At 40.1% G+C, this 279,387-nt stretch overlaps 1 protein-coding gene and 1 pseudogene across 1 annotated transcript; one reads left to right on the top strand and one right to left on the bottom strand.

The window, feature by feature from the left end:
- Positions 1 to 43,122: 43,122 nt before the first annotated feature.
- On the bottom strand, positions 43,123 to 190,698 carry IL1RAP (interleukin 1 receptor accessory protein). Its single transcript, XM_075556212.1, has 11 exons — positions 190,526 to 190,698; positions 143,091 to 143,155; positions 96,948 to 97,233; positions 91,405 to 91,591; positions 71,902 to 72,067; positions 68,720 to 68,791; positions 64,384 to 64,510; positions 60,882 to 61,030; positions 50,397 to 50,546; positions 49,046 to 49,189; positions 43,123 to 46,253 (listed from the first exon to the last, which is right to left on the bottom strand). Exons 2-11 carry the CDS (start codon positions 143,152 to 143,154, stop codon positions 45,886 to 45,888), a joined length of 1,713 nt encoding a protein of 570 aa, XP_075412327.1. The 5' UTR covers position 143,155; positions 190,526 to 190,698; the 3' UTR covers positions 43,123 to 45,885.
- Positions 190,699 to 258,187: 67,489 nt separating this feature from the next.
- Positions 258,188 to 259,074, top strand: LOC142454256 (UDP-N-acetylglucosamine--dolichyl-phosphate N-acetylglucosaminephosphotransferase pseudogene; annotated as a pseudogene).
- The last annotated feature ends 20,313 nt before the right edge of the window (positions 259,075 to 279,387 follow it).

Genomic DNA, 279,387 nt, shown 5'->3' with positions numbered 1-279,387 from the left:
GCTAGCAACTTTAAATTGCTATTATAAACATGCCCTGGCATTTAAAGGAGTATACAATCATATAAACAAAAACAAAAGAAATCTTAGTAGAAAGGTAAGCAATTTTTACATAAACTGAATGAGAATTCTAGCGTTAATAGTTTGCCGTCTTGTAAGTGAAAAATGTGCTACATGGACTTAGCAAATGTGAAGTTCTAGCATAATATGCAAGCAAACATGACGATATGATGATAGATCAATTAAAAATACCAAATCTAATGCAGAGCAAATAGCAATAGAGAAATGCGGTAGGACCATAAGAAAATGCCAAAGACATATAGCATATGTGCAAGTAGAGTCTCAGCAAAAGATAAGAGACTAAGAATGGCTTCTCCTCAAATTTGCTGAGAAATAAAATTTACAGATTCAATACAAAAAGAGCAACTTAACAAAAGTAAGACAACAAAGCTTAATCATGATAGACACAAGAAGTATACATAGGTGTATCAAAGTCAAACTACTGCACCCCAAAGAGAATAACTTGAAATGAGACAGAAAAATGTGGGAAATCTCTGGAAGTAGACATTAAATTGAGAACAACAATACAAATATAACATACCTTTTATCATAAATATCAAATATCAGAGTGTGATCTGATTGTCACTTAATAAATCTATTAACCTAAAATCCTAGATAGAGCAAAATATATGTTTCAAACATGAGTAAGAATGTTTTTTTAGATAAACAAAAATTTGAGAGAATTCTCATCCAGGTACTGCTTTACCTTGATACTCTGACATTACCTCGGGCATGTTTAATTCAGGGGAGCAGAGGGGAGTGCTATGTTGACTGTAGGGCTTCTCTCTCTTCAATCTACTATAGTTCATATATGCTGGCAGCTGAAGAGAATCAACAACAATTGGGAATTTGCATTGAAAGCAAAATCAATGAATAACAATTATCCTTGCAAGTATTAATCACAAGAAAACGGAACAACAAGTATAATAAGGGGCCCAGGGTGTATGTGTTGGGGTGTATGTGTTGGGGTGTATGTGTTGGGGTAGGGGTAATGCAATGGTGGTGGCGGAGGAAAACGGAGACAATTTCCAAGGAGACCATGTAGAGAAATAATGTTTAGAAGCTGATTGTGGTAGCAACTGTACAATTCTACTTGATGTGTTGAAATACTGAATGATATGATATATGGATTAAATCCTAACTAATAATAATAATAAACTGGAATACATGTTAAAAGCAGTCAAAATCAATTCAAAGAGAAGAAATAGCTTCAAAGAGAGAAAGGAAAGTTTCATGAACACAAAATTAAGCATATCAAGGAGACTTAAAAATCCTGAATGGCTAAGCTACTAATAATAGACTTTCAAAATGTATGATGAAAAAACTGACATAAATAAAGAGAGAAATAGACTAATCTACAATCCTTGTGGGTAATTTTAACAACTCCCTCTCAACAAACAATGGAAAACATAGAAAAAAAATCAGAATATAGAAGTTCTAAAAAACATTGAACCAACATTGTCTACACTGACTCAATTGACATTCATAGATGAACCTAAAAATAATTTTCAAATGCATCCTCAGAATCAACATGACCTGTGTGTTGGGCTAAAAATTAATATTTAATATATTATTTTTAATTGAGATTTTTGGGGGTTTGTTCTTTGAGTATAAGTATTAGAAAGCAATATCAAGTTATTTGTAAAGTTCTCAAATATTGGAAAATTTGATAACTCACTTCTGAATTACCGATAATTAAAGTAATATGGCACATGGGAAATTAAAAATAACTTGAGTTCAATGATAATAGAAGTGCACTATTATTTGTGAGGTGTTAACTTCAGCAAAGGGTAATACAAATTACAATAAAAAGGAAGTTGGCAAAAAAATGATGGAGGCAGTGAAAGATACTGGAGTGGAGTGTAAGTTAAAGGCAATAGAGGTAAATACTCTTATATATACAATCTTACAATAGCAGTGATATATCAATAACACATGGATAAGCAAACTGAACAGGCTTAAGAAGAATCATAAAATTATACACATAATGTATATATTGATTTGACAGGGAATATGTGCATTTATTTTCACTGAAAATATATTAATGAATGTGGTAGAACCCATAAAAGGAAAATTTGTGAAAACATCTTTAACAAAAAACATTAAGGGAATGACTTGCTGGGTTTAAGGCCGCAGCACTTACGTATCATAGTATCAGAGGACACCTAGGTCAAATGATATAACATAGTTTGCAAAGACAGTATTCTACATTCTACTTGGATGAGTAGCAACTGGGTCTTATAAGACCTTTAAAAAATTCCAGTTTAACTGGCATATGTTATTATTTCAATCATATTTTAAAAGTTGTGCAATCATCAGCACAGTTAATTTTAGAATATTTTATTCTTTCTTTTTTTAATAATCATTTTATTGGGGGCTCGTACAACTCATCACAATCCATAAATCCATCCATTGTATGTCAAGGACATGTGTACATTTGTTGCCCTCATCATTCTCAAAACATTTGCTTTCTACTTGAGCCCTTGGTATAAGCTCCTCATTTTACCCCCTTTTCCCTGCTCCCCTCTCCCTCATGTACCCTTGATAATCTATAAATTATTATTTTGTCATATCTTACACCGTCCAATGTCTCCCTCACTCATTGTTATTAGCTCCCCCATTTCCCTCCAATCTCCCCTGCAGACTGTTAAGAGACTCTTAGTCCAGCTACTGTCTTTATACTGGGTTTCATATAAGGAGAACATTCCACACAAAAATACCAGTAACAGTGACAAAACAAAACAAAAATCCTCAATTAATGAGAAAGCAAAAGGTTAAAACCAAAGTAAATTTAATATTGGTTAAAAGAGTGAACAATGTTATCCATGATTATGTGTTAAATTTTGATCTACCTGCATCTGCAATAATCCACTTTCTAATGAACTATGTGTGACAACAAGGCTATTCACATCCTTGGTCTATGATTAGAATGGATCCACAGAAATCTTAATCCACATGGGAATCCTGGAAAAAAGATGTTGGGCTTTCACTGTATCCAGAGCCATCTGCAAACCAAATACTCAGAATTTAAGCTCTAATACCATCCCTGCCTCTGGCCTTAGCTTTTATTATTTATAATCCTTGAATCACACAGGCTCATGTATTGCCTCCATGTGAGCTTAGCTGAAACCTCACTAAAATTGTTAACTTGTATGGGTAAAAGCTTAAGTGAGTAGATATAGTTACATGAACGATGGTAGTGGGGATAAGGCAAAACTTTCAATAACACTCATTCACAGAGGTGGAATCTTGCCTGTAAGACAAATACATGTCAATAAAAAAGCAAAGAGAGCATGAAATAGTAAATGCATGGCTATCCCAGGCAACCATTCTTTAGACGCCTCAAAGTAAGAAATCCAACCATAGTCCAGTGACCACCAATTCCATTTGGAGTAATCATCTGCTTATTCTCATCCTATGGCAATCCATCCTTAAATTCAAGTGGTTATTTAAGTTTCTTAAATCTGCTACAGGTGAGTTTAAGTTAAATTAATTTTTTATTAAATACTTTTTATGGTGTTCTTACATCTCTTATCACAATCCATACATTCATCCAGTGTGTCAAACACATTTGCACATGTGCTGCCATCATCATTTTCAAAGCATTCTCTTCACATCTGAGTCCCTGATAACAGCTCTCCATTTCTTATCCCTCCCTCCCCACCTGCTCTCCCTCACAAACCCTTGATAAGTTATAGATTATTATTTTCATATCTTACATCATCTTCCATCCCACCCTCCCCTAATCCTCTGCATATCTCTACTCTAATTGTGGATTCCCTGTGTTGAAGGCTCTTATCTGTAGCAGTGTGGATGTTCTGGTCTAATTTGATTTGTAAAATGGAATTGAGGTCATGATAGAGGGGGGAAGGAAGCACCAAAAAACTGGAGGAAAGTTGTGTGTCTCATTGGTGCTATACTGCACCCTGACTGACTCATCTCTTCCCTGTGACCCCTCTGTGAGGAGATGTCCAATTGTCTACAGATGGGCACTGGCTCTCCACTCCATTGTGCACCTCCCCCCGCATTCACCTTGGGTATGATTTTGTTCTGGGTCTTAAGATGCCTGGTACCTGATCCCACCGACACTTCATAATCACACAGCCTGGTGTGTTTCTTCCATGTGGGCTTTGTTGCTTCTCAGCTAGATGGCTGCTTGCTTATCTTCAATCCTTTAAGACCACAGATGCTATGCTATATCATTCGATAGCTGGGTACCATCAGCTTTCTTCACCACATTTGCTTGTGCACACATTTGTCTTCAGCAATTGTGTCGGTTAGGTGAGCATCGCAGAATGCCGAATTGTTAGAACAAAGTGTTCTTGTGTGGAGGAAGTACTTGAGCCAAGGCCTAATGTCCATCTGCAAACTTAATTCTTAACATAGATATGAGTACATAGTTCTAGTCCCCTCATATTACACACACACACACACATATGTATATGTCTGTATTTGGACCTCTATAAATATCCTTTATCTCCTGGTTCTTTTTTTTTTAAACATTTTATTAGGAGCTCATACAGCTCTTATCACAATCCATACATACATCAATTGTATAAAACACATCTGTACATTCTTTGCCCTCATCATTTTCAAAGCATTTGCTCTCTACTTAAGCCCTTTGCATCAAGTCCTCTTCTTTCCCCCTCCCTCCCTGCTCCCACCTCTCTCATGAGCCCTTGATAATTTATAAATTATTATTTGTCATATCTTGCCCTTTTCGACATCTCCCTTCAGCCCCTTTTCTGTTGTCCATCCCCCAGAGAGGAAGTCACATGTAGATCCTTGTAATCGGTTCCCTCTTTCCAACCCACTCACCCTGTATCCTCCCAGTATCTCCCCTCACACCCCTGGATCTGAAGGTATCATCCGCCCTGGAATCCCTGTGCCTCCAGCTCCTATCTGCACCAGTGTACATCCTCTGCTCTATCCAGACTTGCAAGGCAGAATTCGGATCATGGTAGTTGTGGGGGGGAGGTGGGCGGGGGTGAGGAGGAAGCCTTTAGGAACTGGAGGAAAGCTGTATTCTTCATTGGTGCTACATCGCACACTGACTGAGTCATCTCCTCCCCTAGAACCCTCTGTGAGGGGATCTCCAGTGGTCAACAAATGGGCTTTGGGTCTCCACTCTGCACTGCCTGCTTCATTCACTATGTTAAGATTTTTTTTTCTTTCTGATGATGCCTTATACCTGATCCCTTCAATACCTCGTGATCACAAAAGCTGGTTGGCCACTTTTTCACCTTCAAGCCTTTAAGACCCCAGATGCTATATCTTTAGATAGCTGGGCACCATCAGCTTTCTTCACTACATTTGCTTATGCACCTGTTTGTCCTCTGTGATCGTGTCATGGATGTGTACACCCAATGATATGATTTTTGTTCTTTGATGCCTGATAACTGATCCCTTCAGTAGCACGTGATCACACAGGTTGGTGTGTTCTTCCACATGGGCTTTGTTGCTTCTGAGGTATATGACCGCTTGTTTATCTTCAAGCATTTAAGACCCCAGATGCTATCTATTTTGATAGCTGGGTACCATCAGCTTTCTTCCCCACATTTGCTTGTTCACCCGCTTTATCTTCAGCAGTTATGTTGGAAGGGTGAGCATCATAGAATGACAATTTAATAGAAGGAAGTATTCATGCATTGAGGGAGTGCTTTAGTAGAGACCCAAGGTCCTTCTGTCACCTTAATACTATACCTATAAATATAGGCACATAGATCTATTTCCCCATACTCATATATATATATTTGCATATGTACATGTCTTTGTCTAGACCTCTATAAATGCCCTTTGCCTCCTAGCTCTTTCCTCCTGTCCCACTATCATGCTCCATCTCAACCTGGGTTACAGCTATACCTCTTCGTTTCCTTACCCTTGATCATTCCCTACCAGATCTGCCACTCCCACCTCACCACCAATTTGAATTCCTTGTTGTTCTCTTGTCCCTGGGTTTGTTAACACCACTTCCTTACCCCCCACCTCCCCCTATCCCATGCCTCCTGGTTCTTTCCTCTATTTCCTTTTACTTTCCTCTTGCCCCACCATCATATTTAGCATTCATTTAGTTTTAGTAATTTCTTGCTGCTACATTGCCATTGTTCAACCCCACTAAGTATCCTATGCTTTTCTCTTCATTGATTTTAGTTCACTTGTTGTTCCCTTGTCCCCGAGTTGTTCCTCACACCCCTTCCTTTCTCCCACCTTTCCTTCTCCCATACCCCCCTGGAACCATTGGTACCATTCTTTTCATCTCCGAATTACTTACCCCCCCTCTTTTATCTAGATAGACATGCAGATACATTAATAAGCACAAAAACCCAGAAAAGCCAAATAAAACAACAAAGGAAGTCAAGACCAACAAAAAATAACAACAGCAAAAAGAAAGTCACTGACAAACATGGAAAGACCTATGAATAGTTCAAGGTCTGTTTGTTGGTCTTTAGGAGTGTTTTCCAGTTTATTTAGTGAATTTTCAAAATGGAAGCCTATGAAGGATGTTGTGCTTCTCAAAAGGGAGTCTGAAGGTCAAGTTTCCTGTAGCACACAGCCTGGGTTACCAATGGCTGGAGAGAAACTAGGTCAAAAGCACCCAATTAGAAATACTACTCTCTCCTTTGGTGTATACAAGGGGGAACCCCACAAAATTGGAATTACACTGGAGAGAGTAGAGATTTTGTAGTACACTCTTTTCCCATTAGAGGAGCATCAAGCAACTCACTCTGCGTTAGGGCACACAGTGGCATCTCCTGGGAAGGCTCTCTTTGGTCACAGTGGCTTTTTTTGTAAAAGCAGTTTCTCTGCAACCTCACTTTTTGTGATAGCTGACACAAGAGAATAGTCTGCAGCTGTGAAACTTTCTTACCTGCTGAGGAAAAATGCCACAGAAATGGTTGTGATATTGAACAAAGCCTATAAGAACAGCACTATGGAAAAAAACTCAAGTGTATGAGCAGTTTTCTCATTTCAAAACAACGTGAAATATCAACTGATGACAAACCTCATTCTAAACATCCATCAACTTCCCAAATATGAAAATGTCAACTAATTTGGAGTTCATTACACCCAGTTAGACTATTAATCAAGCTTTCTATTTAGAGGTTCTGAAAAGATTGAGCAACAGTATGTGACAAAAAAGCCCTGATTTATGGCAGACAGGGAATCGTTTTGCTACCACAACAATACACCTGCTTATGCAGCCAACTCAGTATGCCTTTTTTGGGGCAAATAACAGCATGCCTCTCTTGCCCCATGTCCCTTACTCATCTGACCTCACTCCATGTGACTTCTTTTAGTGTCCACGAATGCACAGAGACATGAAAGGACAGCGGTTTGATCATGTAGAAGAGGTGAAGGAAAAAATGAGGGATATGCTGTCAGCCATCCAAATGGATGAGTTTTAAATATGTTTCCAAGAAGAGAATCACAAATGCAATCGCACCCTTGTAGAAGTGTTGATTTGGGGTGGCCACAGAACAATATCTGGTCAGAAATGATTGGTCTACCTCTCCCCACATAGAAAATGATCCCAGCTGAGGTGGTGTCTCCCTATTGATGTGGTTTTTAAGGTGCACAAATAAGGAGACGGTGTATGGCTTGTGAATAGAGGAGGCACACTACCTTGCTGCTTGGGAGACCAGGTGAGATTACATGACCTGAGAGCAGAAGCCTGCCTTTGTCTTGGTGTTTATCCTTAACTTCACTCAGCATAATGGTTTCCAGGTCCACCACATCATCAGGCATTTCATGGATTTGTCATTGTTTTTTAGGGATGCATGGTATTCCATTGTGCTTATGTAACACTTTCTTTATCCATCCTGTGGGGAACATGGGCTGTTCCCAGCTTCTTGCTATTGTGCACTGCGCTGCAATGGAAATATACCCAGAAGAGGTATTGCTGGGTCATATGGTATTACTATTCCCAATTTTTTAAGGTGGTGCCATATTGCTTTCTATAATGGTTGCACATGTGTAAAAGGCCATCAGCAGTCTTTAAGAATTCCTATTGCTCCACACCCTCTCTGGTATTTGTGTGCTCTTTCTCATTTCTTTTTTTAAAAACCAGACTGTCACTGTAGGAGTACGGTAACATATGTTTGTTGATTTGAATTGCATCTCCCAAATGGCTAATGATTATGATTTTTTTTCTCAGCCAATTGACTCTCATTTTACTTTATTGATGAAATATTTTGCTGTGAATAAGTGTTTTATTTTCAGTAGACCCCAGTCATTTAATTTATCTTCTCTTACTTCCTTTATTATATACGATAGTGTGTGCACCATGCAACAGGACCGTTAAACTTGTCCCATTTTTCTCGTTGATGATGCTTATAGTTCTGGGATTTACATTTAAGTCCTTAATTTATCTTGAGTTTGTTTCTGTGCATGGGGTGATGTATGAGACCTGTTTTATTCTTTTGTAGATGGAGATCCAATTTTACCAGCATAATTTGTTGAAGAGGCTGTCCTTTCCCATTTAAGGCTTTTTTAACATTGTAAAAAATCAGTTGCCTAGAGGTGAATGCATTTATTTCTGTTTCATTGGTTTATACATCTCTCATTGTACCAGAAATAAACTGTTTTGACTATGGTGCCGTTCTGAAAGGTTTTAATGTTAGTTGGTGTCAGTGTGAGATCAATTTGGTTCTTATTTTGTTCTTATTTTTAAAAGTTCTTTTTCATATCTTAGGGCTCTTGCCACTCCATATGAAGTTAGTAATTCATTTTAATTTTCTAAAGGATGAAATTGAGATTTGGATTGGAATTGCATTACATTTATAAATTATTTCAGATAGCTTTGATAGTTCCCCAATAAGTCTCCCTATTCAGGAACATAATATATTTTTCCATATTGTAGGTGCTTTTTTTGTTTTACTTTGGTTAGGTCCTTTATTTCATTGGTTGGGTTTATTCCTAAGCATTTCATCTTTTGTGTAGCTCTTTTAAATGATATAATGTCCTTGATGTCTTTCTAGAAGATCTCTTCATTGTTATCTCCCTTAGTGCCATTGAGTCAATTCCCACTGAGAGTAACCCTGTAAGATAGGCTAGAACTGTCCTGTGGTTTTCTGAGGCTGTAATTCTTTAAGGGAGTAGAAAGCATCATCTTTTTCCTGCTTCATGGGTATACAGGAGTCTAATTGATTTCATTTATTAATCATATCCTGCTACTTTACCACATCCGTCAATTGTTTACAACGATCATTTTGTGGAGTCCGTGTGCTTTTCTACATATAAAATCTTATTATCTGAAAATACCGAGAGTTCAATTGCTTCTTTGCCTATTTGTATTACCTTGATTTCTTTGTGTTGTCTAATAATTTTAAGACTTCCAGCAAGAATAAATGAATTGGAATACACACAAACAATATTTGTCTTTATATTCATGTTTGTTCTATTGTTGCTCTCCAATTTTGTGACATTGTGGTCTCAGAAAATGGATTATAGGAACTCAATATTTTTGAATTTATTAAGGCCCACTTTGTGGCCTAAAAAGTGATCTATTCTATAGTATGTATAGGGGGCTCTGGAGAAGAATGTATAATGTCTTGTGCTTGGTGGAGTGTTATGTATATTTCTGAGAGCTGTTCAATTGCGTTGTTTAGCTGTTTGGGTTCTTTAGTTTCTTGTTAATTTGTCTTTCCTTGAGTGTGTTGTAATGAAGTCTATTATTATTGTCAAGGTGTCTATTTCTCTCTATTACTGTGTTAGATTTGATTGATATATTTCAAGGCTCTTTCATTGGAGGCATATATATGGTTATTATGATTATATGTTCTTGGTCTATTATTCCTTAAATCATGATGTTGTGTCTATTCTTGTCTCTCACTATGTTATTTGCTTTGAAATCTATTTTATGAGAGATTAATATTTCCACTCTGGCTTTTCATGGTTTCCATTGAGTTGGTAGACTTTTCTCCGTTCTTTTTTTAAGACTATTTTTATCTTTGTTCTAATTCAGTCAACTACTCTCTGTCTACTAATTGGTACATTTAATCCATTAATATTCACTGTCATTATTTTTATAATTGGGATTATTTTGTTGTTTTGCTGTCTTTGTGCTTGGTTCCTTCTCCTTTATTTCTTGTGGTTTTGTTGGTGTATTTGTCTCTACTCTCTTTCTGTGTTATTTTGAGTACTGATTTTATTATATTGGTTTCTGGGAGGCATTATCCTATATGCGTCGCTCAAGTTTATCTGCTGTTTTAGTTGACTCTCTGACAATAAAGATCTTGTTAATATTTTTGGAATGGTGTTCTTCTTTTATCAACTCATTTAATTTTTCTTTCTCTGCAAATACTTTTATCTCTCCCTTATATCTGGGTTTGATTTTGCTGGATATTAAAATTCTTGGTTGACAGTCTCCACCCCGGCCCCCACCCCAGGATTTTATATATGGTACTCCATTGTCTGCTTTCCTGCATGATTTCTGATGAGAAATCCAAAAGTATCCTTATTTGTTTTCCTTTGCAGATGACTGTTGTTTCCGCAATATTGTGGTGCAGCTATTAGTGATTTTCGGGCTATGGGGTGTGTTGACTCTGTTGAGTTGTGGGAGGAATTTATCACAAGAACTACAGCATACATTGGGGGAATAGAAAGTAAAAATGACAGGTTATCAAGTGGAGAGAATGGGGCTAAGTAGAGAAAGAATAAAATAAAAGTAATAATAGTAATAATAAGTGTCCATTTATATCGGCCAAAAATTTGTTAATATAATGGGAAACATATTTTAAGATAGGTAATAAGTTTTAATAAATGTGGAGGAAATAAATTTCAGTAGAAAAAGAGATAGAGGGTAGGAACCAAAGTGGGTGAGACAGGAGAAAAGTGTAAGTCTAGCATCAAACCAAAGGAAGAGGGTTTGAATATCCATGTATTTAAAGAAGTTTTAGAATTTAAAAAGAAAAGATAAAAAGAAATTTAAAATAGAGGGAAGAAAAATAGAAAAGGAGAAAATAAAAGAATAAAGAAAAACACAGGAGAAAAGGGTGTATGCAGAAAATAGCAGCTGGGGAGAAAAAGGCAAAGATGTCCCTTGGGTATTTATAGGGAATACTGTGGCAGAATGAATGTGAGTATATTTAGTCCCTCGGGGGAATGAGAAAAATATCAGGCTTTAAAAAAAAACAACCCAAGAAACAAACAAATTGTGCTTGTGGCTGTGGTAGTTAATCTGGTGTCAATTTGGGACTTGAGAGGATTAAAAGTGAAGGGGTGGAGTCTAGTCAGTCAATTGGATAATATCCAATGAGGCCTCTGTGTGAGCATGCTCTTTCCCTGAGAATTCTGGGAACTCCTGCTTTTCTGCCTTGGAGGTGGGAGACCTTTGTCTCTCTCTGCTCACTCCATGAGACATGCTCTACTGACAAGACATATGGGACTATGCTGATAGACTCCATACCCTGGGAACTGGAGGAGCCACATGGAGACCCCTACCATTGCCAATGGATCCATAAGACTTTGCATCCACTGGCCTGTGATTTTCCTGCATTTGGCATCATTGCGTGTGTTTTGTGAGTCTGAAGAGGACTTTATAGATTGGTATGGGACATATGGGTTAATATCAGACTTATGGACTTAACCTGGACTGACCTGGGATGCTTTCTCAATATTTGACTGCTCTTGTATATAAAGCTCTTTCTTATACATATATGTATGTCTATGAATTTTTTCTCTAGTCTACCCGGACTACACAGTGGCTTAATTGCATTTGTCTGGATAGTACTCATATCCATAGGAGTTGGGACCACCTGAAATATGGAAGTGAGGGTCAAAAAGGAAAAGAAAGTACACTAAAACACAAATACAAAAGTAAAAAAGTAAAAAAATTGAAACCACTGTTTGGGTAGAGAGTCTTGATCCCTTTGTAGGTTTGGTATGTGCAGAGGGGAGGGTGATGTGTGTGGAAGCTGGAGTGCTGGGGAAGGAGGAAATAAGAAACAAAATTTAAATGGAGAAAGGCATCCTTGAGTGTTATTTCTGTATTAAACTGCCAACTCAGTCTGCTGTCAGGGCCCCCAGAGATCTATGAGGGAAAACATTCAGCTGGATTAGATGAAATATGGGCAGGGAAGGATCAGCTTATGCAGGAAAGGTGGTGTACACAGAAGTGACTTGAGTTACTGGCCAATGGTGAAAGGCAGTCAGTAAAACTCAGTAGACCCTGCTGATGTCCAACTTTAAGAATTTTTTGTGCACTTAGCTTTTTAGTTATATTTCTAGCTTCCAAGGTATTTAGCTCTTCCGTTCTGCTTGGCCATTCTGATCATTGTTGAGGAAATCTTCCAGTACTTGTAGCCTAGTGTTCACGTCTCTCTGGGCAATAGGTCTTATAAATTCCTGAGCAGTCATCTAAGGTACAAATATTGGCCTCTTTTTCCATTAGAAATAAAACTGATGAAAAAAATTAGAAACAACACATCTCATGATTTCTAGCTACCACTACCAACTGCTAAGAAAAGAATCATATTAGAATGGTCTAGATAGAGTGGCAGAAGAATGTGGAACAAAAACTAAAATTTATAAACGATCAGGCTTTTGGTCAGATAGAGACTGATGTAACCTCCAAGACAACGGCCCTTATTAACCCTTCATGTTTGGAAATTATCTCAGCCTTGGCGCTCAACTTTTACTCAAAAAGTTATCAGGCATCAAAGAACAAAAAATCGTATCATTGTGTGCTCACCTCCCTGATATGATCGCTGAAGGCAAATGGGTGCATAAGCAAATGTGGCGAAGAAAGCTGATGGTGCCCTGCTATCAAAAGATACAGCTTCTGGGGTCTTAAAGGCTTGAAGGTAAAGAAGTGACCATCTAGCTCAGAAGCAACAAAGCTCACATGGAAGAAGCACACCAGCATGTGTGACGACGAGGTGTCAGGTATCAGGCATCATCAGAACAAAAAATCATATCATTTTGAATAAGTGGGGGAGTGCAGAGTGGAGACCCAAAGCCCCTTTTTAGGCCTCTGGAAATCCCATTATGGAAGGGTCTTGGGGAGGAGACAGCCAGTCAGGGTGTGAAGTAGCAATGATGAAACATACAACTTTCCTCTAGGTCCTAAATGCTTCCTGCCCCCGCCCCTCCGCCCACTATCAGGATCCCAATTCTACCTTACAAATATGACTAGGCCAGAGGATGTACACTGGTACAGATAGGAACTGGAAACACAGGGAATCTAGGGCAGATGATCCCTTCAGGACCATTGGTGTGAGTGGTGATACCGGGAGGGTGGAGAGAGGGTGGGTTGGAAAGGGGGAACTGATTACAAGGATTTACATATAACCTCCTCCCTGGGGACAGACAACAGAAAAGTGGGTGAAGGGATACATCGGACAGTGCAAGACATGACAAAATAATAATTTATAAATTATCAAGGGTGAATGAAGGAGGGGGGAGTGGGGAGGGAAGCGAAAATGAGGAGCTATTGCCAGGGGCTAAGGTGGATAGCAAATGTTTTGAGAATGATGAGGGCAATGAATATCCAAATGTGCTTTACACAATTGATGTATATATGGATTATGATAAGAGTTGTATGAGCCCTAATAAAATGACTAAAAAAAGAACAATACCACTAAGGAGATATTTACACCTTAAACTAATCAATTATTTGAGATTAAATGGATAGAACTTAACAGAGGACAAATTTCAGAAGGGTTGGGAAAGCAAAAGGAATTAAAAATATGAAACATGAGGGGGGAGCGGGGAGGGAGGGGGAGCAGGGAGGGAGAGGGGTGGGAATGAGGAGCTAATACCAACTGGTCAAGTAGAAAGCAAATGTTTTGAGAATGATGATGACAACAAATGTAAAAATGTGTTTGACATAATGGATTGTATTGTCTCACGGTTCTGGATGCTAGTGGTTCCAAGCAGGACATGACCTCTGGGAGAAGATTCTGTGTTGTTGGTAGCTGAGATGCTCCTTGGCATTCCATGCATTGCCTGGCTTTTATTTCCTGTGTGTGTCTGTGTACATTGATATTTTTATAACTCTGAAAAGACTAGGCTTAGCATCTACTCTATTGTAGTATGACCTCATTAACAGAACAAGGAAAAAAATATAAATATATCATTACATATCATTACAAACAATCACATTCACCGTACAGATGACAGGACTTCACACAGGAGCATAATTCCATCCATAACATTATTCAACAGTGGTCCCAGTCATTACACTGAGGCAAGATTGAAAATGAAGGAGTAAAACAGATTCTCTTCACAGATAACAGGTTTTCTATTTTTAAAAATGCTAAGGCATTTCGAATGCAACTACTGAAGTGGAAATTAATTTAACAAGGTTATTAATATAAGAACAATGTGCCATAATCATTTATATTCCTAAATAGTAAATCAATTCTACTTCAATCCATGAAAGCTCTATGGGTGTCAAAATAGAACTATGCTTTATAGGACTTTCAATCGCTGATTATTTTAGAAACAGTGTGCCAGGTCTTTCTTGTGAGGTACCTCTGGGTGAATCACATCTTCCAACTTCTCAGGCAGCACCCCAGTACATTTACCATTTTTACTACTCAACGACTCCTTTTCATTAACAGTCATAAGCAACTGAGAAATAAAATCTACAAAGATTTCTATCAGTAGTTTTAAATCATATAAATACATCAGAATAAATTAAGCATAAAATATGCCAGAATAAACTGAAGTTCTTAAAAGCCTCAATAAAAGGAAACAGACAGCATAACCATGGATTGGAAGACAATATCTTAAGCTGTGATCCTCTTCAAATTAGTTTATAGATTCAATGCCGTGTCAATTATGATAGCAATGAGCTCTTTTACAGATATGGATACATGATTCTAAAAGACATATGAGATGGAAATGACTTAAACTTCTTAGATATCTATGAAAAAAGAAACAAACTAATAAAATTAGGGAACTTTTATACCCTGAAATCAAGATTTACTATAAATTACAGTACTTAAGTCTCCATTGGCTAAAAGATAGATAAATAGATCAGAGGAGCAGCACAGTAAGCACTGTAACAGATCCATATTTATACAGTCAATTGATTTTCAGTTCAGTCACCAAAACAATTCTATGGAGAAAGTAATTTCTTTACAACAAAGCGTGCTGGAACAACCAGATACCCAGAGGGGCTCAAATAACCCTCAATCTCTGCCTAGAGATTGAATCATACACAAGCAGTGCGTTTAACAGTTAGCAACATCTAAGTCCAAAAGCAAACTAAAATGTCATCCTTTTTTTTAATTCAGGAGTGTTTCTGACTTCAATAACACATATTTTTTTATTTCAGGGCACACAGCCTGTTCACTAATAATAATCCCTTGATAAATAATATGTTTGTTCATCAGAGCCAGAACACACGACTATCCCAGAGCATCAGCACACAAAAAGTAGATAGTAAGCAATTGAGAGAAATCAGTGTTGGATCTAAATAGCAGTTTCATGATGAAAAACCAATGTTTATTCATTTTTTCCCAAGGACTCACCCTCTGAGGCTCCGCTTGGCTGACAGCCCTGGATCCGACTCATTGCATCTCTGGAAGCAGATTTGCTGTGAGAGCAATCCCTACTTTGGGTACAGCAGGCCTCTCTGCACTTGGCACTGGAGTCCCTTGAGTCCAGGGCAGGCCGGTCCCACTTGACTCTTGCTCTCCTGATGGCCTCTTGTTCTCACCCTGATTTCTGCTTGCTTGGAGCCTGCTATCAATCTCCATTGCTCCCGAATGTAACAGTTCTCAGCCTCCTTGTCTCACATCATGCTAGCACCACTTCTCTATTAGAAGGCTCTGGTTTTTGACTTTCTTCAGTTTCTTAAGACTCTGCTTTCTCACTTAGCCCAAGGGTTCTGCTGTTGTCACCCTCCACAAGGAAAACACCGGTGTGCCTCCACCTTCCCAGGCTTTGATCGACCTCACCTCACCGCAGGCATCCTGAGGATTAATTGGCATCTGGCCTCAGGTGATTCCTCTTGGTTGGCCTTAAGTGTGATACTATTCTCAGAACTAAGATCAAACACCTCAAGGTAGTTGATTGTGCCAACCTGGCCGATAAACACATGTGGGGTTAATTGAAGGGCAGAGGGATAAATGGCTCAGTGAGCCTCACCTTTCTAATTCTCAGATCTCTTGCCTGTGATGGTCGGACCAGAGTGCAGCTGCCTCAGCAGTTCCCTGCTTTAGCTTGCAAGGCTCACTTCCTGCAAGACACCCTCAAGGAGAAGCCACATGGACCTACCTCGATGCAGCCCTGGGTTCTGGAGCACCTGTGTGGAGACCCCTGCCAGCACTGAGATGCTTACACATTGACTGACTCAGCTTTCCTCCTGCAGTCGGCATCATTACATCTGTTTTGTGAGATGGAGGAGGGCTTTGTGGATTGGTGTTGGACATATGGATAAATGGGTTAATGTTGAACTAGTGGACTTGGGCAGCACTGGGTTGGGATGTTTCCTTGATGCACAATTACCCTTTATAAAAAACTCTCTCTTACACATGAGTTTCTGTGGATTTGTTTCTCTAAAGTACCCAGATTAACACACACCCAAATCTTCTACTGCAAAATGATTCCATAACCTTTCAACGTGTGTCCAAAATACAGTGAGAAATATTACAACTCAATAATAAAAAATAAAAATACAATGGGAAAAGGGATGGAAAATACTTTAATATATGTATGAAAAAGATTAATACATGTATACAATCATTTTTAGTATCATTAATTATTAAGGAATCATAAATTAAACCATAATCCCATAACACAACCTATATACTTGAACAAATAAAATTTTGGTGCTTGACAATACTAAATGTTGGCAAAAGAGTGAAGTTATAAGAACTCTTACACAATACCTATGGTAGTGTAAACTACCACTGTGGGAAAAGTGTACACAGTTTCTTATAGTATCAAAATAGACCTATCATATGAATCTGACAACTGGTTAAAAAAAATCTCACTGCCATTGAGTCAAGGCTGCCTCCCAGTGGTCCCCACTGTGGGACTGTGAGACTGTAACTGCTTATGAGAATAGAAAGTTCAATCTTTCTTCCAGGAGTGGCTGGTGGTTTCAAACTGCTGACCATTCAAAATGCAACCCAATGGGTAACCAGTACACCACCAGGACTCGTAGCATATAACAAAGCAATTATAGCCTTAGAGTATTATTTACCTTAAAAACAAAGATTGGAAACAACTAAGAAATTAATAAAGACTACAATTATTTTTAAATATTATGATATATTATGATAATATATTTCTAATCAACATTTTAAGAGGGAGTATACTGTCACAGAATATGAATAAATTTCATGGATATTTTGCTGAGTGAAAGAAGCCAAATATCAAGAAGAATAAACTATGTGTTTCCATTCATATAAAGTTTTAGGAAAGGCAAAACTGGTCTATTTTTTTAAAACAAAAATGAATGTATCACAGTTTTTTTTTCCATTTGCTATTGAAAGATATCTTGGTGCTCCTGACTGGGGGAAGTTATGGATAAATCTGAAATATACATTTATGTGCAGGTTTTATGTAGACATTGCTTTTTAATTCATCTTGCACAACTGATTCATAAAATAAGCGACTGTTTAGCTTTGTAAGAAAATATGGCTGTACCATTTCGCATTTCGACCAACACAGGTGGCTCCTTGTCAGAACTTGATGCCATGTTTTGGCCTATAGCCACTTTAATAGCCATGTAGGGTATCTCTTTTGTTCTACTTTGAAATTCTCTCAGATTCCTGCTGACATAGTTGGTTACACGTTGGTCTCCTAATCTCCTAAGCGATTCAAGCTCACCAGTTTCTCTCTCGGGTGAACGATGAAGCTTTCTGCTCTGGTAAAGGTCTACAGCCACAGAAACCCAGTGGGTGGCTCTATTCCATCTTGTATCTTAGCTGTGAGTTGAGATTGACTCAATGGCAGTGAGATTGAAATCTAAAGAAATAAAAAAGTGACTCTATATCACTGATGACAACAATAATGATATTTGATGAAGATCAACGATTGCAGTTTTCAGCGTGAATTAAATCTCAATGTAAGGAAGAACAGAATCTCGCCACTTGGCTGATAGATAATATCATGATGAAGAGAGAAAAGTTTGAAGTTGTCAAGGATTTTGACTTGCTTGGATTTACAAGCAATGCTTAAGAGTTCAAATGACATGTTGCATTAGATAAATTTGCTGCTCAAGACCTCTCTAACGTATTAAAAATCAAGTATGTTACTTTGAGGAAAAAGGTGCACCCAGATCAAGGCATGGCACTTTCAATTGCCTCAGATGAATGTAAAAGTTGGACATTGAATAAGGAATCCCAAAAAAGAAACGATGCATTTCAATTGTGGTGCTGGAGAAGAATATTGAAAGTACCATAAACTGCTTCAAGGACAAATCACTCTGTTGTGGAAGAAGTATGGCCAGAATGTTTCTTAGAAGCAAGGAGAGTGAGACTTTGTCTGACATAGTTAGGACATTTTGTTAGGAGAGATGGACATCATACTTGGGAAAGTGTATGGCAGAGAAAAGAGGAAGGCCTTCAACAAGATAGATCGACACTGTGACTGCAACACTGGGCTCAGGCAGAGGGACAATTGTGAGGATGGCACAGGTCTCACTGTTTCATTCTGTTGAGTACATGGCTGCTCTGGGTCAGAACCGACTCAATGACCCCTAAAAAATCATTGATAATATTTATAGATCTATTTCTAGTAAGTTACATAATTTTAAAATCTTGCTTCAGATATTTGCCTCACTGAAGTCTGATGCATTTTGTAGGTTCCATTTTTATATTATTATTTATAGGAAGAATTCTTTCAAATACTGCAGGTATTGTAGATTTGGATTCCACACAAATAAATGCCCCCCTAATCTTTTATTGGTATCATTGTTCATATCTGTAACATGAGGTGTCTTTGGCCAGTGGACAGGGATTTCAGAAATGTTAGAAGTCTACACATGAAATCCTCCTTAGCTTTTCAGTAGAATTCCATCTACAGTACTCACTGACACAGGACATTACAAGTTAGGCTACTAACAACCATAAGGTCAGCATTTTGAACCCACCAGCCTATCTTGTGGAAAGAAACACAGGCCTGTCTGCTCCCATATCCAGCCTCAGAAGCTCACAGGTGCAATTCTCCTCCGTCTACTAAGCTCACTATGAGGTGAAATGAACTCGATGGCAGTGAATCTGAATGACCTATGGGAAAAATCTATTCATGTCACTGACAAGAACAGAGATTATGTATGAGCATTAGGGTTTGAGATTAAAGTGCCACCTGTAAAAATTGTCTCAAGCCCTAATAAAGAGCCATGTCTCCCAGAGACCACATGGTTTCAACTCTTGCATATTGCTATGGATTTGGGATTGCTTTTCACTTGTAACATTCAGATGTTCCTTTTCTTGTATATAGGCTTTCTATTTTTGTGTGTTAGAATTGGGCTAGTGACTCTGGAAGGTCAGTGGTTCAAACCCACCAGCTGAGACTTGGGAGAAATATGAAGCTGTCTGCTCCTATAAAGATTTGCACTTCAGAAAACCTGAGTAAGTTTTCTATGCGTTAGAATCAACTCAGTAGCAGTGGATTTGGTTTGGGGTTTGGATTCGCTTTTTCAAAATTATGATTATGGGGACAGTGTAAGATGTGTCAAAATAATAATTTACAAAAAATAAAATAAAATTATGATTGTTATTAAAATGACCACTGGTCATCTAGCCCAGAAGTGTGGCTTGAAGAGTTCCTTAGTCTGACTCTTCTTGGATTTCATATATTTCCCCCCCCCTCTTGTTGTTTTATTCTCTCTGTTTTCCTAGCTACACTTTAGACCATGAGTGTGTGATTGACCAGTCTAATAGCCTTTGTCCCTGTGAATAGATATGTCACTCTTGGCCCAGGACAGGATAATGAATTCTATCAAAGAATAGCTACTTCCCCAAGGCTGACTCTCTGGGTAGGAGAGAACTAGATACCTTGAAGGAAGGCTGGACATGGCAGGCAGTCCTAATAACATGCTTCTGTAATATCATCTTCCTGGAGTCCTAGCCAAGTAAAATTGTTGGATATAATTTCATCAGTTTGAAACAATTTAGCAGCTCTCTGGAAGAAAGACGGCTCCTAAAAGGCAGCTATGGTAAAAGTAGCTCCTACGCTCTCCGGCAGGTCTCCTCTGTCACATGAGTCAAAATTCAACTCAGAGGCACCAAACCACACAGCCCAGCAATAAGAATATAAGGCTCAAGCTTATGAAATGAGCACAAATTGCCTATCACTTAAGAAAGGTGGAACATACAATAAATTGTTTTGCAAAATTAGTAAAGGTGGGAGCCTATCCATGCATGAATCACTTTTGCACTGCTATAAATTTAGCCACTCATTTGATTTGCTATTATTTCTTTAAAAAATCATTTTATTGGGGGCTCATACAGCCCTTATCACAATCCATATATTTGTATATATTTCTTCTTTTTCCCTCAGTACCCTCAAATGTAAAATAGTGAGAACAAAATCACATAGATACTATGTGGAAATGTGCCGAATTTGAAATTTTAATATGCTATCAAAGCAATTTATTGTTAATTCTATTGCTACAATGTAACAGTACTATAAAATATAAAAAGCTACATTTTAATTCACAAGATCATTTATGTGGTCTCATTATAGTCTGTGATATGAAATGGCAAAGTAATAAAACATTAATCTGCCAACCATTCATGATTGTATTTCATTACTACAATACATCAATAGTGCCAAAAATATAAACAACCATTTTAAAATTATATTGATTTGAAGTGTTATGAGGCAATCTGATTTGTGTGTGTGTGTAAAACACAGAGTTTGGACTGAGATTTATCTGGTTCCTAAGTCCTAGTTTTGCCACTTGCTAGCTTTTTGTTTTTGAGCACGTCAATCTAAACTCTGATGTTCTCATCTGTGAAATGCTTGTCATTATTCCTCAAATGATTCAATGATATGAATGGAGGTAGTTAGATTAATGATTCTTTTTCTAACTCTCTTTTTATTACAAGTCCTAGGCTCAATCCCAGAAAAAAAATCCTTTACAAAAAACTTCAAGGCCAAAGAGATGCAAAAAAACGTAAAGGTGAAAATAATATTCTACTCTTTTAATGGCAAATGCTGTCCATAAACATAACTATTTATAAAGTACACAGCTGTGGCCTTCCCATACAGTTTGATCGATGTAAGTCATCAGAAATGTGCTTCTAGCTAACAGTCGCTGTCTGTGGTTAATTGAACTTGATAGCCAATCACCACGGCTTGCTGCATGAAATTAATGTAATCCCGTGAGCAGGTTTGCATACAGACAGCTAATCTAAGAATTGCTAAATGAAGGTGTGCACAATAAAACAATGTGGCGTGTTATTATACTTTAGCCATGCTGCTTACTATCATCCTGCTCTGCTCCAGAAGAAAAGGTCATGCTAGCTTTCGTTCTCCTTTCTGAATTCTTCAAAACACAATGATTCACAAAATTAATTAACAGGATATGTAGTCATGATGCTTTTTAAAATTAAAAGGAAATATGCAGTGTTTCTGGAGAAGTTCTCTCTGTGCCTTTTGTGTGTCACCTACACTGAGTTGTTGCTGAATTAATGCTATGTGGTTAATTAATTGATTTATAGTTCTGAACACAATCTTGAAGTTATAAAGTACTTTGAAAGTTATTTCCAATGATAAGAGATTTGATAAAGGGTAATAGGAAACAGATTGATTTTTTTTTAACACTCTTGGTTTCTTCCAAGGGCAGGTTTTGTCTACAGATTATGTGACTTGTGTTGAATATAGACACTGTCATAATTGAATGAATCTCTTTAATTGAAGACTTTGGGTGGCTTTAAATATGAAAAAGAATTTCTTCTTAATTATCTTTAGCTAATTATTTCTGCACTAATGTCTTCTCTGCAGTTATTCATCACACAGGAAGCATAAATAGGGAGTTAGAACTAAGAACAGTCCTGGACAAGCTCTTCCCTCCCCACACCCTTAGAGGCTTATTGTGCCTACGGACTAAATAATGCTCAAGAACTTGAGCTTTGATGACTGAATACCAACCTCCTAACTCTCTATTATATAGAATGCATGCACTTGTTAAGATTCTATAAAATATGTATAATTAATAGAAGACAGCCACTCGAAGTGTCTTCATGAAACGTAAGAAATTTATTAGTCCATATGAAGGACAAGTCCAGGAGTAGTAACTCCTTTAGACATCGCTAGTTCCTTCATGCCCCAAATTAAAGCCACCAAACCCCATTATGACTTACTCTATTCAGACACATAGTGACTTTCTACAAAGTTTCCAAGATTTCAACTTTTTACAGGAGTAGACACTTCATCAATCTCCCTTGGAGTAGCTGGTGGGTTTGAACCACCAACCTTGTTGTTAGCAGTCCCACATTTAACCCAGGGGGCCACTGAGGAGAGTTCCTTAATTAATTACTCTTGTCAGATTCAGTCTCTCTTCATCTTTTGGCTTTTCTTTCTCCCACGGATGGTGAAGGAAAGTTCTTAGCAGTTTTTATTCTCGTAATAACCCCAAAAAGGATAACTTTCTTTCTAAAATGTTTAACTACCATTATCTGTCAGTTTGGCATATGGTGGTGGCTTGTGTATTGTTGTGACTCTGGAAGCTATGTCATTGATATTTCAAATGCCAGCTGAGACACCCAAATCAAATCAGTTTCAACAGAGCTTCCAGACTAAGAACAGAAACCCATTATTACCCTCTGCTGATTTCAGAGGAATTAGCCACAGAAAACCTAACAGACTGTATCAATATGTTGTAAGATACTTCAAACCTGATCAAAAGAAGCAGAATATTGTGAGAGATGGTGCTAGAATATGCATCCCACAGGTTGGAAGGCATTCAATTACACGACAGAGGAAGAGCTAGCGTCTTCAGGTAGAGCCCATCCTACTGACTGAGATGGAGTAAAGTTTACAGGGACCTTCATCCACTGATGGGGTATGGCTCACAGTGAACAGAAACAGCTGTCCATATTACCAGTAATAGGAATGAATTAAGTATGAATCTAGAATAATTGGAAATTCTAAAAATGAAATGGAACACAAAGAGATTGATGTTCTAAAATTGAGTGGATTTTGACCATTTTGAATAATAAAATTATGTGGTTTACTTTGCCCAGAATGACAGATTCAAGAGGTATGGCATTACATTTATTGTCAAAAATGAGATTTCAAGATTAATCTTGAAGCACAGTGTTGTGTGATATAGTATAATAGCTATCCCCATACAAGGAACTCCAGGTGGTACTGTAATTCTATTTTACGCACAAACCACTAAAGTTAGCGATGCATAAATTGAATAATTTACCAACATCTTCTGTCAGAAACTGATGACACATGCAATAAAGATGTATTAGTAATTCTCGGAATGCAAACGTTGGAAGCAAAGAGGAAGGAACAGTAGTGATATGACCTTGGAGAGAGCAACAAAGCAGAGCATCCTATTATGGAGTTTTGCAAGACCAATGACTTCATCATCATAGATAGCACTATCAACAACACAAATGGTGACTATACACCTGTAAATTCCATAGAAGAAATGTACAGAAATCATATTGACTACATCTGTGGGAAGAGACAATGGAGAAGATCAATATCAGCAGCTAAAACCAGGATGGGAAGACTGTGGAACAGATCATCAATTTATCATACATATAAAAGTTCAGAACAAAGTTGAAAGAATATAAAAACAAAGTCATGATAGCCAAAATGCAAACTCGAGTATCGACCACTTGAATTTTGAGAACATCTCAGGAACAAATTTGACACGCTGAACATTAATTACAGAAGACCTAATGAGCTGTGGAATTACATCAAAAATGATCATAAGTAAAGAAAGCCAAAAGTCAATAAAAAGACAATAAACAAAAGATCAAAGTCAATATTGTAAGGGACTTCTACACTTGCTTTTAATCATAAAAGGCAAATGGAAGAAATGATGAAGTAAAAGGGTGGAACAAAACAATATTCAAATAGAAGCTTGAGGAGTAAAAGTAAAAGAAAAAAAATAAAGCATTACATTATAATGAAATGTATAAAGACGGACAGTTAAGAAAGGAAAGAAGGAAGAAGGTACTCAGCACACGTTAAACAAAAAGAGCTACGGAGAACAGTCAAGCCTCGAGTTGCAATATTGAAAGATTTGATGGGCAAAATATTGAGTGATGCAGGAATTATCGCAAGAAGAAGAAACTATACACAAAGTGACTGTACCAAAAATCTAGTCGACATTTCAACCAAGTCAAGATGTAGCATATGAACAAACATTGGTGCTGAAAGAAAAAGTCCAAGCTGTAATGAAAGCATCGCTTAAAAACAAGCCTCAGAGATTCATGGTGTACCAATCGAAATGTTTCAACAAATTAATAAAGGTCTAGAAACAGTCATGGAGCTCTGTGAGGAAATTTAGAAGACAGTCACCTGGCCAACTGGCTGGATGTGATCTATATTTGTACCCAATCCAAGGAAACATGATGAATAGAATGCTCAAGTCATAGAAAATTTTTATTAATATCACATGCCAGTAAAATTTTGCCGAAGATCATCCAACAATGGTTGCAGCAGTCCATTAACAGGGTGAGGCCAGAGAGTAAGCCAGAGCCAGAAGAGGTAATGGATCAAGGGATATTATTGTTGATATCAGGTGGATCTTGACTAAAAGTAGAGCATACCCGAAAGACTTTCAGTTGTGTTTCATTTACTATGCAAAGGTATTTGTATGTGTCAATCATAAAACAAAAACAACTAGGGGTATCCTTGCAAAGAATGCAAATTCCAAAACATTTTTCATACTCATGCAGAGCATGTACATACGATCAAGAGATAGTTGTGTAGGTAGACCAATACTGCATGGTTTAAATCAGGAAATATGGACTGCTATCATGTATATGCAATCTGTATGCTCAGCAAATAATCAGAAAACCTGAATTATATGAAGAATCCAGCATCAGAACTGGAAAAAAGTCTAATTGATAGCCTGCAATAAGCAGATGACAGTCACAACCTTGTTGAAAGTGAGGACATAAATCACTTGCTGATGAAGATCAAGGATTATAGCCTTCTATACATATTTCCAGTACATGTGAAGCAAATTCAAATCCTCACAACTAGACGAATGGGTAACATCACGATAAATGGAGAAAAGATTCAAATTGTCAAGAAAGATCCATCTTGTTTGAATCCACAATCGGTGTTCATAGAAGCAATGGTCAAGAGATCAAAGGATACGTTGCATTGGGTAAATCTTCTGCACAAGATCCTATAAAGAATGATATCATTGATACAAGGGGATGGAAACTAGGTAGACAAACCTATCTACCTATATCTGTCTAGTTTTTAATAATACTTTTATTGGGGGCTCTAACATCTTTTATCACAATCCATACATTCCTCCAATGTGTCAAACACATTTGCACATATGCCGCCATCATCATTTTCAAAGCATTCTCTTCCCACCCGAGCCCCTCATATCAGCTCCCCATTTCTTCTCCCTCCCTCACAAACCCTTGATAAGTTATATTATTTTTTCCATATTTTACATCATTGTCAGTTGCCCCTCACCCACTTTTCTATTATTTGTCCCCCTGGGAGGGGGTTCTAGTTTGATCATTGTGATAAGCCCCCTTTCTCCCCCATCCTCCCCTAATCCTCCTGGTATCTCCACTCTCCTTGTTGGCCCTGAGGGGTTTATCTGTCCTGGATTCCCTTTGTCACAGGCTTTCATCTGTAGCAGTGTGCATGCTCTGCTCTAATCCGATTTGTAAGGTAGAATTGAGTTCATGATAGTGGGGGGAAGGAAGCACCAAAGAACTAGAGGAAAATTGAATGTTTCATTGGTGCTATACTGTAGTCTGACTAGCTCATCTCTTCCCTGTGACCCCCCTGTGAGGGGATGTCCAATTGTCTACAGATGGGCATTAGGTCTCTATTCTATGTCCCCACCCACCCCCCATTCACCTTGAGTATGGTTTATTCTGGGTCTAAATCCCTGATACCTGATCCCATTGACATCAGACTTGCCCTGTGCAATATCATGTTTGATTTCCTGGGATTTTTTTTGTTTTGTGTTGAAGTATAATCCATAATTAAAACTGTGGTCTTTCATCTTCATCAAAGACCCCTAAATAAAAATATGTACATTATGCAGGGTGTTTGAAAGAATTGATCTCTTAATTATGAATTGACCCTGAATCAACAAGTACTTTATTTAATTTTCCTAAATATTATTTGGATTTTGAAACAATACACTGGCTTGACTTCTTTCTGTCTGAATTCATTAGGCAGAGACATTAAATGGCGCAATGTCAGTAGAAGGTGTTTATCACAGCTTCATTTCCTGTCAGTTTGAGACTATGTAATAGGGAGCACACAAACAGAACATCTGTTGAGACTGTGAGGCTGATTCTTAGTATCAGGTATTTGTTGCTGAGATAATGAAGCAGGGATGGGAGTCTTTAATGTGAGCGCAGGAGGCAATCAGGACAGCCATGGAGTAGATGGGGCTCTCTCACTTCCTACTTACACATGGATCATCTGTCTCTAAGTAATATCAAGGGCCAAATTTTGTGATGTTAGATTGTGGTGTTGAGAACCACAGAATTAAAATATTATATAGCAATAAGCAAAATCCTGAAATAATTGTGCATTGGATAAAACATAATATCCGTGATGGAGGGGAGAAGGGAAAAAGGTAGAGGCAATACTGTATGACTTCATCCTCAAAAGAAATGATTATCCTAATAAATTTACTTGAAGAAACATTAAAGGAAAAATGATGTTCAAAGTACAATACAAATGCTTAAATGTATCCGTTCAATAAAGAGAACATCCATGTGAACGTGGAGGGTTTCAAACAGATGCATGGTGATCTATAATTTTCTCTCAAAAGTGTTATGAATAATACAAGTATGCAAGAAAGAAGATCCATGTCTTTCTGGTGAGAGACTGGAGCCTAAGGAAACATTCTTTTCAGCCCTGTTTTCCCGTCCTTTCTTCTAGTTAACAGAGAGGCAAGAATGATTTAGAAACCAGAGATGAAGGAGGTGGTGGGTACTGGTTAGCTACACACACACCCTGCCCCCCAAAACAATCCGAATCCTGAACATTGAAATAGAACTTTTACTGAGACCTCGCCTCTAGAATTATTGGAAGTGATTAGTTCCAATTCAGGCACAAGAAGGAGAAGAATGGCAGCCAGTGCCTCTGTGGGATTTCGGTCTTGGGCCTGCAGTAAAATGCTTGTACAATTATAATCAAATCATTTCTTCTTTCTGGATCTTAGGCTTCTGACTTCCCAAAATGGATAGGCTTATATTAAACATATTTTAAAGGCCAATTCTATTTTTCTCTGATTTATTAAACAAAACTTAAATTGTCCAACATATTTATATGTGGAAGACTAAAAAGCTAGAAGACTGCTTAAAGACTACTTCTTAAAGCAATCATAAAAAAAATACTTCTACCTACTTAGATCTAGTTCCTTTAACATGCTTTCTCACCTGGATACCTAAACAACTAACGTCTGTTGTCTTCCCATGTCTGTTCTCTGCCAATGTACTGGGCAATAGATCTGAAAAGAGACATTCGGTTTATAAGGAATCTATTTCCTGAATTTATATCTTGCACCTAAAAACGCAAGCAACATTCACTGTATGATATATGTTCATATGACTCATGGTGCCACTAAAGAAATAGATGAAACCCAACTTTGAAATTGTGTAATTTAGCAACCACAATTGGTCAGGAGTTAAGAGATCTGAGTTCTAGGCTAAATGATAGTTTCTTTGGTGTGGGCTCTTGACGGGCTAATAACTATAGTGCAAGGATAATCATGTGCCTTTCACCTCTAATATGAATATATCCAAACCGGGATAAGACAGCTTTCATTTGATTTGTGACATCACTGTAGCTCATTACTTCACCAGGAAGGGTGAAAGTTACAAAGATGGAGAATCAATCACTTGGCAACTTTATATCCACAAATTATTTGATACGCTTCTCTTTGGGAGATGGAACTGAGTTCGCCTACTATTGAATTAGGAGCCCTGACAGCCCAGTCACTGGGCTCTAGTGGGTTATGCCTTGGGCTGCTCACCACAAACAGTGGTTACTCAGCTGCTCTGCAGGAGAAAGACGAGGCTGTCCGCTCCCGTAAAGGTTTACCACCTTGGAAACTCAGCGGGTTGAATCTCTCCTTCAGGGTCCCTGTGACTTGAAATCAACCTAATGGCAGTGAGATAGAGTTTAAAATATATAGAAACTAAAAACTTGAGAGCAAAATTTCTTTCTTTCTTTTTTTTTTTGAAAGCAAGAGTTTCTTATTGAAAGTCATACAGTTAGAACTGGTACTTCCATCCAGGTTATTTAACTCAGTTAAAATTTCCAACTTTTATGTCTTAAATATTGACCCATACCCCACATTCTAGCCTTTTAGCTTGATAATTGGAATACTCCTGTTTAAAATTCCCGACGGTTGTAAATGAGTATTATTTCACTGCTTTCCATGTGGAAGGTTTTCTTAGAAATATATCATTGTCTTTGCCTATGGTCTACAGCATACCTTAAACCCTTCGCTCTGCCTTAGAGGACTGAGGAGATTACTTCATTTCACTCCCTGCCATCGAGTTGATTCTGACAAACAAAGGTCAGAGCAGAATTACCCCTGTGGGTTTCTGCGACTGTAGAGCCTCACCAAAGCAGAGAGCATCATCTTTATCACCTGGAGCAGTGGGTGAGTTTGAAATAGAGACCTTGAGGTTAGCAATGCATATCTCACTATTATACCAGGTCGCCTTGGTTGATTTTATAGAATGTAATATATACCAGTCCTCTATCCCTCCTTGAATCACTAATTTAATAACTATATTTATTGTATGTATAATTTATTTTACTTTAATTTTCTCATATTCAGTCTCATTTCAAACAATGTGTTAAAGATACGGCTCTCTACATACCAGCACTTGTTAATTATTTTCAAGTTTTGCTCTTTAAGAAATAATATTGTTGAGAAAATTAGGATTTGTTTTTATCTTTTCAATGTAAATTTATAACAAATCATCACAAACTTTTCAATGAAATATTTTCAAATATTTCACAGGTATTTAAGATTTTTATCTTTTTCAAGAACTTGAATATAAATCATTTGGGGAGATTTAGTAGTTTGTGGTGGTACTCAAGTATGTGCAATTTTTTAAAAGGTGATATTGGATTCTGATTAAAAGCACTTGCCCAAAGTATTTTAAAATATAGTACCGATTACATTGGTTTTAAGCATTCAACATAGTTTTTGACAACCACAAGGCAATTATAAAATACAATTTACACTTTTGTTTAGTAAATAAAAATGAGTATGTATTTGCTTTATATAATTATATTTTTTGGTTTGTTCCACAGTAGAAAAATAATGTATTCAGTACCAGTCATTCTATGTAAAATAGAGATACTTTCAGATTTATCTTTAGAGTTTATCTGGATTTTAAAATTTTCTTTGCATGAACCCATTTCAGATTATTATTATTTAATATTTTGAAATGTTTTGAACTGCCCAAAGGAAACACATTATGGATTATTATCCAAAGAAATTTGTTTACATGAGTAATCTCCTAATTCCACTGGGAAATAAAACATGTTATTTGTTAACATAATTTATTAGCATGTATTCATTTGATATAGTTCCGTACTCTGTAAGCGCTTATCTTCACTAACACACCAGAAAGCTTTTCCTGTTTGCTTTCTTTCTCTTGATCAAATGATACTGCACAACATCGGAAAGGTTACATACAAAGCAATTCTTTCATGCAAACAAAGAATCAACACCAGAAAGAGAACAGAATGTGTGAATGTCACAAGACTTCAGAATCCCCAGGCTAACACGTGTCTCTTCTTTATCTGAGTTTCAGCAGCTCAGCTCCAATTCCCTATTTAGTTGTTCAGATGAATGGATCGAGAACGCTTTCTAATGACCATGTTTCATGCTCTGCTGTGTTCTAAATGTCTCCAATTCATCCGAGGCTCCCTGGATATTAAAAAATTAAATGGCTCATTGGCAGATAGTTTTAGCATCAGATTTTTTAGAAAACTGACTGAAAGCATATCATGGAAATTAACCAAATACAACAACTTTCATTTTTTTAGGAATGCTTCTTTTAAACAAAGAGCTCATTGTCACAATGTATCCCTTCAACAACCTTTCTCTGGGAATATTATAAAAATAGTATGCGGTAGCATTTGACTTCCTCATCTAACCTCAACAGTGGGAGGAATTTTCTTAAGAAGCAGAAGTCAGACATATCTCCTTTCACGTAACTTTTTTTTATCATCCCTCCCTCAGATCTGTCTACCCCTCCACTGCATTTATTAATGTGCTGCAATGGCTACACAGAACTCACAGCCCATAGTTAGAATTACGAGGTTTATTAGGGAGGCAACAAACTACAATTCAGGAACAGCCATGACTCAAGACACAGTTCTTTGTTCAGGACAGTTTATCAGCCATATCCCAAACTAGACCTCTCCCTGATTCCAGCTCTTGACCTTCAACCACACAGTCCCTTGGTCTATTGGATCCTTGGGACTCCTGGCATGGCCGAACTCTTACCATGCTTGAACAAATGTTAAAACAAAACCTATTTAACTCAACCAATAGTGTCCTGAGGCACCCGGCTCTTTGGTCTGAGGTTGCTCAGCCTTCTGCTCACAGGGTTTCCCAAGCCTAGCTCTGCTAAAAGTTCCCAGAGGCACCATACTCGTGAGAAAGATGCTTAGCCAACTCTCTCCATGAGTTGGGACATGAACTGTAACCCCCTAGCTCAATGAGCTGGGAAGTTTACTTCACTCGCTCAATGCTGTTCTCCCATCCCGATGCCACTGCTTCTCTGAGACAACTTCTCGTGATTTTTGTCATCTCCAGTGTTACAGCTCTTTTGATCAGAATCCTGTGTCACCATTCTATACTCTTTCTCTGTCTCCTGGGTCTGTCTGGATTCTATCCCATTTCTTTGTTTCCTTAGTCTCGGAAGTTCTCAGCACAGAGACCTCAAGTCAAAAAGAATCACTCTACTGCAGTGTCTTCTTCTTGTTGCTATACACCTACACACATGTATTCACTGCACACTTCTGAGAAGGCTCATTTTAAGCCTAGGAAGATGGTAAAACTGACAAATCACCTCCTTAGAGTTCCATTCACCTTATTTGTATGCTCTCCCCACAAGGGTGCTAGACAATTTAGTTACATTATTAGCAAGATATACAATCCTTTGGGTGGAAACCAATGATCTCATTTTCATTGTCCCTCTCAGTCATTTGGTGAGTGTTAAGCTCACAGTGAGAAGGGCCACATAAAGGCAATTCATTTCCCTGTAGATATAGATGGAGAAAGTCACTCTCCTATACACCGATGTTATTTTTCACTGATTTTTCTCATAGCCACTTGGCTTCATAACTTTGCAAGCTGAGGTGGGGTAGCAGCAATGAATTCTTTCCAGTTCTTAATTATGAAATTGTGTGATACAGCTTAATATACAGGCCCCCTGACTCTTCAGGATATCTCAATAAGTAATTATTAAGCAAACACAATGCTTTAAATTCACAAGGTTCATTTAATTTTTGCTTTCTAAGAACAAAGAATGTCTGCTTTTCCCAGACTTCTCTATAAGTAGATAGCACGCAAGTACCACATTCTGACCACGTCATTGTAAGTGACAGTGATAAAGTGTCATATTTAGACAGAAGTATAAAATAGGAGGGGATCTGACATTTCATGTCACGTGGATAAAAGAAAGTTAACCTCCTTGCAGGCCTTGTAGTATAAACTTTAAAAATGAAGTCTTTATATGATGCAATGGAAATTTTGTGATTATTTGAAGATAGAAGAAATTGACAGTGTCACTCTATTAAAAAGAATTGGATAATTTAAGAACTTTTCATCAGATAGTGAATAATTGAGGACTGATGGAATTAGGGGGAAAGGTGTGAGCTACGTGTGTTAAAAAAGAGACTTTAGAATGGATACAATAGCAAGTGAGATGCTTCAGCAAGCATACATATCCTTTCACGACCATACTTATTCAGCCTATATTTTAAGCGATAATATGACAAGATGGATTATATAAAGAAGTACACAGCATCAGCATCAGAGGAAGAATCATTAAGAATATGCTGATGAAATCACTTTGCTTGTTGAAAGTAAAAAGGATTTGCAGCACTTACTAATGAAAATCAAACACTACAACCATTTGTGTAGATTATACCTTAACATAAAGAAAACATTAATTCACACAACTGAACCATCATGATAATGCAGAAAAGATTATATTTGTCAAGGATTCCATTGTTCTTGTGTTAAGAATCAATGCTCATGCAGGCAGCAGTCAGGAAAAAGTATTAGACTAGGCAAATCTGGTGTACAAGATACATTTAAAACGTTAAAGAGTAAGATGCCACTTTTAAGGACTAAGGTTTGTCTGGCCCAAGACATGATATTTTCAATAATCTCATATGAATGAGAAAAATGGACAATAAATAAGAAATATTGAATCATTTGTACCTTTGAATTATGGTCTTGGTGAAGAATATTGAGTATCTCCTGAATTTCCAGGAGAATGACGGACCTGGAAGAAGTACAGCCAGATACTATTTCTAAGCAAGGACAGCACTGCTTGGTTTCATATATTTTGTCCATGCTTTAAGGAAGGACAGCTTCCTGGGGAATTATATCATGTTTGCTGAAGCAGAGGGTCAACAATGAAGAGGAAGAACATCAATAATGGGGATTGCATAGTGCATGCATTCGTGGGTTTAAACTTGGCATCCACTATGAGAATAGTGAAGTACCTGCTAAATTTTCTTTTCTATTGTCTTTAATTGTGTGCTTGTATTGAGGCAGTTCTGAGGGCTGAACATGACCTAGATTTTTACCTATTGTCTACAGACACCTTGTTGAAAGTAAGGCTTGTTGACCTCTCTGACAGGAGACAATCAGAACCTACGACAGCAAATTAGGAGTTCAGGAGGGAAAACCATTGATGGTTTGTGAGTATCGAAATTACCTGGAAAGCTTAGTCAAAATGCAGGTATGTCTTATCCTAAAAAAATAAAACAAACACGCAAATAAAACAAAAAATAGATATTGCGCTCAAGTCCAACTTGTATTAAGTGTTTAGGACAAGCTGCTGCGAGTGTAATTTCTACGGGCGCAGACTGCCACTCTCCTGTGCTTGACACGTTCAGAGGGCTTACCTTGAGGTGGCAGCAGCAGGGGTTCTGCTCAGAGAGACAGCTAGTTTATCTGCACTTGAGTCAGGACATAACATCAAGGAATGTGCTTTGAGAAGACTTAGTCCTGACTTAGTCCAGACTTAACAGACGGTAGTCTCTTACAAACTGAAACTCTACATGGCAACTATGAGACACAATCCGATAGGTTAATTTTCTAAAGGTACCCCGTGGAATACCTCAGCTGAATTACAAGGACACCACTTTAAAAGGCAGCATCCTGGACAATGTCTTAATTCTAACAAAATCCATCCCTGCTGGAGGGTCTATCCTGGGATCTACATTTTAATCTTTTTCCCAGACAAGCACTGGGCTTCTACCTGAAAAGATGGACAGTTTGAAACCACCAGCTGCTCAAAACAAAATTTGGCAAGATTGATAGTTTTGGAAACACTATGTGACAATTCTCCTCGAGTTGCTATGATTTTTGAATCAACTTGATGGCAAATTTTAACTTTGGCTTAGCCATAAGAATTTATTGTCCTTCTGTGCAACTATTATAATGCGTTCAATTTATTATTCATGCATTCTTCTGAACAGGAATATTAATTTTACCATTTACTGCTAATCCTCAAACTGGAAGTGAATTCATCTTTTTTTTCTTGAATTAATTATTTTAGTGCCATTTTGAGTATAATAAAATGTGAATGTAAGATAGCTATGTACCATAGATATTGACATATTTAATTTTTATTTCAAGATAAATAGCAAATATACCTTAATTTTCCATTGGGGAGACAAATTAAATATTATAGCATGCTAGTACAATCTAGAAGACACAAAATAATTTTCCTTTAATACTTAAAAATGATGTAATATTTAAAATTAAATTATATAAAATCATAATATAGCAAGGCCAGATGGCACATCACATGCTTAATAAAACATTTTATTAGGCTTAAGTTAACCATTTACTTTATTTGAAACTATTATGGGTTAGATTAAAATTCCATAGAAGTGGTATTGTAATAGAAACACTGCCACTTGAATCTTACTGTCTAGTATTGGCACAGGATCAAGTGTCAGAGATTGGCCTAAAGTCTCCACCCAATTGCTAATTATTTGAGTGTCATTAAGAAAGTCACGTAACCTGGACAATATCTTCCTGTACTGAACTGCTTTTTTATTTTTATGGGAGTTTTGAAAAAGTGATTTATATGCAATTAATTTATAAGCCATATATAATTATGGAAATGTAAGTCTCTACCACATGATGATTTCACTATGGTTATAAAATTGAGCAACTCTTATTAAACACTTAAAAGTCTCAGATATTGTATGTTCCATGCATCATATCACTTAATACCTAATAATATTATTATTATTTCTTCACAGCTACCAGGAGGTGGGGCTTAAAGAGACCATGGAGAAGGAAACACTAAGAGGAAAAGTCAGGAGTCCTGGTGATGGAGGGATAGCAAATTGGCATTTGAAATTTATCAGCCAATCTATGAGGGTAAGATGAGATTGCATCTCTCAAGAGGGAACAGTTTGACCTTGTGCTAAAAGATCAATATTCATTAGACTCCATTCGAGGACAATGGATTTGGATTTTTTTCTCTAGCTTAAAGAAAGAAGCATGACGTATATTCATCTCTGTTTGACTTAACATCCATGTTCCTAAGTAGATCCTTTCCTTGGGCAGTGATTTCCGTGTAGCAACCCACAAGACTCTCATCTCAATTAGGGATACACATGGCCCATAAAGACATTTTTGTCCTTATTATCATTTGCCTCATTGAATGCATAGAGTTAGAGAAGACATCCAACTGTAATATGTTGGGTCAAGGAATAACAGTAATCTCTGAGCTATTTCTCTAGAGTAAAATTATGACCCATTATCTTTTTGATCCCTATATAGCTAATGATGAAACCTATGACTTTATATTTCTTACACTGTACTTACATCATCAATAGAAATTGATACTTAACATAATTGAGCTTCTGAGAGCCCCCAAATTATCTACTTCTTCACAATAAGGACTCGAGTTTCTATGTGTCTGCCATTAGCGGTTTCATTTATTTTTCTTCACTAAGAAAGAAAACCATCAATTACAGAGTAATTTCTCAGTTTTCCAAACATGTCATGGCTTGAAGCATTGTCATAATCATGAATAAGACTGCCTTCTCAGGGGTTGGATCCATTTGCACTGCTCACTCTCAACAGATTTGAGAAAGAACAAACAAACTTCTATCTCCCAAGTCAACACCCTTGGACATACATCAAAGATGGCTTCATTTATTCAGGAAGGAATCCAATCTAGAACAAGTTCTTTGCTCTGTGGTGGGTATTATTCTGCTTGGGTCCTTCAGGACAGGTAGGATTGTCTCACTCTCTCATTACAACTTTTATGGTGAGTCATATTTACTCAATTGTACTGTTGCTAGCTGTCATCAAGTTGCACCAACTCCTGGTAGGTAACATTGCATGTAATAGAAGGAAACACAAGCAGCCGGGTTCTGTGACATGGTCCTGATTGTTAGTGTGCCTGAGTACATTGCTGTGGTTACTGCGCAAAGCGATCTCCTGGAGGGTTTCCCTTGTTTGCACTGTCATTGGCTTTCTTCCCGACGATGCCATAGCCGGCGTAAGTGAGTTGAAGTCTTGTCATCCTCAGGTTTAAGGGGTATTCCATTTGTGCATTCACTTACCTTGGAGAGCCCCATTTCCACGATCTTCTCTCCAAGAATAGGAGTGGAATAAAACTTCTAACTGCTTTCTCCATCCAGCACTTACTAAGACTGGGCGAATGGGACAGCGAACCACAGCTTATTAGCCACCAGAACCAATGCATTAAAGGATAACCTCTCGCATTTTTGGCATTCTATGGCGTCCACCAGAATCAGCAAACTGTGTGTTTCTAATATTCCTGGAGAATAGTAGAATATTCCTGAAGTTAATTCATAGAGGAGATGTAAAGGACATGATTTTTCTAGGTTCTCTTTTTCTGATGGAGGGTTAGGTATAATTAGCCCTATTCTGAGGTTCTAGCTATCTCCATCTTAGTGAGGGACAACTCCCAATTATGGCTTTTAGGTCCAGCCATGTTTTCTAGTCCTAGATTGTCAGCGATATTAGAAGCCTCTTATAGTTATGCTCTTCTGGGAATCCTATGGTACAGAATTTGTAAACTGCTATCCCTTAGGGTGGATATGGCTCAGAAAAGTGTTCTACTTATCTCTTTTAAAAATATGTTCAAACCTTCCAATGATGGAAAGTGTTCGCAAAAAAGTGAATTGTTTGACTCCTGAAATACTGAGCAATCTCACAACACAGGACCTAAATTTCCAGGTAACAATCAACTAGAACTAAGTCACCCCATTTTCAAGAAAGATGAAAATATGTACTAGTCAATTAATCCTAAACTCAATGATCTCATTATCTCTTTGACTGTGAAATCAAATGCCATGCGCCTTTTATGCTTGTGTTTCAACATTTTGCGATAGAGAAATATCTTTCTGTACATATGTCCCAATAGACGAATTACTCACCTGAGAACATGGGCATTATGTTTATATTTGCCCTCCTTTCTTTGTTTCCTTATCTTCTGATCCTTGTAGTTATTTCAATTCATGCCCTTTCTCAAATGCTTAAATGGAAAGATGGGTTTTAGACGCCAAACTCTACTCTAAATCCCTCACAATATCAAATTTCAACTATCACTCCTACAAGTATATTGATGACTTTGTGTTTACTTCCATTTAATTTTCAATACTTTCTTAATTTTTTGACCAAGCCCTAGACTTATCCTAATACAGCTTAGAAAGAGGTCCGTCCCTCCATGTTCCAGGTACCTAAGTCAAATGAGGATTTCCTAAAATAGAAATTTTGTTAGATATGAATTCAAAAGTCATTAAAGTGGGGAGAGCAGGAGTTAAAATGTGTTAGTACAAGAGAAATGACACAAAAATATAGCTTTATTGATGCTAACAACTGTAGGCAGTTTAGAGAACCATGGTGTGTGTACACTGAGGAGGAGAACACCATATATTCCGTCAATGGAATGCTTGGCTCATTGAGAAGAAAATGTGCAGCAGGTTTTCTGTTGAGTTTAGACCTATAGCCTGTACTAGAACCAGCTGCTTTTTCTGTGACTTTGACCTTGGGATAAGTACACCTGAATGATTCATACTATGAGGTTGACCAACAGGTTCAAAGGATACACATTTAAATTGTTTTCTTTGTTTTAAACAATTAGGCAGAGAAGAGGATAACATTGTGGGCATCTTTCACATACTGACCTTCGAGGGCCAAAGAAGAGTGTGCTCTCCTGAGGCCTTTAGAGGCAAGCATGCTGCATTCAGATCCTTCGGGTCTTTTTTCTCCTAGAAATAAATAGTTTTTAAAAATCAATAATGAGGACACAATCTGAGAGTCCATTAGATGATAAAAATGTCAGTTATTCCCACAGGCTCACGATACAAAGAGGGTTGGTTGAGATAGCAGCCACCACCCACCACACAGTAGTTAGAGGATATAAAAGTCATTGTTATTAGAAAAATCCGTGAAATGGTGCAGAGCAAGGGCTGAGATCTGGGGAGCAGGGGGTTCCAGTCTGGAGCCATTTCGTATCCATTGAGTTTGTGAGTCTTGGGGCACAGGCTTACAGAGGTGTGTCTCCCATTGGGGCTGGGTATGAATCTCGGCCCGGCTCTTGCTCCTAAGGTGACTCTCCCCTTCACAGTAGGTGACACAGCAACGACAGGCAGCAGAAGGCTTCCCTCTGTGCTTTGATATCACGCCTGGAGATGGAGAGGGCCCTTCAGCCCTCGCTGAACTGTGCAGTCCTGGAGGCGCTTTCAAATGACTTTTCCTCTTTTGAACGTGGTCCAGACTTGTGTCTGACTGGGAAGAGCAGCTCTCGTTCCAGCCAGAGCTGGCACTCAGACTTCTCAAGGGAAGAGCCAGCCTCAAGGCCTTCCAGAATTTGGAGCCAGAATGTTTGGACTTCTCTCCCTTCCAGCTCACAAAAGACACAGACTCCTTCAGCTGCAGGATGCCTGGGTGTGGATGCTCAAGGGGACGGTACTCAACTACAATGAGCTTGGTGGCAATGGAGTTTTGACACATGACCCCCAATTTAAACTCCAGCATGCTGATGCTTTTTTCTGTCACATAGTCTGGACTCAGCACCACAATCATCCTCCGGCTTCTCTGAATGAAGTCAAAAACCGCTTCCACCGTGTCTACAGCAAAATGAAAAAAATATGATAATGGCTATTGAAAAGTTACATAAATCCCAATTCATTATTGTCCTTACATCAAAGGAGAGGTCATAAACAAGCACCTTAACATATAGATTTTTAGGGTCATAAAGACTCTGATACATAAATAAGTTACTCTGAGAAGGAACCCCAGCTGTACCGTACTTACCAAAGGTTGTGAACCACCTGCTACTTTTGAGGATGGGCATCAACTGCTTGCAGAGCAGCTCATTTCAGGGCTATTTGTAAATGACTTCTTACATTAGAAGTTTTCTTTCCTTCCACTTTAATCTAGTAATCTTACTTCTGACACCTTCAATCATTCAAGTATTTGACAACATTTATGTATTGTGACTGCTCTGTATTTTCTTTTCATCTCTATACATCACTTAACATTTTAATGTTTTTCTCCTTACCGCATGGCTTCATATCTCTTTGTACACTTGTTCTCTCCTGAACGATCTTGAATTTCTATGTGTATGGACTGAAATACATTCTGATCTGGATCTGATCTGATCAGAGAAGAGTAACAAGAGCAATGGGGACATTTTCAGTGGCCAGTGTTGAGTTGCTGAGTCAGCGGTTCTATCTTACCAGTCTCTCTGTAGAAAAAAGTTGCTGCAGTCTGCTCCTATAAAGACTTGCAGCCTTGGAAACCCATTTCTATAGAGTGCAATCTAGCTATTGGATCGCTATAGTCGGAATTGACTCGAGATCAACAGCTTTGGTCTTTTGCATGATGCTTATGGGTTCCCTGAGCAGTGTACATGATTAAGGTATTTGCTGATAACTTAAAGGTTGTAGGTTCCATTCCACCCAGAGGTACCTTAGAAGAAAGGTCTGATAATTTTCTGAAACACCAGCCACGGAAATTCCTATTAGGCACTTACTCTTAAACATGTGGACTCACCATGGCTTGTTGGAAATTAAAAAAAAATTCATATTATTCTATCTCTTCTTACTTAAATTTTTAAAAATGTTTTTGTTTGTGTGTGTGTGTATAAAGTGGTTTAAAAATTTAATGAGAGGGGCATGATGACAATGTGTAAGAATCTATCAATTCGTTAAGGTCTCTGGCCAACTGTGCATTACTAATCGTGACTGAGTTGGGTTTGGACAGATCCCAATGGAAAGTCCGTTAAATAGAAGTAGTGAATACCTCACTTTGAGATCTGTTAGCACTGAATGCAGACAGTGTGATTTCCTGAAGAAAAGGAACTCCTAATGTATAAATCAGCCACTGACGATTTTGAAACAAGAACTGGAGTCAATCCATAAGGTTGAATGCTAATGTATTTGGGGCCAGAGGCAAAATTGACAGAGGGACTTTTCAGTCTTCTAGACAAGCTGAAAGTTTGCGTATATTTGATAATGAACTTGACTGGGAATGAAGAAACTGCTTCGTACCAAAATAATTCTTTTTAATTTGTGAACTTGACATAAATTTGGAGAGAACCCAGAAGACACATGGAATCAAATTTTAAGCACACTAGGCTGGTTTTTACAAGAGTTTCAAGTATTACCAATAGTTTAAATTTCAATTTTAGAAACAGAAATCTAAATGTGCACTTAGTTTGTGTGTGTGTGTGTGTTTTACTTAGAAAAAATTACTTAAAGAGAATGTAGGTGTGTGCCAATGGGGATACCACTGTTGATAATAGTATTGTCATGGATCTAAAAGTTTGTGACTTTTTTTTTAAGCCAGTACTCCACCCTTTAAGTTGTGTATTTACATTGGAAAGAGAGATGTGCTTCTCAGGTATGTAGAGCTCACTAATGGCCCTTACTCGGTACTTCAAAGGAGGCTGATTCTTTGTCATATTATTTTAATACCTTCTTTTTCCATCGATAAATCTTCATATTTGAAGATGGCAGTTACTGCTTCTTTTAAAAAAGAATTATTTGGAAATAGAACCATAAATTCGATGGTTTATTCTGGTAGGACTGAAAAATGAGGTGAAGCTCTTTGCATAGCATTTTGGTTCTGAAGTTATGTTTTCTGGTATTAAATTTGATAGTACATATACTCCTTATTTTAGAAGTGATCATCTCCCTCAGTTAATCATGAGGATAAACAAGGAATGCTTTTGTTGTTGTTGTTAGCTAGGTGGCTGGTAGGTGAAAAATCAGTATACCTGTCTTCCCTAGATGTGTAGCAAAAGCTAAAAAGGGAGGGGGCACCTAATTTAGAATCAGACAAGAATTAAAATCTTGGCTTCCCATTTAACTCTGAGTTCATTTGAGTATTATTAGCCTAATGTTTCCATCTTTACTTATGTGAAGCACAGGGGCTCCTTGGTAGATTTGTTTCCTTCATTATCAGAGAACTACGCTCACTTTTTTGCCAATCTACATCACACAGAGTCCCACCCACTTGTCCATGGATGTTTCCAGGGTGCGATAATGCTGAGAAAACTTCAGTGTAGTTTCCCGATTAAAACAGACTATCAAGAGGGGCTTAGTACACTATTTCCAGAAATTGGCCACTGAAAAACCGATGGAGCACAATGGTTTAATCCGCCGCTGATACCGGTGATGGGGCAGGACTGAACAGCATTTTGTTCTGTTTCGGGTGGTGCCACGGTGAGTCAGGGCTGACTCAATGGTAGTTCGCACAAACAATAAAATGCACATAGGGGGAGTAAGCGTGTTGGGCTGTTAAAAAAATAAAGATGCTTATATGGAAATGCAGGCAGAGCGGCACAGTGGTTATGTATTTGGGCTGCCAACCACAACGCCAGCAGTTTGAAACTACCAGTCACTTTATATGAAAAAGCAGAGGTTTTCTAAGTCTGTAGGATTACCACCTCAGAAACCCATGGGGTCAGTTCTACCCCATCCTATGGCATCGCTGTGAGTTGGAATCTACACAATGGCAGTGAGTTTTCTTGTTTTTAATATGTAAATGTATGCACTTGCAATTTGCTATCGATGTTAAAGTTTGGCAGTTTGAACCAACCCAGAGACGACATGAAAGGGCGGCCTGAAGAACTCTCCTTCCTTAACGATCACAGCAAAGAAACTCCTACGGAATCACTCTACTCTGCAACACATTGGCTTGCCATGAAATGGGGGTAGACTTCACAGAAACAATGGCAATAGCATATTGAACTATAAATAACTAGCTTTCATTAAATTAATACAATTTAATGTCTAATGGACACAAGATTAAAATAATATAAAGTCTAATGTTTATGGGCTCTGGCTCAATTCTTCATATTAACTTTAGATTATGCACAAGATATATTAAAAATCAGATTTTTTTTTTAGATCTATACAGCTTAAAATAATTTTGGGTAAAAAAATACTGAAACACTTCATCTCCTAGTCCCTTGTTAAGTTACCTTACATCCATCAGGTTGAAAAGTGAAGTCAGTTATTGAATGTGTCTCTCAGACCATATTTCAAATTTACCTCAGTATTGAAGATCTAGTGATATCAAGAAATGAATGACGAAAGACTCCTGGGAGATTTAAGAAGACCTGGGATAGTTTGGTAGATGGTTTATAGTGCGATTTTCAAACTTCTAAAAGTATGTTTTAGTTCAGTTAAATTGAGTTGAAGTCAATTTCAGACCGATCACCACTTATCCAAAGCAAAATGCACACATATAAAAACTCAATATAAATGTGTCAGATCTCTGCTTGTATAGGTCTATTAATGGGAAACCTCGTATCTCTTATTACTTAATTTCACCATTGTTCAACTGTGTATGTTTTTTCCTAGTTGATTATTATCTGTTTCTTTTTATCTTTCATCTATTGATCCTATAAGTATAAATTTTGTGACTTATTCGTAAGAGGAAAACTCTTCATTAGACAAATGTTTACTATGCTATTTTAGAGGACATTATAGGGACTCAATAAGTACTCTTGCAGTAAATAAACAAATAGGGATTTTTAAAAGCAAGATGATCTCCGTGTCATCATGATTTAATATATTATTAACTCAAAAGAAATGTTGGTGTGAAGTCTGAGATCTAATGTAATTGTTATCTAAAAGATCATTAACTGAAAGTAAGCATTAATTCCTTGATGCTATCATAAAGCATCACTGCCTTGCATTAAAACCTATAAAAGGTAAATGATATTCATAAGTTGGTCAAATAGAGCAGAAAGGAATAGACTTTTATCACAGTTTAAAACTATTTTCTTTCTCTTTTGACTTTATATAAATATATAAAATGACGACAGCCTTCACACACACACACACACACACACACACACACACACACACACACACACACATAGTCTATATGTATTAGTTTGATCCTTTCACTTGCTTTTGATCACATATGAGGGGCCGTTAAAAAGTTTGTGGAAAAATTCTATGATATTTCAATTCTATTTTCTAAAATTCTTTGAAGCCCCTCCATAAAAGGAAAATGTGTTGAGATCAATAAGGTCCTAGTTTTTCTGAGATGAATCTCAGAAAGAGAAACTTAACTAATGTGGTTTATCAATTTTATTATTTTAAAAGCTCTCAGTGATTTTTGTAGCCGCTCTTCTTATGACTATAGATGATAGGAAAGACATAAAACACATGCACAAAATAAAATTCACAGCTGAAAATAAATGGTTTATTTAAAAAATAAGTAAATTTACAAATAAAATGAAATATGGAATATACAAAAGTACATGAATAAAATAAAAAAGATATCTTAAAATATGAAAACAAAATGACATTTTACAAGTGGAGTGATACGTTTGCTTTCCAATACAACGAGAACCCTACAAAATCATGTGTGTTGTAATACAGAGGTAAATTAAATAAACTTTATATGAATGCATATTAGACGTACTATATCTCTCTCGTTGCTCTTTGTTAACTTGGGTGCCGAACAACTTTTGATTATATGTGTGAAAGATTTTTTTTATAACAGTGGATACAGGATTTCTCCTCATTCATTTAATTACCGGTATGTTTCCTTCTCCTCTCAAAGTATTCTTGTACTAGGCATCTTCTGGGATATAAAACAAACCCAAACTCCTGAAACTAATGTTCTCAGGTTAAGTTGTATCACTTAGAATTGAGAGACGCTTTACATTTTGTCCTTTGGAAAAGTCCAGTACTAAAGGTAGCTATATAAACAGGAAAAAATAAATATATATCAAGGAGTTTCTAGGGTCACCCAACAACATTTTGAAAATATGGGATCAAAAAATGCCGAAACGCTGGCCAAGTAAAGCCTCTTGGAGTTGAGAGTGCTTAGAGCATCTACATGGATTGGCATGCGGTTTACCTGGAGACTGCTCTCTGGCTTGTGAAGGAGCAGTAAACAGGGAGTAATGGTGACTTGTAATAACAAAAAGCTGTCTCCAGATTAAAACAATCAAACCTGAAAGTGACACCATATCTTAGTTTTTTTAGTCAGATTCAATGTAAAATAATCAATAACTCCTACATAGAGAAATAATTTACTCTGGGTGTACTTCAGTGCTAAGGAAGGACGTATCGATGTGGGAAAAGTTTCCGAATCACTTAACAGCATTCATACTATTAGGATATGGGCCTCCGTAAATCATAAACCATACCTGGGCCCATGTGTAGGTGTTTTATTCTCCTTTCTTCTATTACTCACCAGACCAAACGGAGATTTACATCTCCAGCTCTTGAGCACTAAGATTGGCACAAGCTACATTGTACGCCTGTCTTCTGCGACCATAGTAAGTGATTAGTTAATGCCAATGACTCTGTGTGTAACGGATGCCATGACACTCCTTCTAACTGAAGCAGGAGGCCAGCACTAAAGACTACCACCACTCTGTGAGCTGAGAATTCACAAAAAATATTAGTGTACAGAAAATACTGTGGCAAAAGCATTATAGTAGAAGCATCATTAAAACTCGACAAGCATCCCAGTGGATTATGGCATCATGCCATGAACCATTTAAAGTTCCATGCATGTATATGACAGGGTGGCAAAAAATTTGTGGAAAAATTCCATTATCTTTTAATTCCATTTTTCCACAAACTTCTTGAAGTCTCTCTCTCTCTTTCTCTGTATCTATCTATCTATATGCAAGCACATATACACACAATCACATGTAATATATATACACACATACACAGACAGACAAATATACATACTTCAGGGAATATGCAGATATATATATATATATCTACGCGTAATATAGATATTCACCACTCGGTAAACTCTGGACTTTGCTTCTGCTGTTTTTAGTCTTTTGGACTGTTTAAAACAAACAAATGTTCTTTGACAGTGAAATGATTTGGAGTGAATTTATTAACTGTACCAGTGGAAAAATATAGTGAATATTGAGTCCCAATAATACCAGCAGAATCATATTGCTAAAAAGGCCTTTCAATTCAAGCAACCGGGCTAAATCCCCACGTTTTACAAAGTAAGGACAAAAATAAATGAGGCAAAATAACGTTCCTAGCATTGAACATTAGCTAGGCTGGGAGGAAAAGACAAACTGCCATGTGCCTGGTCTGACAGATTCCTCACAAGCCGGAAAATACTCTGAAAGCATCTTGCAGCTATCTTACCCTCTACTAGCTCCATTAGAAGACGTTTCCTTTCCGACAGAAGCAAGTCATCGTGAATTATAAAAGGTACAAGAGGTAGGGAGATGGCAATGATAAATATGGTCTCAACTCCACATGATCATTGTACAGAAAAAATAAAATTTATGATTAAAAAAATGACATTAATTAAGTGCCTGAAACATAGGGAAGGTTGGTATAGTACAAAAAATGTAGGTAAGCCTTTGAATATCAATGTCAAGGAGCATTTTCAGATAGTATGCTGTTGTAGCATCCTCAGTGGGTACCAGTCTGGCTGTCGTAGCACACTAACTACAGCAGAATGAACAAAATATCCCATTATCTGGAACTAAATAAATCTAGACCCTGATGATATTTTTTAATGGATGCCTAAAAAGAAAAGAAAAACTACACTTGGAAATTCATAATGACCCTGCTCACAGGTGATTTATTTTTAAGGGTCATGAAATCTACTGGAAAAGTCTGCCCCATAATGTTAAGATGAAATTGAAGGGACAGAGACACATGGGAAAAGGGACGAAGGAGTCAAAAGAATAGATTCACATCAGCAAAGTCCTTGCCTGAAAAGAACATAGTGACATTACACACTAGCGATAAGACAACTCTACAATTTCGTGATGCCGGAGGAAGCAGACCAGCCAATTATGTGGTCACCCTGAATTCATCCCCATAGGGAACCTTGGACAGACCATTTTGCTGCCAAGAAACCGTAAACCTGTATGAAAAGAAAGGGGAATGCTTTCTTCCTGGAGTAGTCTTGGCTCCCTCTACCCATTTTTATTGTCGATCTCATACGTTTTTTAAGGATGAATAGGAGAGGCCTTGCTCATCACTCCTAGACCACCTGTGACTTCTCTTCACTGGCATGGCCACCTGCAGTTGCTTCCAGAACCTGCCCCGAGGATACTTGGATTTCTCCCCTTTCCATTTAATGACCGTGAGCACCGTCTTAGCTCTCTTCAGCTCCTTCACCTTCATCTCCTTCACGGCTTTGTACTGCACTAAAATGACGTTGATGCTGCCCTGAGAGGCCATGTTCTCTAGGCCAGCCTTGAGCTCCAGCAGGGCTTGGGTTCCCTGGAGCACGTAGCTGGGGCTTAGGACAACCAGCAGTCGTCTGCTTTTCTTAATGAAGCTCAAGGTCTCATCCGTGACAACTGGGAAAGAAAACACCATGGGGGTTAGTGCTGGTCAAGAAACCCGCAGAAGCACAGGGCGTAAGGAGAAAGAGGAAGTACCTAAGAGTAACAGGATAGGAAATGAAACTTTTTACTGACAATATTGAACAGCTTTGAACAATTTAACCCTTAAACCCAACCGCCACTCTGTTCATTAAATGCCACACTCCTCAGGGAGAATGGAAATTTCACACACACACACACACACACACACACACACACACACACACACACACACATACCAATCCAAAATGGATTCCAGAGAGGCCTGGAGCCCCAAAATGGTGCATTTCTGTGATGCACATCTTTAAAATCCTAGAGACTAGGAAGAGAGGAATTATGCGGAAATCAGTATCTTCCAATAGTGTGGGCTCTGGTGTTCCAAACAAATAAGCTTCAGCGCCCTTTCTCCCAATGGTGTCATTGTACCAACTTTCTCTTCAATGATATCCAGGTACTAACTGATCAGTATCACTGGATAGTCAAAACAGATATACATCGTAGAATTAAAATATTATTTTTTGATCATTCCAAACAAGATTTTGAACCTTGATTTTTTTTGATGGTCCTTCCCATTATCTGAAAACTGATATTGAGTCTTTGGAAAAGCAACTTATATAAGAATCTAGTCCATTGAATAGCATTTTGACTGTAAACATATTTTCAGCTCAGCTTCTTATTCTGCTCTCCTTGTTGTTGTCTAAATGAGTCCCTGAATCCTCTCCTTAAACTCCTATTACTACTAGAGAGCCATGTGCGTCACTAGCTGCTTGCCGATGTGCTTGCTTTCATTAACAGGCAAATGTTTTTCTTCTTGGGTCAAAAAGAAGAAGATGGAATGAGAAAAAGCAGGAAAGAAAATGGAAATGTGATGGAATTTTATTCTACTGTCAAGGGCTCTGAATATTTCCTGTCACCAAATTCTTGGGACTAATCTATCTCCTGGATTAAACTTTTTCCTGGAGTTCACATAGGAGCAAACATCAGGGAATGTCCTTGTACTGTGGAAATCTATCTCAGGGCTCAAGAAACTTCCCTCAGCAGTTATTCTGCTCCTTAATTTCTTTACTGAGACAAAGGCAGTGGGGGAAAACCTTGCAATTAAAATCTAGCAGGTAAAGTCAGGAAGAGAAGCCAGGGATTTGTCATTGTTCAGGCAGCACTGCTGGAGGTTGACCTTGGGTAAGCAAAGGAAGAGACCCAGAGACAAAGAGGGTTATGTCAGACAGGCAAGGAGAAGGAAAAATGATGCAAAAGCCAGCCATCAGAAGCAAGTTGCAAGAATAATGCTGTAGAACTTGAATTCATCAAAGAACTATCAATCCCTACTGGAGAGGCTTACACTGTTACCAACTTTTGCACACTGTAGATCAATGCTGTGTAACAGCTCTGTGAATGTATGTATTAATAACTGGTTTGAGAGAATTAAGTCTTAAAGTGGGTGGTATTTTTCCTTTGTGTAACTAATCCATCATTTCCTCGTAAAGTGATACTGAAAGATAAAGGCATCAGAGAACACAGGCTTGATGGGCAGTAGATGACTGGAAAGAGAGAAGACTTGATCCTTTTAATTAAATCTGAGAATAGAAATTTTAATCTATTGAAATTATGGTGCCCTGGTGGCCAGGTCAGGTAAGCATTGAACTGCTAACCACAAAGTCATTGGTTCAAACCCACCAGCCATTCTGTAGGAGAGAGATGAAACAAACTGCTCCCCAAAAGATGTATAGCCTTCATGACCCTGTGGCCACCATGAATTGTGGTCCACGGCAATGATCATATACTATACATACATGTTAGTAAGCATGATTTCAGATGAAGAAAATTCATTTACCACCAGATCCGAGAGATTATCTGCATTTTAAAAGTGTTTACTAAAATAGATTCAAATGGACCATTATTTTATACATTACTGGTAGATCTGAAAATGAGACATTAAATTTTTTTTAATTCAGAAACTCCTTTTTCTTCGCTATTTTAAAAGGTTTTAGTACGTATTTCCAATATCTAAACAGAGAAAGAAAGAAATGAATGCAACTAAAAGGGAAATTCGGTAGCATTAATTTGTTAGAAAATAAGGGGAACAAAATAAAATGAGAGAATGCCAAAGGCAAAAATTCTCATTATTATTGATGAGTACTTGGTAAGAATGTTTTGTTGTAACAAGGTCAAATTTTATAATGATGAATATTATTAATGCCCACCATGGAACCTGGGAAAAATTCAACAAAAAGCAGTGCAGATTATCTGAAAGCTTCAAGGAAGATTTAAATGTGTGCCATTTAGTGAAATAGTAATCCACTGTGAAGGAGCCCTGGTAGCCCAAGTGGTTAGAATCTGGACTGCTAGCCAAAAGCCCAGTGGTTCAAACCCACCAACCACATCATGAAAGAAAAGATGTGGCAGTCTGCTTCCTTTAAGATGCATAGCCTCGTAAACCCTATGGGATTCTATTATGTCCTCTAAGGATTCTAAGAGTTAGAAGCAACTTGATATCGATGAGTTTGAGAATCTTCTACCATCCACTCTTTTCTTACATCAATTCTTAAAACTTATAAAGGAAAATACTTTCATGCTAAACTGAGCTAGTGTAATCCACCTATTGTAAAGTAGTTTAACCATAAGAGCCAGTTCTATTGCATAAAAGAATGGGATTCTTAAGTGCTCAGAGGTGCCAGTGTAGAGCTGAGTCACGATTCATACATGACCCAAAGCCCATGAAACTTTCACTTTTCAGGATGGCAAGGCTTGCATTGGTCTAAAACACCTACTTCCCCCAGGAAGACTGTCTCTGTCGAAAATGCACAGCTTGTATCCAAACTCATTCTCCAAAACGCCACGGAGAGTCAGCAGTACGAATTCTTCTTCTTCAGTATTCCTGGCATACGATACGTAAATATCATACTCCTTCCCATCTAGCAAAAGAACAAGAGAAGTTACATTGTTTTTTGAAATCAAACTTTGTGTAATCGACTTAACAAATAGGAATGAGCTGACTGATTCAGGACTGATTTCTGCGCTTGACCGTTCTTCAGGTAACGTGGCTATTTTAATTTCGCCTCCCGTGTCTTCAACTTTCATTTCACTGAGTTCAATTTCCAGAGGAGAGAGAGTAAAGTTTGGCTCATTCAAATGTAAGTTTAATGTCATCACGTCACAAATAAGGTGGTAATTGTTTTTTGGTGGAAATGAGTATCATTCAAAACATTTTTGAAGTATAACTCACCTATATATTATAATTATAAACTGAGTGAACATTTTGGAAAATAAATTATTTATGCCTAAAAGAGGCACAATTAAAATACACTTCCATTCACTAACTTGATCATTCCTTTAGTTGCCGAATTTTAAAATTCCCTCTCATTAACAACTCCAAAACCTGTGGTTTTTCCAAAAACCTACTGAATTAGAATTTAAATGAGATGGACCTAAGAATACCTATTTTCAAATGTCACATTCTTATTACCAGGCAAATTTGCACATAGCAACGCTTTGTAAACTTTTAATGTGTGCATGAAATCCCTTGGGAATACTGTTGGAATGTAGATTCCCCATGAGGAATCAGGACAGAGAATTTCCTTCTAATTAGCTCCCATGTGATACTAATATTGCTGGTTCATGGATTACCTTTTGAATGCTAAGAATCTGGATCTTCACTGTTCAATAGAACAGACACATTGGTTGATTAAGCCCCTTGCTATGTGGGTTGCTCAAATTGGGATATGAGGTCAATACAAATTGCATAAAGAATTTTAGTACCCACAAATCCCCCTGATATAGCTCATTTCCCTTTCGGTGCTAATCATCTTGAGAAATAGGTTCTCAAAGTCAATATACTATGTTAAATAAGACATGATTTTATACTTCCATTAATCTGCAGGTTTTAACTTTTCCACATAGCTGAGAAAGTATTTTAAATTGTGTACGACTTGCATTATATTTTTTACCTGGGCATAATTTGTTAAGTGCTGACATAGACTAGATCACATGTTGAGCCAGCCACGCAGTACGCCTAATACACATTGCAAAGGTCCCCAAAAATAATCGTAAAAGATAGTCCGATAGAAACATGCCTTCGAAGATAACAGTAAACCAAGTCTCCATCAAATGTCCATTACTCACCTAAAATGGTTTCATCTGTTCCAAAATGAGCTCTGTAAAACAGGACCATCTCCAGCCAGTAAACGTGGTAAACAACAATGAGAATCACGACCAGCAGGACGGTCACTCCAAACCCACAGGCCAGTTCCACTGTGTACCTGGGAGGCACCACTGGAAGACAGCAAGGAACAGAGCTGATTTCTATTTGGCGACCAGGGAAAACCAACATCCTGTATCTACTTGGATAAGTCAAGCATTGGATTTTTATGTGTAAACGAGCAGAGATGAAATGATACGGCATCAGCACATTGGTTACTTTTTTAATTACTAAAATGGGTCTTATTTTTCATGAAGAAATCTGGCATATGACTTTTTGACTATTAGGTAAGTGTGAATAGCCTTTGATGAAGAACAATTTAAACAGAATCTTAGCAATTAGAAAAAGGACATCGGATTCAAGACAAAATTTACCCTGTTTCTCCCAAAGTAAGATGTCACCCCAAAATAAGATCTACTTACAGTTTTGCCTTTGCTGAAATATAAGGCATCCCCCGAAAATAAGACCTACCCGAAAATAAGCCCCCTCCCCAGTTATTTTAACTCTGGACTCGGGACCATAGCAGCAGGCGCCGCAGCGCAGCTCACTGTTGGCTGCAGTACAGCCGGGGCAGACACAAAGTGCAAGGTCTCTTAATAGAACAATAAATAATAAATGAGTACTGTATTTTACTTCATGGAAAAATAACACATCCCCTGAAAACAACACCTAGCGCATCTTTGGAAGCAAAAAATAATATAAGACACTGTCTTATTTTCAGGGAAACAGGGTAGTAACTAAATCTCCTAAACACCATTTTGAAAAGCGTCCTCCAGCGCTTGGTGGTCTTTTGTGAGAATCATCACTACTATTGGGAGTAGGTCAGGGAAACGGCAGAATTTCAATTTTCAAAACAGATGAATTGGGCACCAATCTTAATGAGTTTCTATTCATCTTAGCTTTATTTTCTAGTCTAGTTCCACATGGAAGGCGTTAAATCCCTTTCCTGTAATATTTAGCAATAGACCTCAAAGTCTTTTGGCTAAGCACAAACAAGGGCATTCACTAATGTGGAGGATGAGTAACTCTGACTTCCCTCTCGCAACACTATCCTAGGATCCACATTCCAAAGACTAACTTTAATATTTGGGGTGTGACAGATTTCTACCTTACCTCAATCCTTTTCATGTTATAAAAACCTTCATTCTCTTTTACATGATAAAAATTAGAGTGAGTTGATTTCTAATTACCAAAGGACTAAATAGTAATGTATTGTTCCTATACTTATTAATTGTTATTACTAATTAATAATTGTGTTGCAAACAAACCACCAAATCATTTTCCTGGTTTCATTTCCTTTTTCTCTTGGAAAAAAAACCACCCGAAAGAGCTGGCTTCGTTCCTTTGCTCACGTTGCCACTTGGGGCAGAAGAGCTCTTTCCTTCCCTTTGGAGAAGCTAGTTTTCAAGGGTCAACCCAACTACCTCGCAATAAAAAAAATCATCATTTATCTTACGTTGACCTGGAATAAAAATCCTTGATTATAAACTCATGGGTAGCTCCACTCCTACCCTTGCCCACTCTCCCACTATGGCATTTCTATTATATTGCCGTTGACCGAGAAGTCAGATTCTCCAATCACCAAAGTGCGAGTCTATACTGACAGTCTTCGTCCTTGTTCACAGGGAACTCCCTCGTGCATCCTTGGACATGGGCAATATCTGGTGGACGTAACAACAACGTCCTGTGGCTATTTAGGTGGCTTGTGATAATGACACATTATAGTATGCGTGAGAAACACACTATTTACTGGATGGGAAGGAGGGGCACTTCATTTATTTGCTGACTTGATCACTTCTTACAGAACATCTGATATGGAAGATTTGTGGAGGATTAAGGACAAAACAGAAAGCGTACCTGGGCTCCTGAGGTTAACACTCTATTTCAAATAAGTAGATAAGTGAGTAGACAAAATTCCGTATATACTCATGTATTCAGCTTATACACGGGTCAGTGATACCCCAGCGAGGTGTAACATCTCACTGCTCCCCGCCCCTGCCCCCAGGTAATTGGATGAGTGCCTGTTATCTCCTGGGTGATTGCCTTTTCTCCTCTGCTCATTCAAAGTCCCGCCCACACTGCCAGGGCTTTGAATGTTTGTTTACTCACATCGGGTCAAGCCTGACTAACAAAAGGAGGAAATCTCATGATGCCTACATAGAGTTAATATCAAAGTGGGTTCCAGATGCCTGGGAAGACATTCCTGAAGACATGGTGCGACGTGCCTTCCAGAAATGCATTATTAGTAATGCTACAGATGGCAGTGAAGACTGCGCTTTGTATGAAAATGACAGCAGCGATGGTGATGACATCTCAGTGAGGACAGCGTCTATGATGACCTCACACCAGCTGAAGCTCTGCATTGGGATATAGATGATGATGAGGAATCCAGTTTAGAAGGATGTTAACTCTTTACAATTTAGCCTGGTTGCTGATTTAGCTCAGGGAATAGTACTCTTCAGGTATCATTGTTGATACCTTATTGTTTTTGTTGAACCTATTTTCCACTTACTGTGCTGGTTTACTAATGTTAAATGACTTGTCCTTTATTTATGTTTTTTTATTTAAAATAGATATTTAAATACATTACCCCACTGATGTCTCCATTTTTAATAATTTTATTTTCATTTGTTTTGATTATTAAAACTCACCAATAGCTTCTGCATGTTCCACCCTAGGCTTATATGTGAGTTAATCAGTTTTTCTAGTTTCCCAGGTAATAATTAGGTACCTTGGCTTCTACTCGGCTCAGCTTATATTCGAGTATATACGGTAAGTCAGATACTTTTACATAGTGATCAGTGCTGTTAAAAGAATGTAGCACAAAAGAGGAGACCAGGGGCAGGAAGATACATTAGGTAGGGTTGGGTGGCCACATTTCTTTGCGTACTTGGCGACTTATAGGCGTTAAATTTGTGATGAGACAGGAATGAAATAATTTTATCTAAAACTGGGTCTATTACTGAAATCTGACTACAAATTCCAGGGATTTTTAAAACAACACTACCATAACGTTCAATTAGTGATCACAGGTGGTCAAGTACATTTCAATTCACAGTGCCCCACTCAGAGAGAGAGAAAAAAATGTCTTTTAAAAGCAATATTCCTTCTAATGGGAAATAGATATGCACTCTGGAGCTAAGCCTAAAGTTAGAATTGAAAGGCAACCAGTCCAGTTTTAAGTTTATTATCCTAAAATCAGTTTATGAACCCTACTACAGGGGTAACCAAGGTTCAGCAATGCAGAATTATTATTCGGTACTTGGTACTTTGTCCATAAAAAAAGACCGAAGCTAAGGCAGTGCCATTGTTGAGAATTGATTAACATCACGTTGGGTATCTGGCATGAAAATCACTGTGTCCTTGGTATTTCTGAGCACGTTGTGTTAACAGTACACTTGGGTGATTCTCACGGTCATGTTCATTGTTTGCTCAGTTTTTTTGGTCCCCTCTGTGTGCACATTTTGTATCAGGAAAAGAAAAAAAATCACTATCAGTGGCTGAACTTCCCTGAAATGGATTTTTCTAATGATGATAGAGAGATATTTTTCTTCCTAACATCTTATTACCTTTCGGCTAAGAGTTAATAAAGCGAATTTGCTTCCCATTGAACAATTTATACACATTTTGTTTGCAAGACATCAGTTGCAATCCCTCAATATGACAGCCCCTTCCCATGCCCCCCCTATATTCTGCATTGCTACCAGTCTTCCCTTTCAGCCCCTTGCAATTTCTGAATTGTTTGAACCAAATGCTGTCGTTTTGGGCTTGGTGGTCTATTTTCCTGAGGGGCACATTCTTCACATGTATACAAGTATAGTTTACTTTCTGGATCTGTTAATTGTTTGGTTGAAAAGTGAGTCCCAGGGGAGGTCAAATTCTAGTTTTGAAGAACGTTTAAGGGCGGTAGTCTTGTATGTTCCACCTGTCTCTACCAGACAAGTAATTGACTTTATTATGATTTTGCATCGTGCTCTACATTTTTCTCTCACTCTTTTGAGAACCTCGTATTGTGACCCTGCTCAGTGTGATTGATAGAGCTAGCCAGGGATCAACTAATTCTTTTGGCCTCAGACCAGTGGATCGTGGTTTTCATGATCATGGTTTGGATTAATTGTTACCCTGAGTTTTTAATTTTCTTCACTCTTCGTTCCAGAAAGAGGGAGACCAATAGTTGCAGTTTAGATGGCTGTTGCAAGATTTTGAGTTGCTATTCAGCAAAGTAAGCTGTAGAATGCTGTCTCTGTACATTATGTTATACCCGTTAACTTACATCCCACAAAATTAAGATCCCAAAGCTGCCTAGTGCCTCAGTGGCTAAGCGTTTTGGTTATGGCTAATAAGGCTGCCCGGCTTCATATTCTTTACTATATACATGCGTGTTCTACTGTATGTAGGGATATATTTGTTGCAAACCAATATTTCAAAACATTATGGGAAAATGGAATGAAAAGATAAAATTTTTTGAAGTCCTCTCATACATGTGTAAATATCCTCTGCCAAACCTATGTATACATGTAAGTATACTCCCATACAACATCCCACACCTATTCAACTTGAATATCTAGTCATATATTTGCTCAATTATTAGTCTTAATGTCAAAATTCTATATTAAATAGTATTTATAATTGTATTTTACTCTTGCATGCTTCCTAAAGTCTCCTTTGCCTTGGTCATGTTGTGCTGACCTCTTCCTTAGTGTCTAATTCCTTTCTTTCCACCCAATTTAATCCATGTGTACTCTTTAGTTAGTGATTTTCCCTTCTATACCCTCTCAAACTTTGTAATCATCAAAGGGCATTTGTGTGTATAATTTTTTCTTGACTTTTTATAAAATTTCTCATATCTGTTCTTTTGTGCCTTAATTTACTTCACTCAGTATAATGTCTTACAGGTACATCCATGATACGCAAACTTTAAAAAAATCATCATGATTACCTCTAAACTGTATTTCATTGTATGAATGTACCAAAGTCGGTTTACGCATAGTCGATGTTGGTTTTTTTAGTGTTTCCCTCTTTTTGTTCTTGTGAATAATGGAGCCATGAACATGTCTGTGTTAAGACTACTATTTCTCTAGACTCTGTAACTAGCAGTGGGGTTGTTGGATAATGTGGAATCTGTATTTCTACTTTTTCAGAAAGCACCATTCTCTTTTCTATAGGAACTAGACCATTTTACAATCCTACTTCTAGTGTATGAGCATTCCAATCTTACAGAGAGAGATCTTCTTTCATGACCAGTAGATTAAATTACCCTTATATATTTCGCTCAATCATATTCATTTTATGACTGCCAGCTTTATTTTTAATGGAGATGGTTAATCTTGTTTGTCACCCAGTTACATGTGTCATATTTACAGACTGTTTTTTGTGCAACCATTGTGAAATGTCTAATGTTACTTAACTAATTGAACCCTTAAGAAAAATAATCCACATACTCACCTTCCTGACATGATCACCGAAGACAAAGTGGGTGCATAAGCAAATGTGGTGAATAAACACATGGTGCCTCGCTATCAAAAGATATATCACTTGGAGTCTTAAAGGCTTGAAGATAAACAAGTGGCCACCTAGCTGAGAAGCAACAAAGCCCGCATGGAAGAAGCACACCAGCCGGTGAGATCACGAGGTATCGAAAGGATCACGTATCAGACATCAAAGAACAAAAAATCATATCATTGTGAATGAGGGGAAGTGCAGACCCAAAGCCCATCTGTAGGCAACTGGACACCCCCTTACAAGGGTCACAAGGAAGAGACGAGCCCGTCAGGGTGCAGTATAGCACCAATAAAACATGAAACTTTCCTCTAGTTCTTTAATGCTTCCTCCCATCCCGACTATCAGGACCACATTCTACCTTACAAATCCGGCTAGATCAGAGCACCTATACTGCTACAGATAAGAGCTCACAACACAGGGAACCCAGGACAGATAAACCCCTCAGGATCAATAATGAGAATAGAGATACCAGGAGAATAAAGTTGGGGGGGGGGTTTGAAAGGAGAAGCCAATCACAATGATCTACAGATAACCCCATACCTGGGGGACAGACAACAGAAACATGGGTGAAGGGAGACATTGGTCAGTGTAAGACATAAAATAATAATAATAATTTATAAATTATCAAGGGTTCGTGAGGGAGGAACAGTGGGGGAGGGAGTGGAAAATGAGAAGATGATACCAAGGGCTCAAGTAGAAGGAAAATGGTTTGCAAATGATGATGGCAACAAATGTACAAATGTGCATGACACAACGGATGGATGGATGGATGGATGGATGGATGGATGGATGGATGGATGGATGGTAATAAGAGCTGTACGAGCCCCAATAAAATGATTTAAAAAACAGAAAAGAAAAAGAATGCACGAGGTTGACTTTCTAAATGAACAGTCACATGCAGGGGGTCCTCTCAAGGCTTTCTTGAGAAATGCGGGTTTGCAGGGAAGACGAGGCTCTTAATCTGCATTTTCCTTCTACCCATGCTCATAGCTCTTGCATTTTGGCTTAAAGATTTTGCTCTTAATCCCAGATCAAAAGGTCCTGGCATCCTCCAATAGGGAAGGAGAGATATAATTCAACAGAATTGCATTACTAAACTGCCTCTCTCCTTGATATCATGAATAATCTAACTCAGGATTTATCGGGGTTCAGCCCTTTGCTTTGTGATTAATCTCAGAATTAGAATTTCCTCTAGCTCTTTTTCAATTCCTAAAGTAATTATTGCCTTTAAGATTAAAATTTTCAGGTAACTCTTAATTTTAAGTGGGCCATTATCCCAGTTTCAGCCTGTTTCTCTGTTTCAAGTTCTTGTTTTATAGTCTTGATTCTCCTTAGAGAGGTAAAGTTATTTCTTTCAGCATAATTATTACAGATGGGAGCAGGTGCTACCCATTTTGTTATAAATCATATGCTCAATGCGTGAACCTGCAAGTTATTCCATGTCAAGGAACCCATGGCTATAGGAAACAACCAAAAAGTAGGATCTAATAAAGGTATCAGTAAAACAAATGAAATTAAAATGAATAAACAATTAAGAAAAATCAATGCAAATGAATTTGTACTTTGAATTCATAAAAATAATAACCCCCAAGTTTGAATAACCAAAACAGGATACAGAATTATCACCATTAGAAATGAAAGTGGCAGCATCACCACAAGTTCTGAAGATAATAAAATAATATGTCAATTATATTTTAAAACTGTCTGCCAGTCATGTGACAAATTAGAAATGGAAAATTATCCTTAAAAGACAAATTCACAAAAGAGACACAAGAAGAATCAGATAATCTGAGTAAAAACTAAAGACACAGAGCTCACATATTAAAAGATTACCCAAGTAGTTACAAGAGCAAGTTCTTTGTAATAACTGAGAAATAATCCCTGTTTTACATATACACTTTCAAGTCATCTAAGTAAGGATCCTTTTCCAAATTATATCATGAGGCCAGCAAAGCCCTGATAGCAGGCATGGCATTACAAAAAAAGACAATATCTCCCATGAATGGGAATGTAAAATTCCATAACAAAACATTTGAACATCAGTAGATCATGAATATTCAGCGTTATTCCAGGAATGCAGGATTGGATTGGCATTTCCAAATCCATCACATTAATAAAATAAAAGAGAAAAACATCCTATGATTTTCTCAATTGAAGAATTGGACAAAATGAAACACAAACTAATCCTTTTTTAAAAATCTCCCAGAAAACTTACAATTGATTAATATCTCACTGAGACAAAAATAATCTTCACAGTATCTATAGTTTACATCATTCTTTATACGAAAAGACCAAACTGTTGTCCTCTCAGACTTGGAAAGCTTTCATAATTCTTACACATCACTGAACTGGAGGTCAGAGGCAGGGAAATCGGCAATAAAAGAAATCAAAGTTGTAAAGATCTCTGCGTTTAATGAAAACCCAATCAAAATCCCAACAGGTTTTTATGTAGAAATTGATATAGTTGAAAATAGAGTCTATATGGAAATATATATGGGCTTCATATAGTCAAATCCATCTCAGAAATAAAGAATGTATAAAGACATCTACTGCCTGATTTAATGACTTAATTTGAAGCTATTTTAATCTAGACCATGTAGTACTATCCTAAAGATAGATTGATGGGAATAGAATAAATAATCTAGAAATGCACCTATAGTCATTGAGTCAATTTATTTTTTACCATGTTATCTAAATGTTGCTGCTACTCGGCATGGTAGTGTTGGTTCTGACTCACAGTGATCCCGTATACAACAGAATGAGACACTGCCTGGTCTTCACCATCCTCACACGTAGTTTTTTTCATAAATCATTTTATTGGGGCTCATGCAATTCTTATCACAATCCATACATACATCAAGTGAGTAAAGCACCCTTATACATTAGTTGCCCTCATCATTCTCAAAATTCGACTTCCACTTGGGTTCCTGGAATCAGCTCATTTTCCTTTTTTCCCTTCCCTTCCCTCCCCACTCCCACCTCCCTTATGAACCCTTAATAATTATAAATTATTATTTTATCTTATCTTACACTGCCTGGCATCTCCCTTCACCCACTTTCCCATTGCCCATCCCCCAGAGAGGAGTTTATATGTAGATCCCCGAGATCGGTTCTCCCTTTTTACACCCCCTTCCCTCCCGGTATCGCCACTCTCACCGTTGGTCCTGAGGGGTTCATCCATCCTAGATTCCCTGTGTTTCCAGATCCCATCTGCACCGCTGTGCATCCTCTGGTCTAACCAGGTTTTCAAGGTAGAATTGGGATCATGATAATTGGGGGGGATCATGATAATTGGGGAGGAATCGTTTAAGAAGTAGAGGAAGGTTTTGAGTTTCATTGTTGCTACACTGAACCCTGAGTGACTCACCTCCTCCCCACTACCCCTCTGCAAAGGATGTCCAGTTGTCTACAAATGGACATTGGGTCCCCATCACGCACTCCCCTCATTTATGGTGATGTGGTTTTCTCCCCGCGCCTTTGTTGCTTGAAACCTGGTCCCCTCGGCCCTTCATGATCATACATGTTGGTGTGCTTCTTCCATGTGGGCTATGTTGCTTCTGAGCTAGATGGCCGCTTGTTTACTTTCATCCTCACACTTTTGCTACACTGGAAGCCATGATGCCAATCCATGTCTTTGAGGATGTTCCTAGTTTATGATGCCTTTAAAATATTGCAGGTATGATGTGAGGTTATTTCTATTATGAAAATTCCCATTGTGTTGAGTTTATTCCAAGTAATAACAACCCGATAGGACAAAACAGAACTGTTCTCTAGTTTCCAAGATTGTCGTTCTCCCTTTGTGCTACTAACGGATTTGAACTGGCTCCGTTAGGTTGAGCAACCTTATACTTCACCGATCATGCCACCAGGGAATACTATTATCGAGCTAGCACAACAAAAACAAAACCTTTGTTTTCTTATGATATTAGAATTGGATTTTTTCCTCTCATTGTTCATGTATGTGTTTTAATGTTCTCTCAGACTCAATGATTCTAAGTGATCCAACTGCATGTGTGATGACATCATCATTATTTGTCTCTACAGTGTTAAAAACAATTTTTGAAGCATTTCATTACTTGGAGTTCTGTTTTAGGTATCATCCAAAGAGAATTTTCGGACACTACCTTTCACAATCAATAGCTCAAACATTAATGTTTTTATTTATTTTTGAAAACTATGGTAATATCAATCTATTCATTTTTACTTAACAAGAAATTCATTACTCTAGAAAGTTGTTTAATTTTTCCCTGTTCACTTCCATTTTATAACCATACAAAATAATCTTTGTATCATGTCTAACCATAGCTTAGTTTATTTTTAGTAATTGTGGCTATTGGTAATATTATATAGTCTTCAATACATATATAGTTTTTAAAATGATAATTTAAAGTTATATTTTTTGAGGGAACATTTTATATTTTAATAATTTGCATATAATTAGATTGTTATTTCTATGCTGATGGGTATATAATTCTTTTACTGTTAAATTATTTGTTCAGGAAAGAGTCCAATAATATTACATCATATGGTATGATCATCTTTATGACTCTTGAATTCTGCCATCAATTAATTTAAATGGGTCTTTACAATTCACCAGCAATATTATGAGCCTACGAGATTTATTATATCCTTATTCGCTTTAAATATTTTCTTTATTTTTTATTTTAAATTATCTTGTATAAATATATCTCAGTATCATAATCATAAGTTTTCTTTAGTTACACTGGTCATTGAAAATATTAGGTTCATTGAAATTATCAGAAGCAGATCTGCACTGAGTTCTTTCTACAGATGGAAGCATGCTCTCAGATCTCAGGCTGAGTGCTGGAGCTTTCTCTTATTCTCAACCTTTTCATTGTTCTCCACAAGGTCATTGGGAGCTTACAGTCTCCTCTAGAATAAGTTACCTTTCTGCTTAACCACAGCTGTCCTGTTAGCCTCCCCTTTGGCATTTCTAGCATGACAGACATAGCTCCGCTTGAGGTCTTCCGGGGTACTTTTCTTGATTCTTAAAGTGTGAATTTTGGTTTCATCTTCCGTTTTAGTACGACTTATACTAGAAATAGGGGAAAGAAAATCAAAGCATTAGTAAAAATGAAATCTCATGCTCGATATGTGACTCCAAAAAGTAGGTGACCACAGTTGTACTGCCTGTGCCACGTTAGACACTACCGGATTCCATTGCTTCTCCTTGCCCCTTGTATTATGCGCTATCTCAGTATCTCGATTAGATCCCATCCTTTGAATCAGAATCTAGATTTTTCTCAAAAGCACAAGACTTCCATTCCTCAAAACTTCTGAGATGGGCTGCAGTACCAGATTAGAGAATAGTGTCTGGCATGAGACCCACTTGGTTTTGGACCTTGATTGTCCTGTGCACTGGCCACGTACTTTGGGTAAATTATTAATTCCTCCGATGCTCTAGGGAGAGGACAGTAGCGATGCCTACTAAATTAAGGGTATGGATTTGCTCAGGAATTTGGTGATCATGTATGCTACTGTGTAAAATATCAGATCAATGTGATGTTTTATTTTTTAGCCATTGAACTTAAAACTAATATCATATAAGTTGTTATTATCAATATCCTGTCCTCTTTTTTCCTTTTTGTGCTTTTTTTCTTTACAAATCATTTTATTGGGGGCTCTTACAGCTCTTCTAACAATCCATATATCAATTCTATCAAGCACATCTGTACGTATGTTGTTATCATCATTTTCAAAACATTTTCTTTCTACTTGAGCCCTTGGCATCAGCTCTTCTTTTCTCTCTCTCTTCCTCATCCTCCCACCCTTGTTACCCCTTGATAAATTATACATCATTATTATGTTATCCTATACTCTTAATCATAGCCATAGCTAATGTATTTCATTGATTCCCAAAGTTGGATTCTGAGCATGGGTAAAACACTTCCTTCAAAATTCTGAAATCTCACGGTTATCTCTTAGTATATGAAAAGAGCAAACTGCTCAGCAAGTGTATTTTATGAAAATAAATAGACCGAATGATCAGCGAGCCAAAGATGAGGTGCTTTGGGTTTAAGAACATCTTAACTACATTGTATTACTTTGCTCAACAGAGGAAATAAATAATTAAAATATTTCTCCAACAGTTGACTGACTGCCATCCAGGCCTCCTTCTGATAAGGCCTGCTGTTGGTTATGAGAATTTGGTTCAGGAATATGATTGGTTTAATCTCAGATTAACACTACAGCCTTTTCATAACCCAGAAGAAGTATGGCCATTTTCTGAGCTAAGAATACTATGTATTAATTCTCCCCTTTTATGTACCCATTTGCTTTTTGATTTGGTGTAGACAAAGGCTGTATTTCAATAACCTCAAGAAGGACCAACATGACTTCCATAATTGTGTTGAGGATTGGAAGCACAAAGTTCAGACTTCCTGAAATGATCAATAACTCTGCCTTCCCTCCAGTCGTGTTTTTTAGCAATTCCTACCGCAAATATGGCTCCAATTTCAGGAGGGAATTGCCTCTGTGCCTGTGAAGGTGCCCTGCTCCTCTGACATCCATGCCTTGGTACACGAGAGCGCACATACCAAGGATCTTCATTCCATTTTATCTAGCCAACAGCTGCTCGTCCTTCAAATATAGACTTAATTATTATCATCTGAGAGACACGATGCTCTTAAAACCTCTCACTGCACTTATCACATTGTATGAATGTGTCTTTATATCTATAAATGCTACCTGTTTATGGACTAGACGGTGAGGTGGGAAGCCAAGGGTTATGTACGAGCTGAAACTTCCCTTTGGAAAGTTTGTGCTCCATTTCTTTTACTTCATAATCTACCGTACATACTTCTGCATAAGCCAAGTTTTTCAGCACATTTTTCTACAGTTTTTGTGGTAAAATTAGGTGCCTTGGCTGATATTCGGTCGGCTTATACCCAAGTATATACGGTACTTTCTTCTGCTTTGTAATCTTTCTACTACTCTTGCATACTTTGCTCCAGGGCAACCTCCTTCATAGCTTAAGAATTAAACAAACAAACAACCCTGGGAATATTTAGGACTAGAGAGAGCTAGGGGTATTATTTTAAGAGTGCTCTATACTACTATTCATCTCCTCTTTTATTTTCTTAAATGTAATTTTTAACAGTTTTATTGGCACTTCATACACACAATAATTCAATGGTTCAATCCTATCAAGACGAGCTGTACAATCATCACCATTATTTTACATTATCTTTTTTGCATATTTAAATCACTTTTAAACTGAGTTGTAACATCACCATCAATTCTAGGGTTCCCACCTACCTGACACATATATTGTTTTTTTCCCCCAGCCCCTCACCCTCCCTGTCTCCCATTCTCACCCCCACCTCCCCTATAAATTCTTGCATCAGTTCGTATCTCTGTGCATCTTTTCCTCCTGTGCTTCACAAAAAGGAAAACTCAACAGAAACCATAAAAAATAGAAACATCTCTCTGGAGCCTGTAGGCCTGAGGAGAACTCTATGGAAGTACAGTTCTACCGAGAATAAAATGTAAAGATCATACATGTGGTTAATCAGTATTAACAAGCTTAATTAAAATATGCTATATATACTACCTAAATTACAAGGAAGAATTAAGATACATATTATCACTCCCAAATAAGAAACCAATACTATCTGAGGCACAAACACAGGGTGCCAAACTCTTGAACAGAGAAAATGAAGGCAGGCTCATCAATAGTGTTCATATAGTCACAGCTGTATAATTGTAACATTTTATTCATATAGGATGTTCATCAAAAATCAGCTGTCAATAAGTTAATAAATTTAATTCTAAGTCCCCCCCCCCCCCAAAAAGGATGTTCATTTCCTATATGTGGCACAGTGGTTTTCTAGTTGGCCTGCTATCTGAAGGGTCAACAGTTTGAATCCACCAGCCACTCTGCGGGGAAAAATGAGACTTCCTGCTCCCATGAACATTTATACTCTCTGGAAGCCAAGGGGACAGTTTCACTCCATCTTATCATGTCACTATGATTTTGGGTTATTTATATGTGGTATCATAGCATAAACATGGTATCATAAATGAGTGAATCATGCCAGGCTTATGACATTAGGGACTCTAGATAGACTTTGGTAAAGATGCACAGCCTAAATCAAAATCCAAACTCACTGCCCTTGGGTAGATTACAAGTCAGAGAGACCCTACAGGATAGAAACTGTCCCATAGGGTTTTCAGTGCTGTAAATCTTAACAGAAATGGTTGCTACATCTTGCTCCTGATAGAGCATTTGGCGGGTTCAAGCTGCCAAACTAATGGCTTGAAATATTTTTCTGATTTTAGTTAATCATAGGCAAGAATTAGAATCCTTTTATGCATTGACAAATATATATCAAAGTACATTGCATTGACGGACAAGGATTAGTGACCCCGTACCCTATCCCACGATACCTTTCATTGACCATTATGTCTCCATTGAAGTCATCAACCTTTTTCCCATCGATGGTCCACCAAAGTTCATTGCGAGAGCCCTTCAGGAAAGTGAAAAAGACTTCACAGGGAATCATGAGCTCCTCTCCTAGAAAACAAATGAACCAATGGTGTAAGTCCATTACCTTCAGCTGGCTCTACTGGATCGACTCTCTCCCACACAGTTGGTACGAGTCAAAACCATTATCTTTCATTTAATTTTTCACAAACAACGTGAAACCCCTCATAAATTCTAAACTGACAATGTCACTTTTACCCCTAAACCTACTTGGATTGCCCCTCTCCTTTGAAATTCCCCTGTCTAACAAAGTGAGAACAAGGAAAGGTTCTCCGATCTTTGGTTCTTGGTTCAAGGATGAAGTCACACTGCTGTCACTGAAAGGACTGACAAAACACATCTTGCGTGAAGTGCAAAAGCTAATGAGGTACAGTCCATATATTAAAAGGCAATTTACAAATGCAAAGTCTATGCTATCCTCCTAAGATAGATTAGGAAAATTACTAGGCAGAAAATAATATGAATAATAACAAATCATAATAATATCAGTAGCAGCAACATATTCATTGAGAATTTTATACAAGTCATTGCACCAAATAATATCTATTAATGACTTTGTTTCAGGGCACATATGGTGCAGTAGATTAAGTGCTGGTCTGTGAATGGCAAGGTTGGCAATTCAAATCCACCAGCTTATATGGGGGTTAAAGATGAGGCTGTCAGCTTCCTCAAGATTTAAGGTCTCAGAAACCCTTTAAGTAGCAGCCTAATTCTGTCTGGTAAGATTTTTATAGGTAGAAGTCAATTCTATGGAAGTAGGTTGTTTGTTTTTGCTTATTTGTTTTTGAACAACATGAGACTTCTTGCTCCCATACAGATTCATAGTCTTTATGATAGTTAATGATCTTAAAAAAATAGAGACATTTTTAAGTTATAGTTGACAGACATGAAAATAGATTCTAAAAGAATTTCTATAGACATTTCTAGGTCAAATTGTTAATGAATGATGGAATGGGATTTGACCTAGATGGACATTGCATAGTGTTTTGTCAGGACAATATGTTTTAAACCTAATTTATTTGCAAATTATTAATATTTCTGATTTTTGTATTCCAATTGTATAGGGTTACAAGCTACATTACATGATCACACTATTTTTATTTATTTGTTTATTTAATTAAAATTTTATTGGGGGCTCATACAATTCTTATCACAATCCAGTCATACATCCATTGTGTCAAGAATATATGTACATTTGTTGCCATCATCATTTTCAAAACATTTGCCTTCCACTTGAGCCCTTAATATCTGCTGCTCATTTTCACCCTCCCTCCCCATTCCCCCCTTCCTCATGAACTCTTCATCATTAATTAATTATTATTATTTTGTCATATGTTACACGGTCCGGCGTCTCCCTCCACCTTCTTCTCTGCTCTCCATCCCCCAGGGAGGAGGCCATATGTACATTCTTGTTATTAGCTCCCCCTTTCAACCCCACATTCTCTCCCTACTCCAGGCATTGCCACTCTCCCTACTGGTCCTGAGGGAGTCATCTGGCCTGGATTCCCTGTGTTTCTAGTTGCTATCTGTACCTATGCCCATCCTCTGGTCTAGCCAGATTTATACAATTGGGATAATGATGGGGGGGGGGGCAGGGAGGAAGCATTTAAGAACTAGAGGAAAGTTATATGTTTCATCATTACTACTCTGCACCCTGACTGACTCATCTACTTCCCACAACCCTTCAGTTAAGGAGTGTCTGGTTGGCTACCAATGGGCTTTGAGTCTCTGCTCTGCACTCACCCACATTTACAATGATATGATTTTTTTGTTCCTTGATGCTTGATACCTGATCCCTTCCACAGGTTGTAGTCACACAGGCTGATGTGTTTCTTTCATGTGGACTTTGTTGCTTTTGAACTAGATGGCCACTTGTTTATCTTCGAGCCTTTAAGACCCCAGACGCTATACCTTTTGATAGCTGGGCACCATCAGCTTTCTTCAACAAATTTGCTTATGCACACCTTTGTCTTCATTGATCATATCAGGGAGGTGGGCACCTACTGATATGATTTTTAGTTCTTTGATGCCTGATAACTGGTCCCTTCTACACCTCATGGTCAGACAGGCAGGTGTGCTTCTTCCATGTGGGCTTTGATGCTTCTCAGCTAGATGGCAGCTTGTTTATCTTCAAGCCTTTAATATCCCAGATGCTATATCTTTTGATAGCCCGGCACCATGGAGGAACATGTATGCATGGATTTAGGGATGTTTTAACCATAATATATGAGCAATATTGCCAATGAGTTGATAAAGACTAATAGTGACCCAGCATGGTGCTTCCAATACAGGACATCTTTACAAGTGTGGCTAGCCGCATTGTTATCTCTCAGTATGGCTCATGGATTGAACTCCTAAACTTGTCATTAGCAACCCAAGATTTCCAAAACCCACCCAGTGCTCTTAGATCCATTCAGAGTTATAATGATCCTCTACGGCAGACTAGAACTGCTCTTTTGGGCTTCTGAGGCTGTACATCTTTCTCTTGGAGTCCAGCTGCTACAAACTGGTGACCTTGACATCAGCAGCCCAACTCATTTCCTAGGACACCACCAGGACTTTATTGAGCCCCAACATAGAATTTCTGAGGTTGTAAATAAATTTTGATGGGAAGAGACCAGCTCATCTTTGTCCTGAGGAATAGCTTGTGGGTTTGAACTCATCGCCTTGAGGGTAGCAGCCTGACACTTACTCAACAGCACCAGAAGGCTTCTTAGCCCAAAAGTAGACAGACGGAGATCAGAGTTCGATGATTAGTAAGTGCTTGTAGAAAGAGTGTTCACAGGACAGGCATTAATTTTTGCCATATTGCTATTATAAAAGCCCTATATTTGTACTTGTTTTGCTAAGCAAAAGAATTCCAAGTGTAATTTTGCTTTTAAGAAAACTAAAATTGAAATTGGTACTCAGTATTTGTTTTATAGTCTGTTATTAGAGAGGTAATGCTTAACCCAACAACTTCCCTGGAACTACATGCAGCATCTCATCATCAAGCTGCCATAATTGGAACTGTGTGTTGGTGAACATTATATGTTAATGTTACTTTAAGTTTCATGAGCCATTTGGTATGATTTGGTGGATAACTTCTTGGTTTGGGGAATCCTCAAAAGGCTTTTCCATATAAATTAATGGCAATGGTTTCTTCACTTTATACTCTTTTGGTTTATGAAAGGTTTCATCAAAGAACATTGCTTTTGGATAGCAGTTAAAACAACCACAAAAAAACATTTATCAAGTTGCTTCCCTCTGGTAGCCACCCCGTAGGTCAGAGAAGAACTGGCCAAAGGGTTTCCAAAGCTGTAAATCATTGTGGAAGTAGATTACCGCCTCTTCCTTCTGCAGGAAAGTTGGGGTTCGAGCATTACAAATAAGAATAAGTAAAAGAAGTGTCTGATATTTAGGAAAGAACTTTGTTCTTGTCCTAAAGCAGATTCCACTTTGATGTTTACCATAAGGTTCCTTGCTACCTGACATGTTCAAAAGTTTCCATTGTGCTCTGCTAGAAAAGTACCTTAAGGTAGAACGTATAAACATAACTAAACATCAGAACTTTAACCACTCTCAACAAACAATTAAATAGAGGAAAAATGTGGTTTGGAAAATATGTTTTCTGGGAAATGCTTATCCACAGGGTCTTAAGATGATTATTCAGCATCAAGAGTGAAGTAGAGGTGTTCTTGCTTAATGCACTCTGAGGAATTGAGCAACTGATAACTTTGTAGAATTTTAACTGGCTTTTATCTTAAGCTACATGCAACTCCAAGCTGCACAGTACATATGGCCTAATGACTGGATACAAGTCTTTATATTCTTTGCTATGCAGAACACTGTGTTGACAGTCTCTGGTTTCTGTGTTTACCAAATCACAGACTGTGCCCTCTCTCAAACCGAAAAGCTCTTCACTTAACGGATGCCCTGTGTTCATATTGCAGCCTTAGCAAGCTTAATGTGCCATGCAGGTGGAAGTTAGCATCAAACAGAAATTCACTTGCACGGGATCATGACCAGAGGAAGATAGGAGCAGAGGTAGAGAGAGAAACAGAATCCCTGAGCTTTCTGTGATTTTGCTGAAGTAGCTCAACCTTATATTTGCCTTGGTTTCTGACAACTTTTCAGCTTCAAGTTGTTGCTTTTTAAAAAAAAACAATAATCCTCCATCCTTTTAGGTTAATTCATGTTTTATTCCTTATAATTAAGAGGAGTCTAGATAGAATTCAGTGTCAACCCAGATGTAATTACCTGGCTCTTTCTCATAGATAATAATATCATTGGGTGAACGGATCTGAGGCGGTGTTGCATCCGTTGGGGAGCCTACGATAGAGAGAAAGTGAAAAAGGAGAGAATGATAAATTAAGTAGCCTTTACCCACCATGACATGTTTTAAAAAATCTGCTGTTCTGTGAAGTCTTTCCCCAAATTTCCTTTCATAGTTCATCAATTTTTCTTGAGAACTCATTTGTCCTGCATTATACCACTTATCTCATTTAAAACCTATAAAGGGCAAGATTATATAGAGATATATGTTTCAGGATAGAATGCTTCACTATGTTCATGTTCTTCAAACTGCTCCTACTGTATAATAATCAATTGCCTTCGTGCATTGTCCATCGCTTCATATAGATGTAATTTAGATATGTGTGTGGGTGAATGTGTATTTTTTCTTCCTTCTTCCACATGTTCAAAGTGTAGTATGTCACCAGGTTACATAAGTAAGTGTGAAATGAATGGATAAGTGAATGTAAAATTCAAACACCACAATTTTGAGTTTGTGTCAGCATGTCTAGTGTTTAGTTAGCAGTTGGATGCTCAAATATGGGGTTGTGGTTCTTGATAAGATCCCATCATCCTAAACTGCAATGAAATAACAGGAAGGGGCTTTTCAAGATAGTGTTTAAGAATAGGCGATTCAACGGTCTAATGCACAGGGTTATAGATAACCCAGATTTGGACATACTAACCATATGACACTGGTTCCTGATTAATCCTTAAATAGCCCATTTACTCCCATTTTTTGTCACTGTAAAGTTGAAATCAAACAATGTATATAGACACGCACTAGTAATACATACGGAGCACTCAGTAATATGCAGTTTTTACTGAATTCATTTTGGTCCCTTAAATTGACAAAAACAAAAACAAACTTTGTCAATTTTTATATCTTAAGTGGGGTAAGCACGTAAGCTTCTTTCCAATTTTCTAAACACTGATAGGTCGTGAGTGTGTGTGTGTGCAATTAGAACATACGTAGATTATTGAATATAAAACAACTGCCAAAACAAATGATGTTTGATTATTCATTTTACTTGAAAATTCTATTCGAGCTACATTATAAATTCTTATTTTCCCTTTAGAATTTATCCCTAACTCAACATGATTCAATTCTACCTGAAAGCAAACAGAAAGAGATAATTGATTACAAAATTGCTTGATTGAATTTTATGTATGATAAAGCTGTTTTGTTATGTAAGCTGAAAATGGTGTCAGAATAGTAAAAATAAGCTTTCAATTGAGGGTCCCAAACGAAGAATTTAGCATTGCCATACTTTTTCCACGAACTCAAAATGCTTCTGAACACATGGCTTCCTGACTCTGTGCCTCAATGTTCCCATCTAATAAAAGGTCAAAACCAAACCGAACTCAGGAACATTGAGTCAATTCTGACTCACTGTGACCCTTGAGAACTGAATGGAATTGCCCTCTGGGTTTCTAGATTGAAACTCTTTATGGGAGTAGAAAGCCTCATCTTTCTCCCTTAGGGGTTTGAACTATTGACCTTGTGGTTAGCAGCCAAATGCATAACCCACCGAGGCAGTGGGATTCCTGAAAGTTAGGGTGTGATAAAACTTCCAAGGTGTATTCTCTCACTCTGACACCCTTGCTCTGAGGGTTATTTTAAGAGGATGGACACTGAACTTGGGGCTGATCCTTAAACGCCACCTATCCTGAGACCAGGTCTGTTGATGGTCAGAAGCATTTTCCCTCTGTTTAGGCATTGCCTTCTCTTCTTTCCAAACCTTTTCTTAGCACAAAACAATGGTTGAACGCCGCCAAGAAACACTTTCAGCATTAGCCATCACCCTCTCCGTAGATAGAAAGATGCAGTTTACTCTATCCAAGGGACACACCTTTTGACAATAACATCAGTGCTTGCTCGGAATGAAACTGAGGACTATTGATATACTACTTTTAAGCTTGACCACTATCCTGAAAATTAGGTAATCATGGTCTCATAGTCTGAGACATTGCTTAAAATCAGGTTAATGAATAACGGCAGTGAGCTAATGTGAACACAGTAAAACCTGGTTTTCTTTTTACTTCCTAAATGGCCTTTCGTCATCCACTGAGTCAATCACTAGTCATTAGATTCTTTTTTTCCCTAATCATTTTCTCTTTTTTACCTTTTCTCTTTTTACATTTTATTAGGGGCTCATACAACTCTTATTACAATCCATTCATATACATACATCAATTGTATAAAACACATCCGCACATTCCCTGCCCCAATCATTCTCAAAGCATTTGTTCTCCACCCAAGCCCTTTGCATCAGGTCCTCTTTTTTTTACCCCTCCCTCCCCACTCCCCTCTCCCTCATGTGCCCTTGGTAATTTATACATTGTTATTTTGTCATATCTTGCCCTATCCGGAGTCTCCCTTCCCCCCCATTCTCTGTCATCCATCTCCCAGGGAGGAGGTCACATGTGGATCCTTGTAATCAGTTCCCCCTTTCCAACCCACTCACCCTCCGCACTCCCAGCATTGCCCCTCACACCCTTGGTCCTGAAGGTATCATCCACCCTGGATTTCCTGTGCCTCCATCCCCCATATGCACCAGTGTACAACCTCTGCCCTATCCAGTCCTGTGAGGTAGAATTCGGATCATGGTAGTTGGGGGGAGGAAGCATCCAGGATCTGGGGGGAAAGCTGTGTTCTTCATCGGTACTACCTCGCACCCTGACTGACTCATCTCCTCTCCTAAACCCCTCTATGAGGGGATCTCCAGTGGCCAACACTTGGGCCTTGGGTTTCCACTCTGCACTTCCCCCTTCATTCAATATGGTATATATATATACCATACATATATCTTCTCTTTTTTTTGCATGATGCCTTATACCTGGTCCCTTTGGCACCTCGTGATCGCACTGGCTGGTGTGCTTCTTCCATGTGGGCTTTTTTGCTTCGGAGCTAGATGGCCGCTTGTTCACCTAAATGGCTTTTCGTCATCCACTCACACATCCACTGAGTCAATCACTAGTCATTAGATTCTTACTGGGAATTGCTAAAGACTCTATGGATTATGCTGTAAACAAAAAGAAATACCCATTTTCTTATAGAGATTCTTAACTTGCATGTAATGAATTATGATGAGCCCAATACTCTTAAGTCATTTTTATTATGCGCATTTAGGAAAAATCATGCTTACCTACCACCGTTACAGTTAGAGTTCTAGTCAGATGGAAGATCCTGCCATTTTCGGGATACGTGACAACACACGTGTAATTATCATTAATTGAAACAATGGCATAAGTAAAGGTCAAATTTTTGTCTTCAGGTTTTAAAAAGGAAAAGTTTTGTATCTTTGAACAGCCCTGGAAGAAAAGAAATGACATTTAGTATTTATATACATGTATGAAAAATATATAAATGTTCATGGAAACTAAGATATAATTTTGCACAGAACATCCAAATATCTATGCTGTACTTTATGTAAAACTATTATAATCAAGGAAAGGAACCCTGGTGATGTAACAATGGGCTGTTAACTGAAAGGTCACTAGTTCAAAACCACCAGTTGCTCTGTAGCAGAAAGATGAAGCTTTCTAATCTGTTAAAGATTCACAGTCTCAGAAACCCATAGGGCAACGCTATTCTGTCCTATGAGGTCACTATGAATTGGAATCAATTTGATGGAAGTGAGCATTTTAATTTTGATCAAGTATTTTATATTGTCTCGGCAAATAACTATGAGAACAAGTGTATTATCTTTACTGCTAAAGGAAATCTTACAATTTGGATTTGTGATAAGAAGTCAGCAATCCAGACTGCTCATCTCAGGATCCAGTATTTAAAATCTGAGAAGTCCATTGTGAGAGTGAAACAAAGAGAAACAAACCAAAAAACCAAACTCAACGCCATCAAGTCGATGGTGACTCATAGTGACGCTATAGGACAAGGTAGAGCTGCCTCTGTGGGGTTCTAAGACACTAACTGTTTACGGGAGTAGAAAGTGCCATATTTTCCCCCATGAAGCAGCTGGTGGTCTCAAACGGCAGCCTTTGCAAAATGCCGCCCCATGCGTAACCATGACACTGCCAGGGTCCCCTGTGGGAGCGAAGCAAGATTACGATTTTGAAATATTGACTAAGGAACCCTGAACAGCTCCATGCACTACTTTTTATTCAATCTGTATGTTGAGCAAATATTTAGATAACTTGGACTACATGAGGAAGGACCTGACATCAGGATTGGAGCAAGGTTTATTAACAATCTGTGATGTGCACATGGCAACCTTGCTTGCTGAAATGGAGGGACTTTAAAGTGTTGGAAAGCAAGGATGTAACTTGGAGAACAGAGGTACCCGTGACTTGAGTGTGGGTATTTCCAATTGCCTCATATGCATAATAAAGTTGGACATTAACTAAGAAAGAACAAAGAAAAATTGACCCATTTGAACTGTGGGGAAGAGGATTGAAAGTACCCCGGCCTGCCAAAGGACAACACGTTTGTCTTGGAGAAGGACAGACAGAATGCACCTTAGCGGCAATGATGGGAAGACCTTAGTGCACGTGCTTTGCACATGTTATCAGGAGAGACTAGTCCCTGGAGATGATACCATTTTTAATAAAGTCGAGAGCAGTGAAACCAATGGACTGATACATGGCTGCAACAATGGACTCAAGCACAAGAATTACTGTGTGGCTACTGTAAGACCAGGCAAGTATTTCATCCTGTTGTACATGAAATTGCTATGAATGGAACCAGCTCCATGGCATCCAGCACAATTAGAACTTTTAAGAAAAATATAAATTTTATTTTCATACATTTCTTCACAGATATTAATTCAGGAATACTAACACTGTCTAATAAATGGGGCTTTGGTGTAGATGTCTGATTTACGCATCCTTGGTCATTTTGTTGAGTCACTACACATGACATTTCAAACAGTTTTTTGATTTTTTTATAATGCATGCAATTTTTACAATGCAATTGAGAATCTGAAAATAAGGTGTATTTTTAAAAAATTAGTTAGAAACAAAACCAGCCAAACAAACATGGAGTCATGAAAATAAATTTGATTCATAGAAACTCTATGAGGAAGACTAGAATTGCTCAATTGAGATTCCAAGGATGTAAACAAAATATGTTAATCATTTTATTAGGGGCTCATACAACTCTTATCACAATCCATACATGCATCAATTGTGTAAAGCACATTTGTACATTCATTGCCCTCATCATTCTCAAAACATTTGCTCTCCACTTAAGCCCCTGGAATCAGGTCTTCTTTTTCCCCGTCCTCCCTGCTCCCCACTCCCTCATGAACCCTAGATATTTTATAAATAATTATTTTGTCATATCTTACACTGTCCGATGTCTCCCTTCACCCATTTTTTTGTTGTACATCCCCCAGGGAGTAGGTTATATGTAGATCCTTGTAACTGGTTCCCCCTTTCTACCCCACCCTCTATTCACCCTCCCAGTATTGCCATTCTCACCACTGGTCCTGAAGGGATCATCCACCTTGGATTCCCTGTGTTTCCAGTTCCTATCTGTACCAGTGTACATCCTCTGGTCTAGCCAGATTTGTAAGGTAGAACTGGGGTCATGATAGTGGGAGTGGGGTGGAGGGAGGGAGGAAGCATTTAGGAACTAGATGAAAGTTGTATGCTTCATTGTTGCTACACTGCACCCTGACTGGCTCATCTCCTCCCTGCGTCCCTTCCATAAGGGGATGTCCAATTGCCTACAGATGGGCTTTGCGTCTCCACTCCACACTCCCCACATTCACAATGATATGATTTTTTGTTCTGATGATGCCTGATACATGATCCCTTTGACACCTTGTGATCGCACAAGCTGGTATGCTTCTTCCATGTGGGCTTTGTTGCTTCTGAGCTAGATAGGTGCTTGTTTACCTTCAAGCCATTAAGACCCCAGATGCTAGATCTTTTAATAGCCGGTCACCATCAGCTTTCTTCACCACATTTGCTTATGCACCTTCTTTGTCTTCGGCGATTGTATCGGGAAAGTGAGTTTCATGGAATGCCAGCGTAATAGAACATAGTATTCTTGCATTGAGGGAGTACTTCAGTGGAGGCCCAATGTCCACCTGCTACCTTAATACTTAATCTATCTATATCTATATGCACTTAATCTATCTATATCTATATGTACATAGATTTATCTATACTTAATCTATCTATATCTATATGCACACAGATCTATTTCACATATAAATGTATTTACATATGTACATGCCTTTATTTAGACCTCTATAAATGCCTTTTACTTCCTAGCTCTTTCCTCTATTTCCTTTTACTTTCCTCTTGTCCCACTATCATATTCAGTCTTCATTAGGATTTTAGTAACACAAGGATGTAAATCTTTGTGGAAGGAGACTCACACCTTGCTCCCTGGAAAAGCTAGTAGTTTGAACCACTGAAATTGAGATTAGCAGCTGAGCACTTAAGCAGTGCACTATCAAAAGCAGTATGAGTATTTTTGACCCAAACTCATATTTTTCACATAGCTTGATTTACTTTAAAAGTTTTATACTAGTATCTCTCATTCAACTTAGCAAGAGACTTGCTTTGAGTCTCTCAGGCTCACTAATTGGTTTTATTATTTAATTCTTTCCTTTGGAAGAAAACAAATCAATATTTCATCTGTGACAAAAGCTTATGTTCAACATTTACTCTCAAAGTGTTTTGTTTTCCTTTAAAATATGAGTAGTCCATCTACAGCTGGTCTCAGAGAAGAAACGAGTCTACCGAGTTAATACTGGAACAAAGCCACAGCCTCATGGATGCTGTGACTAGAAGGATTCTGTGGCGTCCAGCAAACATTCCCAACAAGGCCACAAAAGGTGGCTTTGTGCAGAGTGGGAGAAAACATACTGAACAGAACTCAAACTTTTAAAAAGTCCAAATTTACAAGGCCAGTTGAGACGGAGGAGTCCCTGAACCTATCACCCTCAAATACTCTTTAAACCTTAAGCTGAAACTAACCCACGAGGTTACCTTTTAGTGAATTAACGGACTGGTATGCAAAGTAAAAGCTATCCCCTGTGATTATGGGATACCATTCAGGAAACATCCATAAGAGACCAGGCATTCAACTAATTTAAAGCAACGACGAGCAGCTAGGAGGGCAGTGAACTGGAAGTGGAGCAACTACAATGCAACTAGTGATAATGTGGACACCTTGTCAAAAATATAACTGATATCACTGAACAATCTGCGTCTCAATTGTCAAATGGAATCTAATATACCATGTGACCTTTCACCGGAAACATAGTAAAATATTTTTAATTAGTTGAATTTGAATACAATAATTTAGGTATGCTTCTACAGAAAATTTTAAAATCAATCAGTTACAGTATTCACTAAGGTAACAGACACATATTGAACTGATTACTTTTGGCAGGTTATAGATCCTTGAATTACCTTACATTAACTGTAAAACAAGGAATCTGGATTTTCCTGTAAGGCCCTTTAGACTAAGAACCCTGAGTTGCATTTCAAGTTCCAGTATGCGCACATTTGTATGTTCAGTATTCACATATTTAGCTATCATTTGTGGGTAATTAAGGATTTTTTTTCCTTTGATTTCTGGAGCATGCATTTTGAAATATGTCGATTAAATTAGGTAGTGCTTTTGTAATCCTTTGTCACAGGAACTACTTCTGTAAAGAACAGCACAGAAGCCTTGTTTTATGAAGATTATAAAAAGGAAGTAGGTATACGGTCAAGGAAGTTATTTTATGAATACTTTCTACCCTGTTTGGATATGCAATGCTTTCACACACTCATTGTGTCAGCAAAGGACTCTCATAATTTGATTTTATCCCAAAATAAAAAGACAGAAAGGCCTGTGCTCCTAAATGAAGTGAGGTTTGGGTTAAATTGAGTTTACAATATATATTTGACTCCATTTGATTTTCGTGCCATTTTTCATTGAAAGAGATCAAAGATAATTCCCACTCATTTGTTAGCTTAGCTGTTCCTGCATCCCTGGGAAGTAGCCAATCAGACTCAGAGATGACAAAAAAGAAAAGAAAGAAGAAAAATATCAGACAGAGCGATTCTTTTAAAGAACACAGTGCTAGTTAAAATTCAGATCTACCTGGGGAATAATGGTTTACACTAATTCATAACCAAGAATGAACACTTCTCAGGACTGGAAAATGGAAAAATTATACTGATAGATGTATATTACATGTATGCTCTTCATTCATTTATATCCTTATTCCAACTGAGAATCTGTAATGGCCTTATCCCTATTTTTAAATCTAAATACAAAGGCTTTTAGAAATGTTAACCTGCAATGTTACAGAGCCAAGCAAGGTCAAAGCTGGAATCTGCACCTCAACTTACTTGTGAGGTTTCTGCACCACTCAACATTGCCTGCCCGTCCTATAGAGTGGCCTGGTACCTATGCCACATATGGGCTCAGTCTTAGTGTTTATACTTATGCGATCACTTATGTTTATACCAAGTAATCTCTTAAGACTAATTCCTACATTTGGTTATTAAATGAAAAAAAAAAGCAACCAATTTTAGGATTAATCAGTCAACATTTTCTTTTTAAAGAATGTACTTAAAGGAACTTTTTTAGCCACTTCAAAGCCAGCAGGCCTTTAGCATGCTAGAAAACCAAAAAGAATACTTGAAAGAATAAATTTCCATCCTAAGTCTGTACGTATGAGATGACATTAATGTCACCATAAATGACCAGGATCTAGAGAGCTCTTTGTGTGATGTGGCTTGTCTCCATTATTACCCCCTTAAAACAGCTTCCTTTCTAGTCCCTGTAGCACAGATACCTGAGATATAACTATATTCTTAAACACAAGAATATAATATAATTTTATTAAGATAATCCATGAAACTTTTAGAATGATTTTAAAATAATTTGTTTCAAATCCAGAAGAAAGCAAATGTGAACTAATAGTTGAAGTGACAAAGAAAAAGAAACATGCTTCCAAATATAAGGAATGGAATGGGTTAATCATAGGTGGATTTCTACTGTCAAGCAAACATGTTCTGATGCGAAGACCAGTCATCCTTCTAGTAGCCCCAACAGAGGTGAAGCAGGAGAGCAAGTTTTTCAACCATGCATTGCCTGTCAAGAAAACCTACCACTGGTGTACAGAAAGAACAGAACAGGAGGAAATACATTTTGTGGCAAAGTGGGTATGTGGATGAGAGCATTCATAACCAAATAAAGGAAAACACTGTATTTAGGAAACCTATGGTTGCGTAGAGGACAGTGTGAGGGGATGAAAATGAAAAAGACATGTTTCCTAACCTACAGGTTCCATAGTATTTTCAATGCATTTATTATTATTTCCAACCAGCTCTACAAGAGCAAGACATGGTGATATGGCTACATAAAATATTATAGCCTAAAATGCCCTATGTCACCAACTTGATGATGCTAATAACAAGCACAACCACAACAGTCTGGTGAAAGACGACAACAAACGCAATGCAAGGAAAATGGGGTTGGAGAAAGAAAGAGAAAATGTTTAGAAGCAAATTCATAGACATTCATAGTTTGGCTAAATTGTAAAGAATAAATAGAATATGAATAGCAATTGAAGAAGAGGGTCAGCATGGGAGAAATACACTCCAGGCACAGGAAAAATTGAGAACATTTTCTCTGCACTGTGAAAACATTTTTTCTCTGTGCTAACACTTAATACACTTTATTAAATGGAAATGTTTTCATATCTATCTCCTCCTCTGGAGGATTAAATCCTATGGGAATGGAAATGGATGAAGACTGTATCTACATATCTGGCAACCTCCCCAAGATATGCCAAATGGTAAGTACCAAATATACTTGCTATGAGCAAAACCACATATGAGAGAAGCGAGGACACAGACATGGTGTTAAAAGCATATAGAGCATTTTTCTGATGATTAATAGATGGGTCTGCAATATAACAGAGGGAGTAGGTGGTAGAAGGATAGGGGAAGTAAGGATTTGGGTACAGTGTGTTTAATTCAGAAATAAGGGTTGAGCATTGTGAATATCTATCCAATATTTACATCACAATTAAGTTTATACAAAATACTTGATATTTTGATTTGGCCAATAATGTAGAAAATGCCCTAAGTTTTGTCACAAAAACTCTCACAATAATTCTGTATACTGGTTATTCCAATGATGAGAAGCAAGTTCTACAGTTTTCTACAAAGTGTTTTTTACGTGCCAGGAACTGTGGTAGGAGCCGAGCACACAATAGCTGTGAAAATAGAAACAGTTTTTATTCTCCTGGAATTTGCAGTTCTGTCGAATTAAGTCAGTTATGTATTCAATTTCTAAGGACACTCTAGATTAGCTCAGTTTTGTGCTGTGTGCTTGGAATGCATGGGAAAGGGGAAGAAACGTGGGGAGGGGCTTGCTGTACTGTTCTGAACAAATGCAATCAGTACAGTAACAAACATGAGTTAATAATTAAAGTGCTGCAGAAGACTAAAACCCACCCCTTTTTACTTGATTGTGACCCATAATGGTCCAATAGGACTCAGATCAATCATTCCAAGGATTTCCCTGGTTATAAATATTTACAGCAGCAGACTGGCCCATCTTTCTCATTTGGCATGGCTAGTGGGGTCATGTTTCCAAGTTTCTGGTTAATCCCCAAGCATGTAGTCATTGCGTCAACCGTACTCCTTATAAAACAAAGGTAAGTTGTTTTTTAATCTGATTCAGCCCTAAAGCTTCCTAGATATTTGAGGGGGGCTTTAATGACTATTGCCATTCAATAGCCCTGATACTATATTAAAATAACTACAAGGGTATGTCAAAGACTATTACTACAAAATTATAACATTATATGAAGCAACTATTGGAATGTGAAGCTATTGTTTCTCAGTATATTTTCCATGTATCACATTTTTGTTGAGGAATTCCATGCTCTTCCATGTACACATCAAAACAGCACCTCATAAATAGCAGTTTAGGCATCTTCCAAGGCCCCAAATGGGTTTCCTTTTAAATATTCTTTGAATCTAGGCATCAACATGAAGCCTGAAGGGGCAATATCAAAGCAGTGGAATGGTTGGGATACGAGTTCCTAATGAAGTTTTCATAGGCCTGCCTTTGATAGCCTGGAAGAAGGAGCAGGAGCATTTCATGACGGAGGGGCAAACTTCCTCTGAGAAGTTGTCCTGAACTTTCCCTTACTGACTGTTGTTAGTCTGGGTACTTCAGAGAACAAATCCACAGAAACTCATGCATAAGAGAGTTTTATATAAAGGGTAAGTGCTCATTAAGAAAGCATCCCAACCCAGTGCTGCCCAGGCCCATATGTCCAACATTAACCCATATGTCCAACACCAATCCACAAAGCCCTCCTCCATCTCACAAAACACAGAATATGACACCGACTGCAGGAGGAAAGCTGAATCAGTGATGTGTAAGCATCTCAGCACTGGCAGGGGTCTCTACATGGCTGCTCCAGCACCCGGGGCTGTATCGGGGTAGGTCCATGTGGCTTCTCCTTGGGGATATCTTTCAGGAAGTGAGCCTTGCTAGCTAAAGCAAGGAACTGGCTAAGGCAGCTGTACCCTGGTCCAACCATCAGAGAGCAAGAGACCTGAGAACTGGAAAGGTGAGGCTCACTGAGCCATTTATCCCTCTACCCTTCAATTAACCCCAGGTTGGCACAATAAACTACCTCACAGATTGAGCTTTCAATGTTTAATACCTTTTAAGGGCTCTTGCAGCTCTTATAACAGACCGTACATCAATTATATCAAGCATATTGGTGTATAGTTCCCATCATTATTTTTGAAACATTTCCTTTCTATTGAGTCCTTAATATCAGCTCCTTATTTTCCCTTCCCTTTCCCCTACCCTTGTGACCATTTGATAAGTTTTAAATTACTACTATTTTCATCTTACACTGACTGCTGTTTCCCTTCCCCCATGGTTCATGTTGTTCATCCGCCTGGGGGTGGGGTTTGTGGTGGTTATGTATCTATTATACTTTAAAATGTATATATATAACAAGTACCTGCCATCTTCCTTTGTCCTATGAAGAAATATACCAAGATGACCCCTTTAGGATTCTAAAATTAGTTGCCATAGCCCTCTGTCCTGACTATTCAACCTTGAATTTACTCGTCCCCTTGGAAGCCACTGTTTAGATTATATATTTTTGGAGACACCCTAAGGAAACTAAGCAAAGTGTATATATCGAGAGAGCTTGTATGTAACCATCTGGTGATCGCTGGGATATGCTGAAACATGTCTCACCTGGAAGAAACCTATGCACATATGAATTAGACTCCTAGTAGCAATAGCTTTTCACTTAACCATGTATATCCATGTATTACATTATATGTGTATAATTCTGAAAGAAAATATGATACTAATACTGAATATTGAAACCATTGGACAGAAAGTGTGGCTAAAAGAAAAAGATAAGGGAAACAAAAGCAACTAAGTTGTCAGATCAAATTGAAGGAAGCACTTTACAAATGAAGTCTATTACACAGGCCTTGGACTAACTTCCCAACAGCAGGTGCGGGGCCCATGGAGAAGGCCAGGCCTGGCACCTTTTCAGAAAGTTGCTTTACTGTTGGCATTTTGTCAGAAAAAGCAAAGATTTTTCTGCTTTGGGGAAAGAATTTTATACCATATCTGACCAATTCTGATTAATGTCATACTAAAAATCAGAAGAGGTAATATATCACTTTTAATAACCATGTGAAGGAGACAGACAATCCAACTTTTGCAAATCTATATTCATGGTTTCTCTCCCTCTCTACGAAATGGCAGTCTAGAGCCTTTCAGAAATTGCCATAAATGTTATATCCAAAAATCCCATCAAAGTGGTTCCTCTCAACTTTGGTAAGACCGGGGAAATTGCCTCTGCTTTTTTTTTTGTAATTGTTTTATTAGGGACTCATACAACTCATCACAATCCATAAATACATAAATTGTGTAAAGCACATTTGTACATTCATTGCCCTCATCATTCTTAAAACATTTGCTCTCCACTTAAGCCCCTGTCATCAGGTCCTCATTTTTTTTCCCTCCCTCCAAGCTCCCTCCACCGTCATGAACCCTTTATAATTTATAATTATTATTTTGTCATATTTTTCCCTGTCTGACATTTCCCTTCACGTTTCTGTTGTTCATCCCCCAGGGAGGAGGTTACATGAAGATCCTTGTAATTGGTTCCCCCTTTCAAACCCACTCTCCCTCTATTATTCCCAGTATTGCCACTCACACCACTGGTCCTGAAGGGATCATCCGCCCTGGATTCCCTGTGTTTCTGGTTCTTCTGTTCTAGCCAGACTTGCAAGGTAGAATTGGGATCATGATAGGTGGGGGTGGGAGGGTGAGAGGAAGCATTTAGGAACTAGAGGAAAGTTGTGTTTTTCATCATTGCTACATTGCACCTTGTCTGGCTTATCTCCTCCCCAAGACCCCTCTACAAGGTGATCTCCAGTGGCCTACAAATGGGCTTTGGGTCTCCACTCTGCACTACCCACTCCCCACCTCATTCACTATGGTAAGGTTTTTTGTTCTGATGATGCCTGATACCTGATCTCTTCAACATCTCATTATCGCACAGGCTGGTGTGCTTCTTTCATGTGGGCTTTGTTTCTTCTAAGCTAGATGGCTGTTTGTTTACCTTCAAGTCTTTAAGACCCCAGACGTTATATCTTTGGATAGCTGGGCACCAGCAGCTTTCTTCACCATATTTGCTTATGCACATGCTTTGTCTTCAGCGGTTGTGTGAAGAAGGTGAGCATCATAGAATACCAATTTAATAGAAGAAAGTATTCTTGCATTGAGGGAGTACTTGGGTGGAGGCCCAATGTCCTTCTGCTACCTTAATACTAAAGTTATAAATATATACACATAGATCTATTTCCCCATCATCATGTACAAATATGTTTATACATGATGATGGGGAAATAGATTTTATATATATACATTATATATATATAATCTTTATCTAGACCTCTATAAATGCCCTTTGCCTCCAAGCTCCTTCCCCATTTCCCTTGAATTTGCTCCTGTCCCAATATGCTCAGTCCCCACCAGGGTTTCAGCAATTCCTCTTTGTTACATTACCCTTGATCATGCAGTGACTCCAGAAAATAAAATGTCAAAATATCCACTTTTAACAATGAGGAATACAACTAACTGGGTAAGAAGAAAATTAGGATGGCTTTCCATACTACAATATTCAAGGGTATAAAAGAGTCTAACAATACCACAGTTACCTCTTTTCTGCTCCTATATATTACTTCCATGTGAATAAAACAGGAAGTCTCAGATTAATACACATGCAATGTATCATGTACAGCCCTGGTGACACAGTGATTACACACTGGACTGCTAACTTTAAGGTCAGGAGTTCAAAACCACCAGCTGCTCTTAGAGAGAGAGAGAGAGAGCTTTCTGCTACCATAAAGAATTACAGAGTTTTAGTCTCAGAAACCTACAGGGGCAGTTCTTGCCTGTCTGAGAGGCCCATAAGGAGCTGGCTTGACTCAATGGCAGTGAGTTTGGTTTTAATGTTCTTTGAAATTTAGAAAATTATGATTTTTCTTCTAAATTAGTTATAATTCCAGTTTATTGAACAAGCATCTAAACAAATAACATCAATTTAAATCTCTAAACAGAACCAAAACCTACTGCCAATAAGTTGATTCTAACTCATGAGCTCCTGCAGGACAGAATAGAATTGCTTTGTGGTTTCAAAAATTGCAAATCTTGATAGGAACAGACAATTTCATCCGTCACTCTAAGAGTGGCCAGGGAGTTCCCGAGATCTTAAAGCCCATGCTTAACCCACTGCACTACTACACAGGATTTCTAAAAGTGAGAACTGTGAATTCTGGGTACTGAATCAAAGAATGAATGCTTGCCATGCAGAAGACTGTTTGGGGACCCAGAATTAACATTGTGTAGAATCTTAGCGTTGGTGCTTTGGAGCCTCATTGGTCTCTATTTTGGGTATGCAGAAACTAAGAGAAGGGATAACATGTTCTTGAAAATATACAAATTTGAAGACAAGGCGTGGAGACTTAAAAATGGACTCTGAGAACACTTGGATTGAATGGATGCACCAAGCTCAAACCAAAAAAGCTAGACAAAGATGGCTGTGCATAAGCAAAGTTACCTGGGGGGTGTGCGGGGAGAACGATAGAAGAGAAAACAAAAGGCGAGGCCACCACTGAACTGCAGTGATGGGAGAATGCAATTGCCAGAACCCTCCCTTTGTGTTCAACTAGTGTTTGTGTGGGGGGGATGGGGAGGTAATTCTTAGGATTAATCATGTCAATGGTAACCCCAAATCACAGACATTAAAACAAACAAACAAAAAACCAGTGCACCACTCATTGGTAGCAACCTTTCTGTAAATAGATATTAGAAATGAGGACTGGGCATTACTAGCTTTCCTTTACCATGACCTATACACAGCTTTTAATAAAATCCTTGCAGATGGAACAATAGGCAGCATCATGCTATTCATGAAAAAATGGACGTTGCCCAGGGTTTCATTTTACTTGAGTCTGCAATCGATGCTCACGGACGTTCTCTCAGTCTCACTCTCACCGCTCTTGGGCCAATTCCGATTTCTAATGACCCTCTAGGGAAGAGCGGAACTGCCCTTTGGATTTCTAGGACTGCTTATGCCTCATCTTGCTCCTGTGGAGCAGTTAATGAATTTGAACTGCTGACCTTGTGGTTAGTAGCCCAACATGTGACCCACTACATCACCAGGGCCCCTGGCCATGGAAGTAGCAATATAACCTTTTATTTCTTGACTGTTCCTTGAAGCATCAGTAAAGAAATCAAATTATGGATTGTATTGGTCAAATCTGCTGTGAAAGGCCTCAGTAAAGTGTTCAAAAGCAAAGATAGCACTTTGTGGAATGAGGTGAATGAAGCCATGATATTGCCAATTGCTGCATAAACATATAGATGGGGAGTGGATAGAGGAGACTGAAGAAACATTGATACCTTGACTTATGGTGCTGGGAAAAAATATGGACTCTACCCTGGTTGGGCAGAAGAATGAACAAATCTGTCTTGGAATAATAGACAGAAGATACCTTAGATGGAGAATGGTGAGACTCTGTCTCCCAGGCGTTGGACATGTTTTCAGGTTGGATTAGTTCCTGGAGACAGACATCATACTTGATCATGCAGATGGTCAAGAAATGAGGAAGAACCTTAATGATACATCAACACAGTGGATGCAAATTAAGAATTATTGTGGGGATGACATCGAGGTCCGTCCTCATTTCCAGACCCTCGACATGACCAAGCATGATGTCTGTGGTTACACATTGGTCAGTGTTGGAAACCGCCAGCAGCTCTGTGACAGAATGGGACTGTCGGCTGTAAACAAGTTATAGTCTTGGAAACCAGCAGGGGAAGATCTACCCTGTACTAGAAGGTCGCCCTGAATCGGCATTGACAGGATGACTCTTTTTTTAATTTGTGAAGTAGGTGAAGTTTACATATCGATGTTTTTTGTATTAAAAAAATAAAGCATTTATCCAACTTCTGAATGGCTTACTGTGCTGCTTCCCATTAACCTTTGTTTGCTGTTGTTGTTGTTAAAGGATGTCTCCTATACCTGTGAGGGCTCTTCTGTCTGTCTTCAAATCTCTTCCAGTCGTTGGATCTCTTCACCTTAAAGACTTTATCTCCTAACTTCCCCTCAAACCATTTTATTGGGAGCTAATACAGATATCAAAGCATTCCATAGTTCAATCTCATCAAGCAGTGTTGTACAATTGCTACCAAGATCAGTTTTGAAACATTCTCTACCTTCTTGAACTCCCCTCTATCCCACCCCCACTGTACCCCAAGGAATCTTTAGTCTACTTGCTGTCTCAATAGGTTCATCGATTGTGGGTTTCATATACTGAAGAATAAACAATACAATAACAAATATTCAAGCGAGTTGGCCCCAACGACAAAATGTTTCTGATATCAACCTCAAATGTCCACTCTATTCCTTTTCAAATTCTGCTCTCCCTTATCCAAAGCAACCGCTATTTTATTTTTTTCCCACCATAGTTGAATTTTTGTTTATTTTATTTTTTGCCATAGTTAAGTTTTGCCTGCATCCCCATTATAATATATCCTGCTGAATATATTATATAAGGGGATACCCCAAAGAACTCAAAATTACACTGGGTGCTTTCATAGACCGCATTTTTCCCATGAGGTGAGCATTCAACAACTTGCTCTGAGATAGGGCACCCATTTGTGTTGCCTGGGAAGGTTCTCTCTGGCCACAGTGAAATTATTGTAAAAGTAGGATCAAAACCTATGGGATACTGTGAAAGCAGTTATCAGAGGTAGCTTGAGAGCAATATGTGCATATATGAAAAAGGAAGAGAGCCTTATGATTGATACGCTATCACAAACCTCCAGCAACTATAACAAAGTCAAAAGAACAACCGCTCCAATAGAAAAATAATAATAATAATGAGGGCAGAGTTAAACCAGCGGAAAACAAGAGTTCAATGCCAAAAAAATCAATACAGCAAAAGTTGGTTCTTTGAAAGGATAAGAGAATTAACAGCATGCTGGCAAGCCTCACCAAGGAAAGAAAGGACCAAACATCAATAGACTGGATGAGGGATGAAAAAGGGGAAATCACAACAGACCCCAACAAGATTAAAAAGATAATCACAAAGTACTATAAAAGTCCGTATTCCAATGAATTCAACAACATGGAAGACGTGAACAAATACTTGGAAAAACAATCCCTCCTTAGATGATTCCAGATAGTGGTAAAGGCTCTCAACATATCCACAGCAAAGGAATAAATAGATATAGCTATCAAGAAAAAGGATGCTGGAGCAGACAGCTTCACAGGAGAATTCTACCAAGCATTCACATGACAAAGAGAATAAGATGATCACATCGATAGATGCAGAAACAAAGCATTTGAGAACATCAAACTCCCATTCCTAATCAAGACACACAAGAAGATAGGAATGGAAGGACAATTCCTATGTTAATACAAGCTTTCTACGAAAAGCCAACAGCCAACATTATAGTCAAAGATGAAAATAATCCCACTGAAAAATGGGACCAGACAAGGATGCCCCTTTTCCCAAGTCTATCAGCATCATACTGGAAGTCCTAGTTAACAACATTAGATATTGAAAGGGCATTAAAGGTATCCAACTGGTAGATGAGGAGGTGAAACTATTGCTTTTTGCAGACAACACGATTCCATAACTACCCAAAACTCCACAACAGGAGTACTGACAGTGATAGAGGTACATGGACGAGTGGCAGGATACAAGATCAACAAACAGAAATCTACTGGCTTGCTATATACATCGGACAGGACCACAGAAGAGGAGATCAAGAAGGCAGTGCCCTTCAAAATAGCCAAGAACAAATTGAAATACCTAGGGATATATATAACCAAAAAACCAAAAGACTGATTCAAGGGAAACTACAGACCCTATTACAGGAAACTAAAAGTGACCTACACAACTGGAAGAATATCCCATGCTCGTGGATTGGAAGACTCAATATAGTAAAGATGTCATGCTTATTAAAGGCACTATATAAGTTGAATGCTATCCCGATTCAAATACGAACAACCTTCTTCAAAGAATTGAAAAAACACGTCCACTAATTTCATATAGAGAAAGAAAAAGCCCAGAATTATCAGAGAATTCCTCAAGAATAAGGACAAACTTGAAGGGCTTGCTTTACCTGATTTTAACACCTACTATAAAAACCACAGTGGTCAAAACAGTGTGGTACTGGTACAATGACAGATATTTAGACCAATGAAAAAGAACAGAAAACCCAATAATAAAACCATCAGATAGAGGCAACTGATCTTCCACAAGGGCCCCAAACGCATCAAGTGGGAGGTAGGTGCCCACTTTAACAAGTGATGCTAGAAACAATGGATATCCATCTGTAGAAATATGAAACAAGATGTTTACCTCAGCCAATGCACAAGAACAAACTCAAGGTAGATCACAGACCTAGAAGTAAAATCCAAACTATCAGGACCATCAATGAAGAATCATGACAAACCTAAGAACCTTGGCTCAGGGAATACATGGGCTAACTGCAACAGGAAAGGGTACACACACAGGTGAACCTGAAATTGACAAGTGGAATATACTAAGGATAAAACACCTGTGTGCATCAAAAGACTTCACCAAGAGGGCAACAAGAGAACACACAGACTGGGAGAGGATTTTTAGCAATGGCACAAGAGACAAAGGTCTTATTACTAAAATCTACAATAACCTCCTAGCCTGTACAAAGACCAAAACAGTTAACCCCCTAAGGAAATGGGCAAAAACCTGAAAAGAAGTTTCACTTGAGGATACTCGAATGGCCAATATACATGTGGGAAAATGCACCTGATTATCAGAGAAATGCAAATTAAAACAACCATGAGATACCATCTAACACCCTTTAGGTTAGTCCAAATCATAAAATCAAAGAGCCACAAATCTTGGAGGAAATATGGAGAGATAGGAACTCTCCTGCACTGCTATTGGTCATGTAAGTATGTGCAGACTCTGTGGAAAGTGATCTGGAGATATTTAAAGCAAATGCAAATCGAGGTACATTATGACCCAGCTATCCCTCTACTGGGCATATACCCAGAAGAGGTAAGAAATAAACCATGACCAGTCATTTGTGCTCCATTGGTTATTGCGGCTCAATTCACAATCACAAAGAATTGAAAAAAACCCTAAATTTCCATTCATAGAAGTGTGTATTAGTAAACTCTGGCACTTACCCAAAGGAGTACTAAACATTACTGAAAAGCACTGATGATCACATGAAGCACGTCATTTCATGAGAAGAGTTGGAGACAATTATGCTGAGCAAAGTCACAAAATCACAAAAGACCAAGCACAACATGAGCCCCCTGAGGTAAGTATAACCAGCACAGTAGGCATAGAAGAAAAGCCCCTTATCTCACACTATATGGGTTGAGGTACAGGCAGTTGGGTAGAGGTCAGACCAAACCCAAGGAGGTACATGTTATTCCAACACAAAGAATGGGAAAGAGGATAAGGGGGGAGGGAGAAAAGTGAGGAGCGGGGAAAGATGAAGTCATGGGGGAAGAAAGGCACTAACCCACCCAGGGGGAGAATATTGGTTGTGTCTCCAGAGAATTGGAGCGTACATACAGACCCCACCACGGTGCACCAAACCTCGAGAGCAACGTACCCACATGGCAAAATGCATGAAAAAAATGGGCTTTATGGCTGGCTCCAATCAGAACCATGACATGTTGTCCCCTGACTGGAGCATACTGTGGCAGAGGACCATACTGGGGACACACGGCGGTGAGTTAGTCTGGTCTGAATTCCTCCCCCACATCCCCCCAACCCCCGTAGCAGGGTAAACCAAGAAGGGAACATAACAGATCAGCAGCAAAAGCAAACCAAAGTCACAAAGCCTCTAAAGAGCCCCTAAAATAGACTTCAGGCAAGAAGGCTAGCCCCCAGAATTCACCCACAACCAGTGGGGAGACAGTCACAAAGGTCAGTGGACAAACCTGAAATTATGCATGCATTATTTTGCTAGTTATTATTATCTTTTTCTCTCTCTCTTTTTTTCAATATTTTGTTCTTTTGTTTGGCCTATGTGGTTGTTGGTTTGCCTACTTATATAAGATAGGCATGGGAAGCAAGCTCAAGGAGAAAGCAATGGAACTGACAGTCTTGGAAGGACTTGGGGGAGAACAAGGCGTGGGAAGGGGAGCAGTGGGCAAATGACGCCATAGACAGGGGAACAACTAGGAAATTAAAATCAACAACAAGGAGTATTTTGAGATCCTGTGGGTGTTGGAGCAACAGCAATCTAGATGAGAAGATTTACTAAGAGGGCGAGTATGATGATAGGGCGGGAGGAAGGTAAAAGGAAACAGAGGAACGCTGTATGAAGCAAAGCTATGGATAGAGGTATAAGCATAGGTGTGTACATATGTAAATACATTAATTCATAAAAATAGAAGTGTGGGCCTATGGATATATATATATATTATATATATATATATATATATATATATCAATACACTGAGGTAATGGATGGACTTCGGGCCTCTCTTCATACCCTCTCTCAATGCAAGAACACTTTGTTCTAATAACCTTTCATTCTGTGATGCTCACCCTCCTGGCACCATCTCTGAAGTTGTCTCACATTATGAAACAATAGTTTGCAATGTATGCAGAACAGAATTACTTTTATGAACTATAATCTTCATGAAATTATAAGCTTCTTGTAAAAATAATCAATATAATCCATATTACTTTGAAAAATTAGAAGAATTAGGGCTAAGAATTTCTTCATGTCTTTTTGTGTAACAAGAGACCACTTGAGCGATTTAGGTGATGTTTTACATTTCACTGAGGTTTGATCATGATGAGTGCACAACTCCTTGCAAAGCAATTCAAACAAATAGTAACTATTTGATTTAACCAAACTGCACCAAAATACTAAATAAACAAAAAGAACATGAAGACAATCGAGTTTGGTACATTCACTACTGATGTAAACACCTAAATAGATGAAGTAGTTAAAACATATCCAAGCAGATGGCATCTGAAGACAGCGTGTAGAAATCACGAGTTATCTCGTGATCCATCCGTAACAGATGGCGCGCAAAACACGAGTAAACTCGGGATCCATCTTAACATGAACCTCTTGAACCCACCTCTACTAGAAAGAAGCCCCTTCTGCCTTTAGAGGCTGTTATCAAACTGGCCCACCATATTACACAGTAACAACTTGACTGCTAATCTGGGGGTTCTCTTGCTCTCAAGTCATTAGGAATCCCATTACTTCCTTTCTTTCCATTCTCTACAAACACTGATTAAAAATCCCATTTTCGCTGAGTTGATTATGACTCATAATAGCCCTAAAGGAGAGAGTAGAATTGCTACGCATGGTTTCCAAGCTGGAAATCTTCACATAAGCAGACTCCACGCCTGTCTCCTGAGGAGCGACTGGTGGGTTCCAACCACTCAAGTTCTAGTTATGAGCTGAGTGCTTGAACACCACAGATTAGAGACATAAAAATTATGTGGAGTTTAAGGCTGCTGGATGGCCTTGTCACCTTACTGAAAATTGTTCTTCTGGAAAACTTGTCACAGAACTTTTTCATAAGCGTCATCCATGAGATTTTGATTTGGTTTATGAAGAGATTTAGAAGTTGTTCCACTGTCATAAGTGCCAACATCTAACAATTGTTTTTAAATAACACCAAATGCCCCAGATGTGGACGAGAACACAGATGGAATACAGAGGTAAGAAATACGCACATCAGAAATAAAATACAGTATTGACTAATTAACTCAAAACACTAAATTCATTGCCATCAATGTGAAATTCACCATAGAGATTAGCAACTGAATTTTGCAATGAATAGAAGAGTATAACGTTCTCAAAATGGGATTCATAGTAAGTTCACAGAAAGACATAATCTGATATTACAGGGGAAATAATTTGGGAAATGTCAGAGTTGGGACAGACCATACCCCCCCTCCTTTAAAGTGTCACAAATTAAGCAAGGGGTGAAAGACTTATTAAAGTTATTAAGGAATAAATCAGAACATTTGAGAAAGAAAATCTCAATATGTACATTAAACTCACCTAATAATTATTGCAGTTTTATAAAAAGTGAAGCATCCGCTGGTTCACTTACCTTATACCAAGTGACAGTGGGTTTGACATCAGAAGGAAAAAATCCATCCAGATTTGGACAAGTGATCTTCTGCAGACTATGTTCTAGATAGAGCTGATACACTGGGAGTTTCATAGGGGATTTGAAGCATCTATCCTTTTGGACGACTTCCAGGGGAAATGCAACTTTACTGCAATAAGTGGTGTTCCTGGAGAGAAGAATGATCAAGTAAATGAGCAGTCTCATTTGCATCTGGTTTAATAAACCCACCACATTGAAACTCACACTATGTATCTGGACTCTTCATTTATAGAATAAATTAATTTAAGAATTACATGGTGATGATATTTCATACACTAGAATTTTAAACAGTTAATAGAATAAAATATTTATATTTTAATATGCAATCCTAATTGCATAAAATCTATTTTACACTTTAAACATAATGCTGGTAAAGCTGAAGTGAGAATTTTAATTTACTTATTGATTATGATGGTATATACAATTTTTTCAGGGGGATATATGTTTCCAGAGCCCTTCATCCCCACATTCCAAAGAAAAAAAATCTTAGCTTTTTTAACAGATTAATTCTAGTTCTTAAAAATTTTCAAATGTTACGAGCATTGGAAGAAAAAATGAGTAGATAATAGTTGATCAAAAATATGCGAGGTAGTACCGATGAAGAACACAGCTTTCCCCCAGATCCTGGATGCTTCCTCCCCCCAACTACCATGATCCGAATTCTACCTTGCAGGCCTGGATAGGACAGAGGCTGTACACTGGTACATATGAGGGCTGGAGGTACAGGGAATCCAGGGTGGATGATACCTTCAGGACCAAGGGTGTGAGGGACGATGCTGGGAGAGTGGAGGGTGAGTGGGTTGGAAAGGGGGAACTGATTACAAGGATCCACATGTGACCTCTTCCCTGGGAGAGGGACAGCAGAGAAGGGGGGAAGGGAGACTCCGGATAGGGCAAGATATGACAAAATAATGATGTATAAATTACCAAGGGCACCTGAGGGAGGGGGGAAAGGGGAGGGAGGGGAAAAAAAAAGAGGACTTGATGCAAGGGGCTTAAGTGGAGAGCAAATGCCTTGAGAATGATTGGGGCAGGGAATGTATGGATGTGCTTTGTACAATTGATGTATGTATATGTATGAACTGTGATAAGAATTGTATGAGCCCCTAATAAATTGTTAAAATTAAAAAAATATCCATCACCAAATAACAAAATAATCATATCATTGTGAATGAGGGGGAGTGCGGAGTGGAGACTCAAAGCCCATCAGTAGGCAACTGGACATTCCCTTATAGAAGGGTCTTGTGAGGAGATGAGCCAGTCAGGGTTCAGTGTAGCAATGATGAAACATACAACTTTCCTCTAGTTCTTTAATGCTTCCTCCCCCCCACTATCATGATTCCCAATTCTACCTTACAAATCCAGCTGGACCAGAGGATGTGCACTGGTACACGTAGAAACTGGAAAGAGGGAATCAAGGACAGATGAACCCCTCCGGACCAGTGGTGATAGTGGCGACACTGGGAGGGGGAATGGAAGGTGGGCTAGAAGGTGGGAACCAATCACAAAGATCTACATATAACCCCCTCCCTGGGGGATGGGCAACAGGATAGTGGATGAAGTGAGACACTGGACAGTGTAAGACACGACAAAATAATAAAAATTTATAAATTATCAAGGGTTCCTGGTGGGGAGCGGGGAGGAAGGAGGGGAAAAATGAGTTGATACCAAGGACTCAAGTAGAAAGCAAATGTTTTGAGAATGATGATGGCAACAAATGTACAAATGTGCTTGACAGAATGGATAGATATATGGATTGTGATAAGAGTTGTACGAGGCCCCAATAAAATGATCATATATATATATATATATATATATATATATATATATATATATATATATATCTACCATAGTATCACCGTGTTGTTTCAGCAAGGAATATTTTGCAGTCAATAGAAAAGGTCTACCAAATGGAAAACTATAATATAAATTATGGTACAATTAATCAGAGCTGTTTGAAGCGCCTATTTTAAGAAATCAAGCCCAAATGGCAAAATAAATGAATAAGTACATACATGAAAGTGCTTAGGCTAGCTGGAAATCTGTATTGATACAAGTTTGTGTGATATTTACACAGGGGACTCCCTTTGCCATCAGAGAACTTTTCTTCTCACCATCTAACTTGTCACATGGAGGGCTTTTCCAGGTTGTCTTCTTCTCCTGCTAGAGCTAACTCCACCTCACCTCTCCTCATTTTCCAAGCATTCTTTATTTTTCTTGTTAGACATTTTCATACTTCAAAATTATTTGCTTTGTGACTTATTAATATATATCCTCTGTTAAATGTACATTGCACAAGGCAAGGCCATGTGTGTTTTAGTTTTAAATTCTTTTTTTCTTGTAAAGTATTTAAAGCTTTTAAGAGTTATAGAGGCAATATTTGTTAAACGAATGGCTGGGTGAAACATTTAGACTTACCATATATACTCGAATATAACCCAACCCAAATATCGGTCAAGGCACCTAATTTTACCACAAAACTGCATTAAAAATGTGCTGGAAAATGGCTTATACGTGAGTATATACAATTTATATAAGAAAATAAGAAAGGGATTAATAAAAAATATCTGATTCTCAAGATGGAGAGCAGATGGTCATGTGAAGACAGAGGTAACAATCAGACTGATGTATCTACAAGTCAATAAAGAGAAAGGGCTGGCAAATCCAACAGAAGCTAGGAAGAAGCTAGGAAAGATTGTCTTCCAGCTCCCTTAGAACAGAGCTTCCAAAAGTGGGCAATGCTGCTCCATGGGGGCACTAAACTGCTCGGGAAGAGGGCTACAAAGGCAGGTACCTGCTCTCTATCCTGGGTTATGGGCTATAGTACAAAAGATTTTAATTGCTGGAGTGGGTCTAAGTAATTAATTTGTTCTGAAAGGGAGTGGGAGGCATACGCTTGAGAACCTATGCTTTAGAGAGAGGATGGTCCTGCTGATGCATTAATTTCCAAATTATTGCCTATAGAATAGGAGGGAATACATTTCTATTGTTGAAAAAAAAGATTTTCTCTAGGGATGAGAAAACAAGTCATTTGTGATTTTTCTTTATGATGTCTAACACATACAGTCATTGATTCAAGAATTCTGACTAGATATTATAAAAGGGGTGGATGAGGTAGCCCATAAGACAGGGTTCAACTAAATCTGACTTGGGACCATGGTAGGAAAGTGACAAGGCATAATCTCTGCCTACAAATACTTAAAAGTCTATCAAGTAGGAGAATTCCCTACTGGCTAGGGATAGAGATGGAAATTACAAAGGTACATTTCGGTTGAATAGAAGGATATATTTTTCTGGTTTTTAAAAATGTTGAAGAATTCTTAAAAATCTTAAAATTAAACATGTAATAAATGTTGAATAAATCATTGGAATAATTTTGCCTGCTTATCTTAACAAGGGTATTAGAGCAAGGATGCAAAGAGTACAACACTGGAAGGTGAATCTAACTCCATTCCCTAAACACATGCAGGCCTATGATTGCACAAGTTCAGTATACGGTCATTCTCAGGGTAGGAATCATTCTAAGACAATGGGATACCTCCCTATTCCTTTGGGGCCTAGATTATGGGTACACAGAAAAATTGAAGGGGTGACAAACTGGAAATTGATCACTACTACTGAAGGTACACTCGGGTTTTAATAGGGAAATAGATTAATAGCCATGCACTTAGGTCTTGCAGAGAACAACGGTATCCCGAGAGTTACTGAAGACTACTTTCACATAGTTGCTGCTCATTTGGGAAATGTTAATGAATTGATTAATAATTGTCAAACATGAAAAGAGTGCCAATGAATATGTAACCCAAATTTAATAATATATGGCTGTAGATACCAAAGCTTTCAGATATGGACTAAGGTTACCTAATGGCAGAACTGGTTTAAACCTATCCTGTGAGGCTGTACTTGGGCATAACTGAGAGCTCATGCCTACTGCAGATTCCTTGGAAGCCCATAGGGGAGTCTACAGTGCACTCCAATGAAACTACAGTGTCAGGGGACCATCTCAGCAGTCTTCAGTGGTTGCCTGGGCGTCCAATGACACAGTGATACGCCTTTCTATGATTGGTAAGAGTTGCTTTATCATACAATTATAACGCAATTTAAATTTATGAAAACATCATCCTAATTTCCCACCAGAAAACAATAAATGTCCATGAAAGAAAAGGAGCGCTCAGAGCATGGATGGAAGACCTGTAAACTATGCAAAATAAAAATGTGTAAGTCAGTTGAGACTTTACAACCCAAAGTAACTCAAAAATTAAAATGGTGCTTTGGGTGAAAAATAGCCAAATCACTAACCTTGAAATGGTTATTGTTTGGAGAGGTTTTCTGATTTTTTTTGTAGCAAAAACATTAATTTGCAGTTAAAATATATTGTAAAGTAAAATGAAATTTTACATACTTTCAAGGCAAAAAGAACTTTAATTATTTTTCTTTAGTAAATATGGATGGCTTTTGGTTATCTTTTATTTCCAGGGATAGGGCATACCTGCTTCTTCTCATAGGGGCTATTTCAGTGGAAAGGTATTGCTTTTGTTAGAGGAATGCTATACTGTGTACTTTCAATCATATCTACCTAAAGTAATGGTTCTAGTCTCATAACAACATTGCCTTATAAGGAAGCTTGGAAATAGGACACTGTTGCCCGGTTCCTTTTCCTTATCAGAGAAAACATTGTGGGCACAGAGGAACTTCCTCTATCGATTGCACATACACGAGCAGAGGGTTTCTCCAGTACACTGCTCCAGAGGGGTGCATGAAGGGCGTCTTCCTCCCTGCACTATTTATGCACAGGAGACAGGATGGACTCTTGTGGGCCATGGGAGCCCAATGAAGGCATGTAGCTGATCTCGCCCGCTCTCTTCTTAATCTGGTAACAAGTTGACCTGTGCACCAGTAAGGAGCATATGCTCTGTGTATTTCCTCTGACCACCTCAAATGCAGGTATGGCAGCTCTAAAGACATTTGCCGTTTCATAAGTATTGCGCACTCATTAAGATCATCCCGAGCCTCTACTTTGTGCCAGACACTTAGCAAGATGCCCAGAATAACAGATATGAATGGGCTCGATTCCTTTTCCTGCTCATATTCTAGGGAATTTGGTCTTCCAGGTAGAATAGAAGTGTAGTCAGATTTCAACCTAAGGGCAAGAGAGCAAAGAAGCAAGATACTGAGGTAAAGAATAAGAATGGAGGAAGAAGAGGGAGGAGGGAGGAGGAAGAAGAAGAAGAAAACAAGGCACCACCATTCTTGTAGACTTGTGCTACCGTCGGGTGAGGAACAAGCTCTGCATAATATTCTTGGCATAGCATCTTTTTCTCTGCACATCTTTCCAGGCCACGTCATCGAAGTTACGAGGGTGAAATGTAATTCTTTTGAAATGCCTTCTCTTATCCCTCCCCAACTTCATGGCACACGCAGTCTATCAATCAAAAGTCAGCAAGACAAGGAGAGGGCAAAGCCATCGACGACAGTCAGGTTACCTTAACATGCAGGTATAGTTGCCCGTGTCATTGAGGAGCGTGGGGCGGAACCAGAGCACATCTTTCTCTTTAATAATGCGGTTCTCGGGGAGGCGGAAGTTGATCGGTTCCTCCAGGTCCCGATCCTGCCCTGTCCAGTACCAGATCAGGGTGAGGCCGGCTGCATGGGCTGTGCTGTAGTTATATTTCAAGAAGTGCTCAAACAGTGGACACTTGATGCGCGCTGGCTCGTCTTCAAATACTTGGATCTGCCTCATGGTATCTAGTCCCCAGTCGTCGCAGCGTTCTGAAACCAGAAAAAAGATAGAGCAGGTGAGTCACCCACCTCACAGGAACATGCCTCCTGAGAACATATCTTCTCAAGATGATGTGCCTTTCCCCGGATGCCCCTTCATTGATTATCATCAATGCCAAAGCACAGAGAGAAATTCCATCGCCATTGAATCAATTCTGGTACTGGTGATACACTGTGGGATACAGTAAATCACCTACCAAGGGTTCTTTGCTCTCAGATTTATGTCATCAGGTGTTTTGTTTTGTTTTTTTTGCTGCACTTCTGAGGTGGGTTTGAACCGCCAACCTTTTAGTCATCCATCACAAAATGCTTGCTCCACCCAGAGAGTTCATTTTAAAATGTTGTTGTGTGCTGTTAAGTTCTTCTGACTCAGAGACCCACCCATGTGGCAGAGTAGAAATGCCTCTCTGTAATGAGTGCTTACAGTAAACTGGGCTCCCTTTCCTTATTTGTTTTTTGTGTATCTCTGGGATAAAGATTTGGTCTAACAGCTTGATATAATTGCATTCTGCAACATATGAGGGATGATGATCTGGCCTAAAATAATCATATCTTCTTTTTCACTTTCTACGAACAGAAGAAAAGTTTCTAAGGAAAAAGCTGTCACTGAAAAGGCCATTCTTAATATATGCAAAAACTCACTGCCATCGAGTGAATGCCAACTCGCCTCAACGTACAGGACAAGGTAGAACTGTCCCTGTGAGTTTCCTAGAAACTCCTCAATATATGCAAGTACACTAAAATATTAATAAGCTATTTAAAACACCAAGCCTCCAATTTTAGTGCATGTGTACTTGTAGCACATCTCCATCCACATGTGTTCACCAGCTATCATTCTGGACAGCAGAATCTCAGCTCTCAACTTAGGTCTCCATGATCCTCATTGGGAAATAAGATTGCTGAAGCCTTAAGTTTATGATCCAGATTAAAAGGAAATACATAATCATTTTTACAAGTTGAATTTTATGCTATGAAAGTAACAGCTCACTCATACATGCAAGGGAGGAAAGGATGTTTTCATGTGTGTGCTATTTGAACTTTGTGCTCTCCGTAGCACTGCATGCAAGCAGAAGAGAGGTCAAAGGTAATTAAGTCCTGTTGGGCCTAAGGGAGTCACATTTCCTTGAACCCTTTTAACATATGTACACATACATATATATATGAATATATTTTTCAATATGTAACCCTTTTGAGTAGTTTATTGTGTGAACCTGGCTGATAAACATGTGGGGTTAATTGAAGGGCGGAGGGACAAATGGCTCAGTAAGCCTCACCTTTGGAGTTCTCAGATGTCTGGCTTTGTGATGGTTGCTCCAAGGTGCAGCTGCCTTAGCTAGTTCCCTGCTTCAGCTGACAAGGCTGACTTCCTGCAAGACATCCCCAAGGAGCAGCCACATGGACCTTCCCTGATGCAGCCCTGGGTGCTGGAGCATCCATGTGGAGACCCCTGCCAGTACTGAGATGCTTACACTTTCACTGACTTGGCTTCCCTCCTGCAGTCAGCATCATAGTGTGTTTTGTGAGATGGAGGAGGACTTTGTAGACTGGTATTGGACATATGAGTTAATCGTTTAGTGTTGGACTTGTGGGCTTGGGCAGCACTGGGTTGGTATGTTTTCTTGATGCACACTTACCCTTTATATGAAACTCTCTCTTATACATGAGTTTCTGTGGATTTGTTTCTCTGAAGTACCCAGAATAACACACCTTTTTACATTTAAGATGGCATCTAAATGTTATTCTTGGTAAAATAAATGAGAAGTCAATTAGTATAAATGCTAAAAATGATCCATATGAAATGAACACAGTGATTCCATCTTTTAACTACAGAAGATAGAAGTAATTTTCCACACACTAATCACCACCTACAAAGCACTTTGGTGAATTTTCTTTTAATAGTTAGGCATTCTCAACTATTCCTTTTTATTCTTTGAACTTGCATTAATTCTATTATCCCACATACTATTTAGTTATTTTTATTTCCCTTTAATAGTTAAAGTTTTCATTATTTTATTTTTCTGTTCAATCTATAACTCAAAGTGATGATTTTTTTATTCAGGAATCAGTTTTATTAAGATTAACACCCTATGTCATTTGAGTAATATGTAGTTAAAATTTTTTTTTTGAAATCTAGATTTTTATTTTTCTACTTCTGTTTTCTTTAGCATAATTAATATTGAAGGACTAAAAGATTGAAATAATAAAAATATATAAAGAGTCTTCTTCATTTTAATTAAAAATTATCTAGGGATCAAATCATATCCATAAGACAATTTTACAAATGATACCATTCCAATAAATATGATATGAGGTTTTTTTTCAATCAGGTTGTTGGATTGCATTCACTTATTTTAATTGATTTTTTTTGGAAGAGTTAAACATTTTAAAGAATTTTTATATAACAATTTTTATTAGACATGTATCTTTTAATGATCTGGATAATCTTTCTCTTCATGTGTGGGTCTAGATAATAACTCAAAAATATTGTGGATATAGTGTACACTCATTGAAGAAGTTTGTTTCATAGTGAAGTACAAAAAGAGTCTGGCTATAGTAAGGTCATCCAATTTTTTTATCCTCCTAAGCAATATGCCCAATTTATCTTTTTTCTATCAAAATTGTTTGTAATGGTCTATCACTTGACAACGCTAGAAGAGAGAGTTCATAAAAATAATCCTATTTCCCACACCTGCTATCCATGCCCTTGGCAAGGTGATGCTGTGAATTTTCCACTGAATAGAGCAGTATTTTTTCCCGCCCTATGGCCTGGGCTTTCACTGTGGCTTATAAGATATAGAGCGGTAGAGCTAGAGAGTGAAGAGGAAGGAGGAAGAAGAGGAGAGAAAGGGAGGGAAGTAGAAGAGGAAAGAAAGGAAAGAGAGAACTGCAGCAGAAATGACGGCGTGAATTCCAAACCTGAGGCTTAAAGACCTTGTCAGTTTTTGCATCTCTCGAACCCATGCGACCATGTGAGAATACAGCTGAGAAAGCTCACCGAGTAAAAGGACCATGAGAACTGAGGCAAAGGAACTGAACTTCTGCTCCTAAGTTTGCTGACCTAGATGGAAGAATAATTCTAGCTAGAAGCATAGCTGACCTAGATGGAAGAATAAGTCTAGCCTAGGTAATGATGCCAATCTAGTATTACCAAGACTGCCTGGACAATTTACAGGCTCACTAGCAAAAATACTGGTGATTAAGTTTTTCAAAAGTCATTGAAGTTTGTGATTCTCTAATCACTCAAAAACAAATAAACAATCAGAAACAAACAAATGAACAAACGCACTGCCATGAACTCGATTCTGACTCATAGTTACCCTGTAGGACAGGGTAGATTGGCCCCTATGGGTTTCTGGGAGTGTAACTTTGTATGGGAGCAGAACACCTCATCTTTCTCTCCTGGAGCAGCTGGTGGTTTGGAACCTGAGGTGAGCAGCCTGATGTGTAACCCACAAAGCCACCAGGACGTGTCACCAGGATAGAGAATTCATATTATGGCAGTGAAGAGCTGAGAAAACAATTAAATGAGAGCGATTTTAATTTTGAGAAAACAAAGAATTTGAAGCTTTTTGACTTTCAAAAGGATCTGCCACCTTAGCAAGTAATAAATCTCTGGGGAATTTAACAAGCTGTTTTTTTTCCAAATTCAACAAGTGGACAATTATTTATAAGCACGGGTATTGCCAGATAATGTCATTGGGCCAAGGTTCAATCACATGTATGTGGGTGGTCTCAATTTTTCCCCTAACAATCTGAAAGGATTTTGTTTGTTTGTTTTGGTCCCTGAGCATGCAGAGCTGGGCATGTAACAGTGTGGAAAGGCAGGCTTTTTCTTCAGGAGTCCTAACATAGGCCAGCGTCCTTAGTCAGTCCTGTCCAACTGCCGAGCCTACGCCAAGCAATGGATCCTCTGGCGGTAGGGTGCTGAGAGCTCTGGTCAAAGCCTTTGTTCTCATCTGTGCAGCTGTGTTGGTGCTCAAAGAGCATGGGGCTCCAGATGAAAGCACAGCTACACTGGCCAGAGTTGCTGCACAGGTTTTAGCTCCAGCTGAACTGCCCTGTTGACATTTGCATAGTTTCTCACCTCTGTGGAAGCACAGGTGCTGCTTGAAACATGAGCTGCTACTGAAGGCTTGGTGAGGTCAAGCAGGTGTACACAGAGGGGGTGGGGTGGAGCCAAATAAGTTCCAGAAGCACTTGCTACCCTCTTGGCAAGCTTAGGGCTTTTTGCCCCCGTGGATGCACTTGTGCTTCTGCAACAGTGAGTTGTGCTTGAAGCTCTTGATGCAGGTCTCACCATGACGAGGCTTCCTGCTCTGTGCTACGCTGCTGGTGCTCGAAGCCTACACCCAAGTTAAAGCCTTTACCCAGCAGGTCTTGTAACATGTGTCCGGTGGCCTTGTTCTATATCCAAGACCCCCAGCCTCTAGTAGCTAGCCTGAATCACACTCTAAACCAGCCTCGGGTGAAAAGCTGTCCCCACTCTTGGGTGTCTGGAGCAGGCTCCTCAGCAGGTTTGTTAACATCTTTATGTCTTGGTCCAGCACAGCTCAAGAATGTCTTCTTGACCTCTGACTTAGCATTGAGTGAAATGTTTTTCTTAATTTCAGATCTTGATTCCTGGAAGCCCTGTGGATTGATTCCTGTCGCTGTGGATGGGCAAGTACCTCTGGACTAGAATTGACACAAAATTATTTTGAATGACTACGTGAAAAGACAAGCGTTCATAAACTACTGAAGAGTTTTCCTAACAGTTGGAGAAAAGGGCCATATTTTAAAGGCCAGGACTCAGAATAGGTTTGCATGTTGAAAATGATGTCCGGTCTTGAACTTAACAAAACTATCAAAGTGTATAGGTGACATTCTCACATGCCTAAAGAGTGGATAGTTCTATTTCATAGGTGCATCACCGAAACCTCTGAGGGACTGTATCCTTTAAAATGGTAAGTTAAAAGAAGAAAACATAGGATCCAGGACTAGAGAGGAGTGAAAGGATCCTCTGGAGGCAGCAAAGGAAGCACAAGGATGGCCGCTGTGAGGCGGGCCTGGAGACAGAAAAGAGGAAGAAGGTGGAGACAAGAAGGAATGGAGAGGAAGAAGGAAGACAAGAATGGTGAATAAAATAAAGGAAGGAAGGAAATAAATATTGAAAAGAAGGGGTAAGAAAGAAATCTTATTGAAAAACCCAGGTCACAGTGTCATATACTAATCACTTGGTCAGGAAAAAAATATTGATAATGACTTTTCTGAAGAATATTTGAATATGCATTTTGCGTCTGAATTCTCAGGTAAATAGTATATGTAGAGAAAAGGCAAAACACTGTACAATAGCTGAAGCCTGGAACTGCTGGCATCACATTAGAGCAGTGGTCCTCAACCTTCCTAATGCCACGACCCTGTAATACAGTTCCTCATAGTGTGGTGACCCCTCCATCCATAAAATTATTCTCATTGCTACTTCCTAACTATAATTTTGCTACTGTTATGAAGCAGGAGAGCCCTATGAAAGGGCCGTTCCACCCTCAAAGGGGTAGCCACCCACAGGATGAGAACTGCTTCTCTAGAGCTATGCATTGCACGACTCAAATTAGGTGATGAATCATTTAACTAAATCTATTACCATTCCTGTTACCATCCCTAACATCTGAATTCTGACCACACCAACTTGGGCCAGTTCTGATGTCAATCTTCAGCCTTAACAGTTTTTCTGGCAAATTGGAGAGAAGGGGGACACCCTGTTGGGAGTTAATTGTGTCTTGATTAAATGAAACTTTTTTGATTTTAATATTTCGAGGAGTCACTCAGGCCCCTGGAAGTCTTTATAACTCTGGACAATGATTAATAGGATCATACAGAATGAGTGGCAGGTGAATTTTTCATTTGTAAAGAAAGAAAATGGTGATGGGAAAAGATGGAAAATGAAAGTTAGGAAGATATCTCGTCCACAAGCAAGTGCCCAGGCAGACCAACTTAGGCAGAGGTATGAAACGGATTTTGAAGATCACAGGCAGATGGTGGCAGAGACTGTCTAGCAGTTCATGAACCAATGCTGGCTTGCTTTTCCTTCGAGAGAACTACAAATCCCTAGCAACTGAATAGGAACCACATGACTGGCTTATTGCCGATACACTATGCGGCAAAGACTGCTGCAGAACTTTAAACGCCCTGCATGATCCCTAGTGCGCTCTCCCCTTCTTCCACGTAGAGTTGGAAGATCAGGATCTGAAAATGGTAGCAAGCGCCTGAAATACTCCTTAGATTTAAGAGCGCAGAGGCTTTTTCTTTACTTTAGACATGTCATCAGGAAAGAAGACCATGTTTGATAGAAAGAGACATCATATTTGTTGAAGCAGACAGTCAGGAAAACAACCAAACAAACAAGGAAAGCCCTCAATGAGATGGATTAACACAAGATCCTCAATAATGGGCTCAAACATTCCAATGATCATGAAGATGTCACAGGATGTGGCAAGACTTTGTTCTGTGATAGGTAATTCACAAGTCAGAACAAGCTAAAGGTAACGAACACCAATGAGCATGACAAGATGGAAGAACTCTGTGCTCTCTGCAATCGCTCAGAGAAGAGCTGATCAGGAAGGCTACCTGCCTCTCATGGGACACAACTTTGGATTTATTTGTTATAGCAGAAACACTATGGATCTGACCAACTGAAAATGGAGGATCTTAACTTTCATAAGTTAACAAGTCCAGAGCAATCAACAATCTCTGTTAAAGTCCCTTTTATATCATAATATAAATATTGATCAATCACCAAGATTTTGGGCTGATTCTATAGACCTCATAGTTTACCAATCAAATAAAATGCAATATATTTCAAAAAGAGAAAATAAAATCATTTTACTGGTTTTCTATCTCCCTCAAAGAATGTGTGTTAGGCTGGGTTCTCTGGAAAAACCATACCAGTGATACTCATATATGTATAACAAAGAACTTTATATAAGAAGTAATTTTATATCAAGGAGGTATCACAGCCCAGTCCAACTCAAGTCCATGGGTTCAATGCTAGTCAGAGCCTTCTGCAGACTCACACTACTGAAAGCCAATGATGCAGAGCGAGAAGCAAGGAGATCACAGTATGGTAGGTGAAAACTGGCGTGGATCCAAGGTGTGTAGGAGCATGACAGGGGACCCAGAGCTTCCAGGGTTAGTGTCCTACAAGAGGCCACTCCTGGAGGCAGATACAGAATCCAAGCAAGGAGGAAGATGAAGGCAAGGGAAAGATTCCAAGTGTATCTATTTGTTTATTGACTCTCGTTATTTTAGTTGAAATTTAATGACCATGATATATATCATTCCTTATTATAATTGCTTCCACAATCAGTTTCCAATCATTCTTTTTCTACATGGGTTCCTTGACATCATCTCCTTTTACCCCACAATCACCACTGTAGCCCCCTCCCCCAGACACCTTATTCTACTTGCTCTCCCTGTAGGCTCATCAATCCTGTTTGTTGAACCAATATAGCGAAAATTGGAAAAGGATATAACACAGATTCAAGAGGGTGACCCCATTGACATAACACATCTGAGATAAACTCTACTATGAACAATGAACAAAAAAACAAACAAAACCATAAAAACCTAAAATGCAGAAAAATTTGGAAACCAGATCATGTTCAGCATGCATCATACTGGGGGGAATCTACTGACATAGTTGTAACTGTTCAGGGCAGATTCACGCCTTTGATCTTCTCTCTCCCAAGCACTGTGTTCAGTGACCACTTTCCTCCCATCCATCAATTGTAGACAGGGGCGTTCTCTAGAGGCTTGCTTCCTGTGTTGTTACACAAATGAATCTTGGGGTCCCGTTGTCGTTCATATCCTTTGTACACCAGGTTCTACAATTTAGGCTCCAATATGTACTCAAGTCCGTCAGTGACTGATAACAGTGTGCTCCTTCCCTGTGGAGTCAGTTGATATCTCTCTTAGATGGCTGTCTATTTAGAGACAAGACATGAAGACCCATAACACTATTTTATCTGACAGCTGGACAGCATCTAGATTATTCGCCACATTTTGCTAAAGCACCTGCACCTTCTGTGTTCCCTTCCTGAGGGTGAGTATTGAGCAGGGACATGATGGAAGAACAAATTGTCCTTAAGTTGGAGCTAAGATTTAGTCTGAGCCCCAAACCCATCACTTGATCTATGCTTTTCCCCCTTGTAATTTTCTGTAGCTTGGGAATTAATATATTTGAAGTGGGTACACCCCCCAAATGGAAAAAGCTCCACTGGGCAGACTTTCTTAGTACCCATTGTTCCTGCTAGGTGACAACTGAGCAAGTCACTCTGAATTAGTGCACTCAGTGGTGTCCCATGGGAAGGTTCTCTCAGGTTAGAGTGAATTTTTGTGAAAGCAGTTTCACTTGAACCTTTTTTTTTGGCGATGCTCAATTTAAGAGAACAACTGTGTGGCTGTGAGATTTTGTTTCCTGCTCAGAGAAATGCCACAGAAGCTGTTGTGACGTTGACCACAGCTTACAAGGACAGCACCATGAGAAAAACCGCAAGACTACAAGTCATTCTCTCATTTCAAAAAGGGTGAAAGATTGATTGATGACAAAACTCATTCAGGATATCTGTCAACTTCCTGAAAGGACAAAAATGTCAACTTATAGTGCTTTTGAAGTTTGTTCCACCGGGTCAGAGGGTTAATCAAGCTCTATGTAGAGGTTCTGAAAAGATAGTGTAACAGTGTATGATGGGGGGGGGGTCTGATTTGTGGCAGGCAGATTGGGGACTGGTGTTGCCACCATCACAATGTACCTGCTAATGCAGCCATCTCAGTGTGGCAGTTTTTGGCAAGAAACAGCGTGCCTCTCTTGCCCCAAGAACCTTACTCACCCAACCTTGTTCCATACAATTTTTTGTTTCCACAAATGAAGAGGGACATGAAATTACAGCTATTTGAAGATGTAGAAGAGGGGAAGAAAAAAGCCAGGGAAATGCTGTCATCCATCCAAACAAATGAGTTTAAGAAATGTTCCCAAGAATTGAATTGCAGATTTGACAAATGTATTAAGTGTAATGGAGAGTTCTTTGAAGATTACAAGGTTATTTTGTTAAAAAAATAAATAGATAGATAGCTTTAAAAATAATACTTCTATGTTTTGGGGGGTATCCCTTTGTATATCAAGGAGTCCAGGCAGGGAAAGTATGGTTGGAGACGGATTTGGAAGTAATTGTACAATTCTGTTAGACATGGTTAAACTATGGAATGATAAGACATATGAATTAACTTCTAAGTGTCTCTCTTCTAAATGGTCACACCCCTAAGGGACATTACCAGGCCACCTCCTGATAGGTAGCTTGGACTCTTCTTCCCCTAGGAGGTCCCATCCAGTTGATATAAAATATTACCAGCACAGAATGTCTCATGGAAAAGATGGATATTTCTATATATACAATTGGGCTCCTTTGCCATAAGATCTAAAACGGAAAACTCCAAACTAAACTCACTGCCATCAAGCCAATGCTGACTCATAGCAATCCCCTGAGGGTTTTTGAGACTGTAAATGTTCAGGGAAGTAGAAGACCCAGTCTGTCTTCTTCAGTGCTGCCGGTGGTTTCAAACTGCTGACCAAAGGGATCACAGCCCAACGTGTAACCACTATACCACCAGGGTTCCTCGTGATCTAAAAATGCATTATTTAGTATTCATAGACATTAGCAAGAATAGTATTATTACTGAGCTATTCTATTTGGGGTATTTGTCCATTTGAAATTAGTTCTGTGCATTTTCAAGTTTCTCTAGCTAGGCACCTGAGGGCATTTTGTCAGAGCTTTCTAAACCATTCCATGAACAAATAAAAATAAAATCTATGGCAACAGGCTGGAGTGTCATGTAATACCAAATTAATTATATGATTCTCTACGGGCACCAGCTGAAGAGAAGACTTGGGGAAAGGCTGTTATGCAAATAGTTTGCCTTTAATGAGCGCAAAGGGAAAGTAGGGAATTACAGGCACAACGGATTACTTTTTTTTGTTTGCTTAAAATGCCTCTTCTTATCCAGTTTACCCCACAGAAGATTCTCTAAATTGGTCCCTCCATAGCGAGGAACCACAGAGCCATCCTTCCCCTCAGCCAAAGGATTCCGTAAGGCTGGCGCATGGTGGCACTGAGGACAAATGGAAACGTGCAAAGCCTTGGAAAGACAAGCCACTGGAAAATCCAGCCCACCCTCCTGACAGCAATTAGCATTTATATAGCAGGGTATACATTTTAACTAATTAATCTCACAACACCCTCTTGGGCTTTCAAGCCCATTCCCACATTACATGCCAAGAAACAGAGACAGATAGATTAATTATGGGCCCTAGTGGTGGCAAACATAAAAGCCGGCTGCACATAGATCGAGGATGCATTCACATCAGGGTATTTCCCACCGGAAAGCGAGGCATGGGTTTGGATGTATTAAATATTTGTTGAGAGCCTAAGGAAAGCAGCCTGTGCTGGGGGCTAACGCAGAGAAACTGACAAAACAAAACGACAGGGAGCACAGGCATATGGAAGGAGAGAAAGACATGAATTGTTTAAGACCTGCGGTGATATTGCTTTCCACATGTAACTAATTGTAATCTATCACTTTCTTGTCGTATGACCTGGGGCACAATGCTTCTCTTGACCTCAGTTTCCACCTGTGTAAACTGGATCAGAGGCATGAAGGGATAGGGTGAGAGGGGGGAAAAGTGGGTGTATGTTGTTTTCAAGAAGGTATTCAGGGAAACATTTATGACCAACTAAATTCCTCAAACCATCAGGAACCTCAGTTCCCACATCAAAAATGAAGCTCATAGTAGTATAGAAAAGTTATCAAAATTGAGGATAGGGTATAAAGCATATAAAAAACAAGCAATGTGCACATCGCGGTTTTCATTATTACCAGCTGCTATCTTGAATGTGACACTCACTGCCACTTAGTCAATTCTGACTCGTGATGACTGTACAGGACAGTGTAGAACTGTCTGGAGTCTCTAAGTTTGGGTCTCTAAGACTGTAATTCTTTATGGGAGTAAAAACCTTGTCTTTCTCCCTTATAGCTCCTAATGGCTTCTAACTATGGACCTTGTCATTAAGTAGGCCAGTGCGTAAGTAGTACACCACCAGGGTCCTAGCTGCAGTCTAGTTGACCCAAAATCATATTGAGCCCCCTGAAGGGCAACATGTGTTACTCCCATTATGAATTGTGGATCAGACTGTAATAAACCATAGTATTTTGTATTTTCCTTGACTGATTTGAGGAGAATACAAGGTCTATTTTCATTGTCCAACTTAGTCTGGAAGTTCTGCTGAAATAATAACACCCATCCCTCCACTGACAAAGGACTTGGGCTGGGCATGCGATGCATTGGCTAAGGATGTAACATGAGTCTTCCACCTGGAAGGTGAAAATTCTACCACCGTTCCCCTATAAAAATTCAGATATTTTTAATTCAGGGGAAACATACTCAAATCAAACTCACTCTTGTCATCAAGTTGATTCTGACCCTGTGCCAACTTATAGGAGAGAGCAGAACCAGCTTTTGGGTTGCCAAGATTTTAAAATCTATGTAGGCCTAGACAGCCTCTTCTCTCTCCCACACTGAATCAAACTTGTATAAAACTTTCAACTGTTAAGTAGTTTAGCTTAGGGAATGGGGCATCCATTATGCATGCCCAGAGGGCCGAGCTACTGGCCCATGAAGGAGCGGTACACTGCGCATGCTCAGGTTTCCGACCAGGAAGAGGAGGTGTACCTGGGTGGGCGCTGTACCTGGATTGGCCCACCCAAGCCAGGTAAATTCAATCCGCCAATGGGGTCAACCAGGGTCATCCATCATGCCTCCCCACGGAATAATTGAAAAGGCAGGAGTCCAGGGCCAATCATGTGACTTTCCAAGCAGCTTCTAGGAAGGGTGCACGTTCTTACAGAGCCCTGCAGGTGCCTGTATAAACCTGAAACTTCTAACTCTCATAAAACTCACTTGGATCACAAACCAGGCTTTGGCATGAATTCTTTCTCGTGTGGATCCAAGGACCAAGGTACAGCTCTACCCTGAGAGAGCTAACACAACCTTTTTATATTTTATCAAAAGGAGAACAAGAAGTCAGGCACGGAGAAGGAAAAACTGAAATAGTTATGACCATCCGTCAGTCATTCATCCTCCCTATATCTTGCACTGTTTACCAATACTGAGCTGATACCTCAGCAGATGGTTTTCCTGAGCCAGGTAATAAGATGTAACTTACTTCCACCGGAGAAGGGAGCGTTCTTGGTTGAGCAGTTTGAAGCAAACAGGAAATAGCCCCGAGCAGATGATGAGCTTTGCCAGATAAGGAAAGAATATCAAATTCGGAAAGGAGTGAAGAGCCATGGCCTCAGCTGTACACAGGTTGCTAAAGGGTTATTGCTGGAACAAATTCTATCCTCGACATTTCACTCTTGTTTGTGACACTGGAGTTTATTTTCCACTGGCTTAAAAACTGCTGGATCCCTGGAGTGATAAAACACTTAAGGTGCCAGGTTGCTAATTCAAAAATTGGAGGTTCAAGTCTCCCTAGGACTATCTTGGAGGCAAGCCCTAGTGATCTGCTTCTGAAAAATCAGCCCCTGAGAACCACGCAGACCATATTTCTATCTGACCCAGGATGGCCTTGAGAAGGCATTGACACAATGTCAAATGGATATGCTTTGCTGGTTTAATTTAAGATTACCACTTTAATGAGAAGTGGCTTGTCTGGCTAGCTCTAAAAAGGTTATAGAACAGTATCACCAGGCAAGTATGAGACATTGCTATTAGTATAAAATCAAAGGGCAAAAAGAACAGAGCAGAGGTGAAGAAGGGAAATTACCAGAGAGAAAAACAACCTAAACTAAGATTGATGAGTTAAAAATCGGTTACATAGCAAGCCCATGGTGGGCTGCTAACAGCTGAATCACTATTTAGAAACCACCAACTGTGCCAAAGGAGAAACATGAGACTTTCTATATCTGTATAGAGTTGCAGTCTCTAAAACCCACAGGGGAATTCCTACCATGTCCTAAAGGGTCATTAGGAGTCAGTTACTACTCAATGGCAATGATTGACTGACACAATGATACTTAACCAAAAAAAAAAAAAAAAAACCCCAAAAGTCAAGATCAAACGCATGGACATCAAGCCAATTCTGACTCATCATGGTGCTTGGGCTAGCATAGTGGTAGGTATAGCCCTAAACCTTTTATGGTGATCCCATATGCACAAAATAAAACAAAAGGCACACAATGATATCATTTTTTTGTTCTTTGATGCCTGATAACTGATGCCATCAGCACCTCATGGCCACACAGGCTGGTGTGCTTCTCCCATGTGGGCTTTGTTGCTTCTGAGCTAGATGGCCACTTGTTTACCTTCAAGCCCTTAAGACCTCAGATGCTATATCTTTTGATAGACGGGCACCATCAGCTTTCTTCACCACATTTGCTTATGCAGCCACTTTGTCTTCAGCGATTGTGTTGGGAAGGTGAGCATCATGGAATGCCAGTTTAATAGAACAAACTATTCCGGCATTGAGGGAGTACTTGCGTGGAGGCCCAATGTCCATCTGCTACTTTAATACTAAACCTATTCATATATGCACATAGATCTATTTCCACATCATCATATATAAATATATTTACATGCATACATACCTTTATATAGACCTCTATAAATGCCCTTTGCCCCCAGCTCTTTCCTCTATTTCCTTTTACTTTCCTCTTGTCCCATTGTCATGTTCAACCTTCATTTGTGTTTCAGTAATTCTTCTTAGTTACATTATCTTTGGTCAAGCCCTACCAGGCCTCCTACACTTTCCTCACCACTAATATGGATCACTTGTTGTTCCCTTGTCCCTGGTTTGTTAACACCACTTCCTTTCACCCACTCTCCATCTCCCCCTCTCCTATGTCCCCCCGGAACCTTCAGTCCCATTATTTTCTCCTCCAAATTGTCCATCCAGCCTATCTTATTTAGACAGACCTGCGAAGATAATAACATGCACAGAAACAAGACAGAGCAAAACCAAGCAACAAAACAAAACAAGCCAATGACAAAAAACAAAACAAAACACACAAGAAATAAAAGTTTGTAGGTAGTTCAAGGACTGTTTATTGGCCTTTAGGAGTGTTTTCCAGTCGAGTCTGTTGGGACGCCAAGTCCTGGCCCAAACTCTATTTTTGTTATTCCCTGGGACCTCGTTGCTCTGTTCCCCTTGCTGTTCCGTTGCATGCCCTTAGTGCTTTGCCTCAGTGTGGAGGGATCAGATCAGGAGCAATTCTCACAATGTGTCTCCAGTCAGGCTATAGGTCAGTGAGGGATGTCATGTCTCATAGTGGGGTTGGTCATGTGGTCTTCTCTGTGGATTGGCTGCTCTGAGCAGGAATATCGTTTTCAAGGCTTGGTGGGCCAGGATGTGCTCCACTCTCTCTTCCTCCCCCTTCATTTGTTCCCATGTGCTCTGAAGCAAATGTGTTGAAGAAATCTGATAGTGCCCAGCTATGAAAAGATATAGCATCTTAAAGACTTGAAGCTAAACAAAAGCAACAAAGCCCACATGGAAGAAGCACACCAGCCTGTGCAATCATGAGGTGTTGATGGTATCAGGTATCAGGCATCAAAGAACAAAAAAAAATCATGATTGTGAATGAGGGGGGTAGTGCAAAATGGAGACATAAAACCCATTTGTAGGACACTGGACATCCCCTTACAGAAGGGTTGCGGGAGGAGACAAGCCAGTCAGGGTGCGATGTAGCAATGATGAAACATAAAACTTTCCTCTAGTTCCTAAATGCTTCCTCCCCACCCACTATCATGATCCCAATTCTACCTTAGAAATATGGCTAGACCAGAGGATATACACTGATACAGATAAGAACTAGAAACACAGGGAATCCAGGATGGATGATCCCTTCAGGACCAGTGGTGTGAGTGGTGATACAAGGAGGGTGGAGGGAGAGTGGGGTGGAAAGGGGGAACCAACTACATGGATCTACATATAACCTCCTCCCTGGGTGACAGACAACAGAAAAGTGGGTAAAGGGAGATGTTGGATAGGGAAATATGTGACAAAATAATAATTTATAAATTATCAAGGTTTCATGAGGGAGAGGGGAGTGGGGAAGGAGGGAAAAAAAATGAGGAGCTGATGCTAGGGGCTGAAGTGGAGAGCAAATGTTTTGAGAATGATGAGGGCAATGAATGTACAAATGTGCTTTACACAATTGATATATGTATGAATTGTGATAAGAGCTGTATTAGCCCTAATAAAATGATTAAAAACAAAAAAAACCCAAAAGGCGCCATAGAGTTTTCAGGACTGTAACCTTCCAAAAGCAGGTCATTAGGTGGTTTCCTAAAGTCTCACTAGGTGAGTTCAAACCATGACCCTTTAGTGAGCAGAACATTTAACCTTTTGGAAAACTAAGTGATAGTTACAGTCACAAGTCAAGTTCTCTAAAGGATGACTGCAAGCTGGGTGTGAGTCTTTACAGAGTTGATGGTTACAGAAACATGGGGCGGGGTTTCATCTGATGCGGTGATGCTGGGGTTCTGCGTGTGTAATGGGAGGTGCAGTCTACAAAGTATTCCTCACACCAGTGGGCTTAATAAACACCCCTTCTTCAATAGAGAATGTTAAAATTCTCAGGTCTAGAATAAGCTGCTGAAGGTCTCCCACAGCGTTTGTTGGGGCCGTCATAACGTTGTACAAGTGGTTTTGCCCTATTCTTATGGCCAAGAAGAGCCTGGTCATCACCCTTCCTGCTGATAGGCACACTAAGGAAAAATATGGGACGGCATAATCTCATCAACCCTAGAAAAGGCTCTGCAAATCCCATCATATTGGCAGCAGGGGGGGGGCATAGGCCAAAGAATGGATTCCGTGAGTGCTGCTTCTGGCCAATGGCTCTATTCTTTCCTTTCCCAGAAATACTGTAATGAGCATCCTCTGGCTGCGGAAAGGAATGATTTTCTTTGCAGGGCTGCTGTGACAGTAACGTGTCTAAGGGTGACCCAGTACTCTGGGGAAACGCTAAGCACTCATTAGCTTTTTGATCCCCCTCCAGCAATCTTCTCTAATCTATGATTAAGAAGCAAAGATCCAATTACTACCATCACATCATAATCAAACCGTTTTTACTCTCTTTATTTACATTATTATATAACATTTATTCAGGGTTCTAAGAGTGCTATAGGCTCTGACCAAATTGCAGGAAAAGATTTGGTATCTGCCTTCACACTTTTGTTCAAGGCAAGCGCATTGGGAGTAAAGGTGTTTCTGTCCATAATTGTAGACTCCAGAGCATAGGGAAGATAGAATTCAAGGAAGCCAGAAAATCATTAGGCTAATGATGCATCTCTGTCATTTTACAGATGAATTAAAGTGCCCTTTAGACTGAAAGCCAGCAGGATGGCAATGCAGCCCACGGGTGTGGCATCTGGGAAGATCTTGCCTTTGTTTCCTCATAAATGTAACTAAAAATGAAGCTAAGGTAATTTCTACTTCATCGTACTATTGGCAGGAGAAATAAGATCATGAAAATACCACATGGTCTCTCATACAAGGTAAACACTGTCTTTTATTTACATTATCTTGATTTTATAGATGAAAGAATTGAGAGCTACCAAGACCAAATTAGCAGCAAAAGTATATTTTGTGCCCATTTGTTTTGAATTTTCTTGAATTCGATTTAAAAAAACCCAAGGCCAGAAACCAAGAATTAAGACTTGAGTCCTAAATTGTAGAAAGCAAGAAAGGACAGCACGCAGTCCCCTTTTCACTCAACAGTACACCGAAAAGTTAAAGCCTTCCAAGTACTCAGCAAGTCTCCATCTCTCCCCTCCGTGCCCACATCACACTTCCGGATCAGAGCATCATGGAAGCACCTTCATATGCGTGAAGCTGTACTTCAGGATGGCGCAACTTTCCGGGAAGAATTCCACAGCCCCTTGCCTGGAACTTGCAGCCATAGTCTCTGCACGGTTACAAAGTCAAAGGGACACATACCGTGTCACACTAGCCAGAAAACTCCCCAACAACTCCCAGGGAATGCCTGGAGTAAAGGGGAGCTTAAGATGTTCATCACCTGCCAGAGGGAGAAATGCAGGCTGCCATCCTGCCACTGTTTAACAGAGGCATCACCAGCACAATGCTGAGAAGTCTCATTCCATTTTAATAATGTGTCAAGCATGTAGATTTTTCTTGAAGGCTGGTGGTGACAAGCAGAAAGCAAGAGATTCTGGGAGGAAATGGAAGGAAGCAAGCATCAAAAGCTGAACACATGAGAAATAGGGGCTGGGGAAGTGTCTGGCAATGAGTGATGGCGGGGTGATGGGAGAGAAAGGCGGGAGGGGGGTTCCAGGTGGCTGGGCTGTCAGTAGCCACTCAGAATGACTACTCTTTGCTCCCAAGAGGAAGAGAAGGGGAACGAACAGGCCACGACGAAATTTTAGTTCAAATTTCTGAATATTTACGATCCTTATAATGCAGCGGTTCTCAACCAGTGGGTCGAGACCCCTGGGACGGGGGCGGGGGGGAGACAAACAACCCTTTCACAGGGGTCACCCGATTCATAGCACTAGCGAAATTACAGTTAAAAAGTATCAAGTAAAATCATTTTATGTTTGGGGGGGGTCACCACCACATGAGGAATTGTGTGACGGGGTCGCGGTATTAGGAAGGTTGAGAACCACTGTTCAATCCGTGGTGTGAATGAATCTCTGGCTGGTCTAAAGGGTTAAGTGCTCCCCCATTAACTGAAAGGCTAGCTGTCCAGATCCATAGAGTAGCAACTCGGGGAAAGAAAGTGCTGAGGACCGACATCCCAAAAGATAAATGTCAATGAAATCTTATGCTTCCAGTAAGGCCTCTTCCACTGAAAGCACCATGTGAAAGCCCTTTTCTGCAACAAATAAGGTCACTGAGGATTGGAACCAATGTAAGGGCAAATACTTTTCGTAGTTGTTGTTTATTTCTTTTGTTCTTAATAACCCACTGGACATTTTAGAAACCCAGTGCACTTAGAGATGGAAACATCCAATCCCATGATGCAAATTCAAGCTACGAGCACACGGGGAGGAGGATGAACACTTGACCTTAAAGACTTGGCGCGTAACACAGCCAGGGTAAAGCCCCAGATGTCCAGATTACTAGTACTTTTACCCACATTACGCATTGTTTTACTTTTTGTAAAAGTGAGAGTTTATACTACACTCACATACATCTTCACTTTTCTGGCTAAGCCAGAGATTGACTTTTTAGACAGACATTTATATTTGGCCTTTTGACTGACTATTGCCTTCAGATCAGGAACATTTGCCTCTTGTCTATTGCTGTAAAGAAAACCAAATGGATAATACCAACTTCTTTGCACTCTAGAGCTTTTAAAAGAAAAATCAAGCAAAACAGGAAAAAGTTGTTTTTGGAATAGGAAACGCAGAAGCAAACACTTTAGAAAAGAAGATGTGGACTCTCCTGTAGTAACCCTGGGTTTGTCAGCTCTTCTTCCATAACAAGCTCAAATCCTTCTCCATTCACACTCATCTGTGTCTGTGCTCACAATGCTCCGCCACCGCACAAACCCAAAACCATTAGCAGAAAAGAGAAAAGTAAATAGGTGCCAACAAACATCATGCCAACCACCGGGGCACCGGGGCTTCTTGAAGAAATAGGCTCTGTAGTCATACCAAGAGGATTTTATGAGATTACTGGTAAAACTATAATTTCCCAGTATATATTATATTATTAGAACACACACACATTCAGTGAGTGAGAAAGGAAGCCAAATACATATCCTAAAACAAAACAGGGAAAATAGTCAAATCCACAGCACTCGTCTCTGGGGATTTACCCCTTCCAATACTGCCGTTCCCTGCTTTGAAACTGGTTACTTAGAAAGATGTAACATAGTCTTTATTTCTTTACTCTGAAATAGAAAAATGTCTCATCACAACCTTCTACCCTCCAAATCCCCCAACAATCTCCATCATATCCCATAATTGTTAATATACATAAATGTAGTTTATTTGGACATTTACCGCATGATATCCTTTGATTACAGAGATGGTAACTCTTGCAGCATTTTGGGGTTTGGAAAGAGACATAGAGAAGTGACATGAAAGTTCACGTTTCTCGCAGGCAACTCCCTCTGGACTGACCCTGTCTGGATCTAGGCTGCCATATTCACCCCTCTCATTTCTACTTTGGGGACGTGTGATAAAATTTCCTCCCTCAAATACCTAGCTCACTCTGATTCTCGTAGCAACACACATTTCAAATCTCGTTCCTCCCTTCTTTTATCCACAAAACAACTAGCTACTGATTCTTTCTTTGAATAAAACCATTTATCTTCAGAGGGATCTCTAAAGTAGCTTGGCCCTAAATGCAAGGGAAAGTTCAAAGTAATACTGCTTCGGGAATTCTAGTTCATACACGCATGGCTTTATTCCAAACATGTGTCTAAACATGTCTCTGCAATCAACAATGCACTTGTCTGAGTTTCAATAGGTGGCTTTAAAAAAAAACATCCAGATAAAGCAAGGGTTCCAAACAGATCTGCTGAGCCCATTCAATCCAAAGTAGAAATTTCACCTTAAAAGGTTATTATTGTGACTATTTTGGAAGCATTTCCAAGGGATAATCTCGATATATTTTCCTCAATGGGCATAGGGTGATCGTGGTGACTCATAAGACATCTATAAAAATTGATAACTGCATTTCTAAGAAAGAGATCAGGGAATTTTCACTAAGGTAGGGATATCTGTCCATCCCAACAATGCACCCACCCCTTCTTTGCGGGAAGCAAGGAAGAATTTCTTTGGGGAACCTTACCCTATCCACCTTACAGCCCTGACCTTGCCCTTTTAGACTTCTTTTTGTTCCCCAAACTCAACAAATATTGAAAAGAAACAATTTAAGTCTGCCAACGATATGAAAACTGCCATTCTGGTGTGTGATAAATAAAAAAGGACAGAATTCTTCCGGGAAGAGTTTTGGAGGTAGAATCATAGTCTTGAAAAGTGTATCGACTCAGATGGTGAACATATTGGAAACAATAGCTTCGCGTTTTGAGATTTTTTGTTTTACAGCTGTTTCTATGATAATTTAATAATGTTTTTAGAGTCATCTTCATATATCTTGGGATATTCCCTACACAAAGCAATGGCCTAAGGGCCTGGAGACCTAATGCCTTTCGCAAACTCAGACAGTTTGACAACCATTATTCTATGGGCATACCACTACTTAATATGGAATGCTTTTTGTGCTCCAGGTAATACATGGTTTACACATTTTATCCCTTTTAATCTTCATAACTAAGAAGCTACCCAAAGGAATTCTGATACAGATATGCTGCACCTGAGGTTTGGAGTTTTTAGTTTGACTTTGGCCACATAGAACAACCTTGGCAGACCAAACTGTTAGCCTATTCTTCTGCTAAAAGAGAGGTTAGAAATTCCCAATGATCCACAGGCGCCTACGAAGAAAGGCTTGGTGCTCTATTTTTGACAAATCAGCCAATGACATCATTATGGAGCAGTCTTTTTCAGACACACTTGCCATGAATCAGCATCGACTCAGCAGCAATTTCTTTGCCATGAATCAAAGTCAATGAAAGGGCAACTGGGTTCTCAGTGGCCACCTAAATTCCCTTCTCTGGGCCTCAATTTTCTCACCTGTGGTACAAGAAGATAAAAAAAATGCGTACCTCTATTTCCTCTATTTGTTATCATGTGAGTACTAATTTCAAGAGTATATTATATCCCCAATTCCAAAGCCAACTTTTCTGGGGTATAGGGGGTTGGGTATTGTTGTTAGGTGCTATTGAGTTGGTTCCCACTTACAACGACCCTATGTACAACAGAATGATAAACACTGTTGGTCAATCCATCCCACCTAAGGACATCCTGCTTTTTTCGCTGCCTTTCTCTTTTATCAAGTACAATGTCTTTTCCATGAACTGGTCATTCCTGGTAATATGGGCAAAGTATGTGAGACAAAGTCTCAACAACCATGGGTCTAAGGAAGATTCTGGCCTTACTTCTTCCAGGACAAATCTGTTTGTTCTTTTGGAAGCCCAGGGTGTTGCAGATATTCACCAAAATTCAAATGGATCCATTCTCCTTTGGTCTTCCTTATTCAATGTTGAACTTTCACATGCATGAGACTACTGAAAATAGCATGTAGGTAGTCCTCCAAGTAGACTGCTTCAAAAGTATATTATAGCCGATGTTCCAAAACTGTGAAATAGAACCAACTTTTCAGAGGAAAGTGGGGGGATGGTGAGTAGAGCCATGTTAATAAAATGTGGGAAAAAGTGAAAGAATTTTCTTGAATTGGAAGCATACGATCCATGATCAGCAGCACATGCTACAGCTAAGAGGAGAAGAGCCTACTTTAGAAAGGGCCACTATCACCACTGGTCCTGTGGGGTTCATCTATCCTGGATTCCCTGTGTTTCCATTTCCAATCTGCACCAGTGTACACCCTCTGGTCTAACCAGGTTTGTAAGGTAGAACTAGGATCATGATAGTGGTGGGGGGAGCGTGGGGGTGTGTGGAGCATTTAGAAACTAGAGAAAAGTTGTGTGTCTCATCAATGCTGCACTTCACCCTGAGTGACTCATTTCCTCCCCGTTCTCCCTCTGCAAAGGGATGTCCAGTTGCTTACAGATGGGCCTTGCGCCTCCCCCACCCCCAACCCCACCCCGCACAGTCACAATGCTATGATATATTGTTCTTTGGTGCTTGTTACCTGATCTCTTCAACATCTTGTGATGACACAGGCTGGTATGCTTCTTCTATGTGAGCTTTGTTGCTTCTGGGCTAGATGGAAACTTGTTTACCTTCAAGCCTTTAAGGCCCCAGGCACTATATCTTTCAATAGCCGGGCATCATCAGCCTTCTTCACCACACATGCTTATGCACACATTTGTCTCCAGCGATCATGTTGGGAAGGTGGGTATCATGAAATGTCCGTTTAGTCCAGCATAGTGTTTTTGTATTGAGAGACTGGGAGGGTGGAGGAAAGGTTGGGTAGTGAGGTAGTTAGTTTATTGTGCCAACCTGGCCGATAAACACATGTGGGGTTAATTGAAGGGTGGAGAGATAAGTGTCTCTGAGAGCCTTGCCTTTCCAACTCTCTGGTCTCTTTCTTTATGATGGGCACAAAAGGGTGCAGCTGCCTTAGTAGCTTCCTGATTCAGCTGGCAAGGCTGACTTCCTGCAAGACATCCCCAAGGAGAAGCCACATGGACCTAGCCTGATGCAACCCTAAATGCTGGAGCACCCGTGTGGAGACCCTTGCCAGTGCTGACATGCTTACACATTCACTAACTCAGTGTTCCTCCTGCAGTCGGCATCATTGGGTCTGTTTTGTGAGGTGGAGGAGAACTTTGTGGATTAGTGTCAGACATATGGGTTAATGGGCTAATGTTGGACTTGTGGACTTGGGCAGCACTGGGTTGGGATGTTTTCTTGATGCACATTTAACCTTTATATAAAACTCTCTCTTATACATGAGTTTCTGTGGATTTGTTTCTCTAAAGTACCCAGATTAACACAGGTGGAAAGGGGAAACCGATTACAAGGATGTACATATAACCTCCTTCCTGAGGGATGGACACAGTAAAGTGGGTGAAGGGAGATGTCGGGCAGTGTATGATATGATAAAATAATAATTATTTATAAGTTATTAAGGGCTCATGACGGAGGGGGAAACGGAGAGGGAAGGGGAAAATGAGCTGATTCCAAGGGCCCAAGTGGAAAGCAAATGTTTTGAGAATGATGGGGGCAACAAGTGTACAAATGTGCTGATGCAATGGATGTATATATGGATTGTGATAAAAGTTGTAAGGGCCCCAATAAAATGATTTAAATAAGTTTTTAAAAGGGTTATTATATAGCCCTGTCTCCGATGGATACTCCAAAACTATCTCCAGGTTCAGTTTCCCTCACGACACCCATTTTTATAAAGCAGAGGAGTCAAAAATGTCGGCTTTCCTTCAAAGGCAGCTCCCTCAGGTATTAGTTGCTTCTGTCTTATTAAGTGTAGTCAGACCTGACTCAGCTCCTCCATCAACTGTCTGGGAGGGAGGACATTTCCTGCTAGTAGAAAATCACCTTAAGCAGAACAATAGAAAACACTTAAGGTGCACATTTAGAGCCAACTTGTCATTACTCAAAATCAAATCACCTTTCCCCACTCTCCTAGACAGCACAGCATGATTCCAGCCAGTAGACCAACAGGAGTGTGTCTGCTTAGAAAATATCAGATCACCCTGTCACCTCCGGTTGCAACCATCATCTGCTCAGACCCTTCTCCTGGCTGGGTCACCAAGCAAGGAGAACTGTGGGTTATGCCATGTCCTTCAATCAATAAACCCTCACGATCAACCTACTACATACACGGGTTTATGAAATGCTCCAATGTGAGATAAAGATGCAAATGAGGCATGGTCTTGCTATCAAAGATCTCATATCCAAGAAAGGACACGCCGACAGGCAAACAGTTACCCATAAGACAAAATAAATCAAAATCAATGCTACCACAAAGTGGATGCTGTGGGTCTTTAGAGGGCAGAAGGCACTTTTAATACTGGGACTGGGTGGGGTTTCAAAAGCCTCACAGAAGAGATGGCCTGGCTGCAAGTCTATGAAATGAATAAAATGTGCACTGATAGACACAAGGGGTCAGGAAGCCAGGCTGTGAACAAAGAGAATGAGGGAGTTCTTAGGAGTCAATCCGTTAGCCCTCCAGTCAGGTGGAGCTGGATTCTAGGTTGTGGGAGAACTTAGCAAGTACAAGCATGCTGGGCTACGCTTCTATGGGATAAAAATATCAATTTGTTCATGGTGGCAACTGGGAGCCCCTGGCAGGACCCAGATATATAGAGTGACACAAATTATAAAGAGAAATGAAAGCCTGATGCTGATGCCCCACTACTACGTCATAAACCTTGAAAACACCAAGCCCAGTGACATAAATGAGTCACAAAGGGTCAAATGCTGTATGGTCTCACATGAAATCAACAACTACTTAGATACCAATGGTTAATACTTGTTAGTAGTAATGGAGAGGAGAAGAAAAGAGGAAGTTTTTTCAGGGGTGGTGGAGAGTTTATATAAAAGGTGGTAGATTATTTTCGAAAAGGAGAGTTAAATCTAGTGGCAGGAACATGAAACATGTACTCAAGGTCATGGATTTGAAGATATAGAAGCTGTTGTGTTGGAAATGGTTTGGTGTGTATCTTTTCACCGCAGGGTGTTTTTGTTTGTTTGTTTTTAATGTGACACAGCTAAAGATTATTATGAGCAGAGAAAAAAGATGATTGGGAAATATATGTTTGTTCCCTGAGGCTATCCGAATGACTGACAAGTATCCAAAAGGTCAAATATGTTCACCTCTACAGGTGCGTCGAGGGTGGGATTTCCTGATCCATTTGTCATATCAGCCTTGACTTACACAAACCAGAGCCAGAAATGAAGACAAAGGAGCCCGTTACAGCAACCAAGGAAGCAGAAGGTGCAGTGAAGCTCATCACTTCGGAGGGGGTTGGTTTGCTCTCCAACAGTTGGAGAGAGGTCCAGTGATTTGCCAAGATGAAAAGAATACATGACCTGATATCTGTCCTTGTCCCTCCGTCAGGCTCCATCATCATCAATGATAATGGACAGGGCTGTAGTAATGGCAGCCACCATATTACAGTTTGGGGACATCCTGATCTAAAGCCTTTATTCTGCTTGTCTTGTGACACCTGACCTAAAATATATTGCAATAACCAGGCATCTTCAATGAGAGGCACATAGGGAATGAGTACAGTGGTAAAGCCCACAGCGGCTCTGTATTATATATAGCACATAGTGTTCGCACCCCTTACGGTACTCAGAACACTATTCCATAGGGTATATACATTTAGATATGGGAATCTCTTTCAAACTTCCAAAAGGCTTCCTGTAAACAGAAACATTGTCCTTTTTATCTCCATACCCACCCCTTCCCACGCAGCCCCACCCCACTGTGCTCAGAATATCTGTAAAGATGCTGGAGAAAGGAGTTCTGGTAGATCCAGTGACTGGCTTGGAAGCAGAATTTTAAAATAACTAGTAAAATTAAAAGTTGGCCAACACACACCACAGATAACAGAAAAAATTAAACATGTATACCTGAAAAATTATATATCCAGATGCTACAGAATGCTCATATTTCAGGAAAAAAAACAACTCAATTTAAAGATGGACAAAAGAAATTTAAATAGAGAGAATACACAAATGGCAAATGAAAAGATGCTCATTATCATTAATTATTGCAGAAATGTAAATTAAACTCACTGGAGATGCCACTATATGCCTGTCAGAAAAGGAAAAAACTTTTAAATGAAAAATAATTGACCAGGATGTGCAGCAGCTGGAACACTCATGTACTGTTAGCTTATGGTACAATGGATCATGAAAAATGGTCGTTTCACCAATATGGTACAAAATGAAAAAAATAATTTGGCAGTTTCTTCAGTTACATATACATTTGACATAAAATTAGGAAAATCATTCCTAGAATATTTACATGAAAAGCAGAAAATTATATTTAAACATACATTATAAACCTGTACAGAGATACTTATAATAACTTGATTCATTATACATTATAAGCCTGTACAGAGATGCTTTTAATAGCTTGATTCATAGTCACTTAAAACGAGTGAGTGCTAAAAACAAACTATTTAGTAAAAAAGGAATAAAATTATCATACAGTTATATGGGTGCAACTCAAAACTCAAAGGCATTTTTCTAAGTGAAAAAAAGTCGGTGCTATAGAATTCTATGTGTGTGTGTATGTGTGTGTGCATATAGTTAGAGAGACAGAAAGATGGACAGAAAATGAATCCATGATTGAATGATTCCCAGAAGTTGTGATGGGTTAGGGTGGAATGCATAATAGCAGTATGAGAGAATATTCGCAATACAATAGATTTATTTTCTATCTTAATTTTGGTTACTGATGCAGGACTATACACAATGTCAGAGTTCACAGAATGCAGGCACAAAAACATGCATTTTTAAAACTCAATACAAAATTAAAATAACAAAAAACCAAGGATTGTGTATAATAGAAACTGACCCAAATAATTCCTCCATCTTGATTAGAGATTTGGCTTCATTTATAAGAACTAGGAGGGAGCAACCATTCAGTTTATGAATCTCATTGGCATGCTTTCCCCAATCCTTTCCAAGGTGTTAGCCCTTACTAATATTCCTGGACACTAACCATTTTTGGAGTAGCTGGATGCTCTCAGCTTGAAGTAACTTCTCTCACTTCTAAAGCATTAAAGGATTATCTAAACTCCAGCAGTGACATTAACTACATTCTAAAATACAAAATTATATTTGAGAAATGTCTGATCCCCTACTAGGATGAGCCTTGTTCCTAAATACGGTGGCATATGAAAGCTCACCATGAAATTGAGGGATCACTAACTGCATAGAGATAAAAGTCTCTGCTTTCCTCAGACTTAAGCAAACAGTTCCCAAGATTGGTTCTCAAGGTGGGAAGGCTTAGGGACCTCAGTCAATTGGCATAATAGAGCACATAAAGTTCACGCCATGCATTCTAGCAAATTAAGTAGTTACTAGAGTCTGAACATTTTACAAGCAACCATCTAGATTACAAGTCTTGCTCTATTCATCATGTACTAGAGAATAAGAAAATAACCAAGGTTATTTTTAACCAAGTTCAAATGGAGAAAAGTATACAGAGTTTCCAGAAACAGGGGCTAGTAAGTTCTGGTGCAAATTGTAAAGATCAAGAAGCAGCAAACCAACAGAGAGGTCTGCTGGCCAGCCCCAATACCAGCTGCATGGACCCCCTCCACCGAAGAATGCACTACAGAGGGCAGTATTGCAGATCCAGCTCAGGGAGAGGGGGAGGGGGGGCTGTTCAGAACACAGTGGAGCAAACTAAGAGGGAAGGAGAAAGAGAGAAAGAACCGCATCCTGGCCCACCAAGCCTGGAGGATGATATTCCTGCTCAGAACAGCTAATGCACAGAGACTGTAGGGCTGGCCCCACTGTGAGACACGGTGTCCCCTCGATGACTCATAGCACTGTAGGGACAACAGTGGAGACCCAGTGAGGTCTGACAACCACACACTGGGACGGAACACAAGGGAATTGCAACAGAGCAGCAAGTGGAGCAAAGCAATGAAGTCCCTGAGGAATCCCAAAAATAGACTTCAGGGACAGGGCGTGGCACCTCATCAGTCTCAACTGGAATACATTCATAAAGGTCAACAAACAGACCTGGAACTATTTATAGGCCTTTTTCTCTTCTTTAATGTCTATCTATATAAGATAGGCAGGCTAAACAATCCTGTGGAGAAAACAATGGAAAGGATGGTTCTGGGGACATAGGAGAGGGGGAGGTGGAGGAAAGGAAGGGGGAACCAACAGACCCAGGGACAACGGAACAACAAGTGATCTAAAAGTGATGGCGAGGAGGGCATAGAATGCCTGGTGGAGTGTGATCAAGTACAAAGTAGTCAAGAGGAATTACTAAAAGCTGAATGAAGATCGAACATGATAGTGTAACAATAGGAAAAGAAAAGGACATAGAGGAAAGATTTAGGAGGCACAGGATATTTATAGAGGTCTAAATACAGTCATGTACATATGTACATATATTCATATATAACAATAGGGACATAGATCTATGCATATCTATTTATATGTTAAGTAATAAGTTAGCAGACTGACATTGGGCCTCTACCCAAGTACTCCCTCAATGCAAGAACACTTTGTTCTAATAACCTGGCATTCTGTGATGCTCACCTTCCCAACTTGATCTCTGAAGACAAATGGGTGCATAAGCAAGTATGGTGAAGAAAGCTGATGGTGCCCGGCTATTAAAAGACATCGTGTCTGGGGTCTTATAGGCCTGAAGATAAACAAGAGGCCATTTGTCTGGGAAGCAACAAAGCCCACATGGAAGAAGGACACCAGCCTGTGTGATCATGAGGTGTGGATGGGATCAGGTACCAGGCATCAAAGACCCCCAAACAAACAATCATATCAATGCAAACGAAGGTGGGTGGAGTCCCAAATCCCATCTGTAGACAATTGGATACCACCTCAGAGAAGGGTCACGTGGAAGGGACAAGCTAGACAGGGTACAGTATAGCACAGATGAAACACAATTTTTCTCTAGTTCTTTAATGCTTCCCCACCCCACACCCCTACTCCCATGACCTCAGGTAGAGGAGAGCATGTACACTGGCACAGAGAAGAGCTCTCAACACACAGAATTCAGGATACACTAAACCCCCGGGAACAATAATGTGAATAGTGATGTCATGAGGGTAGGGGGAAGGATGGCGGAGAAAGGGAGAATCAATAGTAATGATTGACTTTTAACCCCCCGCCCCCGGGTGACAAAAACCAGAAACATGGGTGAAGGGAGCCAGAGATCATGTAAGATATGAAAATAATAATACATTATAATTTATCAAGGGTTCATGAGGATGGGAGAGTGGGAGAGGGAGGGAAAAATGAGGAGCTTATACCAAAGGCTCAAGAAGAAAGAAAATGTTTGGAAAAGACGATGGCAGCATATGTAAAATGTGCTTGAGACAATTGATGTATGGATTGTCGTAAGAACTGGAAGAGTCCACAATAAAGCTAGTTAAATAAATAAATAAATAAAGGTAACTTGTTCAGAGATTTGTGAACCTAAAATGTACAGCTGTTACGATGGAAATCTAATGTGTCAGAGTCAGAAAAGATATGATTTCATATATGGGAGATGCAGATCCAGAATATATGGAGCTTGTTCAAGGACACTTGGCAAATTGGCAACAGAGCAAAATCAAAATATCAAGTTTATTTTTCCTTTTCTTTTTGTAATTTTATATTTATAATCTTTAGGACATATATTTAATCCCCACTTTATTTTTCATTCTTAAAACACAGTAATGGTGTCGTCTGTGAGTCATGACAGAGACCTTGCGACATTGAGACATATAACAGGAAATTATCAGTAGCATGAAAAAAAGAGCAGGGCAGTTTGTTTACCATCGACTATCCTAGGGCTTAGCCCATCACTGCAATTCGCAGTCAATCACTGTTGAATGGAGGAGTCCATTTCATTTTCCATACTTCTGCAATTATTTTGAGAAATAAAGTGGAAAAATAATACAACTATCAACTGATCTGGAATAAGTAACCAAGAGTCATGGGATGAGAGATTGGTTTTAAAGTAACTGGTTGTAAAGAATATGTTACTACTTGCCATTGGATTCTTGAGAAATGAAATAGGAAAAAACACTTGGAACTTATGACAACCCACTGGGCAAGAATTTAATCACACCTGAAATTTAGATTCTTGTAAGCAAGCACCTCTCCCCAAACACACAAAAAAATATTTATCTCTAATACACAAAAACCAGCTGGGACTTGCCCATCTACCAACTATGTGGTGTTAATTTCCATATTAATTCCACTGCTTCCTTCCTTGCTTTTACTGGTTATAGAAAAACTCAAAGACATCATCTCATGAGGCCTCCATACTATGCAACATAGGCCGAGTAACGTGGTCATCTCTGTTTTATATATAATAAGGACACAGAGTTCCATGAAGCCAAGATCCAGCTTGACACAAGGATTTAATTTCTCTACATTACATATTATGAATATCAAATGTAAACTAAGCTATTATCAACCAGGTCATTTTCTTAGCCTCTCTCTCATTAGTTGACCTTCTTGTCTCTAGTTGATCTCTTTGGAGCCCTGGTCACCCTATATGGTAAGAGTTGGACTGTTGTGTTAAGCACGAAGTTAGTGGTTCAAACCCACCAGGCGCTCATCAAAAACAAGATGAGATTGTCTGAGCCCATAAAGGTTTTCAACCTCGGAAAGCCTATGTGGAGCTGCCATGAGCCAGAACCTACTCAGTGGCACTGTACACAAAGATGAAAAGGCTCAGATGCTCCTCTGCTGAGTCAGGGACTCAAGGGCTGAATCTGAGCAAGCGTCTGAATTCACTCTGATCTCTTCGTTATTCATGCAAACTTTTCAAGTCATTCTATAAAGTGTCTGTGGTCTAGTGTTCAACTTGAGAATCACCTGGTAAATTAATATTTCAAAAAATCATTTGGAATGGGAAAAGGGGCAGTTCTTCAAAGCTCTTCAACCAAGAGTTACCATATTACCCAAACGATCCACAGGTAAACAAAAGGCATGTCACTGCATTATATCAAACGTAAAAAAAGGTACCTCAGTACTAAAACACGGATGCTCATAGTAGTTCTACTAAAAATGGGCAAATTGTGCAAACCACCCACATGAAGGAACACTTGTGACAACAAGTTAAGAGAGAACAGAAGGCCAAGCCAGGCACCCCAAAGAAAGCCATATCTCCTTTTATTTATAGGAAATATAAGAAAAGCCAAATCTATAGGGACAAAAAGTGGATTACTGATTGTCTTGGATGGGGATGCAGGACAACTGAAGATTGGATCTCAAGTGGGTACAAGGTATCTTTTTAAGGTGATGAAAAAGTTCTCAGCTTTGTAGCGGTGCTGCAGAGACAATATGTCTCATATCTCCCACTTTCAACATCAGGATTCGTTTGCAACTTTTTTTAAAATGTGTAGTAGGCACTCTTGGTCCTCCAAGGAAAGGAATAATGTACTTGGGGATAGAATGCATGGATCTGAGTGCTTCCTTCTATTTGCTATCTCTATGACAACGGCCAAGTCACCGAAACGCTAGAAGCCGTGTCTGTGATTGAAAATAAGGCTGTTTTTTAAGTGTTATTCTGTGAGTCAAATAATGAGAACATTTAAAAAGTGTTACACATCATTTTCCATTCCTCATTCTAACGTTTAGTTTATGTAAGGATAATGTGACTATGTCTTACACACAACATAAACCCCACATGAGTACTAAGTACATACTTTTATTGCATGGAGGAATGAAAGAAAACTGACAGAGTGAAGAAAGAAATACTCATTTGTTTAATATATGTATAATCATGCCTACAAATATGGAAATGCTGACAATGGGCTGAGCATACCCTGATGTACTGATCTTGTTAAAATCAGAAGGAAAAATCCAGCAATCTGCCTACCAGCAATAAAATTATTTAAATGAGCAGAAAAAGTAGATACCAATCAGAATATCCAAGTTTCCAGTATTGGGGAAGTTCCATGTATTTGGGTGACTGTTTGTGTTGTTAACATTACACACCTGACAAATATACAAGGACCTGGCTCTAGGGCAGAAACATCCACAGTATGTTACCCTCTCCCTCACGAAATCCCTAACATAGTAGTGGATCCAATCCCTTCATGAACCTGGAATCCATGCCTTTGTTGGGAATTTATTAAGATGACAACTATGCAGAAAGAAAGAAAAAACTAGAGCCTTTCTCACAGCTCTTTCACAATTGCCCATCTGTACTTTCTTCCGCTCTCCAATCAGCTTTGTTCTTCGTTCTTTCTTATGTCCCACGGGAAGCGCACTGTGTATTACTCAATATAAATAAAATTCAATTGTAATATAGTCAGAAAGGAATTCCTTTAAAAGAGCAGAGGAGAAATAATTCCATACATAGTCCTCCTTTATAAAACGAATCATTGTTCCAATTAGGGTACACATTCTACCAAAGTTCTCCCACATATTTGTATATACAGGCGCACATAGGCAGGGACACCTGCTTGGAAGGGGCTATTAACATGACCAAATTGTTGTTTTGTCATCTTTTTTGAACTGGCTGAAATGCCAGTCTCAAATCTCCATTTTTCCCCGAAGCATAAATTATTTGTAAAGACCTTCTTTAGTGTTTGAGAGCTCCTGTGTTTGTATTACATTAACTCATTACATCATTCATATACCGAAAAGTCCCCAATTTTTCCATGTTTCTTTCACTTTACTTATAATAATGCTACCCCAATCTTGTCCATCATTATGCAGTTAAATATTTCAAACATTTGTTTATGGACCTTCTCTCTGACAATATATCACAAAAAGCTTTCTCCATCCTAACCTAAAACTACATATATTTCCTCTAGTACCTTTAGGGTTTAATAGATATGTGTATTTTAGAATTATTGAACTTTGGGGGGATTAAGGGATGAGGTCAAAAGTTAGTTGTATTTGTGAAGGAATGACCCAACCGTTCTGGCATCTGCGTGCACTGCCCTCCCCACTGACGGGATGCCTCACTGGGCTGAGCCAGCTGCATAGTGCTGGCTTCCTTTCGTTTCTGGGATGCTGCTCTCACTTCAGTTTTGGCCTCTGAGGATTTCTTACCAACTCAGCAACTCATTTGAAAAGACATTTATTTTTAAATGCAGCATTCCTAGCTGGTTTACAGCAAAGGGCTTGTCAGGGGGACCCTGTCCACCACAGAAGCCCTGCTCACATAGCAATTTGAAGACCTGCTGATCACTGGAAAACCAACGGCTCACACCGAGCAACCACTCCACAGAAGAAAGATGTGTCAGCCTGCTTCTTTACAGTCTCAGGAACTCTATGGGGCAGTTTCCCGTTGTTCTACAGGGTGGCTATGAGTTAATATTGATTCAAGGGCAATATGTGGCCCACTCTATTGTAAGACAACTTAAAGCTGCTCCAATCTATTTACTACATAGAGCCAGCTCGATGACTTAAGAACCTAATTAGATCATACCAGTTTCCTGCTCAAATCCCTTCACTAACTTCCCAATGGAATGAAGGCACACATAGCAACACTTGTGATATGAACTGTATCCTGCCCACATGGTCTGCAGCTCATAACACTTTCTCTCTACAACAATGAGACCATAATCCTATGGCTGCAGGGCCTTCATACACGCTATGTCACTGTTTTCTCCTTTTGTTTGGTAAAGAAGTGCCTTCTTGTACTTCCTATTTCAATAGCAAGCTATATGTTCAACTAGATCTTCCTGAAGCACCCTTTCAGGATTATCATCTCATTACTTTAAATCACCAACACAGTGCCCTTTCGGTAATCTTCAGAGTACTTTCAAAACTGGTGTATTTACTTGTTTGCTTAAGGCCTACCTAGTACAATACTGTCAGCTTCATGAGGACAGAGATCCTTTCTGCCTCAATCACGAATACAACACCTATCACACACACACATGCACTGTGAAGGAATAAAGGCCAAGCGCTTCACTCATCTTTATGCTTCATGTGTAACAAAGTTTTACACAGACCAGGTGCCTGGGAAACGCCTGCTGTGTTGGGTTTTATAGTTCACCATGAAGGGCCAGGTTCCTAACAAGAGAGAGGCTGGAGAGATCTTTGACCTAGTTCTATTAAACCACAAATGTGCATTCTCAGAAAATGAGAATTTTTATCAATCTTTTTGTCACAAGAATATTGCATGCTTTGAAATGTATAACTAGGCTATGAAAAATCTAATCCCCCTGGGTCTGCAGCGGATTTGTTCATTAACCCTGCTGGGATTTCATTTGCAGAGGGGATGTCATGCTAATTGGTAGTGAAGGAAACAGCTTACTCTATGGACTGGTGACACTTCCCCAGCCTAATATTTTGTGCATTTCATGAATCCAGGTGACAGTTATTTTTCTACATACATACACACACACAGTGAAGGCTTCTGAAAAAGATAAGCCATTCCAGTTCCATCCAAAATAAAAAGGAACTTGGAGTGAAACCACTGTCAAATTTCAAAACTCACACTCAATCACTGCCAAATCCTAGCAGAAAAAGAACTGGTCTTTTTTAGACCAAAAAGTGCTACACACTGCTGTGTACCAATAATATCTCTGAGCCACATGCAAACATCATTTACTCAGCCCTTTAGCAGCTAGGAAGGAGAACAGAGTCCACAAGTTGTTGGAAAGTTGCATTTAGTATCTCTGAGTCATAGAGGAAATCAAATGAATGATATCCTAGCAGTCCGGTTTAACAACGACCCTCACACATCTTCCCACTGTCCTGATTGACAGTAAAGTTTCAAATTACCTCCCTTTAGTAAATACATTATAATCTTGAAAAAGAAGTACATGATCTCAATGTTTTTGAAATATACTGTCTATATTTCAAGGAAACTCAAAACAATTCAATTTGGACTAGGATTTGCAATCGGAAAAATAATCACACTATTTTCTCAATTTTGAAAATGGTTTGAATGTTTCTTTTCAAAAGTAGGTAGGTGTGTGTCAGATAATCAATTATTGTCATAAATCCCTGGCTGGCATGTATTTAAAGTGAAGTTTAAATGATAAAGAATTCAGTAGGAATATGGTATAGTGCATGGGGGCATTTTAAAGTGACCGAGCAACACAAATTTCATTGCATACTACATACTCTAAGCCTGAGCAAATTAATTTGCTTTTCCAAGTGTGGAGTTCCTCACTGGTGAAGATAAGTGAATATTTATGGGGTTGTTGAGAAATGCAGAAGACACACAGAGAAACACACACTAGCTTGTTAGTTTTGAATGCCCCACCTTTTTTCCTATTTTACGACCCCCTCCCCCCAATGTATAGTTATTATCAATTACCAGAGGATTAAAATAAAAAATACTTAAAGCTAAGTGTGTTAGCCAGGGTAAACTAGGGAAACAAATCCATAGAAATTCATATGTCTAAGAGAGAGTTTTATATAAAGGTTAAGTGCACATCAAGAAATATCCCTACCCAATGCTACCCAAGCCCACAATTCCAACATTAACCTATATGTCCACCACTAATCACCAATCCACAAAGTCTTCCTCCAGCTCACAAAACAGGAGCAATGATGCTGACTGCTGGGGGAGGAGCGGAGGGAGGGGTGGGGTGTGTGTGGGGTGGGGCGGGGAATGGGAGAGCAGAGTCAGTGAATGTGTAAGCATCTCAGCACTCGTGGAAATCTCCACACGGCTGCTCCAGCACCCACGGCTGCATCAGGTTAGGTCCATGTGGCTTCTCCTCAGGGTTGTCTTGCCGGAAGTGAGCCTTACCAGCTAAAGTATGGAACTGGCTAAGGCAGCTGCACCCAGGTCTGACCATCAGAAAGCAAGAGACCTGAGAACTAGAAAGGCGAGGTTCACCGAGCCATTTATCTCTCCTCCATTTCAACTAATCCCACATGTCTTTCTTGGCCAGGTTGGCACAATAAACCTTACCTATCTCTATATGCTTAAATTAACATGATCTTCGTTTAGTGATTAAAGCATTTAATATTGTATAATGTTTCGTGGCTATTATTGTAGTCATCAATTATCACTGCATTGTAGAAGTGAGGAATAGCCTTTATAATAACAGGATATTTCGAGTCATAAAAGTGAAATAACTAAGAGTGTGTCTTAAGAGCAATTCAGGAACAGAAACCCTCCTCAGACTGTGCATCTCTTCCTTCCTCCATGCCCACTCTAGCAGCCCTCATACAGGGCACCGCAAGCAGTACAGAGACTCCTCCAATTTGGTCACTTCCTAGTTCCTCCGTGCACTCTTTCCGAGTTTTAAATCCTTCTCCAAAGGAACCTGCACCCTGACTACTGACTGAGTTTCTACTAAACTCCAAACCACACTCTGCCAAGAACACCATGCTGCTTCTGCATCAGACTCTATGAATGCAGAAAGCGAAAGGGGGGCCAGAATCCTGTATCCTCACCTACCCTCTCCTCTTTGTCTATTATTCTTAAGGTCAGCATGCTTTCTTCAGAATACCAATACGATAAGTGACAACTGTTATTTCTGGATAAGAATGGATCTCTGTATTTCCTCTCCTTTTAATATAATAGAGATGAAGGGAAAAGTTAGGGTGTAAACATTTTTTCTTTCATTACACCATTCAAGAAGAAATCCAACCAATGCAAATCACAAAAAGGAAAGTAGAGAAGCTCATTTAAACAAATGGTGCTGGTCAATCCTGTTGGCTTGAGTACAATTCAGGGTGACCCCAAGTGTTCTACAGTAGAATTTCTATAATCTTAATCCAAGGAGATTCTTTCACCTGGTGGGTTCAAACTGCCAACCTCTATATTTCACTTGAGCACCAACTAGTTGCTCTACCTAGGGCTTTAAAAGTGTGGTCACAGGACTTCTTGTTTTGTTCTTTCGTGATTGATCTGAAAGAGCATAAAGCTGGGTTGACAACAAATCCTCTGGGGGTGAAACTGTCCTTGTAACCCATTGTACGGTCTCTCTTTGTATTTCAGTGTTTCTGCCTCATCGTCTCTGTCTCTGCTTCTTCTGTCTCGTCTTGTACTTTCTTGATCCCTGTCCCCCAGCTCTTCTCTCGTCATTTTCCTTTAGCATCAGTGGACAGGAAAAAAAATGCTGAAGAAGCATTTAGAATCAAGTCATGGATAGCCAAAATAAAACCTTACATAAGAGAAATTCAATTTTTCCCTAGAGCACTAGATAGATAAAACAGTCCAAAGAAAATTAGAAACTGTACGGAAAAAAATAATGGCTTCTTCTTAAAAAGCAAAAAGCAGTTCATTAATAACAATGTCTGGGGCGGTCTGAAGACCCAGTGGGTCTAGAAAAGGACTGAGTAAATAGGCACATTTTTAAAAGCAGTTTGGTCTAGTGGGTGTAAACCACACACACACACACACAATCCGTTGGAGAAACAGTCTGAGCTCTGTCCACAAAATAAAGAAGAGTTCATAAAAATACAGTGAATAATGATTAATAGTTGTTGCCATCCACTAAAGAATAATCATTTGAATATGTGTGTTGATTAAAGAATGAAAAAGTCCTATATCTCAACTATAATTTTATTGTTATGTAAGTATAAATCATAAGGCAACCAATGAAACTCACTATATTATATTAATAAATTGAAATTTAATAGAAAAGAACAATAAAGTAATTTCTGGTGAATGCACTCTTTATAGCTCTCGAATATCCAAACGTATACAACAGGCTCTGACAGATCACCTGTGGAGCACAGTTGAGCTTTACCCTTCAAGTGGCCATTATTGCTAGCATGGCAAAGCCAAAGCGTAAAGGGCCAGCAGAAGGCAGTGATATCAGTGAAGGTTGAAATACAACCCCGGATCTGGGCACGCAGTATCGTAATAAGAGAGAACAGACTGATTTGCCAAGGTGTTCCTCTGACTTGGAACTACAATGCGGCCAAATGGAAGCAGCGGTTAGGAAGCCAAATGGCCTCCTGCACTTGGAGAAACTGTTGCAAAAGGTTTCTTTCAAGTGTCCAAATGCAAAGATGTCACTGTGAAGACTAAGACGGGCTTGACACAAATCATGGTATCTTCGATTACCTCATATGCATAGAAAACTAGACAACGAACAAGGAAGACCAACTAAGAATGAACACTTTTGAATCGTGGTGTTGGCAACAGCTATTGAATGTACCAGAAAGAGGGTAGCCAAATGCAGCTTAGAAGAAAGCACGGGGAGATGGCACCTCACAGGGACTATCATAGTTACTGTGGAAGAGAAAAAGCCTCCAACTCCACGGACCAACAGTGGCTGCAACAACGGGCTCAAACATAGAGACCGTGAGGCTGGTGCAGAACGAAGCACTATTTCATTCTGTTAGACGTAGGCCTGCTACGAGTCAATACCAAACAACGGGAACTACTATCAAATGGCGATCAAAATGTGCATTCCTGCCTACCTCAAAGAGCACTTCAGATAACATAACAGTGTCTCAGAAAGAAACAGACTGGTGGAGAAGAAGCTTGAGTATTCTAGATCCCACAACACTAAAGGAGAGTGAGATTTAGGGCCAGTGATGTACAGCTACACTGAAAATGTGAATTTCTGTGACAAAAGGGGAAATGAAATGTATTAAAAAGGCTACAAAACACAGTCAAGTCTAGAGTATTGAGAACGTGATCATCTTATCTCTTTTTTTCGTGACTATCTTGAATAATATAATCATTGTTCTTACTGCCATAAAGAGGAGAAAACAAAGCAAGGCCAATTCTGGGTTTGTCAGTTTGGATGACAAGTACTTAGAGCCATTCACTGAGGTTCTGTGATTATTTGTAAAATGTATCCCTTTTTCTCACCACTCAAAAATAAGTGTCCTATTTTTGTGACTTTAAAAAAATGAAGACATCTTATCTTAAGGTGTGTGTATATATATATATATATATATATATATATATATATATATATATATATATATATGTTTCTTTTCTTAACTAAACAGAAAATGAATTTTACAAGCAGGGGAGGTATAGATGGGTAAGGCCTGGCATGAATCAAGCCACTGATAACCATGATATGCTTTATCACATTCGACAAAGCATACTTGGATATTACAGAATGCAATGTTCTAAAAAATATGCACAAAAAATGGGTGACTTAAAGGGCACAATAAATTTGTATGAACCTGTCATAAATTCTCATGACACTGGCGCCTACATACATATGCACACATGTATTTCCTGAAAAATATTGGGCTCCTATAAATAACACAGCCCCGTGAAAGAATAATGAGGTCATTTTTCTAAACATAGAACTATTACTGGGAGACAAGAAAGCTACTCTAGAGAGTCTATATTTGCAAAGTCAGCAAAAGTCAATAAACAGTGGCACTCAACCCTTGTTTCAATCAAGCTCCCGACTTGCCAACCCTGGAAGGTATAAGTAACTGAAAAATAGGTGCTATCAATGAGTTGCAAAATAAAAACACAGCTTTATTTATTTACTAATGAAGAAGTCTGTTCACAAGAGGCAGCATTTAAAGGATACCGGGATGAACTGCTGTAACCCCAATGACCTTGAGGTCTAAGAATAAAAGGGACTGACTCTTCATGCAGCCTCCAAATGTTTGGAGTAAATGGCATAGAAATGAAGTATGTTCAGGATGACTGGCCACGGGCAACAGAGACAGGACGGAATGTCACAAGTACACATGACTGAAGAGTTTTTCATAAAGCATATTCAAAGAAAATGAGGCCGCTGGGTTGCCAACAAATTGAACCTTTATCAAAAGCTGAACGAATCATTACAAAGCATTAAAATTATGATCTAGCCTTCTAAAAGTAACACAGAATTCTGAAAAGGAACTAGCCAACTATATCTAGAATACATTACATACCTATATTTTCTTAGCTCCCGGGAATTCCTGTCTTCCAAAATGTGTTTCCAAATTACCATTCCAGTTTGACTTCTGAAAATGTTCACACGATTACTTCAGTTCTTTATTCTGTTACCAAATGAGAACCACATTTTACCCCCCCTAGAAAAGAGCAGTGATTCTTTGATTGGGAAGTCTTCCCTGACACTTCCCGACAGATTAATAACAACTTGCTTTGCTCTCTCTAGGCATTCACTGTGTTTTGTTTTGTTGCCCCCCCCCCTCAGATGTACTGCTCAGTATTACTGTAAATTAAAAACAGTAAAACTGCCATCAAGTTGATCCTGACTCAGGAATCTGACATAGGGTTTCTGAGGCTATAAATCTTAACAGGAGCAAGATAGATGTTATCTATCTATCTATCTATCTATCTATCTATCTATCATCTATCTTTGAGGGGGGAGGTTAGTTCCAGCAGAGCTGCTGGTGGTTTTAAATTGCTGCAACCCAACACTGATCTGACAAACAAAATAAGACTCATTCACTCACTAACTCACTGCCATTGAGTGGAATCCTACTCACAGAGAAGCCATCGGTCATGGTAGAACTGCCCCTGTGGGTTTCAGAGACTGTAACTCTTTACAGGCACACAAAGGCCATTCTTTCTCCCACCCTAAATTCTACAAAACAAATTTGTGAAAATGTGACCTTTATAATGAGGTCTATGAGTATAAAATAAACACGTGTGATTAAGAACTGTTTAGTTACTAGGAAGCCTACAGCCTATGTTCATACGCTGTAATATACTACAGTGTATAGTGGTACTATAAAGCAAGAAGAGTGGATTGGTTGAAGTGTTTGCTGATGGGTGATTGGTTGGGAATTTAGGTAAGAACATAGTGGTATAGAATAATCGGATCACTTCTTTAATAACATCACATAACCCACATAGTTATGTAACAGACAAAACAGTCAGAATTTAACCAATGGTTCTTGACCCCTAGAAGACCACTGTGTTTATCTGCTTGCTACTCATAGAATAATTCACTCTCGGTAAGTTCATAGTTTATTTTCACTCAGTGAAAACTTATTCAAGGTGTAATGAGAAAGAAATCTGAAGCTCAATTAGCAGAACAAAGTTCTAAAGGAGACAATGAAGTTCAGAAGAAAGGGAGTCCCCGCAGCAGCCTTCAAAGCCCAGCTCCATCAGGCATGTGAATCACCATTACTTCTGATGGAGGCCTCCTTCCTGGCTTTCCATTTCCTGAGGTATAAGGCAGGTGTTAGAATCCCCACCACACAGTGTTTCCAGTGAAGTTAAAGATAATGTGTCTGAAACCTAGCCTTGAACTTGGCACACAGTCAACTTTTGGTTAACTGGGAAATGTTAAATAGTGATATTCAAAGATTTGTATGGGCCCACATTTGGGGGGCGGAGAATATATTGCCTACCACTTTTTTTAATGTTGTCAATATAACAAATCGTTTTGATACAGCAATATTTTTAAAATTCACCATATGGGGAGCTATTTTCAAGACCTCCCCAACATAGAATCATCGGTTCTAAATATGCGATTAGACTCTGAAGAGAGCCTTAGCCGTCCACTGGGGTAAAATCCTACCAACCTAAGACACCGGAAGAGAAATGTGCGGTGAGATGAAGCTCTCTTTTTGGATTCTTGGAAAAGGCAACTGCTTTGAGTTTAGTAGTAGGAAGGGCCAGCACGATAGAGGAATACTGAGATTTGAATGTGGATCTCCAGTGGTTTCCCCTTAGCAAGTGCTCGAGAAAACAGTACAAATGGAGTAGAGACAACATGAAAACTCTCCTCATCTGAAAAACACAGAAACCTATTGCTGAGTGGTTCTTCAACAGTCAGCAAAACTATTACCTGAAAGCCCTTGTAGCCCCACCTTCTTTTCACCATGTCTGCATCCTGGTAGAGTCCTCATCGTTCCTGGGTTCCAAGAGGGTGGGGGAGGGGGAGAGGATCCAATGCCATGGAGCTTTCTCCGACCCATAAAGACTCCCTAGGACTGAGTAGAACTTCCACTTGGGTTTCCACGAACTTGAATCTCTGTAGGAGCAGACTGTGTCTTCCTTCAGCCAGGGAGCAAATGGTGGATTTGACTCACGCAATGAGCAGCTCAATGTAGAGCTCACTGAGTGAACAGGGCTCCTTTCGTAGAGACTAGGGGCACAGGTTTGCTGAAAGTAACATGGACCTGTATTACATTTTGGGCTGTGCAGCGCCAGGTCAAAAGTTCCAGCCCACTGTTGGCTCTGCAGGAAAAAGAAGAGGTTTCCTGCTATCATAAAGAAAGAAATAGGAGGCAAATGCTATTTATAGAGGTATAGCTATAGATGCCTGCATATACATGTAAGTATATGTATATATACATGCATATATGTAAATATATTAATTTATAATGAGGGATGGGGACCAAGGTACATACATTTATATGTTAAGTATTAAGATAGAAGATGGACTTTGGGCCTCTACTCGCAGCCTCCCTGTACACAAAAAGACTTTGTACTAATAACCTGGCACTCTGATACTCACCTTCCCAACCCAATCGCAGAAGACAAAATAGATGCATAAGCAAATGTGACGAAGAGAGCAGATGGGGTCCAGCTATCAAAAGTTATAGCATCTGGGGCTCTTAAAGGCTTAATGTTAAAAAAGCAGCCACCTAGCAGGGGAGCAAATAAGCCCACATGGAAGAAGCACATCAGCCTGTGTGATTATGAGGTGTCAAAAGCACCAGGTATCAGGTATCAAAAGATCCAAAACAAACAATTAGATCAATATGAGCAAGGGGGATTGGAGTGGAGACCCCAAGCCCATTGGTAGACAATTGGATATCCCCCAACAGAAGGGTTACAAAGAAGGAATGATTCAACCAAGGTACAGTACAGCACCAAGGAGAAACACATCATTCCTCTAGTTACTGAATGCTTCCTCCCCACCACTACCATGACCCAGTTCTATCCTACAAATCTGGCTACCCTGGAGAATACACATTGGTACAGACAGAGCTCTTGAGACATGGAATTCAGGATAGATCAACCTCTCAGTAACAGTAATGGAAGTAGCAATAGCATAAGGATAGAGGGATGGTTGGGGAGGGGGGAGGGGGAGAAAAGGGAAACTCATTACAAGACTGGATTATATAGTCCCTTCCCAAGGGGATGAATAACAGAAATGTGGGTGAAGGGAGACAACAGACAGTGTAAGGTATGAAATAATAACAATATATAGTTGATCAAGGATTCATGAGGATGGGAGAGTAGGAGAGCGAGGGAGGAAAAGAGGAGCTTATACCAAGGGATCAAGTAGAAAGAAAATGCTTTGGAAATGATGATGGTAACATATGTACAAATAAGTTTGATACAAATGATGTATGGAATGTTATAAGAGCTGTAGGAGCCCAAATAAAATGACATAAATAAAAAATAAAAAAAGATTCACGGCCTCCGAAACGCCCAGAAGCAGGTCACTGTGTCCATGGAGCCAGGTGGTTTGTTTAGTTTGGAAACTAGAGAACTAGTGAACGACTCCGGTTGGTAAGTATTAGTTGTGTGATTTGGGGTAGAAACCATTTTGAATCTAAGCTGCATTTTTTGGAGTGGGGGGGAACTTTTTTTCTTTTGCTTTGTGGTTGTATTTTCAAAGTGAGAAAGTGATTTATGCTACCTGTCCTGAGCACTCCATGATTTAGATGTAAAAGGATCCAAAGACATCCGATATGTAAATACAGAGTGCTGGAAGTACGCTCAGATTCTTTATCACCTTGGAAATTGCTCTAGGATCACCCTGACACTGTCCAAGGAAGCCTAGTGGCACAGTGGCTGAAGGATTCCGATGTGAAAGACTGCAACCTTGGAAGTCCCGTGGGGCAATTTGACTCTGTCCTGTGGGGCTGCGACAAGTCAGGAACCACTCCAAGGCAACAGGTTTTTTATAATCACTCAAGCCTTACTTCCTTAAAAGAAATGAAAAATAATGCTGGCTTTTTTCCCCACATAAAAAGAATCTAAATCATTTTACCGGGGCTCATACAACTTTGATCACAATCTACATATACATCGATTGTGTAAAGCACACGTATACATTCATTGCCCTCATCATTCTCAAAACTCGCTTTCTGCTTGCGCTCCTGGAATCAGCTCATTTTCCTTTTCGCCCTCCCCCTCAATAATGTTGGCTTTTACGACACCCTGAGATGTCAACGCTGTCCCTTGGAGAGTCAGAGGACCGCCATACTGCTATAAGAATCACACGGTTCTGAGGTCACAATTTAGTTCCTCAAAGGTCAATTCATTACACGAAACTCATTGCATGTATCTTTGGTTCACTTTGTAAATTTGAGAGTTCCCTGAAGATTATTTTCTGACAAGTGGCAACCAGTATCTATATATCAGGGCCCAAATTAAGACCAAATCAGGGAAAAAGTATTGTCATCATCTGGTCATCACATCCATCCTGTGATTCCTGAAGATGAACGCCTGCAGTGCAAGAAGGCCAACAGCCTCGTGGGAATCCATCAGTGGGCAGCACGGGTATCGTGGGGAAAGGCGCACTCCATGCACAGAGAGGTCGGTTGATCCCCTCAGGATGTTCCATGGTCCTCTTTTCCCCTCGTTGTCCAGTCAGCCCCTTTTTTCACTTTTGTCAAAAAACACTTCCTTTCTGTTTCGCCCCCTCTAACTAGCAAATGCAGCCCCGACACGGACACAATACTGCTCTTCATAGGAAGACGAATGACTATGTGCCAGATGGGCTGAGGAGATTACAACATGTTTCCTGCTCCCACGGTGACTCAAAGGGGCTGATAAAAGAGCTGATATTCAAGAAGGCAGCTTCCCCAAGCAGAATTATGAGTCACAGTTCCTGGGGAAAGCTCACTCTTCAACAGCATTGGTGTGAAGCAGGGGTAGGGGTACTCCTTGGCTGGATTACAGCAAGGGTCACCGAAGGGAAATACTGCCAGGACCACTGGAGAGGCCCCAGCACAAAGTAACTTCCTTGGTTTTTCACTAAGAGTAACACAGATACCTCTTCCTTATCTTGTAAAGATGGTGCAAGGCACGCTGCGACAGTGCAGCAAGGCCGAGAAAGATTGGAATGAGTTCCCTTGTGAGATGGCCAGTTGGGTGTACAAGACAAAGGGAAGGGACATGTAGTCATTCATCTAGCAAATCAGAATTCAGCACGTAACATGCGTCCACATGTCAATCGCAATTCCAAGTACTTGTGTGACAAACAAAATAGACATGGGCCTGCTTTCAAATAGCCTCAAGGCGAGAGATACGGAGAAGGAAAGGCATGGCAAAGTACACGGGAGCTGTCAAGGAGAAGAGAGGAATCCACACAATGTCAAGAAATGAAGGAAGCCATGAGGAAACTAGCAAGCTAGAGGGACTGAGAGTGACTGCCCAGGCTTGTCTAGTTTGGGTGGTCACAGAAGGCAATAATTTTGAAGGACTCAAATACGAATCCATTGTAGAATAAAATGAGAATAAATTATAATCAAGGGTTAGGTTGAAGCTGTTTAAAACTCAGAGTGCACCATAGCACTGGTCAATCAAATGGGCCATCCAACGAGGAAGGGCAGGTAATGGATTAGGCCGTATAGTCATGATGCTAGTGAATTAGCAGCCCTGATGACAACACCCTTCCTATGTGAAGACCTTGAGGGACTGCCAAGGTAGTACGTGTTCTCGTCGCTCCATTCGTTTTGAACTCTGCTCTATCCCACTTAAGGCTCTCTTTAGTCCTAGGTCTGGTTTTCAATAGGATGCTTAAAAGGACACTGAAATCAAAGTGCATGTAGGTAACACAATTCGACACTCAAGGGATCAAAATCATGTCACTGCAGAAGATCAGTCATGGCTATGTGATCACCAATTAAACATTTCTAAAACCCTCTCACAGAGAATAAATATGATATTCTGGCATTGAGGGGAATTATTTTCAGAATGTGTTGTTGTTGTTGTGCTGTTTGGTTTTAAGGAATATCCCTGGGTTCTTTACATTCAATGTGAAAACTATTAGATTATGTGTTCTCTGTTCCAAACAACCAATTAAACACAAGACGTGCATGGAAATCACAAAAACAAACCAACAAATTTCAGTTATAGGTGCTCAAAACTTTAAAGACTTTAAGCAGTCCACACATGCTACTGGCTTCGATTAGAGGTTCACTTAACAGAGGCATCACAGAGGTTCCAAGCAGTAATTCTAAGGATGGGAGGATGCTTCTAATGGGAGCGGTTGAAGCTCCCTCCCCCACCCCTCTTGTTCCAAACCTGATTTGAGACTATGTTTATTATTCAACTCAACAAGCTGGAAGCTATGGCCAGTGACAGAATGAGACCAGAGGAAGAGCCTTTTATATCCTGTAGAGAGCCCTTGTGAGAGAAAACCAATAGCATTTGTTTTTCTAAGGCCTTAAACAATTGCCGTCACCAAAGCCTCATCCACCAGTGGCTCCAGGTTGAAAAACAGAGTGCTATCATCACTGTCAGCCATGTCCTTTCTCATAGGACCTAAGTAAGGAGCAAGGCAGGATGCTGGTTGGCTTGGATGTAAAAGATATGGGAAACTCCTATTTTACACACACCAGGCTACTTTCCTGAGTACTATCTGCCCCTGAAGACTATAGACATGCCACAGATGATTCCATGATTCTGTCAACCGTGTCACCACTAAATATACTCATTGAGCTTTATTTTTTTAATGCATTCATACACAAGAATTGGTTCATTGTCCCATGCATAGATCATATTTTAATAGATTCTCTCAAATCATTCACTTACCCGAAGCACCACTTTGCAGGATCGCACAGAAGCAGAGACTCATTACACACCACAGAAGTCCCATCCTGTCAACATAAATGCAAAGGAAAGTCTTTATTACCCTCAAGTGCTTACATAATAAGCATGCATGCATATGCATGCCAACTGCATATAAGGAAATGCTTTTAGAATACTACACATATTCATTCTTTTAATAATAAAAACAAACCAATAAGATAGGGTTTTGTTTTTGTTGCTTTTCTAATCCCAAACACAGATAAGGACACTGGGGCAAATTTAATTGGACAAGGACCTTTAGCCAGCAAACCATCAATCCACAATCCAACTCCAGAAGTCTAGTTCCAGAACTGCCTCATAATTACTGATCTGTAACTTCATACTTAAAAACATCTATCTACATTTTGTTTTCATTAGGAGTTGCATTTCTCACATATAATTTCGACCTCCTTAACTTCTTTGTGTTGCCATGTCTAGGCCCAGGTGGAAATACTCCATGATTCAGGCCCCTTCCTCTAGCAACCCTGGATTTGGACTTGGACTCTGAATTTATATTCAGGGGAAATAGACAGGTATTTCCTCCTGGCCCTGCTTTCCTCTCCTCGCTGACGAGGAGACCACTGATAAGCCTGGAGTCCAGCTTCTGTGATCTTGAGCCTTCCTATTGATAGCCATCGGAAACTGCCAATTAACAAGAACCATTCCTTACCTTTGGTGTGTGATGTTGAATGCAGAAGGCCTGGAAACTTATCAACTCTATCAGAAATATCTTCTTTCCCTACGGCCATGTCTACCCCTGGTAGAACTTCTGTAGGGTTATGAATAAAGCAAGAGGTTGCTGAGAAATTCAGTCCCTGGACCTCTGCTTTCTGTTTGGAATGCAACGGCCACATTAATATTAGGGCACTTAGAGAGGTCTTAGTAACTTGTGCAGAAGATACTTCTCTTATAAATGGAAGAGGGATTTGTACTTGCGCCTAGCTACCATCTGTGATCATATATACAGTTTCCTGATAGCCTGTGACATCAGTTTCACAACCACAAGGAGCCATCAACTAAACGAGGTACTTGGTAAAAAGAATGACAATATAACCTGCTACATAAAGGTGATCTGTTTTAATGAGATCCATTACAATAAAAGCTTACACTGGTGCTGCCCAGTCAAATCAAGGTGCACAGTCATCCCAAAGGGCAATACAGTTTTACTTAGCTGCCTCCAGCCACCTCTGTTGACACACATCACCAGAATTCTCCCGTTCACTTAATGGTTCTCTCGTGACTCTGATTGTATACAAATCACAGGTGAGTTTATTACTTCTCCAACTACCTTTTTATATCAATGATTAAACATCTCCTGCTTCCCACCCCCATGCCCATTTCCACCTCTTATACTATTGCCTTACCTCCTTCAGTCTTTCCTTTCAACAACAAAACAGTTATTGATCATTTACTGTTTACGGATCACTCTGATATAGCTGCAGGGAGCTCTAGTGAGCAAGATGTAAGGCCTCCTAATGGCACTCATTCCAATTAGAGTCAAAGTCTATGCAAATCATTGACATATATCAACTATATACAGAACACACACAAGCAGGCACACTACAGGGGAGCCAGAAACTTATCACCTGGAAGGTCAGTGCCAAGCAGAGTCTCTCAGGGACATAAAGGTGCACAAAAAATAACTGTGGTACAGTCAAACAGTGATAAAAATAGTCGGGGAGGAATGGATAAATGTTATTTTGGCCCAGCAAAGGAAACCGATTACTGCAGACCAGGCAATCAAAAGAAGACTCAACACAAGAGGTGGCTTTTGAACTCAGTAAGAACCTGTTTGGACACTAAGAATCGGGGCAAATGGAAAATGTGGATAACGCAGTTCTGAGAGGGGAATACTGCTCAAAGGAGGGGAAGGGAGGGTACATACATAGGAAATAGTCTATAAATAATTCAATTTGACTCAAGTACAAAGTATTAAGAAAAGAACTTCAGAAGATATTGTAGGAAAGTGTGTAGCGGTGGAGGCTTGAATACCAGGCAAAGGACTGCGGATTTACTTTAAACAGCAAATGGAATTAGGGAGGTTTCTGAGCGGAGGAGTGATATGATCATCAAGTTGTGGTTATGAAGAGAATTCTTCCAAGCACGTATTTCATGCTTTGCCACTAAATTCTGTATTGAAATCATCTTGGCTCCAAAGTCAGTCAGCACCGAAATTGCTATCCTCCTAGCTTTCTGTCATCTACAAACTTGATCAGCATGCCACGATGTCTTCACCCAAGTCATTAATAAATGTAATGAATAATTCTCCATTAATCCTTGTCAGCTCAGAGCAACCAGATAGTTCTTTGAAGATTCAGGACACAGTCTTTGCAGCCCCACCCTCTTCTATTCTGCTCTGCCCTCCAAACTGCTGTGTGTTGGTTATTAAAAATAAACACACAAAAGCCTCACGCTTTTCGATTCCCCCAATTTGCCACTTTATAAATGGCTGGACTTTCAGGATGACAGAAGACATCCTAATTAGTGTGATGGAAGACCCTAATTTTTATTCCGGGGACTAACTGGATGTTGCCAAAGACGACAAGGCATCAGGTCATCAAGGTAAGTCGGATCTAAAGGTAACCTGTGTGGGACATACAGCCAGTGATGAATGACAATACAGCAAACGGAAGAGAAGATGGGAATGTGCAGGTTGATCTTGACTGGCTAAAACCGTAAAGGAAAGAAGGAGGTGATGGGTTGATCTGAAACCTTGGAGAATGCTGGTTCACTGCATATCTTACATTCAGCTACAAAACGTTTTCCTGGAATTATTGATCCTTTTTATCTTTGGGATTGGAAGGGGGCACATTATTTTCAGAGATGGAGAACATTAGCAAGCAAAAGGACCTGTCTAACAATGCCTGGCTTCTAAGAGTTCAAATGACCACCTAGCTTTAGATTATTACATGAGGTCTAACAGACTTGGCCCCTTCATGCCTATACCCTCCGGGAAGAAGTTTAAGATGCATGCTTATTCTATAGAATAGGCAACAATGTAACCAGCAGCAGTTCATATATGCTTAACCAGTTTTAATAGCTGCCTAGCATATGAATATTCTACTACTCACAAGTCAGGGCCTCCCTAGTTCAGAGCGCGTACTGATCACTGGATTCTTTGACCAGGCTGCAGGCTGACAGGTCGGAATGACGTTTGCAGCCCCGAGGAGGTATTAACCTTGAATTGCCATTTACTCCTCAAACTGCAGGCTGCCTCCTGCCCAGCAGAATCATACAGGCTGGGCTACTGTAGCCTTACAGGACATCGAGACGCCGAGCAACCCTGCCGGACAGAGGGGACAAGTATCATAGTCTCCTACGTCTTTTTTTCCCCTGGAAGAGTTGGTGGGTTTGAATCCTTGACCATAATCCATAGGGTTTAATTAACCATTACACTACCAGGGCTCCTTTGGAGGAGACTACCAGACTGTATTTCTCCTTCAATTTCCTAACTCAGCATAAATGGTCACACAATGAAGCCCATCTATCCAGCTTATCAGTCCTCTTTTCCAGGAGCCTACATTTTGCCATTCCCACTGGAGTGTCCTTCTCCAGGTGGGATGAACTTCCTAGAACCAGAAGTTGCCATGACCTGCCCCTTGCCATAACCTGCCCACTGATTACAAGTCAGACCCCTTAATATGATTATCTTCTCTTTTATCTGCTGTGTGATGCCAATGAAATGATCTAAAAGTCAAAGCCAGAATGACAGATTGCAGATGGAGAGGACCAGAGTAGTGAGAGGCCATATAGGATGGGGGTGGGGATAGCACAAAGGAATTTTCTGGGCGGATGGAATACTATGATTTTAGTGTTCATTTATATAATTCCAGATAGGTATTGAAATCCATAGACCTGTAAAGAAGGCAATTTTATTATCTGTTAATTAAAATGTATATTTTGAAAAGAGGCATGCTTTCATTTTCCTTCTTAAAAGCTTGGCCAAGGACCTAGAAACCCTTTCAGATCGTTTAAATAAATGAAAACTGATCTAACCTAAATATGGCTTCTATTTTTGACATTTACCTTGGAAATAATATAGTCCTGCCTGTAAGCCCTGAACATTCTAGAAAAGCCAAGCCAGTGGAGGCACACAAAGAGATCAATGGACTATCCCACCTTTCAGCTTTTCAAGGCAGTCCTGTTAACCGTCCCTGATGTAACGGAGTCAGAGTGCATGTCAGAGTGTGAACACGCACCGCTGAGATGCTGCCACCTACTTCGGACTCACTGGCTTCACGGTGCCTAAACATTTATAGCATCACACGCCACCTGCCATGTTTAGAAGTCGGGAATAGAATGTGAGCAGCCTGATTACAATTTGTCCTTTAATATTGTTAACAGCTACATACTGTGTGAGGTGAGGGGGGTGGAAAACAACCAACAACCATCATGAAGCCTGGACTCTCACCAGGGAGAACTCGATCCGAGTTGTTCACTCAGAGGAAAAGTAAAAAGTGTTATTCAATGAGCAGTGAACTTGGACTTCCAAGTTTGACTATGTGATCTGGAGACAGTCAGAGAGAAGAAAGCAATATTCCTGCTGACTGCTTCAGAAGAGCAGTATCCCCTGGTCACTCTCTTGAGGAGTAATTTAGAGACCCTGGGTAGGGCCTGTGATTAATGTGATCAACTAGACATGAACTATGAGCATGAAATATGAAAGGCTAGACCCCTGACTCCACCCACAGGGACCTCAGAACAAAGGGCTGGTGACCTGCTTCTAAAAAACCAGCCAGGAGCAAGCCTAGGGGATGCTGTTTGACCATGAACACGTGGGGTGTCCCTAGGGTGGAACTGATTTGATGGCAACTAGAAAACAAAGGAAAACAATACCAAGGGCTACAGGCTCTGCCAACTAGTTTTATTAAGATACAAGCTGTAAGGTTTTTTTTTTATTTGATTGGTTGGTTGGTTTGGGTTTGGTTTGGTTTGGTCAACTTTGAAAGAATCTGGAGAGATTGAGAGCTTAAAGTAAGGGGGAAAAGATACTCCTTCATTGCTAAATTCAAGCCCAAATAGTGACTCTCTCAGGATATTGACAGGAAGGTCAAAGTGAGCCTTCTGCGCTGCTGGGAACTGTCTGCTTCTTGGCTGGGAAGTAATCATATCATTCACATTTTTAACAGTATATTTAACATTTTATGATGCCTTCCTGTTAATATGGTGAGATGTTAGTGTGTCTAACATCTCTCCAGACTCATACAGTCAATATGTGTCAAACTCTGGACACAGTCCATAGGGAAAAAAAGGGGGGGAAGAAACGACCCCTATCCTGAGCAGCTGGTAGCCCAGGTGACAGTATACAAACCCCCAGGGTCCAGAGAGCAGTGGTACCACTGAGGCATTCTAAGGCACTTGGGAATCATTCTAAGGCGCTTGGAAAGCTGATGTCATTTGTCAATCAAGCACAGAATTAAGTGAAATTAAAACCACCACCGGTACCAGTAATATCACTTTCTGGACTACAATTTAGTCACTTTCAGGTTAGGAAATTAATTGCATTTCCAAGCATAGGAAAGCTTCTTATCCAGCTGAGGCTTTCTCCCCTTAAATTCCATATGAAAACCTTGCCCCTAGCGACCTGTATAATCCAAAGGGATGGTCCAGAAACCATAATCCCCCCTGTAAACTGTTCAAGAGAAAGGCACTATCTACTAGTCACTAGAAAGGCTTCACGGAGCAAAACGGTGGCCAAGTCTTTGTCGATGTTCTCATAGCCTCTGAGTTCACAGCAATGAATTCCGTTCTGATAAATCACACAGCATCGATTGCACTCTGATTTCATACACTTTACTAGAAACTGTGGTGCATATAGGCATAAATACCCTGTTGTTACAATCATGAATTTCACAGCATGAGAACAAAGTCAGACTTCCTTACATAAAACCAAAAGGCAAGCACAAAGTAGAGACATGAACAAGAAAGCCAATGGTCAATTAAACTACCATCATACCAAGGACGCAGGATGAAAACCATCATCTCCCATAAGGGATGTTCAGCAATTAGACCATGCAGCCAACAGTTTGAAAAGCAACATAGCGCTTTCTTAGAGATTTACAACAGGCACGAGCAGTTTAAAGGGTTGAGATAATAGGCCAAGTAAACTGGGGACAGCATTATCTAAATTAAATGAACATGCCCCTTTGACACATTAAAGAAATGAAAGCAGTCACCAACAGTAGAATTCAACTCATATAAACCTCATATATTTCAGGGTAGACCTGTGCGCTATGGAGTTTTCAATAGCTATGATCTTTCAGAAATAGAGTGCCAGGCCTTTCTTCCAGGGCACCTCCGGTGGTTTTAAAACAGGGATGGAGAACGTTTGTTTCTGCCAAGGACCACTGGATATTTTGTAACATCATTCACAGCTAACAACATAAAAATCAGCCTGCTGTAACTGGTCAAACATGTAATTAATTCACTCTTATTTTTGATGGTTGAGGGATCCCTGAGGGCACAGTAGTTATGAAATGAGCTGTGTTTTCCAAGATCAACAGTTCAAAACCACCAGCCGCTCTAAGAGAGAAACTTGGGGGTTTCTCCTCTTGTAAGAGTGACAATCTTGGAAAGTCACAGCCCTGCAGGGCCTCCGTAAATCAGCATTGACTCAACGGCAGCGAGTTTGGGTTGGGTTTTCTTTTTTAATGTGATTGTTGGATCCGCTTCTCTGTAGGGATCTGCTGGTATTGATAATTCTTCAGGTCCTACACAGCTGAGGGGATGAACTTCCCCACCTGTGATTCAAAATGTTAATCGTTCAGTTAGTAGTTGAATGCTTAACCATTTGCTCCCCCAGGGCTCCTTCTACTAAGAAATATTTGGGCTAGGACCTGTACCTCTGCATGGGTCCCATGAAGTTTCTCCCTTCATCTATTGGTGCTTAGTCTTTAGTGTTAAGGCCCCTGTTCCTTTTTTTTAATTTTTTTATTCAAGGATTCTGATTACATGGTGTCTACTCCAATGTCCTTACAAAATTTAAAACAAAAAAACCATCAGTTGCCATTTAGTTGATTCTGGTCATGGTGACCCCCAGGGTCAGAGAAGAATATTTTCAATATGGGTGTTTTATTTTAAATTTTGGAGGTAGATTGTCAGGCCTTTGTTCTGAGGCATCTCTGGGTGGATTTGAACTTCCCAACTTTGAAGCTAGCAGCTAAATGTGCTAAACATTTGCATCCCCCAGTGGCCTCCATTAGAAAATAAGCCCATACAAATGCAGGGCTATGGCTGGTTAATGGAAAGAATATCTCCCTATGACTGAGGCATCTGGTTTCAATTTGATCGGGTCACAACTGTGTGATCTTGAGTAGTTTATTTAAGCCTTCATAGCACTGTTGATAACAAACTTATCTCCCAGAGTGTCGCAAACAGTAAGTGCTCAGCTACTCACCAGAAGGCTAGGCTTCAAATATACTCATAGGTGCCTTGGAAGAAAGGGCTGGCATTCTACTTTTGAAAGTCATAGCCATTGAAAACCCTATGGTGCTCAGCTCTACAGCTCCGACCTATATGAGGTCTCCATTAGTTGGAATCGATTCTGTGGCAACTGTTTTGCTGTGGTTTGCTTGTTTGTTTTGGATATTGTAAAGGCCAGATTAGACACTAGGAAAATGTTTCATCAACACTCCCGAGAAGCAAATAGGAGGTGTGGATGCTCTCTCTTTATATATGTTATTCTCATGCACCCTGAATTTTCAACAAGCCCAAAGGCAACCTAGATAAAGCAGTCTCCACTAAGGGCTGCTCAAAACAGATGCCATTGGGAGCTCTATGACTCATTCAGCTCCACTACCTACTGAACAGTGCTCAAACTTGTTTTCAGAAATCACACTGGTATGGAGCGTGGCCACCCGTCCTCTCACACACAGGCAGTTGTCTTTTCACAAAGGATTTCCCTGTATCACCCCCAGACCCTCTCCCCACCCCCATTCTGTCAGGGAAGTCATTGGCTTGGTAGAAATCCTTCCTCAGAGCAGAGCCTCACCGGCCCTCCTGCTCCGGGTCCCTGCAGCTTCAGGCAGACCTCTTAGACTCACACAGGCAGACTGCGCTTTCCTTTGTGGTGACTGGCCAGAGAAGCACTGGCCCAGATGGACCAGGTCCACCCTCAAAGGGAACAACATTGGATGGCATTGTGCAGCCCGAAAGGGGCAGACCTGCATGTCTAAAAAGATCTGTTGCATAAACCAAATAACATTGGAGGAATACAACTTGGTAATACTTCGGTAAGACGCAGAATTACAACACTACATGTTGTTCCCACGCACAGGAGTGCACAAGAAAGTCCCCTTGTGGTGGCTGAGGTCGGCGTGGAAGAGGGAAGCGTGAGCTGGCGGTGACCAGGTGGTGGATGGGCAGAGGTGCTCAGCTGTGCAAGGGCAGGCCCTGGCGCGGGGCAGCCTCAGCATCGCATCGACGGGACGGGACTCGGGAACGGGTCAACATGCACAGTCATGCACACGTGCGCACACCGCTCCCTCGGGCTGTGAAAACATGCATCCAAGTGAGGGCTCCCCAAGGCCTATGTGAGTCCCAGCCAGACTTCCAGAGAACAGAGAGGGACAAAGAGGACAGCCACTCCTCCTCCGGGAGCAGCACAGGCCAGCAGGGCCAGGAGGCAGCCTCTGCTTGCCTTCCAGGGGCTCTGCAGTCCACCTGGTAGGGGCAGGGCAGCTGCTCTGGAAGGACAATTGAAGGACCAAACTCCTCACAGCAAGGGAGCCTGGTCTCCTCTGACTTCAGAGCCCAAAGCCTGGAGCCTGGGGGCACTAGTGGGTAGGAAGCCCACCCCACCACACGGCAGCAGCGGGGCTGCGGAGTGTCCTGCACATGAAGTACACCCAGTGTACTCAATGGCCATGCTCCATCATGTCCAAGGCCATCCCTCAAGAACATCCTTGAGTTCATCCCTCTCAGTTACAGAGAACCAACCAGCAGGGACATCACTTCAGTCCTGGGCCTGACTCCTGCTAACTAGTTGTGTGACCTTAGCCATGCACGTTACTGTCTTTCTGCCTCAGCTTCTACAACCGGTTTTATCCAAAGGGGCAACAGCCAAGAATTAAATTACATAGCTCACTGAGGAATTTCCAGTTGACACTGGGCCACCTGTGAAAAAGTACAGACATTCATGTAACATATCCTCTACTGCCATCCATTCTTGATCTGCTGGAAACAAGATCTATTAGACATGCTCCTCTTCCTCCTTCTCCAACCTTGTCCCTGACATGCAAAAATAATATTCCAAGTCTTCCTGGGCATACGGCAAAACTATTAAGTCCACGATTTTGAATTCGAAGAAGAGAATGAAATTGTTAAAGGAGATTCCCTTGTGAGCGAACACTGAGGAAGTCTGAGTGAGTTTGTGTCCCTGTTGATACGTTCTAAGGCTTCTTTCACTTGTGTTTGGACACCAGGATCATCCTGGAAGATGACAATGTTCACTCACCATCCCCATCCTCTGGGCTGTGACTTCAGTCCAGCAGATCAATCTCGCTGGAAGAGAGGACTGGGGGACCCAGGAGGGCTGACCAAAGTTCTTTTCATAAGCACTTGACATTTGGTAGCTTTATGTCAAACAAAGTAAGACTGAGCAATCCCTCTTTCATCTGATTGACAAGGAGCTGGAATTTTATGGTGTAAAGACTCAAGTGACTCTAATTTCAACAAGTATGCTTTAGCTTCACCGTGCAGATCCATGAGAAAACAACAACAATGACCAAAAACCAGTCCACACAAGGAAGTACTCAAGCAGTGGTTAATTTGAGGTTTTAAAATGTTTTGGCAATCAAATTAAGCAGATAGGCAGAACAGATACTAAAAAGTTATTGACAGAGTATAAGGTGGGCGTTTTGCTGGTGTATCATAAGCTCTTTCAGGGTCTATTTTCCTAATGCAATGCTGTTAAACAGTAACTCTGTGGCTATTGTGATGGGCACCCTCTGTGAAAAGCTAAGGATCAAATATATTTTAACATGCCCCAGCCTTGTGACTGCTCAAACCCATGTGTACTGCTCTCCAACATGTGTACCACTCACTAAAACCTGGGACTTAAAAGCCTATTCTCAGAGTTGTGTGTGTGTGTGTGTGTGACTTAGTTTTTCCACTTGTAAAATAGAAATAATAACAGTACCCAGGTCATGTTTTTTGCAAGGATTATATGGATCATTTTAAACCCAATGCCTAAATGTCTTTGCTATTATTATTGTGAATGGTACATATTCCTCATGGTATGATTAAGTCTATAGATAAATCTAAGTTACACCGTCAGGAAGAAAGTACATGCATGTTACTTGTGGAACGAGGGTGTACATAACCAGGGAAGTCTGCAATGAGGAGCAGTGTGTGTGTAGGGTAGGGGCTCTGTGAGGGAAGTAACATTGCAACTAGACGTCGGGGCAAAACTAAAACAAAATGAACTTACTTTTTACCACAGAGCATAGGAAAGGCTAAAAAGCTCATTAAAATTTAATAAATATAGGAATACTATCATATAAACAAGAAGACTAAGACCACGAACAGGTCGGAAGGATAGAAATTGGCTGCTGCACAAGGTTTCAAGGCCACAAACTCCTTAGAGATGCTCATCATATCAACGCATGGGTACCACCTTCTGTGCAGGGTCCTGAGACGAGAGACGAGAAGGGGTCATAGGACATGACCCAAGCAATGGGCTCCACAAAGGCCACTCCACCATGATTACACTGCCAATTCAGGTATGGAACCCTTTCTCATTAGCACAGAAAATATTTTTTAAAACAGTTTATTAGGGGCTCATACAACTCTTATCACAATCCATACATATACATACATCAATTGTATAAAGCACATCTGTACATTCTTTGCGCTAATCATTTTCAAAGCATTTGCTCTCCACCTAAGCCCTTTGCATCAGGTCCTCTTTTTTCCCCTCCCTCCCCACTCCCACTTCCCTCATGAGCCCTTGATAATTTATAAATTAGTATTTTGTCATATCTTGCCCTATCTGGCTTCTCCCTTCACCCCCTTTTCTGTTGTCTGTCGCCCAGGGAGGAGGTCACATGTAGATCCTTGTAATCAGTTCCCCCTTTCCAACCCACTCACCCTCCACTCTCCCAGTATTGCCCCTCACACCCCTGGTCCTGACGGTATCATGCACCCTGGATTCTCTGTGCCTCCAGCTCCTATCTGCACCAGTGTACAACCTCTGCTCTATCCAGACTTGCAAGGTAGAATTAGGATCATGGTAGTTGGGGGGGAAGAAGCATTTAGGAACTGGGGGATAGCTGTATTCTTCATCGGTGCTACATTGCACCCTGACTGACTCATTTTAAAGTCCTTGGTCATTTAAATCTCTCAACTCTCCCATTTTAGGGAACCAAAGCAAACCAAACTCACTCCCATCCAATAAATGCCCACTCAGCAAGTCTATAAGACAGCATAGAATGGACCCCGTGGCTTTCTGAGACTGATTATTTACAGGAGTAGAAAGCCCCTTCTTTCTTGGAGGTGCCATTGGTAATTTCGAACTGTGGGCTGTGAGCTCACCAGGTACCCAGTACACCTCCAAGGTGCCTTCACTGTAGAAAAGTAGAGGGATTTACCTAAAGGCCCACAGAAAATATATAGCCAAGTCAGTGTTCAAACTCAAATACCTTGACACCAAATCTCATAATCTTTCCTCTGCATGCCAACTCTCTGTCCCTGTTGTCATGTAAAACTTCTTCTTAAAGACCAGGGGCCCCAGAAACACTATTTTCTGCTAGAATCTGGTTGTCTATCTTCCACTTAGCAAGTCATCTCAGCATTGCACATGTCCTACAGAAACCTCATATTGTTTCACACCATTAATCTGTAGCTGTCTCTGACAAAGGGACCAAGATACCTGCTGTGGTCCCGGGAATTTTAAATAAGAAGTCAATGAAAGATTCTGGGAAGTGGTTCTGTAATTGTCTAGGGGCGGGTGGCACCTAGGTGGAATAATAATCATATCAATATGCTGGCTATAGGAATAATCCTGCAGTGAATTACAACAGGGCACTTCAACTCCAAAGCCTAGGGTGGCAGATTTGCATAATTAATCTCACTCTGCAGCAACCCTGCAGGGTCAGCAACATCGACATCCTGTAGTCCAAATTAATGTCTCATTATTTCTGTCCCTCTGGTCTTTCTTCTGATTCTGGAGCAAAATATCAGATGGAACAGCTCTCCTGACACAGATAGGGATTCAGAGGATCTCTAAGTTACCCAGCAGCCTCCCATAAAGCCTGGTTGATAGAGCAGGCTTCATTACTTAGTCCTAAAATGTCTAGTAAATGCAAGGTCCTGGGTATGTGTGTTTGTTTTGCTTTATCCATAGGTTCACTTAAACTTTCAGAAGGCCACAGATTGATTCCTATTTTATACCGGGGGTTTCTACAGAATGATTTTTAGATGCTAACGTTGTGGGTCTCTTGCCTAGAATTTACAGACGATATAGGCAATTGATAGTCCCAGATGAGAAATGGCGCCTGGTGGCATAGTGGTTATGTGTTGGACTGCTAACCACGAGGTCAGTAGTCTAAAACCACCAGCCACTCTTTGGGAAAACAATGAGTTGCAATCTGGGATTTTCTATCCTGTCCTACAGGTGGCTATGAGTTGGGATTGACTCAATGGCAGTGAGTTGAGTGAGGGGACACCCATGGTTAAGCTCTTGGCTACTACCACTTAGAGCAGGAATGGAAATGCTTTTTTCCTGCCAAGGGTCACTTGGCTCTTAATAAATTCATTCATGAACCACACAGAGTTATCAGCTTAAAATTAGCCTGCTATATTTGGTCAAACATAGAAGTAACTCATCCCTAATATGATGGCTGAAACTGCTTCTGTTTGATGAGGTATGTGATATGTGGTAGTTACATAATCTCACGTCAACTTGATAAATAAATGTAGGGTGCAGTCTAGCCTGTTAATCAGGTCACCCACCACCTGATGGTGCCTCCATGTGGACATGGCCTTCTCATAAAGATTCTGGGGACTTCCCTTTTCCCTGGACGTAGCCACACTCTCTCTGCCTTGTCTTCCTGTTGGCATGCCATGTGGAGACATGCTGAGCCCTGTGAGAGACGTTCCCTCCACTTCGCCTGCCTGTTGATGAGCCACATGAAGTCACGGACCAGAGATGAGATGCTTCCACCGCTATTGGATCCACAAGACTTTGCACCCAGTGGCCTGTGATCGTCCTGAATTTTGCATCATTGCATGTGCTGCAAGAGTTTGAAGAGGGATTTATGAACTAATACTGGACTGATGGGCTAATATTGGACTTGTGGACTTGATCACACTGGACTGGAATGTTTCTTAATATACAATTAATCTTCTGTATAAAGCTCTTTCTTATGCATACATGAGTGTCATTGGATTTGTTTCTCCAGTCAACCCGGCCTAACATGTGATGGTAGCCAGGACTGATGATTCTGCAGGCCTTCCTTATAGGGCCGGCAGGCCCTAACTTCCCCAAACCCCAACTTCTAGGCAGGCCTGGTGATGCGTTTCTAAAAGGTCAACAGCCTCGCAAGTCCTGCGGAGCAGCGCTAGTCCGCACACAGGGCATCGCTTGGCATCTGATTCTGTTGGAAAGTAACTAACCAGAACAATATTAGATGAAATGGTCAGTGAAAAACTATCTGCCCTACAACACTTCTCGGCTTTTTTTTTCAATACCAGTACACACTGTGAAACTAAATTCCTTCAGAGCCATTTATAGTATTTCTTAAACTGAAACAACTTGAGGAATTGTTGTTTCATAATATCTCCAAGGGTTGGCATTTCTGCCTCAACTTAGTAATGCTGCCTAAAGGTTATTTCAGGGGAAACAAGGTAGGGGTCAGGAGGAAGGAGGACTTTGTCTGCCTAAGACACCCAGCAGCAGAACACGCTTTGAGTGATCCATGTGCATTCTCTCATGAGGCAGATTAGTACCAGCTGATGTGGTCTCCCGGCAAAGGGTCATCAATTCTTAATGGGGAAAAATGTGGGAAGTTCAAATCAATTTTCTAATTTGCGAAGACATCTCGATGGCACGTGGATGGAGGCCCAATTGCATACTGACTAGCTACACCGAGACGGAGGGCAAGCTGGTGGATTGAGCAGGGTGGGCTTTGCTTCACCGGCACAGTTAATTGGAGTTGATTACACTGCTCTGCGCATTTCGGAGACTTACAGACTGCTGCCCTCCTTCCCTTTTAATCATCCCTTCTGCCTGGAATGTCCTTCAACCCCTGATCCCCATGAACAAACACTAGCTGTTCTTCAAGATTTATTTCCCAATTCATTCCCTTCATGAAACCTGCTTCCCTGGGTCAGGTGTAATTTCTCCCTCCCCTCTACAACCCTCGCAAAGCTTCCTGGAGGGGCCCAATGATTCTTTACTTTGTACTCGAATTGAAGGGGCATGTTGCTTTGCTCGAGACCCAGGAGGGAAGGAAGGTCCTACCTCCGATTGGGCTTGTCTCGCAAGGCCTGGCAGAAGGCCTTCCACCTAGAAGGAGCGCCAGACTCTCGGTTAAATAACTACAGGTTAAGTAATCTACAGGTTGATTGATTCTCAGTCCAGGGCAAGACTGTAGCCCATTAATTTTATTTCCACACCTGAGTCTCTCCACCCTCATTTCTCTCTCTCTATCACCTTGAGGAAGGAGTTTTTGTTCTGAAATCTGTCAGACAATTCATATTGAGCAGAAGACTCTGCGACCGAGGCCTGTGTTTCTGACTATCAGACTCGGTGATTTCTTACATAACACCGACATTTGTGTTTATCACGTGTTCCATGACAACGAACAACAGGAAGCTCGTGCCCAGGTGTCCAGATGGGGAACTGCTGCGATTCAATCCTAAATATCATTTAATTTGGATTCACAGGGCCTGGCTTGATATTACTGCCACTCCTTACTTCTTAACCATGATAAAATCCTTTTTGCCTGTTGCTGCCACACACCAAACAGAAGTCTCTTCTTCCTGGCTATGCTCTTGTTTTTTTTTTTTTAACCTTTCATGTTTTTAACTGTATTGCTAATCTCCCATCAGCTCTAAGGAAAGAGCTAGGCTTAGAAGGGAAGAGCTGACAGGGAGATTTACCAGAAATCCCTGGATCCCTTCAGGCCAACACCCAATCCTGAACACTGGAGTTGGTTAACTGGACACACAGGTTGGGTCACAAAGGAGACGGTGGTTATAAGTTAGAAGAACGCAGAGCAGAGACTACAAAGGAAACAAAGTACCAAGCCAACCCAGAGCAAGTGTGGGAGGAGAGAATCCTGGAAAAATTAACTCTGAGACCAGTCATTCATGATTTCCGCAGATAGTTTTCAATTTCCTCTCTCTACATTAGCTATCCTACTCAACTGAAAGAATGTGTACTTTGATAGTACGACGGGTACCCCCCCCCCCAAAAAAAAAAAGCCGGGAAAACCTCCGCTGGGTAGAGCTTTCATTGAATGTGTTTGTCCCCGCTAGGCGAGCATCCAGCAACTCCCTCTCAGTCAGTGTGCCCAGTGCAATTGCCCGGGAATATTCTCTGTGGTCACAGTGAATTTTTCGTAAAAGCAGTTTTGCTCGAACCTTGTTTTTTGTGCTGGTCGATTTAAGAGAACAGCGTGCAGCTGTGAAATTTTGGTTCCTGCTCAGGGAAAAACGCTGCAGGACGTGCGGTGATGTTCAACCCAGCTGACAAGGACAGCACTATGGGGAATACTCAAGTGTCGGAGTGGTTTGTCTCGTTTCAAAAAAAAAGACGAAATGGCAATTGATGACAAACATCGTTCTGAACGTCCATCAGCTTCCCAAACAAATGAAAATGTCGACTCTGAGTGCATTTGGAGTTCGTTCCACCATCTCGTATCCATTCACTGCTAAGAGGTCAGCCGTTCAGAACCACCAACCTCGCCAAGGAAGAAAGACGAGCCTTTCTAGTCCCATAAAGATGTAGTCTTGGGAACCCACAGGGGGCACTTCTAGTTTGTCTTATAGGGTCAATATGGGCCACACAGTCAGTATATATTGTGTTTCTTTTCAGATCTGATTATTTTATTTGCTACACTATTGATACCAATACCCTTTACCTCATACTAAAACTAAATGTGCATGTCTCTTTTTCTCCTGTTTTACAGAAGAAAGGAAGATATTAAAAGGTGAAGTGTCTTGCTCACAATAGCACAGAAATCCAACCGCAGAGTTGGGGTTTAACTCAGGCTCTGGGACTGTAGCAGCCTGTCTGCTGCAATGCTCTTACACCATTCTCCCTAGTGCCTGTGGCATGTCAAAAAATTGGAGCAAATGAAGGGAATATCAGTATTTCATTTGGTGTGTTTTACAAACTATCGAAAAGATCAATTAAGAAAAATATCTACTGGGGCAAAGAACATGAAAAATGTCAATTTCCCTTAGTAAGACCTTGGAATCATAAGTAAACAACCACTTTTATACAGCCTTTATAAAGCACTTTTTATTACTTGGAGAGTAATGGGAGGGCACAAATGAGATGTCCTGGGAACTGCATGGGTTTAGATGGCTCGTAATTAGTGTTGATATTGTTAGGCACCACTGAGCAGATTCTGGCTCATTGCCACCCCATGTGTAGCACAACAAGACACTGCCATCCTCAGTTTTTGGAGCCCATTGTTGCAGCCACTCTGTCAATCAATTAGTAGCTCACTGTCATAGTTAACTTTGACTTACAGCAAGCCTGTTGTGCAGTGTACAACTGCCCCTGTGAGTTTCTGAGACTGTAAATCTCTCCGTGTGGCACACGCATAAAGGTGAGGAATCAGTCAAAGGTTCCTGTTTGTTTTTAACCAGTCTTCTTCAATAAAGACAGTAGCCTCAGAAACCCCAAGGGGCGGGTCTACAGGTCACTATGAGTTGAAATAGAAATGTGCCCCAGTGGTATAGTGGGCTACTAGCCGCAAGCTCAGTAGTACAAATCCACCAAGAGAACGCTCAGTAGTACAATCCACCAAGATCTCTTGACAGGTAAAGAGATCTGTAGCCGTGGAAATCCAAAGAAGCCGATTCTACCCTGCCCGACAGATGAGTCAGAGTTGACTCAGTGGCAGGGAGTTTGCTTTTGTTTTAGAGAGAAAGCAATGTGTCTGGTTTGGGGTAGGTGATTTAAAGTTCTAAGGAGTTTGCAAAACAGGTCTGATGAGGGAAGTACACAACTTATTGTGCAAGGCCACAGACAAACCCACGCTGCTATGGTTGATCATAAACCTAAATGCGACTTTGCTCAATTTCTGAACTGCCTAAACTTAAGGCATACTGAGTACTGTAAGAAAAAAAAATTGAGAAAAAAACAAGAAAAATGAATTCCTATCATTACAAACTTTTGGAAAAGTGAAGGGGAAAAGAGCTAAATGAACTTTCCAAAGAAGTACTGTTATAGATGAAATTAAATAAATAGTTAATTGTACATCAAGAAATAAGGAGTGACAAGTTAATGAAATGATGCAAATTCATAGAAATGTACACAGTTCCTTCACTCTCCTCTCCTCATTGAAATCACAGGCTTTCCTTTAATGAACAGACATTTAAGAAACCGTACTGTGTGCAAAACACTGCACGGTGGTCAGCAGATGAAAGACGAAGAAGATGAAGATGCTGGGCCAAAGGCACAATCTAGTAGGACCCGCTGACACAAAAGCAAGCGAGCAATTTGTTCCAAGACAGTGCTGCTCAATTATGACTGTGCGTTAAGAAGGACGTGGAGTCCTGGCTAAATGAGGATTCTGGTCTACTGAATCTCAGCGAGGGCGCTAGATTGCGTATCTGCTAAATGTAGTTGCTGCTGCTTCACAGACCATACCATGAATAGCAACCGTCTAAAAGACCCAGTTTAAATATAGGCTACATAAACCAGGTTGGAAAGGATTCTTTCTAGTTGACAGGAAAAGAGAGGCTTCACACAGGACACCTAGCATTTAAACAGGCAGAGAAAGGAAGGTAAGAGATTTAAGCGTGTCCTTGTGGTAGATGGAGCCTGCAGAAAACACCTGGGGGCAGTGGAGGAGGAAAGAGAAAAACCAGAAGGAATTTAAAGATGAGAATTTAATTTGAACAAAGTCCTCAAAAGTTCTCTAACATGCCTGGTATATTTACAGGGAAGCAAGAAAGCTTATAAGACTGCACTTGCACAGAACAAGGAAATAATAAGTATTCATAAAACACAATGGGGGAGGGCAGAAACTATGGTCGGGGGCCAGGGGGTGGGAGGTGTCATCTGTGAGCTAAGCATGAGGGGCAGGCAATGGGATGCAAGGCGTCTTATCACCAGCACAGGTGATTTCTGGCTGTTACAATAAATGACGCAGAATAAAAGAGGCTAGAATTTAGGTCTGCCCTAAAGTTATTCAGATTTCATATTTGGTATTTATTACTAAGTACCCCAAACCATTGCTTTTTCTACAATGCAAATTGCCTTTGTGCTAATTATAGGTGAGCCTTCAATGGAAAAAAATCAGCTTTGGTGTTATTTTTAAAATGAAACTATGTAAGACAGAAACAAAACACCCCTGTCTATCCCCATTTCCTTATTCCTCACATTGCCGTACCCTGAATCCTGGAATTAGGCAATGGCTCGGTGGAATGGAATCACAAATCAGGGATCTCTCTTCTTAAAACCTAGTGATTACTGGAAACAGTTTATAATGTAATATCCTGGGACAGGAAAATCAAATGAAAATATAAGAGTACCAAGTGTTTGGGGCAGTTATTGTTGCTAGATGCACTTAAGTGGATTCCGACTCAGTGACCCACGTACAAGGGTTGTTAAGTTTTGTGCCCTCTGTCGCAGTCACTGGATCAATCCATCTCATTGCGGTCTTCATTTTTGCTGATGGTCTACTTTCCCCAGTACGATATCATTTTCCAGGGATTGGTTTCTCCTGATCACATGCTCAAAGTACTTGAGACGAGTCTGGGGCATCTTCGCTTCTATGAAGCATTCTAGCTGGACTTTAGCCTGGTGCTTACATGTGACGGCCCTAGATCAAAGACAGTGCAGGAAGAGAGGATTCTTGCCCATGAGACCCAACTAAACTGCCCAACACTCATCAGCAGGCTCATTACCTCTTCTGCCAGTCTTATTAATAATAAAATAAGCAGAATAATGTTTCTAAGGAAAAATATCTCCTAAATCCTCCATTAGTATCTGCGTTTGTGTTTAAATCAGCAAGAGCTAGGAATATTGACAAGATGGTTCTAAGAAATAGGTTACGAGTCTCATTTTGCAAGAGGCTCCTTAAACACAATACTGAAAAAAAATATTTAAATATATTAAAAATGTATAAAACTCATACATAGATGAATTTTGGATAGGTATATAACAAATAAATGTTATAAAATTTAATAGTAGCATCTAAGTGGCAGTTTGATGGGTTATCATTTTATTTTCAACTCTCATATATGTTTATAATTTTACATAAAAATAATGTTGAGGGTAGGGTTAGGGTTAGGTGTAGGGTAAAAAGGAAAAAATTATGTTGTGGAGGGGAATGGTTACTTAAGTTCTTAGATCAAAGCAAATAAGACATAGAAACTAAGATAGAAAATCAAACCTCAACCTAACTCACGTCCTAGGGGCATCTTCACAGACAATAAACACGAATGAAAGGTATAATTTCTCAAGATACGTGTTGCAAGATGTTGTTGTTTTTAGGTGCCATCAAATCCCTTTCATCTCAAATCACCGTGACCCTACAAATAACAGAACCAAACGTTGCTGGGTCTGTGGCAACTGCACAATAGTAGGAAGTGTGTGGGAGTCCATTGCTACAGCTACAGTATAGAATATCCTTTAGAAGGCATCCAATTAAAATACTTTCAAGAATATTTTTGGACAAAAGTAAAAATTGGGGGCAATCTCATCATTTAACAGCCAAAAAGGGCAGAACTTGCAAAGAGGGCATGTTGGACGCAAGGCAGATTACTGGAAATGAGATGACCAGGTATATCATCTAACAATTATTCTTTGATCTTCCCTGCTCATATGTTAAACATTGAATAAGGAAGACCTACGATGAACTGCTGTCGTTGAAGTGCAGTGCTGGTGAAGAATATTGAAAATACCGTGGACTGCTTAAAGGACAATCCAATCTGTCTTGGAAGAAGTGAGGCCAAAGAGCTCTTAAGAGACACTATGTTTTGAACATGTTGGCACATACTTTGAACATGTTCTCAGGAGAGACCGGTACCTTACTGCTTGCTAAAACCGGAAGGCATTGAAAGAGAAGAAGGCTCTCAGAGAGGCGGATTGACACAGAGGCTGCAACAATGGACTCCAACACTGGAACAATCGTAGGGGTGGTGCAGACCCTGACGGTGTCTCAGTCTGCTGTGCAGAGTCATGACGGGTCAGAACTGACTTGGTAGCACATAACAACAGCTTAATACATCAAAAGTATGCTACTGTGTTTACAGCGATCCCATGATTACAAAGTATATAATTAGGAACAGAAACTCTGACATTTCATAATGCCATATAGAATGTACCCTACCCATCACTGAGTATTTTCAGAAAACTGAGGTATAACCTGAAGAAATATCATAATCAGACATAGAAAGTTGAAGGGTCCTTGTGTCAGTCTGGGTAGACTAGAGAAACAAATTCATAGACACTTACATGTGTATAAGAAACATCTCTATATACAAGAGCAATTGAATATTGAGTAAATGCCCCAGCCTAGCCAAGATCAAGTCCATAAATCCGATATTAGCTCATATGTCTGATACAAATCTAGAAGGTCCTCTTCAGACTCAGGAAACACTTGCAATGACACCCACTGCAGGAAGATCACAGGCCAGGGGTTGGAAATTTTGCGGATCCAGTAGCATTGTAGGCATCTCAGGGCTGGCAGTTGTCTCCCATGGCTTCTTCAGTTCCAGGGCTCTGGTGTAGCTCCATGTGTCTTGTCCACAGGAATGCCTCGCAGGGAGCGAGCGTGTCCCTCCTCCAGTGAGTTATTTATCTCTGGCATGCCTCCAAATGAGATCATCGAGCTGTGACCTGATTGATAGGCTAACCTCCACCCCTTTACTCTTAAGTCTCAAATTGACAGCAGATTAAGTAACTTCCACAGTCCTCCTGGGCAACTGAGGCATAATTTATTTTGAAGAAAGGAGACCTTCTCAAACTTAAGAGAAAGAGTAGTTGTTAGCCAAAATTAGAGTCTCCCAAAGGCAACTGACATCAACACGTGTCTGATGGGAAAACTACACCATACGTGCATGCACAAGAAGCATGACTGCCCATGAAGTCAGAGTGATTTTCTCATCACTACAAGTCACTGTTTAGAGTCAATGCCCTTAGATGCACTTACATGGTTTTTCAAAAGACTGGTCACTGCTAAACCAACTGAATAGGCAACCTCTTGGAGAGTCCATTGCACAAGAATGAGAATACAATTTTAAAGATCTTTATGACTAAAGACAAGAGTTTCAGGTCATTTAACTGTAAAATAAGTAAATTACACATAACAATCTCTAAGCTTCCTTGTGACTATGATTTGTGTACCATCAGGCAACGAGAAATGGCAAAAATAAAGGAAGTCTTTATATTGCACAACATGTAATACAAAGTTTCCTGTATTGGGTACTTTTGTTGCAACACAGGCTTCCGTGAAATGTTGCAAACAGGGTACTCTTATTTTCCGGGCCTTCTCCTGGTCTTGGAGAAGTCCTGATGTCATAGGGGTTATGCGGTAAGCTGCTTACCTCAGAGTAAGCGGTTTAAATTCACCAGCAGCTCTGAGGGGGGAAAACAAGGCTTTCTACTCCTATAAAGAGTCACAGTCTAAAGGTTGCTATGAGTTGGAATCAACTCCACAGCAGTGGGTTTTGGTTGTGTGACCCATGACTTGAAGGAGCCATGATGGTGCCATGGTTCAAGCACTTGGCTGATTGGTTCCAAAACACCAGCTACTCTACACAGGAAATGAGCAGCAGTTTGCTTCTGCCAACTCCTAAGAAGAGTTACAGTCTAGAAAACCCCAAAGACAGTTTGACCCTAGCCTAGACGGTTGCCATGAGTCAGAATTGACTCGATGGCAGTGGTGTCTGGCTTTTTTTGGTTTTCCTTCCATCCAGATATAATTTTGGAACCCCTATGTGTCTCCAGGCATAGGAAACAACCAGACAACGATAGGTGTGGTCTGATCCTCTACTTGGTTGTTATTTATTCTCTGCTTTTAGGCATCTCCTTATCAAGAGGACTTCTCCAAACCAAGCTCAATGTCAGCGTCAATCCAGACTCAAAGCAACCCCTTGTGGGTTTCTGAGATTGTAACTGTTTCCAGGAGTAAAAAACCCAGTCCTTTCCTCTTGCAGCTGCTGGTGATTTTGAACTGTCAACCAAACAGATCACAGCCCAATGCATAACCACGAGGCCACCAAGGTTCCTAAGAGAATCAGAAACTACCTCAAAAGTGTTTGGAACACAATTCTGGAAAAGGGGATTTCAAGAAAGAGAAGGGGTGACTTGTATGAAGCCGATGGCTCACTGATGGGAGTCAGGAGAAAAAGGACTTGGATTCCCATCTCAGGTCTTTTTCTGATGAAATTTTTCTGTGTGCCAACTTGGAAAAAGAAGAGCAAACACTACTCTCCTCTAAAAATAACACATCATCTATATCCACAGAGAGAATCATGTCTTCTAGGCAACCGTCATGTGTACAAGGCAGATAGCTAGTTGGGCTCAAAGGCAACGATTAGGAAACTGTTCTTATCCCGTGCCTCTGTGAAGATTTATGGTGCACATGGTGAAATCTGAGCCAAAAGGAAAACAGACAGGGTTGGACCACAGTCCTGTGGAGCCTTGGCAACTTTGACATTTTTAACAGCTTTATTTTCTGTGACCAGTGGGGCTCACCTACCTACCAGTATCTATGAGTTCTTGAAATTCCCCTGAAAGTGGTCATATTTAGGGTTTGACATATGCAAAAGCAAAGCAGGAGCAAAGCACACGAAGCTGCCACATGTAATTTAAAAGAAGGGGCTCGGAGGTTGGTAAAGATCTGTCCTAAGGGGCCCTTGGTGAATGGAAAAGCATTGTGATTCTGTTGTCACCACACTGGACTTGATGACCTGCTGCTAGTCTTAGCCCCCGCTTTTCTTCTTTCAAATCAATGCTGCTCATCAGCCGCTGAGCGCTCTCCTTTCTTCCAGAATTGTCATAATTCCGACATGAAATCAACAGATTATGGTTTTTGAAGAGCAGCGCTTGCCATTAGGAGTAAACCAATTAAAGAAAAGAGGGAAAAATCCATGTAACAACCACAAGAACCCCAGAGCCGCGCGCTCCAGCATCCTGACCTCCCACTGGCGTGCGTGCGCAATAGCAAGCAGAAACTGCCCTCACAGACACTTCCTCACATGCTGCCAAGTGCAAAGGGAATCGTTTTCAGGGGGTGCTTGTCTGGTCAGCCTGGGACTTGTTGCAGGGTGTATCCTCATTCCTCCACAAGCTCTCCCCTGTGAAAACGACATTCATTAAGCACGAAAGAAAGAAAGAAAGAGAAATGCAGAGCTAGCAGCCGTGGGAGGTTTCTGAACACGGATGTGCAGTGGCACGTGCTCTGGTCACAGACACGACCAGGCTGGTAAGAGGACTGGCGGAACCGTGCCAGGCCCAGACACAATCTCTCATTCTGACACGGAGTGCTGCCAAGGGGGAAGGAGCCACATCCTTCCTCATCCTGAGTTCCCTTCTTAAATTGAGTAGTTGTTCCGACCGGGGAAGCACAGGGGGAGGGGGAAGGCAGAATCCCTAGTTGGTATTAATTATAACAAGGGGAAACCTTTATTCCCAATATAAAGTTTCTGAGTGCATTCAAGACAGAATCTCAAGGCCGGAAAGACTCTTAAATGTCACTTTAATTTAAGCGCCTTTTTTCCAATATTCAATCTCCCTGTGACATCCTTGCCAGGTGAATGTCTAGGCCCTCTGTAACTGTCTTCAGTTATGGCGAACTCACTACCAGTTGAGTTTTCATATGGCACAATCGGGGATAAAGGTCTCATGATAGTGTATGCACCCCAGTCCCTGGTAATTTCCCTGGGTGGCAAAACCAGTTTTCACTTGGCTACTACTAACCTAAAAGTTGGGATCTTGGGCCTCCCCGGTGGCACCCTGATGATCTCCTTCTGCAAAGATTACAGTGAAAAGAGCCCTGCGAAGCTCAATTCCACTCGGTAACACATGGGCTGGAGTTGACAGACATTCACTTGGTTGGTTGGTTGATTGGTTGGTTGGTTGGTTGGTTGGTTGGTTGGTTGGTTGGTTGGTTGGTTGGTTGATTGGTTCACCCAGATGAACTCACTGGAGCCATGTCAAACGAGTCCCCCCTTCTTCTTCTAAGCATACATTTGAGTATTCAATTTGGTAGTTCAAATAACTGAAAGCAGCAGCTCATGTGTCCACAGACGTCACTTCCATAAAGTGCAAAGCTCATTTCTGGAAAGGATTTATTTCCCCAGCCCCTTCCCTCACCTCTAAAGTGCGAAAAGTACACCGGGGAATCGGAGATGTCAGTCTAATAGGAAGAAGTGGTATCAATTGTTCAAGGCATCCTTCTAATGCTGTCTGGGTCTAAAAAAAAACCTGAATAAATAGATGATCGATAGATGGATAGGTAGACCAGATTCAAATGATGCATGAGGCTGTTTCGGCCCAGGCAGAGGCACCCAGGGGATTGTCAGTGTAGTAACTAAACACCTGTTAGAAGATACTCAGCTGTATATTGGATGGGGGCCAAGGGATAGCAGAGCAAGCCTTTGGACAGCGAGGCAAAGCACCAGCGTGGGACTTGGATTTTCTCAGACCTGGGCTCCCATCCCAGTTCCACTTCTCAATTGCTCTGTAAATTCCCTCACCACATTTAGGCTGAGTTTCCTATCTGACAAGCAGGGCCAGTCAAAGCCCCGATGGAATTTGCTTGACAATCTTATGAGACGATTTTATAAAGCACTTGGCATATAGAACAGCCTCAGATTTCAGCTATCATTTTAATCCCCTCTCTCTGAGAATAGAAGCCTAGCCTTTGATTCTCCCCGACTTTTTCCAATGGTGAAGAGAAGAGCCTTCAAAGGGTTGACAGAAAATGTCCATTATCTTTTCATCCGCTTGTCGGTAACCTTGTTGACGTCTCCGCATGCAACGGTGAATTTACAATCAATCCGATGGTAGTGAGATTTTTGTTGGAGTAGCAAATACAAAGAAACATGAGCCCACTTAGCTGGATGGGAGAAATGAGGCCGTTCGCCATGCAGTGCATGTCAGAAAAAAATCAGGCGAAACAGACATGACACTAGAAAGTACACTGTGGGACAGCTTGAAAGACTACTCAGTGACAGGCCTGGGGGACTCCAAACAGGGCACATCTTGCTCTAGCTCTAGCCTATTTGTTAAACCAGAGGGTTAGCCTCTGATCTAAACCGTCCAGCACTTCCTGAGAACCACCACAAGCACTACATAATGGCAGCTGGGGAAACTTGATTTGTATATGCCTTTGTGAACCATGTACCTACATCAACAACTGCCACAACCCTGAACTCCCCAAAGCACAGAACCTGGAGTAGTCAATCCAGTATGGCATGCCCTAGGGACCCCTCTGGGACTACAACACACTGCAGAGATGGAGTGAATGGAGTGCATAAGATTCTGAATTCATTTGCTGTTGGCTGTTGAAATCTCAGGTGAAAAAGTACTGGGTGTAAACGTGGGTTTTAAATAAGTCAAGACAACTGAACGAGTTAGGCTGTGTCTTGTCAAGCAGGGGGCCGGGAGCTATGGATTTTAAACATTCAGGAGTATGTGCTTAGAAGTGCTGACAGGGAAGACTTATGAGTGACCTAATTCAAAGATGTGTGGATCTCCTGGGAATGCTCAGGTACCCATTCAGGTATGCTTCTGTAAGAACGCTTTCCTCTTTACCGTGTGTGGTGCACTATGCTTTAAGTAAGGCAGTGAGGATGCTACAGGGGTGAGCAGTCAGAAGGACAAGGCCTGCGTGACTGGGAGGCAGATATCTAGGCAGAATTAGAGCAGAGGCACCCCCTGACCAGAGCATGTCCTAAAAAGATAATCATGCACTAGTGCATGACTGAAGTGGAAGGGCAAGAGACAGAAAAATATCTACTGATATATGAGCAATGAGCTGTCCTGAATCACCAAAGGCCACTTGATAGTCAGCACAACTATTGAGCTTCAGTCTCCCCCTTGATAATAATTCAGCACAGCCCCACAGAGCTGTTGCCAAAGCAAATGATACAAGGGGCATCGGAGTTGTTTATAAGTTATTACGACGTGGACAAACATAAAGGGCTATTTGTATTACAGCTCAGTAAAGCCGCTCCCCACACCAAATAAATAAATAAAAGTTACTTTATTAAATAACATAAGTAGTGATTGGATTGTATAGGATCTCTCCACTCCAAATAATCTTGGGATTGTTGCATATGCGAAGTCCTTGCTCTTCACATACTAGAGGCAGAAAGCACCAGGGAATTAAAAAGGACATCTCTAGGTGCCATAGGACATTACAGTCAACAGCATTAGCCATATTTTTTTTAAAATCACCTTGATTTACAGTGTGCACAAAACTTAATTCCATTTGTCCTAAACAACCTCTTATGATGACTCGGAATCACCTTGTAGCAAGAAGAGAGATGGGAGCTCTGGGAAGGGCACTTTCTTCCCCATATTATTACAATGAATTCCTCACTAATTGCCTCACCTACTCTATTTTTACGTCACCGACTCCCTTTGTTTGCTCCAGTCTTTCTAATATTTGATGCTACATTTGTCCAAAACGGATCTGCTAATGTTCCTCTCTCACTCAGGAATATTTGATGCCTCTCCTTGACGTGGTGGTACTGTCAGGGAAGCACTAGACTGCCAACACACAGGTTGGCAGTTCAAATCCTTCAGATCTGCAGGAGAAAGAGGAGTCTATTTCTTCCTGTAAAGATTTACAGCTTCAGAAATCCTATAAAGGGATGCTTATAAGTCAGAATCTACTAAGTAACAAATTCAGGGGAAATTCTTCAACAAAGCATTTTAAAGTACCTAAGAATGGAGTAGGAATGTGGGTGAGAGACAGGGGGAACCGATCACAATGACATACCCATAACGCCCTCACAGGTGGATGGACAACAGACAAGGGGGCAAAGGAAGACATTAGACCATGCAAGACATGAAAAAATAATAGTAATTTATAAGTATCAAGGGTTCATGAGGGAGGGAGGTGGGGAGACAGAGAGAGGTAAGAAAGGGGAATATGAGGAGCTGATACTAAGGGCTCAAGTAGAGGAAATTGCTTTCAAAATGATGATGGCAACATATGTACAAATGTGCTTGACACAATGGATGGATGGATTGTGATAAGAGTTGTACGAACAAACCCCCAATAAAATGATTTATATTTTTAAAAATTATACAACCTCTGTTTATCTTTTTCACGTTTGTGCCCAATGAGTCCTAGAGTCCTAGAGCATCTTCCTGTAGACTCAGTTCTCCCCTTTCCTGTTTGGATATGGGAACTGAATGTCATTTTCCTGTCCCTTGCTGTGAATGGGTCCCAGCAAGGGCTGGCCTTGAGGAAAATAGACATGAGGTCTGGATGGAAGAAGTGAAGTGGTACCTTCATTTTGTTCAATGACAGGAACAGGGCTCTTAGTTACGACTGCAGCTCAAGATCACAGATCCTTCCGTTCCTGACACATACCTTTTAGTGCTCCAAGTGTGAGGCCAGGAACACTTCAATGACTTAGTGCAGCCCAACGGCTGAGTGAAAAGTTGTGATTTATCCACTTTACCTCCATCTCTTTATCCTCATTGTCTATCAGAAGCAGAGCCAACAACCTTCCTTCCACTGGCTCCATCATACGCTAGTTTTCAGTATCCTCAATTAGTGCCTTTCCTCTATCCTCCTACCTTTGATTCCTGGCCCTACAAGTCTCTAGCTACGAGAGCCTGGCAATGCTGTCAAATAAGTGCTGAGCTGCTCCCCCAAAAAGCCAATGGTTCAAATTGAAGCTGTCAGTTCTTATAAAAGTGTATAGTCTCAGAAACCTTATGTAGTGTCACTATGGATCACAACCAACATGTGACGGTGGGAGTTTTATTTATTTGGGGTAACTCTCTAGCTTTTCCTACACAGAGAGGTCACATTCCTAAGAAGCTAGAGTGGTACAGTGTGGCTCAGGGCTGGGCTGCCAACCACATGTCAGTGGTCCAAATGCACTGTTTGTGTTAGTCTGGGTGCACTAGAGATACAAATCTATAGACACTCAGATGTATAAGAGAGCATTTTATATAAAGGGTAATTATACATTAAGAAAGCATACCAACCCAGTGCAGTCGAAGATCCTAAGTCCGATATTAGCCCATATGTCCAATACCAATGTATAAAAGTCCTCTTCAGATTCACAAAACATATGCAATGACGTGAATGCAGGATGATCACAGGCCAGTGGACAGAAAGTCTTTGGATCCAGTGGCGTTATAAGCATCTCCGCGCTGGCAGGGGTCTCCACGTGGATTCTCCAGCTTCCAGGATTGCATCAAGGTAGGTCCATGTGGCTTCTCCTCAGGGATGTCTTGAAGGGGGTCAGCAGAGGAAGATAGTGTCTTCTGCCTCCAAGAAGGAAAATTACCGATTTCTCAGAATCCTCAGGAGAAGGCCAGGCCCACACAGAGGCCTCATTGGTTAATCCGATTGACAGACTAGATAGACTCCGCCCCTTCTGTTTTAAACCTCAAATTGACAAATGATGATATAACTACCACACTGTTTTGTGGAAGAAGATGAGGATATCTGCTCCCATGAAGATTTACACCTTAGGGAACTCAGTGGAGTTATTCTACTCTGTCCTAGAGGGTAAATATGGGGCAGCATTGATCAGACAGCAATGGACTTAGTTTCATTTGGATTTTATAGCTCTAATCCATATCCTAAATCTCATACTCTATTTCATATCTACACCTGTGCTACCACCAAATCTCCATGCCCATCTGTGGCTGCCAGGGAGACACTCAGATGTATGTAAGGGAGAACTTTATATCAAAGAGTAATTGTATATTAAGAAAACATCCCAGCCCAGTACAGATCAAGCCCATAAGTCCAATATTAGCCCATGTGTCCAATACCAGTCTATAATTTCCTCTTCAGACTCTTGCAATACATGCAATGATACCAGAAGCAGTAAGATCACAGGCCAGTGGGTACAAAGTCCTTTGGAAGCATCTCAGCACTAGGGTGGGTCTTAATGTGGTTCCTCCAGCTTCGGGGCTCTGGTTCCACCTTAGGTCTCCATATGGTTTGTCAGCAAGAAGACAAGCAGTGTGTGTGTGTGTGTGTGTGTGTGTGTGTGTGTCCCACTTCCAAGGAGGGAGACAGGAGTTCCCAGAATCTTCAGCAGAAGGTCATGCCCACACAGAGGCCTCATGGGCTATGACATGATTGACAGGCTAGACCCCACCCCTACGCGAGTTGACAGGAGCTTATGTAACTGCCACACCATCACATCAAAGAGTTTTTCCTGAGCTACACAACATGTGTTTACCAAGTTATATTATATACTCTTACATTAATTCATATATTAAAGAAGTTGTGTTACAATCCCCTGTGAATATCACACCTTTTTAAACTTCCTACTCTTCAGGGCTATGGCTTTTAATCTCTGTGCCAGGACAGGAGTGACTTCCCTATGAAGGTGCTTAGAAAGTTATTATTATCTGAAAGAGTAGATGAACTATCCATACCCTCATTGCCTCTTTAATAACTCACAGTCAATTCTAATATATATATATATATATATATATATATAATCACTTCATTTATACAAAACTTGCTGCTATCAAGTTGATTTTGACTCATGACTGCACTATAGGAAAGATCTGCCCCTGTGGGTTTCTGAGATTATAACTTTATATAACTAGATAGCCTTGGCTTTCTCCTGACGAATAGCAGGTGGCTTTGAACCACTGACCCCATGGTTAGCAGCCCAACAGACAACCACTACCAAGGTTCCAAAACATGTGTGGAAACTCCATTATCTTCCCATTCTATTTCTCTAAAAAGTCTTGGAAGTCCTCTTGTATAGAGGCTAATCATGTAGCTCCCTTTTCTTAGAGAGGCCTCTCTTGCCCTAACTCAATGTTGCTTTTTCCCTTTACACAGGATTCTATCAAAACTAGTTCATCAGCTACAGTTAAGTAGATATAGCTAATTATATAGAGAAAAGAGAGAACATGACTACAGCTAAACCTGCTGAAATAATAAGAAATCATGGCTGATAAGAGAAATACCTGAACATTTATGAGAATCAGATTACATAGATGTAAATAAACCAGTCTGGGGTGATTCAGTATATGGGTCAATGATCTTACCTCAATAAATTCCAAAGGAATTCCACAGCCCACTCCCATAAGCCACCCTGTACCACTAAGATTAAGTAATGCTGCATATTTTAGAATAGTCTCCTTCTGAAATTGTTTTTGAACAAAAATTTTTAAAGATTGTTTCATATTGCAATTTCACCATTTAAGAAAAAAATTCCACAAAGGCTTCAATTCATCTCAAGAAAATGAGAGAAAAATATATATTCTCTCTAGCATGCATTTAACAAATATGTAGTGCGTATGAACTGTCAGAACCTGTGTGTGTGTGTGTGTGTGTGTGTGTGTGTGTGTGTAATTCATCGAACTTTGTCAGGCTCACTGGAACAGCTAAACTGTTCTTTGGAGAATGAAAGTTATACCTCTGAAATGTGCAATATAACGAAGGAGAAAAGCAGGAGGCATTACAAAGCAGATATGTCCTCACGTCTCATAAGAAGCCAGCAAATGTAACCAAAAACACAGGACTCAGTTCATGGCGACCAGCTTCTTCCAAGTCAACCCAAAGTGCCCACTGGCATGAACTGCCATTTTCCTCACACAGCCTTCGCTTCATTGTTTCTCGGCCAAACATGTCTTCGCTGCCGAGATGGCCCGAGACTCCAAAGGTGCTGAAACCCTCAACGATTTGCTTTTGAAGAAAACTGTGGCAGGACACAAATAAAAATGTGTGCTTGTGTCCTCAGAACCCTCCAGCACATTCACACAACCATGGCACTCTCGCCCCTCTTGCTCAGCCGATAAAATGTACACTTCCCAGAGAGGTGCACGACGGATCGAATGGGCTAATGAAAACAAAGCACCTAGCTCAGCTCCTGTCATACCAGCAGCGCTGGATCAATATTAGTGATTATGATTAGCAAGAGGTCCTAAACTTCCCACAAACTCAGTAAATTAGCCTCATTAAGTGTGTTCTGGGGCAAAATTTGAGTCGTGTGCTGTTTTTTGCATCTCGCCCAGAATGCTTTGGATGCATCACTACAATACAAAACCACTTCTCAGCAAGCCAAGCCCAGGCTGGGGACGGACGGATGGATGGACGGACGGCAGGCAAGTGCTGCCTGCAGGCCTGTCAGATGTTTAGAGGAGCAGACAGGGTGGCTCTCTTTGGCACTGCTGCTCCAGGACTGGCCTCCTACCTTCAGAAGTGCCTGTCACACTGCCCAGTGACTGCTCTGCTGGCAGCAAGGTGCCAGAATGAGCCTTGGAACAAAATTGACGTCTCTGATTATATGATGGGGTCTTTGGCTTTGATTTTCAAAGGGAAGGCATAAAACAAGCACGACGGAAAATAACTGCCATGTAGGTAAATATCAGCATGTTTATGGATGTCATTTTAGCTCAAAAAAACAATAAAAATGGCTCAAATGCACTGAGTTCTAATTATATTCCTAAGCACTTTATAACTGTTACTTTTTTTTCTATCCTCACAACTGCCTATGGCTAATCCAGTAGCACGGATAAGGAAAAGGCTTATAGATGTTAAGTAATTTTGCCAAATGCCAGGGGTAGGTAGATAAAAAGCGGTCATCAAGCCCACTCCAAATCATAGAGACCTAACACATAACAGAACAAAACATTGCCTGGCCCTTTATCATCATCTTCACAATTGCTGGTATGTGGGCATGTGTGAGATCACCGTTGTGGCTACGATGCTTGCCTGGTGGTCCACTTCACCACATCCGACAGGCCTCTGGAGCAAGCCTTCTAACTGCTGATGGGCAAGCTTCTCTCATGGTCCATAAAGTCATCATCGGGTAATTTTCAGAGGGCGATTGCCAGGTCTTAGTCTGCCATAGTCTGGAAGCTGCACTGAGTGTCCCACCATGGAGGACACCGCTGGTATCCGAAATTGTCAGTGACTTAACAGCCTGAGTCACAGCAACATACAGGTGGTTACCATAGGTGGCAGACAGAAATGTGGGTACTGGAAACTCAAAAGATGGTGAGTAGCATGGGTCTGCCCATAAAATTCAAATTCCTGACTGCGGCATATCAGCCTAACCTGTCTATGTTATGATCCTTGTGCTGCCTCTGTTAGAATCTTATTGCTTCAGTTTGACACCTACATCTTTAAATATTATTGGTTAAAAAAATGAAACCTGAAACAGATGACTCATGCGTCCATTGAATCAATGTATTTATTGAATTATTTCTTCACATATCATTTATTACAGGTATTGCACTATTCCATTATCTACTAATTCCATTTCCTACAAACCTTTTGGAAGCTCCCTTAAGCAAGGAGCCCTACTAGTACAATGGTTAAGCCTCAGCGGTCAAGTAAAAAGTCGGAGATTCAAACCCATCCGTGGCACTAGGAGGGAGAGATGTGACAGTCCGTTTCCGTAAAGATCAACCAAAAGAAACACTCAACCCACTGCCATCAAGTCAGGTCTAAGTCAGAGTGAACGCACATAGGTTTGCAAGACTAACCATTGATGGAAACGGACAGCGCTACCAGACATCCTCCATAAAGATCAGAACCTTGGATATTGTATGAAACATGTATACTCTGTCCTGTAAGGTGACTATGAGTCTGAATAGACTGCCTGGAAATGGGCTCCAAAAGGGTTTCCCTCGTTGAATATTCCAGGAAGTAGGAAAATATTGAGATGAGTAAAATATGCATGGTCACTTCTTATAATAAAATGATAGAATGGTGCAAATTGCCCACGTTCAACTCACTAACTCTGTGACCCTGGGGTTCCCTTTCTCTTTTGTGAAATGATGACAATAATATTATCTCTCACATAGGATTCTTCTGAGGTCTCAATGAGCCAATATTTATAGAGAAGTTGCAAGACTGCCTGGCAGATGGCACCAAGCTATTGTTATGTCATGTTTAGAAGAGATGTGTGTGAGACTATGCATGCATGTTTCAGCAGAGTTTCATGAAGGAGAAGGGCTTTCAGGTACTTGTTAAGATTTATGTGCTAAATAAGACTGGTAGGGCCAGATAGAAGAAATGGGCCTGTGGCGGGATGCTGTCTCTGTTTCACGGGATGACTCTTCAGGACAGCAGATTTAAAAAAATGAGAGCTAATATCATATAAGGAAACAGCTCAAGGTCCAATATTTTGGGGATTGATTATGTAAATCACCTACCAAAAAAAAAAAACTTCCAAAATGCCCAGCCCCACTGAATTGAGCAACTGCGCATGCATTTCCAGTCACTGCTTAATGCTTTGGAAGTATGAACCATACACAGGAGCACAAACAAAGGACTCTGGTTTGGCTGATTTAAATCCTGATTCCTTGAAAGTTCTAACTGAGAGAGAGGCTGTGAAACAGAACTGTCTTCTGGTCCATTCAAAGTACACCTCGATGAGATCAGAGAAGTTTGTCTCGTTGGACAAAAAGCAGACCAAAACAAAACAAAGCAAAAAAATCACAACCTCCATTTTCCTCCACTGTCATTTTGCAGCTGCACCTATGTCAAACCTGGTCACCATTCTGTTTCAGTCCTTTTAATGTCTTTCAGCTGAACTTTACATAGAATCCAAATTTCTGACCGTAGTCAGCAAGCTTAATCTAGTCCAGCATGTTAGGCCTTTATTGTTTACCCTCTGCTCCCTCTCACTCAGCCCCTGCAGCCAGGGCCAGGGCCTAAGGACCTGTGTGTCCTCTCAGGCTTGGCTGCAGCTCAAATGTCACCTTCTCTGAATATTCTAAGGAAAACTGTCTGTCCTCCACATTCCTCTAATGTTTTGTTTTAATCTCATTCCCAATCCCCTCACCCTGAAAACACTCACATTTGTTATGCTGGACTGTGTACTCAGAGCACCGAGGGCCACTTCGATCTGGCATCCACTCAATGGCAGTGAGTTTGCTTTTGGGTTTATTCTGGCCACCTGGAATATGGCAATGACCCAGAGAGAAGGGGCCCTGTTTTTGTGGTTCTTAACACTCTCTTTGTGGTTCATAAGTCTCATGGGGGTAGGATGAACAATAAACATAATAAATTAAACAGAAGGTAAGAAGCAGTAAAGTTGCTAAATGACGCTGAACTGGGAAAATGCAGAGCCAAGTAAGGGAAATCAGGAACATAGGGGTGGGAATCAAGATGAGGGGAGGTTTATAACAAGCAATCAAAAGAACCTTCTCTGAGAAATACAGAAGAAACACTTCAAGGAGATGAAAAAGTTACTCGTGTCATTATCTGGGATTCAGTCAGAGACTGAAAAAAGTCTTAGGGGGCCTTGTAAAGGACATTAAAGATGGGCTTATCATCTTGAGTGACAGAAACACTGTGCAGTTATTTGTGCCAATCACAGTTCTAGATCCTTCACATGCATGAAGTTGCCTAATTCTCACAATCTTGAATACACCCTAGGAGGGTATCGTTTTCAACTCCATTTTACACAGAGACGCTAAATAGATACTGGCCCAATATCACATAAATGTGGCCAGAATTTGACCCTGTGCAGACTTCCTAAGTGATCAGCTTCCATGAGATTTATAGTTATTGCAAATATTATGGAGCACAGCTCTACTCTGACAAACAGGCCTGCCAGTATACTCCTATAAAATTGTTGTTCTTCAAAAATCATATCATTGTGTGCTCACCTCCTTGATACGATTGCTGAAGACACTTGGGTGCATAAGCAAATGTGGTGAAGAAAGCTGATGGTGTCCGGATATCAAAAGATATAGCGTCTGGGGTCTGAAAGGTTTGCAGGTAAACAAGTGGCCATCTAACTGAGAAGCAACAAAGCCCACATGGAAGAACCACACCAGCCTGTGCGATCAGGAGGTGTCAAAGGGATCAGGTATCAAGCATCAAAGAACAAAAATTCATATCATTGTGAATGAGGGTGAGTGCAGAATGGTGACCCAAAGCCCATCTGTAGGCAACTGGACATCCCCTTACAGAAGGGTTGCAGGGAGCAGATGAGCCAGTCAGGGTGCAGTGTAGCAATGATGAAACATACAACTTTCCTCTAGTTCCTTAATGCTTCCCCACCCACCCATCCACCCCACTATCATGATCCCAGTTCTACCTTACAAATATGGCTAGATGAGAGGATGTACTCTGGTACAGATAGGAACTGGAAACACATGGAATCCAGGACTGATGATCCCTTCAGGACCAGTGGTGGGAGTGGAGATACTGGGAGGGTGGAGGGAGGTTGGGAGGGAAAGGGGGAACCGATTACTGGGATCTATATATAACCTCCTCCCTGGGGGACAGACAACAGAAAAATAAGTGAAGGGAGACATAGGACAATGTACGATATGACAAAATAATATTTATAAATTTTCAAGCATGGATGAGAGAGGGCGGAGTGGGGAGGGAGGGTCAAATGATGAGGAGCTGATGCCAGGGGCTTAAGTGGAGAGCAAATGTTTTGAGGGAATGTACAAATGTGCTTTACACAATTGATGTATGTATGGATTGTGATAAGAGATGTATGAGCCCCCAAAATGATTTAAAAAAAAAAGATTGTTGTTCTTTGCTGATGTTGAGTTAGTTCCAAATGAGGGTGACCACGTGTCTGTCAGGTGTTCCTTTCACTTCTTTGTTTTTCACTCCAAATTTCTTTATGGAAAAGCAGGTGGTCTACCTGGGTCCTGTGAAAGTCCAATCTATTACTTAAAGTAAACATTTCTAAATCGTATTGAGATCCTCCTTTAATGCTGCTCGATTCTATGCTCCCTGTTCATTCAATGAAGCACTTTTATCCCTAAGACCTTTTCGATCTCCTACTTTAGCACTACAGAGAATGGTGGTTCCAGATAGAATTGTCACCCTTATGCAGGAAATGCAGTTCAATTCTCAGTTAGTACCCTCATGCACCAGGACTAACTGTCTGGAGCCTTGTTTATTTCTACCACGCTTCCAGACTAGTACGACCTAGGAAGAAAGGTCTGGAAATTAGCCCATCACGTGTCTAGTGATCTTAATGGTCCCATCATCATGGGATGGAAAGATACTGGGCGACATTAAGTTTCATTGCACATAAGGTTATCAGGATTTGATATGAGCTAACAATAACAACTCTTATCACTGTAAGTAACCCATGGGCAATGCTTATCCACTCTTCTCTTGCATGTTATCTATAACCCACACTTTCATGACTCCATCAGAAGACAGAGCAGATTGCACTGCTTCCATTGTGATGCTTAACCTTTCAGTATCTTACGTTGCCCTCCAGGTTTTTCTCCAAATGCATCTCGGATTCCCAGGCCTACCCTTAAATAATGATGGACTACATTTCTGACTACAGGAACAAAATACTATGTCATTTGAAATGTTATATAACTTGGCCTCAAATAACTCTTCAAATAGTTCCTAATTCACTCTCCCCTTTTCCTAATGTCTCCAATTGATACCTACGATTTCATGAATATACATTTTAAGTTGTTCGGGGGTCCTTTTGCTCGGAACCCCAATCAACACCCCTAGAAACAGTAGTCAAAAAATTAAACATCATAGTGAGATTGTATTTGAATTGTATCTTCCTCTCACTCCTGTTGACCCCTTTATTTATAATGTCCATCTTCATTTACCTATTTAAGTAAAGCCTCCCCAATGCAAAGGGCTCTAAATTAAATAAAATCTTAAATTAGGCTGTTCTGGATAAGCCTAGGTAGAAATATTCCTACTCTGAATGTCCTCCATAAGTACAGTTAGTAGTTATTAAATAGCATTCACCACTGTCTGCCTTCTCTATGTTATTTATTCTGTCGTTGAAGCCTCTGAACAATGCAACCAGCAACATACTATGCATGCACAGGGAAGTACCCACCAGAGCCTCAGACAAAGCGCTGACCCTCGGAAGCCCCAGTCTTCTACTTGTCCCTGCCTTTTTCTGAATTTTTGCTAGAGATACTAGGATTAGCATTGTTTCTGACCCTTTGCCTATTTCTTTGGTTCTCTGAGCTCCACACTGGTAGCTGTAGAAATTGAGATGGATCACTTGGTCCACAGATGGTTGGGGGAGGCAAAGCTTTTCTCAATGGGGGGTTTATCTAATTCCCTGTATGTCTCTTTTTCTCCCCACCAAGTGGCCAAAGGATAAAAACCATAACTTAATCAGTGTTTATCTTATGCAGGGTCCAGTACTTAATACATACCCAATAAATGCGGCCAAACTGGGACACATTCCCTTACCACCTGAAGCATCTATTCAATATACTCCCACCTCCATCTGAGTGTCATCAACTGAGTCAAGCTTCAGGATAAACAACATTGCTGAATGACCCGGGAGGAATGTTTACTTCCGTGTCTTCAATGTTGTGATTGGTGACATTCTAATTGACTGTGACTCCTGGTGATCCCAAGTGTGGACAGCAGTATTGCTCCATAGAGTTACCAAGGTTTATTGTCCAAGGTGCCTCTAGAAACCAAACAAACTCACTGCCAACTGCATTGAGTCTATTTTAACTCACAGTGACCCAACAGGACAGTGAAGAACTCTTTACAGGAGTAGAAACCCTGACTTTCTCCTGTGGAGAGGCTGGTGGTTTTTAACTGCAAATCCTGTCGTTAACAGCACAATGCATAACCAGGACACCCTCTGGATGGGTTCAACATTCCAATATTCCAGTTCACAGTCACGCACTCACCCATTTGCACTACCCTACAATTTTACGGGTGATGAAACGGCATTTGGAAAGGCTAAGCAACTAGTAGAACTAGCTTTCAAACCCAGCCCTAACTCGAAAGTTAGCCAACTCTTCACTACCTCTCTATCTACTTAGTCTCCATGCCTCTATCATTGTCTCTCTCTGTAATTGGAACATTAAAGTCTTATCTTTCAGAAAGGTACTTTTTAACATGAATTACGACTATTGAATCACTACAGTTTCTATAAGTAGGAAGAATTTTTATTTAAAAGTCATTCTTCTTCCACGGACATTAAATTAACTCAAAGGAGGAAAGAAGAAAATGTGTATTCATAATGTTTAAATCCACATGAAAACCAAACAATATATCCATACGTTTCTATGTAAAAGATGATGGTGATTAATGGTAATAGAGGTTCTGCTTTTTTAAAAGACTCTACATCAAAGATTCTCAACCTGTGAGTAGTGACCCCTTTGGGGGTCAAACTACCCTTTCACAGGGGTCACCTGATTCACAACAGTAGCAAAATGACAGTGATGAAGTAGCAACAAAAATAATTTTATGGTTGGGGGAGAGGGGATCGTCACCACAACACGCGGAACTGTATTAGAGGGTTGTGGCATTAGGAAGGTTGAGAACCACTGTTCTACATTCATCTCCCAAAGAATAAAGGTGATTAATCAAGCTGTATAGCTTTTCTCTTTATCCCAAACCTGGGTCCTGGGGAGAAAAGTTGTTTGCAGGCCATGGAAACAGTAGACTCACATCACCGTGGAGATAAGAGGTGTCTAACTGGATCTGGCTACTAGTGTAGTGCTCAGTTATGACCCTCACATAAGACAGCAGGTTCTAGGGCACCTGGGACTCTAGGTAGTCCACATACCATGATGTGTGAATGCCTCTGTGCTCATGAGTTTCTACAGTTTGCCCTACATCATTACTCTACAAAACCATAGATCCAGTGAACCCTCTCTTAGAGACTATCTCTTGGAAAATCCTCACTTTACAAATGAGAACAAGGCTTCCTAGAAAGGGAAAAGGAATTAAGGAGTGGCTGTGCTGATGTATTGGATGCACTGAAACACATGGCCTTGTAGTTAGAAAACTAGGGTAGAATATCCAACTCCATGACTGCATCATGTCTGTGGTCACAGCTGATATTTAGCTTCTCTCCACTGCCGTGTAGACCCACGAATGTAGGATGATTACTAACGAAGACCAGAGAAGAGTTGAAGTCTTTGGATTATGATGCTGGCAAGGAATATTGAGTATGCCATGGACCCTAGACAAAGGAACATATTTTTCTTGAATGAAATACAGTCAGAATGCTCCTTAACAGGGAGGCTGATGAGATTTCATCACAAAAACTCTGGGCATGTGATCAGGAGGGACCCATCTCTAGAGGTCATTAACTTTGGGCAAACAGAGACCCTAAAAGAGATGTTAATACGTGGCTAGAGCAGTGGGCTCAGCCATGTGGTGAGGTCAGTGCAGGACTGGGCAGGATTTTGCATAAGATCTAGTCCCCGAGAATCTGAACTAACCTGAAGTTCCCTTTCAACAATAGCTTCTCTGGGAATCAGAATTAGAAAGTATGTTGCTAATACCTGTCCTGTGATTATTTAAAATGTAAAACCCCACCTAATTCATGAGAAAACGAATGTGTCATAAGTAGGTACATATCTATATAATGAAATAAACATTGCACGGGTTTAAGGGCTAATGTTCTATATAATTATTCATAACAAAGGCTAAATCTTTGCTATACCAGTCTCTTAACAAATGTTATAGCATATAATTGGCCCTTCCCAACTCATTGGTTTGAGGAAATGGGCTTTATTATTCCCATTAAACAGATGCTGAAAATGAGGGGAAAATAGATCAAATAGCGTGTCAAACCTTGACAGGTCCAGCTGATGCACAAAATCATGGTCTTTCCATGACAGCATGCATCTCTAATTCTAGAGCACCCTAGTATCTAACCATAACTAGCTTAAAGAGCTACATTATCAAAGACAGAACATTTTTAGATACAAAGTTTATAAAATAACCGCTTCTCTTTCTTGTTGTCCTTAGCATTGTCTGGGAATGGAGGGAGCCAATGTAATCATAAGGACTTATGTGCCAGACAGGCAGAAACCACAGGCTTTCCTAGATAGACACTGGGAATAAAAGGGCACCTGTATTTATACCCAATCAATGTCAATTGTATTAAATATTGGCTGGGATGACGTGTGTTCTTTTCTGCTTTTAGACATCTTCTGATGGGAGCTCCTTGCACCAGTCTGCTTGCCCTGGAAACATCTCACTTTATTTCAAGTTCTTTATTTATGACATTTTATACTGGCCTTGCTGTCAATATATGCAAGGCCACACTTCATTGTCATCCTTCATGATGTTTACTGCAAAGCTCACTTGGTTATTTGGGTAGAAATGTGCTTTCCCCTCTTTGAGCCAGTGAGATCCAATCTCCCACAGTCTGGGAGTCTATCATTCTTTCTCATTTTGTGGCCACAAAATCAAAAGACATTAAACTTACCTTATTAGTCTGTACAGGCAACCTTTGATTTAAATAACGTTCTGCAAAAATTATGAGAAAACCAGAAATCTGATTCTGGGTCTACCTGTCATAGTATGAATCAATCTTGAAATTAATAGAATGTGTAGTGTACAGAGTGCTGTGTTATGTGCGGTGCAGACACACCCTCATCTCAATTGCTAGAACTTGGGAAAAGAGCACAGACACATTACTTAGCCACAGTTTGAAAAAAAATCATACTAGTGATAACTGTTGTATACACATCGAAAAGAGGCAATCCTTCTTTCAGAAGAGGGTCCCATGGACTAGAAAGGAATGATCAATGTTTTAGGCAACATGGTTAGTGTGATGGCTTAAACGGCGTGCTCCCAAAATGTGTGTTTTGCCCCTAACCCCTAAACCTATGGAAAAGGCATCCTATTGGTGTAGTGAGGTATGCACTGAGCTGCTAACTGCAACGTCAATGGTTCACACCCATCAGTTGCTCCACAGCAGAAAGATGAGGCTATCTACTCCCATGAAGATTTGAAGTCTCAGAAACCAAAAAGGGCAGGTCTATCTTATCCTATAGGGTTGCTATGAGTTGACATCAGCTCACTGCCAATGAGGTTTTGAGATACCTGTGGGAGGAACTCTGGTGGCACAGTGGTTAAGCACTGAACTACTAAATGAGAGACAGGCAGTTCAAGTCCACCAGCCCCTTGGCAGGAGAAAATTGTGACCCTCGTCAATGAAGATTACAGCCTGGAACGCAATCAGTTTTACTCTGTCTTACGGGGTCAGAGTTGATTCACTGGCCTCTGTTCGATGTATTCCTATTTGGCAGGAGGGTTTTCTATGTTCTATTCATGAGAGGTCACACCAATGTGGTTTATATTCTAAAATAGCACATTAGGCACAGAAGAAAAAAACACATGATTCTATGTGGAGATTACCAAGGAAAAAGAGCTGATTTCAACACCCCCCGCCCCCAATGATTTCCCCTAGATGCAAGAAGGAAAGCCTCCTAGGAATGGTATCTGAATTGGGACTTCTAGTCTTCATCAGGAAATAAATCTCTGTGTTAAAAACACCTACACATCACATTTCTACTACAGCAGCATTAAGAAATTAAGATCATTGAAATGGAAAGTGAACTAAAGAAGATAGTAGTGGTACAACATGGGGGATAAGAAGGCAGGGAGTAGGCCTTTCAGAATCTAGTTATGCAAAGTCTTCCGATGGTACGATGTGGTCTCCAGGAAATGTGGGGTGGTGGGCTCAAAGGCAGGGCTCTAGACATCCAACAAGTCTAATATTGACAACTGGGATAAACATGGGCAAGGCTATATGTCTCTGAGCCTCAGTCCTCAGACAGACACTAAAACATACCTGAGAGTTATTTTTACGCTTAAATGAAATGACCGAAGTAGGTGCACAAATGAATGCTGATTTCTTTTGCTCGCCTCTGTTTGACCAGAAAATACATGTGTCTCCTGGGCATCAAACAACAAGAGAATTCTCTCCTCAATACCATTTCCCCCTTGTAATTTGACGGTCGAAAAGAGATGTGATCTGATCGTATGGTTTCAGAGTTGAAAGGAATTTTCAAGAAAAACACACCACATATGGAATCTGAGACACCTGAGAGTTTATGCAGACCAACTGGCCCATAGGTTAGACTCACACTGCCAAAGTGGGGATAGGGCAGGCCACTCGTCCTAGATCAAGGCTTCCGTCCCAGTCCAGTAGACCATAACGTAAGGCCTTCCCTAGATGTACAGGAAAATGCATCTACGAGTCTCAGCAAAGGCACTTAATTTGTAATTCTGGTCATTCTGTTTACCCTCTCAAGAGCCTGTTTCCTACAAAAAATACACAGGGATATTGTAAAGACTGAATTCATGCACATATTGACCACACTCAGCCTAAATCATAACAGGGTTCAGTAATTTGGATTATCATAATTCTACTAATAAATTGAAGGAAGAGAAGAAACAATTAATGAGTGTTAAATACTTCCTGGACTGCTTACTGCAAGGTCAGCAGGTTGAAACCATGGAAGAAAGGTTTTCTACTCCCTTAAAGAATTATGGTCTCAGAAATGCCCAGGACCAGTCCGACCCTGTCTTACAGGACCGGTCACTGGGTTGGAATTGCCGCCATGGCAAGGCTTTTTGTGTTTGTTGTGTTATGAATACGATGCCGAGACAGGGACTTTAACCTCCAAACAGGCATCAAATCCCCATTTCCTAGCTAAAGAGATTGAGCCTCCTCCTGGTGGATGAACTCACCTCAGGTAATTGTCATCCTCACAAGCGCACACTGTCACAGCTGCCAGCAGCCGTCAGCATACAGTAAGGCTAGGAAGAGGACACTGGACCGCCGTGGCTGTGTGCCACTCAACTGCCAGTGGGAGCACTCTCACTTTCAGGGGAAGAGAAAACGAGGGAAAATGGGCAAATGACGCCCCCACCCAGCTCCCCTCGAAATATCAATATTGGATACCAAATGTTCTGCAGCCTTCCCGTTTTACTTTCCCCCCACCCCTACAGAACTATTTCCAAAATGGGCCAAGAGCACTGTAGGCGGCTTTTTTGAACAGTGCACCAGCCTGGTGAGAGTGACTCACCAGCTCCTCCATCTGTGTCACCAGCCAAAGCCTGACAAAGTTGAGCAACAAATGAAACTGTGTTTTCTGGAGTTAACCTTTATTTTCATTCTCGATCGTCCCATTCTGGTCTCCTAACTCTGCCAGGTACAGGATGCTCAGTGCCTACCGTTCTGACGGAAGCAAACAAGCCACACACACCGCAACAGCCAAAAGGCAAGAGCAAACTGTTTCTCCCAGAACTGAGTTTGCAAGCTCCGCTGCTCGCATCCAAGCAGAGCAACCTGGCGGCCTGTGCAGGGTCCCCTGCTTGCTCAGAAACAATGGCGCTCCTCTGTCTGCCTAAATCTTGAGCCATCCAATCCCAGAGGATGGAAGCCCCAGCAGCTGGCCAGGAGGCGCTCAGCACAAACGCAATGGCTGCTTTTGCACACTGCTTTCTCGTGCAGGAGGCTTCCCACCGTCTGTGAAAAAATGCCATCTTATTTCAATACCATTTTTGAAAGAAACATTTTTTTTTCCCCACAAACTGTTTGAAGCTCCGTAATCCTTCACCTTTGACTCATGGCTTGATGAAAGAGGTAAGCAATGGCATCCTCGCTCATAGCGCTGATTCTTTTGCCACTTTGCCTAATACCGCAGAGGTAGTACAGGAAAGAAGCCACTGAGAACAGGAAGGAAAAGCGGACACAATTCTGCACCGGGTGTCTTCATAGTACCCTTCCCCGGAGGAACTGAAGATGTGTCACATCAAGCCCCAGTACGTGAGAGCTGCAAGGTTGCTTTGGGGACCATTCCTCTTAAACTCTCTCTCCTGGGAGTTGGCCGATCAAGCATGGTAGCTTGATGTTTAAGTACCATTCCATTAGTATGGTAATATCCTCTTTGGGGGCTGGAAAGATCACCAGCCCAATTAAGCCAATGTAGCAACTGAGGTAAATTGTCAAAGATTTCAGAGTGTGATAGGAAAAATCTTGAGCCAGAAGTCAAATGGTTCGATTTGTGGTATGAGTTTCCTTTGAATAAACTCCAACTCATGATACCCTGATATATAATAGAACTAGCTCTATCGCTGGATTGATTCTAACCAATTTCAGGACCCTTGGAAATCTCTCATTTCTCTGAGATTCAATGAGTGGATTGCTCAACAAATTGAGAATAGCTAAGAAGAGGTATCATATAATCACTATATAAGGAGTCCTGGTAACACAGCGGATTGCTAATTGAGCTGTTAGCCACAAAGCCGCCAGTTCTAAGCCACTAGCTGCTGTGTGGGAGGAAGATGAGGCTTTCTGTTCCTGTAGAGATGTGCAGTCTCAGAAACCCACAGGAGCAGTTCTGCGCTATACCGCAGATGCTCAAGGAGTTGAAATCAAATCAGTTCCATTGCAGTGAGTGTGTGAATCACTATATGTCACTTACACAATTGCATTTCGCGTTCATCGGTTGCTGCTGATTCCATTCCAGTTTATGGTGACCTCGTGGGTGTCAGCGTACAACTAGGCTCCATAATGTATTCAGTGGCTGATTTGTCTAAAGTAGATCACTTGGCCTTTCTTCTGAGGCACCTCGGGGTGTACTCAACCCCAACTTTCAGTTAGCAATTGAGCATATTAACCATTTTTACCACCCAGGGATAAAATTGTGGGGATGAAGATTGCATCTATTCCTGCTGTTGCTATTGTTTGTTTTAGAATTGGAATAAACAGAGGCTGTAAATGGTTAGGTAACTTTCCCAGTATCTCTCAGCTACATACGCATCAGGACTAGCATTGGAAATCATGTAGGTTTGACCACAAAGCCTGGACTCCTCTCGCGGATTGTATGCCAGTCATGTACTTCTTCCAGGGCTACTGCACGTAGCACAAAGATAATCTATGTGAAACACGCTGTGGAAATTTTAAAGGTCTATATGTATGTATTGTTTTGGTAATAAATAATAACCTAAATAAGTAGGGAAGGATATAGTTGGGTGTCCCTCCATCAAAGAATCAGTGTCAAATAGAAATAATATTCAGTCTCACTTCCATCCCCTTGTCCTGACCTTATTTTGAACATTTTCCATCTCCCTACAAGTCCCCAGTCTGTCGGGAACGTTTTCAGATGTATCCTGGCCAGCTCCTCACAATGCAAACACACGAAACAAGCAGACTGAAGCAAGTGATCCCATCCTCAGAAATGCTTGGTGTGGGAAGTACCAAAGCAGGTACCACCAAGCTCTTCCTTTCTCCGAAGACAGATGCACCACACCCCCTCTGGCGCATGCAGCATTACCATGCTGAGGCTAAGAACTGTGAAAGAGGCAACCAATGGGAACAGTGGATATGCTCTGAAACACAGTTTCAACCATGGCTGTATTTCATAGTAAATAAATGTATGAAGTCTATCAGAGTATAATCAAATGTCATGAGCAGGTTGTGTGAGGGAAGTAATTTAACCTCAAAATACCAATAACAAAGTAAGACTAGTATGGGTATGTGTGCATGAGTGTGTGTGTGTGTTTCACATGAGGCAAAACTGCATCCTGTAGAAATTGAATTTAAAAGCATCACTACCCAATCCAAAAAATACATGAGGATTTTCTTGCTGTATGCCTATACTAAAATACATGAAATTGTTTAACCTAAGAGAGCAGAAATTGAAGTTGGAACCTCTAAGTTCTTTCGTCTTTCAATCTCTTGTTAAATAAAAGACGCTTTTGTGGGGGAAAAAAAAGGATGCTCTCTGATCCGGGGAGCTCACAGAGAAGAGGTCTAGCCTAAAAAAAGTACTAGAAAATTTGCATTACTGGGAAACAATATTTCTGTGTTCTATCCATGAAAACAGGCACATGTGATCAACAATCTGAAAGCACTGCATGTCACAGAAACATTTTAACTTCAAAGAAGAAATCGATCGCTTTCCAACAGGTTCCATTAATTAGACTTCTTGCATTTTAACAAGACCTCCAGGTGATTTTTATAGATTGGCACGTGATTATTATGTACATATGTAGACTTGGTTCACTATACCAAGAATGAAAATGCAAATTACATGCAAGGGGCAGAACCAGAATGAACTGGTTGGAGTCCCTAAAGAAAGCATCCCCATATTTCCAGACTTTCAAAAAAGACATTGTAAGGTACACAATTGCATTTTGGAAATCCTGGCTCCCCATGGTTACTATATAACAATATATACAATAGCTGCCATCAGTTTACAGCTCATCAGGTGCCAGGCATGTTACTTGACTTATCCCATAGAAAGCTCCCAGCTACGTAAAGTATCATAGTGACCATAATAATCCCATACAAATCCTGAGGACCAGAAAGGCTGGTAAATTTCCCCAACTCCACACATCTAAAAAGTGGCAAAGCAAAACAGGTAAGTACTACATCTCAGCTTGTAGCTAACCCAGGGATCTGTAGGGCAAAAGAGGAAGAGCCAAACATTGCAACATGTCCTACTTCATGATTCCACCACTAGGGAGGGGGGGTGGGAAGGCAGGCCGGGAAGTGTCTTTTAAATGAAACAACAGAAGTTAGTTTTTATGTTTGACTTAGCTTCCTTGATCATTCCCAGTACTCGAAAATGGGAAGGTGCTATTCTGTAAATCAGCTCTTTCTCAAAAAGGGACATTCTGTCCTCCACAGAGCCACTAGCTCTGCTTACTCGCTCTGGTGCTGGGGAGCGAGAAAAGGGGATGATAAGAGGCCACCAAAGCCCAGGGGGGTTTCTCCTCTACTGGGGCTCCATCAAGCACAGGACAGACACTAGGCAGGGGCAACTTTAGGGAAAGGAGGTCAGGCGAGGTAGCAGCAAGGCTCCAGGCAACCCTTAATCTGGCTCTCACAGCTCTGATTTGGGAGCGGCATGCTGGTGCCAAGTGAGCAGGGTGAGCACTCCACCCGTGGGCACCCCACCCGTGGGCGCCCTACCCTCTTGTATCCCGCACTACACAGGGAAGCTTTCGGTATAAAGCAAGTTGGGAGGAGATCAGGGGAGAACCCCAAAGGAGTGAGCTGGGAAAGGTGGGAGGACGCGGGTGGGAGGGCAAAGCCACCGCTCAACTGCATTACTTAGACCCTCAGGAGGCTTGGATAGGACACTGGGCAGCTGGGTTCGAGTCCTCCACCTCAGCACGAACTAAACGTGTGATCGATCGCAGTCGCTGCATTGCTCTGTGCCTCAGTTTCCCCTCTTGTAAAACGGAAGGGTTGGATTGATCTCTAAGAAGCCTTCTGCTCTGAAATTCTGCGGCTTGGGCGATTCTTCCGAACCCGCATGGCAGCGCCAGACTCACCTTTCCTGGGAAGCAAAGCGCGCGCAGCGAAGGCAGTGAGCCAGAGGGGTCACCAGGCACCGCTCCCTTCGGCACGCCGAGCCAAAACCCAGCCCGGGAGACCCGAATCCGGCGAATCTTGCCCCCGAAGCATTTTACTTTCCGCCGCACTTTCTTTTTCCCCGTTTCGGGGCTCCGCCCCTCGCGCGACGCGATTGGCCAGTGCCCGGAGGCCCAGGCTCCGCCCACCGCCTGGGCTCGCCAGCCGCCCCCGCGCGGTTTCCCGGCGTCGCGGTCACAGCGAGGCTCCCCGGCCCCCGCCCTGTGGGGAGGAGCCGCGCGGGGCTGGACTGCGGGTCGGCGCGAGGCTGGCGGGGCGCCTGGGCGCTCTGCCTCCGCCTGGCCGGCCGGAGCGTGCCAGGAGAGAAGCGAGTTCGCGCTGTAGCATTGCACCCCCGCACACACCCCCAACCCATCGGAAAACCATGGTCTCAGTTGAGATCCATACTGCGTGTGTTTAGGGTATTAGTTACCATGCTGCAGGGCCGTGAATCAATCCAGGCTACAAGATGTGCCCTCCACTCTGCTTGGCACCGGGAGCAAGGAGAGGAAACGTGCGGGTCCGCGGATCCCACAGTCCAGACCTAATAGCGCTGTCCTTTCTGGGAACAAACTACACCCCAGGACAGCCGGACTGAATCAGTATTACTACTCCATGTGCCCAGTACACAGTAATCTCTCAGTACTTTCTGTGCCATATGAGTGAATAAACGAAATAACTAGTAGGACATGCCCACTGCCTTCCAGTCGATTCCACTCACAGCGGCCACCTTGGAGAGAATAAACTGCTTGGTCAAAGACTGGATCTTTATGGAGCACACTGTGGATCTTTCTCCCAGCAGAGGGCCTGGGGGCCTTTAACCAAGGCCCTGGAGTTTTGCAGTCCAACGCTAATCCTAAAATAATTATTTACTTTATTCAACCTCGTTTTTCTAGGTTCCCGGAAGAGTCCTCCACTAATCTTTTACTAACCTAGTCATTTCCGCCTTCAAGAACCATATGAAGTTCCCTGTTGGTAAACATGATTTGTTCCCGGCATCCGCAAGACACTGCATGACCTTACCTGTTTCCCTCAGAGACTTTTCAACAAATGTCCTCGAACAGGTGAACTTGTTCCTATGAACCTGCCTGAGTCATCAGCACATCCCAAGATTTTCTCCCACACCTGCTTACCTACGTGAATAGAGTTTGCTTATTTATAAAAGAAATCAAAATCCAAGGAAAGCAGTTAAAAAGAGGTAGAAAAATCATGCAAAAGAAGAAAAGGGTGGGTGGGGAGGAAAGGGTAACCTGAGGTACACCTGCTGAGGTGCCCAGCTCTACAAAGGTCAAGTGCTGCCCTGTCCTCCTGGAGGTTAATTTCCCAAGGTTATGTAACAGCAAAAAGCCAAAGCCAGGGACATGCGCATGTTAGTTTGCACGTTTCGCTTTTTGGTGGCACTTCTGAAAATTAAACCCAAAGAATTATTATTCATCTCTGGGTATCTAACACTGAATCGGTGCTGAGCACAATGTCACCAAAGGAATGAATTCAAAAGAAGAGGAAAAAGTTGTTTGCATAAATAAAACTGCTCTCGGATATATTATTTATTCACTAAACATATTTGAGTGGAGGACTAATTTTTTAACTTAGCAATCATTTATATAATGTTTACAGTTTAGCAGAGCCAATAGTACACACTTTGCATATATTAATGCATTTAATCCTGAAAACAATTAATATAGAACTATTATTATCTCAATTTGTAGATGAGATAGATGGGCTCAGGTAATTTATCCCATGCTAGGGACACAAGTGAAAAATGCAAGATAAGGACCAATATGTTCAGTGTTCACGCTTTCCCCCACCCAATTATAAAGTCTTCTTGCTCCCCAGAAGCTATGACTCTGCCAGGCAACTGCTGGGGACTCACAGCCGAACCAGATGAATTCCTGGGCTTTTAGGAGTTACTCATAGCTTAATGAGATGATAGGCTGTTAACAATTACAAATTGGAAATAGAAAAAATAAATCATTTGGAATTAAAATAATTATTAAATGATGCTATGTGTTCACAAAATAATTATTGTCATAATTAAAATATTATGAAAATATACTCATAAAGGAAAAGACTTATGACATAATTAATAAGACTTTGTAAAGGTTATCAAGACATATGGACAGAAATATAAAGGAATGTAGGAAAATGTTAACTTGTTAGGATTATGGAGATGCGATATTTTTTATTCCAGTATTCTTTAATGTCAAAATGTTGTAACACAATTCATTTTTTTAATTAAGCTTCCATCATGTAGTATACATTTAATGAATACTTGTCTGAATGAATGAAGATGCAAATTCACTAAGTTCAGTGCGTAATGGTGTTGGATGTGTAGGAAATGCACAATAAGAAATTTCTGAGTTGATTCAGGAATTTCTATTGTTTCTAGGTTTCCATTGAGTCAGCTCCAACTCATAGTGACCCCATACACCACAGAAACCTTGCTCAGTCCTGCTCCAGCCTCACGATTGGTCCCTGCACCTAACCCATTGTTGTAGCCACTGTGTCAGTCCATCGCACTGAGGGCCTTCGGTTTCACTGCCACTTCACTTTGCTAAGCCTAACATCCTTCTCCAGTGACTGTTCTTCCCTAAAAACATGCCCCAAGTATATAAAACAAAATCTTACCACCCTTGCCTCTAAGGAGCACTCTGGTTTTACTTCTTCTGAGACAGATTGGCCGTCCGGGGAACTTTCAAAAATCTGCTCCAGCACCACAATTCAACCGCATTGACTCTCCTTCAATCTTCTTGATTCAATTTCCAACTTTCACATACATATGAGGCAATTGAAAATAACACAGCTTGGGCCAGATATACTATAGACCTCAAAGTAACAGCCTTTCTTTTCAATACTCTGAAGAGGTCTTGTGCAGCAGATTTACACAGTGCAATGTATCTTTAGATCTCTTGACCTCTATTTCCATGAGCATTGATAGTGGATTCAAGCAAGACAAAATCCTTAACAACTTCAATCTTTTCTCCATTTATCGTCATGGTCCCTCTTAGCCCTGTTATGAGGATTTTGGTGTTCTTATGTTGTCGTCCATACTGAAGGCTGCAATCCTGATCTTCATCAGCAAGTGCTTCTGGTCCCCCTCACTTACAGCAAGCAAAGCATAGCTCAGGTTGTTAACAAAGTATTTGAGGTATTTCGAAAAGCAATATTAATCTTCTTCCTCTGGTTACTGCTGTTGTCTGCATATTGGCTCCAACTCATAGCAATGTTACATATAACAAGCTGAACCATTGCCTGGTCCTCTACCATCTTCAAGATCACTAATATGTTGGAGTCCATTGTTGGGGTATTCTACCAGTCCATCTGAAAAAGACTCTTAGAGAACTAACATTGCCTCCCACTTACAGATGAAGCTGTCCCTGGGTTTTGCAGATTCCCTATCTGCAAACACTGAGTCCCTTTCTAGTAATTGGTCTTTTCTGATGATGTGTCCATATAAGCAAACCCAATATCTCCATCTTTGCTTCTAAGGAACATTCTGGCCGAACTTCTTCTAAGGCTAGTTTATTTGCAATCACTCATTGTGGCACTGTGGTAGTTATAGAATTGCTTGCCAATTTGAGAAGAGTAAGCATTAAGGGGTGGAGTCTATCCTGTCAATCAGGTGATAGCCAATGATTCCTCTATGTGGGTATGGCCTTATCCTAAAGATTCTGGGAACTCCAGTATTCCTCCTTGGAGGCAGGAAGTGCTCTATCTATCTATCTCAATTCTCTGTGAGATATCCCTGTGGATAAATCACATGAAGCTACCCTGAGGCAGCCAGAGTTTCAGAGCTGAAGGAACCACATGGAGACCCCTGCCAGCGCTGAAATGCTTACAATGCCACTGGATCCACAAGACTTCCAATCCACCAGTCTATGATCTTCCTGCATTCAGCATCATTGGATGTGTTTTGTGAATCTGATGACTTTGTAGATTGAAATTGGACATATGGGCTAATATCAGACTTATGGACTTGATATGGACTGGGCTGGGATGTTTTATCAATATTCAATTGCTCTTGTGTATAAAGTTCCTTCTATACACATATGAATATCTATGAATTTTTTTCTCTAGCCTACCCAGACTACCACAGGCACAGTTGCATTACTTGGTATGGATGGCACTTCTATCAACAGTCTTTATAATTCTCATCAAATGATTGGGTGGGAGTATTCAAATAAGGCATTTAGTAGCCTAATAAGGAGATTGGTCCATTTCATCATTCCACCTAGATGTGATACCACTGAGAGAACTCTGAAGCAAAATTTAAGAATTTTATGACCATCAAGAATGAAGACCCATAAGTGTGAGATTCCTGCATGGAGAAGCAGCAACAGCAACATGGAGACCATGAGATCATGAGTAGAGATCTTCCTGGTCCATTGAATATCCGCCTTCAGACCGAAAGCAGATTTCTAGAATGGAGCTCTCTTTGGGCAATTACTGCACTAAAAGAGCTCTTTAATACTTGCTCAAGCAAGTCAGGGCCCTAGAAGCCTAGAATGGCTGAGAGACTCCGGACCAGAAAGAGGAAGCCAGTAGATCAAAGTGGGAAGGGACACTGTGGACCAAAGTGCCGTATTCTTAAATTTTCTGATACTGACTTGTTATAGCCTGTTAACTTCCCTAACAAAATCTGTAACTGTGAGTATTTTATTGTCTACGAGTTCTGTGTAACCTTTCCCAAGGACTACTTGGGCTATCTAACCCAGCAGAGAAGTAGAGTGCTGTGAAAGGGATGGTAATTGTCATAATCGGGTAAAGATTTTATGATGGAGGCATAGCTTACTTCTATCTAATAGATATCAGTCTCAGCTGGTGATTCTCCTCCATCCATTATGAAGAGGAAATCAGGCATGGTCCCTGTGTCTTTCTTGCAATGGTATATTTAACATCCTTTGCTATTATCTTCTGCTTTTTCCATTACCGTATCTTTAATCTACTAAAATAGCTAGTCACTACAAGGAGCCTAAAGCTTTGGCTAGTTCCTTGTGCTAAATCTAATCAGACTTTTGTTTCTAATTATCTCGGTCTCTGATGGCCTCTAGCTTGCCAAAAGCAGGAGTCACTTCTAAGTTTTCACCTTCCTGGACCAATTAATGGCATTAGATACTGTTGACGAGTTGATCTTGCAAACTCATTCTTGCTTGAAGTTTTGCTTTAGATCCTGCCTGCTACTCTTTTATTAGATCCAGTTCTTCTTCATGATCTCTAAAGGACAGAATGTTTCCATACTCAGTTCTTGTTGAATTTCCCGAGGGAATTTCATCCAGACATGTTGCTTTCTAAAACATCCTATGAATATGACTCATAAATTTAGATCTTCAGTTTACATCTATTCAATGAATACCAGGCTCTCTATATGCTATTGCTCCTTGTTGTTTCTTACTAGTAATTTCATATACATCTCAGCTTTATATGATCAAAATCAAACTCCAACCCTCCAACCAAACTCCAATCAAATTTCCAAGCTTCATGAATTACCTCTCCCCTTCATTTAACCAGCTCTGTATTGGGTTTCAGACAATAGGTCAATAGTTTGAAGCTACTAGCCTCTGGAGAAACATGAGCCTTTCTACAACCATAAAGAGTTACAGTCTTAGAAACCCACACAGGCAATTCCAGTCTATCTTATAGGGTTTCTGTGAGTCAGAATGGGCTCAATGCAAGTGATTTTACATTTCATAGGAAACATCATCTTTTATCCATTTGCTCAGACCAAAAAGTCAGGAGGCATTGTTAGCGCCTCTTTCGTATATCACATACACTCCAACAGCGAATCAGATATCCCCCTTACATTCAAATCACACCTTTAATATGATCTCTGTTCCCCTCTTCCACGTCTACCATCATAGGTCAAGCCACTGTTATAACTCCATTGCATGATCTCCCCTGAAACCCTTGCTCCACAGCCTATCCCCCACACTGCAAAATGGTCTTTTAAAATGTAAATCAGGAGAAATACAACCTACTTGTTAAAGGCAAAGTCCCATGAGTTCGATTGCCTGGACTCGATTTATAATTCTGTAACATTAGCTGTGCAACCAGAGGCAAGTTATGTAATTGGTCGGTGACTCCAGTTCACTAGTTATTAAATGGGAACAGGAGCAAGTATTCGTCATTGCGTTAATTGTAAATCGTAATGTGTTTATAAACCCGAAGCACTTGGAATAATGACTGGCACATTTAAATACTATATAAATGCTAGTTAGTATTGTTACTGCCCCACGGTACAAACAGCTTACCAACTCAACTGGTAACCAGAAGGATAGCAATTCATTCCAACCAGAAATGGCTTTGTGAAAGACCAAGCATTCCTCTTCTGAACGTGCAGTAACTGAAAAATTTATAAAGCACAGTTTCACTCTGACATACATTGAGTACATCATCAAGTCAGAATCCACTCAGTAGCAACTCTTTTTTTTTTTTTGGTAGCAAAATTATTTCATCCTCTGCTCTCAAACCTTCAATAATTTGTCGTTATTATGAGATCAGTTTTAGATTCTTTACCATAGCCTACAATGCCTTATGTGAATTGGCACCTAATTACTTCCTCAATAGTTCTCACTCATGTGCACACATAAAAACATGGTCCCAGTCTGTGATTGCAAGATCTAGTTATTCTTTCTATCCGGAATGTCCTTCCCCATAGCTCATTCCCTCAACAGCCACGTCTCTTCTGAGAGAAAGCTTTCCTATGCCCCGCCCTCTTTATTCACTGCCTTAGCTGTTTTAATTGTGATGTTTCACTATCAAATAGGCAAGAATTTGCACAATACCAAACCATTTCCATTGAGTAGATTATGATTCATAGTGATCCTGTAGGACAGAGTAGAATTATTTTTTTGGGTTTCCAAGGCTAAGGAGTAACTAGTGGATTTGAACTGTGATCTTGTAGTTAATCTTCATAGACCACTATGTTACCAGGGCCCCTTACTTTACATATTGTTGTTGTTGTTAGGTGCCATCGAGTTAACCCTATGCAAACAGAATGACACACTACACTGTCCTGTGCCACACCCGCAACTGTTCCTATGCCTGAGATCCTTGTTAGGTCCACTGTGTCAGTCAATTTTTTTGAAGGCTGCCCATCCAATTTACCATCTATGATGTCTGTTCCCAGGGACTGGTCTCTGCTGACAAAATTTCCAAAGTATGTAAGACAAAGTCTTGCCATTCTTGCCTCTAATGGGCACTCTGGCTATAATTCTTCCAAGACGGATCAATTTTTTCCTTCTGGTAGCCCATGGCACTTTCAATATTCTGCTTCAGCATTGATTATTCTTCACTCTTCTTTTTGCAATGCCCAACTTTCACATACATGTGAGGCCATGGAAAATACCACGGCTTGAGTCAGGCGCACCTTAGTTTTCCCAGTAGCATCCTTGCTTTTCAATACTCTAAAATAGTCTGTGAGGCAGCTTTATCCAATGCAATGCAAGGTTGCTTTTTGCCTCCTGACCTGCTGCTTCCATGAGCATTGAGAGTGGATTCAAGCAAGACTAACTCCTTGCCAACTTCAGCCTTTTCTCCTCTTATCATGAGGTTGCCTACTGGTCACTTATACATAGGGTACTTGCTTAATAACCATTTTTCGAATTTTAACCCAGTTCAAAGTTTTCAAGGGTAAACTAAGATCCAAAGGCATTGTCATTAATGCACTGTCCCTTCTCCATTTATTTTTGGAAGGGCAGAATTGTATCCCTGGTGGTTTAGTGGTTACAAGTTGAGCTGCAATCTGCATGGTCTGCAGTTCAAAACCACCAGCAGCTCCCCAGGAGAAAGCCTGGACTTTCTCCTCCCACAAGCATTGACAGTCTTGGAAACCCACAGTGGGTCATTATGGGTCAGTATTGACTCTTTGAGAGTGGATTTGGTTGGGTTTTTTAGAATAAATGGAAGATAAGCAGCAAGACATAAAATAGCATTGCATAACTTGGGCAATGTATCATGCATGATAAGTGGAGACAAGTGGAGTAGGGCAGGAATGGGGGACAGCTGGCTCACAGGCCCTATAAGACCAGCAGAATCATCAATACCAGCTCCAATCATCTCACGACGAGTGAGGTAATTAAATGTTTGACCAAATGTGGCAGGCTAACTTTTAAGTTGATAATGCTGTATGGCCCTCACATGATGTTATCAATACCCAAATGGCCTTTGGCAGAAAGACAAGCTTACCCACCCCTGGTCTCAGGTAAAGAAAGTTCAGTACAGAGATGTTTTTGTTTTCACTGTGTGTTGTCTTTCTAATATCCATAATGAAAGTTAAACGTTCAGCTAAACATGGTCCTCCACACGCATAACTCACTTTAACATAAGTATGCATTTGTAAATTATTATTAAACAGAAAGCCTCATCTTTCTTCTGATGAGATATTGCAAGATTATCTGTGTTATAGCAATTGTCATTTGTTAATTAGGTGATGTCAAGTCAGGTCCCTACTCACATATACAGCAGAAAAAGACATTTCCTGGTTCTTTGTCATCTTCACCATTTTCTTTATGTTTGAGCCCAGTTTTGCAACCACTGTTTTAATTCATCTTGTAGATTATCTTCCTCTTTCCAATTTACCCTCTACCTTATAAAGCCCAGTGCCCTCCCCGGAGCCTGCTTCCTCCAGGTAACGTGCCCAAAGTTCATAAGAAAATCCCTTACCATCCTCTCTCCTAAGGAACATTTTGCCTGTAGTTCTTCCCAAACAGCCAGCTCATCCTTCAGGTAGCCCGCAATATGATCACCAATCCCATGATTCAGAGTCATCAACTCTGTAGTCATACTGCTTCATCTTCAGTTTTGCATTCACATGAGGATATTGAAAATACTATGGCTCGGGACAAATGTCCATTGGTTTTTAAGATAATATCTGTGGCCTTTAACATTCTAAAGAGATCTCGTGTCACAGATTTGCTCAATGTAATACCATTACTTGATTTTTTTTGACTCCTGCTTCTATGGCCTTTATTTGTGGAACCCAATAAATTGATAACTTCAAACTTTTCTCCATTTCTCATGATATTGTTTCTTGGTTCAAATGTCAGGATTTATGTTTTCTTTACATTAAATTGTAATCCATAATGAAGGTTGTCATCTTTGATCCTTGTTAGTCAGCATGTCAAGACCTTTTTTCTTTCACTAATCAAGGCTTTGTCATCTGCGTATCACAAGGTGTTTAAGAAACTTTCTCCAAGCCTGAGACTGCAGTATTCTTCACATAATCTAGCTTCTCAGATTACGCACACGGTGCATAGATTGAATAAGTTGGTGGAAGAACACAACACTGACACACACCTTTTCTAATTCGGAATCATGCAATATCCCCTTGTTCTATCCCAATAACTGTCTGTTGATTTTTTTGTATAAACTTCATGGAAGTTCAATTAAACATTCCAAAATTACAATTATTTATAATGTTATTTGTAATGTGTCGAGATCTAGGTAGTTGAATGCATTTGCCAATAAAACATTATCAATAAGACATAAGGTAAATTAGCATTCTCTGTGTTCAGCAAAGATCTACCTAATATCAAACATTATATACCTAATTACACATTCACCTCTGAATTTGGCTTGAATTTCTGGCAATTCCCTGTCAAGGTCCTGCTTCAATTATTTTAAAAATTATCTTCAGCAAAGTTTTACTTGAATGTAGTACAGAGGATATAATTCAATACTTCCACATTCTCTTGGATCCCTTTTTTTGGAATTGATACAAATCTGTAACTATTTCAGTTGGTTAGCCAACTAGCTGTCTTCCAAATTTCTTGCCATCCATTTTTTGAAATATATCAATTTGTATTCCATTAATTCCTGAAACCTTGTTTTTCACCAATGTCTTCAGTGAAGTTTCAACTTGTTTTTTTAATGTTTCCTCTTTTTATTGTTTTCTCTTTCCTTTTTAACAGTTTTACTGGCTCTTCTTTCCTATATCATACAATTAAATAGTTAAATCATATCAAGACGAGTTGTATAATCATTACCACAATCAATTTTAGAACATTTTCTTCTTCCTTGTACTCATTGTTATTAGCATCATTTTTTAATTATGGCAATAATTTACACAACAAAACATTCTCCAATTCAACAATTTCTACATGTATAATTCAGTGCCAGTGATTATACTTTTCATGTTATGCAACCATTGTTAATATCCCTTTCCAAGTTATTCCACCACCATTAATATAAACTCAATGCCCCCAAAGCAAAAAATCTTCCTCCTTAACCCAAGTTACATAATTTCATGTCAACTTGAAGATATATAAAAGGGTAGGGGTAGTATTGAACCTGTTAATCAGGTCACAGTTGATGGTGTCTCCCTGTGGCCATGGCCTTCTCATAATGAGGGTCCTGGGAACCTCCCCTTGTTTTTCTGCCTTCCCCTACCTGCTGCCTGACCCCCATCACTGTTAGAGACAGTGCCATTCAATCCACATGATTTTGCACCCACCAGCCTGTATTATTCCTGCGTTCTACATCATTTAATGTGCCTGTGTTCGTCTGAAGAGGTACTTAGGGACTAGTATTGGATTTATGGACTTTTGTTGGACTGGGCTGGGATGTTTTCTTAATATATATTTACTTTTGGGTATAAAGCTCTTTCCTAAACATTTAAGTGTGTCACTGCATTTGTTTCTCTGGCTAATCTAGTCTAACACAGTAGCCATTGGTGACTTTGGTGACTTCTTCTTTTTTCAGTAGTTTTCTTTGTACAAAATACACACAACAGAAGGGAACGATCCATCCAGGGTGCAATATAGCACCAATGGAATTCACAACATTCCTCTAGTTCTTTAATGCATCCTATCCTGACTATCATGACCCCAGTTTTACCTTACAAATCTGACTAGACCAGAGCATGGACACTGGCACAAAGAAGAGCTCTCACCAAACAGTATCCAGGACAAATAAACCCCCCAGGACAAGGGAGGAAGGGGAGGAAAGGGAAACTGGTCACAGTGATTGATTTATAACCCCCACCCCCAAATCCCCAGGAGGATGGACAACAGAAACATGGGTTAAGGGAGACAGTGGATGGTGTGAAATATGAAAGTAGAAATAATTGATAAATTATCAAGTGTTCATGAGGGTGGCACCGTGGTAGAGGGAGGGAAACGAAAGAAGAGTTGATACCAACGGTTCAAGTACAAAGAAAACGTTTCAGAACTGACAATAGCAACGTATGTACAAATGTGCTTGATTCAATTGATTGTTGTAAGAGCTGTAAGAGACCCCAATAAAATGAGTTTTTTAAAAATTCACATGCCACATGCTTCCATAGTTGTGTCTCTTTTAAAAAGAGTTGTATATACATCATCACAATAAGTTCTAGTGATCCCTTCCCTTCCCACATCCATTGTTAGTTCCCCAATTTCGCTCACCCCCCTCTCCATCCCCCATCACAGATAAAACATTACATCTTCATTGTCTCTATGCATCCACTTCTTCTGTGCTTCGTAAAGTTGGAAATCTAACAGAAACCATAAGAGAAAAGACAAAATGAAACAGAAAGGGGAAAGTAGTAATATAATGATTCAAAGAAGAAGAAAGAAAAGACCACCCACAATATTGAAAAAAATCTGACAAGCAATTTCTGTCGTGGAAAAAGCAAGAAATATTTAATATAAGGCAAATTCATGTTGGGTCAAGTGGGAGGTCAACTGACCAAGTATCATATTATACCATGGTTCAATCCACCACAATCAAATTTACAATAATCGCTGTCTGTTGGTAACGTTGTTTGAGTTCCTGGCCTGTGGGCAGAGGGGATCTGCCAGAGGCTGAGGCTGACCAGATTCTCTGCAGACAGATTTTGGCTCCCACTGTCCTCCACAGCCTTCTACAAATTGGGTGTTCACAATTTAGGCTCTGATACCTTTCTCTTCATCATATTTGGATTTTGTTATCATCCTCTTTGGATCACACAGGCTGGTGTGTTTCTTCGATGCAGACTTAGTTAATGCCTCACTTAGATGGCTGCTTATTTGAATACAAGCTTTTAAAACCCCAGGCACTATTCCAATTGATAGCTGGGAACCATCTGCTTTCTCCACCAAACTTTGCTGTAGCACCCTTATACTCAGTGAAGGTGACTATAGAGCAGGGCCATATTATAAGAATTAATTTTTCTTGGATTGGGTATAACTGTCCCACAGGTTGTGAACGATGCTGCTACTCCACAAGTTATGAACAACTCTGGTTTATTTTGACAGTCATATTATGACAAAACAAATGAAGAAACAAACAAGAATTAACAATCAAACATAAAAAAAACAAGTGAACAAAAGCAAACAAGAAAGCAAACGGTGTCCATCATCTCCGGAGTCTAAAGCGATTGCATTGATAACATCAATAAATTATCCAATGGCATAGAAGTTAAGAGACTGTTAATATCAGGAGTTTATGCAAGTGTAAACCAACCTTGAGCTTCAATCCCTGCGTTGTTGCATTGTACAGATTGATTTCTAAACTGCCTGAGCTCTGTTTACATTGAGAATGGGGGTGGATGCTAGGGCAAATTTACCTTTACCATTTCTTACCAGAGCAGATTATTAACTAACAGATTAATACCCATAATATTAAAGCAAAGGGAACATTGAGATACTATATATATATATATATATATATATATATATATATATATATATATATATATATATATATATATTGCTTCTGGTTCCCCTTTCATTAGACACCCACTAAACCATGGGTCCCACCCAAGGACCAATAACCACCATTTTCACAGTCTTGGGGCAGCCATTTCCCCTTCCTCTTCCATCAAGGAGTTTCACTCCCAAGGGCTACAGGTAGTTTTGTGGTAAGGCCCAGTTCATTCGGTCAGACTTCCATGTCGAATCCTTCTGGGGTAGCCTTTGGGAGCTGTCATATTCCCTGTAAGGCCAGTATCTAAGATCATCATTGGTGCTCAGTCTTGGGGTGGTTCACTGAAGGTTGGGTAGAAATTTATTCAAAGTTCAACCTCTATCAGTACTATTGCTTCATGATCATTTGCCACCTTGTGAAATAGTTAAAAGTCAAACAATTCTTGTTGGCACATTACATTCCTTCTATCTTTTTGCTTCTTGTGTCATTCAGTATTTTCTCCATAAAATCTGTCAATATTGCAACTCAAATCTTGAATTTGTTTTCAAATCTTTCAGCTTACGAATTGCCAGGTGTGTTCTCCCTTTGAGATTTCCCTTCTTTCTTGCATTCCTATAGGAGTCCAGTGCTGCCTTCCCCTACCTTGTGTATGACTTTGCCCATCACCATATGAACACATATTATTAATGTTCTCTCTTTCCTTCTCCCTTCACTAGTAGTCATCAGAAGAAAATCCTATGTGTAAATCTTTTTTTCTGTTTGTTTGGTGTTTTAGTCTGGGTACTTTAGAGAAACAAATTCACAGAAACTCATGTATAAGAGAGCATTTTATATAAAGGTTAAGTGCACATCAAGAAAACATCCCAACCCAAGCCCACAAGTCTAACATTAACCCATGTGTCCAACACCAATCCACAAAGTCCTCCTCCATCTCACAAAACACACACTATGACACCGACTGCAGGAGAAAATCCAAGTCAGTGATCTTGTAAACATATCAGCATTGGCAGGGGTCTCCACACGGCTGCTCCAGCACCCGGGACTGCATCAGGGCAGGTCCATGTGGCTTCTCCTCAGGGATGTCTTGCAGGAAGTGAGCCTTGCCAGTTAAAGCAGGGAACTGGCTAAGGCAGCTGTACCCTGGTCCAACCATCAGAAAACAAGAGACATGAGAACTAGAAAGGCAAGGCTCACCAAGCCATTTATCCCTCTGCCCTTCAATTAACCCCACATGTGTGTATCAGCCAGGTTGGCACAATAAGCTACCTACCTCATCTGGTATTTTTGTTTGTTTGTTTTTTAATAGTATCGCACTCATATAAGGAGTTCTGGGGGTGTAGAAAGACATAATGTTATCCCAATACAGATTCTACCATCATTTTTATAAGAGATGGAAACTCTAATTGCTAAATTAATGTGGAAAGGAAAGAGACTCATTCATCTATGTATAAGAAAGAGCTTTATATCAAGAAGTATTTGTCATATATACTCGAGGATAAGCCAACCCAAGTATCAGACGAGACACCTAATTTTACCACAAAAACTGCATTAAAAATGTGCTGGAAAACTCGGCTGATACATGAGTATATACAGTATATATCAAGAAGGCATCCCAACTTAGTCCAATTCAAGTCCATAAATCCAATGATAGTCCATAAAACCCTCTTCAAACTTTTAGGTCAGTGACACCAAAGAGTGACCCAAGCAGCAGAAATGATCATAGGCTGGTGGGTACAGAGTGTGTGGCTCCAAGGCTGTTGGGAAGTTGGCAAGGCACCAGCAGTTTTCAAGGTCATGTGCCCCCTTGGGGCCACCATTTGAGACAGGTATAGTTCCAGCAGACAGGAAGGTGGAAGGTCAGAGCTAGATTGTCTCTTTGTTTTGCTCTTTTACAAAAGGTTTAAAATGGCTAAGAGGTATCATCAGACCATGACTTGACTGACAGGTTTGACTCCATCGTTAGTCATGAGTTTATCGTAGACATAATATTATCCAACTACCACACTTTTCCATTATCACAGGGTGGTTATTACACAATTTGATGTGAACGTGATAAAAGAATGAAGGGATGGAATCGAGCCTTTCAGTCAGGTCACAACCTGAAGATGTCTCCTGTGGACATGGATTCACGAGGATTCTGGGAGCTCCCTCTCTTCTTCCCTGGAAGCGGGACACGCTTTCTGCTCCACATTCTTATTGAGGAGCCACACTCCGAGAGCTGGAGGAGCATCATGCCAATGCTGAGATGCTTCCACCACCACTGGATCCACAAGTCTTTTAATCCACTGTCCTGTAATCTGCCTGCATTCAGCATCATTACATGTACTGTGTGAGTCTAAAGAGGAATTTACGGACTAGTTTCGAACATATGGGCTAATGTCAGACTTCAGGATTTGATCTGTACTGGGCTGGAATGTTTTCTCAATATAAAATTACTCTTGGATATAAAGCTTTCTCTTACACATATATGAGTGTATCTGCATTTGTTTCTCTAGTCAACCCAGACTAACACACAGAGACAATAATGTCAATGGCCATAAAGACATTATTTACAAAGACAATGTTATAGATCCTGCTTTGGTGAGTAAAGACTGGGTTTTATAAGCTTGTGACCCACCATCTAAGTGCATCTATTGGCTTTTACCCTGTGCGGAGGAATGAAGAGTGGTTAAAATCTAAAGACATATGGAAACAATTAGTTTGATTGACTAATGACCCACACCGACATCAGTCTCCACAAGCCTGAACCCTGAAGAAGTGGCCAGTGACCACTACCACCTGTTCTGAAAAGAATGATATTATAAGGCCCTGGATAGAGTGAGAAATATGTGGGGGAAACTGCAAAATAATAAATGAGATGAGGATTTCTGGTCAGATAGAAACTGGTGGGGCCCCCACGATAATGGCTCTTCGTTATTCTTTTTTTTGAAGGACTAAATCTTTATTGGGCTGACCAGGTCTGTACATGAACTCATCTCAGTGGTACAAAGTTCACCTGTACAATAGACAGGTCCAGAAGGGCAATAAGGACACGCGTGAGGTAGCACACCTCAGAATAACTAACCATTGAGGAGTAAGAGGGCAGCAGTCCCTAACGGGCAAAGTTCAGAAGGGTTACAAAAGGGGCAGGAATGGACACAGAAAGACTAGCAAGGAATTGAAATAAGTTATGGTATCATGAAGGGATTGCAATGAATGAGATAAAACAAAAGGTTCCCTCATCAATTCGCCATTGAACAAACATTTTTTAAGCTAGAAATGAATATGAGTTCAACCCATCTTGTTAGTGATATATGCTCACTGGCACATATATGTATATATGTATATATATGTATACATATGTATGTATAATGTCAGATTATCTGGATCCTACACCTCAGCTAGATGGGCTAAGTTATGTCAGTCCTGAAGAAGCTCCTAGATTCCATCCAGAACTTCCCTTCTCTGTAGGGAAGGAAGTAATGAATCCCATGAATGGGAGGGATTACTTTCACATGGAAGTCAGTGGACTCCACAGTTCCCCATAGCCGGGGTCCCAGAGCTCCATTCCTTGACTGCGGCCTCTCCCCTGAAATACCTGTCTGGTTGGTGATTGTCCTGGAGGGCGACCACAGGGTTGAATCTAGACCAGTGGCAAGGTGACAGGCAAAAGTATCTTTTCCAAAAATGGCTGTTTGTCTGGCTTTATCCAGAATCTCCTGGAAACATTTTTTTAAGACCTAATTTACTCTTCCTACTTTTCTCCTTCCAAACAGAAGCTTTGAAGCAAAGGTCAGGATTTTAATAAGTCTAGGAGAGTGTTTATTATGCAATATTGACACTTCACTACAGCAGGAAACTTAGAGACCAGTACTTTACATGTAAAAGAGGAAACATAACTTTATGATTCTAACTTCCTAACTTGGTTTTGTAAGTTACTAACACATTTACCAGCTTCTGACTTGAAAAAGTTATATGAATAGAAGGCATGTTCTGGAGATACCATTAACTCAGCCTATTGGTCAAAGTGGGATAACACTTTTTTGGGTCAGAGCCCCCAAAAATCACTGCTATCGAGTTTATTCTGATTCTTAGCAACCCTATAGGCCATGATCGAACTACCTTTGTGGGATTTTGAGACTGATAACCCTTTATGAGGATAGAAAGTCTCATTGTTCTCTCTTGGAGCAGTGGGCTGTTTTGAACTGCAGACCCTGCAGTTAGCATCCAAACATGTAACCACTGTACCTTTTTTTCTCCCTTAAGTCACCTCATCTAAATTGGTCACTCTGTGGGAATAACAACCCAGCAGCTCCCCTTAAAATCATGCTAATATTTGTTTATACAGAAACCTGGGAGCGCTGTTCCTTCTACCTCCCCCCCTTCCTTTGCAGCAACATGAAGACCGAAAGTATTTGTATTATTTGAACACGGATGTCTTTGCATTATTCATGTCCAGGGAAGAATTTTCAAATACTCATCCGAGATTCAGAAACTTTGCGTGGGATTCTCCCTTTGCCAACAGCACCGAGAAATTTGTTTTATCTTTTATTCATTTGCTTATTCAAACCTGTGTTTAACGTTTGTTCTTTTCAGTCACTGTGTACAATGCTGAGGTAGGGTAGACACTGCTTCTTCATTATGGGCCAGAACTTAAGAGATGATACAATGCCCATATTGATTATAGAATCCAAGGCTGAAATCATATTGTCAGTTCATCGAGCAATTTAGAGTGTACGTAGCTGGGCTTCAGACATGTATTATTTCTAAATGTTACAATAGCCTTCAATGGTAGACACAAATTTCCTACTTCCAGTGATGAGACAACAGTCAGAGAAGTTGCCTTACCTACTGTCATATAGCTAGTTAATGTCACAGTAGGAGCACCTTGTCTAACAGATTTTAAGACTTCTCTTTCCCTGTGCTACACCGAGATTAATCAGACTTGCCTCATAGTAATCCTTTATTGAGTTGAATGAAATGCTCTGGGAGACTGAGGAAGGAAGTTTTCTTCTATTTGGAGAGAATTAAGGAAAGAAATATAAAGAATGTATCCCAAGAAGGGTGAGGTAGTTAAGGTTTATTGTATCAACCTGGCCGATAAACACATGTGAGGTTAATTGAAGGGTGGAGAGATAAAACGGTTCTGTGAGCCTCACCTTTCTAGTGCTCGGGTCACTTGCTTTGTGATGGTCTCACCAGAGTGCAGCTGCCTTAGCAGTTCCTGCTTCAGCTGGCAAGGATCACTTCCTGCAAGCCATCTCTGAGGAGAAGCCACATGGACCTACCCTCGGTGCTGGAGCAGCTGCCCAGAGAAACCTGCCAGTGCTGAGATGCTTGTAAGCTCACTGATTCGGCTTTCCTCCTGCAGTCAGCGTCATTGCGTGTGTTTTGAGAGATTGAGAGGAACTTTTTTAATTGGTGTCGGACATATGGGCTACTGTAGGACTCATGGGCTTAGACAGCACTGGGTTGGGATACTTTCTTAATGTACACTGACCCTTTATATGAAAGTCTCTCTTATATACATATGCTTTTCTATGGATTTGTTTCTCTAATGTACCCAGACTAACACAAAGGGGTTGAAAGTAAAGTGGAATTATGATTTATTCAGATAAAGGGACAGAATGATTGAAAACCATAAAGGATAAGAGAAGAGCAGTTATTCATTCAAATGACAGAATGGATCCCAGCTATGACCGTGCCTGTGGAAAGGTAGCAAGAGACTCCATTGACCGTGTCAGCCCAGGGGACGGTGTTTGGAAGATGTTTGCACATGGCACTGAGGGTGGGAAGGGTGAAGCAGGGTGAATCCTCTGACTACAGCTGGGGAAGGTGTGGGAGGTCTTTGGAGATAAAGCTAACAAACTACTTGGATAAGACACTGGAAAGAAGAGAAGGCGGATAATAACATTTACCTTACTCATTAGAGAGTGAAAACTGTGACTTACTTGCCTTTACACCCAACAGCACCGCCTGGCATGGAAACAAACAAACAAACAAAAACATTTGTACAAATGAAGTTGTTACGGAAGCCTGCTAGAGGTCAGGTGTCTTTTTAGACATGGTGATTTTTTTTCCTGCAAAGATATCATGCAATCATCACACTTCCATTGTACTATGGTTGTTGTTTTTCTCTGTTTAAGACTGAGGAAAAAGTCTGAGGATGAGAGAGATTATAAAGCTGGCCCGCAATTACAGAGGTAGGACGACATAAAGTTGCGTTTTAACATTTGATTCTGGAGTCTGCCTTCTTTACACTGCCTGGCTGCCGGAGACAGAGGAGCTCCTATGTCCTTGTGGCTATTGTTATTCCAAATAGACTTCTTATTGATGTATGACACGAATCCCTAGAATCTCATAGGCAGGGTGCTCGTGTAATTTGAAGCACATTACTGCAGGCTACAGAGTCTGGGCTCTGTACGGAAGGCAGTGATAGCTTCACTACTGTGGCTGTAAAATGGTGACTCTAGGTTCCTTATGACCACACAGAGTATTCATGATAACTCGGGAGATATTGAATCATAACCTGCCTGGATATGAGTGATTCAGTCAACAATTATTTCTCCTGACTTCATCAGATTAGTAGGAGATTATTAATTACTTGGAGATTATTATGCTGGAGACAGAGCTGGTTCTTCTGACTCCCAGGAAGTAAGAAAAGAGACAGCAATGAGACTTCTTCCAGGAAAACAAAACAAAGAATCCCTGCAATTAACATGTTTTTGTTGTGTTTCAACATCTTTGACTCGTAAAATTAAATCTCTTAGCCCAGATACATAACCCTGAAAGTGATGACTGTTAATGGGAAGGCTATGCAGTAAGGGGCCAGTGTAGTACATGTAACTGATATTAGATGCCTTGGGTTCAAATCCACATTTGGCCATTGATGCTTCATAGGCTCTTGACTCAATCACCTCTGTTTTCTGAGGTTCGGGGCTCGTATCTTTAATATGTTCACAGGCTTGCAGTACTGTAAATGCTCATCATCTTTTAGACTAAATGGCAATTGCCATCAAATCAATTCCAACCTATAGGAAGCTGATGTGTGATATAGAACTGCTCCATAGATTTTCTTGGCTATTAAGAGAATAGATCACCAGGCTTACATCTAAACTGTCCCTTGTATGTTCTAACTAGCAATCTTTACATTGGTCGTCAAATAGGACAGACTCTGAGCCCCGCCAGCCATTAGTAAACACCAGAATGACCTGTTGGTTGCTTTATTTTAAGACTTAGAGAAGCCAAATCTCTATGCTGATACATATTGTGGGTGTTGTGTGAGATGGATTGACTAGTTACAAAGATGATGTCCAAGACTACATAGGTGTGGGAGTTATATAATTTCATGGCAACTCGAAGACATAAAAGTGTAGGGCCAGAGTCTATCCTGTCACTCGGTCTCAGCCTGATGGTGCCTCCTTGTGGGCATGACCTTCTAAGGAGTTTTCTGGGACCTTCCCTCCTCTCCTTCTGCCTTCACCTTCATGCCTGTGAGCCATGCTGAGACCTGCAAGAGCCCTGTGATGCTTCTACCACCATTGGATCCATAAGACTTGTCATCTACCAGCCTGTGATTGTCCTGCATTTTTCATCATTACCTGTGGCTGCATGAGTCTGAAGAGGAACATATGGACTAGTAACAGACTTATGGACTTAATCTGGACTGGGTTAGGATGTATCCTTGTTGTTTAGTAACTTCTTGATATAAAGCTTACTCTTACACAAATGTGAGAGTCCGTCAATTTGTTTCTCTAGTCAACCTGGCCTAACAAAATAGGGAAGAACTAGATTAGATGATTCCTCAATTCTCTTCCAAGCATACATTTCTAAGGTCATATATTAGTGTAAACATACATTTGGAAAAATTCAGTCTTTTAAACTGACTCTAAAAGAAATTTTATAAAGTCCGTGTCTTTAAAAGTGAGGGATTTTTTGTTTTAGTTTTCATTTGAGTGAATGACCCCACAATTTTTATCACAAGCAATAATTAAATCTTAAATATATTTGGTAAAATTTGCACATGTGTAGTGAGTGAATTTAACCTAAAGTCCAAGGGAAAGGAGAACAATTAAGTGGTTATTTGCCCGTTTGCTCATTTTCATTAACCTCAAATGAACTGTAAAATTGTTTCTTATTTAAGCCTTGCTTTGGTATTCAGAGAGATCATCATATGTCAGCGAAGTCATAGGAAATGTAAAATGAACTTAAACTTCTTATATGGGAAGATTGAGGAACGTTTTGTGGAGGTGGCATTTGAGATCAGTCTTGACATGTAGGCTTTGTTAGAAAGAGCAGAAAGCAGGAGGCACTTGGGCTATGGGACCGGTATGGATCAAGGGAGAGGGGCATGAATGTACACAGCAAGGGGAAAGCAAATGATCCAGTTTTGTTGACTCTACTCTAGCCACCCATTCCAAAGAAAAGTGACCCAACCAAATGCTCAAATTATAGAAAAATACCATTAATGTTGCATGCAAGTAAATATTTCCTGAAGATTATGCAACAAGAGTTGTTGCAATATATTGACAGGGAGCTACCAGATGTTTATGCCAGATTCAGAAGAGAATGTGAAAAATTGCTGACATGAACTGGATCTTGGCTGAAAGATGAGAATAACAGAAGGATGCTTACTGTGTTTTACTTACTATGTGTGGACCATAACAAAGTGCAGACAGTCCTGAGAAGAATGGGAATCCCAGAACACTACACTGTGATCATGTAGAACTTGTACATGGATCAAGAGGCAGTTGTGTTAATAGATGTGTTAATCTGGGTTGACTAGAGAAACAAATTCATAGACACTCATGTGTATAAGAAAGAACTTTATATAACAAGTAATTATCTATTAAGAAAACTTCCCATCCCAGTTCAGATCAATTCCATAAGCTTAATATTAGCCCATATGTATGATCCCAGTCAATAAATTCCTCTTTAGATTCACGCAATGCATGCATTGATGCTGAATGCAGGATTATCACAGGCCAGTGGGTGGAAAGTCTTGTGGATCCAGTAGTGGTGGAAGCACTTCAGCACTGGCATGGATCTCCATGAGACTCCTCCAGTTCCAGGGCTCTGGTTCCATTAGTATAGCTCCATGTAGGTTGTCAACAGGAATGTCAGGCAGAGAGTGTGTCCTACCTCCAGGGAGGAAGACAGTTCCCAGAATCCTCAGGAGAAGTCCATGCCCACAGAGAGGTCTCCTTGGCAATCACCTCATTGACAGGCTAGGTTCCATCCCTTCCCTCACATTAACAGTAGATTATATAACTGCCACAATAGAACAAGGGAATACTGCATGGTATAAAGTCAAGGAAGGTATATATCAGGTTTATAACCACTCATCATACTTATTAAAGCTATATGTGAAGCAAATAATCAGAGAAGCTCCTTCTATGAAGAATAATGTAGCATCAAGCTTATTACCAACCTGTGATATGCTGATGACTCAAACTTGCTTGTAAGGAGGGCTTGAAGCACTCACTGATGAAGATCAAGGCCTTCAGTGTGGATGACTCCATGTAAAGAAGACAAAGATCATCACAACTGTATCAATAGGTAACGATGGTAAATGGAGACCGTATTTAAGTGGGCAAGGATTTTGTCTTGCTTGGGTCCACAATCACTGCTCATCTGCTGCACAAGGGCCTCTTTATGGTGTTGAGAAGCAAGGAAGTTACTTTGAGACTAAGGTGAGGCTGACCCAAGCCATGGTGTTTTCCATGGCCTCATATGTCTGTGGAAGCTGGATACTGAGTAAGGAAAACTGAAGAAGAATCGGTTCGCTTGAATTATGGTGATTGAGGTAGTTAGTTTATTGTGCCAACCTGGCTGGTAAACACACGTGGGGTAATTGAAGGGTAGAGGGATAAATGGCTCGGTGAGCCTCGCCTTTCGGGGCTCTTGCTTTCTGATGGTCAGACCAGGTTGCAGCTGCCTTAGCCAGTTCCCTGCTTAAGCTGGCAAGGCTTACTTCTTGCAAGACATCCCCAAGGAGAAGTCACATGGACATACCCCGATGCAGCCCTGGGTGCTGGAGCAGCCGTGTGGAGACCCCTGCCAGCACTAAGATGCTTACACTCTCACTGATTCGGCTTTCTTCCTGCAGTCAGCATCATTGTGTTTGTTTTTTGAGATGGAGGAGGATTTTGTGGACTGGTGCTGAACATATGGGTTAATGGGTTGATATTAGACTTGTGGGTTTGGGCAGCACTGGGTTGGGATGTTTTCTTGATGCACACTTAACCTTTATATAAACCTCTCTTATACATGAGTTTTTGGGGATATGTTTCTTTAAAGTACCCAGACTAATACAGTGATAGAAGAGAATATTGAAAGTACCATGAATTGCCAAAGAACACACAAATATGTTGTAGAAGAAGTTCAGCCAGAATACATGGTAGAGCATGGATAGCATGACCTTGTCTCCCCAACTTTGGACATGTTTTCAGGGGAGACCAGTCCCGGGAGAAGGACACCGTGCTTAATAGAATAGCAGAGTGACCGAAAAAAGAGGACATTTGTCAAGACAGCTTGACACTGTGGCTGTATCAATGTGTTGAAAGCTGACAAGTGTGAGGATGCACAGGACTGGGCAGTGTTTCATTCTGTTGGGCAGAGGGTGGCTCTGGCTCAGAGCAAACTGCTCACAAGCTAAGAACAGCAACAACTCTCTACCCCTGGGAATAGATGAAGATCAGGTGGGAACTTCTGGGCAGAGATAAGTCATGAGAGACCTGACTAAGTTAAGGCATTTGCGTTATTTTTCTGAAACCTTGGTAACCTGTTCGCGGATTATAAGAAATGAATTAAGCTGTGCTCTTTTAAGGTCACCCAGGTAATGCAAGTTAATTGAGTTGGGCTGAAAATCAGATGGTCTGATTTGAAGTCTAAAGCTCTCCTTCCTGTCCAAGACGATGCTAACGTGGTCTGTAAGGCACACGTCGAAGCCACCAAACTGAAGGAAACTCACCTTTTCTATAAGAGTGTTTTGAAGTGAGGTGATTGAGGAGTGAAGGACAGAAATCATGTTCCCCTTGGTGACGTCAAGGTCTCCTCTAGGGTGGAGGACAAGTGACTTGTCAATGCAGCGCAGCAACCCTGGGTGGGTTCGCATCAGGCAGCACAGAAGGGCATTGCATTAGAAACTGCAGAAGGAATTTAAAATTGGCCAAATGCAATTACCCAAGTTGGAATTGGGCCAAAGTCTTGAGATTTAATATTGCTACTCATCCTGGCTCCTTGTAAAGACCCTCTATGGTCAGAGACCTTAATTTTATTGTTTCTGTAAAATTCATGGGAGAGCATTTCTCAATCTTTCCCCCACAAAGGCGGGCTGTTTACTTTCTATCTTTGCCGCAGTGTTTCCAATATGGATTTGATTGCTGCTGACACCAAGACACTTTCATTGCCTTGAGGGCCATTTTATTTATTGGTGCTGTTTCCAAAAAATACATTTCTTTGTACCAATATGTTCAGTTGGCCACATAATAGCACAGGTTGACATTCTGGTGACCACACAGGAAAGAATTAGATTGTATAAAATCCACAGCTCAGGCATGTTGATTGTGAACAACTTTGAACGAATTTTTACAGATCTATCCTGATTTAAGATAAAAATGTCACAAAAATACTTAATGATAGACAAATGAGTAAGCAATAAGACTTACTATAATATATCAAAATCAAGACAATGCAACTAACTATACATATACACACTTGTTTACATTGCCCCCTTGGGATCCTATTTCATTTTCCGAGTTGCTGTCATCTGTTCAGTCCCATATACATATCTCTTGAAACAGTGCAATGCTCAAGAGAGACATTCCCTACTAGTTAAGCTAACTGATTGCGTACTGGGTTCAAACATAACAATCGTGTTGAAACATAACCTGTGTGAGGTTGGGGCAGGTCCTGGCCAGGCTTCCTTCTGTCGACTATAAGGTTTCTATGAGTCACAGCAGACTGGAGAGCACCTAGTAACAATGACATTGGTGACTTTTAAGAAGGACTTCGGGAATATTTTTTGTTTAAGGTTTAAAGATTATCTCAGAGCAAGAATGATTTTGATTTTTAGGTATGAAGTTGAAATTCTTATATTTATAATCATGCAACCAAATTAGAAAGAAAAAAAAGCAAGGTGTTCGGATGAGAGCATTGTAGGGAAATATTGTGGTGCATTGTTCATACTATTCTGTGATATTTGTGCAGTACATGAACTCAAGGCCATCTTCCTCACAAAGGTGTTCTGATATATTTTATTGCATGATAAAGGATTAAAAATAAATGTTCTTCTCCCTATGGAAAATTAAAAACCTTCTTATATAGAAAATCCATGTGCAAGAAAAATGGAAATACACTAGTTTGTTTGAGATAAAGAAGAATCAGTAAACTAAAATACTAACCCAGTTGGTATTGAAAATATCCCAAATAAAGAAGATAAATCTTATTTAGCTATTGTGTTTTTGCATTGCTAAAGCATGAATAATTTTAATATTATTAATATTTTATCTAAAGTATGTTTTTAAAGATCTTTTAGGTATATCATTTTATGAGGCTAGTAATCTTTGTGAGCATTTAGTCATGGTGGTGTAGCAGGTTATGTGTTGGGCTATTAACCCTAAGGCCAGCTGTTCAAAACCACCAGCCACTCTTTAGAAGAAAGATGAGGCTGTCTATGTCTCTGAGACTCACAGGGTCAGCTCTACTCTGTCCTCTAGACTCACTAGGAGCTGGAATCAACTCAATGGTAGGGAGTTTGGCCTGGTCTTTGTAACATTAGGAAAGATGTCACTTTGAGGATAGAGTGTGCCTGCCCCAAACCGTAGTATTTTTCATCATCTTAGATGTATGTGAAAGCTGGACCAAAATAAATAAGGAATATCAAAGAAGAATTAATGAATGTGAATTATGGTGTCGGTGAAGAATACTAAAAGTGCTGCCAGAAGAACAAACAAACTTCTCTTGGAGGAAGTACAACCAGAATGCTCCCTATAAGAGGGTCAGCTAGACTTCATCTCACATACTGTCATATCTCAGCAGGAGGAAAAGGACTTGATGCTTAGTAAACCAGAGGGTCAACGAAAGAGAAGACAGTCAAGGAGATGGATTAATATAGTGCCTGCCAAAAAATAGGTTCGAATAGGCCCATTGTAAGAATGGCATGGGACCGAGATGTGGCCCTCTGTTGTACAGAGGGTGGCTGGGAGGCAGACCCTATTTGATGGCACCTAAGGTCAGCAGGAATTCCATATTGCCCACAAATGTCTGGAAGCAGCCTCGTAGAGGTTTGGAGTGTTCTTGATTTATGATGAGAATGCTGAGGGGCCAGATGCAAGCAAGCTGCTGACTCAGTGTCTGTGTTCCTTATTCAGAAGAGGGACTCTTCTTAAACAGTGTCCCAGGCTCTTCTCTGGGATAATTTTACATAATTACTATTCTTCATGCATACGCACTTTTATACATTTTACAAACCATTAGCAACTGCAGCTTTATCATAAAGCAAACCTGTATAAGAAAGCGTAAACGTTGGCTATTATTACTATCAGTTTAAGATGATACTCAGATTGGTGTGACTTCTCCCCCGGCAAATGTTTAAGAAATGCCACACACAAAAAACATCCCAAACCCATTGTCGCTAAGTAAATTCTTACTCATAGCAACCACATAGGTCAGAGCGCAACTGGCTCTTTGGGGTTTAACCATCATAAATCTTTAGGGGAGCAAGAGCCTCATCTTTCTCCCACTAAGCAATGTGAGCAAAGTCCTCCAAATGCAGGTTTCTCGCAGCCAATTCCCTCTGGGAAGTCGCGTTAGGTGTCACAAGACCTTTCCCTGTCTCTCCAACCCTGACATGATGATTCTCTTAGATCCATGTAACCCAGGGCAAGTCAGCATCATCTCTTGGTTTCTAAGCGTTTAGCTCTAGCTTCCCCCAAGGTTTAATTAGACCAGTTAATTGCCCCTTCAGAACCACACAAAAAGATCTTTTATTAAAATTACTCTAATTATCATTATTGCATACAGGCTATTCCAACAATGTTTTCCCTATTTAATTCATATTGAATAATCAGAACTGTTTGAAGTCCTTTACCTTTGAATACCCATAACTCAGAGCTGAGGTTTTGAAAAGAACCTCAGTGTAAAATGAGTGGGTGAAATTTTGTCTTCAAACTAATTAAATGAGGTTGGCATCTCAAGAGGGAGACTGCCAGCATCTCTCCCAGGCATCCTTGATGGCAGCTGCCTGACATGAAATGAACACCATGTGACTTGGCTTCATCAAGCCATCCCTGCTGATCAAACAAGCTGACATCTTGTCACTGAAGCATCCCTTATGTGTTAGGCAACATTAAATTACGTGGCTGTCTTTCTCCCCCCACTTGGCATATCTTAAGTACAGAGAGCAAGTGATTTTCCAGAACTAGGTGCCAACTCAATGAGGAATATGGAGCCTATACATTATAATCTATGTGCTCTGAGTAGCAGTTTTGCATCCCTGCTCATGCCTTCAGCAAATCAATCATCATTGATCATGCACGTACCCAAAACAAAACAAAACCTAACACCTGTCATGGGTGCAAAGTAGAAGTGCACATGATGGAATTAGTCAGACTGACATCTTTATTCTGGCCAACTTGCTGTGGGTTCAAATGTCCGAGCTTTCGGTAACTTGTCAAGCACTGAACCATATTGCATCAATCGTGCACTTGTTAGTACATAAAGCATTCTGGAGAAGGGTGTTTTGGAGAAATCCATTCCCCACTCTCAACAAAATTTTCTAATCAAGAGACTGAAATTTTTAAAAAATCCAACTCACAGTGACAGGGACACTATAGGAGAGGGCAGAACTGACCCTGTCGGTTTCTAGGACTTTAATTCTTTATGAGAAGAGAAAGCTTCCTTTTTCTCCCACAGAGCAACTAGTGGTTTTGAACTTATCATCAGTATTCCAGTGCATAACCTCTACTCCACCAGGGCTCTTACACAGAAGATCTCATTGCCATGGAATGGATTCCAATTCAAATAGACTGTGTGCCTGGTGGCTAAGAGTTGAGTTGCTAACTGCAAGGTCCACAGTTCAAAACCAACAGCCCCTTCTAGGCTGAGAAAGATGGGGCTTTCTAATCCTGTAAAGAATGACAGTTTGGGAAACCCATCGAGGCAGTTCTGCTCTGGCCTACTGTGTTGTTATGATGGTGGTGTCGGAGATAGGAATATATAAATCGATATTATGGATGAGAGAGGGGATAAGAGCTAGAAACTGCTCCAGAGTACAAAGAAATTCAGCATCGGTAGCCCCTGCCCACCTGTATCCCAGTGCAAACTTGCGTGTGAGTCTGACTTCCCACATGCTGAGACAAGGACTCACCAGGGTATGTAGAAAGAGAGCTTTCCCTACTATGGCTGACACCTCACATTTGGATTTCTCGTCATTCAAACTGTAAGAAAATAAATGTATGTTTTTCAAAGCCACCCACTTGTGGTGTTTCTATTACAGTAGCACTGAAACCTCAGACGGCGTTCATACAGTTGAATTTCAAAGATGAGTTTGGCCAATAGCCTAGACTCAAACTCGTGACTTCTGACTTACGAGGATCTCTTTAGGAGGACAATGGAAAAGAGACAGCATCTGACAGCAAAATGCGCAGCCTCTTACTCATAGGAATCTTAAAGGTTAGACGGCAAGAGACCTGCTCCTCGATGTGAATTTCACAACGACTGAAGAACAAATGTTCTGAAGAGATTAGCTCCATAAAATGACAATTATAAACTCACCATGTATGTATGTCAGGACAAATGGAGCATTGCCACAGCATTTCCTCCCCGCATTTCTTTGAAGTAAGACGGAGAAAATTAATTTGAGACCAGAGAATAGGAAGAAGGAGTTATAAATGTGGAATTTGACAAATAAGATATGCTTACGCAATGTGACAAGTCTGAAATAACATTTTTTAAAAGGATGTGTTAAAAAATCCCAAGTTCTTGTGAGGAAATCTTTCCTCTTACAAGTTTTATACCAGCCACGATTTTTTTCTAGAATTATTTTGTTGTTGTAGCTTCAGTTTTATATTGTGGTTCCAGCCACTGAAATGCCTTCAGAGTGGTGACTCTTTGGAAGCAGATGACCAGGTTTAACTTCCGAGGTACCTCCGATGATTGTTATTCATTCGGTATTTCATCACTTATACCTCCCACGATGCGGACCATAGCACCATGGTCAAGCCGTCAAGATCATCATCAGGACAAAAACACATGAGTAGGGAATATGAAAGTGTTCCTTGAGTTAATTTTAAACTCTAAGCTCTGCTGCCAGAGGGGGGAAAATAGTAAAGAGACCACTAAAATTAAAAATAAGATTTATGTGCATATATTTACATATATGATATACATAGATGGCATCCGGAATTTATGATGCTGTTGTACGTGCACACACACACACACATACACACACATACACACACACATACACACATACACACACACACACACACACACACATACACACACACCCCTCACACCAGTCACGGTTCTTTGTAGCTCTAATAAACACTGCAAGGGTCAAGACATGACAGGACTGCCTTTTAGCTCCATTTGATGTAAGTTTTCCACCCTTGGCGTGGCGTTGTCTAATTACCAAGGAGCCCCGGTGGAAATGGGCTACAAGTTTGGCTGCTAACTGCAAAGTTTGCAGGTGGAAATATCCAGCTGCTCTGAGGGAGAACAATGAGACTTTCTGCTCCAGTAAAGATTTACAGCTTCTCATTTCCCAAGGGCAATTCTACTCTGCCCATACATTTGCTCTGAGTCAGAAATGACTACACGACAATGAGTGAATCAGTTAATGTTATCACTTTCCTTAATTTAGTGGAAAATATTTGATTTTCCTTTCTGCTTTAGTGACTGATTGCTGCTTTATCCCGCTCCTGGTTTTCAGCACACACATGCAGACACACAGCAAACAAAACAAAACAAAACAAGGCCTACCCATGTGCAATGCTTTATTTAGTTCTCTATCCATATGTTTTAGATATTTTCATATGCTTGCATACATTGAAGCTATTTCAACTTCAATTTCAATTATATTTACACTCTCCTTTAATATATGAAGAACAGCTGAAAATATCACAAGAACTACCAAAACATGACGTAGAAACACATGCTTGAAGGTGATGCTGATAGACTTACTCAAGGTAAGGTGGCAGGAAATTTTCAGTTCGCTTTTTAAAAAAATTCAAAATCAAAAGACCTGCAAGGTGCAATAAAATGAAGCACGATAGCATGGGGTGTGCCTGTACTTCAGTGAGAGATCATTTAGAGCAAGTATGACTCATTTAGCATGCAAATGAATCTTCCTCTTTGCCCCGTCCATGGTCAGTAGATTGCTCACAGATCATAGTTGGCACTTAGTACGCATTAAATTGGATTTAAAAGGAACATTGAAATACTGAATACAATTAATACGATGTTGAAGTGGTGTGTGGTACAGGCACAGTGAGATGCACCTTAAATCTGGAATAAGAGCAGCCAAGTTGTGGAGTTGCATAGAATTCTTGTGTAATTAAAAATTCTTTACAAAGCATATCCATGCATGGGTTTCACAAAACTGGAGAGTGGATCTTAACTCTGTCAATAAATAACAGTGTTTGTGGGGGTCTCTAAGTATAGCACTTACCGTGTTGAAATGTTTAAAGCCTAAACAAAATATCATTCTACTTAGTGAGATCTGCTCCACAGCCGTCGGCTCTGCCAGCTGCACTACTGAAGGGGAAACCAGCCCCTGGAGAAGGCTAGCGCTTGGGAAAGCAGAGGGGCGGCAGAAAGGAGGAGGGCTCTCAACCGGATGGTTGACACAGTGGCTGCAACAATGAACTCGGCCCAGGGACAGTTGTGAGGACGGCACAGGGCCGCACAGGGTTTCGTTCTGTCGTGCACAGGGTCGTTAGGGGTGGGGGTGGCGGGGGAGTACTTGATAGCACCTAACAGCATCAGAGTAAAAACTTAAATTAGGCTGGTTTCTTTTCTCTTCCAAACAAATATCTTTTCAACGTAAAAAACATCTGTATCCTCTTTGTTTCCTCTCAGTTAGTTCCTATACACAGAGTCTCTGTGGAAGAGAGTAGAACTCTCCCGTAGGGCTTCCGGGTAATCTCTGAGAGCAGATGGTTCTGACTTTGTCCCACGGAGGCCCTGGTTGAGTTCAATCCACTGACCTTTCAGATAGTGGCCAAGAACCTTGAATGCTCTGGCCCCAGCGCTGCTTCTTTTTTTTAAATAAGTCATTTTATTGGGGGCTCTTACAGCTTTCCCAACAATCCATTTGTACATATGTTGCCATCATCCTTTTCCTTTTTTTGTGAAGGCTTCTTTAAAAATATGTACTTTAAAAATAAATATTAGACCATTCACTTAGTTTTCCATCAACTATTCATTCTTTTATGAAACAAATTATTTTCCACCCTAATAAGGAATCATGAAATAGTTCATTATTTTCATGCATGTTAATATTGAAGGAGAATACTTGGGAGACCGAAGCAGTGCAGAAACTGAATCCTAACATGGATAAAGAATAGCTCCGCTCTCACATCTGCAATTGTTCTCGCTCTTAAAGGGGGAATTTAGGCAGATCGGCAATTCTGATTCTATACACATACACACACACAGAACAAACAAAAAAGGGACTGTTTTAAAAATTAGCATTTCAGGGAAAGAGTAGAGAAACAGGGAGAGAAGAAGCAATCAAACAAACAAGCAAATGAACAAAAAAATCTCACTGTCATGACTCGCTTTCACCTCAGAGAGACCCTTATAGTTCAGGGCAGAGCTGCTGCTGGAGTTTCTGAGGCCAGATCTCTTTACACAAAAACCTCACCTTCCTCCTGCTGAGAGGCTTGCACTTTCCGATTGCTAACCTTGCTGGATTAGAAGCCTAGAGTTTGGGAAGAGAAGAGGTAGTCATGAAATTCATTTTCTGGACTGTCTTCTGTCTCATCGACATGTTCATATATTGAAGCACACGCTTTTCAGATAATTGTCTCGAGTAAACTACTTGGTTATTCGACTATGCATGCTTGACTCAGTATTACTCTCACAGCGTCTCTATGTCAGAATGGCAGCTTCACAACTGACTTCCTAAACATTTGCTATTTCAGTTTGATGGAGAGTATGTAAAAGAAGGCATGGTTCCTGATTTCAAGCTGCTCACAGCCGCCGATTGAGAGACAGGAAGAGAGAAAGAAAAGAAAGAAAAGGATAAAATAAGGTCTCTAATTGGGGCATGGGAAGGTGGAAAGTATTGAGTGTGGAGAGTGATTAATTCTGACTGAAGGAAGCAATGCTTAGTAATTTTAAAATAAATGATCTGTAAATTTCCACACACCTTGCTCAAGATAACTGTTTTCTGTGAAATATAATAATACTTGGGAGTGATGCAAATGAGGTCCAACAACACCCATAAAATGTCTTCATCCTAAAGTACTGAATCGCCAGCACTTTTATGACAGAAGGATTAGAGGCAACGGGGGATTCTTACCTATTCATTGCTCCTACTTTCAATCCATTCATCCATTTACTCTTTGAACAAATACTTATGGGGTGTCTTCTTTGTGACAGATACTGTTCTGTGAGCTGGGGACAGAAAAATAATTGACCTGTCAAAAAATACATCAGGGCTCCTTGGAGCAATGGCTGATTTTAGCAAGGGGCAGGAAGCATCTTGTAGTGCCCTAGTGCTGAACATGACACACGCACGCACACACACACACACACACACACACACACACACTGATTGGGGTGTGTCAGTGGGGCACAGGGAAAGCAGAAAGAGGTCCTAGTGGCCAAAGTTGAAAAAGTTTGAGGAGCAAAATAAATAATAATGTATTGTATTTCAAGATATAAGATAAATGCCAGTAAGTCCCAATGCAAATATTTAAAAGTGGGTTAGAGGAGACAAATCTGTCATACAGAAATATTGACAGCCCCCGTGGAGTTGGAACATTCATCTCACTCTTTAATGTGGACTGTGCACATTGATTTCCAAAGAGTATGATTTCCAAAGAGAGACCTGTGGACCTCTGTGGAGGGACCTGGTAGATACTACCTCAGCCAGGTGATCTAGGCCAACATCACTAGTCATAAATCATGTTTATAGTATAGATCAGTGGTTCTCAACCTCCCTAATGCAGCAACCCTTTAATACAGTACCTCATGTTGTGTTGACCCCCCAACCATAAAATTATTTTCATTGCTACTTCATAACTAATTTTTCTACTGTTATGAATCAGGGGACCCCTGTGAAAGGGTCATTCGACCAGCAAAAGGGTTGCGACCCACAGGTTGAGAACTGCAGGTATATGTCCTTGAGAAGATGGGAAAAAATGGCACTTTCCCACTGTGATTTTTCTCCCAAACACCTATAAGCCCAGTCTAAAACTGAGAAAGATTTTTAAATAGGGGTGTTCTCCAAATTACCTGAACTGTACTCTTCAGGACTGTCAAAATCATTAAAAATGAGAAAAGTCTGTGAGACTGTCCCAGTCAAGAGGCGCCCAAGCACACATGACACTAAATGCTGTCATAATATAAGACAACATAAATGGACACTGAGTAAGATGACACGCAAGGATATTGAGTAAACATAACAGGGAGAGCAAATAAAAGCTAAGGAATTCTGAATAAACTATGGACTTTGGTTAGTTATAAAGTATCACAATTGGTTCACCAATTGTGAAAATGCACCATACTAATGCAAAATATTAATAATCAGAAGAACCGTGTACAGGTTATATGGAAAGTCTGTACTATTTTCTCAATTTTTCTGAAACTGTATTAAAGAAATAATATTGAGGGGTAGTGGAGAGGAGATGAGTCACTCAGGGTTCAGTGTAGCAATAAGGAAACTTACAACATTCCTCTAGTTCTTAAACGCTTCTTCCCCCCCACCCTCAACTATCATGATCCCAATTCCACCTTGCAAACCTGGTTAGACCAGAGGATGCACAGAAGTACAGATGGGAACTGAAAACACAGGGAATCCAGGACAGATGAACCCCTCAGGACCAGCAGTGAGAGTGGAGGGGAAGGGGAGTTAGAAAGGGGGAACAAATCACAAGGATCTACATATAACCTCCTCCCTGGGGGATGGGCAACAGAAAAGTGGGTGAAGGGAGACGCAGGGCAGTGTAAGATAAGATAAAAAAATAATTTATAAATTATTAAGGGTTCATGAGGGAAGGGGGAATGCCGAGGGAGGGGGAGGGGGAAAAGGAAAATGAGCTGGTTCCAGGAACCCAAGCAGAAAGCAAATTTTGAGAACGGCGAGGGCAAAGAATGTATAAGTGTGCTTTACACAATTGATGTATGTATCTATGGATTGTGGTAAGAGTTGTATGAGCCCCAATAAAATGATTTGAAAAAAAGAAAGAAAATGTTCTGAGAATGATGATGGCAACAAATGTGCTTGATACAATGAATGTATGTATGGATTGTGATGAGTTGTATGAGCCCCCAGAAAAATGATTTAAAAGAAAGAGAAAAGAAAATGGACCTACACAAAATTAGAAAGTAGAAACAAAGAAAAGCCTGAAAAAAAGAGATGATATTAAAGAAACTCTATTAAAGAAATAATATAGCTTAAGAAATATCTTTTGTTTTAAAGGAATAATATCTTTTAAAAACATGTTGCTTAATAGAACTTACTAATATATGTAAAATATGAGGGAGCGTCAACATTGTGGGGGATCATTCCATTACAGGGCATGTTTGGCATGTTTGTGGGTCAGCTTGGACACCATGTGTAGATATAATGGAGTGGGTAAGGGGCGAAGAAAGAGCAGGGAAAGTGAGAGAGGTAACAGCTGGCTAGATCATGTAAAGTCATTGTAACGTATTTGTCTCTTAATCAAGATAAGATGAAACACTACTGGTTGCATGATAAGATCTATGTTTCAATAACATTTATCTGAGTGTTTTCTAGCTCCCAGGCTGTATGGGGGCAAAGCCAGATGCAGGTGCTAAGCAATCTATGGCAATAACTAGATGAAAGATAATGGTCACTTGGATGGGATGTACAGGCAGATTTGATAAGAGGTGGCTCTCTTGAAAATATATACTGAGTCTGGGTATAGCTTAAGTGGAAGCAGCAGATAGCTGGCTGTGAAGGGTATAAGGAACAAGGACACAGTGGTTAGTCGCTAAATCTGAAGAGATTTTACCAGTGGGTTTATACTGGAAGAGGTTAAGAAGACCATAGCCTTAGGCCAGCTTCTCTGGAGAAATAAAATCAGAGAGGCCTGGATATAGACATGTAGACAAATTGATATCAAGAAAATGTTCCCACAGTTGGAGAAGCAGACAAGTTGAAGTATAGGAAGGTTCCAACTCAACTCTCAAGCTGGACGCTGCTCTTGATTCCAGTCAGTGTTTGGGGGGCGGGGGCAGAGGAACCAAAGATTGGCAGGACGACCACTGGCTAGTGGCTGCAAAGGAAGATGAATACAATGTCTAAAGGTCAGTCTTGTGACGGCTGCAGAGGTAAATGAATCCAATGTAGGCAGATCAGATGGCAGGCCTCTGACAACTCCCATGGTCCACAGGCAATATGCCAGGTTATTGGCACAGGTACAGAACACTGGAATGTCAGGAGCCATAGGCAGAATCCAGTCCAGCAAAAAACTAACCGATCTTTTCCACAGCCTCCACTTACATAAGAAGCAAGTCACACCACAGAGGAAACTCCCCTGTGATTGATTCCTTAAAGGTTCTCCTTTTTCTACTCTATTTAAAATAATCTCCCTCTCTATTTGTCATTCTGATATTATTTCTACAATTGGTCTTACCATTGAATGTGTATGGTTTATTGTCTGTCTTTTCATATAATCTATCAGCTTTATGTGATCATGGGCCAAATCTATCCAGGTCAATAGCTTATTCAAATCACCTACTAGAGTGCCATAAATAGAGTAGGTGCTCAATAAACACTTGCTGAATTGATGTGTTTCCTGTTATTTCATCAATAAATTTTTTGAACAGGAAATTTTGCTTCAATTTTACCAGTACTCTAGCTGCCTAACTATTGAGTTGCAGAGAAATGCTGGTAAATGCTTAACCTGCAAAACCTGCTTTGTAGCTAGCCTCTGTGGTAGACTCTCATCGAGTGGTCCTCTATTCTGCTTAAGTGGAGCAAAAATAGGCACTGCTTAGCAACCAGCAGTTTGTGCTGTGCTCTATCCTCTGAGAAAGGCAGAGTGATGCTAGGCCAAAAAATATATAAAACAGCAAGGGGATTTAGGAACTGGTAAGTATATTAAACAATTAGGGGAAAGTGCTTTTGAGAAAAGGCTCCCGACAGTTGCTAAGAAAGAGTAAGAACATGACATGCTAATGATGAAAGTAACCCCCACTGCAGGACACCTTTGCATCCAAAATTAGCCAGTGCACTCAAGTCATATTACAGACAGGTTCTCCATATAACTAAAATAGATGAAGTGAACACAAATCTTCCCTAGCCCTTCTGTTTAGCTTGACTCATTGTTCTTATTAAAACACCAACCAACTGTGTAAATAAAGTTTAAACTAAACTGGAAGTAGGATTTTGGGAAAAAATGAAGTGTTTTGTCTCCTCCCCTAAACAAAACGCTGTGTTGCAGTCATAATCCCACAACCTTTGGTGCCCGTGGACCTGACCTTCTTAAGAAATAGGGTCTTGGAAGACAGTATTGGTTAGGTCAACATGGAGTTGTACTAGAGTATGGTGGTCCTCATCTACTATGAGTTATTTCTTATTAAAAAGATTTACAGGCACACAGGAAGATGAGGCATACATTCGAATGACAAGTCCCCAGAAGCCAGCAGAGATCGTTATGGGATCGATTCTCTCTCAGATCCCTCAGAAGGAAGCAACATGACTGACAACCTGATTTCAAACTCTTAACCTTCAGAACTAAAAGATAAGTTTCTGTTTTGATAAGCTTCCCAGTTATGACATGCTGTGCTATGACAGGAAGTGGGAGCTACTACAGATGTGTTAATTTGGGAGTTTAGTTTTGGCTTTGTTTTTTTTAAATATAGTATTCCTAGTGATGTACCCAGAATTCAATTTTGTTTCTGCTGCTATATCTTTTTATAATCAACTCAACTCAACTTGCTGCCATGGTATCTGTTTCTACACATACCAACCTTATATTAGAACTGCCAGTGTGGACCTGAGTCTGTAACTCTTTACCTGAATATAAAGTTTTATCTATGTCTTGAAGAGCAAATGGTAGGTTCTACCTAACCTTTCAGTTAGCAGCCTGACACATAACCTACCATGCCTCCTGAGTTGCTTACATAATCTTGGGAAAGCCATTTCTGCTTTCTGAGACTCTGCTCAATTGTAAATAAAAACAGTTCTATGACCTATAAAGCCCCCTTTAGATCTAAAACGAGTGAGTGAAATATCTTCATTGTCCTCATTCTAGATGCCAGAAGAAACTACGAGCATATTTATTAAAATGCAAAGAGTTTAATGGACTCACATATAGCAGCAGTGATGAAAATGATGTAGAACCAGGAAACTTTCCACTCTGTTGCACATGTGGTCATCATAAACCAGTGCTGACCCAATGACAAAAGGTTTCAAGGGACACAAAATAAATAGTTATACTTAAATTTCCCAGTACCAGACACTGCTTATATATTTCACCTACATTTTGTATATTGTGCTATATTCTTGACAAGAAAACTAAAGCTCAAGAAAGCAATATGCATAGCCCTAACTTGAACGTCTAGAATTAACATTTAATTTAATCCTGATGCACCTGTTTCTTAAATATAAAGAAATATGCCAACACCACAGCTGACTTTCCATCGAATAACAGAGTTAATTGTGTGATTTATCCGTGAATTACCTCTCAGTTCTGAATGTGCCCTTCGACGTATGTGGTAAAACCTGCAGAATACAGGGCATCAGTATAATGGCAGAGAAGGAAAGCGGAGTGATTTTCCACAGAATGAGCAATAGAAAATTGGTAAAATTATGCCCTGTCCAAAGGAGTTCTGGTGGTGTAACGAGTATTACATGAGACGCTGCCAGAATGGTGTGCAGTCGCGTGAAGACTTGGTCTTAGAAACGCACAGGGGTCGTTCTTACCCTGTCCCTATAAGCTAGCATCACTGAATGGCAGTGAATTTTTGACACCCTGTCAAAGGTAGAAAGTTTATTCCCAAACCAAATTCACACGACTAGTAGTGATCTCCCTATGGGTTTCAGAGACCATACCTTTTTAACAGAGTAGAAAGCCCCATTTTTCTCCCGCAGAGTAGCTGGTGCTTTTGAACCGCCGATCATGCGGGTAGTAGCCAAACGCGCAGCCATTCTGCCACCAGTGACAGTGAATTCCAGCTCGCACAGGTTTCGCCGTACTCTGTTATAAAGAATGAAACCCCTTAAGAATGTGTTCTTAAAGGCCGTGCTATGCGATGCTTTCTCCGTAGAAAGCACGGGCAGATCATTAGCATAGGAAGAGGCTTCTTGTGAGGCCTGGGAATACACACACACACACACACACACACACACACACACACACACACACACACACACTCTCACTGCCATCAGTCATTGAAGTTTATAGTGAACCTGTGTGTTTTTCCTAGACTGTCACTATTTACGGGAGTAGAAAGTCCAGGCTTTCTCCAGCGGAGCTGCTGGGGGTTTTGAACTACCGACCATATGAATTGCAGCCCAACTATGTGACCAGGAGTTCCACGCAGAGGATCAACAGTGTGCAATTCTGGCGGCGTCTGACCCAGGTATGGTCCCACAATAAGGTCCCACAACGACCTTACCTTACAGTCTGACTTGATAACCTTTCTGCATCACCAGACTGACCCCCGGACCTCCAAGAAAGCCAAACTCTGGTGATCCTGAGGGTCACATACTGACCCACCTGCAATGTCTGCTCGTCCCTTTCCCCACACACCCAGCCACTCACAGCCTGCCATACTCAGCTCCTAGAGTCCCCAACAGAGCCACCTGCATTCCAGAGGTTCCTACACTGTGAGCAGCAGTTCTATATCAGCCCCAGCAAAGCAGATCAACCAATTTCTTTCTACACTGTGGACGAACTGAACCTTTCTAAGCATGTCATTTCATGAGTACTCTTCCTTAGCCCCAGGGCATCATATATTTTTATATCTTATAGCTCCTATTGTATCTTGATCAACTAGTCCTTTCATTCAACTCTACTCCAGTTTGTATATTCAGATTGAACCCAGACTGATACATTAGTGGAATTAAATTCACGATATATTCTAATACATACAGTGTATGTGTTAGCGAAGGAGCCCCGGTAGTGTGGTAGTTAAGCACTCGACTGCCCTCAAGGTCTGTAGTTCATAACTCAGTAGCCACTCTGCAGAAGAAAGACGTGGCATTCTGAAAGCTTTTTAAACCTTGAGATGTCTATGGGTTGGAACTGATTCAATGTCAATGGAAGTTGTTCTATGAGTTGAAATTGAGTTGATATTGCCTCAATGTCCTTGTCAATAGTTCTTTTTCTTTTGGTCTGTTTGGTTTTTTTTTTTGGGGGGGGGGTTGGATATGTATTAGAGAGAGGGAGCATCTCTTCATCTTGAGTGAAAAAAAATTTCCTTGGATGGTATCATATTTTGGAGAGAATAATTGTCAAAAAGCATTGATTCCATGCTCATCCTAATTGATTTAATTGAAGAAGAAGATAAAAGGTGATGGACATGTCTAGTGACTCAAAGGAGAGTTTTAGAAGTAGTCTGTGTTATTGGGGATAAAAGCTTCCAAAATTCTATCCCTTATGCTGCTATATTTAGTATTGTGAAATTACACTAGTTGAGGAGGAAATATAAATGTAACTGAATGAAATTGAGCCCTCAAAGTGTTTTCATGGACAGCTTTGTCTATCAGGACCCTATAAAGTATCCATCTCATGTTAGAAGGAAATTTCCAGTAGAATGACATAGGAATCCACCTCACACCTAATTTGTTTCAATATTTTTGCTAATGGGTGAAAAACAAGGGGGAGTTCATTAAATTTTCAGAAAACAGGTGCTGGGAGAAAGAATAAGATCCACAAAGAACTGAGTAGGATCTAAACACTATAAATTTACCAGAGCTTAAAGAAACTTGAGTTTTCAGTAGATTTATACTTCAAGACCGGTTCCTAAAATTTTACAGCTCTCCCCAAAGGAAAAAAGTTTACTATTTTCTCAAAAAGAAGCTATGTGCATCACCTGTCTCTGCTGATTTCTCTTCGTGAAAGTGGAGAACTTAATGAATTTTCAGAAAGACTCATAAATATGGAAACTTTTCCCTCTTACTCCTGCTTTCTCTAAGCAATGCCTGAGTCAGTTATAGGTTATGACTCTATAAAATCATAAATCTGATCAATTCATGTTGAAAAGGAAAGCATATCAGGAATGAAAGATAAATCAAGGATGCTGTAAGCTACAAAATAACCCCTTATATTAGTCCATTTTTTTCAGTTTCTGAATATCCTTATAAGTTTCTTATATGATACTTACACATAAGTACTTATACACCACTGACAGTTTAGAATGGATTTGTGAATGCTATAAGCAGACATTGTCCACTCAATTAAAAATGAGCATATATATGCATATTCATACATATATGTATACGTTATGTATATGTAAACACACACACATATATATTCTTAAGATATACTAAGTCACTCACTGCCATTAAGTCAGTTCTGACTCATAGTAATCCTATAAATAGAAATCCTCTAAAAAGAGGGTTGTACTGTCCCTGTGTGTTTCCAAATGTAACTCTTTGTCTTTCTCCAGCAGCTTTAGAAAAAGTTCCATTTAAAATGTTTATGATAATCAATAACAGTATAATAATAAAATATCTAACAATTAGTGAGCATCCTATTTACCAGTTACTTGTATTAGAGATAAGATAAATTGCTTGAATTCACACAGCTGGAAAATTGGAAATGATGGGCTTGGCCTTACTGTGTCTGGCTCCTGAGACAGTGTTGCACTACTAGAGTTGAGAGAAGTCTGAGATGTCATGAAGACTATACCCAGTTTGGGTAGAAAAATAAGCTAAAGAGAAGAGATTAGTTGTCCAAAATGAACTCACAAACTAGTAAACATTATAGGTAAACCTTTCTCTGTCCTATAGCATCACTAGAAGTTGGAATTGACTTTACAATGATGGGTTTGGTTTTTGGAGGGAAAATGTTTAGTCTATGAATTTATTTAATATAAGGCAGCACTGTTTAAGTCCCTAATATAATTTTTTTAAAAGAGAATCAATGGTTTGGAAAATTAGCTAGCATCTTTATTAGATTATAAAATCTATGGTCTACCAAACTCGCAGCCATCCAATCAATTCTAACTCACAGCAGCTCTATAGGAAAGAGCAGAACTGTACTTATGGGTCTGAGACTAATTCAATTGACATATAATTCATGAACAGTTCAATTGGCATATAATTCACAAACTATACAATCCAATAGTTCAATCATATTAATCAGAATTGTACAGTTATCATCATAATCAATTTTTCAACATGTTCCTCATTCCTGTAGTCATTATTAATTCCCTATCTCTACCCATCTCTACTTCCATACCCCCTAGAAACCATTAATCCAGTCACTGTCTCTATAGATTTATCTATCCTGGATTTCACATACAGGAAAACATTTTTAAAGGAAAGCAAACAAATTTTTAACAACCACGAAAAAGTTAAATAGAGAAAAGCTTCAATTAAAAAGAAAGCAGAAAATAACAGACACTAGGACAAACTTAAAATTGGTCAAAAGGAAGATCAAATGATAAACTCTGATAGGCTTCTCTCCTTTGGATTCAGATTATACTAATAATCCTTGGAACACACAAGCTGGTATACTTCTTCCATGTGGACTTAGTTGATACCTCACTTAAATGGCTGCTTGTTTGAAGACAAGCATTTAAGATCCCAGGTGCTATTGCTTCTGACAGTCAGGCACCATCTAGAGTAAAAAAACAAAAACAAAAACTGATCTTGCTCTTTTTGGGATGGCTGGCTGTTTTAAATTGCTGATCTTGTGGTTAGTAGCCCAACACATAATTACTACATCACCAAGTGAGTTAGAACAAGGGAGTGAACACAAAGATATGGGCAGAGCATATGGGGTGGGGGCTGTGACAATATCCTAGGACTACATGTTCTATAAATCCTTGTCACCCTTGGTGGCAGTTCCAGGAAATCTCTTTCACAAGTAAACTATTAAACTGGCTGAATACACTATAGGATTGTAGGAAAATCAAGTCTGTCTATGCTGGCTAAGAGGTAGCTTAATAAAATTCTGTTGTTGTGCCCTGTGTTTCCTGCCCCACAAATCAGCGTGCCTTGATCTCTTGAGTTGGTTGGAGAGGGTGTTTGAGATAGGAACTGTTATCCATGGCTGGTAGACTTGTAAATAGGTACAGCCGCTGTGGAAGGAGCTGTGGCTATACCTAAAACAGTTGGCAAGCGAGATAACATATGATCCAGAAATACTGTTATTGGTCATATACCCAAAATAAATAAAAAACAGACTCGAGCAGATATTTTCTCCCCCGTGCTCATCACATCTCAGTTCACAATTGCAAGGAGATGGAAACAGCTTAAATTCCCATCAATAGAAGAGAGGATAAAAATATTCTGGTATATACACACAATGGGATGCTATGCATCCCTGAAAAACATTGATGACACCATGAAACACCTCACCTCATGGAGGGACCTGGAAAACATCATGCTGCATGAAGTTAGGCAAGCACAAGAGGACAAATACTGTATGATTTCACTGCAGTAGAAATAAGCAGCAAAAAGGCACAAGCTCAAGCTTGCAGGGCAGTCAGCCTGGGAAAGAGTTGGACCAGTGCCAATGAGCCACACATCATCCCCTACAGGTAAGTATACTTGGTGGGAGGGCACTTCGGGACAGCTGGGATTAAATGGGTGGATGAGAAGGGAGATGCTGCTTGCTGAGTGGTAGGCAAGTGCAACTGGGATGAGGCCCCCTGGAGAGGACTACTGATGGGAGAGGAGCACGGGAGGGAGGAAAGGTAGCAGTCAAGTTTGGGGACCGTCAGAGCATATTCTCCCTCTGGAGCCCTCCAGATGTGGGCAGGAGAGGTTGAGGATTCTTTGGGGAACAGTAGGTGGGAGGGTCTCTAGTGGCATGCAGCAGGCTGGCAGAAGTATCCTGAGAACCCAGGCAGGGGCTTTAGAACACCGGGACACTGAATCCTGCATCTGAGGGATGCACAATGTGCTGGGTGACCTGGACTCTACCTCAGACAAACTTGTCACCTGAGGACTTAAGCCTGAAAGCACATGATGTCTGAGGAAGCAGGGAAGCAGAAGACAGCTGTACCAGGAGAGGCATACTCTTGGTTGGTGGACAAGCCAGATCTTGCTGCACAAGACTGTTGTCTGCCATATTAAGATATGTACTATTCTGGCAACCCTTTGACAGCCATTCTGTTATATTTGCTTATGCTTGGCAGATTAGTCTATATCTCAAAGGTGTGCCGCCATTGGGGGCACCCTCTTGATGTTGTGTTGTTTCTGTTTTTCAGTAAATGAAACCCAGGGACATGGAACCTATAGGGAAAGAAAACTTAACAAGGAGTTGGGGGTAGAGGCAATAGAGAGAGGTGGGGGAAAGAAGGAGCAGACATTAAGAAGGAAAGAAACCATGTTTGCAGACTGATTATGAAATCAATGATATAGTTATATTTTAGATGATTGAACTGTGGAATGATATTACATATATATTAAGGCCCAAGCTAGAGCAAATTAGTTTTTTTAAAGCATAGATTCATGAAGGAGTTGTAGGCTCACACCAAATCCTAGCTCCAAGAATAACTAATTCTTACATCACGTCTGTGCTCCATAGTCACTTTCATGAAATGATCACTGAAGATAAGGGTGCTACAGCAAAGGGTGTTGAAGAAAGTAGATGATGCCCGGCTACCAATAGTGACAAGGTTCTTAAAGGCTTGTACTCACACAAGTAGCCAGCCAAGCGAGGAATCAACTAAGCCCACACAGAAGAAGCACACATATTGATGTGACCCGAAGATGACAATTACACAATTCAAATATGGTGAAAAGTATTAGAACTAAGTTTATGAAGACCCAATGTGTGGAAGTCTATGGAGGACAGTGGGAGCCCAAACCCATCTGCAAATTATATCGTCAGACTGAGCCACGGGGAGAGCTGCTATTGGCAAAGGTAAATGTCCTTAACCGTCCTACCAGCAGGCAGGGACCATTGTAACCTTGATTATGCTGGCTAGGACTCGATGGATTCCCCATAGACGCATCCTGAAGTTGTTCTGGTGGCAAGTATCTCTTAGATGTTCCATGACAAAAACTTCTTTCCTATTATGCTAAGTGAAGTAAGCCAAGCACAAAAGGACAAATACAACATGAGTCTGATGAAGTAAGTATATAGAAAAGAAAAATGCAAAAGGGGCACAGGGAAAAAAGGTATTGTACATAAACCAGGGGTGAGGTCCAGGTAGTATGGCAGGGGCCAGACCAATTCCAGGGATACATCTGGTAGCCAACTAAAAAGGGGTGGGGGGAAGGAGAAAAAAAAAAGATGTGTGGCGGGGGAACAGGGCACTCCCACCCAAAGGGAGGGTATTGTTTGTGTCTGCACAGGGAAAGAGGGACCAGACTCAAATCCGGTGATCTGGGATGTGAATGCAGCATGCTGGCATGGAGAGGGGAGTCAGTGGAGGGGCCTGAGGGCTTGGCCCTAATACCAGTTATATGGAAAACTGACCCTCTCTCCAGAAGAATTTACTTTAGAGGATGGCATTGAAGCTGCAGTTCAGGGAGAGGGACATGTCTGATCAGAGCACATGGGAGCAAATGAATGGGGAGGAAGAGAGAGTGGAGCACACCATGGCCCACCAGGCCTGGAGGACAATATCACCGCTCCGAACGGCCAATGCACAGACAAACATGTGCATAAGCAAATGTGGTGAAGAAAGCTGATGGTGTCCAGCTATCAAAAGATATATAGTATCTGGGGTCTTAAAGGCTTTCAGGCAAACAAGCAGCCATCTACCTCAGAAGCAACAAAGCCCACGTGGAAGAAGCACACCAGCCTGTGTGACTACGAGGTGTAGAAGGGACCAGGTATCAGACATGAACGAACAAAAAATCATATCAGTGGGTGCCCACCTTCCTGATATGATCATTGAAGACAAATGTGTGCATAAGCAAATGTGGTGAAGAAAACTGATTGTGTCCAGCTAACAAAAGATATAGTGTCTGTGGTCTTAAAGGCTCAAAGGCAAACAAGTGGCCATCTAGCTCAGAAGTAATAAAGCCCACATGTAAGAAGCACACCAACCTGTATGCTCACCAGGTGCTGAAGGGACCAGGTGTCAGGCATCAAAGAACAAAAAAATCATATCATTGTAAATGATGGGGAGTACAGAGTGGAGACCCAAAGCCCATTTGTAGGCCACTGGAGATCTCCTTGCAGAAGGGTCTAGGGGAGGAGATGAGCCAGTCAGGGTACAGGATAATAACGATGAAACATACAACTTTCTTCTAATTCTTAAAATGCTTCCCCCCCACACCACTATCATGATCCCAATTCTACCTTACAAATCTGGATAGACCAGAGGATGTACATTGGTACAGATAGGAACTGGAAACAGGGAATCCAGGACAGATGATCCCTTCAGGACCAGTGGTAAGAGTGGTGATACCTGGAGGGTGGAGGGAAGGTGGGGCAGAAAGGGAGACATCAGACAGTGTTTAAGATATGACAAAATAATAATAATTTATAAATTACAAGGGTTAATGAGGGAGGGAGGGGCAGAAAAGAAGGGGGACAAATGAGCTGATATTAAGGGTTTGAGTAGAAAGGTGATGTTTTGAGAAAGATCATGGCAACAAATATACAATTGTGCTTGACCCAATGGATGGATGTATGGATTCTGATAAGAATTGTATGAGCCCCCAATAAAATGATTTTAAAACAAAACAAAACAAAAAAAACCACTTCTTTCCTGGCTTTTTGAATGTTGATGGGGGTCTTCCCCCTCTCAGATATTCTTTTTATTTTTGCCTTTATACTAATGTGATTTTATCTTTACTACCTTAGTGCAATATATTCATTGTTTTCTGTAGGGTTGCTCAGCTGTGAAGCACAGGAGGAGTGGATGTACAGTTATAATAACTGATCCAGGTGTTACAGGACATGTATGGAAGAGGGATGGGCGAGACGGAGGGGGAAGAGGAGTTTGGGAGTAAATGATGAAGACCTGAGGCTCACAGGAGCCCTGGAGGTGGTCATGATTGCAAAGCCCATTTTGCGGGCAAATCGACCATAAGGGGAGCAATGCTCTAGGGTGGTAGTTGTATGATTGTGCAACTCCCCCTTGACATGACTGAATGATGGAATGTAAATTATGTGCCTCAAAACTTTACAAAAAATAATGAAGAGTGAAGTTGAAGAGGAAGAATGGTGTAGTTAGTATTCTGTGCTTTTATCTTTTGTTGTTCTTAGACAGACTTAGCATTAAAGGGTTCTAATCAGTTCTTCACCTTTCTTTTTTCTCATTATGATTAAGAATGTCCCTTATGAGAACCTTTGATTAGAAAAAACAAAGAGCCTTTGATTGGAACTGCTGGTGGAATTTTCTGAAATGGCAAACCCAGTCTAGCTTGAGGAAACCTAGATTGTAGACCATCCAGGTCTATGATGACTTTCAACCTCTAGTCCCGTGTCTCCATTGCCTGAGTTTAATCCTCTTAACATAGAATAGATTAAGAGAGATTTCTAGTCATATAAGATGAGTGATGACACTCTGCCCCCACCCTATATTAGCAGGAGGTATCTATAGGAGGAGAGAACTCTGCCCATGATCCCAAATAGAATATTGTGTATGAAATGATCAGGAGGAAATGAGATAGGGCAAAGGAGGGACGGTGGAGTCTGTGATGGTGTCTTGGCACTACATTTCTCAGAACTCCTTAGGAACCCCAGTCAATGTAAGCTACTGAAAAATCTCTTATACATGAAAGTACTTGGCTGGGCTAGAAATGAGGAAGAAATACTGGTCATTTCTCACACCATGAGCTGGTTTGATAAAATTTTCTTTTGATGTCTTATGTCTTCCAAAAGTAATCCCCCCCCCCCTTTGGTAAGAAAAGAACCTGCCTTCTGGTAGCAAAGAGAATTACACTAGTGCACTGCTGGGGGGGCTCCTAAATTCCAAGGAAGGGTGATTGACAACTCATTCTTTGGATTAATATTCTCCCTCCCTACTGCCCCCCTCCCCATCATTTTGGATCTCATGGAAACTACTCATTTATTAAATAAGTGGTTTTAAGCAGATTAGTAAATCGTCTAGGTTTCAGATAGCCTGTCTTTATATTGACAGGGGATAATAAAAGTACCTGCCTAATAGAGTCGGATTAAGCTACTTTAGAAGAAGAAAATCAGGGTAGCTAGGATAAACACACAAAGAAAGAAGGTGGAGGGAGAGGGAGGGAAGGAGGTATGATTTGGACATAGAGAAAATGCCAATCCATTTCATTGAGCAGAATACCTCTTGTTGGTTTCAGGTAAGTTATGGAAGACTTCTGAAGTCAGCTTTAAAGATTTCATACAGTTTCCATTTATGTAGTAGGATGACTTACTTAATTTTAAATTCATTCTTAATTTAAGAATTATAAGAATCAATGGCAATTTAAACTATCTCTCCCTATCTTTTATTCCACCATTCTAGAGAGATAGGTAAGGCTGCATTCTAAACTTAGGATAATGGTCACCAACTTGATTACAGACATGTTTTGATCACTCATGAAGTATTTTTTCTCTCTTAAATCATTTTATTGGGGGCTCTTACTACTCTTATAACAATTTATACATCCATTGTGTCAAGCCCATTTGTATATATGTTGTCATCATTCTTTGTATAATATTTTCTTTCTGTTTGAGCCCTTGGTATCAGCTCATATTTTCCCTTCCTCCCCACCAACCTCCCCCCTCTCGTGAACCCTTGATAATTTATAAATTATTATTATTTTTATATCATATCCCAACCCATGTCTCCCTTCACCCACGTTTCTGTTATTTGTCGCCCTTGGGGCTGGGGGCAGTTATATGTCGACCATTGGGATCGGTTCTTCCTTTCTCCCTCCACCTCCCCCGCCACCCTCATGTTACCATTACTCCCATTGTTGTGCCTGCGAGGTTTATTAAGAAGTATTTCTTGACATTTCAAATTGTTTCAAATAATTTGAGTAAACTTATTTTTACAATTTGAGTAAAAATTGACATGAATAAGATCCAAAAATATTTCTAAAATTTTCCAATAAAGGCAGTATTCGAGATTCCTGTATGACCCTAAGGAAAATAACAAGTCCAAATGCCTGACGTCAAATTCTTTCCTCAAAATTTACAGAGGCAAATCCAGATATATTTGATGTAAGATAATAAAGATATGTGTGTATTCTAGCATAGGAAACAAATTGGAGGGAGAGTTGGTGATGAAGGGAGAGTAAAGATAACAAATTCAAAGGTGTTCTACATGTGGTAACTGGGCGAAAGGGTGGGTAGACTGTCGTGAGGGTGGTGTTGAGGGAAATAAAGTGGAAACTTGGCAAAGTACAGTGTAGTCACCTTCTATGCCCCCTCGCACATCTTGAAAGTCTGTTATGCTGTTTCTTCTCCTTTTTTGTTTTTCAAAGTGTTGCAAGTATGCATTAAGCTCACACAATACTTACTAAAATTTTTGTTTCAAAATTATAACTATAGTTGTACTCAATCAAGATGTTTTCATCTCATGTTCTTCTCCCTCATTAATTATAATCACTACAGTTTCTAAAATATGCCTGTAAGAGAGCTGCACTGTGAATAAGTCATTTATTCTCCAGGCACCTCTCAAATAATATTTTAAAATTTTAATTTAATTAAAACAGTGTTATGGTGCTTGTGTTTACCAAGTCCTTCCATATATATAATTATTCAAGTCCTCTAACACATCCTAGAGGTAAACAAAATTCCATTTGCTCTGAAGGCAGCTGGGCTCAGACACCCAAGTCCTGACACTAACACAAGGTGGAGCTAAAACTCATGTATTTTAACCGATGGTCCATGCTCTTTCCTTATGATTCAGTCACTACTGTGTTTCCTTCAGTCTTGGTACCTTGGATTCTACGGTCATGAACAGGTTGTCACATCAGGGTAGGGTGAATGGGGCCAGACTAACCTAGAATTAGGTGTATCCAACAAGAAGAAGCAAGTTGAGCGGGAAGTGAGTCTTGGGAGGAATGACCAGCAAGTGGTAGGAAGGAGAAATGCTCAGAGATAGAGGTTCTTATAAATCCTAGGAGGCAAGTAGAGAGGAAAGTCTAAAGGAAGCACGATTTCTGAACACAGCGATACCTATTTAAGTTCTGCAAGGAATAAGGCAGAGACTGGGTCCCAACATATGTTAGAAAGTAAGAAATTCTAGAAGAGCTAGAAACAGTGTTCAAAAGTAAAATTCTGAGACTCAGTGAATTGCACATGAATGCTCATGTTAACACAATCCACAATAACCAAAAGATGGAAACCACGTAAATGTCCATCATATATGAACGTATCAAAAGTGTTACATACAATGACGTACTATTGAGACAGTAGGAGCAATAGTGTAAATACTACACTATGCACAGAGATTGAAGTGACTGAAATAAGTCAATTACAAAAGGACAAATAGTATGTGACTTCACGAATATAAAGAAACAAGTCAAGGCAAATACACAGCGACAAATTTTTATTCGTGGTTACCAGGGGCAGAAGGGAAGAGAAAAGGAGGACAGGTGTTAGTGTTGAGGGTAAAGTCACACTGATTAATGGTAGACTTCCTCAACTGGTAATTATAATTGCTTACTTATTGTTAGTAGCTTGTACACTTACAAAAATAATTTTCAGCGGGACAATGTTGCATGTTATCCAAGAGAGCTTTGAAAAGTTTTTGGAAAAATTCTATTATCTTTTGATTCCATTTTCCCATGAACATTTTGAAGCACCCTTGTATTTATAACTAAACCAAACAACAACAACAACAAACATAGCTTCTGAGGTTGTTTATATACAACCTGAAACATCATGGTATTTAGTTCTTTGGTTTGCAGGTATGAGGTTATGGGTGAGGTTATGGTTTCATCTCAGTGAATTGACCTAACAATATATTTAGTGCTTTTTGTTCTATCTTCTATTAGTGACCATTCCAGGCACAAATGATCTCTATTTACACTTTTCTGTTGATCTTCATCTTTACCAAACATGATATTAATTTCCAGACATTGGTTCTAGAAGGACTTAAAGAATTCTTATAGACAGCAATCTTCCATCTTCACTAGCCTTACCTCTTGCCCATGAACAAAGAATTTTGAGATAATAATTTTCTCACTCCCCACAACAATATGTTTTAAAAACCTGGCTGTCACAGAGTTAATTTCAACTCAGGGAAATCCTGTATGTTATACAGTAGAATTACTTTATAGAATTTACTTGGTTGTTGCCCCTATAGAAACAGAGCTCCAGATTTTTTGTTGTTGTTGCTTGCTACTGGGTGGGTAGGACTCCCCAGTTTTGGGGTTAGTAGATGAAAAAAATCTATCTTGGAAGAAGGACATCCTTAGAATCAAGGATGATGAGACTTCACCTCATGTACTTTGGACATAATGTCTGGAGAGACCCAAATGAAACCAATCTCACTGCCATCTAATCAATGCTGACACATAGTCATTAAGGCAGAACGGCCCCTGTAAATTTCCAAGATGTCTACTACTTTATGGAAGTAGAGATCCCTGTCTTTCTCCCAAGAAGCAGCGGGTGGTTTCTAACTTCTTACCTTTTAGTTAGCAGGTCCATACGTACCCACTGTGTCACCAGGGGTCTTAGTGGGCAAAAAAGATCAGTCCCTGGAAAAGAACATCATCCTTGGTAAAGCAGAGGGGCAGAGAAAAAGAGGAAGACTTTGCACAAGATGGGCTGACACAGTGGTGGTAACAATGGATGCCAGACCAGGTGCTGTTTTTGCTCTCTTCCACGTAGGGTCACGTTGAGGTGGAGCTGACTCTATGACACGTAACAACAATAGCAGATGAATGCAATCTCTTTGTGCCACACAGGTATCTTTGCCATATAGAGGACACACTCTTAAGACGTCACATTTCCTATTGTCTGCTCTTAAGCGTGGTAGTGAGGAGTGTTACTTGCCCAAGATCATACAAAAATTAGGAGATTGTTAAATTCTTGTAAAAATGTCATTTTCTTTTCTACTTTACGGAAAATTTTGAAGTTGGTACATACAAATCTCATAAAATACATAATAATCAGCTTATGAGCAGATCCGCACGACCCCTCACCCCCCAGATGAAAAAGCTTCACCGGGCAGAGCTTTCATAGTACGCAATTTTCTTGCTAGGAAAGCATCAAACATCTTGCTCTGAGTTAGTGCACCCAGTGACATTGCCTGGGAATGTTCTTTCTGGTTGCAGTGAACTTTTTCATGAAAGCAGTTTTGCTCAAACCTTATTTTTTGTGATGGCTGATTTAAGAGAATAATCTGTGCCTGTGAAGTTTTGTTTCCTGCTCAGGAAAAATGCAACGGAAACTGTTGTGATTTTGAACACAGCTTACAAGGAGAGCGCTATGGGTAAAACTCAAGTGTATAAGTGGTTTTCTCATTTCAAATGAGGTGAAATATCAATTGATGACGAATCTTGTTCTCAACATCTGTCAACTTCCTGAACAGATGAAAATGTCAACAAAAGTCACGCACTTGTATCAAAGACCGATGATGGACCATTGAAGAGACTGAGAAGTTATCGGGACGATCAGAGCTCGGGTTTGCAAATTTTAGTGGAAGATTTGGTAATGAGAAGCGTCACTGCAAAATTTGACCCCCGAGTTCTGACTTAAAAGGAAAAAGAGGGAAGCAATCCAGACATTTTCCGCAAGGTAATTACTGGTGAGGAGACATGGTGCTATTCATCTGACCCTGAAAACAAACAGCAATCAAGCCAGTGGAAGATGCCATCATCACCTTGCCCAAAATATCTCAGTGAGTGAAATCAGAGATCAATGAAATGCTCATTCCTTTTCTTGGTGGGAGGGGGGATAGTGTATTTGTGAGTTCACTCCACCAGATCAAATTGTTAATCAATCTCTCTATTTAGAGTTTCTGAAATGATTGTGTAACAGTGTGCTGCCAAAAGGCCTGATTGTGGCAGACAGGGGACTGGTTTTGCCACCACAAGAATGCACCTGCTAACAAAGCCATCTCAGTGTGCCAGTTTTGGGCAAAACCCCCCAGCATGCCTCTGTTTCCCCATGCACCTTACTCACCTGACCTTGCTCCATACAACTTCTTTTTGTTTCCACAAGTGAAGAGGGACATGAAAGGACTGTGATTGCAAGAGATGAAGGGGGGAGGAGGGGAAGGGAATTGCTGTCAGCCTGCCAAACGGATGAGTTTTCAAAATGTTTCAAAGAATGGAATCTCAGATTTGACAAGCATATTAAGTGTAATGGAGAGTACTTTGAAGGTGATAGGGTTGTTTTGTAAAAAAAGTTTAAATACATAGCTTTGGGGAAAAATTCCACTGGAGGGGGGAGTACCCCCTCATGTAGTAAGAACTTAACAAATACTGAGAAATTGGTAACTTGCCCATAGGAATAAAACTAATAAGTGGCAGGCCTAAGATACCTTCATTGTTCATATAAATATTTCATGGGACCCATCTTAGGCATTGAAGTCCCTGGGTGGTCGCATGGTTAATCTACTCAATTGTTAATCTAAAGGATGGGGAATTGAGTCCCCACCCCCATCCGGAGAGGTTTATTGGAAGAAAAACCGGGTGAACTCATATTTTAAAAATTAGCTCTAGAAAACAGTTCAATTCTGACAGACATGCCTTACCATGAGTCAGAATTGATTTGATGAATATGTTTTGGGGGCTACATTGATTGGCATTGGAGGGGCATCCAGGGAGATGACAGTTTAGGGAGGGGAACAGATCATGAAAACAAAAAAATGTAATAAAAAAGTGATCTATGAGAGAGAGAGAGAGAGAGAGAGAGAGAGAGAGAGAGAGAGAGAGAGAGAGAGAGAGAGAGAGAGAGAGAGTGTCGGATGCATATTTTAGCCAGGCAATTGCTGCAACAAGAAGGGGAAATTGATTTCACAAATGCTGGGACTCCCCACTCTGAAATGCAGGGTCTCGTGCCTTCCCAGACATCCCCACTCCCACATCCAGGCCTGTTTTTATTAAGCGATGCCCACGGCCTCAGGTACAGTAGGAGGCAGCCTGCCTGTTCCATCTGTGCCGCTAGTTTGCCCTGGTATTTCCACCCTCCACCAGCCCACGTCCCATTTCCACCCTGCTGTATCTTTTTTGGCTTGTTTAGAGAAATCTGCAATGGAAGAAATGCACTGCTTCTCATCCCTCTCCCCTTTGCCACTGCCCCCCCCCCCCCACATGGCTCCTTTGAGTCAGTTGATCAAATCTCTTGTTATTTACTCTTTAGTATCACAAATACATCTGGTCTTGCCAATATTAACCACATTGCAGCGTTATTTATAAAGCATCCCTTGCTTCTGCATCTGTGAATAGAACCTAGAGGAAAGAACCAGAACACAGGCTGGTCTTTAAGGAGTTCCCTTTTTGCTTAAATCATTTATATCCCAACATTTGGTGCCGGTTTTCTGCCATGGTTTTTAGTCACAAAACTAATGTTACATTAACATGATAAATGATTCAATAAAATTAAAGGTCTCAGAAGAGGCATTAATGTGAGGTGCCCTTTTAAAAAGGAGGATTTAGATTGTGTGGTTTGAAGGTATTTGTTATGAGAATCTTTGAGCATTTTTGATTACACCAGCTACAAACCCTTGCATCCTGATGCTGTCTGTTTAAACAATCACAGATCCACTCTTGTTACAGAGCCACCAAAGATAAATCTTCTCATTAAATGAAGCTCTTGGGTCCTATCTAGTTAGAAGCCCATGGCAGGCGTATGATTCAAATGCACTACCATTCATTCGGTCCCCTGCCGTCCGTCCTCTCCCTGATCCCATCCTTTCTCTCCGCCTTCACAGAGCCTCACTGCTTTCTGTCTTCCAACGAGTGAAGAGCTTATCATGCACAGGTGATCTGGCAGAAGAGAAAACCTTCTTTGCTAAGAACTGAGCTACTGTGTCTTCAGCCTTGAATGGGAATGTTTTATGTTCACATTCTGTTTTTCCAGGCCGCCCCTGAGTTAATTAAGGAAAAGTTCCCACATGTTCTCAGTTACATCATAGGTAGATTTATTCTATTTTACTTATTTCCCCTTGGGGGTAGCTTTTAACACTAAGTTCTCACTCAACTAATTCCCCAAGTGTAGACTCTTAAAGCCTTTACATCATAGGGCATGTGTGTTAATATTTGCTATGAAGATAATTAATTCCATGTAATAGAATTCAGAAATTAAATAGTTCTACAATGTCACTTTTAATGAGTAGCACTTTTTGCACTTTCCCCCCTCTATTTTGTCTTTAATCATCTGTTATGTCCCTGTCTCCTTTTACAAACACTCAGTAAACACTCATGATGAGGGATGAAGTAGGTACAAGAAACAAACACCATAGCAAGGAGACAATGCTATAATTATACTGCAGGGCTATCAATTTGGTCTGGCTGAGTATTTTTCTTTTAAAGAAAGCATACTTTCCTTTCAAGTTAAGGCATTTGGAAGTCTATGCCATGACATGGCATCTTCAAAAGCACATTTGAGCCCAGGTACTCTGCCTTTTATCTGCAACACGGATGCTGTGGACAGGTGCAAATCAAATCGGGGGTGGGGGGCTCAGTGGATTTTAATGGCAATACCACCAAACGGAGTTTGGAGATTACTCTCTGTCTTTTATTATTAAGGACCTTAAGGAAGAACAAAAAATATTCTTGAATTTATCAAGACTTGTTCTGCTATCTTTCTTTTGAAGTCCTATTGATTCCTTTTTTCAGTGATAATCTGATAGGTTGCATGTCTTTTAAGTACATTCAGAGACACAAGAAAAGAGTTGGATTCTTAAAACCAAAGTTTGAAAGTTATTAGTACTTACAATTCAAAGAATTTTTTCCCATGGATGTATAACCAGTAAAAATCACTTTCCAGCATTGAATGTTCCCAAATGAAAAGTGCTAGGTACTTGTTTCCTAGGTTTGCCATTACGAATTATTGAAACTTTAGTGAATGAAAGAGAAAATGAGTCTTCCATGATTCTAAAGGCCAGAGGTCTGAAGCTAAGGTGTTGGCAGGATTGGCTCCACGAGGCGACTCTGCAGTGGAGTATTTGTCGGCCTTTCCCAGTTTCTGGTGGTCCGGCCATTCTTGACTTGTGGCTAAAACTCCAATATTTGTTCTGTCCTCTCATGGTCTTTTTCATGATTTGTCTCTTATAAGGACATTTGTCATTGGATTTAGGAGCCACCCAAATAATCTTGGATGATTTTATCTGAATATTATCAATAACCCTTTTTCCTAATCAGGCCACATCCATAGGTTCCTGGAATTAAGATATGGACATCTGGGGACCACAGTTCAGCCCAACACATACTAAAGAGCAGAAAGACGTAGAGAAAAGTGCTTTCTGGATTACCAGTCTCACCTATTTATTACTCATTCATCAGAAAAATTGTGTTTTGATCTTTTATTATCTAAAGTAAAAGAAGATCCATACTTCATGTAATGTTTCATTACATCTTTCTCCTTATTTTTCACTTTTCCTATTAAAAAAAATAGGCACATCAGCGACTCCTTTCCCCCAAGTGGTGTAGGCATTACTTGTTAAGCTACTAAAGTCCCGCAGTTCAAAAAGACCAGACACTCAGCAGAAGATGTGGCTTTCTGCTTCCATGAAGAGTTAAAGTCTCAGAAACCCACCAAGCAGATCTACCCTATCCTGTAGGGTAACTCTAGAGCAGGGAAATTTTTGAGTTCTCTATTGCTTATTTAAAAGAATGTTGCAAATAAACTAACTGATGTAGCCAAATTGATTCCCACTCATGGCAATTCCATGAGTTATAGAGAAGAATGGCTCCATAGAGTTTTCTGGCTGCAGTCTTTATGGAAGCAATTCACCAGGCTTATCTTCCTCAGCACCTCTAAGTGAATTCAAACTACCAACTTTTGGCTGGGTAGCTCAGTGTAAACCAGTTGTAGCACCCAGGACCTTAAAAGACTGTGCAGTTTTCATTAATTAGAGAAATCATTTCTCCACATTAAAATGTATACTTGATGCCCTTCATATTAGATTTTCATTCTTGTTAATGCTGTGGAGTTTTGAGCGTTTACGTGGAAAGTTCCTGAGCTAGCTTTGGCCAGTTCATTTGATCCAGGCTTCAGATGTATCATTAGAACAATGCCCAATAGTTACCACACAGATATAAAATAAGGAAATGTGTCAAAGGATGTAAAATGGAGAGCCTGGGGAAATATATACAACTTTAAATTGTAATAGAAATTTTTATCAAAATTACAAACTGCAATGAACTTTGGGCTTCTACTTAAATCTTGCCTCAGAACAAGAACAGTTTGTTCTAATGTGGCATGGTACAATACTCACCTTCCTGGCACAATTGCTCAAGTCTTTCCCTTGGGATATTTGAGACTTTCATTACAACCAGGTGGTGCTTCCTTTTGTTAGCACTCATTGAATTAATGACATATTATTAGGTCATATCATGGGGTCTTAGAAAGCTAAATCATTGAGAATTCTTGCATGTCTGATGTGACACAAAACCTAACTATCACAATGCTGTATTATGTTTTGGGATTCTATTGGCTAAGATTTTGTTGCTAATTTTTGCATCAGTGTTTACAAGGGACATCGGTCTATAATTTTATATTCTGGTAAGATCTTTGCCTGGTGTTAGTTTAAGGTATTAGTATCAGCTTACTACATATAACAAATGAAGGAGTTTTTCATCCTTTTCTATATCTTGGAATAGTTTGAGTTGAATTTGTGTCAACTCTTCCCAGAATGTTTGGTACAATTCTGCAATGATTGCCATCTAGTCCTGAACTATTTTGTTGTTGTTTAGGAGTTTTTAAGTTACCTGATACATTTTCTCTTTTGTTATACACCTTTAAAGTTTCCTACATCAATCTGTATTAGTTTAGGAAAGTATTATGCGCCTAGAAATTTACCCATTTCTTCTAGGTTTTCAATTTTGTTGGAATGCAGTCCATCAAGTATCCTATTATGATCTTTTTTATTTCAGTTGTTTCTGCTGTGATTTTGTCCATTTTGTGTTTTATTTATGCTATCTGCATTTTCTTCTCTTCCTTTGTTTACTTTGCCAATGATTTGTTAATTTTATTTCTTTTCTTCTGGGGACTGAATATTTATTTTGCTGCTCTTATTCTAATTGCTGTAAGATGTTTGGTTAAGGTATTGATTTTGATTCTTTCTCTCCTCCTCATTATTCTTTTGATTTGTATTTATTGCTATAAATTTCCCCCCTAGGGCGAGTTTTACTGTGTTTTAAAAGTTTTGCTATATAGTATTGTTGTTCTTCTTTGTTTCCAGAAATTTTAAATTTCATTCCCCATTTCCTCTATTACTCAGTATATTTAAACAGGGAGTTGTTCAATTTCCATGTATTAGATTTTTATTCTTCATCTTCTATTGCTGCTATTTCTTTTTATATTGAAAAAGTTTATATTTAACATTAGCCAGCTGGACTTGATTTACATGATTCCAATTTTGTTGGCAACATCTAAAGCGCCATAGTGAGGAGTCAGTCAAACATATGGCTTCTTCTCACCATTAGGCCCAATCTATGTGTTGATTTTGGCTATGTCAATGTCATAGAACATCTTCACAGCCTGTATGATCTGGTGTTTTTTGTTTTGACATCCAAAATGAACACAAGCGTGCTATTATCTTCGATCTTCTTCATGGCAGACTTTGTGGTCAAGATGAACTTGATGATGGCATAATGATCCAGCTTATTTCTCCTGGGGGCACTCTTCCGAGGGTATTTGGGCTGGCTTCTTAGTCTCAAGGTCTTGGGCCACCAGAAGGTAGGTGACATGTGGTGGTTCTTCTTCTTCTTCTTCTTCTTCTTCTTCTTCTTCTTCTTCTTCTTCTTCTTCTTCTTCTTCTTCTTCTTCATGGCTCTCGATGCTTTTCAGCATGGCCTTCTTGGCCGTTAAAGCCTTTTCTTTGGCTTCCATTTTGGGAGGGCAGGAGCTTCCTTCTTCGCCTTAGGTGCCATCATTGTAAAAAGGATCTCTTGAGTTGTTGCTTTCTGATTTTATTGTTTCATGATCTAAGAAAACATTTGTAGTAGCTTGATGTTTTAAAATCTATTAATAATTGTTTTCTGTCCTAACTTGTAGGTTAGTCTGGAGAATATTCCATGTGTACTGGGGAAAAATATATATTTTATTGTTGTTTGCTGAAATGTTCTGTATATGTCTAAAAAGTCAAGTGAATTGTTACTTAGTTTTTCTCTGTGTTACTTAGTTTTTTTTAATTGAGTTTCTTTTTAGTGTTTCTGTCCTTCCTCCTTATTGGTGTATTGCCTTTTTCTCCCATCAGTCCATAAGTTTTTATGTTGGATGTGTAGATATTATGGTTATCTTTATGTTCAATTGTCTCTTTCATCATTGTGCATTGCCTTATTTGTCTCTAATGATGGATTTTGACTCAGCATCTATTTTATCAGAGATTAATGTTGCCATTAGAGGTTTATTTGTGTGTCTTTGAGTTCCATTAGTATGACATAATTGTTCCATGTTTTAATTTTCAATTTATTTTGTCTTTGTGTCTAAGGTATTTTTCTCGTATGAGTGTTTTGATATGGCCCCTCTGTCTCTACTAGTATATGTAATTGACATATTCAGTGTGACTAATGAGAGGTATATATTTATGACTGTCATTTTGCTGGGAAATTTTGTAGTTTTATTGGTTTCTTTTGTCCTCATAAACACTCTAGTCTTCCTTCTGCCAATACAGATCTGTTTGTCCTTTGAGGAGTTCATGATATTTTCAATATTCGTCTCCAGAATCACAATTCAAATGCATTGATTTTTCTTTGGTCTTCCTTTTTGAAGTCCCAACTTTCACATGCATCGGATGCAATGGAGAATACCAAGGTTTGGGTCACGCACACCTTAGTCCTCAAAATAAAATCCTTGCTCCTCAATACTCTAAAGAGGTCTTATGTATTCATCCATTGCTTAAGCCTGCTATTTCAGCATTACTTTTTCCCATTCAGAGACACATAATACAAAATTTTGGTGGGCTGCTACTGGCAACCATAATGAATGCCTGTGGGACGTTCCCTAGCTGCTCATCCCCCGAGTCAGCATGTGCAGTTGTGATTGGATGTGAAAAACTCACCCACCCTCTAGTGATTTGTTGCTTCATAAACTCAAATGTGAGTATCACTCCTGACGGAGGGATCTTACGTGATAGCTGACTCCAGCTTTTAATAAAGCTTCTCATTCAACCAGATCAGTGCAGTCCAGATTGACTTGAAAACCTGGTACAACACTATTTAAAAGAAAATAGAAAGAAAAAAAAACCTATTACTCAAACAAGCAGAGTTATTTAAGTGTGGTCACATACCTAGGTGCAAATACTAGTGACAGCTTCCCTTTGCTGGTAACTAGATATGTGGCATTTGAAGACTACACCAAAAAACTACCAGACACTTGTCCTTGAACTGCTTATTATCAATAGAGTTCAAATGCATGACAAAAAATAATAAAGAGGTTTTGTGCAGTAGATTTACCTAATACAGTACATCTTTTTATCTCAATTGCTGATTCCATGGTATTTTCAGTCATCTAATCTCAACTTTTTCAGACATTCTTGGATGTTTGGAGGGCGGGGTTGGTATATTTTCCAGATGATATGAAAATAAGCTCATCTATTTATATAACCTAAATTCCTTGAGTATTGATTAATTTATTTATAGATGTATGTAGGCAGCTTAATGCTCAGGGGGCATCGTGTGAAACAGGACATTTATGATTTGGACAGTTGGTGAACACCACACTGAAACCTTACAGACGTCTGTTTCTGGTTATCCTAATTGCTGCTGCTTCTGCTACTGCTGGAGACACTGGTGAAGCAACCAGAAGTGGCTGGAGCAGAGGGTGCGGATAGGAGCTAAGCGAGAGGTAGGAAGGTGTAGAAAGAGGAGCATTCACCCAGTCTAATTAAAAGGAGTAGCCTGGGTTCCATAGCTCTTCTGAGGCCATAGCCTACCACACAAAGCCCAGAACCCAACCCCAAAGTGTTCTTTCTGCCTTATCTCCTGCACGCCCTCCCATGGTTTGGTGCTGAAAGAGTCTGAGTTTGAGGTCTTTGAAACCATTATACCACTCACATCTGTCAAGCTGATTGTTTCAACAGCCCTATAGCATGGAGTGCATTGAGCAGGTGCCTTACTTTTCTCACACTTAATGCAATCTTCGTGTGTGTGTGTGTGTGTGTGTGTGTGTATGTGTTTGTGGGGGCAGAGGCAGTAACAATAAGAAATCGAATTTCCCTTTCAAAATATAACATATCTTTAAAAAAAACTCACGAGACCACAGACATATATGCAGTCAACCATAGACATTAAGTTACACATGTTTGTATTACTTTCATTTATTTTTAGAATTTGCATTTGTATAATAATTCTTTTGAAGAAATTGGCAATAAAATATTGCATGTCATATAGGAATTTCTCAATAGGTTTAGTCTATCTTCTTTTTCCACACAGACTATCTTTAAATGTTGAGTGTTCTAATTCCACACTCATCAAAATGAATTGTTAGGTTCTTTATGTTAGGTGCTGTTGAGTCAGTTCCAACTGGAAGCCATGAATAAAACTGATTAGCGGTGCGCCATCGCTCAAGTGTGATGTCTGAGCACTTGTTGCAGCCGCTGTGTCATTGTATCTTGTTGAGAGTCTTTCTCTGTTTCCATGCTCTTTTACTTTACCAAGCATGATGTGCTTTTCCAGGAAATGGTTTCTTCTGAAAATATTTCCAAAGTAGTGATTCTTGGGCTGTCAAATGGCTGCAAGCTCGAACTTTCCATTACTCGAAAGCAAAGATAAAAAAAAATTCTTTTGCTAAGTGTTTCTAAATTTGCTCAATAATCGATCTGAAAAACCACCTTGAAAAAACCTGTTCAGACTGGGAGGGAGTCACACATCCTGTCCCCTGGCAGACAGAAAAGGGTGAAACTTCAGTCTAAGCGCCACTCTCACTCAGACCACCTCTCGTGCTTGCATTACTACGTTAAAACCTATGACACTGGGCGGGCGTGTTTGTTTGTTTGTTTGTTTGGGGTGGTTGTTTGTGTGCATTATATGATAAAATATCATTGCTATGTCTCCAAATAAAGTTAGGAAAGCTAAGAGAAAAACTGTGAGAACCACGACAGAATTAGAGAAAGAAATCACTGGGAACTTTGAATTAGGTCACCTCTTGTCTGATTTATTTGTTGGCTGATTATAACAAGCCTATGTCAACATTGTCAACCTTTTTTGGGGAGAAAATGTGATTAAAGCAGCTAATCTAGCAAAAGATGTGAAATCCTAAACCTTAAAACACGGAACCCGGACATCGAAGAGGTTGAAAAGTTACTGTTACTTTGGATAAATCAGAGACAGCTCAGTGGTGATAGTGTATCTGAGAAAGTGACGTGCAAGATGGCTAAAGCCTCCATAATTAATTTATAGGTGTAATGTTTGGGAGCTCTGAACCAAGCATTTGGATGTCCATTATTTCTTATGGGAAAAATATGTTCAACCCTTGAAGTTTTAGGTGTTTGAACACAAATTTGGAATGAATTGATTTCTACAACCAAGGTTTCACTGCATGTGAGCATTTTTTCCCTTGTCAACACCCAGTTACAATACGGAAATATATCATGTGATCATACACAAATAAAAAGTAACAAAACGATGAAGAACACTTTGTACTAAACACTCTATCAGCGTTCTCAGACAGATTAGAGAAAATTTTGCAAGTTGTAAACAGAGTGCCATGAACCGGTGAGCATGCTACAAGTCTTCAATTTTAAAATGATCTCTGAAAAACAGTGACAACCTCGAATTAGAGAAAGAAATCATTTAGTAATTCATTTTTTAAAGTTGTAAGAGAAGTTTAAGGAAGTCTCTCACTTTAAACGATACAATTTTGTACTTTTGCAGAAATAACTTTGTTAAATTTTCACACATAGACTTTTGTTTTGCTTTCTAATTATTGCTTAGCTAACAAAAATAGTGCTATTTCCTAGCAATATTGAGGACAAACAGTATCATGTCTGCTTTTATTTACTTTATGAAATTGCATTTGTATAGCCAAGCCAACCCTGGGACATGAAGTGGAGTGGAGTGGAGAGTTATAATGTAAAGAAAAAGCAGGAGGAGTCTATCAGATCATGCTCTACCAGGACCTCAGGGGTGAAGTGTCAACCACTTCACCTGCCTTGAACTCAATATCTATAAAATTGATATGAAGTAGATTAAGTCTAAAGTCACTTCCTGCTTTATAATGATTAAAACTTATTAAAAAGCACCTAATAAGTTGATTTCATTAGATGGTATCAAACTGTGGGAATGAAATTATTTATTCCCTATTGACCACTTAATTTCTAATATAATTCTCCATTATTTACCTGTTGAAATTCTCTACTCATTTTTCAAATTTCAATATCTTAAGGAAAGCCTTTTTTAGGTATAAAGAATTATATTCTCCTTATTTTGAGTTTGCACTGTATATTTATGTCTCTCGATTTTCTAAGTGCAACAAGTATCTAAATGCAAATCTTTGATGGCGCTGTGGGCTAACCTTTGCATCGATAATTGAGAAGTCAGTTTATCCCCCAGCCAGTTCAAGTTCCCCAGCAAGTCTTGGTAAGAAATTTGAGCCTGTCTTGTTCTACAAAGATTTATAGTTTCAGAAAGCCAAAGGAATAGTCATATTTGATCCAAGAGACTTGCTGAGTGAACATTGACTCATTGCTGGTGGGATTCAGTTTTGGTTTTTCTTTCCATATACACTTGATTTCCTAGAGGAAAAAATGAATATCAAATTAAACGTAGTATAAATTTCAAATACATTGACCAAGGTGTATTTGCCATCAGGTAGATTTGCACTGGGAGTCACTCCATGTGTGTCGAGTAGAACTGAGTGTCCGAGGGTTTCCAAGAGTTAATGACTTTGAAGGAAGCCAGGGTTGTTGTTTTTGTTTCTTGGCCACCAACCTTTGGTTAGCTGCATATCACCTTATGACTTTGCACTATACTGAGAAACAGTGGACAGGAAAATATTGCTGCTGAAGAAATTTGGTGCAACAATTAGAGACTTGCCATAACATACAACAGACAGAGTTATATATCATGTGGGGAGTAAGACCTAGTTTAAGATGTGTACACTGTAACTCAATGTAAGGTAGATGAAAAAACTGCTTAATATGCTATGAGTCAAAGCAGAATATCTCAATCTTCCATTAAGAATATGGATTAAGGTTTACAAGTTCTTACCTCCCTCACCTGTACCCCCAACACACACACACCCATCACCAAGGCAGAAAGAAACCTCATTGTTGTTTAACTAACTGTGATTTAACTGCTTCTAAGTTCACTGTGCAGATGTCATTCAAGTTTGCAGTTTCGCCCAAGCTCTAGTCCTTTGCAGGACCCACCTTGACGTATCAATCTCTTTCCCAACTTCTCACTAAGACGTACTGAAAGAGACACTCACCTCTTCTATCTAGTGTCCTAGAGATGCATCCCATGAATTTACCACTCTTCATTTCCTGCTGCTGTTGTTAGGTCTGGCCCAGTTAGGCCTCATTCAGAGTGACATTCCATACCCACAGAAGGACACACCACCTGGTCTGGGACCGTGGAATTCTCATTCCATAGTATTATTTAGCTATGCTGTTTAGAAATTGTTCATAGTTAGTTGTTCACAGAAGGAGGAATTTTACACCTGCTAAATCTACTGCTTTACCAAAGTAATGTGCGCGTACCTGTGCATCAATGGCGATAACTTTTACATTTAATGTTAACCACGCCCAAGACACCATAGGATAATAAAGCAATACTTTTCAGAGATTTTATGCAAATCTCTATGAAGACAACAAAATTTGTCTATTCACAAGTGGTAATAAACCAAGAGCTGTCAGAACAGCCACTCAGAAACTTCTTCTAGCTTCACTATTTATCACAGAGTGCAAATTAAAGATTCGGATCACATACATCTGACAACTCATGCATGTGGTTCCAGAGATGTCCCTAATAAAAAAGTTATGAATAAAAATTAAAGATGGTGAAATTATATTAAAATGAGAATTATGTACAAGTTCTTTGAAAGCCTGAAATGAAAAAGAAAATAAATCATTCACAGCCATTAAAATGCTGAGGTTCTTAACAATCATTTTGGGTATTCATCATGCTGAATTTATATATATTACCCCAAAGTGAAATATCAAATAAGTATGCATGAATTAGCTAATAAAATACTTTGAAGCAAAATAGATTTCAATATACTTTGCTAAATGGTTTTATTAAAGAAATTTACCTGATAATGCTCCCTGAAAAGTGTAAGCTATTGTTATGTAATTTTAAATTCCAGTCCCAAATTAAATCCATATAGCTGGAATTAAATATATAAATATAATATATATATAAATAATTCATTGGCTACCTTTCTGTTATTTCTCTCCCAGAATTAAGTAAAATCCAAGGCTTTGAAATACCAAATAAATCATTCTTGTCATTGCCACCTACTTATATGCCAGTTAGAAGTAATATCTGGATACAATTGCTAATGAAAAAATGGCCATGTGGGGAATATGTAAAAATGAAAATTACAGCATGAAGGACCAAATGTAATTTTAAAATTACTCCTCATTCATTTATTGAAGAGTAAAGGCGTATTAAAATCAAAATTATAGGCACAGTGGTTTAAGACTTCGATCCATGAATTTCAGATTTATTTTATTGCAAAGCTGGTCCTCTGAGTGGTGAGGGCCCTAGAGGCCTTTCAGAGAGCCTCTCTTACCATGGGCTCATCCTGTTTTTCTCTAACAAAGTGAAACAAACTGATAAGTTACTAATCAGAAAGACGATTTGCAGCTTTCCATCCCTGATTCCACAACCAACTGGAAAATGGGCAGAGAAACAGGTTGAGCGCCCTCAGAGGTCAGAAGATAATAAGTATTTCGACATCAACAAAGACAGAGGGGTGACAACAATGTAGGCTCATCACAAATTAAGTTGATTTGTGATTCTTAGGCTCCTCCACCATGATCAAAATGGATGCATTGATGCTTGATGCTGAAAAATTTCTTTTCTTTTTTGTTGCAAATGTATGGAAACCTTAGTATTTACCGATTCAACATTGTTCATGTATACAATTCAGTGGGATCAATGGCATCAAACACGTTGTGTAGACACCACTAATATCCTTGTCCACTTTCCCAAGCCCCCAGAGAGAAACGCACTGCTTCCTTAATGGTGATTGCCCCTCCCCCTCTCCCTTATGACCTTCCAGCTACTATTAAACTCTGATTTTTTTCTATTCTAGGTATTGAAATGATTCTTAATAATCAAAAATGCTAAACAAAATGATCTTTTGAGATAACTGTGGCAGGATTCTTACTACAACAACCCTTTTATTTTCTGCACCTAGACTTTATAAAGAATTCCCACAGTGAGGTCTGGTAATATACGAAGTAAAGTGATGTTTTGAGAAGCAAAGTGACTTTCCCAATGTAATAGTTACATAATCTGGTGTCAATTTGGGACTTGATAGGATTAAGAGTAAAGGGGTGGAGTCTAGTCTGTCAATTGGATCATACTCAATGAGGCCTCTGTGTGGGCATGGCCTTCTAAGAATTCTGGGAACTCCTGGATTTTCCTCCTTGGAGGAGGGAGACTTTCTCCATCTGCTCGCTTCCTTGGAGATACTCTATGGACAAGGCACACGACACTATTCCCTGGGAGCTGGAGAAGCCACATGAACCTACCCTGAGGCAACCAGACCTCTGGAGCCAGTGAAGCCACCTAGAGACCCCTGCCAGTGCTGCCATGCTCACAACACCACTGGATGCACATGACTTTCAACCCACTGGCAGCCTGTGATCCTCCTGCATTCGGCATCATTGCATGTATTTTGTGAGTCTGCAGAGGACTTTATAGATTGCTATCAGACATATGGGCTAATATTGCACTTATGGACTGGATCTGGACTGGGCTGGTATGTTTTCTCAACATTCAATTGTTCTTGTATATAAACCTTTTTCCTATAAACATACAAGAGCCCTGGATTTGTTTCTTTAGCCTATCCAGCCTAATACACCCAATCACAAAAAACTAATTAGTATCTATCAAGACTAAAAGTCAGACTTTTGTTGCTCTATAATAAAAGGGGGCTTCAAAAGGTTCCTAAAAGAATCCATTATACATCCATTCCATTTTTACACAAGCCTCTTGAAGTTCCCTCTGTAAACCAGTTCTGTCTGGTCTATTTTGATTCATGGCAAGCCCATAAGTGTCAGAATAGCATTATGCTTCACAGGGTTTCCAACAGCTGATTTTTCAGAAGTTGATCTCAAGGCCCTTTGTTTCCCCTCCCTACCCCCCTTTAAGGTGTCTCTGGGTAAACTCAAATATGCAACTTTCCTTTAGCAGGTGAGAGCTTTTATTTACTATTCAAGTCCCTCTATGTTACAAGATTTATTGTGCATGAGAGACAAAGGAAAACCAGTTGAGCATCATTTCTTTTTATCGTAACTCTTTCCCCTTCCTTGTGAAATATGTGATCACAATCTAAACCAAAAATAGTAGTGACAGAACAGAATATTTTACCAAGAAAAGAATAACTCTCCTTTTTCTCTCACAACTGTAAACTCTAGACCAAGTTAAAACATTTAAAAAATTTTTAATAGTGAGAATAAAGTAAGCATATGATGTGATGGATATTGGAGAAATAACCAGTTTACGTGTGTTTTCAGGTGTGTGTGTGTGTGTGTGTGTGTGTGTGTGTGTGTGTGTGTGTGTGTGTGTGTGTGTTTTCGGATCCCATTTCCGTGTGTCCTCAATCTTTCTTTGCCAACATTTGAAGGTTTTCCACTGTTTCAGAGTGTCATAAAGCTGGAGCTAAAATTCTAGTAAAACCCAGTCCTTCTGGCTACATGAAACACAAAAAGCATCAGTGAGTCAGAACCTGAGTATGAGTGTCAGAGGGAAAATACATATGCAAAGAAACCTAATTCTGAGACTAAATCTAAGACTAACTCTTATCCCCGCTGCTGAACCTCAAAGGTACACAAAAGACCCAGGACAAAGTAGCTAAGCCTTTAAGGAACTACAATGAGGTTTGAGATCAATGAGGTTTGTAGATCATCTCACTCTCAGAGGGTGAGATGATCTACAGAGGGTGAGATGATCTACAACTTAAAACCAAATTCATTATTTGTGTGTTGAAAGAAAAAGAGCATCCCCCGCAGGATAATAAAATAAATATCAGGATAGGTAACAAAGCATTATCCACAGCATTACCCAAATTAACCAACAGCGAAAGAATTAGAAAAGGTGAGCCATTCTCAAGGGAAAAGATGATTCAAAGAGACCAATCTAAGATGACCCAGATGTTGATGTTATTAGACAGAATTTTAAAACATCTGCTAAAACTCCTTGAGGTAGAAATTCTTGTAAAGCAGCGGAGGGGGATCCTGGCGATTCACCGTGTGGCCTTCCCGGAGTGGCCGCCGCTGCTGCTCATGAACTTACTGCGCTTGCTGCTGGGATTCGTGGCCACGCTCACCCTCATTCCAGCCTTCTGAGATCACTCATCGCCACCAGCCTCAGCGGCCTGGACCTCAAAAACCCGGCCGGCAGCAGATTGTAAGGCCTCCCCCCATCATGAAGTGCCCTCTTTGTCGTCTGCTATATGATCTTCCTGGGCTTTGCCGATGATGTGCTGGATCTGTGCTGGCGCCATAAACCGCCGCTGCCCACAGCTGCCTCCTGACCACTCCTGATGGTCCACTTCACCAACTTGGGCAGCAGCACTGTTGTGGTCCCCAAGTTCTTCCGCCCAGTGCTTGGCTTGCACCTGAACTCGGTTATCCTGTGCTATGTCTACATAGTGCTGTTGGCTGTGTTCTGCACCAACGCCATCAACATCCTAGCAGGAATTAATGGGCTAGAGGATGGCCGGTCGCTAGTCACTTTTGCTTCTATCATTGTCTTCAACCTGCTGAGCTAGTCGGTGAATATCGGGGTGTCCATGGCTTTTCTCTCTACTTCATGATCCCCTCTTCTCCCCACCCTGGGACTGCACTATCACAACTGGTTCCCGTCCCGGGTGTTTGTGGGCGATATCTTCTGTTACTTTGCCAACATGATCTTTGCCGTGGTGGGCATCTTGGGACACTTCAGCAAGACCATGCTGCCCTTCTTCATGCCCCAGGTCTTTAACTTCCTCTACTCACTGCATCAGCTCCTGCACATCATCCCCTGCCCTCGCCACCAGATGCCAAGACTGAATACCAAGACGACAGGCAAGCTGGAGATGAGCTATCTCAAGTTCAAGGTCAAGAGCCTCTCTTTCTTGGGCATCTTTATTCTAAAGGTAGCAGAGAGCGTCCGGCTAGTGACTGTGTACCAGAGTGGAAATGAGGAGACCTTCACAGAGTGTAACAACATGACCCTCATCAACTTGCTGCTCAAAGTCCTTGGGCCCATACATGAGAGGAATCTCATATTGCTTTTGTTGCTGCTGCAGGTTCTGGGAATGCTATCACCTTCTCCATCAGATACCAGCTTGTGTGATTCTTCCCTGATGTCTGATCATTGCTCTCTGTCAGCGGTCGCTGGGGTTCCTGACTCAGGACAAGGTCTTTCTGGACCATGGACAGTTGCCTCCCTGCCCAGGCCTCTCCCACCCAAGGGGGCAAGTTTCCCCATCATTCTCCATATTGGTTCTTGACCATTGATGACTGGGCCATTCCTACCCTCTAGTGACTATTGATTGAGGTTGGCTGATGTCTTTCCTCAACTGGCCTCTGGCCCATGCCATCCTGTCCTTGCGGCCTCTTGAGATGGGCAGCTTTTATGCAGCACCCACAACTCAACATCCAGCCTTGATTCCCAAGGAATATGCTGGGCGGTGGGATAGAAGCTGTACTGGAAATAGGCACGGATCCTGGAAGGCGACTTGGCGTTGGATTAGTAATTCAGTGTTCTGATTAGTAGGAGCTGATTGGGGGCCAGCTGCTCCCAGTGGTTTAATAAAGTGCTGTCTTTTTGTTGTTAACAAAAAAGTTAGAAATTCTTAGCCGAGAATTTAAAAAAAACAGTAAAATTGATATAACTTTTAGAATTAAAACTATAATATATTTTAAGAATTTAAGAGATGATAAAGGAAAATGTCAGTGGATTTGAACATAACTGTTTTTAGTAGTTGCCACCAAATTGATTCTAAAGCGTGGTGGCCCCATGTGTGCAAAGTAGAGCCTTAGGTCATCACAGCTGTGGACGTCCGAGAGCTTATTGCCAGGTTTGTCTTCGCAGGTGCCTCTGTGTGGGTTTGAACTGCCAACTTTCTCAACATCAATCAATATGAAATAGTAATCTACAAATAGATAACAGATGTTTGATGTGTGGATTGAGAAGGAACATTGTCGTGATGGAAAAGGACTCTGTTGAAGCTTTTCCAGTTATTTTCCTACTAATATTTTGGCTAAATTTCTGAAAAAATATCTCATAATAAGCAGATGTTTCCTTATTTGACCATTCAGAAAGACAAAAGTAATACCTTCAGCATTCCAAAAAGACCTTTGCTTTTGATAGACCGACGTTTGCTTTGTTTGGACCACTTTAATTTCTTCATTGTCATTGCTATGATTGTGGGTTTTTTTGGTTTTTTTTTTTTTCCAGATTCAAGGAGGCAAACTTTGCTTAATCTCATTACTATTCTTGCAAGAAATTCTTCAAGATCTTGATCCCACACATTTAAAATTTTCATTGAAAGCTTTGCTCTTGTCTTTAACTGATCTGAGTTGCATCCATAAAGCAGACTGTTTTGCTCATCAAGCAGAATGTTTGCTGAACTTTAGTTTTTTCAGTGAGAATTGTGTAAATTGATTGTATATATATATCATGTTGGCTATTGTTTCTGCTGCTAATCAGTTGTCCACTTCAGTTGGACCAATTGAATTATTAATTAAATGTTTTCTTTCTAATTGATGTGGATAGTCTGATGCTATAGGTTTTATCGTGAGCATTGAATAGTCCCAAATTAAAAGAAATTATCTGTCAACCACTTGTTTTGAGTCATTGTCCTTAAAAGATATCATTAGCATCAATGATTTCATCATTTTTCCATGCAAACCTCAGCACAAACAAGATATTTCTTGTTGTTTCATTTTTGCAAAAAATCCTGTTGTAATATTATTGCTGTTGTCAGATGCATCTTGACTTAAAGCAGAGAATACCAGAAAGTTATTCATTGCGTTTTATTCACCATGTCAAGGAATTCATGTAAACCATGTAGATCATAACAAACTATGGATAGCCTTGAGAAGAATGGGAAGTCCAGAACACGTGATTATACTCCTGTGGAATCTGTACATGAGTCAAAAGACAATTGTGCAAACAGAACAAGGAAATAATTCATGGTTTAAAATAGAAAAAGGTATATATATATGGGTTGTATCCTATCATAAAATTTATTCAATCTGTATGCTGAGCAATATATCAGAAAAACTGAATTTATATGAAGAAAATGTGGCCTCGTGATTGGAGGAAGGCTTATTAACAACATGAAATATGCAGATGACATACCTTGCTTGCTGAAAGTGAGGAGGACTTGAAGCACTTGCTGATAAAGATCAATTCAGTTTGAATTACAACTCAATGTAAAGAAAACCAAATATTCACAATTGGACCAATAAGTAACATCATGATAAAGATAGAAAAGATGGATGTTGTCATAGATTTCATCTTGCTTGGATCCACTATCAATGCTCATGGAAGCAGTAGTTAGGAGATCAAATGCTGCATGGCATTGGGTAAATGTGCTGGAGAAGACCTCTGTAAAGTGTTGAAAAGCCAGGATAGAACTCTGAAGACCTAGGTTGCACAGTCCTTGTGATCGATTCCCCCTTTCACCCTCACCTTCCCCTTATCCTCCTGGCATCTCTATTCTCATTGTTGGCACTGAGAAATTTATCAATCTTGGATTCCCTGTGTTGAGGGCTCTTATCTGTAGCAGTGTGCATGCTCTGGTCTAATCGGAATTGTAAGGTAGAACTGAGGTCATGATAATGTGGGGAAGGAAGCATTAAAGAACTAGAGGAAAGTTGTGAGTTTCATCAGTGCTACAATGTACCCTGACTGACTAGTCTCCTCCTCGAGACCCTTCTTTAAGGGGATGTCCAAAAATAGACTTTGGAGACAGAGTGTGGCACCCCATCAGATTCGACTGGAAAATACTTGTAAGGCCAACAAACAGATCTTGAACTATTTATAGCCTTTTCCATTTTTGTCAGTGGCTTTCTTTTTGCTGTTGTTATTTTGTTTTGTTTTTAAATTTTTTATTGTTATTGTTTTGCTGATTTTGACCTCCTTTTTTGTTTTGTTTTGCTTTGCCTGGTTTGGGAACTTATTAATGTCCCTGCATGTCTATCTAGATAAGATAGACAGGATAAACAATTCAGATATGAAAAGAATGGGACTGATGGTGTCAGGGGATACGGGAGAAGGGGAGATGGGAGAAAGAAAGGTGGGGGATCAACCCAGGGACAAGGGAACAGCAAGTACACTGAAATCAATGGGGAGAAGGGCATAGGATGCCTAGTGGGGCTTAATCAAGGGCAATGTAGCAGCAAGGAATTACTAAACCCAAAGGAAGGCTGAACATGATGGTGGGACAAGAAGGAAGTAAAAGGAAATAGAGGAAAGAACCAGGATGCAAAGGACATTTACAGAGGTTTAAATACAGGCATGTATGTATTTAAATATATTTTTATATAATGAGAAGGGAATAGGTCTATATACTTATATCTGTATGTTAAGAATTAAGATTGTAAATGGATATTGTGCCTTGAATCAAGTACTCCCTCAACACAAGAACACTTTGTTCTAATAATCTGGCATTCTGTGATGCTCACCTTCCCAACATGATCACTGAAGACAAAATGGGTGCATAAGCAAATGTGGTGAAGAAAATTGATGGTATCTGGCTATCAACAGATACAATGTCTGGGATCTTAAAGGCTTGAAGTTAAACAAGTGGCCATCTAGCTGACAAGCAACAAAGTCCACATGGAAGAAGCTCACCAGCATGTGGGATCATGAGTTGTCAATGAGATCAGATACCAGGCATTTAAAACCCAGAACAAAATCATATTCAATGTGAATTGGAGGAGTGGGGCATGGAGTGGAAACCCAAACCCCATCTGTAGACATTCTTTATAGAGAATTTTAGCCCCAATAGATTTGTTTGTGAATTCTCTGAAATATTCCTGTCAGAATTAACACTAATTTTACATATTTATCAGAGATAGAAAAGAATATTCCTGAACATTTATTTATGAGGGCAGTGTAACCAAACAAATCTTGACAAAAATATGATAGAAAATTACAAATGATAATCGGGAGATAAAGGTAGATCTGGTGGTATAGAGGTTTGGGCCATATGGCAATTGTGAGCCAACTGCCCCCTGCCACACCACGGGAAAAAAGATGAGGCTTTCTGGTACCATAAAGATTTACAATGTCAGAAACTCACAGGGGCAATTCTATTCTGTCCTATAAGGTCACTATTAGGCAGAATTCATTCAAGATCAACATGATCAAGACACACAGATTCAAGACTCCCTAGTAAAACACATCAATGTATCCAACAATATATTAAAAGGATAATGCATTAGATCAAATAGGTTTCTTCAGGTACAAAATATTGGATTACCATTGACAAATCAAACAATGTCATCCACTAGGGAAAAACCTAATAAAGAGAAACACTTTGAAAACAAACTATATCCATTGATAATAAAAATCTTGACTAAATGGATATAGTAGGGCACTTCCTTAATCTTATAACTGTAGCCATGAAACACAGAAAACTACTAAACCACTGGATCCATTTCTCTGTCAGTTAGTTGTACTCTGATGGTTTGTGTGTTGCTGTGATATTAGAAGCGATGTCACTGGTATTTCAAATACCAGAAGGGTCATCCAAAGTGAACAGGATTCAGAAGAGCTTCCAGACTAAGAGCAGACAGTAAAGAAGGAATAGGGTTTTTTACTTCTAGGAATAGCCACGGAAAACCTTAAGAATAGCAGCAGCACATAGTCAGATATAGAAAACCTCATGAATAACAATATTGTGAGAAATAGTGCCAGAAGATGAGCCTCTCAGGCCAGAAGGCACTAAAAATATGACCCAAGAAGAACTGCCTTCTCAAAGTAGAAGGGACCATAAAGACAGGGATGAAGTAAAGCTTTCAGGGTTGTCATAGCGACCCTATATACAACAGTACAAAACACTGCCAGTCCTGTGACATTCTCACAATTGTTCTTATGTTTGAGCCCACTGTTGCAGCCACTGTGTAAATTCATCTCATCAAGGACCTTCCTCTTTTTCATTCCCTTCTACTTTCCCAAGCATGGTGTCCTTCCCCAGGAACTGGTCTCTCCTGACAACATGCCCGAAGTACAAGAGACAGAGGCTTGCTATCCTTGCCTCTTAGAAGCATTCTGACTGTACTTCTTCCAAGACAGATTTCTTTGTTGCTTTGGCAGTCCATTGCGTTTTCAATATTCCTTGCTAGCACCACAATGCATCAATGCATCAATGCATCAATGCATCAATTCTTCTTTGGTCTTCTTTATTCAATGCCCAAGTTTCACATGTTCTGAGGCTCTCTACTCCCCTAAAGAGGAGTGGAAACCCAGTTCTATCCCGTCCTATAGGGTCACTATGAGTCAGAATCACCTCTATGGCAGTACATATTAATAAGAAGAATGCTAAATAAAAATGTGGAATATTTAAATAGAAATTTATGAAAGAAGATAAACAAGTGACCTGTAAATACATAAACATATTCCTAACATCTTTAGTAGTTAGAAGTATAAAAATTAAAACCACAGCAGTATACTGCAGAGTAGATATTAACTAGTAGGTACCAATTATTGACAGGTCAATGCTATCTTATGGTGACCCATGTGTTTCAAAATAGAACTGTTGTACTTTTGTGGACTCCAATCTTCAACTATTCAATTAACCACTGAGCACCACCAGCATATGCCATATAACCATTTAATCAGCTGAAATGAGAAAGACAGATGATACCAAGTATGTCCAAAAACTGTGGAATGATTTAAGCATATACTGCTGATGGCAAAGTAAAATATTACAACTGTTTTTGAAAAGTAATTTGTTTTGAAAAGAATTTAAAGAATAATTAAGCACATATTTCCCAAACAACTCTGACATTGAAATTTGATGTGTGCCTAAATGTAATAAGAGCATTTGTCCATTTAAATACTTGGTCTATGCTCGTTATATTAAAACTAAAACAATCAATTGTTCATCAACAGGTAATTCAATAAGCAAATGATGTCGTATATATTCAATGGATTATTTTACAAGGATCTTAATTATTGAAGCATGAAGCAACGTGGGAAAGTTTGAATGAAAGAAAACAGGCATAAATTAACTTATATAGTTGATTAAATTTATGTAAAATTTTAGAAACTGCTAAGTAATTTATAGATTCCAAAATCAGGCTTCAATTGCCTACAGACAGGAAAGATGAAGCGTTGGATTTAAAGGCATGTGAGTAACGGTTTGAAGGAATTATTCAGTACCTTAATTTCAGTGGTGAGTTTACAGAGTCATATAGTGATTGTTTTTAATTGCTGTTTTGCCTTTGGCTATTAATGCCAATTCTGTATACAACAGAAGCAAACACTGACCGGTCTACATCGTTACTGTTATCATGTATACGCTTGTTAATTGCTGTAGGCACTGTATCTTTTAAATGACGTTATCCTAGGAGGCTCACCTTACAACATTATATTGGATATGTTTTACTGTGCCTCAAAGGATTTTCACTGGATAATTTTTGTATGATGATCACTAGTTTCCTCCTATTTTGACTTAGTCTGGAAGTTCCACCCACACTTGTCCAGCATGGGCAACCCTGCTGGTATTTAAGGCACAATAGTATCCTGTGTTGGTCTGGGTACATTAGAGAAACAAATCCACAGAAACTCATGTAGAAGAGAGAGTTTTATATAAAGGGTAAGTGTACATCAAGAAAATATCCCAAACCTAGTGCTGCCCAAGCCCACAAGTCCAATATTAACCATATGTCCAACACCAATCCACAAAGTCCTCCTCCATCTCACAAAACAGATGTATGATGCCGACTGCAGGAGGAAAGTCGAGTCCGTGAATGTGTAAGTATCACAGCGCTGGCAGGGGTCTCCACACGGCTGTTCCAGCACCCAGGACTGCATTAGGGTAGGTCCATGTGGCTTCTCCTCAGGGATGTCTTGCAGGAAGTGACCCTTGCCAGCTAAAGCAGGGAACTGGCTAAGGCAGCTGCACCCTGTTCCGACCATCAGACACCAAGAGACCGGAGAACTAGAAAGGCAAGGCTGACCAAGCCATTAATCCCTCTGCCCTTCAATTAACCCCACATGTGTTTACTGGCCAAGTTGGCACAATAAACTTTAACTATATTGTATACCTTCTCCCATCCCAGCAACCCACATGCCGCTCCATCACAACAAACCGATAAGAGGGTGGTGCGTCAGTAGAGAAGGATGTCACCAACGCTCAGAGAGAAGTGAATACAAGGAAGATGAAGTGGCCTCCATTCTCCTGTGCCAACTGGGGAGTATCGCATTTCAGTTGAAGTAACTAAAGTTACTTTTACTGTCATGTAGTCAGAGAAGGGCAGACGCCCCAGAATTTCCCCCATAGCAATTCCTAGGCTGTAAATCACTATGGGACTCCATCGATAGCTGCTTATTCCGTGGCGCGCCTGGTAGCTTTGAACAGACCCTTCAGTTAACAGATGAGCCCTTAACCATTGTCCTACTGGGCCTTCTAAGATATGTAAGAATGTACTTGTATTGTTGGCCTAAGAAGCCAGCACAGGAACCACTAACACGCCAAAGATACATCCCATCAGTTCACCATTTTTCACCTCCAGCACCTGGAATCCCAGTTCAATTTAAGCAAGAAGAGCTCTTCAGTACTTTGTGAGAATTGTTAAAAGATAAAGTAGATGTCCCAGTAGACCTTTTTCAGTATTAGATTGATGTGTCACATAGAGAATCAGGAGCTTATAGAGGAAGCTACTATATATCTCTACCACTGTCATTTTGAAGGGGTAGAGTGGTAGAGTGGTAAAGTGGTTAGAATAACATGTAGTTAGTAATGGTAAACCACCAGAGAATGGCAATTTTAAGTGCCACGATCAAGCTTTTTTGAATGAACAATTAAATCAAGTCTTTTAGAATATGAGATTATTGTTATTTATAGTGGATAAAACATAATAGTTTAGTTTCATTAGTCCTGAAAACATTAACTGAAATACCTGAGCAATAAATGAATGCAGAGGTGAACAGAAGGGAAATATTTTTTTCCCCACCTTCAAGGAGTTTTCTTTTTTTGTTATTTAAATCATTTTATTGGGGGCTCGTATAACTCTTTATCACAATCCATATATACAGCAATTGTGTCAAGCACATTTGTAAATCTGTTGCCATCATCATTCTCAAAAAATTTTATTTCTACTTGAGTCCTTGGTATCAGCTCCTCATTTTCCCACTCCCTACCCTGCCCTCCCTCATGAAACCTTGATAATCTATAAATTATTATAATTTTTTACCTTGTCTTACATTGACAGATGTCTCCCTTCACCCACTTTTCTATTTTCTGTCACTCAGGGAGGGGGTTATAGGTAGATCATTGTGATAGGTTCCCCCTTTCCCACCTTCCCCTCACCCTCCTGGTACTGCTACTCTCATTGATTCTGAGGGTTTTATCTGTTCTGGATTCCCTGTGTTTCTATCTGTGATCTGTACCAGTCTACACCCTCTGGTCTAGCTGGATTTGTAAGGTAGAATTGGGATCATGATAGGAGGGGTGGGTGGGAATGCAGCAATAAAGAACTAGAGGAGAGCTGTATGCTTCATCGGTGGCACACTGCACCCTGACTGGCTCCTTTCCTCCCCATGACCCTTCGGTAAGAGGATGTCTAATTGCCTACAAATCAGCTTTGGGTCTCCACTCTACACTCTCCCTCATTCACAATATGATTTTTTGTTCTTTGATGCCTAATACCTGATCCTATCGACACCTCAAGGAGAAACTTTCATAAGCCTTCAAAATCGCTACTGGCAAAGTGAACACACAGAAAAAAATGCTAATAAATGTATCTTTGAATCAGAAAAATAGCACAGCAATAAGCAAATAAGAAAAATATCTTCTATTTAGCTAATATTCAATTACCATTGTTTTTTTGTCATCTGTTTATGAAGATCTTAACCTACACAGAAGGAAAAAATGTTAATGATCTTGAATTATTCTAAATGCAATTTCCGGTGTTGCTGCCTCGGAATCATGAATGCCACCACAAGCTCAGTTTTGGGTTATTATTTTGATTTCCACTGAAGCCCTTCTCTTTTCAGCCACTCAGTGTCACCCTATCACAACCCAGATTATAGTATAAATCCCAAAGGCAAAGTGCCCTTCCCCTCGCCCACGGTGGAATGCAGACTCTATGGAGCAAGCATTTTTCTCTAGCGTACTGAGTCAGTCTTCCCATTTCCTTCACAGTTTTCATTCAAGAGAACTTTGGGCAAATTTTGTGAGAGAGAAATGAATATTGTGTTGCTTTGACATTTGGGTGTATTTATAGACTCAATTATTTTCAACATTCTACTAAGATTCTGATTAATTATAAGCATATTCCACATCTGAAGAAAAATTAAGTAAACACATGCTTAATTATTAATAATAGGGTTAAGCACAAGCAGCCGTTTTCTGGATTTAGATGTTAATAACAGCAAGTACGTTGCATGGCATTTCCCTGCGCCAGAGACATCTCTAGATGAGACACTAGTCATTGTATAAACTCCCTGCCATGGAGACAATGCTGACTTCTGGTGACCTCCCGTGGGTTTCTGAGACTGTAACTGTTTACTGGAGTAGAAAGCCCAGTCTTTCCCCCGTGACGCTGCTAATCGTTTTCATCTGCTGACCACGCAGATCCCAACCCATTGAGTAACCACTGTACCACCGGGGATCCTTCAGTTGTTTTACAGACTTGCTATACATTCTTCTTAGCAATTTCATTTCCCGTTAGAAAAAGCTTCAGCCATCTCTTTATTTTGGTATGCATACCCTCCAGGATCTGGCCCTATCTTCCCGTGTCTAGCTACACCAGAGCTACTCATTCACATTGTCTAAATACATTTTAAACATTCTTTCACATGTACTTTTGCTGACAGTACTATCTGCTTAAAGAAGCCCTCACCTTGCTCACTATCTCCATGCGTCCTTCATGATCCATCTCCAATATCATCTCTTTGATAACACTTCCGATGAGAGATGAAACAGTTGAACAACAAAGACCCATAATCAAGAAGTTTTCATTACCTGCTGGTTCATATTTAACTGAAAAAATAAATGTTTATTGTAATCCATGCGTCTCCGAGTATTTTATCATTGTTGTTAGATGCGATCGTGTTCATTTCAACTCATAGCCACTTTAATGTAACAGAAAGAAACACTGCCTGGTCCTGCGCCACCGTCACAATTGTTCCTATGTTTGAGCCCATTGTTGGAGCCATTGTATCAATCCATCTTGTCAAAGGCCTTCTTTTCCATTGTCCCTCTATTTTACAAAGCATGATGACCTTTTCCAGGGACTGGTCTCTCTTGACAACATGTCCAAAGTACAAGAGATGATGTCTCACCATTCAGCATTCTGTCAGCAGTTATCCCATGACAGCTCTGTGTGCTCTTTTGTTAGTTCGTGGTACTTTCGATATTCATTACACACACCACAATTCAAATGCATTGATCTTTCTTTAGTCTTCCTTGTTCAATATCCAATTTCCACATGCATCTGAGGCAATAGAAAAAAGCCATGTCTTGGGTCAGATGCACCTTATTTCTCAAAGTAAAATTCTTGCTTTTCAGTATTCTAAAGAGGTCTTATGCAGCAGATTTTCCCAATGTAATGCATCTTTTGATTTCATACCTGCTGCTTCCATCAAAACATTGATTGTGGATCCAAACAGACTAAATCTTTAACAACTTCAAACTTTTCTCTCTTTACCATGTTACTCATTGGTCTGGTTGTGAAGATCTTGGTTTCCTTACGCTGAGTTGGTGTTCATCCTGACGGCTGGCATCGCTAATCCTCATAAACAAGTTCTTCAAATCCCCGTTATGTCCCTGATTATTTGTTCAGCATGCTGACTGAGTAAGTATGGTGAAAGAATGCAGCCCTCAACCACAACTTTTCCAAATTTAGACCATGCAGTGTTCCCGTGATCGGGTTGTACAGCTACCTTTTGATCCGTGTACAGGTTCCACACGAGTGAAATCAAGGGTTCTGGAATTCCCATTATTCTCAAGTTATCCATAGATTGTCTTGATCCACACAGTGGATGGCTTTGCATAGTCAATAAAGCACAATTAAACATCTTCCTGGTATGCCTCTTCTGTCTCCTCATTTAGAATTTTTATCTGGCACGCCTAGGCCAATTATTAAAAATTCCTTTAAAAGCCAATAAATGATTACCATGAATGCTATTCATAGGGATAGATAACTGTGTCTAAGAACTAAATAGCTAAAAAAAACACCAAAAAAACCAACACACACACCCCCAAAAACCGTGCCCAACTTCTTGAAGAAAGAAGTAGATATTAGATAGGCAGCAATCATTATCTGTAGCTCTTCTCAAGACAAAATTAATAGCTATGCCTTTAAATTTAATTCTCTTTGCACAGCTATGAAAGAAAACCTAGTCCAGCCTGCCTTGTCTTAGACTTGAGGAATTGATTTGAGATTTCATCTCTTATCTTTAGCATCTGTCCACAGTAGGTACCAAAAGAAGCTAGTGAAAACAAATCTCATTTGATTGATCATCAACGATCTTCTTGAATAACAAATTGTATGCATCACATCCCGAGGAACAAAATGTATGCATCACAAATCTAAAATTCAATAAGTTGATAGTCACTCACTGGAGATGTATTCTACTTTTATTTTTCCCTGCGTGTGTGAATTTTGGCAAATTCCATAATGTTCTGAAGTCCCAATTTTCAATCTGTAAAATGGAATGATTTTACATGAAAAATTAATCATGATAATGTCTACATTGATTACTTATATAAATGGAGTTGTACAATGACAGAGAATCAATCAATGGTAAATATAGTTACAGTAATCTGCAGAATCAGACAGTTATGGTTATTTGGTGAGTTCAGGGTATTGTAATAAATTATACAGCATAAAATTTATATTCTCTCCACAATCAAAATAGAGACAAGATTATTTCTGGAAGATGGGCTTCGCAGGTCACATTTACCCTTCACCCAGCAATAATAGCAATAAAGTTAATAAAATTGATCAATTATATTATCTTTCATTATTTCTCCAGGATTTAAAACCATAACAATTCAAATATCTTTATTTTTTCTTTTTTAAAGAAATCTTGACCATCTTTATATTCATGTGTCACATCTTTATAGTCACATTAAAAAATGCAAGTAGAAAGGGAAGAAATGTATAAATATGAAAAGAAAATTAAGAAAACTCCTTATTCAGAAAGAATGGTTTACAAATGATTATGTAATGTCCTATAAAACAAATTCTGGAAGTTACAGCCTTAAACTTTTACTCTTTGGCTGCACTAATGTGTGAAAGGAACCAGGTCACGTCTCGTACTCAACAGAGCAGTAAACCCAGCCAGTCAGCAACTGCAATGTGCATCCAATGGCTATTAAACACAAGCAGAAATTTCAATTCTGAGGGAATTCAATAATGTTGCCAGTTAATAAAACAACTCTTACCTTTACCAACATGTAACCTAACAAGGTTTGTCAATTATTACCATAAACAGTGGCACTTATAGCAAATGTTTAACTCCAAGTTATGTCAAAGCACTTCTCAGAGTGATATAATTTGTGTTAAATCTGCAAAGGACTACATTTAATGGTCCATTTCAAACACGGCCCCTTAGTTGCTGGTACAATCTGGTAATGAATGTAGAACAAACCAATGTCAAGTTTGTTCATTCAAAAAGCCATATAGACACTATCTCTAAAAGCTGCCTCAGATTTATCCTACTGTCTTTTCTAACAATGTTTTTTTCTCTTCTTCTCCTCTGATTTTTCTTCCAATTGACCATTTCTTACAGTCACAGGATATTTGCTTAGTCAGTAAAATTCTGGGAAAATTAACCTAGAATTTTATTTATTTTCTCTTTCTCATACTACCGGGAAGGTACCTTCATTATACAATATTTGTGCCCCTGCTTGTACACGTAGTTCACTAACCAGATATGAGTGATATCATGTAGGCAGTCTTCAGGCTGGCTCATTACATTATATTTAGTCAACATTAGTATGTGAAAGGCACTATTCAAAGGTATGGAGCTAGAACAGTGCAAAAGAATGCCAACATTCCAATTGCCTCAAGTTTACTTCCAAAGGTGGGATTAAAACTATAAATTAATGTCATATATATAGTAATTTTCTGAATATTTTTGAAAATGTAGATTACAGAAAGATGATAAAGACAGAATGTTTCTTCCAAGACAAATTTGTTTTATCTGGCAATCTATTTTACTTTTCAATATATTTCATAGCCAGACAGTTCCTTAGAAGTGAAGATGACGGGATTTTGTCTCACACAGTTTGAACATGTTATCAGAAGAAACCAGTCCCTGGTGAAGGCCACCATGCTTGGTAGAGGTTCAATATTTCAGAGAAAGGAGAAAATGAAATAGCCCTGAGATAAGAGGATCTCTGGAAAACTCAAGGAAAAGCAAGGAGGCTGGTGTGCTAGAGCAGAGTTGGCCAAGAGGAGATTTGTAAGTTATGAGGCCAGAAAACAGAAACAAATCCACAGAAACTCATGTATAAGAGAGAGTTTTATATAAAGGGTAAGTGCACATCAAGAAAACATCCCAACCCAGTGCTGCCCAAGCCCACAAGTCCATCATTAACCTATAAGTCCGACACTAATCCACAAAGTCCTCCTCCATCTCACATAACACACACTATGATGCCGACTGCAGGAGGAAAGCCAAGTCAGTGAATGTGTAAGCATGTCAGCGCTGGCAGGGGTCTCCACACGGCTGATCCTGCACCCAGAGCTGCATTGGGGTAGGTCCATGCAGCTTCACATCTAGTTGTTTTGCAGGAAGTGAGCCTTGCCAGCTAAATCAAGGAACTGGCTAAGGCATTTTCACCCTGGTCTGTCCATCAGAAAACAAGAGACCCGAGAACTAGAAAGGCGATGCTCACCAAGCCTTTTATCCCTCCACCCTTCAATTAACCCCACATGTGTTTAGCAATCAGGTTGGCACAATAGACTAACTACCTCAAGAGGGAACAAATCTCATGAGATCTTGTAAGATTCAACAAGTGAACAAACTGCCTTTAAACTGATTTCTACTTATGGCAGTTCTATTTGCATTATGATAGAATTGGGCTCCCTAGAGTTTTCACTGGTTGTGTTTTGGGAAGTGAATCACAAGGATTCTCATCTCAAACACCTCAAGGTGGACCTCGATCTCCAATCTTTCAGTTAGCAGGGGAGAATGTTAACCACTGTCACCAGCTAGGGAATCTACGTGCTCGTAATGATTTGTTTTTGTTATAGGGCAATAGGAAACTACTAGATGTTTTTGTGTGTAGAAGTTATAGGTTACGGCATATTTAAAAGCATCACTTAACTACTAGATTATGGGCAGACAAATGTAAAATATTTGGGAATAAAAGAAAAGTCTGTTAGGAAGCTGTTCAGTAATTCAAGTGATAAAAATGGGTGGCTGATGATTAATTCAGGGAAAGTGGTGGCACAGATCATGAAAAGTGATGGGAGGCTGGACATGCTTTGGAAGTAGTCAAAGTAGTATAGGATTTGCTGGTAGGTTGGATGTGATATATCTAAGAAAACTCCAAAAGGTTTAAAAGCCTTTTGGCCTGATCAGTATGGAAGGCAGAGTGTTCATTTACTGATATGGGAAAAATCTGCGGGTTTAAGAATGGAGGGGAAACGAGGGTGATCTGAATCTACTTTGGGCGCATGCTTAATAGCAGGAGACGAGTAGACATTCAAATGCTGATATGCGGTCAGTCTTTGGTTGTATGAGTTCAGGGAAAATATATATGTTGGAGAGATGAATTCAGAACGTTCATTTTTATTAATTCTAATCTGTGAACTACAATAGCAGGCTTTAACATGGCAACATCACATGTATCTCATGTAAGTTAGATATGTTATCAGGAAAGAACCATCTGTGGAAAAGGATATAATCCTGGGTAGAAGGTCAGTGAAAGCAGGAAGATTCTCAACACAATGGACTGACTTAATGGCTACAATAGGCTCAAAAATAACAATGGAGAGGGTGGCACGGGACCAGGCAGTATATATGTATATATATATTCTGTTATACATCTGGTCAACATGAGTCCAAGCCTATTCCATAAAACCTACCAACGGGATTCTGTGAAATTGGATGGGATTCCTCAAAGAGGGTCTGGGTATAGAACAGAAAGCACTCTGAGCACTGAGTCCCAGGGAGGTCCTCATATGCCAGTTCAGGGGAGACAAGGGAGAATCAACAAAAGAGGAGGAGAGAAATGAAGTAGTAGAAAAATCAAGAACTATATTGCCCTGGCATCCAGGTGAAAGTATAGACTGTAAGAAGAACTGATAAACTGTGACAAATGGGGCCAATTTAGCCAAGTAAGATGAGGACTGAAAATTGACCATTCATTTAACAATGTAATCCATGTAGCAGAGGCTGAAATGACATGCTGCTTTGTGTAAGGTCCTCCTGACATTACCCTGCTTAAATCGTTTGCATGGGCTTCTGAACAGATTTTTATATTCTATTTTTTGCATCTCCTCAGAAATTTTTATTTATATTTATGTCATCTGATTTTATGTCTATATTTCCAATTTTACCTTTGGGAACAGTTATTATTGGATGGTTACAAGTTAGTATTACTATCATTGTTTACTAAAATAATAACCTTTAAAGAGAGGAAATAAATAACTGCTTCATTGACACACTGACGGTGTATGGCAAAGCAGCGATTTCAACCCAGATCTTATTATTTCTAGAAACTTACCCTGTGCCTTTAAATTCTAAATGCCCCAAAGAAAGCGGTGGTGCCGTCTTGCTTATTCTTTGGACCTTTCGATGCTTTGTCCACTTCTATTCATATCTTCTATTTATTTTTGCTTAATCTCCTGAATTTTGGTCCTTATGTCCTTCTGAATAGCTGTGTGCTATGACCTTTTAGGACAAATAGTGATATAACTTCAGAGATTCAGGGAATTTAGCTTCTTCCAGGCTCAAAATGCAGAGGATAGTCTTCCTATCCCTTTATCTCCATTCTGTCCTTCAGAATGTAATCGGCCTAGCATAAAAGAAAGGGTGGGCTAAATTACAGACACACTTGCAGTTAGATACTTTATGTCCATGCATATTGCTACAAAGATAAGTACTGTAGGGAGCTATCAACAATAAACTCAATTTATATTGTGAGTGCAATCTCATATGTGATCATACTACATGTACTTTTCTTTGTCTTCTTGATTTATTTTCAAGATATTTTCTCCTTCCACCTTGATATTCAAACATAAAACATCCAAAGATACTTTGCAATAGAAAATATGATATTGTTATGAATAAATTGATCTCTTTCCACTTTTAATTACCAATAATGTCTCTGCATATACCGAGGTCTTTGGAAACATGATTGGAAGTAGTCACACCTTTAAAACATAAATCATAAATTTAAAAGTTGCGCAAACAGTAGATCAACTTCATGGTAATTCTTGGTTATGATATTACACAATCACTATGCAAGATTTTATCAAAGGTGGATATTGGGTGAGGATTTCTCTGTATTTATATCTTCACACTGCATGTAAAGCTATGATTCTCTCAGAATCACATTAAAATAATTCAGGTAAGATGGCATACCTCTTCCATACCAATCTTGCTGTCATCATACTGCTAAGGGAATGTACCAGAGCAACTAGCCTTGGGCATAATCTAACAAGCTGGCTTTTGGGGAGACAAAGATGATAAGGAATCTGATAATTTAGTTTAGCGCCCAATATCATAGTTGTGTTTCTAGTGTCATTGTGACTATATCCACAGCCCTGCCCTCCCCCCCAACTTGGCCACTACACTATCAGACACTGGCTGCAGGCCCACACTTTTTTCTGCATAATTTACTTAATCCATGCCATTTGTGGCACAGCGGATTATATGTTGGGGTGCTAACTTCTACCCTATCAGCTGCTTGATGAGAGAAGGATAGATACGCTTTCTGTTTCCACAAAGGTTTGCGACCTCAGGAAAAGCGAAGTGGGTTGTTGTACCCTTTCCAAAAGGTTCTATAGACACCATGGCAGTCAGTATTTTGGATCTGGTGGAACGTCATTGCAGGCTCTAAAGCTGAATCGGACACCCTGCCCTTGCGTCCATTTCATCTGTGTCCTCATCAGCGGTTTCCCTGCCTTTCTCGGGAATTTTTAAAACCACTGACTGCTGACAGAAGTCAAGTTACTAACCATTTAATAAATAACTTCACCACTGAGAAGCCTATTTTTCATTTCATTCATGCTTAATTACAGGCTTAACAGGCTCTCACTATGGAGGGTAGCATGGGCACAAACAGTACTGCAAGCTTGGTTGGCTTGCCCCTTATTGGTATTGGCCCCAAGCCTTCCTCGGCTTTGAAATTCATGACTGTGTCTGGGATTGCATACTAAACAGACCAGGGCCACGACACAGCCTGCTTAGCTTATTCAACGGCTACTCACATAACCCACATCCTCATGGCCAGTTCAGAGGTGTGGTTTAGGGAACTCACACATTGGTCTGTTTCTAGTGCAATCAAGTATTTACTCATAAAACATTTCTATCATAATTCAGATTAGATTTAGTAACTTACATTGGGATTTGAATTATAACATGCTTGTTCTGGGTTATAGATTACTAACTTCTAATTGGCACATAAAATTCTACGTCTGTATTAAGTGGTTAGATGACATGTATTGTTAAATTTAAAAAGTCAAAAGTAAGAAATTATTTTGTTAAAAAGTTTTCCTCCAAATGCTGTTTCTTGATTCCCATCTTCCTTTTACAGAAATAGCCATGATTATTAAGTTTCATGGAGAAAGGCTCAATTCACCTAAATACATACACATACATACATATTACATATTATATATGTAGAAAACACTATATCCAGTGTTACTTTTTTCAGAAAAAATAGTAAGTTATAAATGATTACTCTTTCAATATCTGTGATCTGAATCCCCAACCCATTTGATAAAAGTTGCCTCTTAAGTCATTGAAAGGACTCTCATGCATGCCACCACTCACTTCTTGGGGGACATTTGCTGTTTCTAATATTTTGCTATAATTAACAATGCTTCAGTGAACCTCATTGCATATAATTATTTGTGTTGTAGTCTCTACAGAATATTTTTCAGAAGGAGAACTGCATGGTCAAAGAACGTGATCATATTTAGGTGGATAGATGTTACCTAATTATCTTTTAAAAAGCTGAATAGTTTTCCCAACCATATCCCCACATCTTACCCACTCCACTTTGTCATTCATTTAAAAATCGCTAATCAGATTAGGATTCTTTATCTAATTTTATGAAGGGATAAACTCAGGATAATTTTTAAAATATTATTTTAAAAGACCACTTAGTTCATCATTTCCTGACTGATTTCTATCTTTTTCTTAGTGGTTTGAATTAATGGCAGCTCGAATAAATATCTGTTTTAGAACTCTTTGTTCTCTACACACATCCTTCTATTTATATACAGTATACGCTTTTTTACAAATTACTACAGCTCTATGGTAAGACTCAATATGCAGTGGTTTATTGCCTCTTTGTTGCTCCTTTTTGGAACTTCCCTAGATGTCCTTGGGAATTTTCTTGGTGTAGAAGGTCTTTCAATAAACAAACACTGAAATACACCCTATTTAAATGCTCTATGAGGTCCTTATAAAGTTTCATGTATAAGATTGAGCTTGACTTGAAGTCTTAAAATGATGCTTTCAAAAAAAAAAAAGACCAAAAAAGTGAGAACAACTGAATAAATGCTTTAAAGACTAGGTTTTAATACAGCACAAATACACACACTCCCTAAACAGAAACATCCTGGAACAAAGCATGCACTTGAATGCAGTGAGTCGGTTAAGCAGCCAGCTAGCTTTCAGGTCAGCATTTAGAATCCTGCTTTTCAGAGCTTGACAAATAGCACCAAGGTCCAGACCTTAAACTTAAATTCCTTGAACTCTCCGTTCCTGAGAGCATGCTCCTGACATTCCCCCCCAGCATGCACTTTACTGGTCACAAGGATCCATCATTAACGCCTGCTCAAGGGAGCCAGCGTGACTTTCAGAGCAGCTAACACGGTTTGAGAAAGAGGGGGATAGACACAGACAACAAAGCGCTGTCTCTGAAAGGATTCTTCTAAGTATGTTGGGACACAGTCACTTCTGTTTCACTTCAGTGATGTTCAAAGTGGGAACCTTGTGCTTGCCACTCTTCCAGGTAACCATCTCGCTTTCTGGGAAACAATGTTTGGTAGTGCGCCAAGGATTTGATTCATTATAGATTTATTCCTTAGATGATTTAAGTACTCCTACACTGAGAATATTTCCTATGAGAAAGTATTACTAGCATCTTATGACTTTTTATACTTGTTGGTCAGAGATACAGAAAATCAAATGGTCCATGGCATTAATCTTTTTTCTTTCTGCTTGATCCCATTGCTGTTGAAGTAACGTGATGCAAATTTAACCTTTGCTTAACTTAGCTATGCTGTGAATTTTCCCCCCACCTTTTTAAATATCAAAAATGCTTATTGACACAGCAAAATGCTATGCAGAATTAATTTAAGGTGTGTTTACTGATGCCTACAACCATTGTGGTGCTTGACAGGTTTTCAGGGCTACCCAAAGTGGGCAGAATGATGCTAGATTTTATTTCTGCTTTTCCACTCCCACACCCCATTCTGACTGACACCTGCATCTCCAGATCGGTAGTATGGCTGTTCTGGTTGCTGATGGCTGATTCCAAAAGAGTGACCCATGTGTACAGAGCAGCACTGCTCTACAGGATTTCAAAGCTGTGATGTTTTGAATAGATTGTGAGTCCCTCTTCCACATTGGGTTTAAAATTACAGCATTTTGATTAGTTGTCAGGAGCTTAACCATTTATGCCACCCAGGAACTTTAGCCAAGTGACTTAAATGCAGTGCATCTGAAAGACATAGGTCTGAAATACAGTATGATTTCTCTCTCCACTCCATCCTACTCTCATCTGACAGCTAATGCATCGTCAGTGAAAGGGTAATAGGGTAACCTACTTTCTAGGGCTCAGTATCCAGAAAAGGCTATGAAGGGAAATGCTGGTTTCTTTATCCGTTTATCTGTTAAGCAGGTTCCCAAATGATTACAACCACTGGTAAATAAACTTTCTTTATGGCCAGAATTCAAATGTTCATTTTCTTCTCAGTTCATATGCAAATCTATTTGCAGCATTCTAGCAAAGAGATTGCAATTCATTTTCTATGCTTATAAATTGTTCATTACTGTACTTTCTGATGACCAATTCCTGGCTGCATCTGCAACTCTGTAAATCTCTTTTCAGATAAACTTTGTACAGCAAATACAGGGTGCTGAAAATGAGGCATTTTTTAAATTTATGATTATCAAAATAAAAAGAGAGGGAGAGAGACCTAAGCTAAGGTGTCCCATATCTATCATCTTTCATTCTGGAACTTCCCACCTCTACATATATTTTTGTGGTATGAATCGCACACAAAT

The sequence above is a fragment of the Tenrec ecaudatus genome, chromosome 8 (assembly GCF_050624435.1).
Source record: "Tenrec ecaudatus isolate mTenEca1 chromosome 8, mTenEca1.hap1, whole genome shotgun sequence".
Lineage (NCBI taxonomy): Eukaryota > Metazoa > Chordata > Mammalia > Afrosoricida > Tenrecidae > Tenrec > Tenrec ecaudatus.
The sequence above is the reverse complement of the archived record's forward strand: the minus strand, read 5'-3'. Positions and strand labels throughout refer to the sequence as shown.

Excerpts from the sequence above, each read along its gene's own strand:
- IL1RAP (XM_075556212.1), bottom strand. The coding sequence starts at position 143,154 with ATGGGACTTCTGTGGTGTGTAATGAGTCTCTGCTTCTGTGCGATCCTG. Across the intron at positions 97,234-143,090 it reads CCTGCAAAGTGGTGCTTCGG|AACGCTGCGACGACTGGGGA; the intron begins GTAAGTGAATGA and ends TTCTGGTTTCAG. Across the intron at positions 72,068-91,404 it reads CCACTGTCACTTGGTATAAG|GGCTGTTCAAAGATACAAAA; the intron begins GTAAGTGAACCA and ends CTTTTCTTCCAG.